Here is a 261,577-nt window from a genome sequence, read left to right as displayed (position 1 = left end):
TGCACACAGTAGGCGCTCAATCGATGCTTGTTGCCCTGGGAATCTGCATGTGGGCATCCTGGGCTGAGGAGGCCACACCCATGCTCACGGCTTGGTTCTCTGAGCCCAGATGACCTGTCCACCTGGCCCACAGAGAGCTCATTGTCAAGGGCCATAGATCCTGGGAGCCTGAGCCTTCACAGTGCCCACCCTCACTCATTTGTTTCATTCATTCATTCATTCATTCATTCCCTTACCAAATAGTTACTGAGCATCTGCTACATCCTGGGCCTCATCCCAGGGGCTGGAGCACAAAGAGGACCACGGTCCCCTCCCATCGAGGTCTGATGAGGGAGACAGAAACCACAGTAACCCCGGGAGGCCCCAGCTCTGGGAGAGACATCTGCTCACCCCTGGCAGAGCACAGACAAGGGAGCAGCCAGCCCTACAGCACCCAGGGAAGGTGTCCCAGAGGAGGTGATCCCCGAACCTGGCCTGGAGGGCAGGACTCCCCAGAAGAGAATGTGGAGAAGGGCATTCCAGGAGGAGAGGACAGCCTGGGCCCAGATACTTGGCCAGCCCAGAAAGCGTGGTATGGAAGGGCCCATGGGGCCAGCGCCGAAAGATTGATGTGGAGAGGCCGTGGTGGCCAGGGTGAGAAGGGCCCTGAGGGCCAGCCTAAGGAGTCTGGACTGGATCCTGTGGGTGGTGGAGACCTCCGTGGGTTTCCCTGCTTGGGTCACTGTGCGGGGGTCTGAAGGGAGCTGCACACATTCACGTGGCTGAAGCCGGGCTTCTCCCCTGGGGCTGCCCCTGCCTTCCTCGTGTACCCAGGGCTCACGGGGCTGGAGGAGGACATTTAAGGGTGGGCAGAGCTGGCCCTTCCACGTGCCTGAGCTCTCTGCTGAAGCTGGCTCTCTGGATCTCCCTGGCCATGTGATGGGGCGGCCCCTCCCCCGTCCCACCCCCCACGCCGTCAGGACATTCCTGTGGCTGGCAGAGAAGAAATCTAAAACCCCTGAGCCTTCTTGTCTGTTCTTTGTTGTTCACTCCCAGCTGTGGTCCCTCTTCTGTTAACTCCCAGGGCTCCAGGTGCACAGAAGTGTTACCTGCCATTACAGATGAGGTAGGGCAGAGCCGAACTCCCCACATGGAAGGATGGAGCCCAGGTGTCCCACTCCCCAGATCCCACCTGCCCCAAGTTCCTCCCCTCTCCGCTGTCTGAGGAAGTGGGCAAATGGAGAAAAGGAGGGTTTTTCAGCCCTCACTTCCTGAGGGCTCTGCCAGGGTGAGGCAAACTCTCCGCCATCTTGGCTGTGGCTGCTGGGACAGCCCCGAGCCCACGTCCCTCGAGAAATCAGCTGGCCTCAACTGCAGGTGTCAAATCCTGCTAATCCAGTATCCCTTCTCCTTATCTGGGATGTGAGGAGGGACAGGAGAGACCAGGACCTCCCCTGGGGCCTGAAGGAGAGGGCGCTGGCCCCAGTAACAGCATCCCGTCCCCGTCACTCTTCCTTCCCTGGAGGAACCCAGGGATGGGCGGAGGAGCAAGTGTATGAGTATGGCGGCTCGGGCAGGTGGAAGGTGGATGCATCGTTGTGTGTGTTCAACGTGGGAGCAGGTGGGTAAGTTTGAAGGTGCGGGTGACACTGCCTATTAGACATTTCTCCAGTGGAAAAGGTCCTTTCCCAGGCTGGTTCGGCCTAGGGGCACTGATGGCTGTGCGGGAAAGGCCCTTAGATCCCCTCTGGTCCTGAGAGGAAAGAACCCTTTCCCAGGGCTGCACAGGGAGTAGAAGCAAATCCCACACCCCAGCATCCCATTCATCCCCAGAGACTTTCTCCCATGAGTGAGAACTGCCCGGGTCCTGCCCTGCCCTGCGTCGGCCTCCACCCAGGCCTCTCCAGTCAGTGTGGCTCAGTCCCCCTTGGTGTTCAGCCAGCCCTCTGGGATGTTTGAGGTGGAACTCTCTGCTTGGAGTCTAGCCTTAAGCCTTCATGCTGCAGTCCCAAGTCCTGATGGAAGAAGCCCGGGTCTCTCCGTAGGGCCTGGACCCCTCCCTTCTCAAGGGTGCCAGGCCCTTCTGGTGGCTTCTGCACCTGGGAGAGGGTCAATTTTCCTGAGAACCAAGGTCTGATGGGGTCAGGTTCCGACTTTCACTGGGAGGCTCCGGGTGGTATTAGGTAACAGTTCCAGCCCTCTCCAGCCTTCGGGAGCCGGCCCATCCCCCTTCACCTGTCCTGAGAGGCTGAGCTAGGTCAGAATGAGGGCAGAGGATGGTGAGACCTGGCTTCTTTTTCCCCCACCGCCCTGCAGGGTCCCTGAGCCTGGCACCCCACACTGGGAGGCAGGGACTCTCACTCCCATTTTACGGATGAGCATATGGAGGCTCTGGGAAGGAAGCCATTTGGCCAGTAAAAGCAGTCTTGCTGAGCACCCAGGTCTTCAGCCCACTGATCCTGCCCTGCTCACAGCCAGGAAGGGGGCTTGCAGAGAGGGTGGCCAAAATGCCTGCTGGATGTGGCAGAACGGACCTGGGTCTTCTCAGAGCTCTGTGTGTGTGTGTGTGTATGTGCAGGCATGCGTCTGCATGTACGCGTGTTTCTGTGTGCATTTGTGTACATGTGTGTATGCGTGTGAATGGGGTGGGGGACCAGATTCCTCCATGAACCCCTCCCCTGCATGGAGCCCACTCTCCCCCTTCCCCTCACAGAACCTCGCTCCGCCCGCCCCCCCCCCGTCAGAGAACTCCCTCCCCTCCCCCCCTCAGGAGCCCCTCCCTTGCACGGAGCCCCTCCCTTGCACCGAACCCCTTACCAACATATATATAAAGTTCCATGAGGGACTTCTCTGGTGGTCCAGTGGTTAGGACTCCATGCTTTCACCGCCAAGGGCGTGGGTTCCATCTCTGGTCGGGGAACTAAGATCCCGTAAGCTGTGCAACATAGCCAAAAAACAACAACAACAACAACAAAAATTAAGTTCCATGAGATCAGAGCCTTGGTTTCATTCACAACGTTATCCCCCGTGCCCAAAACTGTTCTTGTTCTGCCAGTCCTCGCACACGGCAGGCACTCAACAAATATTTGCTGGATAAATGTAGTAACTCGTTTAATCATTGCAGCGATCCTGTGAGGTAGGAATGACTCATCGCTGTCGTCATATAGTAAAACCGACGCGCAGAGAAGTAAAGTAAATCATCCCAAGTCACACAGTTAAGAAGCGAGGATTGAACCCAGGAGACAGATGACAAAGCTCTGGGTTCTAACCTCCGTGCCAGCCCGCTGGGTACGGCCAAGGTCCACTCGGCTGCAACGTGGCGGCGCTGGGAGTGTCGTCATCAGCTGGGGACACAATTCCTGGCTGGTGCCCAGCCTGCTGAGCCTCTCTTGCGGGTCCGCTGGCCCCTCCTGGTCTCACCCCTCCTCTGCAGCGAGAGCCTAGCTGTGAGCCCCCTTAGAGTGGATAGGGCTGCGCCCAGATGGGGACACAGAGAGACAAAAGGAAAAGTCCTGGGGAGAAGTCCAGAAGGTTCCTTGCAAGCCTGTGGAAGGCAAAGGGCCAGCTTCTAGTACAGGACAGGGAGAACCAGAAAGGTATGCCAGGGTATCTGCTCCTTCCGCAGCAGAACTTGGTGCTGGAAGTGTGTGTGTGTGTGTGTGTGTGTGTGTGTGTGTGTGTGTGTGTGTCTTCTGTTGGGAGAGGTGGAGGAGGGGCTGCCCAGGCGGGGCTGAGCTCTGGAGAGGGAGGGACCACAGGGGTGCTGCCCGCTCTCGGGTGTGGGGGGCACCAGCATGGTCGTCAGGAGGCTGGCTTCACTGTGTGCCCTTGGCCTCCCAGTTCAGGTCACTCAACTGCAAAACGAAGGTCACGTTGCCCACCGCGGAGCCTGCTCTGGGAGCTGCGTGGACTGGTACAGCGGCCGGGGGCGCCCAGCTGAGGATGAACCGGCTGCCTTGGAAGGTGGTGTGGTCCCGTCACCGAGGTGAGCAGACAAGGGGTGCTGTGAAGGCTGAATGTGATGTGCTGTAGCGTCCTGAAGACCATTAACTCTCTGAGAATTGGGGCAGAATTGGGGCAGATCACAGTCTACCTGGGCCTCGTTCACATAATGGGCATTTCTCCCCGTTGCTCGGCTTCTCTCTATTCCCTACTGTGTGAACTACACCTAGAGCCAGCCTGTCTCTCCTCTCCTCCCTCCCCGCCCTACACCCGATGTGGTGAGCTCCAAGGACAAAGAACAAGATAAACTCAAGGGGCCAATATTGCCTGAACAAAGATTTACAGGACTCCTATCACTCTGTCACAGTATGACCACCGCAATGTCCCAGAGCCCCCCCAAGCAGCATGCCCTGTCCCTTTCCCATCCCATATAAGGAAAGACATTTGCTGTGTTTTTCTCCCGCTCAGCACACTGAAAGTATACATACTCTGTCCAGTCAGCAGATGACTTGGAGGTTCCCTGGCTATAAAGCCAGACCAGCAACCCATGCTCACTGTCGACTTTCCCTGGCTACCAGGAAGTCGGCCCACTGTTCTTGCAGCGACCCTTCTCTTTAATAAACTCTACCTTCCTTACATTCTGCCTTGTGCCTGGAAATTCTTTTCCAACCCCCGCTCGGACAACAACACCCGAGTCATCCTTTGCTGGCTGTACTCCCTGAGGGCTCTGGGAGGGTGGTGGGTAATGGGGGCAGTGGTGTCAACAGACCTCACCTCTCCTGGGGTCTGGATCACTGCTCGGAAGCAAACACAGCTGCAAGATGCCACCCTTCTTCAGGCTCTGGTCCCTTGTTCAGGGCTTTGCTGGGAATTGCTGGGTCTCTGAGGATGGAAAGTGGACCCCACCCTGGACCCGCCAGTGCAGTGAGAAAGCTGTGTACACAGGAAGAAGGCCCACTCGAAAACCATGCTGTCCCTTTCTCGGCCGCCTTTGCCCCAAGCTGGCGGGGGAGGGGGCGGCTGCGTGTTACCATCCTCTTCCTGCAAGGAAGAAGCCAGATGCCCAGAGATGAGAAACACCAGGGGGGAATCAGATCTGTTTTTGACTCATTGGGGGCCCACCCGTACTGGTCTGGGGTCCTCAGAGGCAGAACCAAAGACCCGAAAGTATCCTATCTGGTCTCCCCTTTCCAGTCTGCCTGTACCTCATCCCCCATTCCTGTCCCCTCTGATCAGTGGACAACGGAGTGACCAGAACACAAGGAAACAAGCCACAGCTCTTCCCAGCTCTCACCCCTTTGATGCCGCCCCCCTCCCCCCTCCCCCCGCCGTCACACACGTTACCCTTTGTTCATCAGCTCATTCAACAGATGTTTAGGAAGGGTCTGCTATGTGCCAGGCGCGGGTGCACAGGATCAGCTTATAGGCTGGAGGGGAGAAAGCCAGTAATCACACAGCCACACAAATGAATATCTAACTACCAACCGCGGCAAGTGCTCTGGGGTAAATGAACATGGTTCAGTGGGGGGTTTAAACCGAGGACCCTGGCTGGCCAGGTAGAGGAGCAGGAGTTCACAGAGGACCCTGAGCAGGACATGAGGAAGAGAGCACCAGAGGGTCACAAGCCACAGAAGGCGAGGTTGGAGGGGCATTCAAAGGGGCCAAATGCCGCTGAGACATTGAGTAAGATGACAGAAAACTGTTCTTGGGGTAAAGCACAAACTTCTTAGTATGGCCATCAAGACCCTTCAGGATGGCCTCACTGAGAGCTCCACCCACCCCTGGCCGCAGCAGTCACCGTGCCTACCTTGCAGTTATTTGCACTGTCCTCCCTGCCTGGAATTCCCTTCTCCTCCTGGCAAATACCCAATGATCCCACAAGTCTCAGCTCAAAAGTCACCTCCTCCATGAAGCCTTCCCTGACTACCACCCCTCTGGTACAGCATGTCACTACATCCTTGGGTGTTCCCTTAGCACTTAGTGCAAACCTCTGTTGGAATACATGGCAGACCAGTTGGGCCTGCCCAATGCCCTCTCCCCTCATCTTCCTGCGGGGAAGCAATTGTCTCAGGCCCAGCAGTACATTGGGATGGATCTAATCCGATTATGATAATCCTATGGTCTACTTTTCCAGCCTCCCTTGCAGTTAGAGGTGGCCATATGACCCAATTCTGCCCAATAAGACATGAATATAAATCTATTGCAGCAGGCAGGGTTGGAAAACCTTTGCCTTCCACTCTTTATTCCATCTTGAACACAGATATGATGGCTGGAGCCATGGCAGCCATCTTGAGGCCATGAGGGAAAAGTCAAGGACATTACAGAAATCTTGGTTCTGATACTATTGAACTGCTGAGCCAAAGCTAGCAGCAGACATACTTGGACTTCTTGTTTTGTGTGAGAAACAAAGCCTTCTTCATTTAAGCCATTGTTGATTGGGTTTTCGGTTGCTGGCAGCTGAGTGCCTCCCTAATAGCCAGTACTTTACAATTTATTTGGTTGCATGTCTCCTTTCCCTACTTGAGAGAAGGGATCCTGCCCCATTTGTCTTCAGGGCCTTCGCATTTAGTAGGGTGTTTGGCAGTGAGGCGGGGCCCAGTAAGGGTCCATTAACTTAAGATTTCTGAGGACCAAGGCCACTCCCAGGTGGAGGTGGAAACAGCAGTGACTTCAGAGTCTTAGTACTAGAGTTGCCAGGTAAAATACAGGATACTCAGTTAAACTGAATTTCAGATAAATCATGAATAATTTTTAAGTATAAGTAAGTCCCTTGTAATATTTGTGATATACTAAAAGCTATTTATTGTTTATCTAAAATTCACATTTAACTGAGTAGCCTGTATTTTTATTTGCTAAATCTACTTAGGGCTATTTTCCACAAAGCACCCTCACCTGTGTTCAGGGGCTCTTCAGTGGGCGTGGGTGGCGGGGCCTTATCCACAAGGGGAGAGGCTATTCCTGGGGCCAGAGCTTGGACAAAATGGGATGAGATGACTCTGGGAGCCTCACCGGCTTTCTGGCTGCAGAATGTGTAAGAGTGAGGCTGGAGAGAAGCCCCACTGTGAGTAACAGCCATTACCAGGAGGACCAGTGGGATATATGGAGATGTTGGGAACAATGGATCAGACTTTCCAGAAGGGCAGTGCTGAGACCAAGCCCTTCATGTCCCCTGGCAGAGGCAAGCACGGAGCCCTCCCCACACTGGCCTGTGGGTTGGAAGTACTGACGAGTTGGTGTCGGGTCCACCCTGCTTCTCCCACTCCAGGGCCTCTCATACAACCCACAGCACCTCCTGTCCTGCTTGGCAGGCTGCCGGATGTCTGCCTGTCTCCCTGTGTACCGGCCAGTCCCTTGAGGGTTCTTTCTTCATGGCCCCCCACCTGGTGCAAAATAAAGGGCTCCGTGATGAAATGTGGAACTTGAGGCCAAGGCAAGGGATGCAGTGCCAGCTTCCTTCAGCCCCAGCTAAGGATGTTCCTGGGCTCCCTCCCTGACTCCTTCATTGCTCATGCGGTTCTCAAAGGGTGCGACCAGCCCCTCAGTCCCTGGCCTCAAGGGCTCCTAGGCCTGGAGCTGAGTCTCAGAAAGGAGAGGAAGCTGAGTTCCTTGAAGAGCCACCTAATAATACAGGGGGTGCCATCTGACCCAGGCAGGCCTTCCAAGATCATTGTAAATGCCAGGGCTACCACTAACAGAGCCACCATCCTGGAAATGTCCTGGGAGGCTGGAGCAGCTCCCTCAGCGCAGGCTCCTGTGGCTGGGCTCTCCAGACTTTTCACCTGGCCAGTCAGGTCCCAGGCTGTGCTGAGGGCCTACTGTGTGCTCACTGTTGACCAAAAGAAAAACACACAACCTAAGAGTTGTAAGTTTCAGTTTTTATTCAGGGGGCTTACTGAAGACTATAGCCCGGGAAACAGCCTCTCAGTAGTTTTGAGGAGACTGCTCTGAACGGGTAGTGGGGAAGAAGCCAGGATACATGTATATATGATTTTGGCTACAGAATACATACAATCAAGTATACCTTTTGGTAAAAGGTCACTGCTAGTCACAAGAAACAGGTATCTCAGTTAATGGTTTTAGTGCTTTTTCTATGTCTGGGAACGTGCAAGAATCTGGGTCCATTAAAATTCTTCCTGAGATGTATCTAACTATCTAAGTGGCCTGTTTTTGCAAAGAACAGAGTGCCTCATCCTGTTCTTGGTGTTGAATTCCTTTTGGGCTTCACTGTAGGTCAGCGACTGCAGTGGCTAATGACTTGATCCTTGAAGAACTGGATGGTGGGCAACATTCTTTGTTTGACATCAGGTAGGATGTGGATCCACTCAGAGCCTGGGAACAGACCTGGTTCTGGTCCAGGCCCTGCCACTGACAACCTGTATAATCTTCAGCAAGTCACTCCAACTCTCTGAGCCTCAGTTTCCCCCTCTGTAAAACAGGGCTTATAACTACCTCCTGGGGTTGGTTGCCACAGCGAAAGGTTTGCTCATGTAAAAATAGTCTGTAAGCTGTGAAGAGAGGTGGATGAAGGCGTGGACCATGTGGGCTGGGGAGTGCCTCTCCCATTGATAATAATAGTCTTCCCTCACTCTAGGAAGGACAGGTAGGAAAATAAGATCTCGATGGCTTAAGTCCCAATATTATCTATTGCTGTATAACAAATTACTCCCAGATCTAGCAGCTTAAAATAACAAATATTTATTATCTCACAGTTTTTGTGGGTCAGAAATTTGAGAGCAACTTTACAGTGTGGTTCTGCTCAAGGCCTCTCTTGAGGTTATAGCCAAGGTGTCATCGGAAGGTTTGACTGGGGCTGGAGGATCTGTTTCCATTTCCCACTCATATGGCTGTTGGTGGGAGAGCCCAGTGCCTTGCTGGCTGTTGGCAGAGGGCTCCATCCCGTAGCACATAGGTCTCTCCATGAGGCTGCTTGAACGTACCCACGATGTGCCGGCTGGCTTTTCCCCCAGAGCTGGTGATGGAAGAGAGAGTAAGGCAGAAGCTATGATGTCTTTTATGATCCAGTTTTGGGAGTCACAAATCATTCTTTCTGCATATTCTACTGGTCACGTAGGCCAGTCCTGGTACAGTGTAGGTGGGGACTACACGACGACGTGACTATCAGGACGCTGGATCATTGGGGGCCATCCTGGAGACTGGCTACCACAGTCCCCTGCTCCAAGATTTATACAACCACCCCTTCTCCCTCGTATACCAGGAATCTGGCCATCACGTTCCCCTCCCCCTTCACCCTCACTCTCTCCTTCAGTCACCAAAGCCCAGGATTGGGCCTCTACAATACCTCTTTCACCAGTTTCCCCATTTCTCCCCTCTGTTCCCACCCAGGTAAGATCCTTGTCACTTCGATCCTGAATACCCAGGCTCTTCTAATCCAAAATGTACGTATTGCATAAAACTTTTGTTGGCTCCCCAGGATACACAGATTCCTGGGCGAGACACTCAGCCCCTGCTCACCACTCCTCGATGGACCTAACTTGAGCTTCACCAATGTTCTCTAAGCAAAGTTGTACCCCTTCATTGACCTTGTTAGCTCTGCCTGGAACACATTCTTTTTGTCTGTCTGTAAACCCCCTAGGCATCCTTCAAAACCCATATCCCATAACCCTTCTCTAACTGCCCAGGACAGTTAGTCTGTCCCTCCCCAGATACCCTCAGCCTCTGCTCACAAGCCTGCAACCATCTATTGATAATTACCTGCCAGGCTCTCCCTTCACAACTATGAGCTTCCCCAGGGGAGGCACAGAGTCTGGCTCATCTCAGGGTCCTTACAACAAAGCCCAGGACTGGGCACATCTGCTGACTAGTGCTGGGAATGATGCAGGTAGGGGCTGGAGAGAAGATCAGACAGGACACGTTTAGCTGTGAGTAAGAAAACCCAACTCAAATTGGCTTAACATATGAGGACCTTCATTATCTCACACAGAGAGAAGTCCAGAGGCAGGTGGGCAGTTGGTGTAGTATGACCAGCAGTTCAGGAACTGTCTGCTGTGCGGTCCCCATCATTGGCTTTGTCCTCTGGCCAGTTCCCCTCACGGCCACAAGAAGGCTGCACGAGTTCCTATGTCACCAGTGGACATGACAATATCCAGAGGCAGAAAGGGGCCATTTCCTCTAGTATCTTTCTCTTGGGAGCCAGGAACTCCCTCCCTGCAGCCTCCCAAAAGACCTCCCCTCCTGCTTCATCGGCCAGAGCCAGGTCATGTGTCGCTCCTAAGCCAGTTGCCATCAGGGAAACCACCTGGGCACAGGGGCTATTGGGAGGCAACCAGCCAGAGCGAGAGGGAGTCACAGCCTGACCATGAGAGGATGTGGGGGACAGTTATGGATGGAGCTGGGAAATGGGGAGAGACTTTGGCATGTTTAGATCAAGCAAGGTGAGATGTTGAGGAAATAAAGTTGCTAGGGATGGGTCTCCAGACCCCTCCCAACTTAGTCATCTTTCTATTCATTCATTCATTCCTTCAAATAGTGATTGAGTAGCTAGGTGCTAGGTCCTGGGTCAATCCTATGAAGTGCGTATTATTATTTTTATCTTAGAGTGAAGAAACTGGGCCCAGAGATGGCATAACTTGTTCAAGTTCCCAGAGTATGTGGGAATTGTCATATCTGTCTGGCTCCTGATGCAAAGGTCTGAGTCCCCCGAAGACAGGACCGCAGGGGGCTGGGGAGGGTGTGTGTCCCGAATGGGCCTCACTCCCCGGGGCCTTGACCAGCCCCCCAGGAAGCCCGGGCCTGGCTGGATGGGGCTTCTATGCTGTTTGTAAGGGGCCAGGGCCTCAGCCAGGGCAGAAGCTGTCTGGGAATCAGCTCCAGCCTCAGCTGCTCCTCATGGGGGCACTTGGCGGGGGCAGGGGGGGGGGGGCGTTTCTCAGATAAGATACAGATACACCAGGCTCCACCCCTAATCCCTCACAGCATACCTCTCTGTCCCATAAAAGACCACCATGGGCTCAAGCCCTGGGAAGGCAGGACGGTCCTCAGCCCAGGACCTGCCCCAGGTGGTTGGCCCTGCCCAGGGCACCCACACCTCCAGCTGCCCAGGTAGGTGCTTTCTCAGCATGGGGCAGGGTAGGATGGAGGGGGAGGGGGCCAGAGGCTAAGCCCCAGAGGCGGCAGGCTTGCTGCTCCACCCCTCCTTGGCCCTCCTGGGAAGCCAGGTTCAGGTCAAGTAGGGCAGAGAGCAGGCTGCCTGCTCCTGGAAGGTCAACCAAAACTGCGAGTGAGAGCGGCTGAAGGCAGGAGGCGTGAGGATGCAGAGCCGCTGGCTGGGCTCTGCCCTGCCCTCTGTCCTGTCCCAGTCTGGGGGTGGGGGGCCTATCCCCCACCTGTGTCCAGACCTAGGGGTGCAGCAGGGAACGCCCTGGATACGGATGCTGAACCGAAGGCTCTAGTCACAGCCCTGCCATTCATTTACTCTGTGACATTGGGCAAGTGCTTCAACCTCTCTGGGCTGAGTTTTCTCATCTGTACCATGGGGAGGTTGCCTGTGATGATCTTGAAGCCTCTTCAGGGCTGACCATCTCTGCTTTAAGTTCGTGGTGGGACTGGGTGTGGGTGCCCCGCCCTCCTCTACCTTCCGCCCCATCTGCTCTCACCCTCATCCCATCCTGCAGCCATTTCTGACTTCCAGCCTTGGGCCTCCAGGCCAAGGACTGGAGACTTTGGATAACTTTTCAGGGCCTTGTGGGGCCCAGATCTTCATGGTCATCTTCTCTCTTCCCCAGAGGCAGGCTGAGCAGGCATTTTTATCGGAGAGAAGGGGAGTGGAATGCCCAAGGCTGCACGGCTGGGGAGGCCGAGGACTGGCCTGTGAAGGGCATGGGGCTGAGTCCCTGGAGAACCACCCCGAATTTCTCTAGCTCTGTGCTTCCTGGACCACCAGCAGCATGCAGATATGTGCACCTCCCCGGCGCCTGGCCTCCTGAATGGGACTCCTTGGCATGAACAGTGCCTGGGGGATTCCTCTGCCGAATAGTTTGGAAGCCACTGCTCTGGAAGACCCAGGATGGGGTAGGTAGTGAGACTGAGTCTCCTTTGCAAGCAGCCCTACAGAGATGGATGGGGGTGCCACTTGCAGCCTGGGAGGCTCCTGGACTCTCCGGGAGGTGGGCACCAGCAGCGTCTGGAACTGGGGGCCCCCAGGTACCCGGCTTAGGCCGGGAGTTAGGGTGTTCTCTGGAGACCTTTCAAAAAGGGGAGGAGGGAACTTCCCTGGTGGTCCAGTGGTTAAATCTCCGCACTTCCACTGCAAGGGGCGCAGGTTCAATCCCTAGTCAAGAAACTAAGATCCCACATGCTGCGTGGCATGGCCGAAGGAAAAAATATTTTTAAAATAAAAATAAAGGGGAATAAGTGCTCAATAAATATTGATCGAAAAAGATAAATAAATAAAAAGTAAAGGGGGGGGAGGATGACCTCGACAAAGGAGGCACCCTCTGCAAAGCAGGGCCAGTGGCCACGTGCAGGCTAGGCAGCCCAAGGCAAGGAGGGAGTTTCTAGGGCTCCTTCCTTTTCCTGCTAGACACTCATCCCCCTTGAAAAACACGTTCTGGGGAATGAGGCCAGAGTTGTTTTAATTTCCTGACCTACCACATCCTTTTCTCTTGGCAGACTTGGCAGAGCCAGTGTCGCTAAAATGATTAAAATAATCCTGTTATCACCCCCCTGGCTCCGCACAAGAGGCTTTCCTTCCTTGTGGGACACTACCCCCCAGAAGAGAAGGGTCTCTCACAGGCCCTGGAGAGCTACCTCTGGGGTTGAAAAGTCTCTCTGATCCCAAATGTGGACAAAGCCCCTCACCCAAGGAATTGCACTGAGGCCCACTTTGCAAAGAATCCTGTGAAAAGTAAGCCTGAAAAGCAAAACCCCAAAACAGTGATGGGCGACAAGAGGATTGTTCCATTGTCTTTTTCTAGAGAGCTGTCCTCCAAACTCACTGGTTCTACTGGTTCTGCCCCAGAGCTCCAGCTGTGGTCTCCCCCAGGCAGAATGCTAAGCTGGGATTCACTTCTGCCCCTCTCCCCCTCAACAGAAACAATCAACCAGTTTCCCTCATACCCAGACTCCAAGCATCCATCTTTAGAAATCAGAGAACATAATAATATCTCAGCAGATGATTTCCCCTCCCGTTAGCTTGTTTAATTCTCAGACCAACTTTGGAAGGTGGCTAGGTTCAACCCCATTTTACAGATGAGAAACTGAGGCCCAGAGTCAGAGGCAGATTTCCACGAAGCTAAGTCGCTTAACTTTCAAGATCCCCATTTGCTGAAAACAGTGAAATGATCACTGAAGATGCACTAAGTGAGTTTTACCTTTCTGTCATTACAAACCATCCAACTGTGAATTTATTCAACAAAATGAAACAAGCTCTGGAAAATCGTATTCTTTTTCTTGAAGGGGACTCCTGTGAAAACTGCTGAGGTCCTGCCAGTGTCTCTTGGGGAGGAAGTGGCAAGACGGAGGCTCCAAGTCAGCGATCTTTCCCTCCACCACCTCCTGTCCTTCCTCCTGCCCCTTTCTACTTTCACCTCATCTTGTTGTTCCTACTGTTTTCAAGGTAATGTGTTGGTATGTTCTACTTGCCTTGTTTATCCGCAAAGGTGGGTGGTAGATTCATGGGAAATAACTGGGATAGATATTCTTACGTTAAAATAAGCCTGTAATCTCTGTTACGGGGGATTAGACTAACTCATATTGTAAAAGGTGGAAATTACACGGGGATGGATGTCAGCTCATTCAAAGGGAAACTTAAGCCCGTCAGAGCTTTCACAGATGGATGGGCTGCCTGAAAAAGCAGTGAGTGCCCAGTCACGGAATGTGGGCAAAGAGAGGCTGGAAGTCATTCGTTGCTGAAGAGGTGATTGCAAATTTAGGGAGGCAGATGCTGTGTAAGAGGGGACCCTGAGAGTCTGCAGGGGGCGAAAGCGAGGAAAGAAACCAACCTAGCATGCCGGTGAGTGAACACAGGAGAGGAGGTCTCAGGATTGGGGTCGGGCTTAGAAGCCTGGATGGCCTCGGCTGGGGGGCATTATGTCAGCCCAGTGTCCCCACAGTTGGGGCAGGTGGTTGTCGCCAGGGCTGCTGCTCTTTCTGACTTTACTCCCAGCTCTTCTCTGCTCCCGCTGTGAGGTTTTCATTTCTGTCTGCATCGTCACTCTACCCCGACCCTGCCGGACACAGTGTAAGATACCTCTATGTTTCTCCAGCCAGGATCCAGGAAAAAGTATATCTGCTCATTACCTTATCACAGGTGCTGCACAGGTAGAATTTGACACCGGGAGGGACCTGAGAATCCAAACCCTTCATAAGCTCTCAGCTAGTCTGCACGCAGAGCAGGACAGAGCCTCCGTTCCCTCATCTGTGATACAGGAACAATAGACCCCAGCTCTTGGGATTGGGTGAGGTTATAATTAGATCTGTGGTCCTCAAACTTCAGCCTGCATCAGCATCACGAGGGGGGCTTTTGTTAAAAGCCAGATCTCAGGATCCCCTCTCCCCCAGAATTTCTGATTCAGCAGACTTTGGAAGGAGCCTGAAATGTGGCATTTTGAACAAATTCAAAGGTAATACTGATGCTCCTGGTTTGGGGACCATACTTTGAGAATCATTCAACTAGACCAGTAGATTCTCTATCTTGGCCAGGAGACCACCAGCCCCTTAAAGCCAGGGACCAGCTCTAACTTATTTCCATTTCTGCTAAGGCCCATGGTAGGTGCTCTCAGGAAGTGCTGTTGCACTGAATGTAAATGGAAGCCAAGCAGGCTCCTCCTCAGAGGCTGTCTCTCAATGGCTGTCACTGGGTTCTGGTTGCTGTGTCAACAGCTGGAGCAGCAGGCAGGCGATATGGGGAACTAGTCATGCGGCTCTTTGCAATAGTGAGGAGAGGGGCGGAGGGCCTGACCTAGCAGCACGTGGACAAGAATGCGGAGGTAGGAAGGGAAGACGGGGCTTCCGAAACCTCCCATTACAGAGCCACCCTCCCATTGGCTTTGCAGCGGCCCCAAACCCAGGAATAATTTAAACTTTCGTTGTATAACAGAGAAAGGAACAAAGGGAAGGGGGCTGGGTGGGGGAGGGGCTCATATGTAGGAAACAGGAAAGAGGAAGGAACCCTGGTCCCTGAGAGCCAACAGACGCTTGGCTACTTCATGCCCATTAACCCATTTAATCCTCACCCAGACCCCAAGGGGCCGCATTACAAGGACCCACAGTACCCGTCCAAGGTTACACAGCTGTCTGGGCCTTGGCGGTGTCCAGATTGGAAATCCAATCTGCTGTTGCCAAGAGCTATGTTTGTTCTTTCATTTCAGGGCTGCCTCTTTGAAACTGTTGAACTTTGGACGAGGTTAGAGCACTAGGAGTGTGGGGTGGCAGGGGGGCTGTGAGGAAGGTCTGGGGACATTTTAACACCCCGGGGGGGGGGGCCAGGCCAGTCATCATCTGAGCTTCTCCTTCAAAGCAACCACCCCCTCCTCTTTATCTGTTTTTGTGTTTGGATCCACCTGAGGTGTGCCTTGCCGTGGACATGCCACCCTCACCCCTGTTCTGGCCAAGGTAACCCCATAAGGCAGTGGTTCTCATATTCCAGTGTGGCTAAGAGTGAAGCTTGTTTAAAATGTCAGTTTCTGCCTTGCCTCTGGAGAGTCTGGTCCAACAGCTGGGGGTAGGGACGACCTAGGAATTGGCAGTTTTAATAGGCCCCAGGATGATTCTGATGTAGGGGACCCGTGAACTGCCTTTTGAGACATCCAGCCAGGGCCTCCGCTCTCTCCTGTACTTTCACTGTCCCTTCTGGAAGGCCCCAGGTCTCAGTGACTTCTCGTTCTAGCTCCCCGCTGCCCCTGCCCTCTCATCCTCTCAGCTGTTCCCTGGGAACAATTCACGTTGTCGCCAGACACTGTCTCCAGACAGGATATCCACAGCTGCCCCCCGCTGGCCAGCTCACCCTGCAGCCAGCAGGCCCACACACACCCAACTGGCTTAGTAAGCCCCGCAGCCAGGGCCTCTGCTCTTTCTCATAAGGACCTGGCTCCTGACCAGCCGGGGAGCCTTTGGGCAGGCTGAGCCAGCTGCCCCTGACATCAGAGGGAACTAGGATGTCTGCCCTTTGTAAAAGAGGTTTGGGCAGAGAACCATCCCATCAATGGAGAAAGAACAGACTTTGGGTGCACCAGCCAGATGGAGCTGCTTTATTTCGCTGCCTTAGTTTCCTCATGTGTAAAACGGGGGCAAGACCAAGTGCTCATCGGAGAACTTCAGGAAGTTCAGAGTCCCCCTAGGCACGAGGTCAGGCATGAGGTTTGGCCAGAGGCTTAGAGGTCGGGGAAGTGTGTCTTCAGGCTCCCTCCCTCTGCTCCTCTTTGACAATAAGTCTCACCTGGGTCCTTGCCTTCGGCCCTGCCGTCACAAATCCATCCTTTGGTCATCACCACGAACCTCAGAACACCTGGGAGAAGAGGGGGTGGCGGGACAGGGTTTTTCTCCCCATTTTGCTGATAAAGAAACTGATTTCTTATCCAGGGAGGCTGTGCATCTGGTTAGCAGTCAAAGCAGAATTTGGCTCCTGATTTCCAGATGGAGGTCCTGTGCCTCTGTGCTCTGGTGACTGCCACATCCCTGGCTCTATAAGTAGACAGGGCAGCCCCTTTCAACACACCTGGAGTGAGTTCCTGCTCAAGGCAAGGGGTTGTGAAGTGGATCTTGGAGACTGTGCACCCGAGAAGGAGGAAGCCGGAGTCAGAGGGAGCAGGGAAGAGTCAGGCTGACTGGGACAGGGGCCCTGAGAGGCTGAACCCTCCGAGGCAGAACTGCCCTGGGTGGGGCTGGGGGGAGCCTCCATCAGCATGAGAAATGGTACCACTCCGAAGCAAGAGTGGCACAAAGCCCCCCTCCTAGGCTGGGTGAGTTCCCCCGGGGGAAAGGACGGCTCCCAGGGTTGGGGTGAAGTGGGAAGGGTTTGGATGTGCTTGACACGCTGACCGGTGGGTACCAGGCCCCAGTCACAGTTTAAACACTTACTAGTTGTGGGATCTTGGGACACATCCCCTCACCTCTCTGAGCCTCTATTTACTCATCTGTCAAATGGGACTCAGCGCTCGGGATCTAGTTGGTGCTCAATAAATGGTAATTAGCTCCTCCCTTCTGTCCCATAGCAAGTGGGAGCCCACTGCAAGTGCTCAGTGAACGTTTGGTTCTATAGAGCAAGGAGAGGCTTCAAGGGATCATGGCAATCAAGAGGTATTGATACAGGGTACAGTCCTTAGCTTTGTGGGATGTTATACGTGTAAAAGCTTCTGCTGTGGAGAGGAGCTTTGCTTTAGGGGTCACTTTCTGGGCCCCCCCCAGCCCCTGAGCTTTCTGTCTGTTGTAGGTGCTCTGAGCTTTCAGGTTGTTCACATTCAGAAGAACCTTGTGGGAAGAGGGTGCGGGACGGCAGAGAAAGGCCGTATCCTGATGGCCCCCATCCCTCCCTTAGAAGACTACATCTTCCTGATGAGCCCTTAATGCAGTGGTACCCGCACCTTCACCAGGACAAACCTTCTTCCATTCTGTTCAGGGGAAGGACACAGCCCTTCCACAAGCAACAAAGCAGTGGCCTGGACAAGTCACAAAGTCCTTGTTCTGCCCAGACCACAGTCCATTTCCCTTCTCTCCCTCTCATTCCAGCCCTGGCTCTGGCATCCCTGCCCCGGCTCTGGCATCCCTGCCCCTTGGACCCTCATTCTCGTTCACCCAAGCCCAAGCCCCTCGACTCCAGGCTGCCTTTCCTGAATCCTCTGTGGCTCATCCCGCAAATGCCTCCATGCTGCCTGCATCTGGAAGAACCTGGGGCTTGGGAGGCAGAGAGAGAAGAGGCTTCTGAGACAGACCTGCCCCGGAGACACTTAAGACTGACGAGACATGATTTAAAGTAGGAAATACTCTGGGCCTTGGAGAGCTGGACAGTAGTGAGGGAGCCATCACTTCTGGAGGGATCAGGGCATCTTCCAGAGGTGGAAGCATTGGTAGGAGATGGACATATAAACATGGAAGAGAACGACATTCCTAGTGGCTCAGAGGAATAAAAATGCACAGCATGTACAAAACTGGATTCATCCAGTTTTGCTACAGTGTAGAATTTGTGTAAGAAAGTTATAAAGATTGAGCTGGAAAGATACATTGGGGCCAGATTTTGAACGCTCTTCCTGCATTCCAGACTAAGGCAATCCACTCATTCCACAAACTGCTGTGCCCCTTTATGAGAACCGAAACACAGATAGGAATCAGCCTCATCCTTTACAGTAACCAGTGTGGATGGGGGCTGGGGTGTGCCTGAGAACCTTGGAGGGAGTCTCAGGGAGAAAGCTTGATACACCAGATCCCTGGAGAGATTGAGGATCTGTTTCTTTTAAATTGTGCCGGGGGGAAAAAAATGAACTTTCAGAAAGAGGACACACAGCACGAGCCCTGTAATCATAGGGGTGGTTGGTTTGGCTGTGCATCCCCTGTACAATGTGACAATAGTCGGTGCTGCTTGATGGCTGGACTTTTAGGCTCAAGGGACAAAGCAAAGAACATACGTACAATGCAAATGCTGTCAAGCTCAATAATGAAAATATGGAAGTTCAGACAGCTAAGTGGGGAGACAGAGGCGGAGGTACAGAGCAAAGGGAAGGGCAAGGATGCTGAGAGCTTCATGGTATGGTGTGAAAAGATACTGCTTGCAGTGGATGGCTCAAGAAATAAAGGTCCAAGGCTATTATTTCAATTATAAAAATGATTAACAGAGGAAGTAAAATAGGTATATAAATAATTATGTTGACATGTGGGCAGGGGAGGCGGGCTGTGGTTTTAATAACCTAACTCATCATTAGCAGGACTCTAGAGGTAACACCTAAAATTTCGGACAACAGGCAGCCACGCAAACATTTCTTTACCAGCATGGAAATAAGGACCAGAAGCAAGTGCGAAACGAGGTAAGAAGTGATTCTTTCCGGGCAGTGAAGACGAGGCGTAACAGAGGAGAGCTGGCAGGAAACTGTTGTCTGTAACCCCACACGTGCTGAATTTTGATTTAAGAAAAATGAAGTGGATAGTCACTGTTCTTTACCTATTGGGAGCCAGTAAAAGAGTTGGTTCTTTGGCCAGTGACAAGGTTGTTTGAGTATTTTTAAAAGTATTTATGTATTTGACTTAGAATGAATAAAACATTCATAAGGCACAAAATGTGAAAGATACAAAGGGTGTACAGTGACGCTTCCTTTGCCCTTGGTCCCAGTTCTCCCAGTCCTCTAGAGACAACCAATGCTATCTCTTTTTTTCTTTCCACAGAGGTCATACACATACAACCAAATATATATACACAATATGTACACTTTTTCCTCCACTTTCCCCCACTGCAATGCTTTTAAAAACACCAACAGTAGCATTCTCTGCCTTGTATTGGCCATCATCTTGTATTTTTCGTTCATCAATTTATCTGAGAGATTGTTCTGTATCAGCAATGAGCTTCCTTATTTGTCTTCTTTATAGCTGGATGATATTCATGTTTGGATGGGGAAACAATGAATGACAGTGTCTTTTTCCACACAGCTCCACCGACCCTGTGTCATCAAACTTTCAGATTTTGTCATCATCGTAGGTGAAAACCAGTATCTTGGTCAACATTTTTTTTTTTTTTTTTTTTGCAGTACGCGGGCCTCTCACTGTTGTGGCCTCTCCCGTTGCGGAGCACAGCCTCCGGACTCGCAGGCTCAGCGGCCATGGCTCACGGGCCCAGCCGCTCCGCGGCATGTGGGATCTTCCCGGACCGGGGCACGAACCCGTGTCCCCTGCATCGGCAGGCGGACTCTCAACCACTGCGCCACCAGGGAAGCCCTTGGTCAACTTTTAATTTGCATTTTTTCTACGTGTGGGGTTGAATAACTTTTCATATGGTTAAGAGCCATTTGAATGTTTTCTTCTGTGAACGGATGATTCCTATCTTTTGCCCCTTTATATTAATGTCTTTTTCTTATTAATTAGTAGAGGCTGTTTATTAGGCAAATATTTCCTCCTGGGTTTGTCCTTTGCCTTTGGACTTTGCCTGTAGATCTTTGTCACACATCAAGTTTTTTTTTTTTTACACATCAAATTTTGATTTTTAATCAGTTTACCTTTTTAAAAAAATTTTGGCCGCTTTGGGTCTTCGTTGCTGTGTGCGAGCTTTCTCTAGTTGTGGCGAGCGGGGGCTATCCTTTGTTGCAGTGTGCAGGCTTCTCATCGCGGTGGCTTCTCTTGTTGTGGTGCATAGGCTTCTAGGCACGTGGGCTTCAGTAGTTGCGGCACGCAGGCTCAGTAGTTGTGGCATGTGGGCTCTAGAGCTCAGGCTCAGTAGTTGTGGCACACGGGCTTAGTTGCTCTGCGGCATGTGGGATCTTCCCGGACCAGGGATCGAACCCTTGTCCCCTGCATTGGCAGGCGGATTCTTAACAACTGTGCCACCAGGGAAGGTCCAAGTTTTGATTTTTATGTAGTTTTCTCAGTCATTTATGGCTTCTAACTCAGAAAGTCCTCTTGGAGATTAACACAATTCTCCCATGGTTTCTTGTAGGACTTTTCCTTTTTCTTCTCTTTTTAAAAATTGTTTACATCTTTTATCTATCAGGAGTTTATATTAATGTAAGGTGTGAGATGTGTCTCCAACTTACATTTTTTTCCCCAGCTGGCTAGTGAGAGTATGTTTTGAGGAGGAAAGCTTAAGGGACAGGAAGGTAGGGCACTGAGCAGAGCAGTATAAGAGGAAGTTTCCCTGGTATAGATATAGAAGAAACTGGAGGTGGCATTCGAGTCAGGAACTGCTGAAATCATCCAGGTGAAAGGTGAACCCAGGTAGGCCTAAACTAGGGTAGGGAGAGCAAGAAAGATGAGAAAGGGGGAGGGTGGTCCTGGAGATAGAATCCCTAGGACTCAGCTACTGGTTTAATGGTAAAAAGTAAAAGAAGATGCCTGTCTCCTGCCTCAGAGATGCTATTAGCAGAGAGAGAGAATTCAGTGGTATGTGTTCTGGCTTCACAGAAGCAGGGTGCAAGGATTCAGAGGCAACGTTTGAAGCCTCTCTGGGACACGCAGGGAAGATTGTTCAGCGAGGTGGTGAAAAGGTGACAGGGAGTATCAGAGATCTGGGGGATGAATTTCCCTACTGCTCTCTTGAGGGCCTAGCATAGGAGTTACACATTCAGTCCCTTAGTTAGACAGGGGTACGCCCCACCCTGAGGGCTACTGCATTCATTCAACCTGTCGGAGGGACTGATTCAATGGGGTGAATCAGACATGTTCCTGACAGACTGGAACGATGGAACCCTAAAACTGGGGCCACGGGAATAATCCTCTCATTATACAGGCCTTTAGTATTTTCAAAGTAATTGGTTGTCGTTGGTGGCTCCCATTTTTAAAGATGGAGAACGGGTTCTGAACAAAGTGAGTTGCCCACTGTTCCAAAAGGAATTCGCAGCAGAGCCTGTAATAATAGTAACAACAACTTACATTTCTAGAGCACTTACTATCGCACTGAGCTAAATTATTTATGAACATGAGTTATATCATCTAATCCTCATAACCCTGTAATATAGGAACCACGGCAGGAGGAAAAGGTGGGCTTCTTATCCCCGACCAAGACAGCCTATCTTTCCAAACCCGAAGTGCCCTCTGCCCCCTCCTGCCTCTTCGGTCCAGTCCTTGTCCCCTGCCTGCTCACTTCCTGCCCCCCCGACCCAAGCAGGCCAGCATTCCAGTCCCAGGCTGGAGGGACCCCGACACTCTGTTCATGCAGGTTCGCCATTTTCAGGCGAGGGCACTGAGGTTCGTGGAGGAGAAAGAGTCGCGAACACACGCGAGCGGCGGCCGGCAGCAGGAGGCCAGAAGGCGCGGCTCACGGCTACTGCCCCCACGGAACTGTCAAAGGCGTGAGGGGACTGCCGCCCCCTCCGGGCCTAAGCGCGGAGCTCCGGGGTCCCACTGCTGAGCTGGGACTCTAAGGGGGCGTGGCCTTCAGGGCCGTACCAAGAGCGCGGATTCGCAGGGGGGAAGCCTGGCCCCAGAAACAAGCGCACGGCCGGGTTAGGCGGAGCGGCGCCGCCGTCGGCCACGCTCCCACCCCCGCAGCCGGCGCGGGCGGTGGTAGCGCCTCAGTGGTGTGGGCCTGCGTCCTGCTCAGGTGTCCGTACTGTAGCCGGCCGACCGTGGTGAGTACGTGCGTTCGCTGGTGCTGGGTTGGCGGGGTCCGGTCGCCAGGACTCTGGGTGCCCGGGCTCCGGGCCCCGACGCCTTCTGGCCGCCTCGGTCGCCCGGGCCCTCGGCATGGGGGCGGGCTCTTTGGCCGGGTCACTGCCCAATTCGCCAGACGCGGAAAGCGCGGCTCCCATTTCGGCCCTTCTTAGGGTGGCCCTTCCCCTCGAGCTGACCTCTCGCGGAGGCTTGAGGGTCGCCGTTTCCACGGCCGAAGGCGCCCTACCGGCCCTTCGGCGGAGGATCGGGTCTCGGCGTGAGAGGGCTCCAGACCCCACGCCGCCACCCTTGGGCTAAGCCACTTTTCCTCTCCGAGCCTCAGGTTCCCCGTCTGTACAGTGGGCCTCAGGAGGCGGCCACTTATTGGGTTCACTCACGTAGGACGCGCTCGATGAGTGTGGGTGGGACCCGAATCTGATCTCGCAGCATCAGGTGGGCTCAGTGGAGCCCGCCAGCCCGGCCTCTCCTGGGAAACGTTCTGCGTGCCGGCGGCATCCCTGGGGGATAATGCTCCTCGCGGGCAGGTGCCTTGGCAGGTGCTTTGCCGGGCTCTGCTGGGCAACCGTGACACCCTTAGCTCGTGGGAGCAATTGGGAAAGAGGTGGAGGTCTTCTGGGCGGCGGGGGCACTTGACCTCGACTTTTTGCTTTTCATTTCTCGATGAGAGTCACCATTGCGTGAGCCGGTGACCAGTACTGAGAAGTTTGGGGCCATTTCAAAGAACGTGGCTGCCTCCTCTCTTAGACCGACAAAATACAGCCTTCCTTCTGAGCTTGGCCGAAGTAGGGAATAGTGCCAAGTCCAAGGGAGACAGGTCTGGAATGGGTAGTCCTCGGTTGGAACCTTGGCATCTTGGCAGGACACAACTTCTTGGAGCCTCTGTTTCCTACTCAGTAGCCCAGATAGTGATACAGCCCACCCTGTAGGCCCCCACAGGGTTGAGGTTCAGAGGTTCAGAAGAGAGGGTCTCGGAGGGTGATATTGAGAACTGTGCCATTCCACGTAAGCTGAGCAGTTAACTAACCCTCTGGGATCCAGTGTCCTCACTGTGCAATGCTGTAATTCACAGGCCTACCTGTTTGGGGAGAAAGCATTGATTCATCAACCACTGACAAGTTCTGTCCACACAAGTCCCCTTTGAGTGGTTGTGGGCTTGGCTTGATCAGGAAAAAAGTCCAAACGTCCCGGTTAGTAAAGCAGTGCACCCAGAAGAAACCACTTTCTTTTCTTTGTGTCCCTCTATGGAGTTCTCATTTTCCTTTCGAGAGAATGGTCAGTTCTGGAGCTTCTCATGATTTTCATACCCCCTAGTTTAATCAGGTCTAAAAACGTGGTCTGCATTTCAGAGAACAGAATATTGGCTTCCAGTTGGGTTGTAGTGTTGAAAACTTCAGAGTGATCGTAACTCTCCCAGATCCTTCGTGTCTAGCACTTGAAAACGTTACAGGTAGGTTTGAGGTGAAAGGAATGTACTTCAGCACCTGGAAGTAGCAACCTTGACTGCAGTCAGCATGAGTAAGGCAGGTGAAACTCCTGAGTGGTATGAGTTTGTAAACAACTCATGAGATGTATGAGGTGCTTGTTGCCAGACAAGCCTTACATTTTAGGACATGCCGGTGACTTTGAATTGATCCTTCCTTAACCCTTTGAACATTAGGATCCGAGTTCAATAAAGTTCACGCGTTCTTAGGAGATAGACTATTTGAAATCAGAACTGCTTGGCAAATCCAGAACATTTACTTGTTAAACTCATGGAACATTTCAAGTTCATAAAAATGTAGCTCTTAAGCAACTTTTTTTCCCCCCCCAATAGAGGCTTCCGTAATTGTGGGACTTTTCATGGTTCCAGAGGGCCCAGCTGCCCTGGCAACATCTGCTTCCTCATGCTTTAGGAAGGAGGAGAGCCCTGGATGGGGTGGAGGGTGTGGTGTCAGGGGACCTGAGTCCCGGCTCAGGCACTAGCACTGTGTGCCTTTCACCAAAGCACCCCAGGCCCGGGGACCTCAGGTTAGTGCTGTGGGAGTTAACTTACATGTCAGATTCATTTAAAAATTAAAATGAGAAAAAAGTGAAATGGAGAAATGACTTTTTATAAAAATAGATTTTATTCTGTTTACAAAATTACTAAGTGCTCATTATTTTTAAAAATACTCTTATATCAGAAGGAGAAAAACAGATACCGTATGCTAACACATATATATGGAATCTAAATTAAAAAAAAGGTTCTGAAGAACCTAGGGGCAGGACAGGAATAAAGACACAGATGTAGAGAATGGACTTGAGGACACGGGGAGGGGGAAGGGTAAGCTGGGTGGCATGGACTTATATATGCTACCAAATGTAAAATAGATAGCTAGTGGGAAGCAGCTGCATGGCACAGGGAGATCAGCTCGGTGCTCTGTGACCACCTAGAGAGCTGGGATAAGGAGGGTGGGAGGGAGACACAAGAGGGAAGGGATATGAGGATACATTATACGTATAGCTGATTCACTTTGTTATACTGCAGAAACTAACACACCATTGTAAAGCAATTATACTTCAATAGAGATGTTAAAAAAAAAAACTCCTATAGAAATAGTCAATATAATAGTGAACATTCCTCATAGCCTTACACTGAGACAAAAAAATTACTGCTAGTGGTGTAGTATATATTCTCCAGATATTTTTCTTCACATATAAAAACATTTATTACCTAGATTTTTTTTTTTTTACTTAGAACAGCAGGAATTTTTTACTATTTAAATTTAAAACACAGAATTAAGATGAAACTAGTCATGCTGTTCTGAGTCTTGCTTTTTATTACTTAACATTATGTCTTTCTATAGCACTATGTAAAGATCTGCCTCATTCCTTTTTTAAAACCTCATTCTTTTTAAAAATGACAATACCCCAGTATCCAATATTATTGAAAAAAAAATTGTTGTTTGCAGCCTTTTACTGTTTTGAATTCTGCTGCAATGATTAGCCTTGTTCTTTATCTTTCAGCGATTAGACAAATATGTTTGCATAATGAATTCTTAGAAGTGGAAGAACTGGAACATTTTCGAGCTTTTAAATGTATTCATTTAACAGATGTTGATTACCTGTGATATATCTGGCACTATTTGAGGTGTTAGGCCTATAGCAGTGAACATAACACACAAGTCCTCCATGGCTGTGACACATGGTTTGTCAAATGATGATATAATTTCAGATTTAACTTTTTACTATATGTCAGATTCATTTGAAAATTGAAAAACGACTGTTTTTTATAAAAATGTATTTTTTCTGTTTACAAAATTATTAAATGCTCATTATAAAAAGTCCTTCATAGCCTTACACTGAGACAGTTTCCAGATGGAGAAAAATAGTACAGAGGAGTATGTGTGCTTGTAAAAATGGGGTGACTTTAAATGTCAATCGATATTGCCAAACTTCCCTCCAAAAATGATAATATTGTTATGTTCCCACCAGCAGAGACTCATCATTTTTTTTTAATTAATTAATTTTATTTTATTTTTGGCTGCGTTGGGTCTTCGTTGCTGCACGCAGGCTTTCTCTAGTTGCGGCGAGCGGGGGCTACGCTTTGTTGCGGTGCATGGGCTTCTCGTTGCGGTGGCTTCTCTTGTTGCAGAGCACTAGCTCTAGGTGCGCGGGCTTCAGTAGTTGTGGCTCGCGGGCTTAGTTGCTCTGCAGCATGTGGGATCTTCCCGGACCAGGCCTTGAACCCGTGTCCCTTGCATCGACAGGTGGGTTCTTAACCACTGCACCACCAGGGAAGCCCAAGACTCATCATTTTTTAATTCATAATTCTAGGGCCAGTTGCTAACTGCTAAGGGCAGAGATGCTTTTTTTTTTTTGGCCGCACCATGAGTGCCATGTGACCTTAGTTCCTGGACCAGGGAATCGAACCTTCACCCCCTGCAGTGGAAGCACAGAGTTTAACCACTGGACTGCAAGGGAAGCCCAGAGATGCTTTTATTTCAGGAAAATTTATGTGAGACTCTGAGCTAAATTTGTATTAGGTATATATATATATATGGTACAGAACAGTGTATTCTTTTCTTAGGTTTTTGGACTTTCTTACTTCTCTCTGGATGAATTCATCATTTAGGAACCTTACTCTGCCTAAATCTGTGTCATACCATTTTAGAGCTCTACATCCTGAAAGTGTTTTTCCTTCCCCAACCCCCTCCCCAAGTGAGGTGTTTACATTAGTTGTGTGCCTGCTGGGATGTGTGTGTGTGAAGGTGGCGGAGGAGTCCCGTGGCGCAAACCATGGCTCTTTGCGGACTGGTGGCTCCTGTTGGTTGGGTCCACTGGAGCCAAATTCATCAGCCTGTGTTATGCCTGTTGCTCTTTGGCATGGCAACACGCTCGGGGATGTTGTGAACAAAGCAGCTGGGGGACCTGGTCCTTCTTCTGGGTGGCTTGAGGAAAGCTGCTGACATAGGGGCTTACTTATTTTACTTATAAAGAGGTGATGTGGTGGGGGAACATCTCAGAATTATCCTTTAATTGGAGTGCTGGAGGGTGAGGCATTCTGGTCTGTACACAGCTGAGAGAGCTGTACACGTGCTTCCCTGAAATTAATGTTTCAAGGCTAAACTAGAATAAAATGGTGAGCCAAACTGTGGTGCCATCAGCCGTAGACTGTTTCTCAGAGAACTGGATTCTTCGGGAGATGACCTGTAGTAGGAAAATAGGATGGAAAAAGCTGAGTTTTGTCCCCTGGTTGTAATCACGGAGAAGATGGACTCTGTGAGGATACTCTGATGTGGGGTTGTGTAATCTGCTTCTAGGTGAAAATCAAGAATGATGTTTAGTCATTTTTTTAAAAAAATCTCCCCTAGTCTTGTCTTCAGTGCCTTTTCCTGTGGCCCTGTGCACCCCATTCCTTTTGCCAGAGCAGCCTTTCATATCACTTCTTCCTTTGACACTTAGGTAAGAGCACTGTGACCGAGATAACTTTGATCCTCACGGCACACACCATCGCTGCGCCAGGTAGGCTGGGTCTGTACAAAGGTTGGAGGACTGGGTAGGAACACACGAACTCATGCTCACCTTCCCTGAACCTGATGTGCTGACTCTGTATCTATAGGTCACTTAGGGTCAGTTTTCAACACTGAAAACAGGGCTGGCAGTTCTTGAAAACACAGGAGAATGGATCAGCCAGCTGTGCCCGGCTTCTTTCAGAAGTGGGGTTTCGGGTGGGACTGTGGTCTTTTGAAGAAGGGCGTTTGTTGGTTTCAGAACCTTTGCGGTTAAGAAACCACATGGCATTACCTGGACATGTTGGACACTGTCCCTTATGTAATGTGATTTGCAAACTCTGAAAGGTCATTGAGCAAGACCGTCCCGCCTATCTGAAACCCCCACCAGCAAGGTCTCTGCCCCTGCTAGTGACCTCGCCGTGCCCTGGTCCCCGAAGCTCTAAGGACAGAAGACATTTTGCACTTTCCCCTTGTCTTCACGCTGGGGTGCCTCCACCACATAGTCCCAAAAGTGTTTAGTCTTTGAATCTCCTTCCACTGCTGTGGTCTTATTGTGGCCCCTGTCATTTTCTGCTGTGCCAGCTCTCGAATTGGCCTCCCTGAGTCCAAATTTCTCCCTCCCTGCCCCAACCCATCACTTCTCGTGATCTGTCCATGGTACCATTGCTCATGAAGCCCAACTCTTATCAACCCTCCTTTGCTCAAGAATTTACAGTCAGGCTTCCCTGGTGGCGCAGTGGTTGAGAGTCCGCCTGCCGATGCAGGGGACATAGGTTTGTGCCCCGGTCTGGGAAGGTCCCACATGCCGCGGAGCGGCTGGGCCCATGAGCCATGGCCACTGAGCCTGCGTGCCCGGAGCCTGTGCTCCGCAGCGGGAGAGGCCACAACAGTAAGAGGCCCGCGTACCGCAAAAAAAAAAAAAAAAAAAGAATTTACAGTCACTCTTACTGTTTTCTGTTTATTTTTCCTTCTTCTCCATCTGCTTCCACCAAGAATATGGAAGTGGCTTATAATAAAAGGAGTCTTAAAAAAATAAAAATAAAAAAAAATAAAAGGAGTCTTATTCTCCCCATCTCTAATGGCAATATGGGGGTTGGAGAGGAATGTGGATTCGTTGAGAACAGAGAAGTCCCTTCATTTCCGCGAGTGTAGGCCAGCACATAGAATAGTGCTGGGCAGGAAGCAGGCCCTCAGAAACACTAACTGGATGAGTGGCGCGTGGGTGCTTATGGTTTCTTCTCCCAGGTGTATTGGCAAGCTTTCTCCTGCATATTGACTGAGGTGCCAATATCGGGTCTGATCTATGTTTTTTAAGATTATTCTAAGATACAATATGAACTTTTTGTAGGATTTTAGTTTCCATCTAGGTGTGAAATTTTAAATGTTTCAAGTTCCTCCTGCCACTGATAGTTTATTCAATAATTATTTTTTAATTGAAGGAGAGCAAGAACTTGTGTGCTGCCCCTCCATCATAGTATATTATGTCTTTCTGGATAGTTCTAGATCAGTTACCTGGATGCCAAAAGCATGAATAAATTTGTTTATTTAAAAAATTCTAATGAAATGAATAAAAGGGATCTAATCTGACCTTTGAGTGTCTGTTGTATGTCAGGTATTTCATATCTCATGTGGTGATCATATAACACTGTGAGAGGATGGTCAGCAAGGAGACCGAGGCTGAGTAAGCGACGTGCCCAGGGACCCGTGGTGTGGAGGTGGCACATCTGGGGTTTGAACCAAGGTCTGTCTACCTACAAGGCCCATGTTCTTTTCATGGCTCAACTGGGTTTTATTTTAGGTTGAATTTCAAGGCCCACACCCTCCTCAGCAAAACCAAGAACCTAGTAATTGAGAGAAGGCCCCAGGAGGCAGGTAATTGTACCAAAAGACAGTCAAGGGAAGTCACTGTGATGGAGCACAGAATTCATTTCAGAGCCTCGTGGAAGGCAAGGAAAGAAGGACAGGATTCACAGCAAACGTGATGGAAAAAAGGAAGCACTTTTCCTTGGGGCTTCGTATAACGGTCACTGAGTAAGGCAGGGGGCAGCAGCCTCCATACTCAACAGGCATTTGAAGAGCCCCTCCTGCGTACCAGGCCCCCTGTGAGGTGCTGGGACTGCCCTGTGTGTGGACAGGATCGACAGGATTAGCTAGGTGGCTTAGGCCAGGGTGGAGGGAATGTTCTAAAGAACAGAGGACTGTGACACAGGCCACCCTTTCTGGAGCCCACTGGGGTAAAGGCAGCGAACTTCAGACTCCCTTATAATAGTGTCAGGGCAGCTCTTTGGGGGATGGGAGCCAGAGAATAGACCCAGAGTGGTCTATTTTATCAGGCAGGGGTAGAGCAGGGGAATCTGGGAGAGCGAGCGCGGAGAGACCCTTTGCCAGAGGTGGAAGGCAGGCAGTCCACAGTGGAGGCCCCGAGGCTCTCAGCGCATCCTCCACGCTGTGTCCGGCTATTTTGCCGTGAAAGTTGGAAAGCCTGGCTTGGCTTCTTGCCCCTTATCGGGTGACTGTAGGCAGAGCCGGGAGTTCTCAGAAGGCAGCGCTGGTTATGGTTCAGTGCTCCCGGCCAGCATTCTGTACCAGCGAGTGGGGAGCGAGAGAGATTCTGGAGCTTTTGTGGATTCAGTCATGCCGCAGGTACGTGGTGAGCACTGTGTCATGCCAGGCCTCCTGAGCACGAGGGCTACTGAAATGCAGGGCAGCCCCAGCCAGACACCAGCCCAACAATGCTGTCACCTGATGGTATAGTCAGGATCTTAAACTGCCAGATGAATCCCAGGCCAGGCAGTGAGGCGGCTTCTGTCTACAGCTTGGCCTTGTTCTAAAAAGGTGTCGAAGGGCATGCAAATGGATGATTGAGTGGCTCTGACGCCAGTGGGTCTGGGTTTGACTCCTGCTTCTAACGCCTGGCAGCTCCCCGACTTTGGACAAGGCACTCTAATCTCTGTGCTAATTACAGCTCCTGTACCTCAGGGCGCTGCTGTAAGGAGAGCATTAAGTAGTAGAAAGTCGTAGTGTGAATGCTTCATACCTGCTAACGGCTGTTACAATTAGTATTTATTTAGAAAAAAATAGATACGATGGCAGGTGAGGACCTAGGGATAAGATAGCATATGGCTGCTCAAGGCTGTTTGGATTTGTCCCGAGTTTCCTGATGTCCAGAGCAAAGAGGGGGTGGGGCACATCAGGGGTGGGAGGGGCTGCTGATGGGTACAGAGATTTCCTTTGGGGGGCGGGGGTGATGAAAATGTCCTGGGGTTAGCGAGTGGTGCTGCTTGTGCAATGGGTGAACATACTGAAGACCACTGAATCGTGCACTTTAAAGTGGTGAATTTGGCGTGGGGGGGCATGAATTATATCTCGATTTTTTTTTAATATTTATTTTTTTTGGCTGCGTTGGGTCTTCATTGCTGCGCACGGGCTTTCTCTAGTTGCGGCGAGCAGGGGCTACTCTTCGTTGCAGTGCACGGGCTTCTCATTTGGGTGGCTTCTCTTGTTGCGGAGCACGGGCTCTAGACGCGCAGGCTTCAGTAGTTGTGGCACGCTGGCTCAGTAGTTGTGGCTCGTGGGCTCTAGAGTGCAGGCTCAGTAGTTGTGGCACACGGGCTCTGTTGCTCTGTGGCACGTGGGATCTTCCCGGACCAGGGCTCGAACCTGTGTCCCCTGCCTTGGCAGGCGGATTCTTAACCACTGCGCCCCCAGGGAAGTCCCAATATATCTCGATTTCTTAAAATCAGGTTTATCGGTCTCAAGTCCTTGAGCAGCTAGACTCTCACTAGTTCTGCTACTGAGTCCCCATCACCTCGAGCAAGTTGTGCACACCTGCGGCAGACACATTCACTGCTCACGGCGTATTTCTGTCCCCACCCTCCCATCCCTTAGCCCTCTGGAAGTTAACCTCAGCTAACGCCCTGTGAGTGGGAGCACGGTGTGTCCCCTCTGCCCTGAAGCGTTTAAGGTCTGGGACCAATCCCTCCCAGTCTTCTCCTCATCACAGAAGCCCTGCAAGTTACATGTTGAGTTGGTGGCATCACAAGGAAAAAGCTGCTTGAAGCGCCAAGTCCCCTTAAGGAGGCCAAGAGCCTGGCAGAGACACCTGGCCTCCACTGGACATCGTGTAAACTTATGCATTACATCACTTGGGGCATAAGGCAGGGCTGGGAGGAAGACACCTTTCCCCAGTGCTGTGGCCTATGTCCTCAGAGCCCCTCCCTCATGCGTGCTGTGTGACGTGGGTCTTTTCTAACCGAAACCACAGCCGATGCACTGGGACCCGAGTGTGTCCCCACTGCTGGCTGCAGCCGAGTTCACAGCCCTGTCTGTCAGCGAGAGCGTTAAACTCAGCCTCTGGGAGCATGTCGAGTGATTGAGTGTGCCTGCCTCAAGTGACAGCGTGGTGTAGTGTCAGGCCAGCATTTTGTCTTCCTCCCCCCTAAGAGAACATGGTCAGGCAATCAAAAGCTCTCAGCAGCTCCTGGTTTAGTGTGGGTGGCGTAATAAACGTGGACACTTTTACAGACGCCATGAGACAGTCCTCTATCCCCATGGGGTCTGGTTCTTACCGACTCGCTCATGCTGTTCTGTTGTGAACTTCAATAACCCCACTGCCCACATCCTACCGTTTAAAAGCGTGGTGTGACTCGGCAGGCAGAGATCGCGGAGATGACCTTCAGTTGGTGCTCAGACACACTTGACTGACACCAGCCTTTAACGCATGGCAGTGGCCTAATGTCAAGGCGAAATGTAGGCAGAGCTGGGGATCAAAACAGTGCCATCCAAGGCCCAAGCCTGATGGCCGTCTGGCCTGACCGCATGATAAAAGCTGGCCCCTGGGAAGTGCGTGGCCACGTGTCTCTCTGCCGTCCTCCGTCAGCGCCTCCATCACTGTGTGTAGCTGCTGGCTGCAGCAGCCTTGTGCGGCTCCTGTCCTCACCACCCCCCCCCGCCATCCCATCCCCCCACCCCCGGCAGAGACTCCTGCTGGCCAAACCTGGGGTGACAGGCCAGCCTGGGAACCAACCGGGACGATGATGAGCCAGGAGTTGGGCCACCCCCTTGTTCGTCTGCAGGTAGACGATGACTAGAGCTGTGACAGGAAGTGACAGAGAGGGTCTCGTATGGCCCTTAAATCTCCCCCTTTGAGTTGCTGGCTGTGGGGCTTTCAGTGAGTTTCTGGTTCCTTAGGTCTTCAAGTCCGTGTCTGTAAAAATGGGTGAACTATTTATCTAAACAGGCTAATCAGTAGATCTACTGGACTTGCCAGCCTGCAGAACTATGTAAGTGTTGTTGTATAAGCTGCACAGTCTGTGGTATTTGTTATGGCAGCCTGAGCTTAGACAGAGACTTGTTGTTTCTGTAGCTGGATAATTATTTAGATCCTATTCATCAGTCTGCTGAACTGTTCCTTTTTCAGAAACATAGATACCATCCAAAATTTTTTCTGATATCCTTGTTTTTTCTGGGTTTTGGTTTTTGGTGTTTTTTTGCAGTACACGGGCCTCTCACCGTTGTGGCCTCTCCCCCTGCGGAGCACAGGCTCCGGACGCGCAGGCTCAGTGGCCATGGCTCACGGGCCCAGCTGCTCCGCGGCATGTGGGATCTTCCCGGACCAGGGCACGAACCCGTGGCCCCTGTATCGGCAGGCGGACTCTCAACGCACTGCGCCACCAGGGAAGCCCGTGATATCCTTGTTTTTAACTGTTGTGGCTCGTGAATCCAAGCAGCTGAGTTTGATACACGTTCACTGCCACTTCCTTCAAGAACTAGCTCATCTTTCTGGGCTTGAGGTGGTGAACAAGCAACGCCTGGCCTCATCCGAACCCTGCGGATATATTTTTTGTCCAAGAAAATATGGATTTCAACGAGAAGACCATTCTTTTGAATGATAGTGTGGACGGGGAAGTGAGAGTTCAGAGGCCGCACCTTGTAACGGGAGCCCCGTGTGACACCCGTGATCGTGTTCTGTATGTGGCTACGGATAGTGCCAACGATAGCGAGGTCCTTTCTGTTTCCCCACCATTCGTCACCCCGGAGCCTCTTTCTCTTTCCAAGGAGGCCGAGTTCTACATTAATGTGATTGAAGACCCTCCACAGGGTGCCCCGGGGCCCTTCACAATAACCGTGTGTCCCTTCAGAGTGATGTCCACGTTTTCTGGAGTGTTAATAGTCTGCTAAAACTGGGCTTCATCCCTGCAGTAGATGCAGCAGAGAGGACACAGCTTTTTTTTTGGCCACACCACACAGCTTGTGAGATCTTAATTCCCCAACCAGGGATTGAACCCAGGCCCTCGGCAATGAGAGCATGGAGTCCTAACCACTGGACCGCCAGGGAAGTCCTGACATGGCTTATTTTAACCTGCTTCTGCCCTGAAGAACCCGAATGGGAGAGAGAAGTAATCCACCAAGGTTCTTTGAGTGCCTGCCCTGCATTCTGTGTAGTTTTACCTGTATTATCCTCCCAGCAGCCCTTCCAGAGTCATCAGTGATGATGATTCTCCATTTTAGATAGGAAAGCAGCTGAGGGAAGTTGAGTTTTGCCCAAAGTCATAGAACTGTAAGTGGCAGAGCGATTTTGAACTCGTTTTTATTTTTCTTTAGACCTATGCCCCCATTTTCCCTTTAGGCCCTTCTGGATCCTCTTCTCCCCCCGCCCACCCCCATCTCTGCCATTTTGCACCCTCTCCCATCAAGAAGCCATCCTAAGCCAGCCTCTGCCCAACCTTGAGCTGCGCTGGCCAGAATCTGTACTGTTCATCTTGGCAAGGAAGTAACTGTGTGTCTCGTCTCTTTCCATAGAAGGGCAGGGGACATCCCCTGACCTAGTTTGTCTTCGCCCGTTTAGGTGGCAGCGTGCTGGGCACGTGACCTACCTGATGAACGTGGAAGAGCCACTCTTGATATGAGTGGAGTGTTTCTCCTCAAGGCAATTTCACTTTGGACAGTTGTCTTCAAATCAACATCACCATCAGTATTTCTAGGATACTTTGCGGAATGCTTCCACAAGCATCATTTGTGCAAAAGCCAAACAGGGATTAAAAGCCCACCTTGTTGGCTGAGGCTCAGTGAGAAGTAATTTGCTAAGGTAGTGGTCAAGCCAGTCCCCAAATTCGGTTCTCTGAACTGCTGCCAAGTCCCACACCCTTTTCACTATGTCCCCCTGCTCCAGGTTTTCTGTTTTATAATCCAGTGGACTGGAGAGAAATCAAAGAAAAGATGGGGCTATTTGGTTCCCCTCAATGTTATGGTCCCTTCTCTGTGAAACCACTTCTAGTTAGAAAACTCATGATTTTTAGTTGAAATTCGAATATTACTTTCAGAAAGTGGTCTTGGTTTCCTATGATAAGACTGAAAAGTAGAGTCATATTTCCAGAGTCAACAGATGATAAAAAAAAAAAAGTAGTCACTCCCTTTCTCTAGGGGATACTAAATGGAGGCATTTGGAAATTTGAAATTTGATGTAATACTATCATTGTGAAGGAATAAATAAATAAAGGTAGGTAGGTTTTTATTTATTTTGTTTTGTTTTATTTTCCTGTTAAGATGGTTTGGAACAAGGACAGGTTACTCTTCACGCCAGAGCAGACAGGTAAGTTTGGATAGAGGTGCCATCACCTTTCCATTCTGGCCGGTGGAAGTTGACAAAGACTGAGCTGACCTTGTCTGCTGATGGTAAAAAAATGCGGACAGAGGAGCACTGGGGTTTGGCAGGGGTTCCAAGTCCTAACGTGTGTGTTCTTAAAGCCCAGAAGATCTGTTGCTGTGCCTTTTTGAGTCATTTCAGACCTTCCGAGCTCTCTTCTGGTCTGCCCTCTGCCAGGCACCGTCTCCTGTCTCCTCTCAGTAGTTTCTGGGGCCTGTGTCCACCCCCCGGCCTTCCATCCCTTTAGTTAGAGGACTTGTATTGCATCAGGTATAAGGACCCAGATGTAAGTCGAGGTGAGCCCATCAAGGATGGTTGAAAGATGATGAATTGAAACTCAGTGTGCGCCTGTTGGCAGGGGCTGGGGGCAGAGCAGTGGGGGAGGGAGGGGTGCTGGTCCTTCCACTGCAGCCCAGCCTGAGGCAGGTCTCTGGACGAGTCCTCTGATGGCTCAGGTTCCCTGAAAGGCGGGATGGGACAGACTCTGGGAGCTCTAGACGTCAGAACCCAGATGCTTACTTTCCTCTCAGTAAAGTTCGGGTTTCTCCAGAGCCTTTGGGTGTCTCCAGACCATATTTCACTAAACTCTTAAGGAAATCCAGGAGTTTCTGGGAGTCACCCACACTGTGCTTTCCCAGGACTCTGGTTCTTTCTTTCCGAGTCACCCACTGCTCTGCCTTGACGGTCTCCCCTCCGGCCATCACACCGAGGCGGGCTCAGGGGACTAAGGAGCAGGTGATGAGTAACTCACAGCAGGAGGAGAGCTGAGAGGTGGAACTAGTGTGTCTCCAGGCTGTGGTCCCCAGGTTGGTGTGTGGTTGTGACCCTGGGCCAGCACCTCCCGCTGCACACCTTTCCCGCTTAGTACCACAGAGGGTCTCGTTTACTGGGTATGGTTTCCGTGGTGGAGAGGGCCCATCTTTTTTTTTTTTTTTTTTTTTTTTAAGAACAGGAACCCGTAGGCAGTTTCCTTTTTTTAAAATTAATTAATTTATTTATTTTTGGCTGTTTTGGGTCTTCGTTTCTGCGCGAGGGCTCTCTCCAGTAGGGACAAGTGGGAGCTACTCTTCATTGCGGTGCGTGGGCCCCTCACCGCTGCGGCCCCTCCCGTCGCAGGGCACAGGCTCCAGACGTGCACGCTCAGTAGTTGTGGCTCACGGACCCAGTTGCTCCGCGGCATGTGGGATCCTCCCAGACCAGGGCTCGAACCCGTGTCCCCTGCATTGGCAGGCAAACTCTCAACCACTGCGCCACCAGGGAAGCCCGAGAGGGCCCATCTTGTCTATACATCCATATCTCCAGTTTCTTCTCTGCCTGTCCTTCTGGGGCACAGGTGTTCTGGCCTCCCTGGAGTGCTTATTGATTCTTATATGTAGGGGGTTTTTTGTTTTTTAAAGAATCGATTTTATTTATTTTTGGTTGTGTTGGGTCTTCATTGCTGCGCGCGGGCTTTCTCTAGTTGTGTTGAGTGGGGGCTACTCTTCATTGCGGTGGCGGGCTTCTCATTGCAGTGGCTTCTCTTGTTGTGGAGCACGGGCTCTAGGCGCACGGGCTTCAGTAGTTGTGGCTCATGGGCTCTAGAGCACAGGCTCAGTAGTTGTGGCGCACGGGCTTAGCTGCTCCGCAGCATGTGGGGTCTTCCCGGACCAGGGCTCGAACCGTGTCCCCTGCATCGGCAGGTGGATTCTTAACCACTGCACCACCAGGGAAGTCCCCATGTTTTTGTTTTTTTACCTTGCTTCCCTCCCAGGCTTCTGGGGATGCAGTGCTTTGTGGAGTTACTCTCACCTCCCCAGGTTAGCAATATGCCTTGCAGAGGGAAGGCTGCAGAGAAACGTTGAAAATAACTTGCTTTTTGGAAAATAATTTGACAGTGAGTCAAGAATCCTAAAAATATTTATTCCCTTTGATTCGGAAATATTTCTAAGATATATTCAGAAACTCAGTAATCAGAGGTGCACAAAGATTTATCTTGAAAAGGTATCAGTCATCTTGTTTATGGTGGTGTTGTTTACAATAGTGAAAATATCCAGTAAGCTGCTCTATATTCGTAGGCTGGAAGAACATTTGAGATTTTTTAAGCTTCGCAATTTAATAAATGAAAAAAGCAGGACAAGATTATATGTAGTATAAAACCAATAATGTTAAAAATAAATATATTTTACAATATACACGTAAAAATGGGTGGGACAAAAACAAATAGGTGTTTGGGTTATGTTTTCTTTAACTTTATGGTTTTAAATTTAGCATATTTTCTTCAATAAGCATGTATTTATTTATTTTTAAATTTATTTATTTTATTTATTTTTGTCTGCGTTGGGTCTTTGTTGCTGTGCGTGGGCTTTTTCTAGTTGGAGCAAGCAGGCGCTTCTCTTTGTTGTGGTGTGCCGGCTTCTCATTGCAGTGGCTTCTCTTGTTGCGGAGCACAGGCTCTAGGCATGTGGGCTTCAGTAGTTGTGGCATGTGGGCTCAGTACTTATGGCTCACGGGCTCAGTACTTGGGGCTCGTGGGCTTAGTTGCTCTGTGGCATGTGGGATCTTCCCGGACCAGGGCTCGAACCCATGTCCCCTGCATTGGCAAGCGGATTCTTAACCACTGCGCCACCAGGGAAGCCCCACATGTATTTATTTTTAACTTTTTTATTTTGAAATAGTCTCAGATTCACAGAGAAGTTACAAAAATAGTGCAAAGAATTTTTGAATACTCTTTACACAGATTCCTCAAATATTACCATTTTACCTTATACTCTCTCTCTCTGTCTTTTAAATTGAAGCGTAATTGACCAATAGCTCTATGTCAATTCCAGGTGCATGACATATTCTGTACATTACATAATATTTCTATACATTACAAAATGATCATCATGATAAGTCTAATTACCATCTGTCGCCATGCAAAGACATTACAATATTATTGGCTCTGTTCCGCATGCTGTGCATTTCATCCCAGTGACTAGTTAATTTTGTAACTGGAAGTTTGCTCCTCTTAATTTCCCTCAGCTATTTCATTCATCCCCCCTCCACCCACCCTCTCCTCTGGCAGCCACCTGTTTGTTCTCTGAATCTGAGTCAATTTCTGTTTTGTTTTTTAGATTCCGCATATAAGTGAGATCATATGGTACTTGTTTCTCTGTCTGACTTATTTCACTTGGCACAGTGTCCTTTAGGTCCATCCATGTTGTTGCAGATGGCAAGATTTCATTCTTTCTGATGGCTGAGTAATGTCCATTTTATACATATACCGTCTCTTCTTTATCCATTCATCTATGGATGGGCACTTAGGTTGCTCCCGTATATTGGCTGTTGTAAAAAATGCTACAGTGAACAGAGGGGTGCATATATTTTTTAAAATTAGTGTTTTTGTTTTCTTTGGGAAAATACCCAGTAGTGGGATTGCTGGATCATATGGTAGTCCTATTTTTAGTTTTTTAAGGAACCTCCGTAGTGTTTTCCACAGCGGCAGCACCAGTTTACATTCCCACCAACGGTGCACGAGGGTTCTGTTTTCTCCACATCCTCGCCAATGCGTGTCTCTCTCTCTTTTTATCATGTCTTTTCCCGACCTTTTTGAGAATAAGTTGCACATATGGACACAGGAATTACTCTTAAGTACTTCAGTGTTTCTTTTCTAAAATTCAAGGGCACTTTCTTACATAGCCACAGTATAATAATCAATATCAGGAAATTGATATACTATGTTGTCTAATCATAACAGTTATTCAGATTTCCCATTAATGTCTTTTATAGCAAAAAAAAAATCTTTTTTTTTCCCCTTGGTCCAAGATTGCACTGAACCTAACCACTTTTCAGTTTCCTTTGATCTGGAGCAGTTCCTCAGTCTTTTTTTATCTTTCATGACCTTGACATTTTTCAAAAAGTCAGGCCGTCTCTTTATAGAATGTCCCTCAGTGTGGATTTGTCTGATGTTTCCACATGATAAGATTCAGATTATATGTTTTTTAGGGAATATCACAGAAATGGTATTTTGTCCTTGTCCCAGTATTGGACTTTGATCCCTTGGTTATGGTGGTGTTAGCCAGGCTCTCCACCAGGAAGTTCTGGTTTTTTCGGATGGAATCAATAGCTTCTCGTCAGACTTTTACCCACAGGTTTTAGCACTCATGATTCTTGTCTGAAACAGTTATTACTATGGTGGTTGCCAGCTGGTGATTTTCTAAGCCCTTCATTCTTTCTGCATTTGTTAGCTCACATTCTACTCTAAGGAAGAACTTTCCTTTCTCACCGATGTGTTTATTTATTCATTTATGTGTTTATAGCAGTATTGACTCTTGCATTATTCTTCTATCCTTTGGGTTATAGTCTGTCGCTGGCGGTGTTTATTTTAATGCTCAAGTTGTCCCAGATTTCCCAGTGGGAACCCCCTCGTGTAGACTCCTATGTTCTTTAGCCATGTACCTGTCATTCTTCAAGCCCTTCCTTACCCTTTGGCGCACAGCAAGGTGATCCAGGTTCATCCACTACTTTTCCTGCCCTTATTCTCAAGTCAGCCATCTCTCCAAAGAGCCCTGGTTTCTTTGGATGGAGAATGATGTTTAGAAACCAAGATTTGGGTGCTAGATGGCTCCTTGCTCCTAGGGTATCATTACTTCTATGCCCTCTCAGCAGACAAAACTAGGAAATACACACAAAACATATGCATTTCTATGTCCATCTTTATATATTAAGAGACCATTGTGTATTCTGATATCTGCAGTTTCAGTCCAGCCCCACAGCGTTCATTCCCCAGTCTCTCTTCCCATATTTGTACCTCCCTCCTTCAGCAGTAAGAAATCCATCTCCCATGTATTTAACTTCAGAAGTAACACATGAATACCAACCATCTCCTTATAAAGAACAGGCAAAGCAAAGGTCCCTTTAGACACCCCAATCGTATTCTAGGTGTTTCCTAGAGGAAATCACTATTGTATATATCTTCCTGGATCATATTTCTGGAGAAATACCTAATTTTTCTTTTATTTCATTAACGGTTTCCTAATGAAAATATAACTTGCTTTTTTATTTAATATATTTTGTCAGTCTTGCAATGAGAGTACCGTTAGCTCCACGTAACTATTTTTTAACTGTTGCATAGCATTCCATTGCTTGGAATGGAAAACATAAGCATCCAGTTTGGGGCTGGTACAAGCAGTGCTGGGCTCAGTGAGAGGCACAGTTCAAGAAGAGAGTCACCAGACCCAAGGATCTGGGCATTTTTTTTCCCCATAAAAAACAGCTTTAAAAATATTTTTCTGATTAGATAAATAGCCATTATTTTAAAAGAAGCAAGTAATACATTAAAAATAAAATGGGGGGCTTCCCTGGTGGAGCAGTGGCTAAGAATTCGCCTGCCAATGCAGGGGACACGGGTTCAAGCATTGGTCCAGGAAGATCCCACATGCCGCAGAGCAACTAATCCTGTGCGCCCACAACTACTGAACCTGCGCTCTAGAGACTTTGAGCCACAACTGCTGAGCCCACGTGCCACAACTACTGAAGCCCACATGCCTAGAGCCCGTGCTCTGCAGCAAGAGAAGCCACTGCAATGAGAAGCGTGTGCACTGCAACGAAGAGTAGCCCCCGCTCGCCACAAGTAGAGAAAGCCCCACGCACAGCAACGAAGACCCAACGCAGCCAAAAATAAATAAATAAATAAATAAATTTATTTAAAAAATAATAATAATAGAATAAAAATAAAGTGGGGGATAAAATTAAAATCTCACCCGTGAGATAATATTTTGGTAATCCTTTCACATATCATCTTATGTATGTATTTATGTACATACATACATCTTATGTATTTATGTATGTACATACATAAATATTTTTATATCATTGGGCCATAGTACCTATGCTGTTGTATTGTGGATACTTATTTTGCAGTGTGACTTATATACAGTGTATATACTTATATACAGTACGATCTTTAATGATGAATTCTTACGTAGATAAACTCCCCTGTAACTACCACCACAGATAAGATACTGCACATAATCCAGCATGCCAGAACCTTCCCTTGTACCTCTTCCTCCACTTATGACCCTTGACCCAAAGGTAACCACTGTTCTGACCTCTATCACCATAGACTTTTTGCCTTTTCTTGATGTTCAACTATAAATGGAATCCTACAATAAGGTGCTCTCCTGTGTTCAGCTTCCCTTGTTCAGTGTTACGTCTGTGAGATTCATCTGTGTTACTGCGTGCACTAGTTCATTCTTTTTCATGTCTGTGGGTACCTAATACTTCTTCTTGTTCAAAGAATTTTTCATAGTAGTAACAGCTACATTTATTACAGCACATACTCTGTGCTAGGCACTGTTCTAAACCCTTTACAGGTTCAGCTTGTTTAATCCTCACAATAACCCAGTGAAGTGGGTACTACTATTATTATAGTAACATGTCCATGACTCTTTATCAGGTTGATGAAGTTCCCTGTTATTCCTGGTTTACTGAATTTTTTCATCATGAATAGATGTTGAATTTCTCCATCCATTGATGATCAGGTGGGTTTTTTACAAACCTGTTTATATAGTGAATTACATTGATGTTCGGATATTGAACTAACCTTGTATTCCTGGAGAAAACTCCATTTGATCATGACATAGTATCCTTTTTACATATTGCTCAATTCGATTGACTAATATTTTAGATTTTTGCATCTGTGTTCACGAAGCATGTTGGTCTGTAGCCTTCTTTTTTGTACTGTTGCTGTCTGGTTTTGGTATCAGAGTAATACATCCCTCATAAAAGAGTTGGGAAGTCTTCTATTTTCTGAAAGGATTTGTACAGAATTGGTATAATTTCTTCCTTAAATGTTTAATTTAATTCACCAGTGAAGCTGTCTGTTCCTGGAGTTCACTTTTTTTTTTTTTTTTTTTTGCGGTACGCGGGCCTCTCACTGCTGTGGCCTCTCCTGCTGCGGAGCACAGGCTCCGGATTCGCAGGCCCAGCGGCCACGGCTCATGGGCCCAGCCGCTCTGTGGCACGTGGGATCCTCCCGGACCGGGGCACGAACCCGCGCCCCCTGCATCGGCAGGCGGACCCCCAACCACTGCGCCACCAGGGAAGCCCCCTGGAGTTCACTTTTGGTGAAGGTTTTAACTAGTAATTTGAATTCTTTTAGAGAGCTCTTCAGCTTATCTATTTTTCTCAAATGAGCTCTGACAGTTTGTGTCTAAGAAATTTGTCCATTTCATCTAAGTTATCAAATGTTGACATAAAGCTGTTCGTAATTTCCCATATTACCCTTTTAATGTCTATAGAATCTACTGATGTCCTCTTTTTCATTCCCTATATTGGTGAGTTATGTCTTCTTTTCTTCCTGATCATTCTGCCTGAGATTGATCTATTTGAGAGCAATGTATGTGTCAAGAGTTCTAAGAATTCAAATCTAGTCGAGAATTTAAGGATTTTTAAAATGTTTTTTTTTTTAATTTTTGGCTGCATTGGGTCTTAGTTGCTACGCACGGGCTTTCTCTAGTTGTGGTGAGCGGGGGCTACTCTTTGTTGCGGTGCACGGGCTTCTCATTTTGGTGGCTTCTCTTGTTGCAGATATTGGGTTCTAGGCGTGCGGGCTTCAGTAGTTGTAGCACACAGGCTCAGTAGTTGTGGCTCGTGGGCTCTAGAGCACAGGCTCAGTAGTTATGGCTCACAGGTTCTAGAGCGCAGGCTCAGTAGTTGTGGCACACGGGCTTAGTTGCTCCGTGGCCTGTGGGATCTTCCCAGACCAGGGCTTGAACCCGTGTCCCCTGCATTGGTAGGCGGATTCTTAACCACTGTGCCACCAAGGAAGCCCTAATTTTTTTTTTAATTTTAAAATTTATTTTATTTATCTATTTTTGGCTGTGTTGGGTCTTTGTTGTGGTGCACATGCTTCTCACTGTGGTGGCTTCTCTTGTTGAGAAGCACAGGCTCTAGAGCGCAGGCTCAGTAGTTGTAGCATGCGGGCTCAGTAGTTGTGGCTCGCGGGCTCTAGAGCACAGGCTCAGTAATTGTGGCACACGGGCTTAGTTGCTCCGTGGCAACGTGGGATCTTCCTGGACCAGGGCTCGAACCTGTGTCCCCTGCACTGGCAGGCGGATTCTTAACCACTGCGCCACCAGGGAAGTCCTAAAATGTATTTAATTTGGCTGCGCCGGGTCTTAGTTGCGACACGCGGGATCTTCACTGGGGCATGCGGGATCTTTAGTTGTGGCATGCAGACTCTTAGTTGTGGCATGCATGCGGGATCTAGTTCCCCGACCAGGGATCGAACCTGGGCCCCTGCATTGGGAGCACAGAGTCTTACCCACTGGACCACCAGGGAAGTCCCCAAAGATTTTTATTTTTTAAGAGAAAGATTTTTGTTTAAAGATACTTTTCTTAATATTATTTAGGGAAGAAATCAGAATGGACGTCAGTTACAGACACACATTTTAATTCAAACTGCACCCCTCACCAGCTGTGTGACCTCAGGCAAACCACTCAAACCCACCTGAGTACTGATGTCATCGTTATAAGGAGATAATAGTAATTTCCATGTAGAGTGGCTGAGACATTGATGTACACCCCAAAAGTGCCAGGCCCCGTGCCTGCTTACATGTGCATCTGTTACTCAGAGTGAGAAGTTGGAGACGACCCTGCCAAAATCATCCCTGTGTGCAGTGTGCCCGCGTTTCCCTGGAGCCGCTACTCACTTCTCCCCTCTGTCCCCACAGCACTTCGTAAACAGTGATTTTTATAGCATTTCTCACATTTGACCGCAGTGTCTTCTGTGCTTCCTTGACCAGACTGCGCACTGCTGCACAGCCGGGCCATGTTTTTCTCATCTTTTCTCTCTGTTGCCCATATAGATTTAAGTGCTCAAAAATATTTTAATAAACGCAGAATAGGAAAGTCATTACATAATGGTACGTCAAATCAGTGGACCATCAGGCAGCCAAAGAAAATATCATTATAAAGGATTCTTTAGCAATGTGAAAAACTGTGTTACAAAGTAGAATACGTTTTATCCACTTTTGTTAATGAGTGTATGTAGATGCGTGTGTATAATGTATTTATGTATGGAAAAAATGAAAGAAAACTCTAGAGAGAAAGCAGCTCTGTGGGCAGTCAGCTTCTGCCTGACCTTTCATCCTTTAAGATAACCATTTGAGTGGGGTGAGACTGGGATGGGAGGTGCTGAGTCCCCTGTCGCTAGAGGCTGTACAGGCACAAAAGAAATCACTGGAATCACAGGGCACAAAGGGCTGTCGAGGTGCCTGGTCCAGGAGGCCTGAGGCAGGCATTCCTTCCCTGCCCCGGTTTACCAAGTCCTTCCTCTCGGGGCCAGAAGGAGCAGTGAAGTCCCATCAGGGAGCAGCACTTGTGTCTGTGCAGAGGGAGTTGGGTTTGAAAAGATATCATACAGACATGATGGCCGTGTGCTTGGAGGCTAAGAGACTCATTTACCCCTGAAGATGCTCCTCAAAAGCCGAAAGCCAGGCTCTGTGGGAAGCACGGACTGTTCTTGGGACCAGTTTCTTAATCGGAAGAGTTAGTACTTCCCCCTTTTTTCAGAGTCTGCTGTGTGGCTCCCCGTCTCTCTTCCTATTTCCTGAATCCTTAGGATGTGCCACGGACCACGTGTCACAGCGTCATTGTCTGCTTTCGCTTTCCATAGCTGCTCTTGTTTAACATGAACTAGAAGCGTGTGTGTGTGTGTGTGTGTGTGTTTGTGTGTGTGTTTCAACACGCTCAGCGAAAGAAGGTCCAGGAATCAGTGTTGAAGTATTAACTCAGGTCAGAGACTAGGGGTTTTTCCTCCTGGCATCGTCACCAATCAGCCGGTTCAGTTTAATGATCATCAGTTTGGCAGGTCTGTGTCCCAGGCCCCTGGGGTGGCAGGCACTCTGTCATTAAGCACAGTTCACCTAGCCTTGTGTTGACACATCCCCAGTGATGGAGGTGGGGGGCCACGCCTCACAACAGCTCATTTTCTTTCTACATATTTTTGTCAGAAAGTTCTTCTTGGAGAGTGTGTGAACCTCTGTCCTCCGTTACCGCGCAGGGTAAGGGCTCAGTCCCTCAAGACTGCTCCCCACACCCCGCTTCAGATGCCAGTCACAGGTCCAGGTTGTCACCTGTGCTTCTGGCCAATCAGCTGTAGATGTGGGTTCCCACAGCCTGCTGCTCGGGTTTGATGAATTTGCTAGAGCAGCTCACAGAGCTCAGGGAAACATTCACTTATGTTTACCAGTTTATTGAAGGATATGATGAAGGATACAGATGAACAGCCAGATGAAAAGATACATAGAGTGAGGTCTGGGAGGGTCCAGAACCCAGGAGTTTCTGTCCCTGTAGTGTGAGGGTCACTCTCCCGGCACATGGATGTGCTCACCAACCTGGAAGCTCTCTGAGCCCCACACTTCTGGGGTTTTAGGAAGGTCTCCTCATGTAGTCATGATCAGTTATTCACTCCATTTCCAGCCCCTCTCCCCTCTCTAGAGAGAGGGGTGGAGGCAGGGACTGAAAATTCCAAGCTTCTATTCATGGCTTGGGCTTTCTGGTAACCAGCCCCTGTGCAGGAGCCCACCCAGAGTTGCATTTGAACAAAAGATGCTCCAAGTGCTCTTATCACTTAGGAAATTACAAGAGTTTTAGGAGCTCTGTGCCAGGGACTGGGGGCAGAGACATGTGTGTGTGTGTGTGTGTGTGTGTGTGTGTGTGTGTGTGTGTGTATATATATATTTTCTATTATCTCACAGAACTCCTGTGCAGTCTCTTGTACCCATAAATTGCCTTGTGCTGACTTTTAGTAGGGTTACTAAGTTATACCCTCAGAATGCCCCAGAGTACATTGTCTTAGGGGATCTGTGGGTTTGCCCCACTTGGAGTTCAGGCCAGGTGGCTGGGGCCCCAGAGAGGCTGATAGAAACAGGCTCACGTGGCTGTCCACGACCGGCTGCAGTTCCTGTGGGCAGCGCCTGTGGGGCTTTGTCAGCTCCATTTGTGCTGAGTGATGCTAGGTCTTCTGCCTGCTTCTCGCCAAGTCATGCTTTCACAGATCCAGCTCGCCTGGCTGCCTTCCTCTTTCACGTCATTGCATCAGACACAGTGCCAGTCATGCGTCTCCATATCCCACCCGTAAGCCCTGTTAAGTGGGGGAGAGGTCGTCAGCTGGGGCATTTGGGCATCTGCATAGAATGTTGGCCTGAGAGTGTTCTAGTCTAGGATGCCTTGGTCATAGCTCCATGTCTGCACTGATCCTTTGGGTGTGACCACTGTTCAGGGTTACCACCCTGTGACGTGGTTCTAATCATGCCACACCCTCGCCCTGTCATCATCTCCAACCGGGGCTCAAAGACCTTAGACACGTAGAGGGCTCCTGGGCCCTTTGCAAACTGGTCTTAATCTGTTTTTAAAGGCCATTCTCTTCCTCACCAGCCTTTTACCCACACATGCATCTCCTCATACCACTCTTGAGTCACACTAGGTTCTTGTAACTACTGCTCTTTTATCATGTACACCTTGGCATGTGCTTCCTCTGTCTGGAACGACTCTTACCTCCTTTTCTTTTTTTTTTTGGCTGCATTGGGTCTTCATTGCGGCATCGGGATCTTTTCGTTGTGGCTCACAAGCTTCTTTCTAGTTGTGTGTGGGCTCTGTAGTTTGTGGTACGCAGGCTCTCTCGCTGAGGCATGTGAGCTCCGTAGTTGTGGCTCACGGGCTTAGTTGCCCTGCGGCTTATGGAATCTTAGTTCCCTGACGAGGGATTGAACCCACGTCCCATGCGTTAGAAGGCGGATTCTTTACCACTGGACCACCAGGGAAGTCCCAACTCTTACCTCCTTTACCTGACTGTTGGAACCTGGTCACTTTTCATCACCTGGCTCAGAGGTTGGCCCCTGGGTGACCCTTCTTTGACTGTTTGGACTATCTGACCTTCTTCTTCCTCAGAGCTCCATTTTCCCCTACGCCTGGCCTCCCCATGGTGTTGAAACCATTGGGATATGCCTACAAATCACAGCAATGAGTTGGTGCCCTGCATCTCCCACCAGCGCAATGGTGGAAGAGGCCTGACAAAAGGGAGAATTTAAATAAGATTTAGAGTGTTATAATACCCAAAATGTTCAGGATACAATTTTTAAAATCACCATACTGAGAACTAGGAAAATCTCAACTTGAGTGAGAAGAGACAATCATACAAGATATAAAGAAGAGCCAAACAGACATCTTAGAACTGAAAAATACTATAACATAAAAAAAGAAAAGAAAACCACAACTCAGTATATGGCACCATGGCAGAATGGAGACTGCAGAGGGAATCACCAGTGAACTTGAAGATAGAACAATAGAAATTACCCAGTCTGAGTCACAGAGAGAAACTAGACTGATAAAACTGAACAGATCCTCAGGGACTTGTGGGACTAATAACAAAACACATTTATGTCATCGTGGTCCCAGAAGGAGAAGAGAAAGAGGGTGGGGCTGAAAATGTATTTGGAGAAATAATGGCTGAAGAGTTCCTAAACCTACAGATTCAAGAAGCTGAGTGACTTCTAAACAGGATAAACTCAAAGAAAGCTGCACTGTCTTGTCTCGGTTTAGGTGACTGACGAGGTGGACACTAGCTAGAGGGGAATGTGTGCCAGCTGCAGTGCTCTCAGCAGGCTGCCTTGGGGAGGCACTTTCCCCTGAGTATCTCTCAGGCCCTGGAGGATGAGCTGTTAGGCAAGAGCAGGCTTGGTTTCCCTGAGGAGTTTCCCCTGTCTTAAAGCCACTGAACCACGGACGAGTTTTGTGACTGAGCAGGCCCTGCTCCCGCTGCAGCTGGGGGGTCTGGGCTGCCTGGAGGTGGCAGTGCCTGTTCGCCTGGGCTCTGTGCTTGCTAAAGGGGCCGACTGACTTACTCGCTGGCTTCCTTCCCTCTTGTTGCTGCATCCATGGCCAGCTCGCTGTGATGTCAGTGCCAGCTTGGTTGATCAGTCATTTACTGACCAGAAGTTACGTACAGCGAAGGCAAAGCCACAAATACTTCCTGGAGGATGATTTTACGCCCCGGTGTTGTAAACATCCGATGGAGAAAGAGCCCTTCTGTTCTTGCCTCGTTTGCCCTTTCAGAAGCTGGCAAAGCTCCCATCATGCTCTTGGCCTGGGCGACCAGCAATTTGTCCGCCCTGCTCTGCAGGGTGTCGGGCTGCCTGGGGACTGGAGTGGCTGCTTTTGACCTTCAGCATCAGTGGGAACTGGCTAATCAGTGAAATTCAGGAAGAATAGCCCCTGTCTCTCTACCTATCTTATGTATCTATCTATCTATGCCCGTTTCCAAATGTACGTTGTCTTTATGATAAAAGTGAAAACTTATGTACAGACCTACTTTGTAATAAAAGATCGAATCAGACCTGCTCTGTTTGGGGTGGGCGAGACCTACTTGGCTAGTCTTTTGATGTACCCCCTTTTCTGTGCCTAACCTTACAGATGAGGACATGAACGCCTACTGCCAAGTAAGGGATTTGCACAGCTGGAGGCAGAGCTGTGGCAAGAGCCTGGTCTAGTTAAGAACGTACTTTGCTTGCTCACGGCCCTTTTGGGTTGATTGGTTGGTTTGTTTTCTGTTGCTGACAAATGCTACTTTGGGCCCCATGAGCTCTGTAGTGTTTGGCGTTCCTCCTTTCCACTAAGTGTAAAAGAATGGATGATTAATGGGCAGAAGGATCACACAGGGCTCCCAGAGGCTCCTGGGAGGGCCTGTGGGGACCTCAGACTGTCTCATGGTCACCCTAGCACACCTGAAATGGAGGGACACTCACCAAGCAGGGTGGTCAAAATTTCCCATCAGAATATTTCACACAGCAGAAGAGTGATTTTATGTCACAGAGTCTTGTTTCCCAGACCGTACCGAGGTGCCTCAAGGCACCATAGCCGGCGCCCAGAGGTGCTCAGGGAGAGTCCACGTCTGTCGCCATTGGTGCAGCTTGGGGTGATTCTCAGTATCAATATGGGATCGTCTGCATTCCTTTGATCTTCTACATTCCTTTTGATACTCTGTGTCTTTGCAAAGCTGGGTTTTCAGGGGTTGTTTGGATCCAACTACTCCTAAATGGAACGATTAGGTATTTCTCTTGGCCTAGGGATACCATGAAAATTTTGCTGAAATGTCAGGGATTCCATGAGCTGAGAAAGTTTGGGAACCTGTGTCCTGGAGGATTGCCACACAGGCACACTCCCAGTCCCGAAGTTCTTTTCAATCTGCAGGCTTCACATAGTGGCTCATGCAAATTTTACATTCTGTGTGTTGTAGTGAATTCACTGACTCCCTTCCTTCATTCCACGGGGAGTTATGGAGCACTAGATTATGTGCCAAGTGCTGTGCCGGGAAAGTGTGACGCCCGGAAGTGACGGTTGAGCCGAGGTCTGAAGACTGAATAGGAAGCAAGTAGAGGGGGAGCATGCCGGGCACATGTAAAGGCCCTGGGGCAGGGATGCAGTGACGCCGGCTGGAGAGATGGGTAGGCGTGTTTGTGTGCACTTCAACGTGACGATGATGGTTTAACAGCTTGCTCTCGGCTGCAGCCCCCATGCACGCTGCTCCGATCCTAGTGGGAAGCATAGGGTGAAGGTTTTTCCTCCCAGGTTGACTTCCTTCTTGCCAGCCTGCCAATCCTTCCTTCCCACCATGTGCCAGATACAGAGGTGCCTCTGACACAGATACACGTGTCCACTCAGTCTCCCCACTTAAATGGGTAGCGAGCACAGCCCTCCCCTGGGAAGCTGGCGCTCCTTTCTAGTTTGCCGCTTGGGTGAGCTGCTCACCCCTTGGACCCTCCGACTCCCGGTTGTAGATCAGATGCTCTCCAGGGTCCTTTCCACTGTCCTTCTTCAGCTTTTGTCTGTCTGGCCTCAGAGTTAAAGCTGCCGGGGACATTCTCAGGTCTGTGGAGACCTCAGGTCTGAGTGCTGGCGTGTCTAGCATGCTGGTGAGGGCCTGCTGCAGGGGGTCAGTCACGTTGCCTGTGCGCAGCGCCTGGTCATCTCTGCAGTGGGGCAGGAATTCGTGGTGTCCTGATTCTGAGCTCAAAGGGAGAGGCCTGGGATTCTGAAGGCAAGCAGCAAGTCAGGTGTTCGAGACAGAGGGAGAGGGGAGAAGAGTGAACATAGCCTCACAAACTGCATTGTAATCACGTGCCTGTGTTGTGCTTTCCAGAATCTAAAACCGCTCCATAATTGTATGCCACGCTTTGCCAGCCCAGCTACTCTAGGATCTGACGCTCATTCATTGAACAGTTCTATTCAGTTGCTATACCTGATGCTCATTATCTGCCCTTGTGGGTTGACCCTGTAGTCAGGGAGATGGCCAGTGGGGAAAACGTAGTGATCAGGTAGTGATCAGGGCTGTGAGTGGAGAAGGGCAGGGAGAATGACAAGATACTCTAGCGAGGCCAGGTCTCTCTGAGATGGTGACCTCTGAGCGGAGACCTGAATGAAGCAAGGGAGAGAACCCTGCAGGTAACTAGAAGAGGGTCCAGGCAGCCGTATTAACATGTGCAAAGGCCCTGGGGCACGAGCAGGCCCGGAGGCTTGAGGAGTAGTCAGGAGGCCAGCGTGACCGTGAAGTGTGAGGAAAGGGGAGCCGTGAGAATCGGGGTGGGAGTGGTACCCAGGGGCGAGATCGCATGGGACTAATTGACCACGTTAAGGACGTTAGATTTTGTGCTGAGTATGATATGAAGTCATTTGAGGGTTTTGATTAGGGAGGTGACAGAGTCTGACTGACTTTTTCAAAGCCTCCCTCTGGCTACTGTGTGGAGAACAGCCTGTTAGGCACCTCTCGCAGGGTCGGGCGTGTGGGAAGGCCGCCATGCAGCTCCCCTTGCTCTGCGCGCCGTCGCTTTAGACGCCTCCTCCAGGGCTGCGCTTTCTCTTCTGATTGCTGTGGTCGACTGGCGCGCGTGTCAAGAAACAGTCATTTCGTTTGGTGGGCATCAGTCACCCCTCGGTAAAGTAAGGGGGCCGGGCGGCCTGAATCAGAAAGGTGGCTGGACAGGGAGCCAGCGGTCGTTGCTGCGATGTGAGGGGCGCCAGCTGGGGGCTCTCCGGAGTCAGCACATCAGCCCCGCCCAGAACCCGCAGGCTTCCAGGCGGGCTCTGAGATCATGTGGGACATGTCCCCTCCCCTCTGCTTCTCCATGGCAGTAGGCTTGTGGGCCAGATGACAGTGCCACCGCCAGGGTTGGATAGAAAGATGTGACTGACATTGAATAAATATTCAGTGTGTTTATAAGTTAACGCTTAAACATAGACAGTACTCTCTGGGCACTAGAATTAAGATGGTCCTTTAACGTCAGATATCACAAAAGGGCGTAAGCTGAGACGACTCAGGAACTCAGCATGAGGAAAGCCCCTCAGATTAATAACGAAGCCAAGAGCCAGGCTTGAGGGCCGTCCTGAATGGCCTGTTCCTGGCAGGTTGCACAGGTCAGCAGGGCTGATGCCCAGCCCTCGGATGCAGGGCCCACCCTGTGGCTTCCTGGAGGCGGTAACAGCTAAGGGAAGTCAGATGTGAAGTAATCTCCCATTGCCCCAGTTGCAGAGCTGTGACTGAGGCATTCCTGACCGAGTCTGGAGCTGTGGTCTCAGTGAGAGCCACCCACTTGGTGACAGGGCACGATGCCGACTCCAGAGCTGAGCCCGGCCTCGGTGATAAGAGGCAGAAATGCGCTGCTGGGGTTTTAGTTCCTCTCACCTTGGTCTTTGTTGACTCATATCTACATACCCGCCAGGTTTCAGTGGTGGAAGGACCAGTTGAGCACCCTTCAAGGGAGCTAAGTAGGTTGGTGTGCTGGGGTCCCAAAGACCACCCCCTGGCTCAGTGATTCACCAGGACTTGCAGAACTCAGAAAAGCTGTTTGACTCTCAGTCACGGTTTATTACGGCAGAGGGAAACAGACTGAAATCAGCAAAAGAAAGACTCCATAGGACAGAGTCTAGCAGGAGCCAGGCAGAAGCTTCCAGTTGTCCTCTGCCCGTGGGGTCACGCGACGGTGCTTGATTCTCCCAGCAGCCACGTGTGGAAGCCCACTTGAGCCTTGGTGTCCAGGTTTTTTGATTGGGGGTCAGTCTTGGAGGCATCGGGAGCCCAAGTGCCTAAGCTTACCTCCTCAGTCTCCAGCACCCCAGAGGCGACACCAGTATGATGTGATTCAGAGCCCCAGGTGTTCCCCTAAATCACATCGTTAGCATAAGCTATGTGCATGACCCAAGGTCTCAGGTATATGGAGACATCTTATCAGGCGGCACATTCCGTGGCCTCAGGGGTTATTTCCTTGGAGCCATCCAAGGGCCAGTCCTGAAGACCTTTGGAATGTGCAGGGTTTGGGGCATCCCAGGCCTGCCACACAGCTGGGGAAAGGGTTTGCTGTGAAGCGGCCCCTCTATCGTGTGGAAGCAGTGCCTCTGCTGTGTCCATGTGGGGCCGGAGAATGCTGGTATAGGGAGTCTGTGGCTTCCGTTCTCTGTGTTCGCAGGGGACCCAGTCCTAGTTCTGGCCATAGGCTGCACCCGGGTGTGCCCAGGGCTGTGTAGGCACCGTGCAGACCACGTGCTCTCTTAGTCCTGGTCCAAGGCTGCAGCTGCAGCCCTTGGGGCGTGAGCCCCAGACCAAAGCCTTCGGGGGCTTCCCAGCAGGCCTCAGATGGACCCTGCTGATGTCTGTCGTTCTGTCTCCCAACAGTTTCTTGATCAACATGGGAGACTCCAGTGTGGAGGCTGGCGCCACCGCATCTGACACGGTGGCTGAAGAAGTGTCCCTTTTCAGCACGACGGACATGATCATGTTTTCCCTCATTGTGGGTTTCCTGACATACTGGTTCCTCTTCAGGAAGAAGAAAGACGAAGTCCTCGAGTTCACCAAAATTCAGACCACGTAAGTGACTCGCTCAGGATCCCTCTAGAGCACATCTCTGCCATCCCAGCAGTGCCTGGGCAGAAGCGAGCCGGCTGAGAGATGCAGGGTCTCTCGTGCCGTGTTGGGCTGCGTCTTGGGTTTTGCCTTATTGATGGACTCCGCTTTGGACCCACCTTCATAATCCCTTATGCTTACACTGTGCTCCACAGTGTTCAGGGTCCTCTGATACCTGTTTCTTATTCAGGATTCACAGGAACCATTCTGAGTAGAAGGCACCTTGCACAGACAGGTAACCTGAGGCTCAGGGCATTAAAGGTCATCAGCATAGGGCAAGGTGTGGGGAAGGGGCACAGAGCTTCCATGCCCCCTCTGGGGTGCCACCCTGCCAGCACCTCCATGTGTTCGGCAACCCCGAAACTCTCCAAACCCCATCCTTTTGGGGTTTTATGAAGGTTTTGTTATGTAGGCATAATTGATTAAACCATTGACCATTGGGGATTAATTCAGCCTCCAGGCCCTCTCCCCTCCCCCGAGGTCAGTAACCCTAGATGAAGGCCGTGACCCTGCCCTTGTGGGTGACGGTTGTGACGTCACCCAGCACTGGTCCTGCCTCAAGGCAGCTGCTTAGTGCCTGTGTCAGGAAGGATCTCGTACCAAGCACTACGCAGGGCGCTACAAGTATGCAAAGGCGGCCTTTACGTTAAAGAGGCTGAGAAGTCAGGACATTGAAAGATACTTCTGAAAAATGGTTTGTGAAATGCTTTCGCGTGCATGATCTAATCAGGGCCTCTGCGACAGCAGTGCCCACTCGGTGCGGGGGGACGGCCTCATCGCTCATGATGGAGGGAGAGGCCAGGCAGCCAGGACGCACTGGCTCTGGGGACTCCAAGAAGGAATTTCCCCTTGGAGGGATCGGGAAGGTGTGCTGCTGGAGGAGGGCCACACCCCGAGGCTTCGAGGGCTTTGTCAGCAGAGGGCCAGAGGGAAGCTGGGAGGCTGGGCAGGTGAGCAGGGTCCAGCCTGTTCCCTCGGGGCTGGACAGGTCCATTCCTGGTGTGGCAAAGTAGTTTTGCTGAAAAGATATGGCACTCGGGATAAGGGGGCCAGCGTCCAGCGCCCAGTTTACGGTAGCCCTGCGTTTCCTTGTCTGTAGGATGGAGGTGTGTCCCCACCCCCATCCCCAAGCGAGGTTGAGCCGCGGGAGAGCATGGGGCCGCCAGCCTCCGCGTCCCCAAGATCTCTGGCCTTGCAAGATGGACTTGAAGCAGAACTCCTGGACTTGTATCTTGTGGATTCTAATTGTTTCTCCTTGACAGGATGCTGAAGCGATATTTCCCTCTTCATAATCCTAAAAATTTTAACCCTATATGTTTAAATCCGCTTCTCATCCCTTATTATATCATGTTGAATACCCCATGGCCAGGGGTTCTACGTGTACACTGTACAGGGAAACTGTTATAGTGCAGTGGTTAGGTTCTAGGCCCTGACACTGGGTAATGAAGGTTTGAGTCCTGACTCTACCATGTATTAGCCATATGACATTTGCCCCTAATATGACATTAATCTTTTGAAGTCCGTGTCCTCAACTGTAAATCGGAGATAATAATAGAACTTACCTTGTAGGGTTGTAAAAATTAAGCGGCATAAGCTGTCATAGAGCTCTTTGCCCAGGTCCTGGAGCCCTCCAATGGTATGTATTTATGGTGCGTGGGCTTCTCATTGCGGTGGCTTCTCTTGCTGCAGAGTACAGGCTCTAGGGCATACAGGCTTCAGTAGTTGTGGCACGTGGGCTCAGTAGTTGTGGCTCACGAGCTTAGTTGCTCCACAGCACGTGGGATCTTCCCGGACCAGGGATCGAACCCGTGTCCCCTGCATTGGCAGGTGGATTCTTAACTACTGCGCCACCAGGGAAGTACCTATTCTTATTACTAATACCATACCCAGTCTTACAAGAGCCCTCCAAGAACACCATTATTACCCCATTTTGCAGAGGAGGAAACTGAGGCACTAGTGATTGAGGAGTTTGCCCAAGGCTACCTAACTCACAAGTAGCAGAGCTGCCTTTTGAACCCAGATCTACAAACTCCACACCCCCTGTTTTCCCTGTTTGCCATGCTGCCTTCCATCTCTTAAGAGATAGTTAATATCCCTATTTCAAAGATGAGAAAACTGAGACTCAGAGTGGTCACTTAGCTGATACATCTGGGCCACCAGCTAGATGGTGACCGCCGCCTCCTGCTGGAAATCCCGCACTGTTGTCCCTGCCCACTTGTACTTTCAGTGAACACGGGTGGTTTGGGCCATGGCACGGTGCCTCCCTTACCCCACCAGGTCAGTGGAGGGTGATTAGTGTGGGGACAGTACGCGCCCAGGGTTGTATCAGGAGTTCTCACCACAACCCCCAGTGGCTTCTAGTTGGTCTTTTAAGGCCTTTTCAGGCCTTCACCACCTGGGATGGTGAGTCCAAACCTTGGGGCATGGATGTTTTTTAAAAACCAAGCCAATGGGAACAATTGTGTCTGAGCAGCAAGCATAGGACACACACCTGCAGCCCCCTGACCCTGGACTTACAGGTGCAGGAGATTCAGAAGGAGTCCCTGTGTTCACAAGTGAATCTCCCAGGCATGCTGGCCTCTGGGGCCCTCACCACTAGGCCAGATTTGGCTTCAGAACCTCAGGAGCCCAGGGAGGGCTTAGAGGGAAGGTCAGTTCTGGAAGGCCTCCTGGGTTTTTTTCATAAACTATTTACTGAAGTACGTAACAGGCAGACATAAAAGTATACAGATCATAAGCACACAGTTTATTTGTCACAAAACGGATAGAATCATGTAAGAAAGGACCCCTCCTCCCCCTCCAATCCCACCACCGCCAGGTCACCCACTCTCCTGACTCCTCGTGACATAGACGAGTGTTGTCTGTGTCCCGGGATATGTAGTATTTGGCCGTTCTTTCTGAGATTTCTCCATGTCGTGTGTTCTCTCGTTCTCCTTGTTGCATAGTGTTCTGTTGTGGGAATAAACTGTAATTTATTCATTCCCACCGCGATGACCCTTTAGATTGCTTCCAGCCTGGGGCACTGTTACCAGCAGTCCTGCAGGGAACATCCTGGTACATATGGGTGTGGTTCCCGTGTGGACATAGCTCTGTTGGGTATGTGTTGGAGGTGGAGTGGGGGATCAGAGGGAAGGCTCATGTGCAGATCTGTTAGATATAGCCAGTGTTCCAGCATCCAGTCCCACCCCAGCACGTGGGGTTTCAGTTGCTGCCCATCCTCACCAACACTTATTTTTGTCAATTAAAAAATTTTAGCCATTCTAGGGAATTCCCTGGTGGTCCAGTGCTTAGGACCCCATGCTTTCACTGTCAGGGGCCCAGGTTCGATCCCTGGTCAGGGAACTAAGATTGCACAAGCCGTGCAGTGCAGCCAAAAAAAATTTTTTTTTATTAAAATGAAATGAAATAAAATTTTAGCCATTCTAATGGGCATGTGGTGGTAATTGTTTTAACTGCATTTCTCTTATGTCCAGTGACCTTTTCATATGTTTATTGGCCACTGAGGTATCTTTTGTGATGGTACATTCAAGACTTGGCCCATTTTTTTCCTGTCGGGCTATTGGCCTTCTTGTTGATTTGTTACAGTTCTTTATATATTCTAGATCTGAGTCCCCTGTTAGATATCTATGTTATTGTCAATATCTTTCTGTAAAGTTGCCTTTTTACTCTCTTCATAGTGTCTTCTTGTGATCAAAAGTTGTTGCCTTAAACTGGCCCAGTTTGTCAACCTTTTGGTTGGCCTTCACCTTTATGGTTAATGCTCTTGTGTTCAGTTTAAGAACTGTTATCTTATGGTCATGAAGCTTTTCTTTTGTATTTTCTTCTAGAAGCTTCACTCTTATAGTTCTTATCCTTCGATCTGCCATCCAGCTGAAATTGATTTTGGTATCAGCAAATTGTCAAGGTGCTTCGAAAATCATTTTTTCCTGTGGTTATCCATCCACTTGACCCAGCACCATTTATTGAAAAGGGTTATTATTTTCTCACTGCACTGAAGCATCCCTGTAGATATAAATCAGGTGACTGTATAGCTGGGGGTTGATTTCTAGACTACTTGTTCTGTTGATCTGTTTTCTGTCCTTTCGCCAATACCACAGGTTCTGCTTTCTGTGATTTTACAGTAACTCTTGACTTGGTAACTGGTAGTCTAGGTCCTCCAGCTTTGTTCTTCTCTTTTAAGATTCTCTTGGCTTTTTGGGGGCCCTGGGCATTTCCATATACCTTTTAGAATCAGCTTGTCAAAGTCCACCAAAACAAACAAAAAAACCTTCTGGGATTTTAGTTGAGATTGGGTGGAATCTATAAATTAATTGGCATCTTCCAGTTGTGAGCCTTCTAATCAGTGAACATGATTTTCTCCCCTGGGGAGGTCTTTTGAATGGTTTATAATAGCAATTAAACACTGGTTAGAGAGGAGCAGTTACGAGCAGCGCATTCTCTTAGTCATAATCATTTTAAAAGTCGCTCTTTCATCTCTCCTCCCACTGGCCTCTCAGCCTTTGCTCAGCTTGTACCTCTGGGCAGAGCACCGGGGCCAGGGCAGCTCCTGATGGAAGGGAGCCCCGGGGGATGGTGGCTCCCAGAGGAGTCTGAAGCTCAGGGAGCCTCTCTGTGGCCCGAGGCGCTTTGTTCCTGCCTGTAATGCAACACCCTTCTGGCTGGGTGGGAATTTGTTTCTATTTCTGTCTCCCGGAATGCAGAGGGAGCATCCCATTCCTGTCTGGGTCCCTGGCTCTGCGCAGGGCCTGTCGGAGTGAAGATACTCAGAGAAAGGCCGTTGAATTAGTAAATGCTAAACCAGCACGTGTGTCTGCCTCTAAGGCAAACTAGCTCACAGTCTGGGTGTGGCTTATGTTAAAAATTTTTTAATTTTTAAATTAGAACATTGAAAACCCTGGCAATTCCACATAAAAGTCACTTATAGCTTCTTTTGGAAAACAAAAAACAAAAAAACAGAGGACCTGACCCCACGGAGCCCACCGTGACACTTGCCAGCAGGGGCTGAGGCTGAGCGGGGCCACCCTTCTAGATGGGGCCTGCACCACAGCCTGTGCCCCCCAGCCAGCCCTAGCTGTCCTCCTCGGCTCTGCTCACAGCCCCCCACCCCCCTGCAGTCTGCTTCACTTGCAGCGCCTGAGTGCTTTAAAGAAAAACAAAGCTTTTTATTATAGAACACTGCAAGCAAACACCAAAGCCTGGAGCATAGGAGAGGGAACTCCTGCACCTGTCACCCAGTTTCAACAACTATCCGCTCCTGGCCAGTCTTGCTTCCTTCCCCTTCCTCACTGTTGCTGGATTATCTTCAAGCAAGCATATAATGTCATAATTAATCCTATAATTCATATGAATTATGAATAAAGAAATCATGATTTCATAGGAAATTGGAAATATTTCCTATGAAATTATGTGGAAATATGAACTATGAGAATATTTCAGTCCTCTCCAATGCAGGGACTCCCCTTTTTAAACCTAACACAGAGCTATCGTCCCACCCCGTAAGTTCACAGTACGTCTCAGTATCATTGGATCCTCAGCCGGCATTGTTCGTAGCTCCCTGAGTGACTGATCAATTTGTTTTAACCTTTTTTTTTGTTTGTTTGTTTAATTCAGGATCTAAACCCACACATTGCAATTGACTACCGAATCTTTTCTCTCTTTCGGAGGTCAGGTCTATTGAGGTGTAATTTACATGCAGTAAAATTCACCTTTTTAAAGTGTACAGTTTGATGCATCCTGACAGGTGTGTGCAGTTGTGTAACCAGTGTTGCAGTCAAGATACAGGACACTCCACACCCCAGAAAGCGCCCCCCCACACACCTCCAAGGTCCCATTGCAGTCGCCACCCCCCAGCCCCACCTCTGGCAACCACCAATCTGATTTTTGTCCCTGTAGTTTTGCCTTTTCCAGACTGTCATGTAAACGGGGTTATGTCATCACAGCCTCTGGTGCCAGGCTGCTTCCCCTTAACATAATGTCAGGTCTCTCTCAGTCCGTGGGCTTCCTTCCATCCCTGTGATTCCCTCGCGGCATTTTCGTTGAAGAACCCAGATCATTTGTTTCCCAAAGTTTCCCACAGTCTAGAATTTTGCTGCCTGCATCCCACTGGGGGTTGCTTCTGAGAAGCCACAAAAGAGCTCATTTTCCTCTGTGGCCTTCGTTTGACGGCCTGCTCTTGCCAGAAAGGCCAGGAAAGCCAGGAGTCAAGGCTACCGGCATCATCTCTATCCATCTTTATCTCCTTTTTCCACACCCAGCTCAGGGCCACTCTTTCTAGAGAGGGGTCCTTGGCTCTGCCGAGCACGACGATAGAAACATCAATGGGTTTTACAGAGAGAAGAGCGCAGGGAAAGGCCCCTGTGGCCGTGGAGGGTGGACAGTGCCCAAAGTGTCCTGCATCCGTGGAAACGGTGAGGCTGTGGGCTCAGGACATTCACGCCGCCCTGCAAGCACAGGCGTGGGTTTTCTGATGCCACCTGACCACCAAGGGACCTCTCCTGTCCCTTGATGAGACTGGGGTAGTTTTGCCGTTCTAGCCAGTGCTCGAAACCTTGAACGTGGCCTGTCTGGGAAAGTGATGCAGAGCCTGGTGTCATCGGACCTTCTGACCTCTCTGGGCATTACCAGGGCTCTCGGTGCTGGTGGCTCCATCTCTGTGGGCCAGACACCAGGGCACAGGGGCAGGCGGCATCCTCGGGGGCTCACATGCAGTTGGGGCACGTGAGGATGGTACAGTGACGATGCTCGAACAGCCCAGGGCGCCACAGGCAGGGCGCTGTGTCAGGATGGAGGTGCCCCCCGAGCTGAGTCTGGGAGGCTAAGTAGGAAGCTGGGCCAGGGCTGCGTGTGCAGAAGCCCAGGGCAAGGAAGGAAGGGCCTGCTCTGGGAAGGGCGCGTCTTGGTAGAGCCTGGGTGTAAGTCGCCAAGGGAGTCAGGGGTCATGAAGGGAACTGAGATAGAGCAGAGGCCAGAGGATGGATCTACAGGGCCTTGGGGTTTTATCTGACCCTCGTGGGGAGCCGACGGGAGGGCTGGTGCCAGGGCAGCCCTGAGACCAGCCATTCCTGAATGCAGTTTGGAGTAGATTGGAGGAAGGTCGTCGGGAGGCGTTGGCGCTGACCAGGGCCCGTGGTACAGACGACAAGCAGGGCACGGAGAGCAGCCGTGCCAGTGGCCCAGAGAGAGGATGTGTGCTGGCGCTTTCTAACACTTTAATTCTTGCATCCCTGTTTTACAAGAGGCAAAGCCGATTCGGGGGGAGGTGAGTAACTTACCCAGGGCTGAGAAGGAATAAGCCCCAGAGCAGGACTTCACGCCCCATGCCGTTGCCGCCACTCCTGCTAGCCCCCCGCCCCGGCCCCGTCGTCACCGCCCCTCCCACCCCACTCTCCTTTCAGGGCCACTTTGTCTGTGACTAGAGCCACGTCATCCCAGTGTCAGAGGCTGTGGCTCTTCCTCTATCCTGGACGGGCTGGGTGACACTTTGTCTGTGACTAGAGCCACGTCATCCCCGTGTCAGAGGCTGTGGCTCTTCCTCTGTCCTGGACGGGCTAGGTGACACTTTGTCTGTGACTAGAGCCACGTCATCCCAGTGTCAGAGGCTGTGGCTCTTCCTCTGTCCTGGACGGGCTGGGTGACACTTTGTCTGTGACTAGAGCCACGTCATCCCCGTGTCAGAGGCTGTGGCTCTTCCTCTGTCCTGGACGGGCTGGGTGACCCTGAGCAGTTTCTCGGGCCTCGGTCTCTGCACGGCAGCTCTAGCCCTACCTGGCACCCAACTGGCCCAAGAGAGGGCAGGCCACCCGGGCCACGGCACGTTGTGGAGTCCCGACAGGCACAGTGGTGAATACGTGTTGAAGGCTGTGTGGGTAGGGGGTCCACCAGGGGAACAGCAGCCCCCTCGAGCCTTGGAGCACCCTAAGTGACAGGGAGGAGGCTCCCTGGGAAGGGCAGTGAAGTGTGAACGGGGCTGCTGTGTCCTGCATCGGTCGCGATGGGGTGGCCAGGGGAGGTGCAGCCTTGCTCTGCACAGCGGGAGCAGATGCGAAGCCGCGGGGGCCCTGGGCTTTCACAGGCTTGGAGTTGCTGCTTCAGCCCTGAGCCTCACTCCCCTCCGCTGTCAAATGGGGTAGAATCCCACTTTGCCACTTCACAGGGTGGGGACCATTAAATGAAGTAAAATGAAAGGCATACAGGAGTACTCAGTAAGTCGTAGTTCCTGTTCCCTTTTTTGTCTTTGACCAGTGGCCTCACACCTGCTTCAAGCTCCCACCTGTCCTCACTGCCTTCCGTTGGCACTGGTCCCCGTTCCTGGCCCCATCCGTGGAGAGAGCTGCGGTTTTTTGTTTAAGCTCCAGCGAACCACTTGGTCTTCACCAAAGGCAGCTTTTCCAAACCATTAGCTTTCTGCCACGAGGCTCCGGGCTGGCTCTGCCCCGGTTCAGCCACCTGCTCAGCTCTCATCCCCTCTCCTGCTGTGCTGTGCTGGGGACCAGAGAACTTGTCGCCACACGCTAGGCTCTGGAAGGGAGCCGTTCGAAAGCAACTGCCCTGTGTGTCGCCAAGGGCAGGGAGATGTCTCAGAAGAAATCAGTTCTGCTCTGCAGAAAATTTAAATTTCAGAGTAACCCTTAGGAGCCCTGCCTGGGACTGGAAACAGAATGAATCGTGCTGGGCCATCGTGGTTCATCTCTGTCCAAGTGACTCAGTGCTTTTGTCCAGCCTCCCTCTCGCTTCCCCACCTGGCGGGCTGCAGTTGACTTCCGAAGCCTGAACCGGAGACACTCCTGCTCCCAATGTGGGGGCCGGGAGCCCTAATTGGAACCATTTGTGCTCCATTCTGGAGCGTCGTGGGCTCTGGGCTCTGCGCCTGGGTCGGCTGCGGCCTCTCCTGACGGGCCGTTTGTACTTGGATGCCTTCGAAGGGGGCTCCTCACTTGCAAACGTCTCAGCAGCAAATGCGGTGCCCACCTTGCTGGGCATTCCCCACGCTGCGCGACAGGAGGCCGAGATGTGCTGGTTCCACAGCGCGCTCTGCCCCCAGGTGACTGGACCCAGCGTCGTAGGCTCTGTTACCCACAGTTCTTCTGTAGGGAGGGAGGTGGGAACCAGGTCGAATTTAATATGATCCTGAGGCACCCCGGCAGCAGGCTCGCTGCGCTGCCTTTATGGGGAAACGGCCCTGCCATAGCAACCTGCACCACCGCCTTCCGGTGTCCAGAGGAGCTTTGTTCCGCCTGCACGACTCACTTTTTTTTTTTTTTTTTTTTAATGGGAAAGGAGGAGGATGTGGGGAGAAAGGACTCTGATATAAACAGTTACCAAGGAGACCCAAGCCGGGGTTGGAGAGGTTTCCTCCTTCCCTCGGTCCATACAGAAGGAGGAGGGGTGTGTGCCAGACGCAGGGGCTCACGGGAGGTTCCAGCCCAGAGTCCTGGTTCCTCCCTGCTGGAGCCGCCAGACGCAGCAGCTCTCCCAGGCTGCAGGGACCGAGGCAGGCAGGGGCTCAGCAGGGCTTCCGAGAGGACCAGGGTGTCCGGGAGGATGTTCAGTGTCTGCGGGCCAGTCTGCCCGCTGCCAGCACTGGTAGAGAATGGACAGAGCCCGACTCGCTAGCTGCTGGCTCCCCGTCCGTTTCCAGGAGAGCAGCAAGCTTCCTTTTCCCTTCAGAACAGAGTTGAGAGTAAGAAACCATGGGGTGCGCGTACTCATCTCTGCAGGACGAGCCCATCCTGAGAAGGTCAGTTCCAGACAGTGTCCGGGCAGATGGTGTGGATGCCCGTGGGCACCCCTACTCAGTGTGGATGGAACTTCTTCCCTGGGCAGGGATGCCTGGAGGCACGAGGAGGGCGCTGTGTAGAGTTGACCACAGTCTCTGGGGCAGTCCCAGGGGGCTCACCCAGGCACGGCCACCCTGGCTCCTTCGGTCCTGGTTTGCAGGCTGCATTTCTCTGCTTCCAGAGGAAGGGGTTTAGACCGGAAACCAGAAGGGCCCCCATCACCCACTCCTCGGCCTGTGAAAGATCGGGTTCCGAGTGCAGATCCCGGCATGAAGCTGTCAGGAGGGGTGAAGCCAGCCGAGGGCGCCCATGTGTGGACCTGCTCGGGGCCCGGCAGCCGGGTGTCACGGTGGGCAGCGGCGGAACCCGCCTGGTGTAACCGGTGGGAACGTGGGGAGCTGCTCCGCGCCGGGCAGTGACTAGAGGCACGGACAGTGTCTTCCCCCGCCTCCACGGGTTTCCCTTTTCCCTCATGGGGCTATGGGCATGATCCTCCTTTTCCCCGTGGGCCGAAGCTAATGACGGGACCAGTGCTGCCTTCAGAAGTGCACGCCCTTCTCAGGAGCACCCTTCCCCTGGGGGCGGGGGGCCCTAGCACCTCCTGCCTGCCCTCTGACACCCCCAGTGAGACCTGCGTGGAGGCCCCGCCCCCCGCCCTTGCTGCCGGCCTGGATCGTCCGCCCCGTGCAGCTGCGTGGGCGCCCCCCAGACCTCCTCCCCAGAGCTCAGCTCCCACCCGCTGCTTGGGTCTCATCCAGCAGCCCTTCGGCTGCTGGCTGCCACGGCTTTCCCTCCTGGGAGCCTTTTTCCTCTCTGAGAATAGAGCCCAGCTCTTCCGCGAGGCCTTTCCTGGGTTCTTCGGCCACAGTGCCTGCTCCCTCAGAAACCCTGTGGCATGGCGTCCGCTCCGTCCATTTGGTCTTCGCACACCTCACCCTGTTGAAATCACAGAGTGACCCAGACAGCTTTCTTCTGCCATCCGTATCCTCGAGAGTTAAACAAGTTCCAGGCGCTGAGCGTGACCATGGGGTGACCGCAGACGCCGAGATGCAGTGTTTTCCATAGAGGAACCTGAGGCCTCAAGAGGCCCGACTTGTCCAGTCACAGGCCCATTTGGTGGCAGAACCAGAATTTGAACCCAAGTCTCTGCTCATGGTGTGTGGCCCCTCCCCTTCCTCCGCGATAACCCTGGGCTCTTTCTCCAGCCTGGCGATGGGCCCTTGGAAGGTAGAGGCTGCCTCATGTAGTCTCATGCCCTCGGCACCACCCAGTGCACACGTCACCCGGAGATGGAGAAAGGGCAACCTGGCGCTCCCTGGGCGGTGCGGGTCCCTCTGGTCCCTTTCTTCAGCAAGGCCCCAGATCTGCTCAGATGTAGCTTCTGAGGAAACCTCTGCCCTTTGAGGAAAGAGAGCTTTTCTACTGACGTCAGACCCTCTCAGGTGGACAGGGGAGCCTCCAAAGGCCTCCAGGCCGCCTCAGCCAACCTTCTGTTGGGCAGAGACTCAGGACTGACCGCCCGAGAAGCCCATAAAACGTCGTGTACTGAGTGCTGGGCACCGTGCTGATTGCAAAGAGTTACACAGATAGCTCCCCCCAGATTGTGAAACCCAGGCCTCAAGTTGAGCAATGAGCATACGCTGAGACAAGTGCCTGGATGGAGTTCCTGAAGACGGTGACAAACAACCTTATGTCTGAGCGGCAGGGAAAGGGGCTCTGGAGAGGAGCTTAGGCCGAGTGTCTTCAGGGATAAGCAGGGGTCGGTGGCAAAGGGTTAGAAGAAGGACACTCTAGGCCACGGCGTGGTGGGTCCAAGGGCACAATGGAACCGGGGAGCGGAGGGCTGGTCATTGTGGCCAGAGCATTTGGAAGGTGGAGGGGGGTGGATTCTGAACCGGTGGGCCCCTTTCTCTTACTTAGAACAGCTTCTCTGATGTGGGTCTCTACCCAGGGTGTAGCTCTTCTAGTCATCCTCACCAGAGCCTTCAAAATTAACCCATCTATATCCACAGCACAGCGTTTCTTAAAATAGCAAGTAATTTGTATCTTCTTAGTACAAAAGCCTTACATTTTCATTGTAAAGAGTGGAGGAGTTGGGAATAGAAAATAGCAAGAAAAAGAAACAACAAACTCATAATTGCTCAACCTGAGGACAGAACAGCTCTTAACACATCGGCATCTACCCTTCTGTACCTTGCTTTTACACAAACATGGGATTGTGTCACCTGTGTTACTTTGTAGCCTGCCTTTCCCATTTGACAAGAACATCAGGTGATGGTCTGTGCTGTTCCGTACAGAGCAGCGTGCGTCACAAGGCGCTAGGCTGTTCAGCCTCTCCCCTGTCTTCAGACGTCTGAATGTGTATTTGAATATAAAATGTATTTTTAATTATAAAAGTAACAGAAAACAAGAATTTGGAAAATTAGGGAAACCCTCTCACCCGTTACCCTAACACTCCCGTGTCCTCTGTCTTAAGATGCTGGTGTGTTTCTCTTCAGGCCACTTTTCTATGAACAACTAATCATGTGCGTTCCACTTCTAAGGACACAGATTCTGCTTTTCCTAGAAGAGGGCAATTGTGAGGGAAGATGCATTGGTTACCTTGCTGGCTTGTTTCTCGCTTGGCTTTGCGTCGTCTGAATTTCTCCTGGAGCATCTGCTGTGGCCCGTCCACACGTGGAGAACTGGCAACGGTCAAGAAATTGACGAAGAGTTCCATATAAGTGAATATTCCAAAACTCAAGCCTGGCCCCTTTTAGGTGTCAACTGAATGCATTTACTTTGTTTTCATTTTTTAAATTGAGGTGAAATTCACACCCCTTAAAATTCACGGCTTTCACCATTTTACAGTGTGTAATTCAGTGGCTTTTAGTACAGTCATCCTGTTGTACAGGCATACCACTGCCTAATTCAAAACCTTTCGTCACCCCAAAGGGAAACAGTCACTCCCCACCCCCTCCCCCCAGCCCCTGGCACCACTAGTCCACCTCCCGTCACTATGGATTTGCCTATTCCAGACGTTTCCTATAAATGGGAATTGCATTTAGTTTTGACCTGCTTTTTTTCTCATGATTTTTCATCAGAAACATTTGTCTAGGTTGCTGGTATTTAACCATCAGTTTAAATTTACATCTGGTTTTATGTTTAGTGGGTAACACATTCTCATGACTCAGAATTCACAGCCACTCAGTGGAATTCGCGTCATCGCATGCCTTGCTTCCTTTCCTGATGGTGTGTCTTGGTGAGCAAGACAAGGTTGTAGGTTGTGTTGTAGTTCAGTCTGCACACAGCTAGAGGGTTAGTGAAGACGTGGCCATTCGCGGCTGGGCGCGGGCAGAAGTTGGACATGTGGCCAAGATGCTAGACACAAGACCCCTTTGAAGTGCAGGTTGGAGCTGGGCATGGGAAGATGGAGCTGGGCATGGGAAGATGGAGCTGGGCATGGGAAGATGGAGCTGGGCATGGGAAGATGGAGCTGGGCGTGGGAAGATGGAGCTGGGCGTGGGAAGATGGGGCCAGGCCTGAGCGCCTCTGCTCATTCGTGCTCCTGCCCTGGCCCTGCTGAGGTTAGGGATGGGCCGGCCTGGGGATGCCGGGATAAATGGGGAGTCGGGGATGGCCTGCTCTGGGTTCCTGTGCAGCTGGGCCCTTGCTGGGTGGGAAAGCCTGGGTGGCCAGCCCCCCGCTGCCTCCCTGCTGCCCCTTGTGGGGCTGTTGCACCAAAGGGACCTCGGGACGGAGGAGGGAGGCTGGAGTGGCCAACCCGGGCACCGGGCCTCACCTTCCCCTGCTGCCTACTGTGATGTTATTTAATGCTAAGACCCTGAAAATAGCATTAGTCCTGCACCTACTAACCTAGTGAAAAGCCCAGCAGGGGCTTAGACATGAAACTTCTGATACCCTTATGTTTACGAAATACCTGTCTGAACAGCTTTGCAGGGGCATCCTTAAAAGAAACCTTCAGGGCTTCCCTGGTGGCGCAGTGGTTGAGAGTCCGCCTGCCGATGCGGGGGACACGGGTTCATGCCCCGGTCCGGGAAGATCCCACATGCCGTGGAGCGGCTGGGTCCGTGAGCCATGGCCGCTGAGCCTGCGCGTCCGGAGCCTGTGCTCCGCAGCGGGAGAGGCCACAGCAGTGAGAGGCCCGCGTACTGAAAAAAGAAACCTTCACTTACATAAGTTTTTCCACGGACTCCAGGCCTGTAGCCCTGACAGACACTGCCTCATGCTGTTGTGATGAGTGTGTGTGTGTGTGTGTGTGTGTTTGTGTGTGTGTGTGTGTGTGTGTCTACACGCACGTGCCTGCTGGCACTTCACTCTGTTACACCCTACTGTGCACAGGAGGCAGTGGAAAGAGCAAAGAATGTATGTCTTTCGTTCCCCGGGTATGAATGCAGTCTATGGGGCGTGTACCAGAGAGTGAATTGCTGGGCTGTAGAGTCACAGGAGGTACTGCCAAGCCGCGTTCCAAAGTCACCGTGCCATATCGCCCTCTCCCAGCTGCGTGTAGGAATTCCCATTGCTCCACAACCTCGCTTGTTTGAGATCTTGTCTGTCTTTTCAGTTTTAGCCATTCTTACTGGGTGTATGATAGATCTCACTGTGGTTTTAACTTCCTTTTCTCTGGTATCTAATAACGTCGAGCACCCTTCCCTATGTTCTTTGGCTGTTTAGATGCTCTTTTTAAGAAGGTACCCGTTCAAGCCTTTTGACAATGTTTCTGTCGCAGCATGTGTCTTTTCTGATCGGTTTGTAGGGATTTCTTATGTTCTCAACCCTAGTCATCAGTCAGATACGTGTACATTTCAGACACCTTCCCCCGTGCTGAGGCTTGCCTTCCATTCCCTTGATGGTGTCTTTTTAAACAGAAACAACGGTATTTTAGTGTTCAGATTTGTCGCTTGGTTCAGACTGGCCGTGTTTCAAACATCTTAAATATTTACCGTCCAGAGGTAAATCACCTTGCTGTCTTAGGCCTGAGAGTCCCTGGGGAGGCTCGCTGGGTTGCTTTAGATGGCTCTGCAGGCCTGGGGCAAGGACAGAGAGAAGGGAAAGGACCAGAAGTGGAGAGGGAGGGGCAGGAGGCCAGAGCTAGGAGGTGGAGAGGCATGCGGGGCAGTGGGGCTGCTCTCTGGAGGGGATGGGGTCCAGTTCAGGGCTTTAGAAGGTGACAGGGTCACAGAGAGGGGAGCAAGTAAAAGTGGCTCCAGGGCAGGGGAGGACTGGGGGGGGGGTGTCTTGGGAATCCCAAGGGACTTGCTATTCACGTGGGGCCTTGGTGGGGAACAGGGGTCTGTCAGGTAAGGAACTGGAGTGAGGACACTCTGGGCGGAGACGGTGGTGTTGACAGAATTCTAAGGACCATCGTGGCGGGCTGGTGTGTGGAGGGGAGTGGCAGGCGAGGCTGGGACAGGTTCTGAAGGGACTTGTGCACCCCTGGTCCTGTGGGTCATGGGAGCCATGGAAGGTTTCAGAGCGCAGCAGTAGCACGGTCAGAATCTTATTTGGGAAACTCCTGGTTGCCTTGAGGTGGGGACCATTGGCTGTGGATGGTGAGCGGCCGGGGAGTGAGCTTGACCCTTCGTTCTCGTGAACTCGTGTACCCGGGTGGGTCAGCCCAGGCCCTGCGAGGTGCTGGATTTGGACTTACCAGGCCCCGGAGCCTGGGTCCTGCCTCTTCCAGCCCCGGCACTGGACCAAAGGCGGCTGCTGGCGGGGGCACCACAGAGTGGAGCGGGCGGAGCTGGAAATGCCCCTCGCTGCTGCCATGTGCCTTCCGTGCCCAGCAGACACTTTTATTTTTCAGGACCTCCTCTGTCAAAGACAGCACCTTCGTGGAAAAGATGAAGAAGACGGTGAGTTTTCTCTTTGTGCTCGGCCCTGGTGGGTGTGCGGGGGCATCCAGCAGAAGGCCAGCTTCACTGGACGGGAGGAGAAGCGGGCGGGAAGCTGGCTCAACTCCCTGTGTGCGTACTTTCTGGGCTAACCAGAGCCTCGAGGCTGCTCTGCTGTTGCTGGGACAGTTTACTCCGCTTTTTGAGTGTTTACTTCTTGAACAAACCAAACTGTAAGAACAGACCCTCCCTCTGACTCGGATGCCGCCCCATCTCCTCCCTCCCAGACCAGGCTGTGTCCGTGAGCATATGTAAACCTCACATAGCTGTGATCCTAGCACAGCTACAATTTTATCTGTTTGATTTTTGTTTATTTAAGTGTTGAATTTTATGACCAGGTGCTTCATTCACATGGTTAAAATCCAAAACATAAACTATTTAGTGGAAAGCTCTCCTATCCCTGTCACCCATCACTGTCCTTAGTATTTTATAGATCCTTCTAGAGCTTTTTTATGCACATATAATAAAAACAAATACAGACTTATACTTTTTAAACACAAAAGGTGGCATATTACATACACTGCTATAGACCTTCATTTTTTTCCCACTTAATGGTATGTCTTGGAGCTCCTTTCACAACAATTCAAAGATACCTCCCGCATTCTTTATTATAGTTGCGTGATGATTCCATGTGTGGCCACAAGTACTATAATTTGTTTTAATACTGCCGTGTTGATGGGCGCTTGGAATATTTCTAATCTTTAGCTCTTACAGACAGTGCTGCTGTGACTGTGTAGATCAGTTTGCATATTTGAAAATACAGTAAAATCCCAGAAGTGGAATTTTTGGATCAAAAGATATATGTAGGGCTTCCCTGGTGGCGCAGTGGTTGAGCGTCCGCCTGCCAATGCAGGGGACACGGGTTCGTGCCCCGGTCCGGGAAGATCCCACATGCCGCGGAGCGGCTGGGCCCGTGAGCCGTGGCCGCTGGGCCTGCGCGTCCGGAGCCTGTGCTCCGCAACGGGAGAGGCCACAGCAGTGAGAGGCCCGCGTACCGCAAAAAAAAAAAAAAAAAAAAAGATATATGCATTTGTGATAGAAACTGCCAGATTGTGCCCCACCCCCGTAGAGGTCACGCCGCGGGGCCGTCACTAGCAGTGTGAGAACACCTGCTCCCCAAGCCTTGCCAACAGAGTCTGCTATCAAAGTTTGGGATTTTGCCAGTTTTCTAGGTTACAAAAAAGATATTTCTGTGGAGTTCTAATTTGCATTTTTCCTGTGAATGAGTTTAAGCAAATTTTCATGTTATGCTGGCATTTCTTTTCTCTTTTTTTACAGATTCTTTGTTCAAATCTTTTGCCCACTTTTCTGTTGGGATTGATCTTCCTCAAGGAACTCCTTAAACTTATTAGGGTGATTAACCCCTCGTCTGTGATATGAGTTAAAAATATTTTTCCCAGCTAACAGTTTGTGTATCATTCGGCTTATTGTGTGTTTACTTGTTCGTTTCGCCTGTTAAAGTTCTCTAGTCCATTTAACTATTCTCTGACTTCTGGACTTTGAGTCATCATTTGAAAGGCTTCCCCCCTCTAAAGAGATAAAGGAATTCTTCCATATTTTTTTCTAGTATTTTTATGATTTTGTTTTCCATATTTAAAATTCAATCTGTTGGGAATTTATCCTGGTGTAAGATGTAAGGTGTGGGTCCAACAATTTTTTACACAGCTCTCTAAATTCCATGTAATAAAGTCCATCTTTTCCCCACTAGTTTTATCATAAATGTAATTCCCATGGGTATTTGAATGTAGTTCTGTATTTTCCTGTTCTGGTACTTTGATCTAGCTCTCTGTGTATAAGCAATATCGTAGTGTTTAATTATTATAACATTGTTGTATAATTATTATAACTTGTTTTAATATCTGTAGCACTAGGCACTTCCTCCCTCCCCATCACTCTTATTTTTCAGTTTTCCTGGCTATTACTTCATACGTATTCATTCATTTTAGGTAACAGTTTTATCGAGATATAATTCCTATTCCATACAGTTCTCCAATTTAAAGTTTATTTTAAAAAATAAATATACTAAAAATCACATCAGTGATTTTTAGTATATTCCCAGTTGTACAAACTATCACCACAATCCATTTTAGGACATTTCCATCATCCCCAAAAGAAACCCTACGCCCATATGTAGTCACTCCCCATTCCCCCACCCTGAGCCCTAGGCAACAATTCATCTACTTTGTATCTCTATAGAGTTGCCTATATGGCAACTGGACATTTCATGTAAGTGGAATCATACAGTATATGGCCCTTTGGGGCACCTTTCACTTAGCGTAATGTCTTCAAGGTTCATCCATGCTATAGCATGTGTCAGCACTTCATTCCTTTTATTGCCAGATGATGTTCCAGTGGATGGATTCGCACTTATTTTTCCACAGGATTTTTAGGATCAAATTGGTGATGAAAAAAGAGCTGTTCACGTTTTTATTAGGATCATGTTACATTTCTGTACTGATAGAGGGAGAGCTGACATCTTGTACGTTGAGTTTTCCTGTGCAAAATCAGAGTGCCTTTCCATTTGGTTGAGTCCTTTATCACTCGGTAGCTTCTCACATGTTTCTTGTATGGCTTATTTCTAGGTACTTTATATATTTTGATGCTACCATAAATATTTAGCTACTGTTTTATATCCTGTTTTGTTCCCTTGACATCATAAGCATTATTTTAAAATACCTTTTTAAATGATTTTAAAATGATTTGTAGAAAATTCAGGAAATGTAAAAGGTATGAGAACACTTTACAGCAATTGTAGTCCCTCCGTTTTATTTTGTCATTTGTACCTGTCAGTTAAGGCTCTGTGCCAGGCCAGAGACCCCTCCAGGCATTTTGGGCACTGGAAGGCTGCCGCAGAGAAACCTCATGTCTACAGAAAGGGACCGGGGAGATGGCCTGTGCCTTGCTTCCACCTTCCAAATCTTGCAAAGCACATCCAGTTGGCTGGACCTAATTTGCTGCATCCCTGGCTGGAGGGAGTCTGGGGGATGGAGTTCCAGCTTTTCCAGAGCTGCTGCAGTGGGCACAGTAGGAGGAGGGTGGGATGAAGAGCCTGTGAGCCAGTCTATATGGTACCTTTCCCCATTGTCTAGATTTTTATAAAGCATATGCATTACTTTTGTAAACATCCAGAAAAACTCACCCATGATTCCCCATTTAGAGACTCTTGGTATATTTCACGCCATTCTTTTTCCCTGTGCATTTATATGTATAAACACACACATATATGTGGAGTGGATATGTAACAAAATTGGATTATGCTATACATAGTCTTTGATCACTTTTTTTTTTACTGAACGTCATTTCTGCATTTTTACACGTCCTTTAAAAATATGCCCACAGTGTGATTCTGAGCAGCTTGTGTGTGTAGCATTATCTTGATGGCTCCAGCTGAAGTCAGCTAGGTGGCCTCTGACCCCATCCGCTGCAGTGGCTGTGGCAGTGAGATGCTAGCCCCAGAGCGACTTAGCAAGGACCTGAAGCAGGCAGGAAAGAGGGTGCCCTTGAGGGACCTGCCTGCCCCTGTGGTCACCTAGAGCCTCCAGTGAAGCCTGTGGCTCTTTGCCCCTCACTGATCCCACGTGTCTGGCCGTCCCTAGGGCAGGAACATCATCGTGTTCTACGGCTCCCAGACGGGGACCGCCGAGGAGTTTGCCAACCGCTTGTCCAAGGACGCCCATCGCTACGGGATGCGGGGCATGGCGGCAGACCCGGAGGAGTATGACCTGGTGAGCTCTTGCCGCACCCTGCCCCCTTCCTCCCATGCAGTGCAGCCCAGGGCATTAAGGAAGTCACGTCTGGATCGTGGAGACGCTTAAAGGGCTGAGTTAGCCAAAGGGACAGACAGGAATAGGCGTCTCGTCATCCGTTCCAGCAGCCAGGTGGCCCCAGTTGTAAGGACATTAAGAACACCTGGCCCCGGCGTGCGCATGTGCGCTCTCAGCAGTGCTCACGCTCAGCCTTCCAAGCTCTCCACGCTGCAGGCTTTGCAAGTGCTGGGCAGGTGCCAGCAGAAGGGACTCGGGCACCTAGTGGATTGGCTGTGGCTTAAAAGATGAAAAGGGTCTCAGCAAGTCAGGAGAGGAACTGTTTCTCATCTCCCCTCAACCCCCACCTGAGAACTGCAGTTCCAAGGGAGCTGGACCGAGTCGTCGGGGGGGGGGTCTGGGCTCTAGTGCAGCTCTGCCCTGACTGCCCGCGTGACCCTGAGCGAGCGCCCACCGAGGGCCTTCCTTAACTCATCTACAGAGAGGCAGTGAGGATGTTGGGTGAGCCATCTCCAGGAACCCTTCAGCTGGGCTTTGAAATGAGGCTGTAAACTCACATGTGTGGGCTTGCGGAGGGCCAAAGAGAGCCCAGGAATTGAGGGAAGGGCCCCCATCTGGAGCTGCAGGATCCCAGCCTTCTCCTGTCAGCCATCCTTGGCACGTGGCTCCTCCGGGCCAACACAGGACTGTCTGCAGGACGCAGTCCCCACTTCCTGGCCCCAGCTGCACCCAGCCTGCCTCTGAGGGTGGTGGGGACCCGCTCACCTTGCTACCTCTCCTCCGCGCATCGGCTCTTTCGCCAGTCGTGGCTCTCCAAAGGGCAGGAAACTTCCAGCAGTCTGCTTGCCTGTTTCTGAGACAGCCAGGCCAGCGGCCCCAGGTGGACTCAGTGGGCAGGGAAGTGGGGAGTGGTCCTTAGGCACCCAGGAGGGGCAGGGCTGGCAGGGAGCAGGTAGTCCTGGGAAGATGCCCCAGGGAGTTGCCTTCCTGCTTCTCCCCGGAAGGGCCATTGCCAGACATCCGGGCAGGGGAGGCAATGTCGGGCTCTTGCTGCTCCAACAACATGGTAAATGAACTTTCCCTTAGAGCTGCTTCCCACATGTGCCACTCCATCTCCCAAACCGAACCATCCCCCACCTACTCCACACCCCTGCCTTCGGTCTTGGGGACGAGCACCACTGCCCATCTGTCTTAGGACCCGGGTTTCGGGTTGGCGGACAGTTGGTTAGGAATCAGTGCGAGCCCAGGTCCTCCTGTGCCCCAGGGGCTTGGTGGGGTGATGAGGTTCTCCGGAGGTGGCCCAGGGCACCGTGTTCCAAGTGCCAGCCCATAGCCTAGAACCCAGCATACTTCTGTCCACACCCCAGGCCCTCACCTGTGCTCTTCTGGACCTGCTGTTCCCTTTGCTCTTGAAATGCACCCCGTCCACGTGAACCCTTGACTCGCCCATCTGCACCCCTGTTGGGAGCAGGCTTAGTCTTGGTTGCTGGGCCTGGCCCTGCCTTTGTCTCCCCAGGGCGACCTGAGCAGCCTGTCAGAGATTGAGAACGCCCTGGCAGTGTTCTGCATGGCCACCTACGGCGAGGGCGACCCCACTGACAATGCCCAGGACTTCTATGACTGGCTCCAGGAGACGGACGTGGACCTCTCTGGGGTCAAGTATGCGGTGAGTCACCCGTGTGGGCTTGTGCAACCTCCGGAACCCCGTGTCCAAGAGGAACTCCTCCGGTTCTCACCTCGTTTGATCAGCTAGGGCAGGCCCAGGTGCCAGGACAGAGGCTTCGAGCTGAGGGCCTGGTAGGGAGCTCGTGGCAGGGAATCCCAGGAAGGCCGCTCATGGGGCGACCCTGTCTTGCGCCCGGGCCCGGCCCAAGAGCTCCCCCTCCCACGTCCCAGCCCCACTTTGCTCGGGAGCATGTGCTACTGGAGACTGAAGGCAAGAAAAGGGCGGTGGGCTGACCAAGATTCGGCTGGGCAAGGAGAATCTTGAATGGGCAGGGTGAACCCCCCCTGCTGCCGCCAGGGTCAAGGCCAAGGTGGTTGAGGAGGGGCTTGGACTGCAGGTCACCAAAACAAGCCGCCTCTGGGGCCTTACAGTGCAAGGTGTCTGGCGGGGACCGCTGACCACTGGCCCCTCATGCACACAGGTGTTTGGCCTTGGGAACAAGACCTATGAGCACTTCAACGCCATGGGCAAGTATGTGGACAAGCGGCTGGAGCAGCTCGGGGCCCAGCGGATCTTTGATCTGGGGCTGGGCGACGACGACGGGAAGTAAGTGACCCCCCTCCAGGGCCCCCTGCCCTTGCACGCTCCCCTGGGCTGTCGTGTGTCAGGAGCCACAGGTTAGGGCTGGCCGGGGCACAGGAGGAGAGGGCAGAGCCATGATGTCAGCGCAACTCCGTGACCCGCCTCACTACAGGGGAGGGAAGGCCATCCCCCCATCGCCAGTCCCCACCTTCTGTGCTCATCACACCCTCCCGGCTCACCCGGCTCAGATGGGGCCTCCCGTGGTTACTGCAGACCCTCTGGACACTTCCTGATGCCCTGGGCTACGTCACTGTGTGGGCTGGTGTGAAATGAACCCTCCAGCTTGGAGGGGTGATGGGACAGAGTCTGAGCTCTCCCGGCAGCCCCATCTGGAGCCTGGCTCATCCCCTCTTGTCCCCAGCCTGGAGGAGGACTTCATCACGTGGCGAGAGCAGTTCTGGCCGGCCGTGTGCGAGCACTTAGGGGTGGAAGCCACTGGAGAGGAGTCCAGGTGAGTGTGTGCAGGTGGGCCAGGGCCTCGGGTGCTGCCTGCCGAGGGGGGGTACTGGACTGGCGTGTGTGGTGGGGCTGGAGGAGGCTCCGTCAGGGTGCGGCAGGGGCGCGGGCCCAAGCGCTTGGGCTGTGCCTGCAGGTGACAGTCAGGGCGGGCTTCCTGGCCTCCTCAGGGCAGAGCCTCGGGCCTGCTGACACGCTGTGCGGGCCCCATCTGCCTCCCATGCTCACACGTCTCCTTCCTCGTGGGTCACGTCTGGCCCCGCAGCCCTCGCCGCACGTCCCATCGCCTCACAGCCTCACTCCCTCCTTGGGACCCGGCCCCCTCCCGCCCCCCGCCTCACCCTGCGTCTCCCCTTTGCAGCATTCGCCAGTATGAGCTTGTGGTCCACACAGACATAGACGCGGCCAAGGTGTATGTGGGCGAAATGGGCCGCCTGAAGAGCTATGAGAACCAGAAACCGTGAGTAGAGAGCGTGGCTGGGGCCGGACAGCTGCCTGTCCTGTGCGTCCCCGCAGGGCCTGTCCTCCCAGGCCCTGTCCTGTGGGGCTTCCTTACCCCCACATCCAGGAGTGGGCCCGGGTGAGGGCACCTACGTTTCCATCTCCACCACACAGGAGGGCGTGAGGCCTGGAGCAGAGAGAGATCGGAGGCTGCTCTGAGCCCGGGGCCCTGGGGACCCCTCCGCTCCGCTCCCAGCGGTCCCTCCGCCCAGGGCGTGGCCTTGGGGGGACTGGCCCTTGCTCAGCTTGTACTTCATTTTCCCTGTAAATACCCTGGGGTGGGGGGTACCCACCAGTCCCTGGACCAGGACAGTGAGTTCAGCTCTGGGTCTAGGTGGAACTTGGGCAAAAGGGCTCGCTTCCTTAAAAATCTGCCTCGACGTCTGGACATATGTCCAGAAACATAGTGTTCTTCTCTGGGGCCCCTGACTTGCCCCTGGGTGCCACCCAGAATCCTGCTGGAGCCGCCCAGGAAAGACCTCCTAGAACCACCAGGCTTTGAGACCAGCAGCCCCGCTGCAGCTGTGGCCGGAAAGCCCGACATTTCAGTGGCTTCACAGACTGAAAGCCTCTCCTGCTCACGTACAGTCCTGGGCACGTGGGCGGAGGGGGCTTTGCCCCACAGTCACTCGGAACCCAGGCCCCTTCCATCTTGGGGAGCCACCTTCAAGGGCCTGGCCCTCCTTGTGCTCTGCTCACCAACGTGTGCAGAGTGTGGAGGGTCCCCCACGTTTTTAGGGACCAGCCTCAGTTTCCATGTCTGTAAGTGGGGACACTGATAGCCTAGTTCTACCCCCTTGCGGGGTGCCAGGAGCACCGCTGTGGATTAGGCTGGGAAAGGCCACTACCTAATTGGAGAGGTGTCCTCGTGACCCTTGGAGGCCAGCTCTGATGTTTCCTGTGTCCTGTGTGGCCAGAAGTGTCCCTTGGGGTGGGAAGGTTCAGACTGAAGGCCTGGCCAGTCACTGAGCTGCCCTCCCCACCCAGCCCCTTCGACGCCAAGAACCCCTTCTTGGCTGTCGTCACCACCAACCGGAAGCTGAACCAGGGAACCGAGCGACACTTCATGCACCTGGAATTAGACATCTCAGACTCCAAAATCAGGTATGAGCTGCTGCCGCCCCCCACCCCCTCAAACCTTTCACTCAGGCCTCCTGTTCGGGTGCAGAGCTGTCTCCCACCCTCCTCCTGAGCCTCGCATCTCCCCCAGGTATGAGTCTGGAGACCACGTGGCTGTTTACCCAGCCAACGACTCTGCCCTGGTCAACCAGCTCGGCGAGATCCTGGGTGCCGACCTGGACGTTATCATGTCCCTGAACAATCTTGACGGTGAGTCCTGGGATCCAGGCCTCCCTACCTACCTGGGCCTGAGGTGGCTGGTGGGAATGGGCCCCTTGGCAAGGTCCATAGGTTGAACTTCTGCTTAGGCCTAAAGCCTGGTGCCCTAGAAGCCCTCATAACCAAGACCCCAGTTACAGGTTGTAGAACAAACTCAGGGTTGGGGGAAAAGGTAGCTGCAGGGTCTGGCACTCTCCCTTTTGGGGTTCCCCCATCCCCTCACTGCCATACTCCCTTGAGGGAGTGTGGGTGCCTGGAGACAGAGCCAGCCCGTGTCCTACAGGGAAGAGAGCCACAACTGGCTGCTGAAGGCCCTCTCTGGCTCCAGGGTCTCCTCACCTGTGAACCCAGGGATCCGAGTCAACAATCCTGATGGCCCTCCAGGCCCATTCAGGGTGCTCAAAGTGCAAGGGGCACTACCATGGGGCAGGGCTGCCCACTGACCTGGGGCCCAGCGCAGCCTGGCCCTGCCCTGCTCACTCTTGTCCTCAGTGACCTGAGCCTGGGCAGCTCCTTCTCAGCAGCTCCCGAGTCAGCCTTGAGAGGAGCTGCGTGAAAGGGGGCTCATTTGTATCAGATCTCATTGTGCCGGCAGTGCACTCACGGTCGGTAGTGCACGCGCGGGCCTTTCTTGCACCGGGGGGCATGTCTCTTGTGCCATCTGAGGCAGGACCTTGCTGGGGGTCAGGAGGGGTGTTGGTGCTCCGTCTGCCCCAGGAGACTCTGGGCCCCTGTGAAGAGCCGTTCACTGCCAAGAGCTGCTTAGAGAGAGGGCTGCAGAGGCTCAACTAGAGGCAGAAGTGGGGCTGTAGAAGTGCCCACACCTGCCCCTGTAGTGCAAGGCCTGAGCCCTGGTTTCTGGGCTCACACAAGAGGGCGCCTGGGCGCAGGGAACACCTGCTGCTTGGTGTGGGTGCTGGGCACACGAGGACTTTCAGTTCATGAAAATCCATCAAGCATTGCACTGTGACTTGTACACTGTACGTAGGTCACACTTCAGTACCAAGTTCAAACCCCTCCCAAAAATAGACCCAAACCCCTAAAGGCTGAGCCGTCCTGGGCCAGGCCCTCTCCTCTCCGTGTGGCTCGGCAGCCTCGCGGTTCCACGGGGCTCATTTGTGTACAGGAATAAACGCCCCTGCAGTCATGCCTCTAAGAGATGGAGTTGCTCCTGGGTCCAGTCCAGCTCTAGCCTGCTTGTGGGGAGCTGTCAGTAAAGCCAGCCTGTTGACTGTGGTAGTGGAAGGACCCTGGCAAGGGCTGGTTGGGGGGGGGGGGGTCTGTGCCAGCAGCTGCCCCTGAGTGTACAGGATGCTGCCCCCAGAGCTTGGCCCTTGGGTGACCCATGCACAGACCTCCACATGTGTCCAAGCATAAAAACCGACCTGGAGGGAGCTCTGCTGTCACAGCTGAAGGCCCGGTATTGGCATCGCACAGTCATGAGCCTGGAGCGCCACCCCACCACAGTGGACCAGGTCCAGCCCGCAGGCAGGCAGGACACACTTGGGGAGCTCCCCCTCTACAGCCCTCTCTCTGAGCAGCTCTTGGCAGGGGAAGGGTGCCCGAAGGGGCTGATTCTCCTGGGTGGGGACAGTGACTGCCAGGCCTACCCCGGCAATATCCTGCCTCTGATGAAGACGACCTGTCTAGCGTGAAGCTTGAGGGTGGCCGAAGCCCGAGGCTTTGCCCCCAAGGTCAAGGAAGGACCAGAAAGAGCTGGTCTTGCTTCTAGTGAGAGCAGGCCTGAGGCTTTGCCCACCCCATCCCGTGGCACCCCGCCCATCCCAGGGGCGGCCACTAACCCCGAACCCTGCCTGCTTTCTACCTACAGAAGACTCCAACAAGAAGCACCCGTTCCCCTGCCCCACCTCCTACCGCACGGCCCTCACCTACTACCTGGATATCACCAACCCGCCCCGCACCAACGTGCTCTACGAGCTGGCCCAGTACGCCTCAGAGCCCTCGGAACAGGAGCAGCTGCGCAAGATGGCCTCCTCCTCGGGCGAGGGCAAGGTGGGCCTGCCACCCACACCCCAGCGCCTGCCACCGCCTCAGCCCTGCACCGCGGCTCCCAGCCAGCACCCCCAGGCCATTCCCCAGGCTGCCTGGGCCCCACTTCAGCCCTGTCCCCTAGGTCCCCGTGTCTCACCTACGTCTGCATCTCCCCAGGAGCTGTACCTGAGCTGGGTGGTTGAGGCTCGAAGGCACATCCTGGCCATCCTGCAGGACTACTCGTCCCTGCGGCCCCCCATCGACCACTTGTGTGAGCTGCTGCCTCGTCTCCAGGCCCGCTACTACTCCATCGCCTCGTCCTCCAAGGTGTGGGCTCCGGGCCTGCCCGCTTATAGGAGACGTAGTGTTGGCTCCTTGGAGGGACTGGGGTCCCTGGGCCACAGCCCCAGCTCTGCCCCCCGTGCCCAGGGCAGTTCACTCGAGACTCCTGGGCTGTGTGTCCAGTAGGCTGGACTGTAAGACTGCAAACTGCTGTCCGGCCCCAGTGCCGAGAGCCAGTCAGGAGAGCTGCCAGGAAGGGGCCTTTGAACAGGTTTGGGCGCCGCGAAGGGTGTAAAGAGGCGCTGAGCAGGGACCCCCGCGGTAGGGTGGGTGGCAGGAGGGAGGGGGCCTCCGGCATCACCACGCTCACTCCGACCCTGCCGCCCCGCCAGGTCCACCCCAACTCCGTGCACATCTGTGCGGTGGCCGTGGAGTATGAAACCCAGTCTGGCCGCGTTAACAAGGGCGTGGCCACCAGCTGGCTGCGGGCCAAGGAGCCCTCCGGGGAGAACGGCCGCAGGGCCCTGGTGCCCATGTTCGTGCGCAAGTCCCAGTTCCGCCTGCCCTTCAAGGCCACCGTGCCTGTCATCATGGTGGGCCCCGGCACCGGGGTTGCCCCCTTCATAGGCTTCGTCCAGGAGCGGGCCTGGCTGAGGCAGCAGGGTGAGTGTACGGGCCCTGGGCGGGCGGGCGGGTGGGCAGCGGGGGCGGGACCGGCATCCCACATCCCCCTGACTGCTGCTGCCCCAGGCAAGGAGGTGGGGGAGACGCTGCTCTACTACGGCTGCCGCCGCTCTGACGAGGACTACCTGTACCGCGAGGAGCTGGCCAAGCTCCACCAGGACGGCGCCCTCACCCAGCTCAACGTGGCCTTCTCCCGGGAGCAGCCCCAGAAGGTGAGGCCGCGGGCAGGGCCCCGCAGGGCGGAGGGTGGTGTGACCAGCCCTCCTCACAGGTGCCCCCACCCCCAGGTCTACGTGCAGCACTTGCTGAAGAGGGACAGGGAGCACCTGTGGAAGCTGATCCACGACGGGGGCGCCCACATCTACGTCTGTGGGTGAGTGAGGGCAGAGGCGGGGCGGGGACAGGGCCTACCTGCCCGTGGGGGGAGGGGGGCCCCTGCCCAGCCCCCAGTGCCACCTCCTTCCCGCCCCCAGGGATGCTCGGAACATGGCGAGGGACGTGCAGAACACCTTCTACGACATCGTGGCCGAGCAGGGGGCCATGGAGCACGCCCAGGCCGTGGACTATGTCAAGAAGCTGATGACCAAGGGCCGCTACTCCCTGGACGTGTGGAGCTAGGAGCACCCAGGCCTCCCTGCTCTGCTCCGCACGCCCTACAGACTCGCTCCCCAACGTGATCGCTTTCCTCGCTCCCCTCTGCCAGTTGCCTAGGTGGGTTCTGCTGGCCCTGCCCCAGGAGGCAGGCCCAGTGACTGACAGAGACTGCTCCAGGCCTGAGATGTACCCTCGGACCCGCCAGCCCCAGGGGGCGTGGCTACGGGTGAAGGGCTGACGCTCCGTGAACATCTCGGGCCCTCAGCGGCTGCACAGGAGGGGCTCCTCCTCTCAGCTGAGTGGGGCCTGGCCCCTCCCCGTGATTTTCAATGAGTGTAAATAATTTTTAATAACCTCTGGCCCTTGGAATAAAGTTCTGTTTTCTGTATTTGCCTGGTATTACTTGCACAGATCTGGGGCCTCCACCTGGGTCTCCTTAATTCAGACCCCAGAGAGACCTCAGGAACCCCAAGACCCCATGCTGTGGCGGCACAGAGCCCCCAGACCCCTGTCTTACCAGTAGGAGGACACACACCGAGCCACTCTGAGCCTCTCACCCTTTATTGAGGCCGCTGGCCCCCGGCTCCCGCAGGCGGGGACACAGGCCCGGGTCTTCCTCTCCAGCGCCGCCTTCAGGGCCCACAGAGCCCACAAAACCCAGGAAAGAGCAGACAGACCCTCCCAGATGAGAGGAGCCCCCACCCCCTCAACACATGGGGTTCAGAAGCCCCTTCCAGGCCGGGGGTGCCGTAGAGAGCTGTGCCAGCAGGCAGGGAAGGCCCAGCCTCATTCTTTCTTGCTCCCGTGCTGCTGGTTGTGGAACTTCTGGTGTACAACCCGCAGGGTGGTGAAGAAATTGCCGAGGAAGAGGAGGAGGAAGGGGAAGCCACACATGAGCACCTGGGGGAGGAATCGGGGTCAGGACAGAAGCCAGGCCTGGCCCTCCCGGCGTCCTCTCCAGGGGCCCAGCTCACCTGCCACTCCTTGCACTCTGGGTCCCGGGCCAGGTTGAACAACGTCAGCGCGTTGAAAAGCTGCCAGAACTGGGAGGGAGGGCGGTTTTTACACACAGTCCCTGCTCGAATCAGAGCCGGGGACAGACAGCCCGATGGACAGGGACAGAGGTACAACTTACGTGTCCAAAGAAGAGGAAGGGCAGCAGGAAGGTGAGGCCCCGCCACATCCAGGACTGGAAGCCCTCTGCAGGGACCACAACCAGGACAGAGACGACCCCATCACTCAGACCCAGGTCAAGAGGAAAGGACTTTGCCCTTCCAGCTCCCCCGTCAGGATTCCAGAGAGGGGCGGCCACGCCCGACTCACCCACAGTGAGGTCCATGGTGTGCCTCTCGCCCAGGGCCCGCAGGCGGTACAGACAGCCGCTCTGGTAGTAATACTGGAGGAACTGCACGAAGCCTGGAGGGCGGGGGGACATCAGGACTGGGCTGGAGTCCCAAGTCTCTTTCCCGCCCCTCCTAGGGGGGCCGGACCTAAGCTCAGCAGGACCTCTGAGACACTCACTCTGGTACATGGAGAAGGACAGGAACTGGTTCCGGAACTTCTGGTACATGAGGCCGTCGGGCCTAAGGCAGAGAGCAGAGGAAGGAGTCAGGGCTCGGGGATGCCACCTCTCCCTGCCCTGCTCCCCCGGAGACCCTAGGACCAAGCTGGGCCACTCACCATGTCAGCATGACTCCTGACAGGAACGTGGACACGTAATGATGGAAAACCCACCAGCCTTTGATCCTGCGTCAGGAAGCCACCGTCACTCCTGTCCCCTCAGCCCCCAGGATCAGTGCTCCGGGACAGGAAGTGGGAAGAAACCAGTCCCCCAGCCAGTTCCCACTTCTCAGAGGGCCACGGCACCCGCCGCCCCCACCCCGCTTTCTAGGGCAGCTCCAGTGTCACTCCCCCACCCCCACCCCCAGGAGCCGGGCTCCGGGCCTCGCCCACCGGGAGCCGTTGTTGATGAGGATGCTCTCACGGATGGTCAGGGTGCAATAATACCAGACCAGCAAGAAGTTGAAGGCAGCGTCTGTCACCCTAGGGAGGGGTACAGACGGTTGGTGCCAGAGCCTGGAGAGGGCACAGGGTCCAGCCCCGTGCAGCAGGACACCCACCTGGAGTTGAGGAGGAAGCGGCAGGTGAAGGAGATGAGGATGAGGATGATGGTGAGGTAGAGCTTGAACTTCTCGTACTCGTCTTTGTAGGCAAACCTGGGGAGGAGCGAGGGGTACACACTCATGGGACAGGCTGGGATGATGGCAGGGCCCACCCACGCCTCTGGACACACTGCTGTGGTGGCATGGGGCCAGCATGGGGGAGCAGTCCCTGAACCCCAAGCTTAGCCAGGGAAGCTGGGGCAGACTGGAAGGGGCCTGGGGCAGGGGACGGGGAGTAGGGTTGAGACCCCGCCCACGACAACAAATTACTTAGCCTGCTTGCTCAGGAGTGTCACGTTGACATTGCCCAGAACCAGGCTCAGATACAACCTGCGGGAGGGAACACCAGGTGAGGAGAGGTAGCCTTCAGCCCCAAGTCCACCGCAGCAACCCACACCTGTGACCACACCACCCTCCTCCCAACCCAAAAGGGCCTCCTCGGAAACCCTGGCTATATTCTGACCCCTGAGCGCCCAGTCTCCCACCCACAAGGACCCTCTCCCTCACTGAGGCTCCCAGGCCCTCCTGACCCTGGTCTCCCTTCCCGAGCCAGCTGAGTCACCAAGCCCTCCTCCATAACACGGAACCACTTTCTTGCCAATCCTTGCATTGCCATCACCCCACCATCTAAGCTTGTCTCGTCCTTCTCTGCCAGAGGAACTCCGTGAGGTGACTGAAAGCTACAGTCGCGTATTAAGCAGCTGTTCCCACACGGGCTCTTGTTCACACTCGAGCCGTATGCACAGGCTCAGAGGGGTTCAGGGACTTGCCTGAGGCAGCGAAGAGACTATGGGGCACAGCGGGGACTGGGACCAGGCTGCCTCTCAGCATCGCCACGGGCTCCCTCTCCCATTCTCAGCAGTGGCCTTGTCCAACCCTCTCCCAAATCCTCCATCCTGTCTCCGTCCGGGCAGGTGACATCTCCCCTGCCTGCCTCCTCACCCTCATCTCTGCACCCCCTCATCCCAGAAAACAAGGGCCTACACCCACCCTTTCCCACCTCCCCAGGGACTTCCCTCCATTGTTCAGTGCACCTCTTCTGGGTCCCTCCCTCTGCTGGCCCACCTCTCAGCAGGTAGATATGCTCAAGTCTTTCCTATGTACAAAGTTACACACACACACTCAAACAAAAGCCACTCCTCAACTCTCACGCCAAGTCCTAGCCACCGGTTTCTCGTTGCCAGTTTCTCCTTCCACTCACAGCCAAGCTTCTGAAGCAAGGCCTAAACTTGGCTGTATCCTCAGCTCTTCTGTCATCCCCAGTATCAACTTCCACCCCTACGCTCCTGTGAAGCGGTTCTCTCCAAGGTCACCCTGACTTCCAGGAAACATTTCCCCTTCTGTATTGCATCTGACTGCCTCCCACGCTGCCCCGGGCCGACTGATCGGAGGCTACTGGCCGGGCCTCCCTTCCTTGCCTTCTGGAACACGCTCTCTCCCGGTGGTCTTGCTGCCTGGGGTCTCTGCGGGATTGTTTTCCCTAAGCCTAGGCTTCTGCCGTGTCCTCTGCTGTGTCTGCAGCTGATCTAAGTGCGTGACTGACCTGTCACTCTCCCGTGCCCACGGGGCCAGAGGGAAGCTCTGCAGGCTGGCTCCCCCTCTGGTCTCATGGCCACCTCTCACCTCCTACTGTGAGCTATGGCCGTGACGCCTACTATTTCCGCCTTCCCGTGTCTGCCTGGCTCACTCCTCTTTATCCTTATGACTCAGCTCGGGCATCACCTACTCCAGGAGGCTTTCTCCGACCTCCCAAGTGGTTAGGTACCCCTCACTGTGCTCCCCCCATTCCCCATACTTCCCCCACAAAGCACTCATTGCAGTGAGCTGTCACTGTCACTCAGGCTGTCTGTCCCTGAGCTAGGACTGTGTCTGACTGGTCAGCCCAGAGCGGGTGCAGGAAGCCAAGCAGAGGAGGACAGCGCTTCAGGCCTCCCTCTCAGAAATGGCTGTGAACTGAGCTGGGGGAGGAACCTCACCCGTTCTGCTTGGGCAAGTAGGCCTCCATATCAAAGAAAAGGCCTTGGCGCTCCTTGATCTGGTTCTCCAGCTCCTGCGCAGCTTTCTCGGCCTCTGACGGGAGGGAGGGTTTACATCTGCAGGTGCGGCCACAGAAGCCAGAGTCAGGACAGGGGACCCCCACGTGTGAATCACACCTGACGCCTGCACGGCAGGAGAGCAAAGGCAACCCAGGGAGGGGAGAAGCCACGCCCAGGGACATCTGGGAGTCAGTGCCAGCGCCCCACCCCCCCGGGTGACACATGCACCCGCAGTCCGAGGCCACAGGGTATGGGGGCGGGTACGATGAGGTACGGGCGGGCATGGGGGACATGGGGACAGGCCCTAACTTCTTCAGGACAAGGGCCAGCTCCTGCAGCCGCCGCTTCTGCCGAGTGATGGAGCTGGTACAGTTGTTCTGCAGCTTGGTCAGCTCCTCCAGCCTCAGGCGGTACAGCCGGTGGGTCTCCTGAGAACCAGGTCGGGGTAAGGCTCAGGCTGGCTAGCAGGCTCCCGAGCCAGAGCCTGCTGGGAAGGAGGTGGGGCATGGACTCCTCCAGGGCTCCTTGGGAGGGTCTCAGCAGGAAAGAAGAGACAGCCAGCTGTGCCAGCCCAGGGAACTCCCTGAGGGTACTCTCTCTCCAAGGCAGGCAAGGAGGCAGGGGTCTCCCTGTAAGCCCAGAAGCCCCCACAGTACCGCTCTCCCAGAAACAGAGGAGTTCTCTGAAGCTTTTCTTAGCCTCAGCCCATCTACTAGTTGTTCCCACCCCTCTCTGGCCTGTCCTGAATCCAGATTCTAGGCTCATGGGTCTACCTTCTGGCCCAAGCAGGCTACCTAAAGCCATCCCTGGCCCGCTCAGATCCTCCTGCCCAGGTAGCCTGCAAGTGCAGGGGAAGATGAGGTTGTCCAAGACACCTGCTGCTCTGGCACTCCCAGCATCCTCCTCCCAGAGTAAAGGCCATCAGGCTTTAGCCCTTGGACCTCTTGCTATAAGACCATTCCTCTACTCTTCCCCCAACACCTTTGACCCAAGGCTTCCCAGAGCACTTTGCTCCAATGGGTAAGTCTTGAGAAGGAACAGCCTAGAGATGGGGCAAGGAGCAGTGTGAGGAAAGTCAGGCAGGGGCTGAGGCCAGGACAGTGGTGACCAAGCTGGGAAGCACTAATGGCAGCAGCTTGGCCAGGCCAGGGGCAGTCAGGCTTCAACGTGGACAGGAAAGGGCTGGAACCAGTCCAGGAGAGGCAAAGTCCTGACCAAGTGCCCAGCTGACCTGGGCTCTACCCTGCCTGGGTCTTGTTTCTCATGCCCAGGAGGGGCAACCTCGGCCTACCCCCAGCCACCACACTCTCCTGTCTGCCTTCCCACAGAACAGCACAGTGGCCTATAGCAGTCAGATCCAGACGATTCCTCCCTTGGCTTCCCACTGGTCTCAGATTCCAATCCCCATCGCCCGTGAGGTCTCTTGGCAGGGTCTGGCCCACCCACTTTTCCCCTCACTCTCTGCATCAGCCACGTGGTCCTGTCTCGGTGGGAGCTGTCCTTCACCCTGGATGGGCCCCGCCCCCATCCAGAGACTTCACCTAAACACCACTTACCCCGACCTAGGCCAGGCTGCCTCCCGGACTGCTCCCCAGCCACACTCAGCCCAGACCGCGCGGCCCGAGAGGCGCTCCTCGCCGATAAGCCCGGCCGGCGCCCACGGCGCATTTGCTCAGTAACTGACACAAGACTGGCCCCGGTCAGCTCGGACTCTCCTGGAAGGGGACCGGGTCGGAGTCGGGGCCTCTTTCCGAGGCCTCAGAGGGAGGCCGGAGGTCCGCCTGGGTCAGTGGGGTCACTCCGGGGTCGCGGCGGCCGCGCGGGGAAGAGGTCCCGCTGCCGAACATTCATTTGAGGCCGAGGGGAGGGTCCAACCGAGGACACCAGGACCCGGGGTCTCGCCGCCGTCGGGAGCGACACCAGGGTCCCCGACCCCTGACCCCGAGCTCCCGCTGCCCGACCCGGGGCTAACCGACCCTTGACCCAGAGCCAGATAGACATGGCTCGGAACCAATGGGGGCCCGCATCAGCACTTACCTGGATGCCGTGGAAGTCCTGCTGGAGCTCCTCCCAGTCCCGCAGGCAGTCGCCCAACGGGCCCGGAGGCGGGGGATGCATCGCTGCCGTGCCCTGAGCCGGACGAGCCGAGTCGAAGACAGAGCCGCAACCCCGGCGGGCTCGAGGGGCCTCCGCCTCCGCCGCCTCCGCCCCCGTCAGCTTCCGGGCTCGAGCCGCCGCGACCACCAATGCGGAAAAGCCTGGAGCGGCGACCGCGCTGGCCCCGCCCCCTGCCTGAGCCAATCCGGGCCAGGGGCGGGGGCGGGGCCACGTGCTCCGAGGGCCCTACGCTCGGCTGCTCCCAGCTCGGAGGGTGGTGGCAGCCCCCAACCGGGGCACTCCCGGTGGCGCCAACTGTGTGGTGCAGCCAGCAGTGTCCTTGCCTGTCAGGCAGGGAGTAAACCAAGGCCCAAGGAGGTGCCACCTGCCTCAAACACTTTCCCCCTTGGGAAGCTGCTCTTTGGCAGGGAGGGAATTACGAGCCTCTTATCTCGCTTGGATTTTTACAAGGGCCCCTTTACTGTCTCCCTGTCTCCAAGTTCACCGTTAGTGTCCCTTACCACAGCCACCAGACTGCCCTGACTAAAACACAAGGCGAATCCCCACCATGTCCCTGCTGAACACTTTCCAATGGCTCTGCCCTTCCTGCCAGGAGGTCCCTAAGCCATCGCTCTGCAGCCATCCCAGGCTCTGTTCCAGTTCAAGTCCCGACTAAAGGCTGCACTGCCTGAAAAGCCCTTACCTCTCTGGCAAAACCCCACTCTTTGAGGGCGTGGGCTCCTGCTGGGGCACGGGGGAGTGCTACTCTAACCCTCGGCAAAGAGTCCTAGGAGGCAACATGGCGTTCACCCGTATGTCCTCAGCCCTGCCCAGGTGTCAGGGAATGTTTGCTGGATGAACGTGGACCGACATGTTAAATTCTCCATCAGTCCCCTTGTCTCCTGACTCCAGGCCCGTTCTGTGGGTGCTGCCAGCACTCAGAAGCGTAGTCAGAGGAAAATTCCTTTTGAGACCCGAGGAATTTCTAGAAACCTGGTTGTGAGGGATGGGAGGGTGAGAGTCTCTTCTTGGTGAACACAGCCAGGCAAAAATGAGTGAGGAGCAAGGAAAGGACATCTGTACAGGTGATGGAGCAGTAGGGATGCTGAAACTGGGTATGAGGCGAGGGTATGCCCTTGTGCCAGGAGCCTCTCAAAGCTGTGTAGCCTGCGGCCTGAGCCAAGGCTGAGCTTGGCATCTCTGGGGCTGGGGGATCTCCATCCATGGGTGGGCATTGTGACATCCCCTGTGGAACAACACAAGGCTGGGGGAACCCTTGGAGCTCCCACCCAGCAGCCTCCAAAGGGTCCACATTATGGGGGGCATGAGGGGCAGCTGCTCTGGCACCAGATGCTCCTCCAGAGGCAGCCTCAGGAGTGCAGTGGGGGTGGGTCCACGATGCCCCAGGGATGGGGGTTCTCGCTGAGTCTGAGCACCTCCTGTGCTAGCACAAATGAGGAACCTGGGAAGAAGCACTGCGGGAGGCTGACACAAGGCTCCAGGCAGCAAAGGCCTTCTCATTCCTGGTTACACACCCTGGCCCACTACCCACAAAAAGCTCCCAAGGCAGGTTCTTCTGGACCCATAGCTGGGCCACAGAGAAAATCAGTAGAGTGGATCCAAGATGTCTGTGACGATGTCTCCAAGGATAACCTTCTCCCACTCTGACAGCTGAGCCACCAAAGCCCGATTTGGACGCATGTTGGTTTTACACTTCTTGACGTAGGCCCAGGACCTCTGTGAACCCAAGAGAAAAGCAGACTTCAGGATTGGACCTGGGCCCTTACCACCTTGATCACCTTGATCACAGCCAGCTCAGAGGGGACAGGAGGCACTTGCCCAGGGGTCAGAAACATAGCTTAAGGGCAGGACAAAGAAACAGCAGCAGCTTGGGGTTAACAGATTAGGGCAAGGAGTTGTAGGAGCTGGCTCTGCCTGGGGCAAGCCCCTCTGCATTCTGAATATAGACAGAAATCATTCTTATGTCAGATGGCTCCTGTGAAGGTTGAGAAAACATATGTGAAACCTCCTGTGGACAGGAAAGCACCATGCCCATGCCTGGCACTCACTGCTGCCTCAACAAAGATTTGCATTGTAAGTGGATAAATGAATGGAAAGGGGAAGAGAACTTCGGCAAATTCTCTGAAGAAGAAAAACTGAAGCTGCCTTCTTTTAGGTGCCCACCCCCAAATGCAGGAAAGGTTATTACATGAAGGAAGGTGACCAGCTGGTCTCCATCTGGATTGAGGATAGAGGAAAAAGGAAAAGGCAAAAGCAGTTCCTCAACAAACTATGGATTAGAAGAAAACTATCTTAACATAATAAAGGTCATATATGAAAAGTACACAGGTAACATCATAATGGTGAAAGACTGAAAGCTTTTCCTCTAAGATCAGGAACAAGGCAAGGATGCCCACTTCCACCACTTCTATTCAACACTGTCCTAGACAGAGCAATTAGGAAAAAAAGAAAAGGCATCCAAATTGGAAAGGAAGAAGTAAAATTATTTCTGTTTGCAGATGATATGAACTTAATGTATGTTGAAAACCTTAAAGATTAAACACAAAAAACTGTTAGAATAAACGAATGTAACAAAGTTGCAGGATACAAAATCAGTTGTGTATCTAACTAACAATGAACAATCCGAAAAGGAAATTAAGAAAATTTCATTTACACTAGCATCAAGAGAATAAAATACTCAGGAATAAACTTAACCAAGGAGGTAAAAGACATGTGCCCTGAAAAATGCAAAGTGTTGCTGAAAGAAATTAATGAAGACTAAAATAAATGGAAAGACATCCCAGGTACATGGAATAGAAGATTTAATATTGTTAAGATGCAAATACTACCCAAAGTGATCTGAAGATTTAATGCAATCTCTATCAAAATCCCAACAGCGTTTTTTGCAGAAATAGAAAAATCCATCCTAAAATTCATATTGAATCTCAAGGAACCCTGGAATAGCCAAAACAATTGTGAAAAAAGAGAGACAAAGTTGGGGTTCTCACACTTCGTTATTTCAAAACCTTTAAAGTTATTACACAACTATGATAAAAGAATATAGTACTGGCATAAAGACAGACATTTAGACCAGTGGAATAGAAGAGACAGCCCAGAAGTAAATGCTCACATATATAGTAAAATGATTTCAACAATGGTGCCAAAACTATTCAATGGAGAAAGGAGTCTTTTCAACAAATGCTGTTAGGAATACTGGTTATCCACATGCAAAAGAATGAAACTAGTGTAAACTTACACCATGTACAAAAATTAACTCAAGATGATGGAAGACATAAAGTAAGAGCTAAAACTATAAAACCCTTGAAAGAAAACATAGGGGAAAAGCTTCATGATACTGGATTTGGCAAATATTTCTTGGATGTGACACCAAAAGCACAGGCAATAAAAGAAAAAATAGATTGGTTTATATCAAAATAAAAAACTTCTGTACATCAAAAAAAAAAACTTCTGTGCATCAAAAGACACAATCAACAGAGTGAAAAGGCAAGACACAGAATGGAAGGAAACATTTGCAAATCATATACCTGTTTTATATTTCAACCTTATTTCAAACCTTTTAAGTTATTACAAAACTATGATAAAAGAATGTGGTACTGGCATAAAGACAGACATTTAAGACCAGTGGAATAGGATAGACAGCCCAGAAATAAATGCTCACATATATAGTAAAATGATTCCAACAAGGGTGCCAAAACTCTTCAATGCACAAAGTGTTAATATGAGGAATATATAAGGAACTTCTAAAACTCAACAACAAAAAACAACCCAACTAATAAACGGGCAAAGGACTCTGAATAGACATTTCTCCTAAAAAGGTATATGAATGGCCAATAAGCGTGCAAAAAGATGCTCAACATCACTAATCATTAGGGAAATGCAAATCAAAACTACAATGCTATACTTCCTCAAACTGATACGATGGTACTATAAAAGGAAAGAAAGAAAGGAAGGAAGGAAGAAAACAACTGCTGGCAAGGATGTGGAGAAATTAGAACCCTTGTGCACTGTTGATGGAATGTATTAAATGGTACAGCCACTGTGGAAAACAGTACGGAGATCCCCCCCAAAAATTAAAATTAGAACTACCATATGACCCAGTAATTTGTCTACTGGGCATATACCCCAAAGAGTTGAAGGCAGGGTCTCAAAGAGATATTTGCACAACCACGTTCACAGCAGCATTATTCATAATGGCTAAAACGTGGAAGCAATCCAAGTGTCCATCAATGAATAAATGGATAAGCAAAATGTGGTATATACATACAAGGGAATATTATTAGCCTTAAAAAGGAAGGAAAATTTGACATATGCTACAACATGGTTAAACCTTGAGGACATTATTTTAAGTGTAATAAGCCATTCATGAAAAAACAAATACTTTATGATTCCACTTATATAATGTACTTAGTGTAGTCAAAATCATAAAGACAGAAAGAAGAATGGTGGTTACCATGGGCTAGGGGGAGGGGAGAATAAGGAGTTATTGTTTAATAAATATAGAGTTTCAGTGTTACAAGATGAAAAGAGTTACGGGGCTAGGTGGTGGTGATGGGTGCACATTATGAATGTATTTAACACTACTGAATTATGTTCTTAAAAATTGTTAAGACAGGGGCATCCCTGGTGGTGCAATGGTTAAGAATCTGCCTGCCAATGCAGGGGACATGGGTTCAAGCCCTGGTCCGGGAAGGTCCCACATGCCACGGAGCAACTAAGCCCATGCACCACAACTACTGAGTCTGCGCTCTAGAGCCCACGAGCCACAACTACTGAGCCCTTGTGCCACAACTACTGAAAACCACATGCCTAGAGCCTGTGCTCCACAACAAGAGAAGTCACCACAATGAGAAGCCCACGTACTGCAACAAAGAGTAGCCCCCACTCACCACAACTAGAGAAAGCCTGCATGCCCAGCAGCACAGCAACAAAGACCCAACGCAGCCAAAAAATAAATAAATTTATTTTTTTTTAATTATTTCAAAAAATGGTTAAGAGAGTAAATTTTATATTATGTATTTTGTTGTTGTTGTTTTTTGTTTTTGTTTTTTTGCTGTACGCGGGCCTCTCACTGTTGTGGTCCCTCCCATTGCAGAGCACAGGCTCCGGACGCGCAGGCTCAGCGGCCATGGCTCACGGGCCCAGCCGCTCCACGGCATGGGGGATCCTCCCAGACCGGGGCACAAATCCGTGTCCCCTGCATCAACAGGCGGACCCTCAACCACTGCGCCACCAGGGAAGCCCCTGTTATGTATATTTTAATGCAATAAAAAAGAGAAAAAATAACTATGAGATACCATCTCACACCCATTAGGGTGGCTACTATTAAAAAAAAAAAGAAAATAATAAGTGTTGGTGAGGAAATGGAGAATTTGGAACCTTATGGTACTATGTATGGGAATGTAAAATGGTGCAGCTGCTATGGAAAACAGTGGTTCCTCAACAAAGTAAAAAGAGAATTACCATATGATCTAGAAATTCCATTCTGGGTCTATACCCAAAAGAATTGAAAGCAAGTGGCCAGTGGGGCTTGTGTTCATGGGTTTAACAGGACAGTAGTAAACAAACAGTTCTTAACTGGATTATCAGCCCAGGGCTAAGTGCAAAGAAAGCATACAGAAACACCCTTTTTCCATTCTTCCCCTTAAAGAGATATTTTTGCACACTTTAAAAGTTGCTGCCTGAGGGTCTGGCTTCCAATCAGCCTGAATCTAGGTGCAGACTGAGATCCTTCCCTTTGGAAGGCTGACAGGTCTTGGCACACCCTCAACTACTGTGAACCACTAAGAACAAAGTAGGCTGCTTGAACAATCACAAAGCTGTGAGAGATAACAAAGAGATAGGGAAGGGTTGGACAATATGGTTCCTCTCTTACATGAGACACTAGGAGAGGTGGCTGTTTTATCTAATGCATAGAAACAAACACAGAGGGTTAAGGAAAATGAAGAAACATAGGAATATGTTTCAAATGAAACAAAAAGAGAAACCCTCACAAGAACACTTTAATGAAATGGAGATAAGTGATTTACCTGACAAAAGTTCAAAGTAACAGTCATAAAGATGATCACCAAGGTCAGAAGAATGCCTGAACAAAGTGAGAATCTCAACTAAGAGATAGAAAATATAAGGAAGTACAAAATAGAAGTCTCAGAGCATGCAATAACTGAACTGAAAAATACAATAGAAGGATTCAACAGCAGACTAGATGAAGCAGAAGAAAGTTTGCTGACAAACTCAAAGACAGTAGAACTCATTCATTCAGAGCAGCAAAAGGAAAGAATAATTAAAAACAGTGAAGATATTGAAAAAGAGTATATACATGTATAACTGAATCACTCTGCTGTACACCTGAAACTAGCACAACATTGTTAATCAACTATACTCCAATATAAAAGTTTAAAATTAAATTTAAAAATCAGTGAAGATAGATTAAGGGACTTAAGGGACATCAAAAGGACCAATATTCACATTATAGAGATCCCAGAGGAGAAGAGAAAGAGGAAGGGACAGAAAACTTATTTGAATAAATAATGGCTGAAAACCTCCTTATCCTGGGGAAGGAAACAAACTTCCAGATTCAGGAAGTCCCGTGAATCCAAACAAGATGAACCCAGAGAAACCCACACCAAGACATTATACTTAAATTGTCAGAGCTAAAGACAAGGAAAGAATCTTAAAAGCAACAACAGAAAAACAACTTGGGAACCCCCATAAGACTGTCAGCAGATTTCTCAGCAGAAACTTTGCAGGCCAGGAGGGAGTGGCATAATATATTCAAAGAGCTGAAAGAAAAAAATTGCCAACCAAAAATTGCTTTACACCTGGCAAAGTTGTCCTCCTTCAAAACTGAAGGAGAGGTAGAGAGTTTTCCAGACACGCAAAAGCTGAAGGAGTCCATCACCACTAGGCCTTGCAAGAAATGTTAAAGGGACTTCTTTAAGCTGAAATAAAAGGGCAGTAATTAGTAACAGGAAAACATATGAAACTATAAATCTCACTGGTAAAGGTAAATATATAGTAAAATTCAAAATAATCTAATGTAAAAGTGGTGGTTTAATAACTTCAGATGTATGGGCACACACAGACTGAAAGTGAAAGGATGGAAGAAGATATTCTAGGCAAATGGAAACCAAAAGAAAGCTGGGTTAGCTATATTTATTCAGACAAAAATAGACTTTAAGACAAAGACTGTAGTAGACACAAAAGTAGGTCACTATAAAGGGGTCAATCCAACAAGAGAATATAACACTTATAAATATTTATGTACCCAATATAGGAGCATCTAAATATACAAAGCAAATATTAATAGTCCTAAAGGGAGAAGTAGACAGCAATACCCCACTTTCATCAATGGATAGATCATTCAGAAAAAATCAGTAAGGAAACACTGGACTTAAGCTACACATAGACTTAACAGACATTTACAGAACACTCCATCCAAAAGCAGCAGAATACACTTTCTCTCAAGTGCAGATGGAACATTCTCCTGTATAGACCATATATTAGACCACAAAACAAGTGTTAATAAATTTAAGTTTAAAATCATATCAAGCAGACTTCCCTGGTGGCACAGTGGCTAAGAATCCACCTGCCAATGCAGAGGACATAGGTTCAAGCCCTGGTCTGGGAAGATCCCACATGCCACAGAGCAACTAAGCCCGTGTGCCACAACTACTGAGCCTGTGCTCTAGAGCCCACAAGCCACAACTACTGAGACCGCATAACACAACTACTGAAGTCCGCCCGCCTAGAGCCCATGCTCTGCAACAAGAGAAGCCACCGCAATGAGAAGCCTGTGCACAGCGATGAAGAGTAGCCCCCGCTTGCCATAACTAGAGAAAGCCCACGCACAGCAATGAGGACCCAGTGCAGCCATTAATTAATTAATTAATTAAAATGTCAAAAAAAATTTTTAGATCATATCAAGCATCTCTCCTAATCACAATGGTATGAAACTAGAAATCAATTACAAGAAGAAAACTGAAAAATTCACAAGTATGTGAAAAGTAAAGAACATGCTACTTAACAACCAATGGGTCAAAGAAGAATTCAAACAAGAACTCAAAAAATATCTTGAGATTAAATGGAAATATAACATACCAAAACTTATGAGATGCAACAAAAGCAGTTCTAAAAGGGAAGTTCATAGCAATAAGTGCCTACATTACAAATAAGAAAGATCTCAAATGAATTACCTAACCTTACACCTCAAGGAACTAGAAAAAGAACAAACTAAGCCTAAAGTGAACAGAAGGAAGGAAATAACAAAGATCAGCGGGAAAATAAATGAAATAGCGACTTAAAAGACAATAGAAAAGATCAATGAAACTACCAGCTAGTTTTTTGAAAAGTAAAACAAAATAGACAAAGCTTTAGCTAGATTCACCAAGAAAAAAAGAGAGAGGACTCAAATAAATAATACCAGAAATGAAAAAGGAGACATTAAACTGATACCACAGAAATACAAAAGATAGTAAGAAATCAGACAACCTAGAAGAAATGGATAAATTCCTAGAAATGCACAGCTTACCAGGACTTAGCCATGAAGAAATAAGAAAATCTGAACAGACCAGTTACTAGCAAAGAGATGGAATCAGTAATCGAAAACCTCCCAAAAAACAAAAGTCCAGGACCAGATGGCTTCACTGGCAAATTCTACCAAACATTTGAACAAGAATTAATACCAATCCTTCTCAAACCCTTCCAAAAAACAGAAGAGGAGGGAACACTCCCAAATTCATTCTGTGAGGCCAGCATTACCCTGACACCAAAACCAGACAAGGACACCACAAGAAAAGAAAATTACAGGCCAATATCACTGATGAACATAAATACAAAATCCTCAACAAAATTTTAGCAAACTGAATTCAACAATATATTAAAAGGATCACACACCATGGTCAAGTGGGATTTGTTCCAGGGATGTAGGGATGGTTCAACATCTGCAAAACAATCAATGTGATACATCAAATTAACAAAATGAAAGATAAAAATCATATGATCATCTCAAGAGATGCATAAAAAGCATTTGACAATATTCAACATCAATTTATGATAAAAATTCTCAACTAAGTGTGTACAGAGGGAATGTACCTCAACATAATAAAGGCCATATACGACAAGCTGACAGCTAACATACTCAACAGTGAAAAGTTGGAAGCTTTTCCTCTAAGATCAGGAACAAGACAAGGATGCCTACTCTTACCACATTTATTCAACATAGTATTTCAAGTCCTAGACAGAGTAAGAAAAAGATATCCAAATCAGAAAGGAAGAAGTAAAACTGTCTCTCTTTACATGCAACATATATATAGAAAACCCTAAAGACTTCACAAAAAAACTGTTAGGGGCTTCCCTGGTGGCGCAGTGGTTGGGGGTCCGTCTGCCGGTGCAGGGGGCGCGGGTTCGTGCCCCGGTCTGAGAGGATCCCACGTGCTGCGGAGCGGCTGGGCCCGTGGGCCATGGCCGCTGAGCCTGCGCGTCCGGAGCCTGTGCTCCACGGTGGGAGAGGCCACAGCAGTGAGAGGCCCACGTACCGCAAAAAAAAAAAAAAAAAAAAAAAAAAAAAAAAAACTGTTAGAACTAATAAACAAATTCAGTGAAGTTACAGGATACAAAATCAATATACAAAAATCAGCTATGTTTCTATACACTGATAACAAACTATCAGAAATAGAAATTAAGAAAATAATCCCAATTGCATCAAAAAGAGTAAAATACCTAGGAATAAATTTAACCAAGGAGGTGAAAGACTTGTACACTGAAAACTGTGACACTGATGAAAGAAATTAAAGAAGACACAAATAAATAGAAAGATACTCCATGCTCATGGATTGGAGGAATATTGTTAGAATGTCCATACTACCTAAAGCAATAACACAATCCCTATCAAAATCCCAAAGGTATCTTTCAGAGAAATAGAATAAACAGTCCTAAAACTTGTATGGAATGACAAGACCCCAAATAGCCAAAGCAAACTTGAGGAAGAAGAATAAAGCTAGAGGCATCATGCATCCTGATTTCAAACTATATTACAAAGCTATAGTAATCAAAGCAGTATGGTATTGGCATAAAATATATATACACATAGATCAATGGAATAGAATAGAGATCCCAGAAATAAGCCCATACATATATGGTCAATTAATTTAGGACAAAGGAGTTAATAATATGCAGTGACAAAAGAACGGTCTCTTCAATAAGTAGTGCTGGGAAAACTGGACAGTCACATGCAAAAGAATGAAACTGGTGGGAATTCCCTGGCGGTCCAGTGGTTAGGACACTATGCTTCCACTGCCAGGGGCTCAGGTTCAATCCCTGGTTGGGGAACTAAGATCCCACAAGCCACACAGTGCAGCCAAAAAACAAAAGAAACTGGACCACTATCCTACACCATACACAAAAATCAACTCAAAATGGATTAAAGGCTCAAGTGGAAGACCTGAAATCATAAAACTACTAGAAGAAAACATAGGTGGTAAACTCCTTGACATCAGTCTGGTGGTAACTTTTTGGATTTGACACCAAAAGCAAAGGCAACAAAAGCAAAAATAAACAAGTGGGACTACATCAAACTAAAAGGCTTCTGCATAGCAAAGGAAACCATCAACAAAATGAAAAGGCAACCTAAGAAACGGGAGAAAATATCTGCAAATCATGTAACTGATAACGGGTTAATACCCAAAATATATAAAGAACTCATACAACTCAATAGCAAAAAAACCAAAAAATCTGATTTTTAAAAGGGCCAAGATTCTGAATAGACATTTTTCCAAAGAAGACATACAGATGGCCAACAGGTACATGGCAACAGCCAAAATGCACCTCCCTTGGAAAACCCTGAACAAACACTGGTACACAGACTGACAGCATTGGAGGACACACAGATGGTGCTGCTGGCCACAGCCTTGCCCAGCCTGAGTCCCTGGGCCTGCCCTGTGTGCCCAGCCTCAGGTCTCTAACCCAGATCTCAGGTTCCTTCCCTTGGATATGGTATGCTGGGTAAAGCCCTGGACTTGGGGCTCCACTCCCTGACCCTTCCCTCCCAAGCCCCCCACCCCCAATTAAGGCCCCAAGTCAGTGCTGGAGACCCACTCCTCTGAGGCGCAGCTCTGACCCCACCTCCTGGGCCAGGGGATACATACCTTCAGGGTCTGCCCATTTCGGTGCATAAGGTAGGCCAAGATGGCCGCACAGCTGCGACTGATGCCCATGGTAGAAAAGACCAGGATGACAGAGCCAAGCTCCAGGTGAACTTCTGCAAAAGGAAGGAAAGGTGTGAGGTTGTGCGTGGCCCCCTTCCTTGTGGGTCTGTAAGATGACTGGCCTCAGTGGGTCCAAGAGTAGGTTCAGAACCAGCACACCATGGTCTAGGCAAGTCACATGACATCTCTAGGATACTGTTTCATTGCCTGGCAAATGGGGATCCTCAGACTTAGCTGGCAGTTCAAGAGAATCACGCCTGGGCACTCGGCATTATCATGCAAAGGCCTTTTCTGGGCTATGAAGGCTTCCATCCCAGGAAGGTCTGCTACCAGTTGACCTCCCCAGGTAGGGATAAAAGGACTATACCCCAAGGGCACTTGGGTGCTGATAGAGGCAGTATAGCCTGGATGTGAATCACAACCAGTAAGTACTGGCTGTTGGGCTTGGGCACTCTAACCCACAGTTTCCTCATCTGGAAAATGTGACAACAGTATACTACCTACCTGATAAGATTTTGCACTGTGCTTAGCCCAGTGCCTGGCACACAAGTGTCAGCTAACCACACTCAATAACGCCCCTGGGGCTGCCAATCTCACCCAGTGAGGGGTGGGAAGGAAATCTAAGCTGGCATCTTAGGCTGGTTGGTAACCCCCAAGAACTGAAGATAAATATACCAAGTGCAAAATCACAGACTGTCAGAGCTGGAGGATGACTCAAATGATTAAGGTCAACTGCCTCATTGTATGGATAAGGAAATTGAGGCACAGAGAAGTTAAGGGTTGGCTCAGAGCCACCCAGTGAGGTAGAGCTGGAGAGGGGGCTTCTTTGTGCCACAGGGCTCCGCCACCCCATGATGGGACCCAGGGCAGGTCTCAGTCTCAGCTCCTAGGCAAGTGATAGTTACAACCACCCAGAAAAATAAAGGATGTCTGGGCCAAAATGCCATTCTCAGGCTGGGGACTGTGTTGGTGCTGAGCAGGCCGTCCTGGGGTGGGCCTCTAACCGGACACAACCTTGCTCTCTCCAGGGATCTTGCTCTCCTTAGGATGACTGAAAACTCCACCCTCAGTGAGGCAAGCGGCTGGTGGGCACTGCTGTGTGTGGTAGGAGAACAGAAGGGGCACTGGGCCTACACACTGGGGACCATGAAATTTAGAGATGGAAGGGCTCTGGAGTCTTCCTTCTACCCCACCATACTGACCAGAGAGGAGGGTCGGGACAGAGTGAGATTCACCTGCAGGTCACCGGAGCCTAGCCTGGAGCAGGCCTTCATGAACATATGCACCCAGGATGGGCCAGCACCCTCATTTCACAACAGGCACAGTGATGCCGAGACTGGAGCTTGGCCAGGCATGAAAGGACATAGCGATTCAGCCAGGGCCAGAACACAGTGCACTCAATCCACAGTCTGGGGCTCTCATTTGGCCCCACTGCTCCCAAGGTAAACGCATGGCTGCCCATATTTCCAAGGACCCCCCGGGGGGCAGGCTTGTCCCAGGGCTTGGCCACACCTGGCTGGGCATGTGCTGGGCCCTGCCCTTTTTCTCCTGAGTGCTGGGAATGGCAGTCAGCAATAGGCATGTGGATGAGGTACCACAGCCCCTCTGCTCCCTGGGCACAGACCAGTTGTTGCCTGGTTAAAGAATGCTCCTTACCAATGAAGTGACAGATATGGCGTAAAAAAGGTGTAATGTTGGCTTCCAGGGAATCTTCTATCTGGATGTGCAGAAGCTTGTCGGCGTCACCTGCAAAACTAAATGGAAGAAAAGCACAGGTAATCAGGCAAACTCACACAGAGCCCTACTGTGGCATCCTTCACCCACAGCGATGGGATCATAGGGGAAGGAGGCTGAACTAGCATCAGGGAGATGTGGGCAAATAAATGAACCCCTCTCAAAAAAAACAGCACCTACCTCATAGGGGTGTTGTGTAGATTAAGTCAATTAATCTATGTAAAGCATTCAGCAATCTGCTTGGCACAAGGTAGTGCCCAATAAATGTGACATTATTATTATTAAACAAACCTGATGCTTTCCTAGAATACAGCAAAGATAGTGAGGGTGGAAAGGTATATGTAATGAATCTGCTATGTTAAATGGAGAAAGCAAGGTGAGAAGGATGGAGAGTGGTGGGCCTGCTATTTTAGATAGGATGGTCATGGAAGGCTTTACTGAGGAGGTAACATTTGGGCAGAGGTTTAAAGGAGGTGACAGAACAAGCCAGGCAGTTATATGAGGAAAGAGTGTTCCGGGTAGAGAATACAAGTGCAAAGGCCCTGAGGGCAGTATGTTTCATATGTTTGAGAAACAATAGGGAGATCAGAGTGGCTAGAGCTTTATGATCAAGGGGGAAAGAGGAGGGAGATGAGGTACGTGGCATGTTTAATGAGAAGATGCCCGCAAGGAGCTTGGCACAATGCCTAGTGTGCAGTGCGCACTTGGTAAATGTTATTTATGCAGACTGTGGCCTACTGGTGACATTCATTCACTGTGGTATGCAGAAAGCTGCAGCAGATTCAGAAATGAAAATATCCTGGTTTAGTTTCTGCATGAGCACTTGCTGTGACAAATACAAGCGCAATTCACCCTGCATTCATTCATTCGTCTATCCGTCCTTCCCTTCCCCCTCATCCCTCTCTCCCTCCACACCTGACCACCCATCCACCATCCATTCATCCATCTATCCCCAACCATTCATTCTTTCCTCAGATACTCACTCAATGCCTACTGTGTGCCAGACCCTGAGCTGGACCCTAGTGGACACAAGATGAATCAAATAGGGCCCCTCCCAGCTTCAAGGAGCTCCCAGTCTGATGGGGGAGGCAGACACATAAACAAATGGCCCCAATCCAACTGGCTAGGTTTTAGGATAGAGACCTGCACGTGCTCCTGAAGAGGAAGGGCAGGGAAAAGTCGAGGGAGCTGGGGAAAGCCTTAAAATGGAGGAGACATCTGGGCGGAGAAGACTGAAGGATACAAGGTTAATATATACAAATCAACTGGATTTCTATATACTAGCAACAATCAGAAATTTAAATTTTATTTGAGTTTTCTTGGCTATGCCGCACAGTTTGCGGGATCTTAGTTCCCCGACCAGGGATTGAATCCAGGCCCCAGGAGTGAAAGCGCAGAGTCCTAACCACCAGCGAATTCCCAAGAAATTTGTAATTTAAATATACCATTTATAATCACATCAAAAATATCAAATACTTAGGAAGAAATCTGATACAAGATGTGCAAGAACTGTACACTGAACACTATAAAACATTGCTGAAAGAAACCAAAGAGCAAAGGGAACGGAGAGATAGACCATGTTAATGAATCGGGAGATTCAACATTTTTAAGATGTCAATTCTTCACAAATTGCCCTATGGAATCCATTCAGTTCCAGTCCAAATTCCAACAAGCTTCTGTATAGAAACTGACAAGTTGATTCTAAAATTTATATGGAAATTCAAAGGAAACAACTTTGAAAAAGAACAACAAAATTAGAGGACTAACACTACCTGACTTCAAGATTTATTATAAAGCTACAGTAATCAAGTGTGGAACTGATAATAAGGTCCTACTGTATAGCACAGGGAACTATATTGAATATCCTGTGATAAACCATAACAGAAAAGAATATGAAAAAGAATATATATCTATAACTGAGTCACTTTGCTATACAGCAGAAATTAACACAACATTGTAAATCAACTATACTTTTTTTTTAATTAATTAATTTATTTTATTTATTTATCTTGGCCGTGTTGGGTCTTCATTGCTGCGCGCAGGCTTTCTCTAGTTGCGGCAAGCGGGGGCCACTCTTCATTGCAGTGTGCGGGCTTCTCATTGCGGTGGCTTCTCTTGCTGCAGAGCACGGGCTCTAGGAGCATAGGCTTCGGTAGTTGCAGCATGTGGGCTCAGTAGCTGTGGCTCACAGGCTCTAGAGCACAGGCTCAGTAGTTGTGGCACACAGGCTTAGTTGCTCTGCGGCATGTGGGATCTTCCCGGACCAGAGAAAGAACCCATGTTCCCTGCACTGGCAGGCGGATTCTCAACCACTGTGCCACCAGGGAAGCCCCAATCAACTATACTTTAATAAAAAAATTTTTAAAAGAGAAAAACAAGTGTGGGAAACTGGTATAAAGAAAAACATAGATCAATGAAAAAGAACAAAGAATCCAGATATAATCCTGTACACGTATGGTCAACTGATTTTCAACAAAGGTATCAAAGCAATTCAACAGGAAAAGGATCACCTTTTCAACAGTGATGACTTCCACATACAAAACAATGAACATTGTTCCATATCAGGCACCATATACAAAAACTGATTTCAAAATGTATCACAGGGGGGCTTCCCTGGTGGTGCAGTGGTTGAGAGTACGCCTGCTGATGCAGGGGATGCGGGTTCGTGCCCCGGTCCGGGAAGATCCCACATGCCGCAGAGCGGCTGGGCCCGTGAGCCATGGCTGCTGAGCCTGCACGTCCGGAGCCTGTGCTCCGCAACGGGAGAGGCCACAACAGTGAGAGGCCTGCGTACCGCAAAAAAAAAAAAAAAAAAACCACAAAATGTATCACAGGGGACTTCCCTGGTGGTCCAGTGGGTAAGACTCTGCACTCCCATTGCAGGGGGCACAGGTTCAATCCCTGGTGGGGGAACTAGATCCTGTATGCAGGCCACAACAAAGAAGTCCACATGCCACAACTAAGACCTGAAGCAATAAATAAATATTTTTTTTAAATGTATCATAAAATGTGAAGGTTAAAACTACAAAACTTTTAGAAGAAAATATAGGAGAAAATCTTTGCATAATTCAAGTGTCCATATACGCATGGGTCTGTGTTTGGACTCCATTTTGCTCCATTGGTTTATTTTTCTATCCTGCACCAATATCACAATGCTTTACTTGCTTTTTAAGTCTTCGTAACTGGTCAAGTCAATTTTCCCATTTGTTGTTATTCACTATTCAGCTATTTTTGCCCTTTGCATTTCCATATAAAATTTAAAATTACTGTATCAATTTTCACAAATCCATTGGAATTTTATTGGCATTCCATTGAATCTATAGATCAATCGGGCAAGAATCAACATCTTTACAAAATTGATTCTTCTAATCCACAACTACGGTACATCCTCTGTTTATTCCGGTGATCTTTACTAACATCCTCTAGCTATTTAGATAATCTTTAGTAATTCACAGTAATGCTGTATACTTTTCTGTGTAGAAATCTTTCAATAGGTATAATCCTAGATATTTAATATTTTTGTCCTATTGTAAATTATATGCTTTTAAAATTTCAGCAAACTTATTTAAGTCCAATAATTTATCTGCAGGTTGTTTTGGCTTTTCTGTGTATACAATTAGACTGTGTATAATGAAAGGTTTTGTTCCCTTTTGATTCCTATTTTATTTCTTTTACTTGCCATATTTCACCAACTAGAACCTCCAGTACAATGTTAAATGGAAGTGGTGATAGTTGCATCTTTGTCTTGTTCCCAGGCTCAGAGGGAAAACTTTCAACATTTCATCATTGTGATGTTTGCTATAGAGATTTTTGTAGAATTTTATTTTTAGATCAAAGAATTTCCCTTCTATTCTCAGTTTGCAAAGATTTTTTTTTTTTTTTTTTTTTTGCGGTACGCGGGCCTCTCACTGTTGTGGCTTCTCCCGTTGCGGAGCACAGGCTCCGGACACGCAGGCTCAGCGGCCATGGCTCACGGGCCCAGCCGCTCTGCGGCATGTGGAATCTTCCCGGACTGGGGCACGAACCCGTGTCCCCCACATCGGCAGGCAGGCTCTCAACCACTGTGCCACCAGGGAAGCCCTAGAATCCCCTTTTACAGATGGTTATTTGTGCTTTCTCTCTTTTTTGCCAAGGGTTTATCAAATTTATTATTTTTGTAAAACTATTTTGACTTTCTAGATCCTATTTTATTGTTTCTAGTTCATTTTATCTGCTTTTATTATTCCTTCCTTCCTTATTTGAGTTTAGTTTGCTGTTTCTTTGGTAATTTCTTGAGATAAATGCGTAACTAGTTGATTTTTAGCCTTTCTCCTTTTTAATAGATGCATTTAAAGCTATAAATTTCCCTCACAGCTTAGCTACACTCCACAAGTTCTGATATATTCTATTTTCATTATCATATAGTTGAAACTATTTCATAATTTCCATTGTGAGTTCTTTTTTGATCCATGAGCTGTTGTAAAATTTATTTCTAAGCTTCTAGGAATTTCCTAGCTATATTTGCAAATTATTGCTTTCTACATTAACTCCACAGTGGTTGAAAGCCAACTCTATATGATTTGCATCTCCTGAAATTGGTTGAATCTTGTTTTAGGAACTATCATATTGTCAGTTTTTATAAATCTATTTCTTTTTAAGTAAGCATTGGTAGCTTGAGTCTTCTGAGGAAACTTAATTTTTCAAATGTATTGGCATAAAGTTGCTCATAATCTTCCAAATTATTCTATTTTTAATTAAAAATTTTATTGAGATCAGTGTAGGTGATCATTTATAGTTTTTATCAAATTTGGAAAATTCTGGCCATTGTTTCTTCAATGTTTCCTGTCTCCCCATTCTCCTTTCCTTTGGAGATTCTAATTACACATATGTTAGGCCACCTGAAGCTGTCTCAGTCTCACTGAAGTTCTACTCTAGTTTCCTTTTTTAAGTCTTTTTCTTCTCTGTTTCATTTTGTATACTTCTATTGCTATGTCTCCAAATTCAGCGATCTTTTCTTCCACAGTGTCCAATCTTTTAATTCTATCCAGTATATTTTTCATCTCAGACTGTACTTTTCATCCCTAATATAGGGCTAAGTTTTTCCTCACTACTGAAGCAGTAGTCTTCTAAGTACTCTGTTTGATGCACTGTATATTGTGAGTTTTGTTTAATCTGACTGGAAACACAAACTACTCCTGGCCCCACATAATCTCTGGGGATTGTACCACCTGTTGATTTCTATTGGTTTTTCTCCCTGCCTTGAGTAGTTTTCTCACATGCATGTGCTTATTAGTACTTAGCTGAAGACACGGGAGGACTCTCTGCAAATGTCCAGAGTCTTTCTTTGTACTCAGCTCTCTATTCTCCATGCAGGTCTCCTGCAAATTCTAGCCAACTCAACAGCTCTGAGTCCTCAACTCTGTACCCTCAACTCAGAAAGAATAATAGGATCCGTGTTGGCCCCCTCCCTGTATTGTGACCTGCAAACAATTTCCAAGCAATAAGCTGGTTCGATTGTGGAGCTCACCATTTTTTTTCCTCTCAGGAATCATTGTCCTGTGCTGTCTGTTGGCCATTGTCTGAAAAACCCTTGTTTTAGATGCTTTGTCTGAGTATTTTTAGTTGTTTAAGGTGGGGTTGTAAATCTGGTGCCATTTACTCTATCATGGCCAGAAATGGAAATTCTTCTCACTTACATTCTTTTTCTTAAATTTATTTTTGGCTGCACTGGGGCTTCATTGCTGCACGTGGGCTTTCTCTAGTTGCAGTGAGCGGGGGCTACTCTTCATTGCAGTGTGCGGGCTTCTCACTGCAGTGGTTTCTCTTGTTGCGGAGCACAGGCTCTAGGCGCATGGGCTTCAGTAGTTGTGGCACGCAGACTCAGTAGTTGTGGCACGTGGACTCAGTAGTTGTGGCTCACGGGCTCTAGAGCGCAGGCTCAGTAGTTGTGGTGCACAGGCTTAGTTGCTCCATGGCATGTGGGATCTTCCTGGACCAGGGCTCAAACCTGTGTCCCCTGAATGGGCAGGCAGATTCTTAACCACTGCGCCACCAGGGAAGTCCTCTCACTTACATTATTGAAGGATATATTCTCTGGGTACAAAATTGTGGGTTGGCAGTTATTTTCTTTCAGTGCTTTAAGGTTCTATTATTTATTGCTGGATAACAAAATGTCCTAACACTCAGTGGCTTAAAACAATAAAAAATTATTATCTATCAGTTTCTATGGATCAGGAATCTGGGAGCAGCTTATTTGGGTACCATTGGCTTAAAATCTCTCATAAAATTATAGACAAGCTGTTGTCATCTGGTCTCATCTGAAGACTCAATTAGAAGCTAATTCACATGACTGTTGGCAGGATTCAGTTTCTCACAGGCTTTTTGACTGAGGGCCTCAGTTCATTGCTAGCTGGTGGCTGAAGACTGTCAGGTCCTTGCCATGTGGACCTCTCCATAGGACAGCTCACCACATGGTAGCTGACTTCCTTCAGAATGAGTGAGCAAGAGAGAGTGAGCAATACTGATGCCACAGTCTTTCTGTGACCCAATATCAGAAGTGACAGCCCGTCACTTTTGCTTTATTCTATCCATTAGCACACATCAGTAAATCTAGCCCACATTCAATGCTGTGCATGGTAGGAGGTGGGGAATCACCAGAAAGGTTACCGACTACAAAGACACATTCCATATTTCCTTCTAGTTGCAGTGATTTATTTCTGTTGATGAGTCAGCTGTCAGTCTAATTATTGCTCCTTTGAAAGTAATGTCTTACTTCTCTGCTTCTTTTATTTTTTATTTTTTTTGCGGTACGCGGGCCTCTCACTGTTGTGGCCTCTCCTGTTGTGGAGCACAGGCTCCAGACACGCAGGCTCAGCGGCCATGGCTCATGGGCCCAGCCACTCCACGGCATGTGTCCTCCCAGACCGGGGCACGAACCCGTGTCCCCTGCATTGGCAGGCGGACTCTCAACCACTGCACCACCAGGGAAGCCCTATTTTTATTTTTTTAATTAATTAAGGTTTTTTTTTGGCTGCATTGGGTCTTCATTGCTGCATGCGGGCTTTTCTCTGGTTGCGACGAGCGGGGGCTACTCTTCGTTGCGGTGTATGGGCTTCTCATTGCGCGGGCTTCTCATTGCGGGGGCTTCTCTTGTTGTGGAGCATGGGCTCTAGGCACGTGGGCTTCAGTAGCTGTGACACACGGGCTCAGTAGCTGTCACTCGTGGGCTCTAGAGCGCAGGCTCAGTAGTTGTGGCGCATGGGCTTAGTTGCTCCGCAGCATGTGGGATCTTCCCGGACCAGGGCTCAAACCTGTGTCCCCTGCATTGGCAGACGGATTCTTAACCACTGTGCCACCAGGGAAGCCCTCTGCTTCTTTTAATATGTTCTCTCTTTCTTTGGTTTTCAGCAGTCTCACTAAGTACCTAGACGCAATTTTCTTTAGATTTATTGATTTTTATATAGTATTTTTTATTACCAGATGCCTTACTGAATTCTCATGTTATTTATATAAATTCTCTCTGAGCTGAATTTTATTAGCTTTGATCAGGAGCTAGAAGAGGTAGGTTGTACAGTGCGGGGGCCTTGGTGATCATGAGTGGACACAGCCGGGAAGACACAGGCTGACAAGCAAGGCTGTGCAGAACTTTCCTGCTCTTTGAACAATGATGAGTGAGGGTGTGTGTGTGTCTGTATGTTCCTAGCACCAAGGAAAATCCGACATAAAGGTTGCTGTATCAAATGTTTCTGTCCTCTCAAAATTCATATGTTGAAACCTAATCCCCAAAGTGATGGTATTTGGAGGTGGGGCTTTGGGGAGGTAATTAGGTCATGAGGATAGAAATCAAAACCCTTATGAGTGGGATTAGTGCCTTTATAAAAGGGACCCTAGAGAGCTTTGCCCCTTCTGCCACGTGAGGATGCCATCTATGAACCAGAAAGCAGGCCGTCATCCGACGCTGAATCTGCCACTGCCTTAATCTTGGACTTCCCAGCCTCCACACCGTGAGAAATCCTGTTATTCATAAGCCACCAGTCTACAGTGCCTGTTACAGCAGCCCAGATGGACCAAGAGAGGGGTCACTTCTCAGACGGCCTGAGATAGGAGAAGCAGGGTAAACCAGGGTATTTTGCATCTGAATGTTAAGTACCAAGAAAGTATTATTAGGGTAAGATTTAAGTATGGGGTATGGGGCAAGTGTGGGGTCTCAGTCAGGGGCAGAGGATGCCATGGCCATGCCAGGCAATGAAGTGCAGGCCAGGAATAAATGAAAATAAATGCAGACCCTACTCCAGTGTATGCTGATTTCTAAAAGCCCGTTCAATTCTGTCAATGCATGCCACTAGGAATCTTATATAAATAAATAATACTAATATAAAAAAAATTAAAAAACAATGGTTTTTCTACTTACAACGGCCCTGTCTCCATGGAGACGTTGACATGTGCTTTGATTTTCAAATCCTTCTGAATTTTAGGGTCGCAGGCTTGCCTGAAATTTCCCAGGTAGATCCTGCCTGGCATTATCTCAACAGGGTACGGTTGGAAGTCATCCAGTTCCTGAGGTGGAGAAGGAGAAAGGCTGCTATGATAATAATCCCCAGAGAAGAAGTTGTTTTTGTTTCATCTCTTGAAATGTGGCTCAGCAAACAAGCTTAGAAAGACAAACTGGGACAGTGAATGAGACCAATCCAACGTTCATTGTGGCACTATTTATAACAGCCAAAACACGGACGCAACCTAAATGTCCAACGACAGAGGAACAGATAAAGAAGATGTGGTACATATAACACATGGAATATTACTCAGCCATAAAAAAGAATGAAATAATGCCCTTTGCAGCAACATGGATGGACATAGAGATTACCATACTAAGTGAAGTAAGTCAGACAGAGAAAGACAAATATCATATGATACCACTTATATGTGGAATCTAAAAAGGTGATACAAATGAACTTATTTACAAAATGGAAACAGACTCACAGACATAGAAAACAAACTTCTGGTTACCAAAGGGGAAAGGTAGAGGGGGGAAGGATAAATTAGGAGGTTGGGATTAACATATACACACTACTATATATAAAACAGATAATCAACAAGGACCTACTGAATAGCACAGAGAACTCTGCTCAGTATTCTGTAATAACCTATATGGGAAAACAATTTGAAAAAGAATGGATATATGTATATGAATAACTGAACCACTTTGCTGTACACCTGAGACTAACACAGCATTGTAAATCAGCTATATCCCAATATAAAATAAAAATTAAATTAAAAAAATTAAAAACAGGGACTTCCCTGGTGGTCCAGTGGTAAAGAATCCACCTTCCAATGCAGGGGACACGGGTTCAATCCCTGGTCAGGGAACTAAGATCCCACGTGCCGCGGGGCAACTAAGCCCAAGCACCACAACTACTGAGCTCACGCACCTCAACGAGAGAGCCTGTGGGCCACAACTACAGAGCTTATGCGCTCTGGAACCTGTGAGCCACAACTACAGAGCCCACACGCCCTGAAGCCTGCACGCCACAACTAGAGAGAAGCCCGTGCGCTGCAACGAACAGCCCACGCCCCAACGAAAGACCTCTCATGCCTCAACAAAGATCCCACGTGCCGCAACTAAGACCCGACACAGCCCAAAATAAATAAGTAAATTAATTAATAATAAATAAAGCTTTTTTAAAAAGTTAAAAACAAAACTACCCTTTGATCCAGCAATCCCACTTTTGGTATATATCTGAAGGAAATGAAATCACCATCTTGAAGACATATCTGCACACGCCCCCCCTGCCCCAGGATCATTTGAGCATTATTCACAAAGACATAGAAATGACCTAAGTGTCCACCAATGGATGAATGGATAAAGAAAATATGGCATATATGTACAATGGAATATTGTTCAGCCATAAAGAAGAAGGAAATTCTGTCATTTGTGACAACATGAATGGACCTTGGGGCCATTGTGCTAAGAGAATAAGTCAGAAAAAAACAAATATTGCATGATCTTACTCATATGTAGAATCTAAAAAAGTGAAAGTCGGGACTTCCATGGCAGTCCAGTGGTTAAGACTCCACACTCTCGATTCAGGGGGCACAGGTTCTATCCCTGGTCAGGGAACTAAGATCCCACATGCCACACAGCATGGCCAAAAATCATCATAATAATAATAAAATAAAATAAAAATTAAAAAGCAAAACTCATGGAAACAGAGTAGAGTGGTCGTTGCCAGGGACTGTGGGGGTGAGGGAAATGGGGAGATGTTGGTCACGGTTATAAACTTCCAGATATAAGGCAAATAAGTTCTGGGGATCTAACGTACAGCATGGTGACTACAGTTAACAACACAGGGCTTCCCTGGTGGCGCAGTGGTTAAGAATCCGCCTGCCAACGCAAGGGACACAGGTTCAAGCCCTGGTCCGGGAAGATCCCATACGCTGCGGAGCAACTAAGCCCTTGCACCACAACTGCTGAGCCTGCGCTCTAGAGCCCGCAAACCACAACTACGGAAGCCCACGCGCCTAGAGCCAGTGCTCTGCAACATGAGAAGCCACTGCGATGAGAAGCCCTCGCACTGCAATGAAGAGTAGCCCCCGCTTGCCGCAACTAGGGAAAGCCCACGCACAGCAACGAAGACCCAATGCAGCCACAAATAAAATTTTTTTTTTAAATACAGTATTATGTACTTAAAAGTTGCTAAGAAAGTACATCTTAAATGTTCTCATCTCACACACACACACAAAAAATGGTAATTACATGAGGTGACGGATGTGTTACTCTTATGGTAATCATTCTGCATATATGTGTATCAAGTCATCTTGTTGTAAACCTTAAATTTACACAATGTTATATGTCAATTATATATCAAAGCCAGAGGGAAAATTACAAAATTTGATTGTTTCCAAGGAAAGATTATTAGAGCACCAATCAGGTGTTTAGAAACAATTATCATCAAATAATAAGACTAATCTTATAAACAAGTTGGAAAACAGCCAGAAAAGCATGCCAGTCGAAGACTGTTCTCAAAGCATGCCTCCAGGAAACTGAGAACTAATGGAAATTCCCCTAACGGTTCCTTGGGTGACCTATTACAGTTCAGATGTCTGTAATAAAGCAGTGGCTACATATTTGTTGTTGTCATGGATTGAAAACTTACCTGTTACGTTTAGTAAAATAAAACCTAGGCATAACCCCAAAAGAAAAAAAAAAGAAATCCACTAACATTGTATGAATTGATGTTTCTAATACGATCTGTTTAGAGACCCCTTTGTTCCCATCAGTTTTCCATGGGAAATGCTAACCTATATAATTTCAAAGGTCAAACCAGCTCTAAAATGCCTCTGGCTCCAAGTCTGACTCAGAAATAACATCTTAAGTACCTCAAGCTATTTTGCTGTCCACTTGAGCCTCTCAGAGCCTTCTGGCTTCAGCACATCTCCCCTCACCATGAACCTACCACAAGCCCGCATTCCTCCCAAACTGTTAGCCTCAAAAGCCTTTATCAATGAGCAGACACCACGCTGAGCCAACCCTCAAGTTTGTGAGACACACGGCCCTTCTACGTGCAGGCAGGCCCACTACTTGCGGATGTGACCCAAAGCATTCCCCAGGGTTCAGGGTGATCCCGCCCAGGACGCTCAGCTTGCCGGGGGCCAAATGAAATCCTCCTGGTTTCTTTCGGAAAATCTCACGCAATACCCACCACAAATCTGTCAACTCTTCCTGACGCTTTCGAACCAGCTTCCTTTCCTGTGGTTGTAACAGCTGTGCGGAACGGATAAAACAAGCTCTGCTGTTAATTCTAGAGGACACGATTTTGACAACCACATCGACAAATGTAAAAGAAACTGGTGTCACAAATTAACATGCCCAAACCAAGCCCACTGCCTTCCCCTGACACTGCCACCGCCTCCTCCTGTGTCCCCTTCTCAATGAGCCACACCACTGGCCACCTGTCACCCGCACCTGAACTGTGGCATTATTCTAGACTCCTCCCTCTCCCATACCCCCTGCCCCATGTCTAATCAAAGCCGTTTCCTATGTATTTCTTGAATCTGTCCTCTCCTCTTCATCCCTGACTTCTAGCAGGTCTCCCCAGACCCACTCTGCCTGCATTGGTCTGGGCTCTGCTCTGCAATCAGAGTTGATCTTTCTAAAGGGCAATCTAACCAGGTGCCCCTCCCCGGACTTAAAACCACTTGGTGGCTCACCAGCATCTCTCTCTAGTGTGGTCTTCACACGTGCCCTAGTCACAGAACCCCTTTGCTCAAAGTGAAATCTTATTTAAGGGGTACCACATATAAAACGGGAAATTAGAAATCACTGTGTCTAAAGGAGAGGGGCAGTCTCAGAGCTCAAATTCTGTGCCTCCATCTCCCCTCGCAGGAGTTCCTTAGGGAGCAGTAGGGACACTCCTGCTTTACACTGTGTCAGAACACGTAACAGGAAAGGAGTGGGGCTTTCATTCTTGCCCCTGAATTAATAACAAAGGTCCCAAAGTAGGGAGTGGCAAATACTTGGAACGTACATTCTAAAGAGGGCCACATACAAGCAGAGTAGAACTCACCCATCCAGGCCCTGCTAGATACCACCAGCCACCACCCTACCCCTCTTCCCAATCTACTTAAGAAGACTGGGGGCAAGGACAAGTCTCAGGTGTATAGACGTCAAAACTGACCAAACTGTACATTTTAAATAGGTGCAGTTCATCCTATGCCAATTCCACCTTCCTAAAGCTTTAAAAGAAAAATAAAGAAGGTGAGGTATCAGCATGTGACGTCTTGAGATCAGAAAGAGTCCCTCCCGTCACTGCAAAGCCAGTAAGATGCTCCTCTAGGAGCGAGGAGGAGTGCCTGGCAGGACGGGGAGGCTGGCTGTACACCTGTTGAGCTGAACATCATAGCTCAGTGGAAGGAGGAGAAGAAGGCCTTTGGAGAACTTGACATATATACCCTGCATTTGGGAACAGGTATGACCCCCAACACAGGTCCCTAGCTTTTCACACAGGCTGACTGGGGCAGCCAAGCCAGCGAGGCAAGAAGGGGCCTCCTTCCCTACTGTCACACTCCCCTGTGGCTCATTCTGGGATTCAGGTGAAAGAATATGGACGTGGTGGGAGGTCATGAGCTACCAAGGGAAGGGAAGGGCATTGGGGGTACTCCTGTCAGGAATTCTCAGCTGGCTCTCTCTGAAGGATGCTCAGTAACAGACGGGGCCCCCTGAACACAGCCCCAAGAAAACCAGCAACAAAGGCCAGCAGCAGCACACAGAAGCTGGCTGGGGCAGAACGAGAAGGCACTTCCCCACCACTGACAAACAGGCAGTCACACAAGACAGGGCCCACCCTGGACCCCCAGCACCAAAGGGACCAGACCCAGAAGAGGGGACGTAAGGAGATGCCCATAAAGCTACCCCACACCCCTCCCCACTCCCAGCCCTCAGCCCCCAGCAAATGGAAGGCTGCCCAGCTCTGGAAGATGAGAAGAGAGGAGATTTGAGTTGAGATTGGAATGTTAAGCTAGCCTAGGTTGTACTGGACTGTTTTTATGCCCTTTTCAAAAAATTACTTCAAAAACACACAAAAGTAGAGAGAATAGTATAACAAACCTTGGATCTATCACCCTTCTGCAAGCATTATCAACTAATGGCCCATTTTGTTTCATCTATACCCCTGACTCCCCAACCCTCCCCAGATTATTTTGAAGGAAATTCCAGACATCATGTCATTTTAATTATAAATATTTCATTATGTATCTCTAAAAGATAGGGACTCATATTTTTAAAAACATAGCCATAATAATGTCATCACAACCTAAAGAAATATATAACAATAATATAATATCATCAAATTCCAGTTCATAGGCGCATTTCCCCCGCTGTTTTATAATATGACCAGACTGAAATTGTCCATAACCGAAAGCGGCCAGAAAGTATGGAATCTGCCCATGATGCTGCAAAGGGCAAGAGTGAGAGCACAGTCGAAGGCAATTGCTGCAGGTTCACATTCCACTACATTCAGACCCTTCAAGAAACCAGATACTATAAAATGCCCCCAGGGACCAGTCCCTGCCTGCCTATCATTGCCACCCAGTTTGGCTCCAGGAAGTAAGTGCTCCTCTGGGCTCCAGACATCTGGTGCATCCCCTGGCCACACCTTATTAAAACCCGCCTCCCAATTTTTACTGTATCCTCTGGACCCAGCCAGGGTTTGTGAGGCCAGACGGCTAAGGATGGCGAGGCAGCCTCGAATCGTGATGGCCCTGCCTGCCCGTGTGACTTTGACCACGACCCACCATCCAGAACGCGCTGCCCCGGCCCCCTGCCCTCTGGACCAACCTCATCTATTAAACACCGCCCTGGATTTTGCCTGAACCTGGCGATTATAAATTCATCATACTGGACTGGACCTCCTAGCTGCCCCAGGTTCATTCCCAAGCCATCTTTGACATCTCTTCCATCTTTTCCATGTCATCTGTCTCCTTCTCCTCTTTCTCCAGCCCTGCTCCCTGGCCCTCGGTCCCCAGGGGAAGGCCATGCTCCCATCCAAGCCTGCCTGTGCTCAGCACCCTGCCTTACCTGTGGCATCCAGATGATCTTCTGTGTCCGGAAGAAGTGGTACATGGCCGAGAAGCTCTCGTAGCCTCCTCTCAGGATATGGATGGGGTGGCGGGCAAGGTGAGTCAGGGTTCTGCCATACTCAACGGCAGCTCCAAGCACAATTCCTAAGAGTAGAGACCAAAGAGACCAATGTCCCCTGTGCGCTCACCATTTGCCTAAAGGCCCAGTGGATAGGCACTCCATTCTGAAAAGCAATTGTCTAGAAAGCTGAAGCAAATATAAATAGAGGTGAATGTTACAATTAAAATTTAAAAAGCAATTTACCACCAAGTAAGTTGATCTTTTTCTATAAACTCCGAGATTTCATTTTTTTTCATATTGTCGCAAGGAAGGATGATTCAACACGAGGGGAATGTGTATGTATATATACAATATCACATATTATATACCATGCAATTCATCTATTTAAAGTATATAAATTAATGTTTTTTATTATATTCACAGTTGTGTAACCATCACTGCAGTCAATTTCAGAACATGTTAATCGCTCCCAAAAGAAACCATGTACCAGTTAGAGGGTTTCATTCCTCATATCCCTCCAAACATCCACCTCTAGGCAACCATTAATCTAATTCCTACGGATTGACGTATTCTGGACATTTCATAGACATTGAATTATACAATATGTGGCGTTTTGTGTCTGCTTTCTTTCACTGAGCATAACGTTTACAAAGTTCATCTATGTTGCAGCAAGTGTCAGCACTCCATCCTTTTTCGTAGCTGAATAATATTCCACTGTGTGGCTCTCCACCTTTTGTTTACCCATTTATCTATTGATGAATATTTGGATGTTTCCATTTTGTGACTATTAAGAATAAGGCTGCTATGAACATCCATGTGCAAGGTTTTGTGTGCACATGTTTAATTTCTCTTGGTATACACTGTGGACAAAGGATGTTGCTTGCCATATCAGTAAACAAAGGATGCTGCGGCCATCAAGCCATCAGCCACTGCAGCTGCCCCTGACTGTGCAATTTTCCATGAGCAGGCAAATTATATGCGTGTGGTTTTTGGTTTTTGGTTTTTGTTGTTCTGTGGTTGTGATTTCTTACCAAGTGAGGACGGGGGCTCCATAGCACTAAAGTGAGGTCAGGTATAGACTGTAGACGTCGCTGTCTTTACTGACCAACATTTCCTAGGATTTCAGGGTCCAGCCGACAACCCTAGGATTGCAGACTGGAGACCAACAGGATGAGCTTAGGAAAGAGGGGACAATTTCCTGGCTAAGGACCTCCTGAGAAGACTGGTTTTATTAAAGGTGGAAGCCTAGCGCCACCCAGTGACCGCTGGTGTGAATGCCCAACCCATGGAACTCCACGCATATATATTAGTCACTGAGCCACAAGCAGCAGCAAGGGGTGGTCAGCCCAAAGCAGGGGCTGAATGGAGAATGCAGTGGAGCCTCAGTGAAGCAGATTAGAACTGACCACGCTCCAGCGTGTGGCTGGAGTGACTGCACTGTTCTCCAGCATCACTACCCTGGCCTTAGGAGACCTGACAGAGCCAAACTGCCCAGGTTTGAATCCTGGCCCCAGCACTTGCTAGGTGTGGTGGTTTAAAAACTCTCTCCACAAACCTAGAAAAATGGTACAGATGAACCGGTTTGCAGGGCAGAAGTTCAGACACAGATGTAGAGAACAAACATATGGACATCAAGGGGGGAAAGCCGCGGGGGGGGTGGGGATGGTGGTGTGATGAATCAGGCGATTGGGATCGACATGTGTACACTGACGTGTATAAAATTGATGACTAGGGCTTCCCTGGTGGCGCAGTGGTTGAGAGCCTGCCTGCTGATGCAGGGGACACGGGTTCGTGCCCCGGTCTGGGAAGATCCCACATGCCGCGGAGCGGCTGAGCTTGCGCGTCCGGAGCCTGTGCTCCGCAACAGTGAGAGGCCCGCGTACCGCAAAAAAAAAAAAAAAAAAATTGATGACTAATAAGAACCTGCTGTATAAAAAAATAAATAAAATTCAAAAAAGTTCTTTAAAAAAACGGATACTAAACTTTCTTTGGGTTATTTGTATGGAAATATATTAATATAAATGTTTCAGACATTACATGAAATTCCTAAAAATCTTATATGTTCTGGTATAATATTATAAGTCATAATTCTAGTTATTATTTTAAAATGTATGTCTCAGAAATAACTAAATTTCCTTGTTAATTGCATTATTATGGACTTTCATCAAATCTTTAACCGTGGTCATTTTTACGTCTTTTGCCATTTACAGACAGTTCTGGGTGTACTGTGATGCTTTTGCAAAAACGTTCCTGTAAAAGGGTTTCATCTTCAATGAATTCATGGAAAAGACTCTGACAAGTACAGGTTTCTGGTAACTGACTATACTGCTGAAGTGAATGAATAAGCATTTTCAGAACTCTAATGGAAAACTGATGAACTCATAAAAGTGCTCACAAAAGATCAAGATGAAAAAAAAAGTAATTACACGGGACTGAGTGAACTGATGAGGATGATTATAATTTTTGTGACTTTCCATTTGAATAAAAAAAAAAAAAACTCTCTCCACAAATTCTTTCAAATGCCTCCCTTTAAAAGGTTGAGTTTAGGGACTTCCCTGGTGGTGCTCCCAATGCAGGGGGCCCGGGTTCGATCCCTGGTCAGGGAACTAGATCCCACATGCATGCTGCAACTAAGAGTTCGCATGCCACAACTAAGGAGTCCGCCTGCCACAACTAAGATGGTGCAACCAAATAAATAAATAATTAAATATATTTTTTAAAAAGGTTGAGTTTTAATTCCCCTCTCCTTGAGGGTAGGCTGTACTCAGTGACTTACTTCTAATGACTAGAAAGTGGCAAGCGTGACTGTTTAGGTCCCAAGACTAGGTCAGAAAGGGTACGTGGCTGTCCCTTTCTCTCCCTCTTCCTTGGATTACTCGCTCGGGGGTATACCGGCTGCCCTGTCGTGAGGCCATCTAAGCAGCCCCATGCAGAAGTCCATGCAGTGAGGAACTGAGGACTCCTAGCTATTCCCATGTGAGTGACTCATCTCAGAGGCACATTATCTTGGCCTGGCCAAACCTTCACAAGACAGCAGTTCTGGCTAACGTCGTGACTACAACCTTAGGACAGGCTAGAACCTCCCAGCTAAGCTACTCCTGAATTCCACAGAAACGAATAGATAATTAATGTTTATGGTATTAAACTACAGAGTTGGGCTTCCCTGGTGGCGCAGTGGTTGAGAGTCCGCCTGCCGATGCAGGGGACACGGGTTCGTGCCCTGGTCCGGGAAGATCCCACATGCTGCGGAGCGGCTGGGCCCGTGAGCCATGGCCGCTGAGCCTGTGCGTCTGGAGCCTGTGCTCCGCAACAGGAGAGGCCACAATAGTGAGAGGCCCGTGTACCGCAAAAAAAAAAAAAAAAAATACTACAGAGTTTTGAGGTAATTTGTTACACAGCAATAGATACCCATGGTCCCACACCTGGGGAATGAGTTACTTCATCTTCCTGGACCCCAGTTTCCTCATCAATAAAGTGGGGATGTTACCTATTAGGACACAATTCTCCACGGTCTTTCGTGTTTCTACATAGCCTCTGAACAAAGGCACTGGCTTTTCAAGGATATGTGTATAACAAACAGCCTTGGATGACAGAGACAGTTTCTGCCTCCAGAGCCAAGGGCAGGCAGGCTTTCTGCCCATTTGTTAAAAAAGAGTCAGGCCCCCTAAGCTCAGAGTTCTCCATAATACCACCCACTGCATTCTGGGTACTTTTACTGCTCTGAGAAATAAAGCCCTTCGTCTCTGACCCAGGAGCCTGTCTTTTGCCAGCATCCATGAACCACGGCAGGCTCACCTGTCATCTTGCACAGGAAGGAAAAATCCCAGCCCTTTCCCAGTTCCTGGCATTGCCATCCTCATTGGGCTGCTCTGCGGACTGCATGAGATGACCCAGGCAGAGCTCCTGGCATGTGACAAAAGTGCTCAATAACTGAACTCATATTCTTGCTGTATCGTAAAAACCCACCTTGATCGCCTTCATCAGTGTTGTCATCATCGCTGTCACCTTTCAGGATTACCTTCAGGGAGCTGGTGTTGTTATCATACACCACACAGTATTCCACACACTCCAGATCCACAGACTCCGGGATAAGATATTCACCTGCCCTCTAAAGAAACCACAAAAGAAGGCTGTTAGCAGGTGGGTCCAGCTGAACCCATATTCCCTGTACGCCAGCACCGGGAGGAGCCGGAGGTAGGGCGGTGTCCACCTCCCTGACTACACACAGGCACGGGAGCACTGACAGTGGACAGAGAGTCTACTAAACTCCAAGGACCTGCCACACCCATATTCCCTCCTGGGGGAAGCTGACCACAGCTGACTGGGCCAGAGATAACTGCCGGGTCAAAGAACAGTGGTCTATGGACCAGCCCAGAGCCCATTAGGTGCCCTGGCATGAGTGCTATGAGAGCAGTCGTGGCCACCTTAACTAACAACATTCTCTGTCTGGGGGACAGTGTTGGCGTTGGGGACTGAATCCAAAATCTGCCATGAAGAGGGCAGTAAGCAGAAGGCTTGAAAGGACAGAAGTCATAAGCAAGCAGGTATCACGAGGCAGGCTGGAAGCTCAGATGGAAGCTCTGTGAGAGCAGGAACTTTTGTCCCTTTATAGCCACTGATGTATCCTGAGCTTCCAGAACAGTGCCTGGCACACAGCAGGCCATAAATATGGTTAAAGGAAGGAATGGGCAGACAGCAGCAATGAGGTCGTGAGGAGGAGCTGGGGACTGGCTGAGTCATCATTATGCTGGACCACAAGGGCAGCAACAACAGGTGCCTTCTGCCAAGGAGGTGATGACCTCTCCCAGTACCAGAACTGCCCAGGACTCCAAAGGGTGTCCCAGAGCTCGGGAAGGCCCAGCTGGTAGCAGCAGAGAGGTGGGTCTTCACTTGTTCGCAATGCTTCCTGAAAGCCCCCACTACTCAGGGGAACCTGAGCCTGGCTCTGTCCCTTGTGACCTGAGCTGACCGTCGTAGAGGCCCTGACAGAGGACATTCAGGTGGGATAGGACGAGTGTGCATCTACTGTACTGCAAGGCAGAGCAGTAAGGCCCCTGGAAGTACAGACCCAGGACGTTCTCCAGGATTCTAAGGAGAGAAATCATATTCGTCTAACAGAATTGGGAGACAGGTGGTGCTCAGAGGACAAGCAGGACTTAGACAGGTGATAATGAGGGGGTAGAAGGCTCTGGGTATGAAGAGCACGAGCAAAAGGGGAAAGGTGAGAACAGCCCCTCGAGGCTTGAGCAGGTGGGAGCACAGGAGAGTTGTGGCCGAACATCCACTTTTACTTAATAAACATTCGTTGAGGACTCACTTTGCACTCACACTGTGCTAGGTTCTGAAATACGGAGATACAAAAAAAAAAAAGAAAAAAACAAAAAGGGAAATGCCTGAGTTGGCCTGGAGGACTCAGAAGGGTCTCATGGGACAGGAGGCATTTGAGATGAGACTGTGAGGGCAAGTGGAAATTTGCCAGATGGACAAGGGCTGGGGGAGCATTCCAGGCTGAAGGAACAGACACCCGTCATTCATTTTTAGTTAACAAATAGGTCCCAAGCACCTACCAGATGCCAGGGACCAGAGTGAACACCCGGGATACAATGATGAACAAAGCATACACGTCCCTGGGTCACAGAGAGCAGTGTGTCCAAGGGACCACACATATTGTCATTTCCTAGATTGTAAGAGACCATTGGTTGTAAGATGCACCACCAATTTCATAACATTTGCAATCAGGAGAGTACACAGAAGGAGAGGTGTGTTGGCACATAACGCTACTTCAGGCAGGGCGGGGAGCAAGTGGTCCTGGGAAGACCCGAATCAGTGATCTAAAGCCCAGACCTCCCTCCTGGGCCCTGTTGCTCTCTGTGTCCCCTGCACACTGGGTTCACCTTCTCAGACCACTTTGTCCTGAAGCCTGAGTCACAACCACCAGCGATGCTCAGACTCCCATCCTCCAAACCCCACCACCAGCGTAGAAGGAGCAGCCTTCCCTAATGCCAATTCTGATTTGCTGTTTTCTTCCCAGGCCAATCACCGTGGCCAGGGCCTGGATCCTATTCTGAGGAGCACCACTAGAACCCCCATGATTTAAGCAGAGAGGAGGAGTTCCCCTCAAAATGTGGAGGTGCCAGGCAGAAAAACAACAGATGTTGGCCACATTCACTTTTGGGGGAAAAGACTTTGTCACTTTAAGGTGCAAATCAATTGTAGGATATATTCCAACCTCAGAAGTGTTAAAATACAAGGACAAATGAGCATCTTAGAACCCAGGAAACACGGCAGGACAAGGCTGTGGAGGTGTCAGGGGAGAGTGGAAGCATGCCGGATGAGGCTAGAGAGGGAGGTGGAACCAGATCCGGTGTGTGAACACCGACTTGGTGGCTGTGTGTCCTGCTCATGCTGGGGTTCCCTTCCAGCCTTCAGGCCTGTAACCTCCTGGCCAGAAAGTAGGGGAGGGGAGGTGTGAGGTGTCAGCCTGGCCGAGGGGCTGAGGCAGAGGGAATGCCTCTTTTCCAGAGCCGGGGGTACTGCCAGAATCAAAGGAACACACAGATTTGAGAGGTGAGTTGGAAGCTGAAAGCCATACAGGACGAAGGGGCTCTGAATCAGCTGCAAAACACCAAGGAAGGCCTGAAATGGAGATGAAGAGCTAGAGTATGGAGCCGGAAAACTGAAACTCCAGAGAGGGAAAAAGCAGATAATGACACACTAGGGCGGGGAAAGGGAGGTGCTAGGAGCAAGCTTATCCCAGAAAAATACTTGAGGCAGGGCACAGGCTCCCTGGCAAGTTGTGTGGGAAAGGGCCAGAGGTGGAGCGCGCAGCAGCACGTGGCCATGGGAACAGGGAGAAGGGGGACATATTGCAAGACAGAATTGTGGAAGTAAAATTGGCAGGATGGCTAACTGCATGTGGACAGCTGAAGCTGTAAGCTTGGATGAAATCTCTGAAGAAAGTATACTGACCGACAGATATACAAGAACAGGGTAGTGGTTTCTTCAGGCGGCAGCAGGAGAAAATGAAGCTGAACCAAAGAGGTAGAGAAGAAACCAGGGAAGCAAGGGAGAACCTGGAAGTCAAGGGCAGAGAATGTGGTCAGGATGGGAGGGGTCAAGGTGGAGCCCAAGTGAAGGCTGCCAGGCTCAGCAGTGACCAGAGAGAGAAGACTCCCTATGGGGCTGGCGGGAAGGGCTTCACTGCAGGAGCGAGGCCGGTGACTGCCTGCAGGGCCCAGTCATTATAAAAGCTGGACCGGGAATAAGAAGACAGGATGGAAATGGAAGGGAGGGGAGGGAAGGAGCTTCCGTCTCTGAGTTATACTATTTCTATGGCTTGTTGTCTGTTGCCCGAGTAGAAGAGATGCTCCATGAGGCAGGGAGAATGAATTAAGGGCATCTTGTATTCTGTTACATCCCCAGGGTCTGGAACGTTGCCTGGCAAGTCAAGGAATTAAAGCAACATTTGCTTAATGAAGCTGTTGACCGTGGGGGGCAGTGGGGAGACCTTAAGGAGTGTGAAACAGTGTAGGAGACCCTCATAGTGGACGCACAAGGGCAGTCCTGTCTCTGCCGCCCACAGTGTCCAGTAGTAGGTGCTGCCTCCTGGACCTCGGACACAATCTCCCATTCTCCCCATCTTCCTGTAAGGTAGCCCCAGATTCTGACTCTGCCCATATACCTTCTTCACAAGACGGGCTGTAATCACATGGCTTTCATCATACTCCCGTTTGGAACGCACATCTGAAAAGGAAAAGTATTGAACTAATAACTGCACTTGCAAAGGAACACATGACCAAACTAGAGCACTTACATCAGCATTAACGTATATTTGTTTGGCAGTTAGGCAAAAGTTGTCGTGAATTTAAAATTCAAAGCGTGTAGCTGTCCTATTCTAGGCTGCCCATATAACTCCCCTGCCCCCTCATATCCACACCCATATCCCCCGTAAGGAACAGTGAGACTCCGCATCTATGATTTAGGGGGAGTTCTCTCTGAGGTGAGAAAAGAGGGAGGGGAGAAATCAAAGTCAGGGTAGCCTCATACTAAATGCCCCATGGAATTTTAGACCCAAATTCAGATTCTAGAGCCTAGGAGTTGAGGTTCTAATGCCCCTGTGAAGACAGAAGTTGTGGTATTGATGTCCTCTAAGTTGGGAGGAACATGGAACATAAATCCTAAAAAGAACCGTTATGCATAAATCTTAAAAAGGACTGTTATCCAAAATACACCAAGGATTCTTATAATACAACAAGAAAACAATCAGCTCAACTTTAAAATGGGCAAAAGATATGAACAGACACACTATACCAAAGATAAATGGCAAAAAGCATATGGAAAGATGCTCCACATCATATGTCATCAAGGAAATGCAAATTGAAACACGAGATACCACTACCTGCCTATCAGAATGGCAAAACTTCAAAACACAGACACCAGATGCTGGTGCCGATGCAGGGCAACAGGAACTGTCATTTGTTGCCGGTGGGGATGTAAAATGGTACAGCCATTTTGGAAGACAGTTTGGCGGTTTTAAATAAAACCAAACATTCTGGGCTTCCCTGGTGGCGCAGTGGTTGAGAGTCTGCCTGTCGATGCAGGGGACACAGGTTCGTGCCCCGGTCTGGGAAGATCCCACATGCCGCGAAGCAGCTGGGCCCGTGGGCCATGGCCGCTGGGCCTGCGCGTCCGGAGCCTGTGCTCTGCAACGGGAGAGGCCACAGCGGTGAGAGGCCCGCGTACCGCAAAAAAAAAAAACCCATTCTCTTAACAGCAACTGTGCTCCTTGGTATTCACTCAAATGAGTGGAAAACGTATGACCACAGATGCTTAGAGTAGCTTTTTCATAACTGCCAAAACTTGAGAGCAGCCAATATGTCCTTAAGTAGGTGAGTGGATAAATAAACTGTGGTACATCCAAACAATGGAATATTAATGAAACTGAAAAGAAAAGAGCTATCAAGTCATGAAAAGATATAGAGGAAAGTTTAATGCATATATGTGACAGAAGCCAATCTGAAAAGGCTTCATTTCACACTGTCTGATTCCAACTATATGACATTCTAGAAAAGGCAAAACTGTAAAGATCAGTGGCTGCCAGGGATTAGTGACAGAGAGGGATGGACAGGCAGAACATACAGGATTTTTAGGTCAGGAAAACTATTCTGTGTGATATTATAATGATGGACATATGTCATGTATTTGTCAAAACCCACAGAATGTATCAATACATCAACCCTAATGTAAACTGTGGGCTTTACGGGACAATGATGTGTCAACGTAGGTTCATCAACTGTATCAACTATACCACTCTGGTTTGGGATGCTGATAGCTGAGGAGGCTGTACCTATGGGGTGTGCGGGGAGTCAGGGGTTATACAGGGACTCTCTGTACTTTCTGTGCAATTTTGCTGTGAACCTAAAACTTCTCTAAAAAAGTCTATTTTTTAAAAAAGACATAAGCAAGCACTAACCACAAAAGAAAACATTGATAAACCTAATCCTATTAAAATTTAAAACTTCTCTTTTCATTAAAATATGACATTGAGGGGACTTCTCTGGTGGCACAGTGGTTAAGAATCTGCCTGCCAATGCAGGGGACACAGGTTCAATCCCTGGTCCGGGAAGATCAACTAAGCCCATGCGCCACAACTACTGAGCCTGCACTCTAGAGCCCGTGAGCCACAACTACTGAGCCCACGTGCCACAACTACTGAAGCCCGTGTGCCTAGAGCCCGTACTCCGCAACAAGAGAAGCCACCGCAATGAGGAGCCCGCGCGTCACAATGAAGAGTAGCACCCACTCACCGCAACTAGAGAAAGCCCGCGTGCAGCAACGAAGACCCAAAGCAGCCAAAAAATAAATAAATAAAAAATTTAAAAATACAACATTAAGAAAGCAAAAGGGCAAGCCAGAGACTGAGAGAAAATATCCCTAATACAAATAACTAAGAAAATCTCGTATCCAGAATTTATAAAGAACTTACAAAATTCAGACATCTGAAGATATCTTTATCTGAAGATACCTGTATTATGAGACACATTTAGAAACAGCTCAAGACCACATCCCTAGGCTGACTCCAGCCCAGTAAAGTGCCTGCCTGAGGAAACTCAAGGCTTCCAAAGAACTTACTGTTTATTTCAGCCAACACCTGAAGATAGGGCCCCTGTCTCCCAGGCCCTGTGGAGGGTAAGAACCTAACTCGGATAAGCACCAGTTAGTAAATCCCCCTGGGTTTCACATGGTCCAACTCCCATCCCCTTTTTGCAGTTTTTCACTTCCCTGACTGAGCTCCACTCATCTCCCTCCCTACTCCCTCACTCTCCCTTTGAAAGGCCCAGCTGCCTCTGTGCAAATTGAGGTGGAGTTCCATTCACACTGGACTCTTCCCTATGGCAAGAGTATACTACGGATTAAACTCTGTGTTCACCACTCTGACTAGTGTCTGGCTTTGTTTATCTTTAACATGATTTAACAACAAAAATGAACAAACTACAGCATAGCTACATACAACAACATAAGCGAATCTTAATCATATAATTTTGAGCAAAGGAAGTCAGAGACATGGTCTATATGGCTTAAAAACAAGTGAAACTGAGTACAGTATATTATAGGCTTGTTTCACTCATAAATATAGATGTGAAAATCTGAAATGAATAGGAAGCTAAACCTAACCGTGTTCACAAAAAATAATATAACATGATCTAGTAGGAACTCTGTCATACTAGAAAATCATACTAGAAAATCTTTAAGATATTAAAGAAGGCACTTCCCTGGTGGTGCAGTAGTTAAGAATCTGGCTGCCAAAAAGTTAAAAAAAAAAAAAAAAGAATCTGCCTGCCAATGCAGGGGACACGGGTTCAAGCCCTGGTCCGGGAAGATCCCACATGCCGTGGAACAACTAAGCCTGTGCGCCACAACTACTGAGCCTGAGCTCTAGAGCTCATGAGCCACAACTACTGAGCCTGTGTGCCACAACTACTGAAGCCTGTGCTCCTAGAGCCCATGCTCCGCAACAAGAGAAGCCACCGCAATGAGAAGCTCACGCACCACAACGAAGAGTAGCCCCCGCTTGCCGCAACTAGAGAAAGCCTGCGTGCAGCAACAAAGACCCAAAGCAGCCAAACATAAATAAATATATTTTTTAAGATATTAAAGGAGAAAAACTATGTTCATTTTAACAAATTAAGAAAATTTTCAATTCATGTCATGAAAAAAATTCTTAGTACATTAGGTATATATGGTAACTTCCTTAATGTGATAGGTAAATTACTCAGTATCTACAGTAAACATCATACTGATTGATAAAGTGAGAAACAAGACAAAATGCTCACTATTACTGTAACAGAGAAGAACAAACCTGACTTCATATTGGATCTATTCCTTTATCTCTAATCTTTGTGCTCTGTTGCCTGTGCTTAGTCATGCTGGCTCTACACCTTTGTAAAGGAATGTTGCCTATAGCATGAAATATATATACTAGCCCTTTCTCAAGGTTCTGACTCCCAGGCTTGACCTTTAAAAGGTATAACATTTGTCTTGTTGGAGGTTTACAGGAACATTGTGACCAGACCTATGTGGACAGCTGCAAGAAGAAAGGATTATTACATACCCTCTGCAGTCTGGCCAGCACCAAGAAGTTTGCAATAACCAGCCACATGCCCTCCCCTTTTAGTATAAAAGGGGCCTGAATTCTAACTCAAGTAGGATGGTTCTTTGGGACACTAGTCCACTATCTTCTCAGTCTGCTGGCTTTCCAAATAAAGTCACTATTCCTTGCCCCAAAAACTCATCTCTTGATTTATTGGCCTGTGGTGCAGTGAGCAGTATGAGTTTGGAGTTGGTATCATCACTGTTCCTTTTTTTTTTTAAACATATTTATTGGAATATAATTACTTTACAATGGTGTGTTAGTTTCTGCTTTATAACACACTGTTCCTTTTTTTTTTTTTAAAGGTCATTTTTTTTTTTTTAAAGCATAGGTCTTCTTAGAAGCCCATATGTTTTAAATTTATTTATTTATTTATTTATGGCTGTGTTGGGTCTTCGTTTCTGTGCACGGACTTTCTCTAGTTGTGGCAAGTGGGTGCCGCTCTTCATCGCAGTGTGCGGGCCTCTCACTATCGCAGCCTCTCTTGTTGTGGAGCACAGGCTCCAGACACGCAAGCTCAGTAATTGTGGCTCATGGGCCCAGTTGCTCCGCAGCATGTGGGATCTTCCCAGACCAAGGCTCGAACCCGTGTCCCCTGCATTGGCAGGCAGATTCTCAACCACTGCGCCACCAGGGAAGCCCCACACTGTTCCTTTTTAACACTGTACTGGAGGGCAAAGGGTATAGCAATGTAGTGAGACTTAAGAATTGAAACAGAAGAAATAAAACTTTTGTTATAAGCAGATAAATGATTGTTTTACATAAAATCCAAGAGAATCACAAACAATTAGCATTAGTAGGAGAGTACATCAAGGTTGCTAGATACAATATATTTTAAAAATCAATAATGGTCTGAAAGTGGAGAAAAAAGAGAATGTTTTAAAAGAGAAAAAGGCTTATAGTAATGTCTCAATGATCCAAGTGTCTACCAAAACTTGCAAATCAGCAACAGAGACTAAAGAGATGGATGTGCATACCAGCAATGATTCAGAAATCCTGTAAAACCAAGAAAAGTTACAAGAAAATAGAAGCTGAAGCCCATTCCATAAATGATCCTGTGAATGATGAAAAACCTATGACAAAAAAGAAAAAGAAAAGGTTTCTACCAAAATAGTCAGGAAGTGCCAAAGGGTGACAGCAAAGTAGAGGAGAATAAAAAGAAAAGTACCTGCATGAGAAAGAAAAAGTAAAATGATAACTCTGGAAAGTAAATCAAGTTAAAAAAGCAGCAAGACTGCTCAGAAGGGGCCTGCTCAGGTGAAAACAACTCCTTCTACAGATCTTCTTCTTTACATGGGGCCAATTCCCAAAAGTGTCTCCTTTCCAAAAAGATAACAAAAAGGAAAAGTCCAACATGCAGAGTGAATGTAAAGTAAAATGCAGCATCTCTAGGAAAGTGCAGGTGCACAGGATCTCCTACCACCATCACCACTGCAGCCAAAGGAAAACTTAAAAGAGGAGGCGTCAAAAGACCAAAAATTACTCTCCAAAGGGAAGAAAACAGGCTCCCCTTCAGAAAATAGCAGCAGAAGGGGCAGATAAGAGTCTTGCTGGTTTTGCTGCCAGTATAAAGGAATCTACTGGTACTTCATCCTCTGAATAAAACCTGAATTTCACCCAGAGGGTGAAATTTCAGATAGTTAAGAGGCTGACATTATGCACTGTAAAATGGAAAATGATCAGAACACAACAGAGAACCTCCCTGCTAAGAACTCAGCAGGTGGAGAACCAATTTCACCACTGTTTCTTCTCCCACCGATAGAAAAATGTGGAGCAGTGTCTAGAACCACACTGGCATCACCTCCTGTTACCATGTCAATAGATGAGTCTCAGGATACTGAGATGAAGATGCATGCATCCACAGTCATGATGGAAGTGACCTAAGTGACAACATGTCAGAGGGTAGTGATGATTCTGGACTGTACAGGCCTCAGCCAGTTCCACAAGAAACTAGTAGAAGAAAGGCAAAGGAAGTCTTGGCAGTCTAAGGGACTGAAGGAGATTTTGTTTGTATCTTCTATGCTTCTTTTTTTAGAAAAGAAAAAGATCCCAGCAAACATTTCAATCATCCTTTGGTTAGTGTACATGTCCTTGAAAAAGCAGCTAAAGGGAGAAGTAATTAAACTTTGGACAAGGCTTTAGTTCCTAGTTTGTATATCTATTACATTTTATATTCATTCACAGTAATAGATAATGTTTTATTTTGAAAATTGCTTTGATAGTTTCCGATGTTGATTTTTAAGTGGTACTCTTTTCCTTAGGACTTTATGTATACCTATTGATTGTTGTATAAATTTTAGCAAATCCAAGGGAGTTAGTACGCTAAACCAGCAGACATCTAATCTGTTAGCTCATGCGTTTAACTGAAATGAGGAGGCCAAGATGGCATTTTATTGCCTTGTGCAGCTACAACTTGTTTTTCCCCATGTCTATCTTTTCCTGTTTCACCTTAACTTATTCTCAGTTCCTTGTTTAGCTCTATAAAAATTGGCATACTTAATAGCAAATTATTTGAAGAATTTGCCTGCTTTCTATAATATTAACACTTAAAAAATTTTTAGAGATGATAAGACATTTAAATTGAAGTAAACGTAAACCAAAATGTGAGAAATGGAGACCTGATTGAAACAAAAAGGTGTTTACTTGGGCTTTGTTAGGACCGCAGCCCAAGAGACACCCATTCAAGAAGCACTTGAATTGTGTTCCGCCAGATTACAAAATGGGGGAGGCTTATAAAGGGCAAAAAAACTTCACAAGGTTACATACATTGTTTGTCAAGAATTAGAATTGGAGTTGGCAAGAAGTAAGGGTGCTTGTTAAGCAAGGATTGGTTGGGGATTGAGATGATTACATAGTTTCAGTGCGGGAAGAGGGGGCTCAGACTTTGATACTACAAGGTTGAAGCTAGCAGCTGCTAGCAGATACTGTTTTGAAAATGGCTGGTGGTATTCATGAGTTTTATACGGTTCAGAAAATTCAAGCTCTCAGTGATGTAGGAGCATGTCTAAAACCACATCCACAGTGGCCACCCAGATCCATTTTGGATGCCTGAACTCCATTTTCACTTTTAAACGATCTTAAATATGTCAAAAAGTTTTTCCAACAACTGACATTGTATCAGTCCAGGCATTTATTTCCTGAGTTTTGATCAATAGTTCTTATTTGGGTACGTTAATCACCATAAAAACAGTGATTTTGATCCAGTTTTGCTGTTGCTGCTGCTATAATGGCTAACGATGTTGCACATTGTCATAGTTTTAACCTATGTAGTTTTTTCTAGAAATAACATGTGTTGAACACTTTATACCTATATACACATGTTTACTCTGGTCTCTTTGGAGGAATGCTTTTAGACTATTTGCAAAAGGTCATTTTTCTTTGCTGCAATTATCTTTTGCAGAATATCAGTGTGTGCGAGTTTGAGCAATGAAACACGAAATCTGCAAGTTCAATCCATTGAGATGATTTTCACATCTTTTCTCTATGCCAGAGTCTGTATTTTGTATGCTACTTATTTTGAATGGATGTAGTAAATTCACAGCTCTCAGCTTTTATTTTGCAATAACTCAACCCCTAGGCTCTATAGTGAAAGGATTTTCATCTCAAATACCAGCCATCAGTAATTTCTTTTTTGTGTTTGTTTCTTTTTGGCCTGTTTTGGTACAGCTACTTCCTAAATGACAGTGTTAAGTCAGATATTTGAGAAAAACGGTTGGTGTCTATATGGCTACTGAACTGAATAAAGAATTCTAAGTGATATTTGGAAAGTGCAAACCTGGAATGAGGAGACATGATTATTCCTTCAAACTATACAGAATCTCACTTGTATAATAGCTACCTATGGCTTCAGAATTTCACAACAAACTCAGGATAAGAGAGACAGTATGACTGCTGGCAGACCAGCTGCAACTTCCTATGAACACAATAAAAAAGACTAGTGAAACTCAAGTACATTCTAGATTAAAAATCCACACTTTCCCAGGGATCTCCACAAACTAATACGTGTCCTGGTTGTCCCATTGAGACAGGCTGGAACCTGGGACCCTTTGCTGCAGTACTTGCACCTGGACAAAAGTCTCCTCCAGCAATAAATACAAAGAAACTATAAGGGACTAAAAATAACTACATGCATGCCCAGGTGGGAAAATTATGAACAAAATACAAAAAGACCAACAACCCAACTGCCACTTCTGAGGAGCTGAGAGCAAAAGCAGGGTGCTACACATGTACCCTGCACACAGCACTACCAAGGGGGTGGGCAGACCACCTTATTATTATAATTCAAATACATACTCTCTTACTGACAGAGTTGACACAAAGCAGAATTATAAGCCAAATATAGAAGATTGGTTCAAGATGGCAGAGTAGAAGGACGTGCTCTCACTCCCTCTTGCGAGAGCAACGGAATCACAACTAGCTGCTGGACAATCATCGACAGGAAGACACTGGAACTCACCAGAAAAGATACCCACATCCAAAGACAAAGGAGAAGCCACAGTGAGACGGTAGGAGGGGCGCAATCACAGTAAAATCAAATCCCATAACTGCTGGGTTGGTGACTCACAGACTGGAGAACACTTACACCACAGAAGTCCACCCACTGGAGTGAAGGTTCTGAGCCCCACGTCAGGCTTCCCAACCTGGGGGTCTGGAAACGGGAGGAAGAATTCCTAGAGAATCAGACTTTGAAGGCTAGTGGGATTTGATTGCAGGACTTCGACAGGACTGGGGGAAACAGAGACTCCACTCTCGGAGGGCACACACAAAGTAGTGTGTGCACTGGGACCCAGGGGAAGGAGCAGTGACCCCAGGGGAGACTGAAACAGACCTACCTGCTAGTGTTAGAGGGTCTCCTGCAGAGGCTGGGGGTGGCTGTGGCTCACCGTGAGGACAAGGACACTGGCAGCGGAAGTTCTGGGAAGTACTCCATGGCGTGAGCCCTCCCAGAGGCTGCCGTTAGCCCTACCAAAGAGCCCAGGTAGGCTCCAGTGTTGGGTCACCTCAGGCCAAACAACCAACAGGGAGGGAACCCAGCCCCACCCATCAGCAGACAAGCAGATTAAAGTTTTACTGAGCTCTGCCCACCAGAGCAACACCCAGCTCTACCCACCACCAGTTCCTCCCATCAGGAACCTTACACAAGCCTCTTAGATAGCCTCATCCACCAGAGGGCAGACAGCAGAAGCAAGAACTACAATCCTGCAGCCTGTGGAACAAAAACCACATTCACAGAAAGACAGACAAGATGAAAAGGCAGAGGGGCTATGTACCAGATGAAGGAACAAGATAAACCCCCAGAAAAACAACTAAATGAAGTAGAGATAGGCAGCCTTCCAGAAAAAGAATCCAGAATAATGATAGTGAAGATGATTCAGGACCTCGGAAAAAGAATGGAGGCAAACATCAAGAAGATGCAAGAAATGTTTAACAAAGACCTAGAAGAATTAAAGAACAAACACCTAGAAGAATTAAAGAACAAACAGAGATGAACAATAAAATAACTGAAATGAAAAATACACTAGAAGGAATCAATAGCAGAGTAACTGAGGCAGAAGAACAGACAAGTGACCTGGAAGACAGAATGGTGGAATTCACTGCCATGGAACAGAATAAAGACAAAAGAATGAAAAGAAATGAAGACAGCCTAAGAGACCTCTGGGACAACATTAAACGCAATAACATCCACATTATAGGGGTCCCAGAAGAAGAGAGGGAGAAACGACCCAAGAAAATATTTGAAGAGATTATAGTTGAAAACTTCCCTAGCATGGGAAAGGAAATAGCCACCCAAGTCCTGGAAGCGCAGAGAGTCCCAGGCAGGAGAATCCCAAGGAGAAACATACCAAGACACATAGTAATCAAATTGACAAAAATTAAAGGCAAAGAAAAATTACTGAAAGCAACAAGGGAAAAACGACAAATAACATACAAGGGAACTCCCATAAGGTTAACAGCTGATTTCTCAGCAGAAATTCTACAAGCCAGAAGGGGGAGGCATGACATATTTAAAGTGATGAAAGGGAAGAACCTACAGCCAAGATTACTCTACCCAGCAAGGCTATCATTCAGATTCAATGGAGAAATCAAAAGCTTTACAGACAAGCAAAAGCTAAGAGAATTCAGCACCACTAAACCAGCTCTACAACAAATGCTAAAGGAACTTCTCTAAGTGGGAAACACAAGAGAAGAAAAGGACGTACAAAAACAAACACATAACAATTAAGAAAATGGTAATAGGAACATACATATTGATAACTACCTTAAACGTGTATGGATTAAATGCTCCAATCAAAAGACACAGGCTTGATGAATGGATACAAAAACAAGACCCATATGTATACTGTCTACAAGAGACCCACTTCAGACCTAGGGACACATACAGACTGAAAGAGAGGGGGAGGGAAAAAGATATTCCATGCAAATGGAAATCAAAAGAAAGCTGGAGTAGCAATACTCATATAAGACAGACTTTAAAATAAAGAATGTAACAAGAGACAAAGAAGGACACTACATAATGATCAAGGGATCAATCCAAGAAGAAGATATAACAATTATAAATATATATGCACCCAACATAGGAGCACCTCAGTACATAAAGCAACTGCTAACAGCTATAAAAGAAGAAATCAACAGAAACACAATAATAGTGGGAGACTTTAACACCTCACTTACACCAAGGCACAGATCATCCAGACAGAAAATTAATAAGGAAATACAAGCTTTAAATGACACAATAGACCAAATAGATTTAATTGATATTTATAGGACATTCCATCCAAAAAAACAGCAGATTACACTTTCTTCTCAAGTGCACACAGAACATTCCCCAGCATAGATCACGTCTTGGGTCACAAATCAAGCCTCAGTAAATTTAAGACAATTGAAATGATATCAAGCATCTTTTCTGACCACAACACTATGAGATTAGAAATGAATTACAGGGAAAAAATGTAAGAAACACAAACACATGGAGGTTAAACAATACATTACTAAATAACCAAGAGGTCACTGAAGAAATCAAAGAGGAAATCAAACAAATACCTAGAGACAAATGACAATGAAAACACAACAATCCAAAACCTATAGGGTGCAGCAAAAGCAGTGATAAGAGGGAAGTTTATAGCAATACAATCCTACCTCAAGAAACAAGAAAAATCTCAAATAAACAATCTAACCTTAAACCTAAAGGAACTAGAGAGAGAAGAACAAACAAAACCCAAAGTTAGCAGAAGAAAAGAAATCATCAATATCAGAGCAGAAATAAATGAAATAGAAACAAAGAAAACAACAGCAAAGATCAATAAAACTAAAACCTGGTTCTTTGAGAAGATGTAGTAAATTGATAAACCTTTAGCCAGACTCATCAAGAAAAACACAGATAGGACTCAATCAATAAAATTAGAAATGAGAAAGAGGTTACAACAGACATCACAGAAATACAAAGCAACCTAAGAGACTACTACTACAAGCGACTCTATGCCAATAAAATGGACAATCTGGAAGAAACGGGCAAATTCTTAAAAAAGTGTAACCTTCCAAGACTGAACAAGAAATAGAAAACATGAACAGACCAATCACAAGCACTGAAATTGAAACTGTGATTAAAAATCTTCCAACAAACAAAAGCCCAGGACCAGATGGCTTCACAGGCAAATTCTATCAAACATTTAGAGAAGAGCTAACACCTATCTTTCTCAAACTCTTCCAAAATATAGCAGAGGGAGGAACACTCCCAAACTCATTCTACGAGGCCACCATCACCCTGATACCAAAACGAGACAAGGATGTCACAAAGAAAGAAAACTACATAGGGCTTCCCTGGTGGCGCAGTGGTTGAGAATCTGCCTGCCGATGCAAGGGACACGGGTTCGAGCCCTGGTCTGGGAAGATCCCACATGCCGCGGAGCAACTGGGCCCGTGAGCCACAAGTACTGAGCCTGCGCGTCTGGAGCTTGTGCTCCACAACAAGAGAGGCTGCGATAGTGAGTGGCCCCCGCTTGCCACAACTAGAGAAAGCCCGCGAAAAGAAACGAAGACCCAACACAGCCAAAAATAAAAAAAAAAAAAAAAAAAAAAAAAGAAAGAAAACTACAGGCCAATATCACTGATGAACACAGATGCAAAAATCCTCAACAAAATACTAGCAAACAGAATCCAACAGCACATTAAAAGGATCAAGTGGGGTTTATTCCAGGAATGCAAGGATTCTTCAATATACGCAAATCAATCAACGTGATACACCAAATTAACAAATTGAAGGAGAAAAACCATATGATCATCGCAATAGATGCAGAGAAAGCTTTTGACAAAATTCAACACCCATTTATGATAAAAACCCTGCAGAAAGTAGGCATAGACGGAATTTTCCTCAACATAATGAAGGCCATATATGACAAACCCACAGCCAACATCATCTTCAATGGTGAAAAACTGAAAGCATTTCCTCTAAGATCAGGAACAAGACAAGGTTGCCCACTCTCACCACTCTTATTCAACACAGTTTTGGAAGTTTTAGCCACAGCAATCAGAGAAGAAAAGGAAATAAAAGGAATCCAAATCGGAAAAGAAGTAAAACTGTCACCGTTTGCAGATGACATGATACTATACATAGAGAATCCTAAAGATGCTGCCAGAAAACTACTAGAGCTAAACAATGAATCTGGTAAAGTAGCAGGATACAAAATTAATGCACAGAAATCTCTGGCATTCCTATACACTAATGATGAAAAATTTGAAACTGAAATCAAGAAAACACTCCCATTTACCACTGCAACAAAAAGAATAAAATATCTAGGAATAAACATACCTAAGGAGACAAAACACCTGTATGCAGAAAATTATAAGACACTGATGAAAGAAATTAGAGATGATACAAATAGATGGAGAGATACACCATGTTCTTGGATTGGAAGAATCAACATTGTGAAAATGACTCTACTACCCAAAGCAATCTACAGGTTCAGTGCAATCCCTATCAAACTACCACTGGCATTTTTCACAGAACTAGAACAAAAAATTTCACAATTTGTATGGAAACACAAAAGACCCCGAATAGCCAAAGCAACCTTGAGAATGAAAAACGGAGCTGGAGGAATCAGACTCCCTGACTTCAGACTATACTACAAAGTTACAGTAATCAAGACAGTATGGTAATGGCACAAAAACAGAAAGATAGATCAATGGAACAGGACATAATGTCCAGAGATAAACCCACACACATATGGTCACCTTATCTTTGATAAAGGAGGCAGGAATGTACAGTGGAGAAAGGACAGCCTATTCAATAAGTGGTGCTGGGAAAACTGGACAACTACATGTAAAAGTATGAGATTAGATCACTTCCTAACACCATACACAAAAATAAGCTCAAAATGGATTAAGACCTAAATGTAAGGCCAGAAACTATCAAACTCTTAGAGGAAAACATAGGCAGGACACTCTACGACATAAATCACAGCAAGGTCCTTTTTGACCCACCTCCTAGAGAAATGGAAATAAAAACAAAAATAAACAAATGGGACCTAATGAAACTTCAAAGCTTTTGCACAGCAAAGGAAACCATAAACAAGACCAAAAGACAACCCTCAGAATGGGAGAAAATATTTGCAAATGAAGCAACTGACAAAGGATTAATCTCCAAAATTTATAAGCAGCTCATGCAGCTTCATAACAAAAAAACAAACAACCCAATACAAAAATGGGCAGAAGACCTAAACAGACATTTCTCCAAAGAAGATATACAGACTGCCAACAAACACATGAAAGAATGTTCAACATCACTAATCATTAGAGAAATGCAAATTAAAACTACAATGAGATATCATCTCACACCAGTCAGAATGGCCATCATCAAAAAATCTAGGGCTTCCCTGGTGGTGCAGTGGTTGAGAATCCGCCTGCCAATGCAGGAGACATGGGTTCGATCCCTGGTCCGGGAAGATCCCACATGCCGCGGAGCAGCTAGGCCCGTGCACCACAACTACTGAGCCCGCGTGCCACAACTACTGAAGCCCGCGTGCCTAGAGCCTGTGCTCTGCAACAAGGGAAGCCACCGCAATGAGAAGCCCACACACTGCAACGGAGAGCAGCCCCTGCTCACCGCAGCTAAAGAAAGCCCGTGCACAGCAATGAAGACCCAACACGGCCAAAAATAAATAAATAATTTAAAAAAAAATCTAGAAAGAATAAATGCTCGAGAAGGTGTGGAGAAAAGGGAACCCTCTTACACTGTTGGTGGGAATGTAAATTGGTACAGCCACTGTGGAGAACAGTATGGAGGTTCCTTAAAAAACTACAAATAGAACTACCATATGACCCAGTAATCCCACTACTGGGCATATACCCTGAGAAAACCATAATTCAAAAAGAGTCATGTACCAAACTGTTCATTGCAGCTCTATTTACAATAGCCCGGAGATGGAAACAACCTAAGTGTCCATCATCGGATGAATGGATAAACAAGATGTGGCACATATATACAATGGAATATTACTCAGCCATAAAAAGAAACGAAATTGATTTATTTGTAATGAGGTGGATAGACCTAGAGTCTGTCATACAGAGTGAAGTAAGTCAGAAAGAGAGAGACAAATACCGTATGCTAACACATATATATGGAATTTAAGGGAAAAAATGTCATGAAGAACCTAGGGGTAAAACAGGAATAAAGACACACACTTACTAGAGAATGGACTTGAGGATATGGGGAGGGGGAAGGGTAAACTGTGACAAAGCGAGAGAGAGGCATGGACATATATACACCACCAAACGTAAGGTAGATAGCTAGTGGGAAGCAGCCGCATAGCACAGGGAGATCAGCTCGGTGCTTTGTGACCGCCTGGAGGGGTGGGATAGGGAGGGTGGGAGGGAAGGAGATGCAAGCGGGAAGAGATATGGGAACATATGTATATATATAACTGATTAATTTTGTTGTGAAGCAGAAACTAACACACCATTGTAAAGCAATTATACTCCAATAAAGATGCTAAAAAAAATAAATTTAGTAAAAAAAAAATAAGAGTCATGTACCAAAATCTTCATTGCAGCTCTATTTACAATAGCCAGGAGATGGAAACAACCTAAGTGTCCATCATCAGATGAATGGATAAAGAAGATGTGGCACATATATACAATGGAATATTACTCAGCCATAAAAAGAAATGAAATTGAGCTATTTGTAATGAGGTGGATGGACCTAGAGTCTGTCATACAGAGTGAAGTAAGTCAGAAAGATCAAGACAAATACCGTATGCTAACACATATATATGGAATTTAAGGGAAAAAAATGTCATGAAGAACCTAGGGGTAAGACAGGAATAAAGACACAGACCTACAAGAGAATGCACTTGAGGATATGGGGAAGGGGAAGGGGAAGCTGAGACAAAGTGAGAGAGTGGCATGGACATATATACATTACCAAACGTAAAATAGATAGCTAGTGGGAAGCAGCCGCATAGCACAGGGAGATCAGCTCAGTGCTTTGTGACCACCTAGAGGGGTGGGATACAGAGGGTGGGAGGGAGGGAGACGCAAGAGGGAAGAAATGTGGGAACATATGTATATGTATAACTGATTCACTTTTTTATAAAGCAGAAACTAACACACCATTGTAAAGCAATTATACTCCAATAAAGAAGTAAAAAAAAAAAAAAACCCAGAGACAAATGACAATGAAAACACAACAATCCAAAACCTATGGGATGCAGCAAAAGCAGTAATAAGAGGGAAGTTTATAGCAATACAATCCTACCTCAAGAAAAAAGAAAAATCTCAAATTATCTAACCTTATACCTAAAGGAACTAGAGAAAGAAGGACAAACAGAACCCAAAGTTAGTAGAAGGAAAGAAATCATAAATATCAGAGCAGAAATAAATGAAATAGAAACAAAGAAAACAATAGCAAAGATCAATAAAACTAAAACCTGGTTCTTTGAGAAGATGTAGTAAATTGATAAACCTTTAGCCAGACTCATCAAGAAAAAGAGGGAGAGGACTCAAATCAATAAAATTAGAAATGAGAAAGGGGTTACAACAGACATCGCAGAAATACAAAGCAACCTAAGAGACTACTACTACAAGCAACTCTATGCCAATAAAATGGACAACCTGGAAGAAATGGGCAAATTCTTAGAAAGGTATAACCTTCCAAGACTGAACCAGGAAGAAATAGAGAATATGAACAGACCAATCACAAGTAGTGAAATTGAAACTGTGATTAAAAATCTTCCAACAAAAGTGCAGGACCAGATGGCTTCACAGGTGAATTCTATCAAACATTTAGAGAAGAGCTAACATCCATCCTTCTCAAAGTCTTCCCAAAAATTGCAGAAGAAGGAACACTCCCAAACTCATTCTATGAGGCCACCATCACGCTGATACCAAAACCATACAAAGATACTACAAAAACAGAAAATTACAGACCAATATCACTGATGAATATAGATGCAAAAATCCTCAACAAAATACTAGCAAAAAGAACCCAAAAACACATTAAAGGATCATACACCATGATCAAGTGGGATTTATCCCAGGGATGCAAGGATTCTTCAATATATGCAAATCAATCAATGTGATACACCATATTAACAAACTGAAGAATAAAAACCATATGATCATCTCAATAGATGCAGAAAAAGCTTTTGACAAAATTCAACACCCATTTATGATAAAAACTCTCCAGAAAGTGGGCATAGAGGGAACCTACCTCAACGTAATAAAGGCTATATATGACAAACCCACAATAAACATCATTCTCAATGGTGAAAAACTGAAAGCATTTCCTCTAAGATCAGGAACAAGACAAGGATGTCCACTCTCACCACTATTACTCAACATAGTTTTGGAAGTCCTAGCCACAGCAATCAGAGAAGAAATAAAAGGAATACAAATTGGAAAAGAAGAAGAAAACTGTCACTGTTTGCAGATGACATGATACTATACATAGAGAATCCTAAAGATGACACCAGAAAACTACTAGAGCTAATCAATGAATTTGGTAAAGTTGCAGAATACAAAATTAATGCACAGAAATCTCTGGCATTCCTATACACTAATGATGAAAAATCTGAAAGAGAAATTAAGGAAACACTCCCATTTACCACTGCAACAAAAAGAATAAAGTACCTAGGAATAAACCTACGTAGGGAGACAAAAGACCTGTATGCAGAAAATTATAAGACACTGATGAAAGAAATTAAAGATGATACCAACAGTTGGAAAGATATACCATGTTCTTGGATTGGAAGGATCAATATTGTGAAAATGACTATACTACCCAAAACAATCTACAGATTCAATGCAATCCCTTTCAAATTACCAATGGCATTTTTTACAGAACTAGAAAAAAAAATCTTAAAATTTGTATGGAGACCCAAAATACCCCGAATAGCCAAAGCAGTCTTGAGGGGAAAAAAAGGAGCTGGAGGAATCAGACTCCCTGACTTCAAACTGTACTACAAAGCTACAGTAATCAAGACAGTATGGGACCGGCACAAAAACAGAAACATAGATCAATGGAACAGGATAGAAAGCCCAGAGATAAACCCATGCACCTGTGGTCAACTAATCTATGACAAAGGAGGCAAGGATATACAATGGAGAAAAGACAGTCTCTTCAATAAGTGGGGCTGGGAAAACTGGACAGCTACGTGTAAAAGAATGAAAGTAGAACACTCCCTAACATCATACACAAAAATAAACTTAAAATGGATTAGAGACCTAAGCGTAAGACCAGACACTATAAAACTCTTAGAGGAAAACATAGGAAGAACACTCTTTGACATAAATCACAGCAAGATCTTTTTTGATCCACCTCTTAGAGTAATGGAAATAAAAACAAAAATAAACAAATGGGACCTAACGAAACTTAAAAGCTTTTGCAAAGCAAAGGAAACTACAAACAAGACTAAAAGACAACCCTCAGAATGGGAGAAAATATTTGCAAATGAATCAATGGACAAAGGATTAATCTCCAAAATATATAAACAGCTCATGCAGCTCAATATTAAAAAAACAAACAACCCAATCAAAAAATGAGCAGAAGACTTAAATAGACATTTCTCCAAAGAAGACATACAGATGGCCAAGAAGCACATGAAAAGCTGCTCAACATCACTAATTATTAGAGAAATGCAAATCAAAACTACAATGAGGTATCACCTCACACCAGTTAGAATGGGCATCATCAGCAAATCTACAAACAACAAATGCTGGAGAGGGTGTGGAGAAAAGGGAACCCTCTTGCACTGTTGGTGGGAATGTAATTTGATACAGCCACCATGGAGAACAGCATGGAGGCTCCTTAAAAAACTAAAAACAGAATTACCATATGACCCAGCAACCCCACTACTGGGCATATACCCAGAAAAAAACATAATTCCAAAAGACACATGCACCCCAACGTACACTGCAGCACTATTTACAGTAGCCAGGTCATGGAAGCAAACTAAATGCCCATCGACAGATGAATGGATAAAGAAGTTGTGGTACATATATACAATGGAATATTACTCAGCCATAAAAAGGAACGAAATTGGATCATTTGTAGAGACGTGGATGGATCTAGAGACTGTCATACAGAGTGAAGTAAGGCAGAAAGAGAAAAACAAATATTGTATGTTAACGCATATATGTGGAACCCAGAAAAATGGTACACATGAACCGGTGTGCAGGGCAGAAATAGAGACACAGCTGTAGAGAACAAATGTATGGACACCAAGGGGGAAAGTGGCGGGGGGTGTGTGTGTGATGAATTGGGAGATTGGGATTGACATGTATACACTGATGTGTATAAAATGGATAACTAATAAGAACCTGCTGTATAAAAAAATAAACTAAAATTTAAAAAAAAAAGCCAAATATAGTATGGGCACTGAGGCTTTTCCCTTGTCTGTAGCCTCCCCAATCTGTTACCCTGAAAGGGCCTTTCCCACATCTAATTAACCAATAGCTGCTCTCAGGAAAGGATCTCATCCACCACTCCTTGGGAATATAACACTTAAGAATTCAGTGTATCACTTATTGTCTTGAAAAATGATAATAAACTTCTTGTAATTCATGACCTGGATATCTATTCATTCTCAGAGGGAATTATCATGTGTTTACTAAAATATAAATGTTTTAGGCTGAAAATAAAAAAGCCCTGAACCTGATAGATTCACTGGTGAATTCTACCCAACATTTAAAGAAGAATTAATATCAATCCTTCTCAAACTTTTCCCAAAAGATTGAAGAGAAGGGAACACTTCCTAACTCATCGTATGAGGCCAGCATGACCCTGATACCAAAGTGAGACAAAGACACAGCAAGAAAAATACAGATCATATTCCTTATAAACACTGATGCAAAAATCCTCAACAAAATGCTAGCAAACCACATTCAGCAGGATTATACACCATGATCAAGTGGAATTTATTCCTGGAAGGCAAGAATGGCTCAACATTCAAAAATCAATTTAATTTACCACTTGAAATGAATGAAGGAGGAAAAAAAACTACATGATTATCTCAATCAACGCAGAAAAAGGAGGAAAAATTCCCCACCTTTTCAAGATAAAAACACTTGACAAACTAGGAATAGAAGGAAGTTACCTGAACATAATAAAAAAAAACATATATGAAAGACCCACAGCAAACATTATACTCAATGGTGAAAGACTGAAAGCTTTTCTTTAAGGAACGAGACAAGGATGCCCACTTTCATTACTTCTATTCAACGGAGTGGTGGAAGTCCTAGACAGAGCAATTAAGCAAGAAAAAGAAACAAAGCGGGCTTCCCTGGTGGTGCAGTGGTTGAGAGTCCGCCTGCCGATGCAGGGGACACGGGTTCGTGCCCCGGTCTGGGAAGATCCCACATGCCACGGAGCGGCTGCGCCCGTGAGCCATGGCCGCTGAGCCTGCGCGTCCGTAGCCTGTGCTCCGCAACGGGAGAGGCCACGGCAGTGAGAGGCCCGCGTACCCCCCCCCAAAAAAAAAGAAAAAGAAACAAAGCACATCTAAATTGGAAAGGAAGAAGTAAAATCATCTAAGTTCACAGAAGATACGATCTTACATGCAAAAAAATCCTAAAGATTCCACACACAAAGAACCTGTTAGAACTAATAAATGAATTCAGCAGAGCTTCAGGACAGAAAACCAACACAGAAAAATCAGTTGTACAGTTGACCCTTGAACAACATGAGTTTGAACTGCATGGGTCCACTTACACGCAGATATTTTTCAATAATAAATACTACAATGCTAAATGGTCCATGGTTGGTTGAATCCACGAATGCCAAAGAACCACAGACACGGAGAGCTGACTATAAGTGATACACAGGTTATTCCCCACGTCCTTCAAGGGTCAATTGTATTTCTATATACTATCAATGAACAATCTGAAAAGGAAATTAACAATTCCATTTTCAATAGCATTAAAAATAATAATATACTTGGGAATAAAATTTAACCAAGGACGTGAAAGATTTGTACTCTGAAAACTACAAAACGTTGCTGAAAGGAATTAGAGGCAAAAAAAAATCCTGTGTTCACAAACTGGAAGACTTAATATTGTTAAGATGTCAATACTACCCAAAGCAATCTACAGATTCAATGCCATCCCATCAATATTCCAATGACGTTTTTTGCAGAAATAGAAAAATCTATTCAAAATTCATGTGGACTCCCTAGGGACCATGAACAAGACAGTCTTTTCAACAAATGATGCTGGGAAAACTGGATATCCACTTGCAAAAGAATGAAATTGCACGCTTATCTAAACATCACATACAAAAGTCAACTCAAAATGGATCAAGGACCTAAATGTAAGGCCTAAAAGTATAAAAATTGTAGAAGAAAACATAAGGCAAAAGCTTCATGACACTGGATTTGGCAACAATTTCCTGGATATGACAAGCAACAAAAGAAGAGATAGACAAATTGAACTTCGTGAAAAATTTTAAATGTTGCATATCAAAAGACAATATTAACAGAGTAAAAAGGTAACCCACGGAAGGGGAGAAATTATTTACAAGTCATATATCTTGTAAGGAATTAATACCCAGAATATATAGAGAACTCCTAAAACTCAAAAGCAACAACCCAATTCAAAAATGGGCAAAGAACTTGAATAGTAATTTCTCCAAAGAAGATACACAAATGGCCAATAAGCACAAGAAAAGATGCTCAACATCCCTAATCATTAGGGAAATGCAAATCAAAACTACAATGAGGGCTTCCCTGGTGGCGCAGTGGTTGAGAGTTCGCCTGCCGATGCAGGGGACACGGGTTTGTGCCGCGGTCCGGGAAGATCCCACATGCCGCGGAGAGGCTGGGCCCGTGAGCCATGGCCCATGGCCGCTGAGCCTGCGCGTCCGGAGCCTATGCCCCGCAACGGGTGAGGCCACAACAGTGAGAGGCCCGCGTACCGCAAAAAAAAAAAAAAAAAAAACTACAATGAGATACCATCTCACACCCATTAGGATGGTTACTAAAAAAAAAAAAAACCCAGAAAAATAACAACGTTGACAAGGATTTCAAAAAACTGGAACACTTGTACACTACTGGTACAAATGTAAAATCGTACAGCTGCTACAGAAAACACAATGGTGGTTCCTCAAAAAATTAAAAATAGAATTACCACATGATCCAGCAATTACACTTCTGGGTATATATTGAAAATAATTGAAAGCAGGGTCTCAGAGAGATATTTTGTACATCCATGTTCATAGCAGCATTATTCACAACAGCTAAAAGGTGGAAGCAGCCCAAGTGTCCATCGATGGATGAATGGATAAGCAAAATGTGGTATATACATACAATGGAATATTATTCAGCCTTAAAAATAAAGGAAATCCTGACATACACTACAACATGGATGAACCTGGAGGACATTATGCTAAGTGAAATAAGCCAGTCACAAAGACAAATACTGTATGATTACACTTATATGAGGCACCTGGAGTAGTCAAAATCAGAGACATAAAGTAGCATGGTGGTTACCAGGGTTGCAGGGAGGAGGGAATGGGGAGTTATTGTTTAACGGGTGTAGGGTTTCAGTTTTACAAGATGAAAAGAGCTATGGAGATGATGGTGATGATGTACCACCGAACTGGACATTTAAAAGTGGTTAAGATGGTAAATTTTATGTGTATTTTAAACACGATGTTTTTAATTGTGGGGAAAAACATCATAATACAAGTTCATGCCAATCAGAGAAAAAAATTTAAAGGGTGACAAAACCAGGTATTGGTAGGTATGTTTCTTACACTGCTGATTGGAGTATAAAATTGATGCAATGTCTTCGGAGGGCAATTTGACAATAATGTAGTGAAGGTGAATGTGCAACTTGGTACTTCCATTTCTGGGAATATATCCTGAAACAATTCTTGCACATGAATAGGGAGAGAGATACAAACTGTTCACTGCAGCACTGTTCATAATAGCAACACCATGCAAGCAACACATCACAATCAATTAGGAATGGATATATATTGCAACTACCGGTTAAAAGAAACTAGATCTTCATATACAGAAATGGGGAAACAGATGAACCAGTTTGCAGGGCAGAAACTGAGACACAGATGTAGAGAACAAACGTATGGACACCAAGAGGGGAAAGCAGCAGTGTGGGCAGGAGGGTATGATGAATTGGGAGATTGGGATTGACATGTATACACTGATGTGTATAAAATGGATAACTAATAAGAAACTGCTGTATAAAAAAAATAAACTAAATTAAAAAAAAGTAAGTTGGGCTTCCCTGGTGGCACAGTGGGTGAGAGTCCGCCTGTCGATGCAGGGGACACGGGTTCGTGCCCCGGTCTGGGAAGATCCCACATGCCGCAACGGGAGAGGCCACAACAGTGAGAGGCCCGCATACCGCAAAAAAAAAAAAAAAGTAAGTTGCAGGATCACTGTACCTTATGGTACTGTTTATGTAAATGTTTGAACCATACATTACTTTGGGATGCCTGCCTATGTCGTAAACGTGGAAAAATACAGAAGCAGTCATCTTCGGGGAGGGAAAGGAAGAGGACCAGGATGGAGTACAAAAGAGGGGTACATTTGTGTAACTTTTTATTATGTTAAATCTGAATGGTGTGTACATAAGTGCTTATGTGTATTACTATGTGTTTGTTAGATGTTTAAAATATTTCACTAAAAACAATAGTAAGAGGACTCAAACATGAGTCTTCTGGGAACTTTTCTTCTAGATTTATTTAATCTGGCAATATTCCAAGTCACGTGACAGTTAATAGTAGCATTTTGAGCTATGCCTAATTAGTTTAATAGTTTTCTAAAGTAATTTATTACTCTTCAAAGTTTGTTAATTCATGAAAAATAATCTTTGAAGGACACTGTTCACAACATTTTTTAAAGCACTTACCTAATAAACAGAGATAGTTGGGTTCAGTTAATCTGGATAGTTTTGTGACCTGATTCAAGATGTTGTAAAGCTCTGTTGGTTCACACAAAACCAAACCACTCATCCTACAGGGAAGAATCAATCATATAAAAGCTTAGTACATCTTTCTATTTTAGATGAATGATCACAAAGTAAGATAATTCAACTCTTTCTTAACATGCCTTCAAACAAAGGTGAAAATAATCATGCATGTGATCAGGGAAAATTCCAAAATTGATAGTGAAATGCGTGTAGGGGAGATAATCGTTGCACACGACATATCTGAACCATATAAATACAAAGCAGGCTGTAAAACAGTCACCAATTCACTTTCCTTCAGTAAATAACTACTGAGCACTTACCACAGGCCAGGCACTGGAAATAAGTGTGGTAAACTAGACTTACCCTCATGAAGGTGACAGCCTAGCATGGAATGCAGACACTGGACAAAAAAATACATTGTAAGTAGGAAAAGCGTTATAAAAGAGTCAGCGTCCAGTGTCATGGGAGGTGCTAATGGGAAGGCCTCACCTAGCTGGGATCAGAGAAGGGCTGTCTGAGATGTGATTGCTAAGCTGAGACAGGAGGTTAGGCAAGACCTAGGAAGGTGGAGGAGAGGGAGAGGATGGAGGAGGTAGGAACTGAGAACAGGAGGGAACTTAGTATCTGAGAGATTTCAAAAGGAGCCTGGTGTGGCAACAGTGGGAAGAGAGTAATGAGTGAAGACCTGGGGAGGCCGACGCAGGTGCCCTTGTGAGGGGCCTTTAGGGTTATGATGAAGCTCATGACGGTCTGTGGAAGGAGGAGAATGGCTCACTTGTACTGACAGAACTGCCCAGCCAGCCTGGGCTCTGGCTCCTGATTACAGGGCTGCTCTTGGGACTGGCTCCTTGGCACAACTGTCTCTGGTGCCCCATGGACACTGAGGGGGAAGGCTGGGCCTGTGCAGCAGCTTCCTGCAGGGAGGCTACCTTTTAGCTGGGGTTGGGGCATCCAGAAGACCTCTGAAGGCCAGTCAAGTCCAGGGGTAATCCTGCTCAAAACAGTTAGGGTCCACTTCAGAATTACCAGAACAATGCTCCCCAGAAAGGTTAACCCCTTGACTTGGGCCCTGGATCCTTCACACTTCCTCAAGGACTTCAGCTCTCAGCCTCCCCTCCAGCATCATCAGTTTCATCCTCCATACAGGTCATTCCTAGTGGCACGCAAACATCCTCTGTACCAGTCTCTGTTCTCCTTTACAGCCAAGACTTCTCAAAAGGGCGGTGTTGGGCTTCCCTGGTGGCGCAGTGGTTGAGAGTCCGCCTGCCGATGCAGGGGACACGGGTTCGTGCCCCGGTCTGGGAAGATCCCACATGCCGCAGAGCGGCTGGGCCCGTGAGCCATGGCCGCTCAGCCTGCGTGTCCGGAGCCTGTGCTCCGCAACGGGAGAGGCCACAGCAGTGAGAGGCCCGTGTACCAAAAAAAAAAAAAAAAAAAAAAAGGTGGTGTTAACAGTGCCTCTATTTCCTCACCTCCAAACTCTAGGTCCAAACCCCTGCTGTGCCACCTACTACTGGCTGCCTGACTTGGGGGAATAATTAGCCTCTCTGTGCCTCAGTTTCTACCTCTGTAAAATGGAGGTAAAAATAGTATTGCCATTTCGGTAAAACAAGGATAATAGTACTTGTTGTGTGTGGAATAATGAAATTACACATGTAAGACATTCTGAGCAGGGAGGAAGTGTTCAGTAATTGTTAGCTATTGGTACAACCTTCTCCCCTGGAACTTCTGACCCCAAACCACAGAAACTGCTCCTATCAAGGTCATCAGAAATACTCCTCTTGCCTAATCCACTAGTCATTTCTCTTTGTGCTCAAACATGGAGCCTCAGTAACCCAGTTGAGCGCTCCTCCTTCCCCAAATACTCTCCACTCCCAGGACACCCCACTCTCCAGGCTTCCCTCCTACCTCTCAGACAGTTCCTGCTCTAACTCTCTCCATGAGAATGCCCTTTGGCACAATCATCTCTTTTCTTCTCTATCTACTCTCACCCTGGGACAGAGCTTCTCAACCTCAGCACCACTGACATTTGGGGCCAGGTAATTCTTCGTCGTGGGGCCGACCCGTGCGTTGTAGAATGTTCAGCAGGATCCCTAGCCTCCACCGGGTGGATGCCAGTAGCAACCCCACCCTCCAATTATAACAACCAAAAATGTTTCCAGACTTCACCAAATGTCCCCTGGAAGAGGGGCAAAGTCACTGTCAGTTGAGAACAAGCATCTAAGACCTAGAGTCTAGGTGATTCAGCTAGTCCCTTGAATATCCCCTGTATAATAACAACTCCCCAACTATGGCCCCTACTTGACCTCTCCACTGAGCTCCAGGCTCCACTTGGACACCTGGTGGACATCTCAAATAAAACATGGCCAAAAAAGAATGTTTAAATTACACGTACCTCCAATATGTCTTTTAGTCTTCCCTGTCTCAATAAACAGCACCATTTAGCCACCTAGTTACTCAAGGTCACATCCCTAATCTCTCTTTCCCTCAGTCTCTCACATCCAATCTATTAGCTCTACTACCTAAATATGTTCCAAACCTGAGTCCAGGGCTAGCATCCTAGACCAAGGTACTAGCATCTCTCTCCTGAGGATGCAATACTTCCCAACTGGGCTTCTTGCTTTCTCCCTACGGTCTGATCTTCCCATGGCAGTCAGGGTGATCTTTGCAAACTACGAGTTTGTCTTCTCCTGCATTATTGCACTCATTTGTTTGCTTGTTTTATCATCAGTCTCCCCACAGTGGAATATACGGCTTCTGACGGTACGGACCTTGACCTTCTTGTTCACTGCTGTGTCCTCACCCAGTGCCCAGGATTTTTCATGCAGACTAGTGCTCAGTAAGCACGTGTTGAATGACTACATTATTACTAGTCACCATTCCTGCCTTCACCAATGGGGCCATCCTGACCTGAGGCCATACTTCTAGATGCTACATAAAGATCCTTCCTGAGGACATCCCAACTCATACCCTCAGGTCCTCTGCCTCTGAAAGTCCTGATCTCAGGCCATTCTGGAGGTGGTGAGCATAGGGGAGAGAGGATGGGTTTTGTGTCTAGTCCCACAACTTTGCTAAGCCAACCTAAAAGCTGGCTCCTAACCTATCTGGTCTATTGCTCAGAGCCCATCCTCACACTCCCACCCGCTTTCCCCATTACAACCTCCATCTCTTTATTCACTAGCCAAGGGATTGTCTCTGGGCGTTCAGGTAAAAACCCAGTCCAGCCCCAGCAATCAACTCCTTCAGACATCTCCTTCCCAAAGGGGGCACTCTCCCTTGTCAAGCAAGAGCTGCCTCACTGGGACTTCCCTGGTGGCACAGTGGTTAAGAATCCGCCTGCCAATGCAGGGGATACAGGTTTGAGCCCTGGTGCAGGAAGATCCCACATGCCACGGAGCAACTAAGCCCACGCGCCACAACTACTGAGCCCGGGTGCCACAACTACTGAAGCCCACGCGCCTAGAGCTCGCGCTCTGCAACAAGCGAAGCCACTGCAATGAGAAGCCCGCACACCGCAGCAAAGATCAGCCCCCACTCGCCGCAGCTAGAGAAAAGCCCACGTGCAGCAACGAAGACCCAACGCAGCCAAAAATAAATAAATAAATTTATTTAAAAAAAAAAAAAAGAGCTGCCTCACCTGCTGGTAAACTTCAGGAGGGTAAGTACAGTCCTGAACCTAACAGCACACTTCTGAGAGAAGACGCATCCCTGTGAGCCGTGATGAGGAGGGCCACTAGCCCAGGTGGGTGGAGGACTGGATGTAGCTAACAGCCCTTTCAGCACTACTCCAAATTCTGAAAGGTGGAAGATGTTCTTGGCTCCACCATTTGGGCCCTAAGAATATTCTGATGTTGAGCTTTTATATAGAACCATTAAACAAATGTCAATGAGGTTTTGCAAAAAGTATTTTTCTTAGATGAATTCCACTAAGCCAATTTAATCCCTTAATTGATCTTCTATATTTCAGTTAACCAATTCCAAGTTTTTTCACTTTCAATTTTGTTTAGCCAAAATTATTTCTCCCAAGATCCAGTCTTATTTCCCTGTGAATTTTACAATAAATATCTGATTCTTTAATCAGATTCTTATTGTATCGGATTTTACCGAGTATGGCTTCTGCCACTGTGAGTCTCATTTGTAATGATTATTTCTACCAAGTCTCATTTCCTGGTGATCTATTCAAAACAGTGGAGCCAGGATGGCAAGTTTAAGACATCCCCCTTTGGGCTCTTTTAGCACAGCACAGCTCTTAAGAGACTTTCAGGGCATTTAGTGCAATAGCTCTTGCAAGGGTGATGGGGCAGGCAGGTGGGAAGGGAGGTCAAAGGGAGCACCTCCTGGGGATCTGGCTTCATAGGGTGAGAGGATACCAATATTCCTATGAACTGACCCATCTGGGAAATCCACACAGATTTTTGGGTGGCGAGGAGCCACCTACCGTCAGGAGAGGAGGGTGCCAGCACAGGCCTCATCTCTGCACACCGGACACCCACCAGCAGGAAGGTTCTTCACCCTCCCTGTAATGACCTGGCCTGAACTTCAACCTAGGGGGCTTGTGTGGGGCTCTCTCGCCGGTCGCCGGTCCAGACACAGCTGGGCTGGAGAGCTCAGCTCCAGTAAAAGACCGTGTCTATCTTTGAGAAGGGATGTTTCATTAGGGGTCATCATAGCCTGAGACTAAAGGGAAACTGGCCAGATCCAGGCCTTCTTGCCTCCTTATGCCTGACCAATTCCATTCTGACTGATGGCGTCACTGTCAGAGGCTGGGCCTGACCCCATCCTTCTCACAGGCATTCCAGGGTCCTGAGAGCTTGGTCTAGTGCTCAGGCCCAGACAGTCCAGGTGGACACAACTGATGGGCATTTGCTTCTAGTGGAAAAGAGGCATCACTCAACACTCCTGGAGAAGTCAGACCGTAAGCTTTACCCTGGGTTCCTGGCTCAGGCTGAGCAGGGACCAGAGGACTGCACAGATATGAATCAGGGTCCACAGCCAACCCCACTATGCCCTGGTTCTGTGTGGGAAACTGAGGCTGTGCCAGGATGGCCCAGGCTTAAATACAGTGGCAGGCATCAATGCTCTCACCTGTAAACTGAGGCAATAATACACACTGGAAAGGCTGTAGGAATGTTATGTTGAAATAACAAACATAAATTGCCCAGAACTGGGCCCAGCACAGAGCAGGAGCTTAGGAAACAAATTGCTTTACTCCTACTTTCTCTCTCTTTTCAATTTCATCTAGGAGCCTCCGGATGTCCAGTAGACAGAAAGCACCATTCAGAGAAATCTCAGGCCAAAGACCAGAGCAGGAGCTGGCCAAGTTTGTAAGCTGGGGGATCCAGTGATGCTGCCTAAGGGTCAGGCTCCTAAGGGATCTGGTATAGTCTTTCCTCAATCCCAACCAGACACCTTCCTTGTGGCCTGAACCCTGACAAAGCTAGAGGACACAGGCCGCAGCACCCCAGAGCTGTGGAGGCTGCAGAAGTGGTCCTGAAACCATTTCTCAGCTCAGAGAAGTTCCAGGTCCTGTGGCTAGTGAGCAGCAGTATCTCCAGAGGCCCAGACTCAGCCACCACATCCCTGCCCCTTGTCTATCTTACCTTCATTCCCATCGCCCCAAACCTAGGCCCACTACACCCCCAAGAGGTACCCTAGTGGTCCTGGGAGGGTGACAGGCCTACCCATGCAGCAATTCACATGTCAAAGGTAGCGGCTGGCGAACTGCTACACAAAGGCTGTGTGGCCACCAGGTCTGGTCTCACCTCCTCCAACTCTGTCTCCAGCACTTGTTTCTCCTCTGCTCAACTGGGCTAGCGCCCCACCTTCTGCACCTGACACGGGTTCTTGGACATGACCAACCTCTGGATTCAGCTTTGTTCTCACTTCCCTGACCTCTGGCTGGCCTGGAGGATTGCAGGCTTTGCTCCCGACTCAGATCTGCCACCATCGGCGACTCTCAGCTCTTGGGAGCTCCTTGCCAGCAGTTTCTTGCTGCCTCTGCTGTCACCAGTCCACCGTCTCCTAGTTGCTCTGCTGGCCTGTATCTTGGAAAGCCACACCCTTTGACTTCCAGCTGGGCCACAACTGAAAGTTAAGCTATATATCTAAACAGTTCTGTTTTAAAACTTTATGTCCCCATTTGCCGATATTCTAGAGAGCCTAGAGGAAAATAAAGAAAACTCTCATGCAGGTGGGATGATTGCCACCTTTCTAATTCTTCATTTTATCTCCAGGGATCTGAAAGGAAAGATTTGAAACACTGCACTTTGAGGTACGATTTTACGGTTGAAGAGAAGGTAGGTTAGCATAGAATATGTGCACCTAAGAGCAAAAATCTGACAGCTCGACTGTGGCCTCAGCCTATTGTAAGGAACAAAATGGTCAGTATAGGCGCACGTGTGCGGCTTGTGTGGGGGTGTGGCAAGGAGCACATCAATGTATTTCTATACTGTGTATAAAAACATGCAATGAAGAACTAGTGAAATTAATCTATGGTGATAGAAGTCAGGAAGTAGCTGTCTGGGGAATGGGGCATAAGGGAACTTTCTGGAATAATGAAAATGCTTCTACAGCTTGTTTTGGGTGGTGGTTACAAGACTGCAAACTGTCAAAACTATCCAACTGCACACTGAAGATCTGTATACTGTACTGTATGTAAACTATATGGCAATAATTGCTTTTAATCCCCCGTATAGAACCATGTGTTTGTGTTCAAGGATACAAATGTGTGGCTGTGTGGCCCACCCGGACATCCGTGAACTTGGTGTGGGGTCTGGGCGGTGAGAAGCCACATGAGCTTGGGCACACAGAAAGGACACACTGCAGACCTTCAGCTGGGCCCCCAGAGCTGCCAATGAATCCTTTCTCACCGTTCCTGATTTTCCCAGCATTTCCCCAATGGCTACAACTGTTAACCAAACCTCCTCACCATGCAGCAACCTCTCTCATTTTCTAGGTCTTGCCTGGGAAGGCTAAGGCCATGGGATGCAAACTGCCCTACCTCACCAACTGCCCGCTAGGTGCCCTTCAAGTTTCTTCCCAAAATCAAAGGGATAAGTGTCCTCTGACCTCATCTTTTCCCACCTAATCCTTTTCTCTCTTGACTTCTAGCATCTCAAAGCTCTTCACCTCTATTATAGCCTCTTTCTCCCTGATTTCAAATATTCACAAGTCTCAGCTTTCTTGAAGCAGTTCACGAAACCAGAAAGAAAACCCCTAGAATAGCTTGGCCTGTGCCCTCTGAAGCTTGTGCAGGCATAGAGGCTGGTGGTGGGCCCCTGCCTGGAAAAATCGGAGGCTGGTTAGCTGTTAGCAAAGAGCAGCAGCTGCATTTGAAACAGCCTACACCCCCAGAATTTGTTGGGGTGAAGGATACCTATGTGTCTCTTGTAGACCAGATGTGGGCCAGGCAGGAGAGAGGGCCAACTAGAAGCAATCTTAAAGGGACTTTGCCCAAGAGGGCCACTTGGACAGACAATGGACCAATCTCAGGTACTGGAGGATTCCAGAAAACAGGGGTTGAGGGAGCAACTGGAAACAGCAAGGCTGAGGTGTAACCACCCAGATCAAGGGAACTGCAGGTAAGAGAGACCCACAAAAGCACCACATGGAAGTGTCAGCCACAAACTCCCATCAAGCTGAGAGAATTCTTACTAATGCCAAATGGACCCTTCCTATCTTTATTCTCACAACCCCCTCCACCAACACTGATGGGCTTGAAGCCTCAGTCTTCAGGGATGAGGGGTAGTGAGGAAGTAAGATGGAGAAATGGAGAAGTCAACCACTCTCCACTCCCAAGGTGGGAGCCTGAAGCAAGCTCAAGAGGGGAAGGGGAGAAGCTTTAACACTGACTTAAAGTTCAGAGTTTTGACTATTAACGTGAACAGGACATTTAGGCTATTGCAACAAGTCTGTCCTGGTGGCTTGATGTAATCCAAGGGCAAGCAAAGATTTAGGGGAAGAATGGGGATGAAGACATACAGCCATTTTCTGACTGCACTAGGCTTCCTGAATGAGGCTGCGCATGTTCCCTGTTAACAGTTACACTTGCAAAGCAGGGCATGGTGCCTGGTACAAAGTCAATGCTTGATACGGTAGCTGCTAAGAGTGTTATGAACCATTTTGCGATTTAAAGGGAAGCAACTAGGAGCTGAATGTGAGGACGTTTTTCTAACAGTCAAGTGGCTGGGATGGCCCGAGTAGAGGTAGTGACTCCCCGCCGTGGAGATGCTGACAGGGGCTGACTGACTTGCCAGGGGGGTGGGGAGGAGTTCCAGCCCCAGATGTGGGAGTGAGCACACAAGAATGTGACTCTAGTTTCTCTCCCCTGGCCTCAGCTCTCCCCTCTATAGGAATGACTTCAGCCCTGGCCTCTCTCAGGGGTTTCAATCCCATGTTTCCCCTTGGAGTAATTCCCCAAGTGTCCACTGATATTTCTATATGGAAAACTCACCATCACTTCCAATGTAGCCCATCTAAAACAGAACTCTTTACTTTTTCTCCAGCCAGCTCTCCTTCCACACACACCCTGAATTCCATTTCTGTACATATACAGTTCTCTCAGGCTGGTTTCCCACATCACTTCCATTTGTTTCTTAAACCCAGATGGGCACAAACACTTATCAATTCTTCCCCCTCCCTCATTTGGCCCCACTTCACCATTTCTAAAACCATCACAGTAACTCAGATATTTATCATCTCATTAGATAGCCTCCTGAACAATCTCCCTGCCCTGCACATTTTTCCCTTGGAACTTTTAACACGCCAAAGTCAGTCTAATCTTCCTCAAACACAGTTCTGGTGGCATCACAAAAGCCTTTGATAAACACCTGCTTCCCGAGGAATAAAATACAAACTTCTCAGCTAACATTCGGTTAAGTCCTGCACAGTCTGGGTTTTCCAGCCTTGTATCTAAAACCACTCAACTCTCCCAAAATTCAGAAACCCACTCTCAGCCTGGTCAGATGCTGGACAATAAAGAGATGAAAGAACCTGACTGTAAGATGCTTTTAGTTCTAGTGGTAAGATAGAGGGGTAAACAATTAGAGAGAACACAGTCAGTGATAAGATAAAGAACACTGTTTGTCCTCATGTCCCCTCTCCAACCGAAATTATCTGTTCACTGTCCCTTCCTCCAGGTTTTTCTTTGGGCTCTTTTCCCTTTCTTTCTCATCTGGACACTTCCCATTGTTAAACGCCCAGCTCCTGGTGCCCCCGCTTCGAGAGGTCCAAAGCCCAGGCAAGGATCTCTCCCTCCTGTGGAGGTGAATGGTCCCACTGAGAAACTCCTGCTCTTCCTTTACATCTCAGCTTAGATGTTTCATCCTCCAAAGTCCTCTCTCACGTGGCCCCCACCTCCACCCCAAATCTGGGGTAGATGGACCTCCTTTGTGTTCCCACAGCCCCTCGTAATTCTCCTGGTGTTAGCCATACCATGCTGCTTGCAGTTTACCTGTCTCCCCACTAGACTCTGAGCTCCCGGAAGGCAGAAAATGTCTGGATCTTGTTCATAGTTAAACACCCAGCTCCAAGATTGGACTGGCACATCTTAGTAGCTCAATTAACAAGTGGAAAGGAGGGAGGAAAGAGTAAGTCAGGCACCATGCACTCCCTCCTACGGATAGGTTCTTCAGCACCTGTGCTAACTGTTCTTTTCACCGCTGGTTCCCTGACCACTGTTCCCAGGGAAGCGGTCACTGGTCCCCCCCCACTGGGTTTGTACACTCCTCTAAGGTTAACAACCTGCAACACACCTACCTGTCCCACTTGACCCTGAACTTTTTGTGGGCAAGGAATTCTCTGTATGCCCAGAAAACAGCAGTGGGGCAAATGAAGCTTATAAGGATACTGATCAACTTAAATACGCTTGTGAGGAGAAACCGTATCTTTACTTTCTTTCTGGTAGACTCTGAACGAATCCACTTAACTGAGCTCAGCCATGGTTTCTTGGTCCCTAAAGCAGAAACAGTGTGGCCGGGTTCACAGCACGGCTGGGCAGACCGGAGGGGCAGGGACTGAGTGACTTCGCAGGTTATCACCTGTATACCTGTTTCCTCATCTGTAACGCGAGACTGCTTTCCTGTAAACTCGTAGAACAGTGTCTCGCGCCACGTCAGTGCTCAGGGTCGGCCATTCTTCGTAGGGGTGTCTCTAAAGCTTTGTAAACTCTACTAGAAGATCCTGGGCACCAAGAGGGACGACGACACCGGCGGGTGGACGGGGTGTGTGCGACCGGGGGGGGGAGGGGTGCACGGGAGGGACTGATTAGAGAAGCCTTCATCCTCCACCCCAACCGCGGGACTCTCAACCTCCCCTCCCCCCTTTCCTTTCCAGAGCTTTGCAAAGTTCGGAGCCCCTCCCGCCTCCAGGGACAGGAGGGGTGGGTTGGGCTGAGCTCGGGGGGCTCGGGCCGCACCCATTCTTTCGGTCCTGCGGCGCGACCTCAGCCGGTCTCCCTATCAGAGCCTCTGTCTCGGGCCCCCACCTGCAAAATCGCTCCTCTAGGTCTTCTTCCGCCTCTCGGGTGCTGACTCTCCCTCCCACTCCCACCGCGTCTCCCCGACAGGCCGCACGGCGCCCGACCGCACAACGACCCACCCCAGGACTGCGTACGGAGAGCGGCCCTCCGCCGGCCTCCGCGACAGTCCGGATGTGGCCGAAATACCGCGAGATCTAGAAGGTGGGGTGCCGGAAGCCAGGCCATTCTCGCGAGGCCAGGTGGAGCAGAGCCGGGAGGCCCGGTGCAGCGTGGAGGTCGTTGGAGTCACTGTCTTACTGCCAGCTCCTTCGCCGACCAGTCCGCGCCGCGCCCGTCTCAGCCATGCTCTCCGCCCTCGCCCGGCCTGCCAGCGCCGCTCTCCGCCGCAGCTTCAGCACTTCGGCCCAGGTAGGTCCTGCGAGGGGCTGCCTGCAGGTGGAGGCTCCCCGACCTAGGCCACGTGTGCTCCTGGCTCGCGAGCAGCCTTGACCCCCGGGCCAGCCTGGACCGCAGGGCCACCTGGTGCTGGTCCTCGGCTGTGGCGTCCTGGGCCGGCCCTGATACCGGGCAGGAGGTGCGGGGGAGAAAGCCCAGGAGTCGGGGGTGGGGAAGTAGTCCAGCTGGATCCAGGACCGGGGCGCTTCTCCGAGTCTCCCAGTTCGCCCCCGAGCCCCCCAGAGGGTCTACTCTTGACCTGTGCTCCTTCAAGGTGGAGAAGCCAGGGCTCTAGGGCCGAAAGTAACTTATTTTCCATAGTATTTTGAGAGACTAACCTCGTTCTTGCAGCGTCCGTACAAGCACTGTGTAATTTTTTAGTTTGTTTGCGGTACGCAGGCCTCTCACTGTTGTGGCGTCTCCCGTTGCGGAGCACAGGCTCCGGACGCGCAGGCTCAGCGGCCATGGCTCACGGGCCCAGCCGCTCCGCGGCATGTGGGGGTCTTCCCGGACCGGGGCACGAACCCGCATCCCCTGCATCGGCAGGCGGACTCTCAACCACTGCGCCACCAGGGAAGCCCCTACACTGTAATTTTTAACTCCATAGTGCAGGCAGGCAGAGATACCGAGGGCAGAGCATTGGTCCAAGGTTACACAGTGTTTTGGCCAGAGGATTAAAATTCAGCTCTCCTGACCACTGTCAGTGACTTTTTTGGATCATCAAGCCTTTCCTCTAAGAACCTGAAGACTCTGCTTCCTCTTGAGGACCTTTTGAAGGCTCCTTCCTGCGGTGGGCGGACTGGGCCTGCCCCCGGCTGTTGTTAACTGCACGGCTTGGCCTGAGACTACTTAAGCCTAAGCTATTTTTAGCCGTCGTCTTCTAGGGCAGCGATTCTCAAACTCTATTGTGTCAGAATCACCTGAAAGCTCGTAAAGATCAGAGGCCGAGGCTCATCGAAGGAGGTAGGACCTGGGCCTCCGTGTTTTTTACCAAGTTCCCCAAGTGATTCTAATACAACCAAAGTTAGAATCCAGGAGTTGCCCACATTGCCTCTTGAAGTACCACACCCCAAAAGGGAGGTGATTATTAAATGAGGTTCCACATTTCTTACTTAGCTTTTGTTCTTCAGATCAGTTTCCTGTGCATTCAGTTCATTCGAAAAATAAATATACGAATGAGTACATTTGAGTATCCGTGTTGCCCAGAACTGTGCTGGGTGCTGCAGGTGATACCAGGATGAGTGAGAAGTGGCACTTAAGCCAACAGTGAGTAAACAAACGTAGGACAGGTGGAGGTGATGAAGATTGATGCTGAGGAGTGGGGGAAGGGAGATTAACTGCAGGTAAGACAGTGGGATTTGCTGATAACGATTTCATGAGATGTATGGAGAGAAAGAGGAACATGGAGAAAACCAAGGCTTTGGGTTTTGGAGTTGAGATTTGCTGAGGTGGGAAATACTGCTAGAAGAGAGTGATTGTAGGGGGGTGGGTATCAGGAGCTCAGATTTGGATGTGTTGAGTTTAAAATGCCTATTGGACATAAAGGTGGAGTTGTTGAAGTATATAAGTGTATAAGTCAGAAAGATGAGCTTGAGCCAGATGGTACATTGGCCTAGGGAGACTTCAACCTCAGTGTACTTATGTCTTTCCGTATGTACTAATATGTATGACACAAAACACAGAAATTTAAAAACCATAACAGATTATAAAAAGCAAACTTATAAGTGAAGGAAGTGTTACTCTCCATCCATTTTCAAAGCCCCGTTGCTAAACAGTGTGCTGTTGACAACCACTCCTCAACGTGGAAAAAGATATGGAGTTTGAAAAAAAAAAAAAAAAAGATATGGAGTTTGGAAACAGCTTGTTTACAAAGAGATCATGAGCTAACCTGCAGTACCAAAGATTCGCATCTCACTGTAAAGATATCACCACTTACAAGTTATGTTTTTATAAATATTAACTAAGTTGATGAAACCTTATAATATACAAACAATAACATCACCTCGTCACACTGAGAGCAATCCCCTCTTTCCTCTCCCTGTTTTGGGTTCATCTTCTGTGTCACGTGGGACTGATTCACTTAAGGACCCTAACTGAGAGCACCAGGTCAGTCTGTTTCTTGGTAGAGTTTAATTCTTCATCTGATTGGTGAAAATAAAGACACAGCCTTGACATTGACATCCTGCACACCAAGGGAACTGTCTTATGCTCCCCACATTGGAGCCCTGGTCAGCCTTGGGAGCCAGGCTGAGTAATCTGGGCGTGAGGAACTTGAGAAGATTTTTTACCCAAGGAAATGAGTAAAACTTTGAATTTTTGGAAGGGTGGTTTAGAGATGGAGCTGAGGACCTAAGTTAGATAATGGAATCAGGATGGAAATCGGGGGCAGATCGGGAAGATGCTTGAGACGCCAAGTCCTTTCGTGTCCTAACTGGGTGTCTCCAGTAAGGGAAGAAGCAGAAGATAGCTCTAGAGTTTTGAATTTGGGTGAACACAGATGCCATTTGGGAACAGGGATGGGAGAGGTAGTAAGGACAAATTTATTTACACAGTTGGGTTTGTGGGACCAGTGGGTATGCCTAACAGAACTGGGAATGTGGAGTTGGAATTTGGGAGTCCTTAGGATTCGGGACAGGATGTGGGAGTGATAATTGAAGGTCTGGAGATGGGTGAGATTGCCAGACCTCAGGTTCTGGGTTGGTCCAGCTAGTTTTCTATGAAATCAAGGGTCCACCTTTAAAGCACCAACTTAAAAACAAACAAATGAAACCTGAATTCCAATCTTAGATGTAATATATGCTTTTTAGAGTTTTAGTTTCCTCGAGCAGATTACACTGTGTGGTGGTTTTGGGTTCGGCTTGAGTTTTGGTTTATTTGGTTTGATTTTTGTTTTTGATAACGGAAGCCCGTTATTTCTAGCGTCCATTGCTGTGGAACACAGTGTGCAGTGATAATGTAAAGACCCAGAGTACACGGCTGCCCTAGCGGACCACACGCCATGCTTTGCGTTCTTGTGGCTGCTCTTCTCTCGGTTTGTCTTCTTCCCTGGCAGCTCCCTGCCTGCTTGCCCGGGATAGGCTCCCCTTCTCATTTGCGAGTTTAGGTTAGAAACAGCCTCACTCGCAGTGGTTAAGAATCCGCCTGCCAATGCAGGGGACACGGGTTCGAGCCCTGGTTCAGGAAGGTCCCACGTGCCGCGGAGCGACTAAGCCTGTGCACCACAGCTACTGAGCCTGCATTCTAGAGCCCGTGAGCCACAACTACTGAGCCCACGAGCCACAACTACTGAAGCTTGCGCGCCTAGAGCCCGTGCTCCGCAACGAGAAGCCACCGCAATGAGAAGCCCGCACACCGCAACAAGGAGTAGCCCCCGCTCACCGCAACTAGAGAAAGCCCTGTGCGCAGCAACAAAGACCCAATTCAGCCCAAGATAAATAAATTTATTTAAAAAATAATAAAACTGCACATTAAAAAGACCCAGTGCGGTACTCTGCAGTTCATTACCCTGTGGATCCTTTTAGTGCTGACTCCATCTTCACAGTCCTCTCTCTGTGCCTCTTTCTAGAACAATGCTAAAGTAGCCGTGCTGGGGGCTTCCGGAGGAATCGGGCAGCCGCTTTCACTTCTCCTGAAGAACAGCCCCTTGGTGAGCCGCCTGACCCTCTACGATATTGCTCATACACCCGGAGTGGCCGCCGATCTGAGCCACATAGAGACCAGAGCGACAGTAAAAGGTATTGAGCACGCCGACCCTGGAGAACTTACATCTCTCCTCCCCCGTCGGCCAGGATTCAGGTTTAGAGTGAGATTCTTAGGTGAAACTAGGTGTTCAGAGACTTGGGGTTTCCATGTTCATTTTAGAATTAAATTTTATAAATTATTGCACCTTTCTTGACTTGAGTCTACAAAAATTTAAACAGTGTCTTTGAGAATAACAGTGGTCTCACCTTCCCATTTTTAATTTTTTATAATTTAACAAGTAATATGAGGATGGGGAAGAGGCAGCCTCGTGCAGGGGCGTGGGGGCAGTGAGAAATGCTGCCACCTGCGCCCCACCTTGGGCCGTCCCTCCACCCCAGGGTTTCCTCTGCCAGCTTCTTCAGAGCATGGCCACCTTAGGAAAATCCAAGGGACATCTAGCTATGTCATCCAAGAAGTCACTCATAATTACATATAATTATATATATCCTGCTTATCTTACCTTCACATTATAGCAGCATTTTTCCATGTCACCAAATTCTTGGTAAAATCATTTTTAAAGGTGTACTATAATTTATCACTTATTTATTTTTATACCCACAGTGTTGTCCATTGGGCTGTTTCCTGTTTTGCTCTACTGTAAATAGCTAGGCTGTGTAAACATCTTTATCTTTACATCTTGTTTCTTAGAATCCTTAAAAAAAAAAGAATCCTAAAAGTAGAATGAGTAGGTATGACTACTTTAAAGCTTTTACTATAAAGTGTCAGATTGCTGTGCAGAAAACTTGTACTGCTTTCCGTCTCTGCTGTCAGTGTGAGACTGTTGGATGGTGTTTGCATGTATCTTCATCTCGTGTAGACAGCACAGGAGATTGAGTGACTGTCAGATCATTTGTTCGTGTGCCTTCCGTGGTCCCTCTGAATTAGTTCGCTCATTTTCTTTTGGGCTGTACATTTGCGTTTCCAAAAGCTCCCACAATAAGGGAGAAGTCAAATCAAAGCAGATTTTGGCCGATTTCCCCGAGATCTTTGAACGTGGACCTTTTATTCCTCGGATGATAGGAGTAAACAGAATGGATGCTAATATTTCATCCCTGCTTCTCAGCACGGGGCTTTTCTCTCCTGGCCTCCACCATGCCTTCTGATCTGACTCCGAGACAGAGCTTTTGTTAGGATGACCGTGACGTGGCATAAGCAGCTCTTACTGGGAGCCGAGAAGGACTTAGAAGTGCTGGCGAGTTGGGTTGGATAAGGAAAAGCAGCCGACTTGGCTGATTCTGTGGGAACCTGGATGGTTACTGTGTTCCGAATCGGGACTGGGCCAGTGAGGCTGGAGGAAAGTGGAGTGAAAGAGACTGTCCTGCCAGCCGGTGTCATCAGGCCCACAGTGGTAGTTCTCCAGAAGAGGAACCCCTTCGTGGGCGGTCCTTCCAGCCTGTCTTGAGGCCTGTGGCCGGCCTTGGACTCAGGTGGGCCCATCCTACCTGGGCTCTGTCCCCACAGACGTGGTGGCCTCTCCAAGCCGGAAGTGGTGAAATTGCTCACGTGGGTGTTTTTTCCAGGTTACCTCGGACCTGAGCAGCTGCCAGACTGCCTGAAGGGCTGCGACGTGGTGGTGATTCCAGCGGGAGTCCCAAGAAAACCAGGTGTGTGTTGAACTCCTTGCCTAGCATCTCCCCACAAGTCAGCTGAGGATGTGGTTTTCCATGAAGAATGGATCTGGTCAGATCTCTGCTGCAGAAAAAATTCCAAAGTCTCCCCAATGCCTGTGGGGTACAGATGAAGCCCTCCACCTGTCCCTGGGTCCCCTCGCCCAGTCTCATTGTGTTCTGTGTGCACTTTTATTTTTTGCATGCAAGGCCCTTTCCTCCACCTGCCTCCACCTTGGAAGCTGTACTGGTCCTTGGTGACCCTCCTCGGGTATAACCCCCCTCATTCCCCTCCCCACGCTCCACCCTCACAGACCTCTATCTTGGCACTTATCACACTGGGCCGTTTTCCCTACAAGATGGATTTACTTGAAACAGGGACCCTGTCTCACTCATGTTTGAATTTCCCATAACAACAAACACACACAACGTGGTACATGTTTGGAAATTCGTCCTGTGCTTTATGAACACCTCGAATTGGATTGTTCTCAGGCATGACCCGGGATGACCTGTTCAACACCAACGCCACGATTGTGGCCACCCTGACTGCTGCCTGTGCCCAGCACTGCCCCGAGGCCATGATCTGCATCATTGCAAATCCGGTGAGTGCCGGCCGCTGATGCCGCATGAAAGTCCACAGTTAGCAAAAGTGTGCTTAGCGGGGGAATAATCGGGTTCGTGTGCTGAAATGGATAAAGTGGGTGAGCTGAAAAAGGCCCTTAAATTTATTTCCTAAGGATTCCTTCTGGCATAGACCAAGTGAATTTTAACCTGGTTTTCCCATCGACCGTGTGCCTTTGGGCAGATCACTTCCCCTCTCGGTATCTTAGTTTTTCCACCTGGAAAATAAGCCCATTCCTGAGGCTGCTTCAGCCGTTACTGTGGTAGCCTGTTAACTCCTTTTCCTGTGTTCTACTTGGGGTTTGCAGTTCCTGCTTCCTGGCGCCTCCTCCCTCCTCACACTCACACATGGTCCCGTACGCAGCCCCCCAGGCCCTGCTTGCTGCTTTTTGCAGGAAGCTAGTTCTTCAGTTCAGAAACTCCGGGTGCTGTGTCCCTCCTGAGAAGTCGGCTGTGGCTCCCACGCCCGCCCTAGCAGGGCCTCAGGTTGCATTTGACAGCAGCCCTTCTGTTCCTCCCTGCTGGTTGGTCTGGTCTCGCGAGTACAAGAAGGATCTGGGTGAAAGTGCAGGGACACTGATGTGGACTCAGGAACGTGGCCGCTGATAAACACGCAGAGCTTGTGCCCGTGGCCTCTGAGAAGAGGATCCTGCCCTTTCCAACCAGCTCACCTTTCCTCGGGGGCAACTGGTCAGAAGATCTTGGGGGGCAGATTAACCGGTGCCTAATATAAATCTCGCTGGTTTTGTCTTGTTTTTATTATTTCTATGTACCAGGTAATGTGTTAAACCCTTGCCATGTATTAAATCACTTAAATCTTCACAACCACCTCATGAGGTAGTTGTCTCCCGTTTTAAGAAACTGAGTTCTAAGGAGTTGAGGTAACTTGGCCGGGGTTACGACACAGAGTGACAGAGCTGGGACTGAGCTTGTAGCTTGTAGCTTCTTGCTAGGCTGTCTTTTTTTTTTTTTTTTTTTTAAATGGCCATTTGGGCTAAGTCCCAGCTGGAGCAGAAGGTGCCTTGTGGAGCCTTCATCACATTTTTAAGTTGATAGTTGAAGGGTCACGTGCATGTTTGAACTTTGGGCTCGGAGGCCGCCAAGGAGAAGAGTGCCTCCCCCAGTGAATGGTTTCTTCTTTCTCGTGGCAGGGAGAAGCAGCAGTCTTTTAGAGTAGGGGCCTTCCATCGTGAGGGTCGCTTATCAGGGCAATTTACTGTGACAGCTTAGAGCTTGTTCACGGTCTGACGAGAAGATTTTTCCTCCTGTCGCAAGGCTCTGCTCTCAGAACACAGGCAAATTCTGCCCCCCTCTCTTGGATTTACTAGGTTAACTCCACCATCCCAATCACAGCAGAAGTTTTCAAGAAACACGGAGTATACAACCCCAATAAAATATTTGGGGTGACAACCCTGGACATTGTCCGAGCCAACGCTTTTGTTGCAGAACTGAAGGTAAGAGCTGCATCGGGCATCTTTCAGGTTCCCTTTTGGAACCTCTCTGGCTATGCTTGGCTCATTTACGGGCCTGGAGGACACTGGGGCCCTTACAGGCCACATGTAACTGGAGGGTTTACATGTCTTTATAGCTCGCCTCCTTGGTGGGAAGCAGCTTGCGCGGGGAACGCAGACAGCAGGCCCCGGCGGGCTGGAACCGGCCAAGCTCGCTCTTCTCCCTGCTGTAGCAAGGGTTCGGCTTTCCCTGGGTTTCTCACTGGCTAGACTGGGTTGTGCTCTTCACGTTCATCGGCTCGGCTCTGAAAACTGGTCCTAACAGGTTTTACCCGCTAACCATTAGACAAATGATAAAGTCAGCAAACACGAAGAACTTGGGAAAGTCCCTGAAATCATGTCAGAACTCTTGTCCCTGGTCTGTGTTCTGACTCCCTTCCTGGGTGCCTGCAGTGACTTACCTCACTTCTGCTCCCGCTGGCTGCCTGCTTCTTCCTGAGCCGCCAGGCTTGTCCCGAGGGGGGTTTGGCACCGGCGCCAGGTCTGGAGTCCTCGGTACCTTTCACAGCTCGCTGTCTAGTCTGTTGGGTTATGGACCCAGCAGAACCACTTCCTCTGGCCCAAATAAGTGTCCCTCCTGAGCTTCAGGCCATTTTTCGTGAACTTGTGAAGAGGGGGTCCTCCCAAGTCGGGAATAATTGTCGCACACACAGCTTAGTGAGAAGGGCGCACGCAGGACCGTTGACCTTCCTCTTCCTCCCCTGCGCCCAGCACTTCTCCTCTGGGGTGTGGACGGTACGGTGCCCCGCTGCGATTCATGCTCTGGCGTGTTCCTCAGGCTCTGCTCTCCGAGTGGGGTCGGATCCCTGAGATGTGGCCCCGGGGCCTGGGAGCTCTGTGAGTGAAGCAGAAAAAGACACTTTAATTCCAGAGACAACTGAATCACCGTTTCAGTGCACGTGTGTTTAGACTGTGGTTGACTTTGAGTCAGGAAAGGCTTTGCGGAGCGGGTCTCGGTGAAGCCGAGTCTGAACGCACCCAGGCCGGGAGGCGGGGGTTCCAGCTTCCCGAGGCACACGCCCCCGGTTCCTGGAAGCAGCAGTGCTCGTTCTCTTAGGGCTCCCGTGGTGCTGCCAACTCCAGGGGGAAGCACGCGTTTCCCCTGGGCCCCTAATCCGGCTGCAACAGTAGATACCTGTGGCTATTTGAATTAATTAGAATTAAATTAGAAACTGTGGTCCTCTGTTGCACCAGCCACACTCGAGATGCTCCAGAGCCCCACGTGGCTGCTGTGTTCCCACAGAGAGTTCTGTTAGACCGTGGAGGCTTGGCCTTGAAGCTTTGCCACGTGAGGGGGGGAAGCATGTCTCCGCCCCGGATCCACCAGTTAAGGAGTGCGCCCTTTGCCTCAGGCTGCCTGGCATTCTGAAAAGCTCCTGGATTGCGGGGAGGGTGAAAGGCTGCCCTTAACCTCGCAGCCTCTGGCTCCCCCCTCGGCCGTCTCTACCCCCGCCTTCCACTGCGCTTGCCCTTTGCACTTCATGCTCTGCTCATGGTACCTGCCCTGTGAACCCCCAGGTCTTTGTTCTCTCTGCTCCTTTTGCCTAGAATACGCTTCCCTTGGTGGAGTCCTGCTCCTTCCCAGATGAAGTTAGGTCTGCCCCAGGAGGCCTTCTCTCAGGTGCCTTCCAGAGCCACCCTGTGGCTGGCTTCACCCTTCGCGTTGGAGCGTCTGTTTGTATCTGTCTCATTTTGGACAATGAGCTTCTCAAAAGCAGGGGCCCTTTCTGTTCGTGGCTGTGTCCCTGGTGACCGGCGTGGTGCCCTGGCCTGTAGACACTGCCGTGCGTGTCCGTTAACGGTGCTGCTGGGTCTGCCCACCCTCGTGGCTGGGCTCCCCGACCTAGGCAAGGCTGGTTCCTAACTTACGGTGTCTCTTTTTAGCAGCTGCAGCATTTGGGGACTGCTCACCCCCTCCCGTTACTCCCACCAGCTTCTTTTTTTGACTGTGTTAAGAAATACCTGGTTCGCAGATTCTTGGGGGCATCGTGCCCCCGGTTTAACAAATGAATCAGCCGTCCCAGCAAGCCCCACTTCATGAACCTTGGCGTTGTGACCCCTTTCAACTTGGTTTCCTTCTTTCTGTTCCGATCACTGTTTGAGTTGACAGACTTCTCACCCCTGGGTGTTCTGGAGTCTTGCTCTGATACGAGGTGTTTGTTCTCTGTAACAAAGTGTAGGCACGTAAGTCTGAGCTAAGGCATGGGGATGACATCAGGTGTGGGAAAGAGGATTTGTCATCCTCTGATTCCAAGAAGCTGTCGGACTGATGGGAACCAATTGGGACCCTTCACGAAGGCAGTTTTCAGCGCATTGTGAAGGGAAAGCCTCGGAGTGACCTCACCAGACACCGAGTTACTCACTGCATGTGTTGAAACTGCAGGGGGCGCCTAGTGGGACATGTGAGCACGGCTGGAGTCAGGCGGCCTCTTACCTGGTTTCCGAGTTCTGTGGATTTTTCCGGTATTGGTGCTTTAGGTGCATATGACGTGTTTTACACACAAAGTGCTTGTTAAAAGTTAATCAGGCTTTCCACTTTCGGTGACCAGGGTTTGGACCCGGCTCGCGTCAGCGTTCCTGTCATTGGCGGCCATGCCGGGAAGACCATCATCCCCCTGGTCTCTCAGGTGCGTGTGTCACCCTGCCCGGAAGCCTCAAGACCACGAACACAGTTCAGAGGTTCACTTTGGGGCCCTCGGATCAGGCTGACACGGATCTCACCGTCTGTTGTTACTTTGAAGCGTCCACAGCTGCGGGAGTGAGTGTGGTCAGAAGGTGTTCCAAAGGGCCAGCTCCTACACAGTGAAAACTGCTGGTGGAAACATCACTGCCTTCCCGATTAGGTCAGGGCAGGCAAAGCTGCTTTGTTTAAAAATGAGGAGAGACAAGGTAAACACCACTGAGAATAAGATGAATCACCTCATAACCTCAGGAGAAAATACTGAGGAAGCACCTTTTAAACCTAAGTTGATGGACATCCTACAAAGCGAGCGTTCAGTACCCTTGACAGATGTCCTGAAAGCCAGGGGAGGACTGAGGAAGCAGTCAAAGGCGAGATCCCTGGGTGCTGGTGGGTCCTGGGCAGAACCCTGAACAGAAGGGACGGTAGTGGAACAGTCGGTGACTGTTTAGTTAGGTCTGTGGTTTAGTTAATTTCCTGTTCTTTATAACTGCACTGTGGTTATGTAAAGTGTTACCAGGGTAAGCCGGGTGAGGAAAAATCTTTCTGCTATTTTTACAACGTTTCTCTAAGTCTAAAATTAGTCCAAAATAGAGAAAGTTTTTTTTTTTTTTTTTAACGAGTAGAGAACTCACTACACCTCCCAACAAAGTCGGCTTTTTCTTTAAGGAAAAGGTCTTGATTTCCCACGTGGCAGCGATGCCAGGGCCCGCCAGGCGTGGGGCTGGGAGGTGACCGGAGCCTGGTCCTGCTCACGTGAGCCCTGTGACTTCCACTTGCAGTGCACCCCCAAGGTGGACTTCCCCCAGGACCAGCTGACCACCCTCATCGGGCGGATCCAGGAGGCCGGCACGGAGGTGGTCAAGGCTAAGGCCGGAGCAGGTAGGCGCTCAGGCGGCCCCAGGCTTTTAGAGGCAGAGCCGAAGACTCATGAGGGCCCAGCAAGGAGTGGGTCCTTTTCTAAGTCTCACGTCCATCTGCTCGATAAGCAGCCCCCCGGTCAGAGGGCAGCGCAGCTTGCTGTGGGGCGTGGAGTAGTGTTTGAGGTCAGCAGAGCTAATTGCGTGCCGTCTGCGGGTCTGTCACTTCAAGGGATGCTGACCTAAATTCCTAATGAGACTGGAAAGCTGGAGGTTATGCAGATGGGGTTTTAGCTGGCGGGGAAGCTCGTCTGGGTCTTACGGTCGCAGCGCTAGCTTGGCTGACCTGCCTTTGTCCTCCTAGGCTCCGCCACCCTATCCATGGCGTATGCTGGAGCCCGGTTTGTCTTCTCCCTCGTGGATGCGATGAACGGAAAGGAAGGAGTTGTCGAATGTTCCTTCGTTAAGTCCCAAGAAACGGACTGTCCGTACTTCTCCACGCCATTGCTGCTGGGGGTATGTATCCCAGAGGCCAGGTCTTGGCCGGAAGAAGGAGCATTTTCCGTAGCTGAGACTCAGCAGCTGTACTCCGTGCGTTTGCTTCATGGTTCAGATTTCCTTGTGCAGTAACTGCATCTCACTGCCTGGCCTGTGCTTGGACTTTTGAGGGTAGAAGCATCACAGAAGCAGTGGCGGGGAGAAACCTCAGTCTGTGGGGGCTGACGGGAATCTCACGGCCCCAGCAGCCGGTCAGCAGCGGCCACCTGGGTATGTTTCCCAGTGAGACCCTCGCTGTGTCCCGAGGCGGCCCATGGACAGCCCTCACAGAAGAGGCTTCCCCGCACCAGGCTGTGCTGGTTCCTTCTCATTCTGACCTCAGGGCCTGCCGGGGCGTGCACACGTGTTAGACCTTCCAGCTCAGGCGTTCCTGGGCCCTGCTCCTCGTCTCACTGCTTTTCCTCCTTGAAATGCACTGGGACGGGGCCCTTCTAGTCACCTTGCTGGCTTCAGCCAGGCTGGTTTTGGGGCAGCTCTCTGGTCTGCTTGACTCCTACCGAGTCTTCAGTGAGCAGGTTTCCACGTCTTAGCCGTGGGCACCCGCTGGAATCAGGCAAATGTGTGCTCGCCTTCCTCTCGTGCCCAGAAAGAAGCCCTTCCCACAGACACCGTGGTGTCCAAAATCCCTGAGACCGACACTGGTCTCCAGAGCTACCTGTGGTTATAGCTCCAGAGCCAGCTGAGTGCAGGTGTGCGCAGCATGGTGGGGCCTGTAGGAGAGGCCCCCAAGGCTGATGGTCCTGGTCAGGGAGGCTCCGAGGAGGCAGCCTGGACGCCAGCCTGGTGTTTTCCTAACGTCCGACGTGTATCTCCTTAATTACGTTGGATTCAGGTGGCTACGAAAGTGTTTCTTCAGTCCTTTACCAACTTGGGAAAAAAACTAGATCCCAAAAGTACGCTCCGTGTCAGGGAGAATAACTCAGGTGCTACTAATTATTGAGTTCTTTATGTGCCAAGCAACCCACATGTGTCCTCACAGCCTCCTGTGGGGTCGATAAGGAAACACACTTGGTGGGTGCGTGACAGGTGCACACACAGTGAGTGCCAGAGCCCGGCTCCCAGCCCAGGGCTGAATGACAGAAGCTGAGCTCCTGGCACGGCTCACACCCGTCCGGCCCCGTCCTGCCCCGTCCCCAGGGCGTGCGGCTCCCTCAGCAGGCTGCCCAGGAGCCACCGGTTAGACAGGCAAGGCAGGCCTGATGAAGTTACAAGTGGGATTTTCTGTAACAAACCCATTCATGGAAACTTTCTTGTAAAATCTTACCACCTCCCCTCTCTCCTTCAGAAAAAGGGCATCGAGAAGAATCTAGGCATTGGCAAAATCTCCCCTTTCGAAGAGAAGATGATTGCCGAGGCCATTCCTGAGCTGAAAGCCTCCATCAAGAAAGGAGAGGAGTTTGTAAAGAGCATGAAGTGAGAAGGCGGTTAGCGAGCAGGCCGTCTCCATAACTTATTAAGGCATCGTGTCGCTGCAAAGCCACTTCAGACACCGTGGTCTTCTCAGTTTGCTTTGATGATGAGTATTGTATTAGCGAACTACCCCTTCCAAATCTCGGGTCAGTCTGTCGGTGCATCAATAAAAGCAGGCTTTGATTTTCTTTTCCAAGGTCTCCAATTAAATACTGTGCTTTCAGAGCCCCATTGGAGCTGACTGCAGAGTGTGTGTCTGACATCTCTTCCATCACGAATTAGAATCAGGTGTTGTTTAAAAAGTAGACTTGGGCTTCCCTGGTGGCGCAGTGGTTGAGAGTCCGCCTGCCGGTGCAGGCGTTCGTGCCCCGGTCTGGGAAGATCCCACGTGCCGCGGAGCGGCTGGGCCCGTGAGCCATGGCCGCTGAGCCTGCACGTCCGGAGCCTGTGCTCCGCAACGGGAGAGGCCACAGCAGTGAGAGGCCCGCGTACAGTTTAAAAAAAAAAAAAAAAAAAAAAAGACTGAAACATCATGGTCTCATCAGTAGCTTCAAGCCTGTGATCTTCATCAGTAACTGCTCTCCCAACCCTGCTCTTTGCACCATCGTGTCCCTCAGGTGTGTGAGCTGAAGGAAGGGCCAGCTTGGGTCTGATTCCTCGGTGTCCTCTCGCCTGTGCGGGTGGCAGCTCAGTGGCTGACGCTGGGCTGCTGTCTTCTGTCGCAGGTTCTTTCTGTGTGGTTTTTCTGGCCAAGCAGACAGCACCGCTGGCTGGACTTCGTCCTCTTCTGATCGAGCCCTGATATTCAGTGGCAATGACTAGCCAAAGCCAGAATTGTGAGGAGGGCTGGGCAGGGGCAGGAACAACCAAACCAAAACACCAGCTGCAGCCACAGGGCTGAGGACACAGGGGAGGTGGCTTCGTGTCTTCATCAGTGGCCAGAAGGGACTTTGTTGCATTAGCTGGGCTGAGGATACATGTGGGGAATTAAAGGGAGACCTGATTCCCTTCGGGTACAGTTTGCTCCCCAGAAGCCGTGGCCTCTGAAGTGGAAACTGAGAGCTCAATACCTGAGAACTTTCTGACGACAGGTGATGACCTTCCGGTGAAAGGGCAGGTGGTGCTCGAGCTACGCCCAGTAGACAGAGACCCGTTTATCTGCAGCTTTTTTTTTTTTTAAACTGCAGTGGATTTTATCAAGTATGACATCATTGCGTTCTTATATAAGTGATAATGTTCATCGTTTAAAAACTAAAATGTAGCCAAATACAGGAAATTATCTCCGATAATAGTATTTGTGCTCCTGATTTTGCATATTTCAAAAGTTGAGATAAAGCTGCTTGTGCCGTTTTGCAACCTGTCCTGGTTAATTACTGTGTAACACACACAAGTTAGTTGCTTTTAAGCCAGTATTTTATTACGTCTCACGATTCTGTGGTTGGCAGGGTTCCGCTGGAAGTTTCTGTTCCTCCAGGCGTGGGGGGCTGGCCAGTCAGGCATGTTCAAGGTGATGGCTCCGGCGCATGGCTGCTGTTGAGGGGGTGGTGGGACAGCTGGGCTCCACGAGGCCCTACAGCAGGGCACGCAGATTTCTTACTTGATGGCCTGGGGTTTCCAAAAGTGCAAAAGCAGAAGCTGCCAGGCGTTAAAGCTTAGGCTCAGAACCGGCACAGCATCACGGTTGCCAGATCCTCGTGGCTAAAGCGAGTCACCAGGCAAGCCCAGGTCCGTGGTTGGAGGGGCCTCAAGGGTCCTTTGGGAGCCAGCTCTGGAGATTCTCTACCACACGTGCACAATTCCTTAAGTGTATCCGTGTCTTCCCATATCACTTGTTTAATAGCTGGATGCCCCTTAGGGTGAATGTACTATAAAACGTATTCCACTGTTGTATCATTAGGTGGTTTAGGTTTTCACTACTATGAAGACCATGGCTCTGAACAGCACGGTGCTGTTGGACTAATGCCTCCTGGAGGTTCTGTACTTGAGGCACTGTGCCAGCTCTGGGGTGCATTTGCTGCTTCCTGGCGTCCTTGTCACAACCCTGACAGGCAGGACCTAGTGCAATGACTCCACAAGTGGTCTTGGTTTAGGGTGGTCATGTCGGTGCCGGTCTCCATACACCAGCGGTTACCGCATAAGGCCCGTCCAAGGGGTTTGCTTAAAATGCAGCCCCCTCCTACACTGTTGATGGGAATGTAAACTGGTGCAGCCACCGTGGAAAACAGTATGGAGGTTCCTCAGAAAACTAAAAATAGAATTACCATATGATCCAGCAATCCCTCTCCTGGGATATATCCAGACAAAACTATAGTTTCAAAAGATACATGCACCCGTGTGTTCATAGCAGCACTATTCACGATAGCCAAGACGTGGAAACAACCTAAATGTCCATCCACAGAGGAATGGATAAAGAAGATGTGGTACATATATACAATGGAATACTACTCAGCCATAAAAAAGAACAAAATAATGCCGTCTGCAGCAGCATGGATGGACCTAGAGATTGTCATACTAAGTGAAGTAAGAGAAGGATAAGTACCGTATTATATCACTTATATGTGGAATCTAAAATATGACACAAATGAACCTATCTATGAAACAAACAGAATCACAAACAGAACAGACAGGTGGTTGCCAAGGGGGAGGGGTTGGGGGAGAGATGGAGTGGGAGGTTGAAGTTAGCAGATGTAAGCTTTTATGTATAGAATGGATAAACAACAAGGTCCTACTGTATAGCACAGAACTATATTCAATGTCTTATGATAAACCATAATGGAAAAGAATACTTTTTAAAAAAGAATGCATACATATGTATAACTGAATCACCTTGCTGTACAGCAGTAAATAACACAACATTGTAAATCAATTGTACTTCAATTTTTTTTTAAGTTTTTTAAATGCAGCTTCCTGTGCCCACCCCTCAGAAGTTCTGATCTAGCAGTCTTGAGAGGAAGGACCAAGAACCTATAATATTCCAGATCCCTCCAGATTATGCTGAGGGGGGATGGGGTAGTCAGTGACTGCACTTTGGACACTGGCCGCCCCAGAGCTCTTCACTATATAAACCTCCTGCCTTTCAGGACTTACAGGTAAGTCAGGGATGAGAGAATCAGAAAAATGCAGATCAAGTACCACAGGACTCAGAAGAGGACTAGGTTACTTCTGGACATCTTGGCAGAGGCCAGGATCAGAGAAGACTGCTCCATCAAGATAGCCAGGAGGGAAGAGAAGGAGAGGCCATTTGAGCTGGCCCTGCAGGAGGGGTAGGATTCCAGCCGGCCAGGAGGGCAGGGTGGTCACGGCAAGCAGGCAGCCGTGACAGAATCAGGCTAGGCTTAGGAGAATGGGCTCCGGAGGGTTTGAGGAATGGCCAGTGTTCACACGATGAGGGGAGCGAGGCCATTTGGGGTGGGGGGGTGGGGCTCTTCCATGCAGGCTGCAGAGCTCGGACCTCGTCCTGTGGGTGGTGGGAACAGGGAGGGTAAAGGCGCTGAGCAGGCAGGTGACACGATCCTAGGCGTGGGCTTGTTAACATACAGATTGTGGCCCAGGAGCCTGGGGAGGGGTCCAGGTGATGTCCTTGCTGCTGGCCACACTTAAGTAGGAAAGATGTGGCAGCGGGGACTGCTCAGGACGCTTTGACAGCAGAAGGGACAAGGGCCCGAAGCGGGGTGGCAGTGAGTGGGAAGGGAAGGATGACGGAGAAAACACCAGCATCTCCCAGCCCCACCTCTACCGCCCAGAAGTCCATCAGCCCATTGGCAGTGTGGGTTAAACTAACCACACCCCCACTTTCAAGCTCCAATTATATACCTCCCAGTCTGTGAACTGGCTGTCATCCCTACCTTCCGGTGGCCTCCTGACACACGACTCCTGTCCGCCTCAGCAAGGAACAAAAACCCGGGGACTGAGTGGATGGTGTTAATGACCTTGATGAGCTGGCTGAGCCTTTGCCGGGGGAAGCCAAGAACCAGGGCCAACTCTTCCTGGCAGCCCCTGGAAACCCCTATCGACTAAATCATCCCCCAAGTGTGCAAGCTGTGTCCCCCTGTCCAGGCCGTGAGCACTTTTCCCTCTCTCACATTTGCTGAGCACTCACTACTTCCCAGGCCTCCTAGCAGAGGCAGAATAATGGCCCCCAGAAATGTCCATTTCCTTATCCCTGAAACCTGTGAATATGTTACCTTCCAAGGGACTTTGTAGATATGATGAAGTTAAAGATTTTAAGATGGGGAGATTCTCCTGGACTATCTGCGTGGGTCTAATGTAATCACAATGGTCCTCCTAAGAAGGAGGCAGGAAGAGCGGAATCAAAGTTAGAATCAAAGCAGTGGCTGTGATGACAGAGGTGGTCAGAGCGAGAGAGATCTGAAGATGCTACTGTCTCAAGCCTTGAAGAGAGAGGGAGGGAGGGAGGGAGGGAGGGCCCACAAGCCAAGGAGTGTAGGCAGCCTCCAGAAAGGCAGGCAAGGCAATATTCTCCCCTAGAGCCTCCAGAAGGAAAGCAGCCCTGCTGACACCTTGATTTTAGAAAGTCTGACCTCCAGAACTGTTAAATAAATGTGTGTTGTTTTAAGCCACTAAGCTTGTAGTCATCTGTTACAGCAGCCACGGGAAACTGGTACACCCTCCTAGGCATTTTGCACACATATTCCCTTTTATCCTCATCACAGTCCTCTAAGGTGGCTACATTAGCAAGAGAAGTGATGCCCAGAGAGGTTGAGTAACTTTGCAAGGTCACACAGCAGGTGAAGGGAGTTGGGACTTGAACCTAGGCATTCTGGCCGCAGAGCTTCCCCTGCCCCAGTCAGCAAGGTGCCTGCAGCCTCGGGGAGGGCAGGGCTGTCTGAATGCGGGGCGGTTCTGTGCCGTGAAACCAGACCCTTGGATTTCTTGGGTTCTTGGCTCACCATGCTCTGATGTTTCATGTGCTTTGGGAGTTGGGGGGTTGCCCCGTGTGCCCCTCCCTGCCAGACAGGCTCTTGGGGGCACTCCACAGAGGATGGGGGGAACATTGACCCCAGATCGGGAGCGGGAATGGAGGGGACCAGCCATTCACAAAGGAGCTGGTGTGCCCTCAGGAAGTCACAGACCCTGCCACTGCCCAGCTGCTCTCAAGGCCTGATGCAGAAGCCCCGCCCCCACCCTGTGTGTCTGTCTGTGGTGGGGGAAGGGCTGTCAGCTCATGCAAAGCTTTCTCCCCATTTTAGAGCCATTTCACATTCTCCCAGCTGGCAACCCAGCCCAGTGGGACAGCTCTGGTAGGAAGGCTTGGCAAGTCCCTCCTTCCTTCTCTCTGTCCCCTCCCCTCCTTCCTAAGAGCTGGCCTGGTCCCTCTTAGGAGGGGCCACAGCCAGGCTGCCTCACCCCCTGACCTGAGCCCTCCATCACTCCGTGAAGACTGCCCCCTGCCCCCTCAGCCACCAGCCCAGCTCAACTACAAACCCCACCTCCGTTGCCTAAAAATAACTCCTCCCCGCCCTGCTCTCTCCCTCCCAGGCTCCTGCTGATGCTAACATTCTCCCAGCCAGGCTGAGAGCCTCTTGCCAGGCAGACGCAGGCCAGTAATTAGGTTAACTCCCTTCCTGCCAGAGATGGAGGTCGGCTGGTTGCAGCTGGGGTAGGGGTGATTGGGAGTGCTTCTTTCACGGGCCGGGGTGATTCTGCGTGATGTGTGTGTATGTGTGGGCAGTGTGTGTATGTGGGGTGTATGTTTTGGGGGACTGTAAGCTCTGAAAGCGGTGACCGATGCCAGATGTACCTGGCCTGGGCTCAGGGAAAAGCTCTGGCTCAGGAAAGGGGTGGGGGGCAATGGGACCCTCAAGCGCCTCCCACTGAGCGCTTGGAGCAGACCAGGCAGTGCCTGTTTGCATCACAGAGCATCTTGTCCTCACCTGGAACCTTTCACATCTCACAGCTGTTACAAACGGGAAAGCAGGGAGGGGCTGCCCAGGAGCACCCCCCACTCCCCCCCTCCCGATGCAAGCCCAGTGCGGCTTCAACCGCCTTTACTGGACGGCTGCTGTGTCCCAGGCACCTCCTGGGCACGGGTACGTGTACGATAATTAACAGACTGAGGCTGGAGTCAGGTGACCAGCTGTTGGAGGGCGGACTGTCCCAGCAGCTGTGGGAGAGGCTGAAGGAGGAGGCCACTGCCCAGGCCAGGCCTCTCCCAGGGGCCCTGACCTGACTTAGGGACGTTTATTGTGACGAGTGTCTCAATGTCGGAAACCAGCTCATCAAGCCTGCCACACCCTGGGCAGCACGGCTCAGACAAGGCTGAGTACAAACAGGAACTGATTTCAAGAACGAGTTAAATAGCACAGAAGGTACACAGAGGAGCAGAAATGTGGAGACAGGACAGGAATTGCGGAAGTTTCGGTGGCACCGTGCTACGTTGCAAATTTGACTCCACGCTTCCCAGTGCGACAGAACCTTCCAGAAGGAGAGTCCAACAGGGCTGGAGTAGTCTAGAAGGACAGCCTGGGAGGTGAGGCTGCTGAGGGCCAACAAGGGGTCACCTCACTCCAGACCCCAGACCTCCTCCCCATGCCCAAGCCCCCAAGGCTGTGCAGCCTTGAGCAAATTACTTAACTTCTCTGGGCCTCGGCTTCCTCACTAGTAAAATTATGCCCATTCCCAGGCTTGCTGAGAGGATTTAGTGTCTAAAATCCACAGCAAGGACTTCCCTGGTGGTCCAGGGGTTGGGACTCCACCCTTCCACGGCAGGGGGCACAGGTTCAATCCCTGGTCAGGGAAGTAAGATTCCACGTGCCCCGCGGTGCGGCCAAAGACTCTTTTTAATTTAAAAAATAAATAAAGTCCGCAGCACACAGTAGGCACTCAATAAATAGTGACCATCCTTGCCATGTTCCTCACTTGAAGGTCAGGGCCCTGCTGGGGCTCCAGGTCTGAGGGTGAGGGCTACTGGGAGGAGGGCTCTGGCCAGAGATAAGGAAGCCGGGGTCCTGGGGACAGCCCCAGGCAGAGCACATGCGCAGGGCCCTCCCACCCCGCAGGGCTGGGCCAGCCTGGGCTTATGTCTGAGCTGGCCTCAGCTCAGGAAGCAAATGTAGCCTGCTGGGGTCCCCGGAGGGATCATTAAACACGGCCAGGGGAGAGAAAGAGGGAGGCTTTTTGGTAGCATGCAGTTAAATGCATCACATTTATACCAGTCTCTGCGTGTATGTACACACACAGGCTACACAAGTAGCCTGCTCTTTCACCGTCCCCGCCTGACAGCCTGTCCCAGGCCAGCTGCCCTTTCCCCAGAGCGGTCGGAGTGGGCAGGCCCAGGTTGGTCCAGTCTAGGACCCTGGAGTTCCCCAGCTGCTCCCACCTGGCTCTGCCTTCCAGCCCTGGCCCCAGCTCTCTCTGGCTGCCACTCCAGCTGGGGTGGGGCTGGGGGGGCTTCTCTTGGGCCACTGAACAGTCAGGAAAGCGTCCATGAAAGAGATGGCGCCCAGGTTAAGACCCCCCCCCCCAAAGAGACCCTCAGTTGATCGCCTCTGGGTGCCTCGGGGGTCAGGTTCAGTGTGGGTGCACGCCTCCTATAAGCTGTCTCTAGCCATCTCTGTCCCAGAGTCTGATGTGTTGGTGGGAGTATTTATGCATGGACGCACATGTGTGGGGCCCATGTTGATGCGGGAGTGTGTGTGTGCTGTGTGTGTCTGAGGTTTGGGTTGTCCAGGTGTGTTCCTGAGTGTGTGTGTGTATGAGTGGATCTGACATGTGTATGGGGCTGTATATGGGACTTAGTGTATGGTGGGTTCAGGTGACTGGGGTCACTTCTGCTGGCAGACAAATGTTGGAGATGAAACTGGGTCACAGCCTCCAAGACAGCCTCAGCTGCCATCTCTGCATCCCCTCCCCGCCCGCCCTGTCCCGATCGGAACACATGGACCCAGGTGTGGCGCTCAAGGCCTTTAAGAAGAGCTCACTGCACACTCCTTGGGGATGGGGGTTCCCAGGACAGGGGACCTGCCCATTGGGACAACCTGGATTCTTCCTGGACCTGGATGCAGTAGGTGCCCCGTGTGGGATGGAGAGACAATGGGTGTTGGGTGAGGGTCTATGGTGACTTGCCAAGAAAAGAAGGAAGGTGTACATCCCAGGCTACAGTGATGGGTGAAGGGGCAGGGCTGCCCTCTGCCCACCTGCACCCCTCCTGTCCCTCTGCTGACATTCTCCTGTCTTCTTTTACTCTTTTTGTCTCCTCACCCTAACCCTCCCTTCTCCTGGGCATTTAAAATTTTTTATTAAAATACAGTGATACATAAAGTATGGAAATCATACATATACAGCTCAATGAATTTTCACAAACTGAACACAGCCATGGACCACCACCCAGATCAAGAAACAACATAACCAGCCCTCCTATACCCCTTCTAGTCACGCCTTCCCCAAGGACAACCACTGTCCTGACTTCTAGAAAGATAGTTTTGTCTAAGTAGTCACTTTTATTCCCAATACCTGCCTGAGTCCCTCCCCCAACTCCAGAGCAACATTAACTCCTCCCTGAATGGGAGAGGTGAGAAGAAAGCTATGAGGTCACACTGTCTATCCCTACCACCAGCAGGCAAAGGATGGAGCCCCTACTGGCCCTTGTCACAGATGCCTGTCGAGGGTCTCCACAGCCCCCACCTAAGTGTTTCAGGGACGAGTTCCATAGCTTGGCAATGAATAATTAGCTTCTGTAAGTGTGTCACTTAAGGAAACGCTAGCTGCTATAACAAATAAATCCTAAAATTTCAGTAGCTTATTGCTACTTACTTCTCATTCTCTAACAGTCCTAGGCTGATGCTCCTGGTCAGCAGGCAGCTCTCTTCCCCATGATGAGACAGGGACTCAGGCTCCTTCCATCTTGCGGCTCCCTCTCCCCTCCCCAGGGCCTTGGAGTCCTGTACAACCTGCCAGCAGATGGGGGAAGAGAGGGGAGAGAGGAAGGAGAGCGCACACCTGCTTCTTAGGTGCCTCTTCCAGGAAAATGGCACTTTGCCTGCACATCATTGGTGAGAATTGGTCACATGGTCTATCTGTATGCAGGGAATGCTGGGAGATGTAGTCCCTGGATGGGCATTCACATCCCATTGACAACTTGGTGGGCATCTCTGTCGCAGTGGGCCTCATGGGGAGGCAGAGCCCAGAGAGGACACAATCTCTTTGCTCCTGCCCTGACCTTGCCTGGTGGACGGAGTTCACTGACTCAGTGCCTCATTCACGGATCCATTTGAATCACTTCTCATTCATTCACTCGTTTGCAAATTTATTCACTAAGTTACTCACTCATCTATTTCCCAGGCCCTTGACACACATTGTATCCACCCATCTGTTCACACACATATTTACACCTCCCGTACACCTGTAAGACCCCAAGGGGCAAAGTAGCTGGGCCAGCCAGAGTCACACCCACCATGTGAACAGCTCAGGGTGGGTTTAGGCTCTGGGGTCCCAAAAGGTCCAGGGGGAGAGGGGGACGCACTGAGGAGCCAGGGAGTTGGCAACCTGGCTCTGGGAGGCCTGTCCCTCCCACAGGGCCCACACTGGAGGGTGAGGTGCAGCCTCAGGGAAGCGGAGGAACTGTGGGCCCCGGTCAGGAGCAGGAAGAAGGAATAAGACTGTGCTCAGCTCTGAGGTCAGTGGTTCGGGGACAAGCTTGGCTTTGCGTCAGACAGATGGTGGCTCAAGTCACCGCCCAGGTCACCGATGGGCTGGGTGGCCGTGGGCAGCGCTGAACTTCTCGAATCCTCAGTGTTGCCATCTGTGAGATGGGACAGTGATCCCCAGCTCAGGAGCTCATTGTGAGGATTAGAGGCAATGAGGCTGAATGCAATTGCTGGGATAAGGCAGTGTTCAAGGTGCAGGTCCCTCTCACTCCGGCGCTCAGGCTGAGTGGGACCTGGGTCTGTGGGGGACTTGATTCCGAGTACCCAAGTGGGTGAGGCCTAGGCTGCTGCCGATGCCCCCAACTGCAGCCCAGGATGGCTTTGGGCCAGGGGTGGGGCTGAACCATTGAGACAATTGTGAGGCCTCGGTGGGAGGGGGATTCTTGTGTAAAGCTCTAAGGCAGAGGCAGGCAGGGCCCACAGCCTCAGAGTATACCCCCCTCCCCTCCTATACCACTCCCTCCCGCCCCCCTCCCCCCCCACCCCGCATCCCAACAAAAACTTCCCTCCTTCGCACTCCCACAGCCCAGGGATTTGCACCCTCTAAAAGGACCCTGATGAAGGCGATGCTTAACCCAGAGCAGTAGCCCCTTACCGTAGGTTTACAGGGGAAGGAGAGGAGAGCCGGGGCTGGAGGGAGGAGGGGTGTCAGGGGAGGCAAGCTGAGGAATGGGGGAGGTTGCTGTCTCTGCTCATTTTTTATTAAAGATCTGCTTCAAGGTCAGCCCTGCCCGTCTGCCACAAGGGACTCCTCAACTTCCCAGGCTCTGCAGAGAAAATGAGAGTGATGCGCTACGAGGAGGGGAGGGAAATGGAGAGGAAGAGGCCTGGAGTGGGCCAGGCAGAGAGGCACCGAGAGAAAGAGGCCTGGTGGTTCCTGAATGCAGAGCGGACCCAGCAGAGTTCTGGGCTCTGAGGGGGCCCCCATGCGACAGGGAAGGGAGCGAGGAGACAGACAGGATAACAGGAGGAAAACACTTTTGGGTTGAACCAGGGGAAAGGACTGAATCACTAAGGTCTCAGGACCCCGACACCCAGGTTTTGTCATTTTCCAGATAAAAGACAGCAGAACATCACTGGCCTGTCACCCGCATTACCAATTCACTGCAAGCTATGACCACGAGACGATCGATAATAACTAGAAAAGGAGCACAACCCTCAGAGACAGGTATTACTAGCCCCATTTTACAGATGAGGAAACTGAGGCCCAGTGAGGCCTAAATCACTTTCTCAAGTCCACAGTCAGCAGCACATCTGGGCGTCAGACCTGGGTCCTGACTCCAGAACCCACTCCTCCCACTGGGTCAGTCATACCTTCCCCACCCTTTGGACTCAGCTCAAGATTCTCCCTCCCAGGTTGCTCCGGTAACCGTGAGGCAAAGGAACAACCCAGGGGATGATGAGTACAAGTTCTAGGGCAGATGGGGGCCATAGCATTCTTCAAGTTCAGGGGCCATGATTGTGGGTCTACCCCTAAGATGTGACTCAGTAGGTATGGCTGATTAAATATGGCCACCAGGACTTCCCTGGTGGTGCAGTGGTTAAGAATCCGCCTGCCAGTGCAGGGGACACGGGTTCGAGCCCTGGTCCGGGAAGATCCCACATGCCGCGGAGCAACTAAGCCTGTGCGACACAGCTACTGAGCCTGTGCTCTACAGCCCACAAGCCACAACTACTGAGCCCACGTGCCACAACTATTGAAGCCCACATGCCTAGAGCCTGTGCTCTGCAACAAGAGAAGCCACCGCAATAAGAAGTCCGCTCACCACAACGAAGAGTAGCCCCTGCTTGTAGCGACTAGAGACAGCCTGCACTCAGCAACAAAGACCCAACGCAGCCAAAGATAAATAAATAAATAAATTTATTTAAAAAAGAAAAAAAAGATGGCCACCAACTCCTTGCCCCTCCTCCCATCAAGAGCAGGGGATCTATGTCCCCTCCCTCTGGATATGAGTGAGGAAGCACTACTTTAAATGAAGTGGGCTCCGTAACTGCCTTGACTGCTAGAGAACGGGGAAAGTGCTGTGCCTCTGAGCCTCGGCCTGCCTTAGGAGTTTGGTAATGTCTACTTCCTCTCTTTTGGAACACTTGCTCTCGGAGCCCTGAGCTGCTGTGTAAGAAGTCTGACAACTCTTCTGGAGACACCATGTGGAGAGCCCCGAGATGACCCAGAGAAGGAGAGAAGCGGAGCTGAGCCCGGCCCTCCAGCCATCCCCACCAGGGCCTGAGACATGTGAAAGAAGGCATCCTGGCATCCTGGACCTTCCAGTCCACAACACATCCATCAGCTGGAAAGCACCTAGTGACCCCATTTAATGCCTCGTGGAGCAGAAGAATCACGTAGTCAAGCCCAAATTTCTGACCCCCAGACTTGTGAAATACAGCAAAATGGTGGCTGTCACGCAGCAGTAGGTCACCCTTAGAGTAGGTCTGGAGAGGCTCAGATACCAGCACATTCAACAAGCACTTCCGGTGGTTCTGATGCAGAGGGTAGAGGAAACACTTTGAGAAGTGCCAGAAGAGAGGGGCTGACTCCAAGGCCAAGTGCCCCAAGCTGCATGTCTACATCACATCATACAGAAGGATAAGTGGAAAGAGACAGAGACAGAGAGAAAGGGAGGAGTCGATTGTCTGAGGAGTGAAGAGGCAAAAAAAAAAAAAAAGTGGGAGATGGGGACAGAGAACGGAGAAGAGCTTGGAGGCAGGCAGAAATCCCAACAACCCAACTCAACAGGCAAAGATTCTTGCCTCCTCTGTGCTAGGGTGGGAGATGGGAGGTAGGCACGATGCATCCCCGCCGTCATGGAATTCACATTCTAGACACAGGTTGGCACAGAGAGAGGGTATCAGAGACAGGGCAGAATAAGAGAGAAAGGGAAGGGCCAATTCTGAGGTCAAAGCCACTGTAAGCCACTCTCTGGGCCTGGGAACTCTGGTGAGTGAAGCACCCCAGCCTGGCCCGGGCTGGTCTCTCATCACAGGGTCTTTCCTGCTCTTGCCTCTGGGCATGAGGCCCCTAGGAGGGGTGACCAGGCACGTAGGAGGGTGGGCGCTTGGAAGGGGAGCTCCCCCTGGAGCTGAGTGTTGAAGGACAGGGGAAGTAGGGAAAGGTGCTACCGTTGGGAGGACAGCAAGTATAAAGGCCAGTGGGGGAGACGTGTTGCTGGGGAGGTGGGCAATGTCAAATTCAGTGACAGATTGAAGGCCAGGGAGTCTGGTTATGCGGGGAATGGGAAAATATGAATCTGCTGCAGGTGCAGGGCTCTGAATCAGACCCTGGATCCCGTGTCTGGAAAAGTTTATTCACGGCACTATTGTTCTCATAATACAAATGGCAGAATGGAAGACAGACAGAATTTTGGTTGGTGAGGCTCGGCAGAGATGGATGGAGAAAAGCATCAAGGGGAGGATTTAGACATTTGATCAACAGATATTTATTGAGCATCTACTATGTGCTGGAGCTGGGAAGACAGCAGTGAGCAAAGGCCTTCCCTCGTGGAGCTCAAGGTCCAGAGTGTGAAAACACGAAAAAACACAAGTGGATGAGTAATACGACGCATGGGGATAAGATAAAAAATAAGAGAGAGTACCCCACAGAAGACAGACAAATAACCAATAAGCACACAAAAAGATCACATCACTGATCATCAGGGAAATGCATCAAAACCACTATGAGACACCAATTCACACCCATTGGGATGGCTATCCTAAACAACAACAGCGGCAGAAAATAATAAGTATTGACGGGGTTGTGGAGAAATTGGAACTCTTGTGCATTGCGGTGGGAATTATAATGGTGCAGCCGCTGTGGAAAACAGTATGGCAGTTCCTCAAAAAGATTAAACATAGAATTACCATATAAGCCAAAAAGTGAAAACAACCCAAAGGTCCATTGATAGATGAATGGATAAACAAAATGTAGTCCTTCCATACAATGGAATATTATTCAGTCTTAAAAAAGGACATTCTGACACATGCTATGACATGGAAGAAACTTAAGGACATTCTGCTGAGTGAAATAAGCCAGACACAAAAAGATAAATACTGTATGATTCCACCTTTGCGAGGCCCACAGAGTTGTCAGATTCATAGAGGTAGAGAGTAGAATGGGGGGTACTAGGGGATGGGGGACTTTCATGGGTACAGAGTTTCAGCTTGGGTTTGGGTGATGGTTGCACAGCATTGTGGATGTACTTAATGCCACTAAGCTGTAAACACTTAAAATAGTTAAAACGGCCAATTGGGCTTCCCTGGTGACGCAGTGGTTGGGAGTCCGCCTGCCGATGCAGAGGACACGGGTTCGTGCCCCGGTCCAGGAAGATCCCACATGCCGCGGAGCTGCTGGGCCCGTGAGCCATGGCCGTTGAGCCTGCACGTCCGGAGCCTGTGCTACGCAGCGGGAGAGGCCACAACGGTGAGAGGCCCGCGTACCGCAAAAAACGGCCAATTTATGTCATGAATATTTTACCACAGTAAATTTTTCTAAAGGAGAATAAGAGGGAGCAAGAGTGCTGGTCTGGGAGACGTTATTTCATGAGGTTCATTGGAAGAGTTCGTTGATCGAGTGCTATCCAAGCAGAGATGTATGTTTCAGGGGGGAGTGAATGGGGAGGGAGCAGGCACTAAGCTGGGGTCCAGGACCAAGGCTTGGGCCAGGCAGACACCCTGGAGGTGAAGGAGAAACACAGTTCCAGTAGGTGGAAGGTCTGCAGGGAGAAGGGGGAATTGTAGGGCTCAAGGACACACAGGGCTCTGGCTTGGAGACTGGACTTGAGACGGAGGGTGCATGGGCCAGGGACCCAGAATGAAGTCGACAGCACCTCCAAAGGTTTAACAGAAGAGAACCCGATGAAGGGATTATGCACTGAGATGGGGTGGGGATACGAGAATGGACCACCAAGGGATAGAGAAGCACCCAGAGACTTATAACAGCAGGAGCCATTACCACCTCTGGGCCTGAAGTGTCACAGGGAGGAAACTTAATGCCAGGGCTTGACTAGAAGAATGGAGCCATGGATGAGGGGACACTGGACCAGAGCTGGAGAGGAACTCGGCGGGAGAATAAATACTTAACTTCTTTCTCCTCCCGCCCTTCATTCTCCTGGTTATGCTTCCCCTTGGATGAACCCAACCAGAAGCCAAGAGCAGGGGAACCTGGGTAATCAGTCTGCAGAGGTCAGTCTCCCAAGGCCCAGAACAGGGCAGAGAAGGATGGGAATGGACCAGAGGGGCAAGTGGAGAAAAACCAGGGCAGATGGTGATGCCATTTGTTGAAATATGTAACACGAAGGAAGGAGCTCTTTTTGGAAAATTAGCAGGCTGGTAGGGAAACCAAGATAGAGGTCTATCCCTCTGAGCTAGGGCACAAGAGTGCAAGGGGTGAGGGGGCTACTGGGGCTGAGAGCCTGCCTAGGCTTCCAGGGCTCCCCCATCCCAGGTCTGGTAGAAGAGAGGGCCCAAGGCAGCTGGGGAGGTTTGCTTGCAGCCAGCTTGCAGGCCCCTCTCCCCTTCTCCCCTAAAGCAGCTCCCACTGTGAAGCCAGGGAGCAGGGGTTGCAGAGCAGATGAGGAGAGGGCAGGAGGAGGTGTGCCCAGCCGGGGCAACGTGTTCCCAGGCACTAGTCCCAAACAGAGTTGAGGTGGGGGCTGATCAGGAACCAAATCACGCGGGAGGTTTCAAAAAACTAATTTGATTTCATTTAAGGCATGGGCTTCACTCTGGGAGGATGCCGCCTCCCTGCACCTCCTCTGGCCTCCTCCCCCACCCCCGCCCTCCCCTCCGCACACCCAGCCAAGGCTCCCCAGGCAAGGCGAGGCCACAGGCCCTCCGAGGGGCCCTCTTCCAGCCCTTGATCTGCCTACTACCCCTCTGCCTCGGGAGGCCCAGCCAGGCAAAGGAGGCAGCCCCTCTCAGGCAGGGGGAGCAAACACACTGGTGCTAGGCCAGCTCAAGGCCCCAGCATATGAAATATTCATGCAGCCAGACGGCAGGAGACCAGCAGAGGACTCACCCCTGGGGCTATGGGGCTGCAGTATTGGCAGCAGCAGCTGTAGCCCAGCCCTCTCCCCCACCCCAAGCTTTGTTCTGCAGACTCAAAGGGCCTGCAGTGCCATATCCCAACCACACACACACAGACCCCAAGATACACTCCAAGGACACAGGTAGGTGAAGAAACTTGGGGGAAAGGAGAGAGGAGGGGAGGAGGGCACACACAGACGGGAATATAGAAACAGACACACGTATATACAGCTGGGTGCACACACGCATAAACACGTGCAGATTCATAACAAACATTCACTTGAATGACTCCCAGTGTCGTGCAAAGGCCTTCTTATAATCTGTGCCCCAGGTGCCTCACTTGCTTCATCCTAGCCCCTGCCCTGCCTCAGGTTTGCTCTGGCACTTCAGCCCTGCTTCCTGAGACAGCACAGGGATGCCACTGGTGGCTCCACGCAAAGGCCTCCTCGTTCCTGGCCTCCTTCCTACCACAGAAAGGTCTCTGTGCTTTCAGTGCTCCTTGCACAGCCCGCCCCACCCGAGGTCCCTTCACTCCACCGGGCTACACTGTCCAGCCAAGGAAACGGAGGCGGGAGCTGCAGGACAACAGGCTACCAAGGTCCTGACTTGAACTCAGGACTCCAGACAGCCAACCCAGCACCGCAGAAGGTCCAGAGATTCCAGTCTCAAAATCCTCACCCCTTTGGGATGTCTCTCACCACCCCGCCTGGCCTCGGTCAGGCCACCAGGATGCACGATGAAAGAGGGCATTCCAGCGGGATCCCTTGCCCCAGGCACCTGCCCCCACCCGCTACCCGTAAGTCGTGGAGCAGGTCACTGCCGTGGAGGTTCCGGCCCCCGACAGACGCCCAGTCCCTTGGCTTGGCTGCCGTCGGCCTCCAGGACTATAGGGGGCGCTGTGGATGCCGGGCCGCTCTGGCCGGCAAGCGGGCAGGGAGGCCGCCTCCATGGTGGTGCGCTGTCCAGCATTTCAGCAATCGGCGGCGGCGCCCGCGGGGAGACGGAGGGCGCGGGGCCGCGGGGACGGCAGAGCTGCCCTGCCAAGCCGAGCCGAGCCGAGGAGGCGGCCCGGAGGCCGCCCAAACAAGCGGGGCCAGAGGGCCTGGCTCCAGCGCCCGGCGGAGTGCAACGATCAGCAGGGAGGTGAGAGCCCCTGGCGGGGCGGGGGCATTTCCCAGAGGGGCTGGGGCTGGGTGGAATCCTGGGCCTCCCCAGACGGGCCGGGGCCCACGGTCCACAGATCTCAGAGCAGAGGGTAGAGGTTGGGGGACTGTTAGTGTGTTTGGTCGTGGGTGCGAGGCACCTGGGAAACAGAGATGAGAAACGTTTTTCATTTCGCTGAGAGGGATGGAGAAAGTGAGAACCCTGCCGGGTCATGGGCAGGACTCCACTGAGCATAAATGACCATGGCCTGGCCCATAAGGATGCTAGAGAGGCACCCAACTGCAGTCCAATTGCCCTCCCCCAACTGAGGAGAAGGACCTGCTCCCTAGGGAAGGGAAAGACCAATGAAGGACCCCGCGGAGATGCTGGTCACTGGGAGGGATGGAATGAGCAGGCCCCCACCTGAATGCTGGGCTTCTGTCCAGCACAGGGTGGCAGCATAAGGGACAGTCTGGCCCCTTTCCCAGCTGTCCAAACGCCCCTGGGGAGGCAGAAGCTGGCAACGAGAACTGGGTCTCACACAGGATGGCATTTACTCTCACTGGGGAGAGAATGGAGGGCACAGAAGAGATAATAGCCACTAGGAATTTAGCGGGGGGGGGGGGGGTTCTATGTGGTCTCTCTGGATGCCCAGGGAGAGTTTCTGGAGCTCAGAGTGGGCCCAACCAACCCCAGAGCAAATTCCTGGTTACAAAAAAAAAAAAAGGAGAGATAGAGAAGAGACGCAGCCTCTTTCTTGTATCCTCCTCCCCCTCCATCCCAGAGCTCCTGCTTGGACAGTGCTGAAGCCTCCTGCAGTTCCTGCTTCTGGCAGCAGGTCCACTGTGGGGATGGATTGGAGGGGGAACAAGAGGAATGCACCCAGCTCTGACCTGGTACTCTAACGCCTGTTCTCTATCCCAGCCATAACTTCTCACTCTCCTAAGACCTCACTCACTCATCCACTTCTGGCATCACGGGGCCTGGGCTGGTCTTTCATCCTGTGACAAGAGAAAAGGCAGGTACTTTGGTGGAGAGCAGGGCAGGGTTTGGAGAGTTTCTCTGTCTAGGGGGCATCTTAAGGTCACGGTCCCAGCATGTGCCAGCCAGATCGTTCCCCAGGCAGAAATAGGACCAAGCTGGCTAACAAATTGCTCCCACACATCAGCTTTTTGGTTCCTTAACTTTATGCCCCATCCCACTCTCCCTTGAGGGATGGAAGAGGAATTCTTGAAGAGTGAATAAAGAATGGTTTGGATTTTAAGAGGTGGGGTTGAATGGGTAAGGAGGCATGGACTTTGAAGTGTGAGAGACATGGGTTCATATCCAAGCTATGTGACTTCAGGTAAGCCACTCAACCTTTCTGAGCCTGTTTCCCAATCTGTAAAACAGGTATAGCATTGGGCTTCCCTGGTGGCGCAGGGGTTGAGAGTCCGCCTGCCGATGCAGGGGACACGGGTTCGCGCCCCGGTCCGGGAAGATCCCACATGCCGCAGAGCGGCTGGGCCCGTGAGCCAAGGCTGCTGAGCCTGTGTGTCCGGAGCCTGTGCTCCGCAACGGGAGAGGCCACAGCAGAGAGAAGCCCACGTACCGCAAAAAAAAAAAAAAAAAAAAAAAAACAGGTATAGCATTAACAGTATCTACTTTGGCGGTCAAAGAAATACTCCAGCTATTAGATAGGAAACTAGCTGTAAGCTGTAAAATGCTGAGCAGGTGTTAGCAAATCAAACACAAGTAAGAATTTCTTATGGAGGAGCTAGACAAAGGTGGAAAAGTTTCCAGCACTGTTTCAAGTACGTCTTTCTCTTCCCAGAAGGAGGTGGACATTGGCTGAGGCCCTCGTACCAGGCTCCATAATAGGCACATAGGAGGCTACAGTTAACTCAGTTCATCCTCACGAAAACGTGCCAAGGAAGCCATCAATGTCCCTATTTCACAACTGAGAAATGAGACTTGAATGACTTTCCCAAGGTCACGAAGCCACCCAAGCTGTCTTCCCCGGGGCAGCTGTGGAGCTGATAACCTGTCCTGGCCCCTTGATATCAAGACCCAGTTAAATGCCAGTTTCTTGACTCATGAGGCCAGCTTTCCAGGTGAGGAGCCTGTAGCACATGGGCGAGGGTGTGCAGTGCAGTGAGGCGCTGACTCCCCCAAGGTCACTGGGATATTTGGAGGTGGAATGTGCTTTGAATTATCCAGCTGGGTGCTCCCATCACAACCCACCCCCGCCACAATCACGCCTGCCAGAGGGGGAGTCTGGGTCTGGCAGGCCCCGCCTGCTCACCTCCGCACCCACTCTCACCTTCTCTGCCTGCCAGCCTCTTGCTGACCTTGGCAAGCCGGTCGCTGCCTGTTCCTTTCTGAGCAGTTAGCCCTCACCCTCTGTGATGGGGCCACGGGCACAAGTAACTGTCAGCAAAGCTGGGGTCAGCCTCGCCTACTGACTCTTCCTCTGCCTGCTTCTCGCTGCCAGTGGGGCAGAATCACAGCTCCTCCTGTCCCAGTAGCCAGCCATGGGTGCTGCTGAGGAGACGGGGGAGAGCCCACCCTCTCTCTCTTAACTCCTACACACACTCTGAGCCCCTGCCATGGGCCTGTCACTTCACATACAGTATCTCATTTCATCCTCACATGACCTGGTGCCAAAGGTGCTACTGTCTCCCTTTCACAGGGGAGCAAAACAAGGCCTGAAAGTGACACGACTTTCCCAAGGTCACAGAGCAAGGTCTTGGTGCAACTCTAGCCCTCTGCCTCAGGGCCCCAGTGTGGCTTCCACAACACCTCTCTGCCCTCGATTCTCCAGGCTCTCCTGAGTGAGGATGAGCCAGGGCGCTGTGGGCCAGTAGGGGTTGGAGGGTGGCATGAGATGGAGTCCCAGGACCTTCTTTCTGGGCCCATCTCTGACCCTGGCTCCTTGTGTAACCTTGAACAGGTCTCTTCCTGTCTCTGGGCCTCAGTGTTCTCAACCATAAAACGATGGGGCTTGATCAGATGACCCCCCCAACGGCCCTGCCAGCATTAAGGTTTTAAGATCTCTCTGCTCCATAAATCTGTGCGTCAGGAAGCCTGTGTTTCCATCAGCAGAGATAGAATTCACCTCCAATGTTTGAAGCGTAGGTTTATTAATTGCCGCTGAGATTTAAAATTCACCCATCCCTCCTAACTACAAACTTGTGGTCTTAACTCAAAACGGGAAAATGTGGCTTGGAGAGGCCCAGTGGCTCACCCAGAGATCCCAGGACTCTGTGGCAGAGTCAGGAGTGAGCCCTCCTGGCCCAAGATTTAAGGTGACCTGCAGGGACACTGAAGATGCCTTCCACACACCTCCCAGAGTTGTTCAGCAATGTCCAGGAATCCCCCAGGACACATATGCTCAGGTCCCACATCCAGGGAAGCAGCAGCGGTACGGTGGTGGAAACTTATTCATAGAGTCTTGGGGAGAGGGGGGACTTTTGCAGCTGATGCTCTAAAGAGAAGATGCAGGGCCCTGCCGCGGGAGTGGGTCGGTATGGACACTAGTCCAGGCTGTATTGGGGGAGGAGCAGCCAGGCAAGAAATGGGGAAGTTCCTGCTCAATTCTAACACCTGGGCTCAGGGAGAGGGGGAAGCGCTTAAGGAAAGAAAGGAAGAGGTCACTCGCTGAAGGAAGGGGCCCCGTGGGGTCTTAGAGGCTCCGGGAGGGGAAGGAGCTCAGGGAGGTGGTACTCAGAGAAGGGAGGGCAACCGACGAGTGGAATGGAGTTAGAAGAGGGTATGGGGGCTCAGTAGGGGGGAGTGAGCTCAGAGAGGACGAGGCCGAGGCCGTTAGAGAGGAGAGACAGGAGCATGAGAGCGTGGGAGGCCCAGAGGAGCCCGTGACAGGGAGGGACCATTACCAACAGTTACAGACCCCAGCCTGGCCCAGCCCAGGTCTTCACTGTGGCTTAGTGCTGCTGACACCTCTAGGTTCCTGTCTCTTCACGTTCTTCTGGGTCATGAGCACAGGAGGGTGACAGCTCCATCCCCAGAGGCCAAGCCCTGTTGACTCTGTGTCATCCAGAACGGGGCTCTCAGGGGGCCTGGGCAGGTGAGCCAGGCCCAGGCTGCCCAGGCTGCCCGCTGATCTGGGAGAAAGGCCTCAGCGGACACGTGTGCCTGGGCTCCAGAGCAGCCCCCAACCTCCAGGGTCTCCCCGCTTATAGCCAAAAGCCGCCAGCCCATCCGTCTGTGGCGCTGCTTCCTAGGCAGTCAGCCTGGCCTCGGCATCCTGCCGCCCCCGCCCTGGCCTCCTGCCCACTGCAGAGGCTGCTGTGCCAGCTGGAGCTGGCGGGCAGGACCACAGCTCGCTCAGCGTCCTGCCGGGGCCTGTGAGGACTGGAGGGGGGCCTGAGCCCAGGGAAACAGGCCCTGAGGGCCAGGCAGCTTACGGAGCTGGGGCGCTCTTGGCCTGCCTGTTTCTAGTGTTCGGAGTAGCCCGTGGTTCTGAGACCTCTCCCTGTACTGAACCCCATTCCCACCACCGTTCCCCAGAACTCCCTAGGATGGAGACAAGTGAGGTTCATTGAATTCTGTTGATTTTAAGAATGGCACGTCCTCACCATGCTAGACTTGGGAAATAGAAAACCAAGGAGAAAAAAGTCATGTGTGGTCCCACCACCCAGAGACAGCCACTGTGAACACAGAGGGGTATTTCCTACCAGGATTTTGTCCATGCGTTCATAGATACATAGCATTAAATAACTGGGAACGCCCTGTTGAGGGAAGTCGGCATGCTGTTTTTTACTCTATAGTGAGAATTCTCTGATGTCTTCAAAGACTCTGCAAAAAGCATACTTTTCAAGGCCATATGAACACTGGGCACAGGTGGACCAACTTCCCAGGGAGCCAGCGAGAGTTGGGGGGAGAACTCGCCCCTCCCCTGCCCTCTTGGGTAGGGCACACCTTGGGGATCTGCTGTGGGCTGTGGGTTTCCCTTGGAGAGGATGGCTCTGAGGCCTGTGACAGGGCTAGCCAGGGACTGAGGTGGGCCTGCTTCCTCAGTACACCCCTCCGCCAGGGACCAAGGTGGGGAGGGCCAACGCTGCCAGGGGAGGGGAAGCATGAGAGAGTCATACATCCCCTGGGCAGGGTGAGAACTTGGACCCACCCAGACCTTAGAAGAAGGAGCTCAGAGCTGGGAATCAGGCGATTGCCAATGTCCTGGCCTCTGATCACAGCTAGGCCCCAACCTCCACAATCAGATCTGTTTCTCCCTCCTGTGAAATGGGCATAATAATACCCACCTCCAGGTGTGCGCTGACAAGTGATTCAGGTAATGAGTGTGAAGACACCCAAGGAGAGATGAAACCCAGTGCGCTGCCCGGAGGTGGCGGTCATTTGAATGTGTGAGGTCACACCGTTAACATCTATTGAATGCTTCTGATTTTCCGGGCATTGTATGAACACCGGGGACATAGACGTGAATCAGACACCAACCCTGACCTTGAGGAGCTCCCAGACTAGTGGGAAGCGGAGGCGTGAGTTAACTGACAGTGATGACCATTGAGGTTCTGCTAGGACTAAGATGTGACGTGGGCAGCCAGAGGAGACTGGGGAGAGAGACCTTTAAGCCGGGCTTTGGAGAATGACAGGAAAGGTGCCAGACAGAGAAGGTAGAGGCAGGGCACTCCAGACAACAGCGTGGGCCGCGGCACAGGGGTATGAAAAGTCCTAGTGAACTAAGGGGATAGTCAGTGATCTAACAGAGCCATGGCAAAGAGGGCGTGCCCAAGGATAGAGCGCAGCCCCGGAGTGGTGAGCCAGGTCAGGTCTTGAAGGACTCAAGAGCCACTGTAAGTGCTGGGAGTTTATTTGGAAAGTGATGGGAGCCAAGTAGCCTTTGGAGCAGTGTCATGAGATGATCAGATTTGCGCGTAAGGAAGCCTACGCTGGCTGCCTTTGGGAGGAAGAGGATGAAGAGAAAGAGACCAAGGGCGAGAGGCCAGGGAGGAGGTGATGGCACAGCTGCAGGTGAGACGGGTACCGGAGATGCACCGCTGGGAGGTTTGACAGGGCATGTGCACGTGCTCCAGGCTGGGCTCACCCGGGGCAGGGGCAGGGTGAGAGGTAGCGCAGCTTTGGCACAGCCGTCAGCACCAGAGAACCAGGTTGGGGAAGTGGGCTTCAGGACGGGCAAAGGGGCCCAGCCCCCTCTTCTCCCAACAGGGGGCCAGAGGGGGCCTCCGGGATGGAAGGGAAGCTGGGACACTCAGCAGGTCCTGCCTCCGGGCAGCCCTGTCCCCCCTCCCTACCTGGCATAGTCTAGCACATGCTTCTTGGTCCCTGTGACCCATATTGTCCCCAGAACAGCTCTCTTATCTGCCTCCCGAATTCTCTCTTCCTCTGTCCTCTGCTCCTCATACATGAGAAAGCAGAGACGGTCATTCCTTCATTCATTAAACATTTGCTCAGCTCCTCTAAACTGAAAACTCAATTATCCTTGTCATCCCCAAGCCCTGTGCTCAGCGCTGGAGAAAGGGAGAAGCCGCCCTCAGTTCAGTGGGGAGCAAGGCCCATGAGCTGGTGAATGTTTAGGGATGGAATGTGGGTTATGTGGGACCATCCCGGGGGCTGCCTGGGCATTGGTGGTTGGGGGTGGGTAGTTGCCTGCCTGATTGACTTTGGAGCCAGCATCACAGATGGTCCTCATAGGATGAGTACAGGTTTGCCAGGGGGAGAAAAAGGGGAAGGGAATTTCTGGCCAGAAGGAACAGAACCGGCATGAGCAGAGTCACGGAGGAGAAAAGAGCCCCAGCACTTAGGGAATAGCGCGGCTGGAGAGTCCAAGGAACAGAGGAGCAGGCTGGAGAGGGAGGCCTCGTGAGGCACCTTAACGCCAGTCAGGGGAGTCTGGCCTTTCTCCTGAAGGCAGCAGAGAAACCAAGGGATGTTTCCAGCAGGTAAGCACACGGCCAGAGCTGTTTCAGGAAGGTCACCCATGAAGGGCGAGCATGATTGAACAGATGGAGAGAACAGGGGGGCCTGCGGTATGCTTTCGGGACATGGGTCACATGGCCTGGGGCCTCTCCTGATGCAGCTCTGCTCCTCCCAGCCTGGGACACCCAGGAACCACGGCAGCCACGGTCTCTAGGTGCAGAGTACCTACCTGCCTTGGTATTTCCAAAACAGTCCATGAACAGCAGGTTCCTGGGACCCACCCATTCAGAATCTGAGTGTAGGGCCTGGGAGGTCAGGATTTTTGAAAGCTCCGCAGTGACTACCCATGCTAGCAGGGAGAACTGGTGCCTCATTGCTTTGCAGATGCTGTTCCGTTTGCCTAGATGCCCTTCTTCCCTCTTCCTCTACCTCCTTGACCTTCAGCCTCTACTCCCACGTCTTTTGTGCGATGCCTCGTTCCAAGCTCCCTCTGTGTGCCCCCAGGTGCCTGGGACCACCTCTTTCTCAGCCGCTTTTATACTCTGTCCCGATGGTCGCTTACCCTTCCATCTCCCTCGGTAACCATCACAAACATTTGGAATCTCCCGTGTGACTGGCACCGCTACAAGGGCTTCATGTGTCCTAACTCATTTAGTCCTCACAGCACCTTATGACGGAGCCAGGACACAGCAGAGGATGTCGAGGCACAGAGAGGTGGTTAGCGTCGCCGGCACCATGCAGCTAAGATGCAGCAGGCTGCAGTGTTCTGTGGCGCCCCAGACGAGGAGCTCCTCGACGGCAGCCGCCCTGGGCTGCAAGCACAGGGCCTGGCATGAGAGGTGCCGTTTCCTCATCGGGGCTTAAGGATGACAAGTCCCCTCCAGGGCTGCTCTGCAGCTTGGGAAAGTCCATGGCCCTGGTGGGGGTGCTAGGCTATGAGGTGCGCGGTCTGGGCGGGGGGTTGGGATGGCAGCAGGGGCAGGGACTCCTCGCTAGGATTTTGGGGTGGAACAACTTCCCAAACAGGAGGCCTTTCTCCGTCCTCTGCTGTGCTGAGATTCAGCCTTTCTCATAGAAATGAGACCCTCTCAAACCTGGTCAGGGGCCGGGGAAGGGTTTGTGGCCGGGGTGGGGTCGGAGGCCCTGATGAAGATTCTGGGCCTGATGGCAGAGCAAGGCAGAGACTCAGAGAGGCCACAGCTGCACGAGTAGCCCCCCACTCTCAACCTGAACTTAAGGGGCTCACCTCTACCCAGAGCAAGGAGGGCCCCCACCCCCTGCCATTCCTACCGCCCACCCACAATCCCTCGGGAGCCATAGGTTATTGTCAATGATGTTGTTAATCAACTGCTTAATTATTTAGGCTAATCAGATTAATTGACATTAATTGGTTACCATTTGTCAAGGACCCTGGAAAGCTATGCCTCTCAGAGTTGGAGTGTGTGACTGGGTCTGGGCAGGGGAGGCAGAGAGGAATTGTCATTGCGCTGTGGAGCTGGGGGGAGCAGGTGGCAGGCAGTGGCAGGACCGAGGGCACCAGGACGGCTGCCCAGGGACTGTGCATCTCCCAGCAGCTCTCAGGGCTGGGTCCTCAGACTCCTGAGTTCTGGGTCTTTATGCTTTGGGAAGTGCATCAACTCTTCCTATCCCTTAGCTGCATTTTTTAAAAAAAGGTCTGATGAGGGACCAGAGGTAAGAGTGAGATACTTTCTATCCCCAAGGGCTGTAAAGACCTCAGAGAGGGGAGAGACCTTAACATCCTAAATAAGCCACGATATAAGTAGGTCACCACATAACAACTGTGGGGATGACTTGCACACACTCAGTTTTTTAAAAAGAGAAAGATGAGCAGTATAGGGTAGATCAAATATGCAAAATATTAAACTGTGATAAAATGATCTGCATTATTTAGTCAATTACAGCCCCCAAAACCCACAGTACATTTTTATGCCTGTTTTAAAATACAACTTACAGTTTTAAATTATAGCACTTGAAACAAAAAAGAAAAAACTACTATGAAATGCATCCTACGTTTTGGAAAAAGAAAAAAAAAAAAGCCAACCCACTCAAAACTGAGAGTGTGAATTTGTCTTCAGTGCCATTCTCTCAAGATTACATGATTCCCACATCCAGTCCAATGCTGGGCTGGAAGACGGTAGCCTGCAGCCCCATCTGGACTTTTTCACTGACTCCTACCCCACACCCCCAAGGGTCCCTTCCCCTCTCTGGTGAATCCCTGGCCTGTCTTCCTGATAGAGTGCTTACATGGGACATAGGAGGTGTGGATTTCGAGTATTCTGGAGATGAATACAAATGTGAGGGGAGAAAAGGGGTCTGTTTTGGTGGGAGGTTCAAGTTCCCAGGATGGGGGGCCCTTCCTGGGCAGGAAGAGGGCTCCCAGCTTGGTGACAGAGATCTCTAGCTTGGTAAGGGGAGAGCTAGAGAATGAACGTGGGGTCTCTCTCCCCCTTTACTGCCCGATCCTGCCGCCCCTGGGGGAGGAAGGACCAGGAGAGACTGGAGACTGTTGCCTAGCAACAAGAGGCGCATCTGGATCGATGGGAATGGCAGATGAGGCTCTAGCCCCCAGCCCGGCTCTCTCTTTGATCTCACCCAGCCCAGCAGAAACCTGGTGGGGGGGAAGCCCAGGGCAGCCTGCCTGATTAAAGCTGAGTCAATAGAGGGAATTTTCCATAATGAGATTGTGTGGGCAGTGGAGGCAGCTGCCCTGTCTCCCCACTTCACCCTCCCCAGCAGGTGGAAGGGGCTTGTCTGTCTGTCCAGCACACACCCTTCCTGCTGATAGCTCCTGGGAGGGCAGGCACATCACCACCCAACTTGGATTCTTCCAAGTGTTGGGCTGCCAGGGACTCAGAGCCCAGCCCTACCCTGGCCCCACTAGTAACCAGGCCCTGGCACTTAGTCCAGATGGGGAAACTGAAACCTGAAAAGGGAAAGAAATCTGGTCATACAGCTTCTAGCCCATCTTCCCCTTCCTCAGCCCAGCTCCCGGGTGTGAACCTGGGTGGGTCTGATCTTTTCCGGGAGGAGAAGTGGGTAAAGGACGTAATGAAGCTGATGACAGCACAGGGCCCCTCTGATTTTACTCCAGCCTCAGCCCTAGAGGCCAGCTTGGGAGAGTCCTCAGAGAGCATGACACCTGGGTGGCTCTCTCTAAGACACCTCCCCAAGGCCATCTGGCTTGGCCCCTCCCCAGGACAGAGAGATCACCACCTCCCTGGCAGCCCAGGCCATCAGTGACAGCTCAGCCATGAAAATGTTCTTTCGCAGTCTTCTCCCCGCAATCCCACATCTCCACTGGAGCTCAGGCAACCACAGGGAAGCTGCCTGCTCCCTAGCTGGAAGGCTACAGCTCCCTGAAGGCCAGAGGGCCCTAAAAAGGAACAGAGTGGGCTGAGTGGGTGCAGGGATTCCTTTGTTCCACCAGAACGCAGGGGAGGGGAGACTAAAACACCGCTTGCTGTTTGATATCAGTACTGGTCTATACAGGCTGCCTCCTGAGTTCAACTGGTCTGTATTATTTTCAATGACCAGTACTGTGTGTTCTGCTCTATTCCACTGGTCTAGAATACTGGTCTGCATTGGTCTGTGGGTTCCCTGATGTATCCAGTCTGAATTCTTGGTTCCTCTATGGCCTGTCCTGGGCTGCAGTGGGCTGCACCAGTCTCATTTAGGCTATATTGCCTGTACTGTGGGCCCCTCTGTAGGGAGCAGACAGCTAAGGCCTCTTTGTCCCTGGGGACCTGCCATCCAGATCCTCTGCTCTGGGAACCCAAATCAGAGCCAACAGGAATAAAGACAGGGCCCTGGCTTGATGGGCAGGAACCTAGGTGCCAGGTGAGTCCTTCCTATCCATTCAATGACAGAGCTGGACTCCAGGGCTTACAAAGTATATGACAATGTGGCCTTTGCAAATATTAACACACATCAAGTCTGGGCATATTGAGAGTGGTAACCAGGGACCTTTCCCACTGAGGCCCCCAGAGATGGAGGTGGTTAAAAAAATAAGTAGTGAGCTCCCCGTCAGTGCAAACACAAGCCAGGTTTCAATAAATATTCACAGATGGCTGCTTTGTGCCAAGCTCTGTGCTAGGCGGTAGGGACACAAAGATGGACACAGCCCAGTCGCTGCCCTTGGAGAGCCCTCACTCGGCTAGGGAGCAAATAGTCACAGCAGGACAAGGGGAACACTGAGAGTGGTAACCAGAAGGTAAGGCTCTGGAAGCAGCGTGGAGGCATATCCCACAGTGGAGGTCAGGGAGAGCTTCACAGAGGAGGTGATGCTTGAGCGGCGTACTACAAGATGAATGGAAGGGGAAGGGCATTCCAGGCAAAGGGAGCAGTCTGGGCCAGCATGTTCTTGGGTGAAGCCGAGTGCCGTGTTTCTGACGTACAGGGGGCTGGACAGGTTGCCCAGGACGCAGGTGCCAGCTAAGCTGCCTGGCTTTCTCCTGTGGACAGGCCCTCCCTCCCTTGCCTACCCCCAGACACCCCACCTTGGCTCTGGGAACTGGGCCAGCCCGCCCCCACCTCCGTTCCACAGCACAGTCTGAGTCCCCCCCCCCCCGCCAAACCCCGCAGCCCAGGGCTGGGGGCATCGGGGAGGAAGGGCAGGAGCAGGCCCAGGCTGTGTGCAGGCCAGGCTGCCCGTCCCTCCTGCAACCAGCTCTCCCCCCAGCCCAGCCAGACCCAGCCCGGGGGCTCTGGCCAGGGCCTTCCTCCGGCTCCATCCGGGCGGCAGGAAGCTCCAGCTGCTGAATAATTGAAAAGAAGGCTTTCAGCTTTCTCCCTCCCCGCTGCAGCGTCTTCTCGAGGGTTGGGTAACGAACAGCAGTGCCAGCGCCTCCTGAGAGAGACTCCAAGAAGGAGGGAGGACGCTTGCTCTGCTAATCCTCTCTCTGCCGGCCTGCCGAGCGCCTTCCTCCCAGGCCTCTCCCCGCAGCAACTTCTGACCCGCGAATACTGGTCTCTATGGGTCCGTGGGGGTTGGTATCTACTAGTCTTCACAAGTTGGCACTGATTTGGTACATTATCTACCTTCTGTGTTCTGATTTATACCGATCTATACGTCTTCCTGGTTAACTCATGCCTGTAGTGGTTTAGACTAGCTGGCGTTGCTTATGAGTAGTACCAACAGTTAACACAGAACTTACTACATTCCTGGGCACTGCTGCAGTGTACATACATATGTTAATTCCTTCACCCCTAATGGTGGGGGTGCTTATATTAACCCCACTTTACAAATGAGGAAACTGAGCACAGAGGTCAAGTCACTTTACGGCACATAGTAATTGATTTGAACCCAGCCTGGCTCTTCTGTCACTTGCTGATCCGTACAGATCTGTCTTGGTTAATGTGGACCGGGCTATCTCTGAGAGGCAGACCTTTCTCCAGGGCAGAGGCCACCAAAATCGAGGGCACCAGGCAGCAAGAGCGATCTTTTTGAAATGCAAAGCTGACTGTGACCTCCGCAGCTCAGCAGCCTTCACTGGCTCCCGACTGCCTGCAGGGTGTGGGCCTAGCTCCTCCAGCCCCTCCTGGCCCACTCTGCCTACCTGTGCATGAGCCCATGCTCTTCCTTCTCTCCTCTCCAAACCTTCTTCCCACATGCCCCACACTCTGTGCAAGACATCCTTCCTCCCCTTCTACATCCACCAGCTCCTACTTACGCTTCAAGAGTCTTCCTCCAGGAAGACCTCCCAGCTTTGATCCTCCCCAAACATATTTCAGCTCAGTTGATGTCTCTGCTGCATGTCTCCCATCCCAGCACTTATCTTGCTACCTCACAGTGCTTCTCCCCCTGCATCTCCTCTGGTGAGCCTCAGACTGGCCACTCACCGAATAGCTGTGACATGAATGAGTGACCTGCCCCTAGAGCTGAGGGGCCATCTCCCAGTCCTGTGGCCCTTACTCCCCAGCCGCACCCCCTTGGGCAGGGAGCACAGGGAGGGCTTCTAGTTTGTTCCAGCCATGACCTGATTACCTTTGCCACCTCCCCACGCTTGTGTTCATGGGCTGGAGGTCTGGAGAAGGGTCCTCCCGGGAAAGGGAGGAGTTGACAGGAGAGCCCCCTCCCCAGGGTGCTCTGGGGACACATCCTCTGTTGTCAGGAGTACAGCCTGGCTTCAGGGCAGGGACTGGGGTGGGGAAGGGGCACACCCAGATTCCTTGGACACAGTGGAGATGGGTTTTCTTTGCCAGCTTCATAAAATATCTTGACAAAACCATTGTCGTTACACACTTATTTTTACAAAGACCCAGACTTAGTTTCACAAGCTAAGTGCCTGGTTTCACATGTGTTTGTCAGTTCCATCACGTTTCTGACAGTTACAAAGAACTCTCTCCTCCAGGAAACTCCGGAGGCACGTCCCTCCCCACCCCCTCTCCCCACACTGAGCTTTTTCTCTGGGCGGGCTCACCCTGTGTTAGTAGTCCCCAACTTCACGGGAAGGCTGCTCTCCATCATGCATCCCACTCCACCCTGACCCTCTTAATCCCAGGTCCCTGGACCTCGCCGTACCCTTGCCTTCAACCCGTGCCGTCCCCTGCTTGGACTCCCCCTTCCTTAGACTCATCCTTCAAAGGACCAGTGTAAACACCCTTGCCTTTGTGAAGCCTTCCCTGACCATCGCAGGCAAAGGTAGACCCTCCATGGTCTCGTTTTTGCTCCTGTAGCATTGGGGGGTGGGGGGTGAGGGGTAATCAGGATCTGTCTTCATAACAAGCTTGTCACTGAAAGAATGAACAATCCCACCACCTTATGCGCTAGGGAGTATTGTCCCCATTTTACAGATGAGAAAACTGAGGCTCGGGGAGGTTTGGTGACATTCCCTGATCACCCAGGGAGAACTGGTATAACCAGAATTCAAGCTCAAATCTTCTGATTCCCAACCCAGTGCTCCTTGTTCCTGAGCCAGCGGGAGCAGCAGAGGGACCTTAGTGGCAAGAAGGTGGTTAAATTGTGTATGACCACAGGTCAAGAGTTTACTTGAAGTTGTAGGAACCTGTACCTTTGAGGGTGCAGAGGCCCCGAGTCCTGACATCATCACCGGGTAGGTGGGTCTCTGGCAGGCAGGGGTGGGGAAAGGAGCCCCCAGGGGAGTGAGTGCTGCCCCTGGGTGAGACAGGCTCCTGAGCCCCAGGAGCAAAGGGGGCCCCTGGTTTGGTGCCATGGGGGCTGGAGGCTGAGACACTGAAAGTGAGTTGGGAGGGGTTTGCTGAGGCCAGTGGCGATGGGGAAAGGTGGCCCAGGTCATCCTTGCCCTGGGCTCCGGCCTCTGCCCTCTCCTCCCTCCACAATCAACAACCTTGCTTACCCTTGGGTCTCAGTCCCCAGCTATGTGATGACATCCCCCAATCAGACCCAGAGCTCAGCCGTCTGGACATCTTCACATGGATGTCCAAGGACTCCTCACCCCCACCACGTCCAAAAGAGGACAGTCACCACTGACAAATAATCATCACCATTTATGGGACATTCATTGTGTGCCAGGCACTGTGCTAGCATTTCACATGCATTCATCCTTTACCACGACCGTACGAGGAGGGTGCTATTATTAGTTCCAATTCACAGGCAAGGAAACTGAGGCCCATAGTTTAAGCCACACGATCAAGGTCACTCAGCTCATGAGTTCCCAAAGAGCACGGCCCTGTCTCCCCGCCTCAAACCATGTTCCCCGTGGCACGACCCAGTCTCCTTCTCAGACACATATGTGGTCCACTGTTCCCTCTCCCCAGACCTGGTCCAGTCACTACCACCCTTAGCATCCTACCCCTCTGAGCCCCGAGGTGAGTGATGATCTCATTAGCTGAGAGGCCTCTGTGCCTGTCAGCAGGCTGGACCCTGCAGTACAGATGGGCTATTTCCCCTTCAATTAATCTCTACCAGCAGGACTGGACTTGCCGGTACTGGCAGCCAGACTGTGTTCCATCCTGTCCTCAGCCAGGCCTGCTCAGGGGACCCAGGCTTGGGATTGAGGGAAGGAGGCAAGCCCAAGGACTCAGGAGTGAGGCTTGGAAGTCAGGGCTATGGCCCTTTAACCACTTCCTGGCTGTCAGAAGGGGAGATGCAACCCCGCCACCCCTCCACCCACCCAGTCAGACAGCATTAAATTCATGACTTAATCTGCGCATGGGTTTGACTGGCCCAGCATCTGGGCCTGCCCTTGGGACCTGACCCAGTGCTGGGGACAGCCTCAGGCTGAGCTCTGGGGGGAAATGGTGTGGCCCTGGCCACTGGCTACAGCAGCAGGAAGGAGGTGGGCTGAAGGCTTGGCGGTATACATACATAGTCAGTATTACCTAGATTTCCAGAGCAGGAGAAGACCTGTGGGGTCTTTGAGTCCAGTCTCTCATTGTCCACTGGGGAAACTAGGGTCCAGAGACGGGAAGAGACTCGCTCAGGGTCTCACAGTCAATCAGGGGTCAATAAGAGACTTCCCATGTGCCACCCTGCCTCCAAAGAGACACAGCACCAATGTCCCCAAGGACCTTAACAAGTCAGGGTCAGTGTTATGTCTATGACCTCATAGCTGCCTGCTTGACCCCCAGAAGCCCCTCACCCTTAACAGAGCCCAGTTTGCCCTCCATATTCCCCATCACAGTAAATGTCTGCACCATCCCCCTGGCCGCCCAAGCCAGAGACCCAGTGTTATCCAAGGTGCCTCCCTCCACCCCACACCCAGTCCGCCAACAGTCCTGCCCAGTCTGTCCATTTATTTCTTGAATCCCGGCCAGGGCCCAGCTGCTCTGATGTCCCTGTCTCCAGCCCCTCTCACCCCTCTGGGAAGCCTGCCCTGACCAACCAGGCGGAGATGCAGACACTCCTCAAATTCTCTCTTATCACACTACACCGCGATAACTACTGGTTTCCCAAACTAGCCTGTGAGCTGCCAGAGGGTCAGGATGGGGTCTTGCTTGTCTCCAAATCTCCAGCATTTGTTGCTGGGGGAGGGGGCGAGCAGATGCTGTGCGAGTGTTTGTTGTGTGAATATAATAGTTTAGCTCCTATTTGAGTAGTTCCTGTAATGGGGAACTCACTCATCCTGGGATGAACTGCTTAGTTTTTTTAAAGTTTTGATTGTTAGGGAAAAAAATCCTACCTTGGACTTAGCTGAAGTCCACTCAAGATGACTTCTCCGCAGGAGTCCTGGCTTTGTCTTCTGGAACCACCCAGATTGGCTAGGGGTTTGCTCCCTTCAGTGTGGTTCAAGGTCCAGCACAGGTGAAACTTGTTAGAAATGCAAATTCTCATTGTGAGAAATGCAAATTCTCAGAGCCCACCCCAGATCTACCCAATCAGAGATTTCAGGGGTGGACCAGTCATCTATGGTTTAACAAGCCCTCCAGGTGACTCTGCTGCCTATTAAGATTTGAGAACGGCTGCTGTAAAACCGGCTCCCAATTGCTGGTCCACAGATGGTCTATATCAGAATCACCTCGGGAACACTGACAATTACACCCCCAGAGATTTTGATTCAGTAGGTCTAGGTAGGAATCACATATAAAATACAAGACACCCAGTTTAATTTGAATTTCAGATAAACAATGAATAATTTTCTTTTAGTATAAGGATGTCCCAAATACGAAATTCATGAAATCCAAGTTAATTTAACTGTGCATCCTGTATTTTTATTTGCCAAATCTGGCGACCCAACCTACTTCTCTTTTATTAAATAAATTTACTTATTTATTTTATTTGATTTATTTTTGGCTGCTTTGGGTCTTTGTTGCCGTGCGCGGGCTTTACTCTAGTTGCGGCGAGCGGGGGCTACTCTTTCGTTGTGGTGCACAGGCTTCTCATTGCGGTGGCTTCTCCTGTTGCGGAGCACAGGCTGTAGGCATGCGGGCTTCAGTAGTTGTGGCACATGGGCTCAGTAGTTGTGGCTCACGGGATTAGTTGCTCCACAGCATGTGGGAATACTTCCCGGACCAGGGCTTGAACCTGTATCCCCTGCATTGGCAGGCGGATTCTTAACCACTGTGCCACCAGGGAAGCCCAACCCAACCTACTTCTAACAAGCTTCCCAACAGATTCAGCCAGGTTTGGCCTAAATCCTCTACAATCCTTCAAGTATCCGAAGGTTGGGATTCTGACCGCTTGGATATTCTTATCGTCACCTCCCCATTCTAGACGTGTTTTTGTTGATGTAGCCTAAGATGGCATGTACTTTGGGCAGCCACATCATGATACTGACTCAAATTGAGCCTGTGACCGCTGAAAACCCATAAATCCTTCCTAAATATGCTGCTTCTAAAGTATGGCTACCTCCTTCCAATTTTAGAAAGTTAATTTGGGACCCAGCTTCAGGATGTGGCATTTCTCACTATGCCGCTTCACCTTCTTAGACTCCTTCCATCTTTTCAGTCTATTGAGTCCTTTCAGATTCTGACCCTGAATTTATGAGCCTTCTCAAGTGACGTACTCAGTGAATCTGATCATCAGGTTATCAGAGTTCCATCCAGTCAGTGGTGAACATATCGGATCAGATGTGGGTGAGGACAGAGCCCTGTGGTCTTCCACTAGATACCCCCATCTAATGTGACATTGACCCATTAATCAGCTCCCTTTGAGCATAGGTTAATCTATCCACCAAATAAAAGAGTACAGAATATTAGTTCCCACCAGCACAATGTCTCTTTCTTCTTATGAAATCTCACAAGGATTTCGTAATAGATAATATCAGATACCCCACAGAGAGACTCGGTGCCTGTAGTAACTAACTCCCTGGTCTGCTGGTCCAGCAACCCTGACTTGGAAAGAAGTGGGCTCAGTGTGCAATGACTTGTTCTTAGGGTCCTGGGCTCTCCTCTAGGGGTTCAGGGGTCATTCTTTCAACAACGTGCCTCTGATTCCTGCCTGGCACCCTCCATCACCAGGTGAAATTGCTAGAATCCACCGTCTGTCCTAGTGAAAATCCAGACAGCATCTGCCCTCTGTCTTCACATTCCTCTCCTTTCCTTCAGTCACTCCTGAAAGACTACCTTCAGCAGCCTAGCCATCTTACCCAGGCATTCTCCCAGTGCCAGGGATAGGATTTCTCAGGGTCTGGAGACCTGAGTGCATTCAGAACTGCTCCCACCAGCTTCCCCTCCCCTGCCCTCGGGAGCTCAGGCCAAGTTCTAGGCTGGGGAGCCTCTCCCACATCAGAGGGAAAGCATACAGAGCACCATTACTCAGAACCTGGCTCCACGGGCTCTCACTGGGACCCAAGCATTTTGTCCCCACACCCTCAGTGCATCTCCTGAGTTGCCAGGTGCTGGGTAGGCTCTGGGGAGCCAGAATGAATGGATGGTCCCCTTCACTCAAAGGGCTAGAACAGTGGTCAGATGCAAACAATAAATTGAGCCTCAGTATCTAAAGAGATGAGGACAAAAGCTGTGGGGGCACAAGGAGGGAATGACTCATCCTTCCTCAAAAGCAGGGAAGGCTTCCCAGAGGAGGTGACATTTGGGCTGGGCCCAGAAGGCTGTGCCGCAGTTCCCCAAGTGGACAGAAGAGGAAATGGAATTCCAGCACAGGGGAACCGCATGGGCAAAGGCACAAAGGAGTGAGAGCACGTTTGGGGACAGATGACCCAGGCTGAGGGGCTGGATGTTGGCTACAGGATGAGGTGTGGCACGGGATGAAGTTGTAAGATAGCCTAAGGCAAAATGCAAAGGGGTCTTGCAGGCTGTATCAAGGACTGCCCGGCATTCCTCTGTCCCACCTCCATTTTTGCCTCCTCCTTGTTCTACCCCGGGGCACTGGGATCCACACGTTTCAGGCACTTTGCTGGCCCTAGGAGTTGAGGCGAAACTGCCCTCAGTCCTCAGGGGGAGCCAGACCTGTGTGCCCACAGTGAAACAGTGAGTGGCTAGAGCTCCAGGAGGGTCACACCAGCCAGAGCGGGGAGGGGGAGCTTCCAGAAAGTGGGGAGGCCTGTGAGCAGTGATTTTGAGGTCATGCAGGAGTCAGGTGCAGAGCATCCCAGGGAAAGGGAGCAGCAGGGGGAAAGGCCTGGATGCAAGAGGTTTGGAGAATCTGTGTGGGAGCAGCAGGGGACGGCTAGTCCAGTAGACAGGCCATGTCACGACTTGAAGCCAGAGTGACAGGAAGCCACTAGAGGCTGTTAATCAGGGCATGATTTGCTGACTTGCTCCTGGACCAATCTCCCAGGTTGCTGATGGAAGATGAACAGAAAGAGGTCGGGGAGGGAGGGACAGACAGGATGCTGAGGCCAGAGTGGACCAGAGGGAGAGGCTTGAACTGAGGCGGTAACGAGAGAGAAGGAGATGGATAAATGTGAGCAAAGTTGAGCAGAGGGAGTGAGGGACCAAACTTGATGCTAGTGAGCTGTGGCGGGCCAGGACAATGGGGTTCTCCAAGCTCCATGCGTGTCCCTGGCTGGAGGCCGTAAGCTATGCACTGGAGCCAAGGCAGGTAGCAAGCAGGGATCCCAGAGCTTTGTGTGGGGCTTGGTGAGTGGGTGATGCCTGTGGGGCACCCTAGGAGAAGGCCTGGTGGAGCTGGGGTGCAGGGCTGGGCTGGGGACAGACGGGAAGCAGAGTTAGAAGAACAGCTTTGCTCTGTAAATCCCCGAGAGCCCTCCTCTTCTGAAGAATCTGGATGACGCTCCCAGGCACAGGTCAGGAACAAAGGCTCAGACAGGAGCAGTGACATCGTCAGGGTCACAAAACAAGGAGTAGAGAAGCCTGACCTAGAACTCAGACATGTGGGGGGATGGACATATGAAAGGAGCTTGTGTTCTCATTACCACTGTCACCTCCTGTCACTGTCCCCTTCAGAGCCTTTTTCCTCTCACAGTCCCCTTCTCTTCTCTGCCTTTCAGACTCCATGGCTCTGAACACCCCTCACCCCCCAGCACTTTGAGGCCAGTGAGGGGAGTATGTGTTTGGGCAGGGGGGTTGTACCGAAGGAGGGCCCCATCTGGGATGTCCAGACATGCCCAGTTCCTTCTCTTCTCACCTCCCTCCACCCCTTCCCTCCCTCCCATCCCACTCCCTGGGAAGGAGGCCTGCCTGTTGCTTAGCAACTAGCAGAGCCTTGGAGAAAGGAAATGGAAATAGCTCAGGAGGTGCCTCCCCTCTGCTAAGATAAGTCCTCGGTGTGTGTGTGTGCGTGTGTGTGTGCGCGCGTGTGTGTGTGTGCGTGTGCGCGCGCGCGTGTGTGTGCGTGTGTGTGTGTGTGCGCGCGCGCGCGCGCGCTTATACATGCGCAGGGTGCACGTAGGCACATGTTCTACTTTGGGTCTAGCATGAAGCCACAGCTTCTCACCTCCCAAGCCATACTGCCTCCTACCCCATCCCAAGCTGGCAGGAGGATGTGGCTGCCTGGAGAGTTAATGTCAGTGCCACTTTTGGTCACATCCTCAGAAGCAGTGTTCCCAGAACAAAGGAGGGGACAGTCCTGTGGGCTTCAATCAGGCCCCTACCTGGAATGGACTTTGGAAAAGTTAGCCAAATCCAAGTGGGAACTGAAAACTGCATCTGAGGTGGGAATGGAGTTGAGCCTGGAGAAGGTTCCATCTTCCCGTCTCGGCAGGGCTCTCCCAGAGCAGCCTGGGAGGGGGGAACACATGTGGTCTGTGACTCCAGGGGCCAGAGCCAGGAGAATGGGCACTGGGGAGTGAGAGGGGGGTGTTAAACTGAGCCTGAAGGAAAAACAAGAATAAAACCAACAAATTTCCCCAGAGACCGACTTGGTTGCCTGGGGAGCTGCCAGCAGGCGTGCAGGCAGGGGCCAGGCAGGCAGGGGCCAGGCATTGGTACAAGGCAGAGAGGGTTGTCCTGAGTGGTACTAGGTCCCTGGATTTGAGAAAGTTACTTAGAGCCCGTCTAGTCCGGCCTGAATCCACCCACCTTACAGATGGGGAAAGCCCAGTGTCCGTCCGATTCCCCCTCATGCCCTGGGGTTTGACCCAAAGGTGCAAACCTGCCACCAGCCCGGCTCTGCAGCATGAGGCGAAGCGGATTAGAGCCGTGAGTGGTCCTTTAAATCTCCAGGATTAACCCGCGCCGAGAGGAGCTTAGCAGGTGCCCGAGAAGTGACCATCCCGCCGGGTGTCTCTTTCTACCCCGCAGGGCCGAGGCCAGCAGCTCCGGGAGCAGCCACCATGTCCTCCACAGTGAACAACGGGGCCGCCAGCATGCCGTCCCCGCCCGACGCGGCGAACGGCTTTCCGCAGCCGGGCGCTTCGTCGGGGGCCTGGCCGCGGGCAGAGGAGGAGCTGCGCGCCGCGGAGCCCGGCCTAGTGAAGCGCGCGCACCGCGAGATCCTGGACCACGAGCGCAAGCGGCGCGTGGAGCTCAAGTGCATGGAGCTGCAGGAGATGATGGAGGAGCAGGGGTGAGTCGGGACGGGGCGGGGACGGGGCGGGGCACTGGGGGCGTGGAGGGAACCAAGGGCGGCGCCGGGGCGGAGCCAGCGTTGGGACCCGGGAGCCTGTAAGGTCAGAATCTGAACCATTGCAAGCCCAGCCGAACTTTCATTCATTTATTAGTTTATTCTACCAATAAGCCATCTTGAACTCCTGCTCTATGTCAAGCTCTGACCTGGGCTCAGATTCGCAGAAGCCAAGGAGACACAGTCCATGCCTTCCAGAAATATCCAGCCCAGTGCAGGAGAGAGGCCTGTAAACATCAATGATAAATCAAAGCCTCAGTTTCCCCTTCTATAAAATGGGTGGATCGAGCTGCCTGGTCTCTGCCAAGTAGATGCTGCAGCCAGGCAAGAAAGCACAGTGGGCCCCTACTATGTGTGAGGGCTGCCTGTGGTTTCAGCAAAGAAATCCCACCCTGGAAGCTTAGGTTTCACCCTATCTAGTTTAGAACCAATCACAGGGGCACACAAGTGTGCCAGGCACTGTTCTGGGCAACGGTGGACCCCAGAGCCGAATCAGAGTCACTTCCTCAAAGACCACCCTTCCAGCCCCTATTCCTTCCCCATCTCAGAAGGGAAACAAACATGTTAACAACCAACTCCACCATAAGACAGATTAGAATCATGGTTATAGGACAGGACAGGAGAGGGTCAAGTGCTTCAGGAGCTCAGAGGGGAGATTATGAGAGAAGACATTTGAATGGGCCTTGAAGCACGTGTAGGAGTTCGTCAGGCTGAGAAGGAGGGGTTGCGCATTAATCAGTAAGGATTTAGGGACCTCCCCCTGAAAATCCAGTGGAGACAGGACAGCCCTCACACGTGGAGCTGGAGGCAAAGAAACAGAGAACAAAGCCATTCCCATCTGTGCAGCTCCAAAGAAAGCTGGTATTCCCAAGCCTCCCTTTTGTATCTGCCCTGAGTACTTTGAAACTACTGGGCCGGCTGTTGAGGGAGTCAAAGTGGGGAGCAGGGCCCGCCCATCAGGCTTGCACTATCAGTGAGCTGAGAAATCAGAAATGCCCAGTGCATTAGGGCCTGGAGCCACATGGGGACAGACAGCCTGTGGACAGCAGTCCTTCCAAACCACATCTTTGTCTGTTCATCCAGGCCTCCTGGGCTCCCTAAGAGGCAGCCAAGACAAGGCTCACTGTCCCTTTGGAGCCCAGAAGACACTGAGGCTCAGACAAAGATAGTCACCACCACCCAAGGCCCTCAGGAAGGCAGGGCCAAGGCTGCCACGCAGGGCCGCTTGTAGGAAAAGAAAGGGGCACGGGGACTTGGTGTTCACCGCCAGGTGGGGACCAGGTGGGGGTGCGGAGGGTCCCTGCAGAGAGGGATGGATGGGTGGAAGGCTGCTGAAGACAGACAGAAAGGAGGCTTCCAGTTGGCAATGAAAACAGGTTTGATGAGCTGTGGATGTGGCCAAAGAAATGAGATCCCAAGGGGCAGGGTGGAGTAGCGGGTGGGGAATGGAGTATCCTTCTGCAGAGAAAGTCTCAGACCTTAATTAAACCTGCAATTCCTGCTGAATTGGGAGACTCGAGAAGTGGAGGGAGTGTGGGAGTGGCTGGGAAACAGGATTACTGGGACAGTAGAGAAGCAGCCTTCCGTGCTTCATTCTAGGAAAACACACCTTTCCCCTCCCAGAGCCCCGCCCCTTCTCCGTCACAGGGCCCCGCCCCCTTCCTAAGACCCTTCCTCTTCACTGAACCTTCCCCTTCGGAAAGGCCTCCCCCTCACAGAGCCCCAACCTTTCAGGGGCCTTCCCTCCCCAACAGCCCCACCCCGACGGTTGGATCTCCCCCTGCACTGGGAGGCTTATTATCCGACGAGGGCAGCGGTGGAGGGGGACGGCATTTGGCCGTGTCCTTGGTGTCCGGCCCCTGGCATCAAGGACTTACGCTTCTCTAGGAAGCACCTATCAGGCCTCCAAATGTTCCGTCAGGGGCCCTTCCCCCACCCAAGCTCTCACTCCAAGTGGTCCTTAGACTGGAGTCTCCCACAAAGCTAGCTCTCAAGTTACCCTCCACCTCCCCTCCCCATCTCTTAGCGGCTGCGCGGTCGGTAGAGGGCACAGCCACTCTGGAGCCCAGCAGTCCGGGCTTCCAGCCCTGGCCTGTGACCTTGGGCAAGTCACAGCTACTGGCCTGTTAAATAGGGAGTTGTTCTGGGAATTCCTTGGCCGTCCAATGGTTAGGACTCCACGCTTTCACTGCTGAGGGCCCAGGTTTCCATCCCTGTTTAGGGAACTAAGATCCCGCAAGCCGGGGCGGAGGGGGGGTGGGGGGGGGAATAAATAAATAAATAAAAATAAGAATAAAAAGTTTAAAAAGGGCTTCCCTGGTGGCGCAGTGGTTGAGAGTCCGCCTGCCGATGCAGGGGACACGGGTTCGTGCCCCGGTCCGGGAAGATCCCACATGCCGCAGAGCGGCTGCGCCCGTGAGCCATGGCCGCTGAGCCTGTGCGTCCGGAGCCTGTGCCCCGCAATGGGAAAGGCCACAGCAGTGAGAGGCCCGCGTATCGCAAAAAAAAAAAAAAAAAAAAAAAAGCATTGTCGGGACTTCCCTGGTGGCGTAGTGGTTAAGTGTCCACCTGCCAATGCAGGGGACACAGGTTCGAGCCCTGGGCCGGGAAGATCCCACGTGCCGCGGAGCAAGTAAGCCTGTGCGCCACAACTACTGAGCCTGCGCTCTACAGCCTGCGAGCCACAACTACTGAGTCCACGTGCCACAACTACTGAAGCCCGCATGCCTAGAGCCCGTGCTCTGCAACAAGAGAAGCCACCGCAATGAGAAGCCACGCACTGCAACTTAGAGTAGCCCCAGCTCGCCGCAACTGGAGAAAGCCCTCGTGCAGCAGTGAAGACCCGACGCAGCCAAATTAAAAAAAAAAAAAAAGAAATGCATTGTCCCCTCCCCCCACCCCAGCCCCAGAGGGCAACCCAGGAAGTCCCCAAGCAAAAATGAATGTGGCACATCCTTCCCGAAGAGTGAAGCGGCAATGAGGGAGCCAGATCGGCTTGGGAAGCAGCGGAGCCAGTAGGCTGCGGCGCTGAGACAGGCAGCCTTGCCCTGCCTACCCGCTTCCCCTGTCCAAGCCCTTGACTTTTAGCCAGCCAGGCCTCCTGCGTGGCCTTAAGTTGGCAGGTGCTGCCACATCCTCAGGGAGTGGGTGATTTGGATACCAGCCTCCCTCTCCTCAGCCTTTGCCTCCTGGGAGAGCAGAGGGGAGAGGCCCAGGTGATTCCTGACCCGGGCCCACGCTGACCCGGGAGGGGTCTAGGGTAGAAAAAGGCAGGGTGCCTGGGACGACTAGACCCTTTGTCCCCACAGCTCTGGGACAAATAATCCTCAATCAACTCCATTTATGGAGCACCTACTACGTGCCAGGCACTGCGCAAGGTGCTTTATATGCATTATCTCCCTTAATCCTGTGACGGCCTTGAAAGGCAGGTTACTATCCCGCTTCACAGACAGAGGCTCAGGCTAAGAGAAGTATGCGGACTTGTCCAAGGTCACAGAGCTAGAACGTGGGGGCGCTGGGATTTGAAAACAGGACGGCCTGGCTCTTCTGCCTCTCCTCGTAATGCCTGTGGCCTCAGCTGAGAGGTGCGAGGGGAGAGGAGACTCCAGGTGGTGGTCACACTTGAGACCACTTCGCCCAATAACCAGATGTCCTCCCTGGGTCCCAGCTTCTCCCAGCAAGAGACCCCGGCACATAGAGGGGTCCTACTGAGTCAGTTCAGTCCAGCAACAGCGGCCCCCCAACAGCAGGTGCTGGCGTTAAGTCACCTCGTCTTACACCTGCCGGCTCTGGGATGAGCCCTAAGTCCCTGCACACGTCCTGCTCCGGGTCTTCATGAAATCCTGGGCTTCGCTCCCACCTCCCAGCCTTCACGTGCTCTGTAGATCCCCAGGCATGCGGCTTGGACCCTGGCCTGAAGCCCCTCCCACACAGCTGGGGGTCTGGCCCAGCCTGGCTCTCTGTCCACCTCCTTCCTGACCCTGCCAGGTCCCAGGCCCCCTGCCGATGGCCCAGCCAGCTGGTGTCTCCCTCCCAGGGGTCTCTGAGTTTGGGGCTCGGCAGTGCTGAAGGGCCGGTACTGTTTTTCTCTGTGCTGGTGACAATGACAAGCTGGTCTCCTGAGGAGAAGGTGAGATGGAAGCAGTTCCTCTGAGCCTCCACTGCTCAGAAAAGGACCAAGGATGTAACTCAGGGGATGTTTACAGCAGGAGGGATTCCCTCCTTCAGAGCCCGGTGACCGAGGGCTCTGTCCTGCCCCGCAAGCAAGGCCTAGGGACCTCCAGCTGAATGCTAAACAGGGACCAAGGTGGACACTTACAAGCCAAGGCCCAGGGCTGGTGAAGCTGGGTCAGTGGTGTCAGCACAGCAGGACCTGAGACACACACACTCCTGCGGAAATGGTGGGGGGTTGGAAGAGACGGGCTCCTCCCCCTGCCAGGCTGGACTCCATCCTCCCTATGGGGAGGGATAAATTAGGAGATTGGGATTAACATATACACACTACTATATATAAAATAGATAACCAAGAAGGACCTGCTGTATAGCACAGGGAGCTCTACTCAATATTTTGTAATAACCTATAAGGGAAAAGAAGCTGAAAAAGAAGATATATATGTGTATATATAACTGAATCACTTTGCTGTACACCTGAAACACAACATTGTAAATCAACAATAGGTCAATTAAAAAAAAGAAAAGAAAAAAAAGGTTAAAATGGTGAAAAAAAATCCTCCCTATAGTGGGCCGCAGAGGTGCCCAAACCTATAGAGGGTGACACCCCAGCTGGGGGTCAGGGGACACATGGTTAAGAAGTAGGTAGTGTTCCTCTCCTAACCCCCCTACCGACATATTCAACCGGTTCCGAGTCCCAGCCATTCTCCCTACCAGATGGTATTTCGTCCACTTCTCCCCCTCCATCCTCACGCCCACTCTCTAGCTCTGACCTCAGCACCTCCCCACTGAACCCCTGCCGTAGCCCAGGGCCGGCCTCCCTCTCCTCCAGCCACATGGCCACCAGAGCCATCTCTCCAAAATGAAAATTCCACCTTCAAACTCTTCAATCCTCTCCGTCACCATCTACTCATTTATCAAACATTTTCGGATGCCACGTGTGGCAGGCAAGGTGCCAGATGCTGAGGGCACAACCGTAATTCAGACAGACAAGGTCCCTGCCCTCAGGGAACTCCCAGGCCAGTGCAGGAGTCAACGGATGATGACTGATGATGACTAGCGCACGAACCACCTGCCAGGAACCGGGAAGCTCAGTTTGCTATGGAAACACAAACACAAACGTTGACACCTAACCTGGTGGGGGGCGGTGGGAATCCATCCTGCTGTAAACATTCCATGAGTCACATCTTTGTGCTTAGCCATGGTTACTTCCCAGAGCAAACCTGGAAGTTAATTTATGAGTCAAAAGCGGTATTCATTTTTCTTTAAGCCTTTTGAAAAGAATTGCCAAATTGCTCTCCAAAAAGGTAGGGTCAATCCCAAATGCTTGCTGAAGGAGAGGAAGGAAGGAGAAAAGAGATGGGGTCCCTGAGAGGGAACAGTGTGCCATCTTCATGGACAGGCTGAGTGGGCCGGGCTGGGCCTGCTGTGTGCACAGAGGGTGGATGGTCAGATGACAAAGAAGACGGGACCTCGGTTCCTATTTGGTCACCACATTTTCTGTCCAGGACGATGACCTGCAGCCCAGGAAGGGGAGAGGGTGGGAGCCTGGGACCCCAAGACTCAACCAGCAGCATCCACTGGACAGCTGCGTGTGCTGGGCACAGGGCCGGGGGCTGGGTGAGCACAGAACCCCCCACCCCGGGAGCAGCATGGACATCTGTCACAGTGGTGGTGTGAAAGAGGTTACAACCAAGCCCAGGGTGTGGGAACAAGGATGAGGGGTAGATAATTCTGGGCTTTGGTCCCTAGCCTCAGGGAGGGAGGGAGAGCGGAGTCGAGAAGTCGGGAGCTTCCATCCAAGGCCCAGACTCCATCCACCCCCCATCCCAAGCTGGGAAGCAATGGATCTACCCCTGGGATCCTGGGCCAGCCACCTGGCAGCCTAGACCTTGCAGAGGCGGGGATGCGCCGAGGATCTCCCCAGGCTATTGTGAGGATCAGAGGTCCTTGAAGCAGGAAAGCAGAAAAGGCCATGTATGTGTCAAGGCCACGGGTCTCACTTGTCCCCTAAAATGTCTCCAGAGAGTGAATGCAGCCTGGACGTGGGAGGGAGGCCTGCCCTGGGGTGGGGGAGGGCCAGGAGGAAGGGCCCCGTCTCCCCTGGTGGGTCTCCCCACTTCTGGGAGCAACACTTCCTGTAGTTTATGTGTTTGATTGGCTGGTAGTTTGTTTGTTTAGTTGATTGGTTGGCTGAGTTGGTGCAAAACGGGTAGGCCTTGAGCCTCCCCAGCACTGAGAATCTTGGTGGTGGTGTGACCTTGGACAGGTCGTTGCAAGCTGGAAAGTGCCCACATGACTGAGGGCTGGGGGGATGGGCTGGGGGGCGGGCAGGTGGGGAGGAAACCAAACCCAAGACAGCAGTTCTCATCTTCCCTGTGCCCCACAGGTACTCAGAGGAGGAGACCCGGCAGAAGGTCAGGACTTTCCGGCAGATGCTAATGGAGAAGGAGGGAATGCTCACCAGGGAGGACCGGCCTGGGGGCCACATGTGAGTGCTGCCCGGGTGGGCAGGGCACAGGGAGAGTGCAGGCTCAGGCGGCAGCTGGGGGCCAGAGGGGCCTTTCCCAGGGATCCCTAAGTTGGTCGGGGCTGGAGGGGGGAGAAAGAGGAGAAGGAGGACAGGGCATGGGTCTTGCACACTGGAAGCTCTGGCCTGGCCCGGGGCACGAGCAGGAGCCGCTGGGCACCCGGGCATCCCCGAGGCCCTCTCCCTGGGCCCTGGGTTCTATCTATCGCCCAGCGGTAGGGGAGGCACCCCAGATCTCAGCTCAGGGAATCCTGGGCTGTGAATCAGGAACTTGAGAAATGTTCTCACCCTCGTGTTGTCAGTGGCGGATAGGCTAGTCCCTCTGCCCCAACTACTACCACCTATGAAGTGGCCTCCAGAGCAAGCACAGACTCTGGAAAATAAGAACTAACGCACCAATGCCATTGCTGGCTTAGCCAAAGGCTTATCGGGTACAGAGAACATGGGCTCTGTGGCGGTCACATCTCTGCAGCTGTCACAGGACAGGAGGAGCACTGAGGTGCTGTGGCCCCCCGGGTGGGCTTTGGATCAAACAGGGAAGTTATAGGGAGGCAGACTTTGTCTCAGATTACAGGAGAACCGTCAACCACTCAAAACCATATGAAATGGAGCAGCTGCTATAGGAGGGCGGGGACTGCAAGTGTCCAGGCATGGCTGGATGATAGCATCTTGCTGGGTCCCTAAGTCCCTGTGCACCTTTACTGGCACAAAAATAAAATGACAGCACCTTCTGAGCGATTTTCCTGTTGCCGTTGTCTTGAGGGCAAACGGCATGCCAGGAGTAGATGGACCTCGACGGGCAGCGGGGAAGCCCTTTCTGCAGAAATTCTGGACTGCTGGGGGATCCCGGGTTGGGGTGTCCACTCCTAACCCCACTCAACCTCACCTCTCTGGCTTGAGTAGGAACATAAGCAGAGTCAGGGGGACTTCCCTGGTGGTCCACTGGTTAGGACAACGCGCTCCCACTGCAGGGGGCGCGGGTTCGATCCCTGGTCAGGGAACGAAGATCCCACGTGCTGCACGGCGCGGCCAAAAAGAAAAAAGAAAAAAAGAAGAAGCAGAGTCACGGCAGCCTCGGGTTTGTAGGGGGCTCGCGGGTGATCTGGGGGAGCCTGGCTCAGCGGGCCTGCTCTCTCCTCCCCGGAGGTGGGAAGAAGTCATACCACCACCACCTCCTTCTCTCCAGCTTCCCAGAACCCACAGCACCCCTCAACAACTGCTGTGCCCACCTCACTGATGCCCGAAGGTCCCCACCACCACCCAGCAGGGCGAGCCCCTCCCTCCCTTCCCTTCTCAAACCTCCCGACAACCAGATGCTCCCGCTGCTGTCCGCACCACCTCCAAACCCACCAGGTCCTGCCTTTCTGACCTGTGTCCCCCCAGATCCCCCCAGGGCTCCTCTGGAAAATCAGCCACCCTTTCCTCTTCCATCCAGTGTGAGAGCGGGAGGCCTCGTCCGGAATCTACCTTTGCCGCTTTCTCTGGGTCCTTCCAGCGATAACCGCCCCTCCAGCCCAAACCTGCCATCCTGCCTGCCCTCTCCTGGGCTCCTTCTTAATCTACTCCCCGTCCTTCCTCAATTCTGCTATCTCCTCCCGCTTCCAGCCCACACGTGTCTCTCCTTTTTCCACCCCATTTCTGCAGAGCACGTGGTACACGTTGTCTCCACTTCCTTAAGCCATGGAGGTCTGGCTTCTTGCCCCCATGACTCCGGTGACCTGCTTGGGCCGTGGCTGCCTGAGCCCTCCTTAGCATGGCCCAGGCTCCTCTGCAGGCCTGGCCTCTCTCTGGTGCATGCCACCACTGTACTTCCCCAGTGGAAACCTGCTTTCCCCCCTGGCTTCCAAGATTCAGTTCTTTGTGAGTTTCCTCCTACCCCTCTGATGGCTTCTGCTCCTCCCTCACTTCTGCCCACTTCTCCGATGTTGTCTCCCCGCAAGGATCTGTCATGTCCTCAGGTCTCTCCCCCAGGTCTCCCTTCCCTCTTCTTCCTGGGGAATCTCATCCATCCCCCAGCTGGAACGCTGCCCTGGTAGTGGATGACTCCCAAGTCTTTTCCAGAAGTCCTGATCTTCTCTTTCCTGGAATGAATGAATGAATGAATGATGCATTTAAGAACTGGGGAACATTAGGAAGGATGTCATGGAGAGGTTGCGGTGTCCATCATCAGAAGGAAAGTCCTTGAAGGTCCGTGCTGTATGCCGAACCCTGCGCTGGTGCTATGAGGGGGGCAGGGGTGGGGGGAGGGAAAGACTGCCCCTGCTCCCTGGGTGGAAACACAAACCTCCAACCTGAAACCGGGAATTACTGGCAGCCGTGGACAAGAAGAAACAATGTGGCCACTTGAACAACTTAGTCTCAAGCTCTGTGCGTGTTTGGTGGGGGAAGAGAGACAGGCTAGGGTGGTTGGTCAGGAAGGGTTCCTCGGAAGAGGCAGTGTCAGGAAGACTTGACAGTCAAGGAGGACTCCTGCTCTGGAAGCAGAGGAGAATATAGACTTGGCAGGGTCCTGGGATCCTGCTAGAATATTAGAAGACATTGAGGACAAGTTCGTTACCAGTTTTGTTTACTGCTGTATCCCTGGTGCCTAAAACAGTGAGGTTTGCCCAATCTCCCCCAAAGCCTCAGTTTCCTCCTTTACACAGGGAAGGGTTGAGACCAGAAGCCTTCTTCTAGCTCACGCAGCCAAAATGGTATGAAAATAGCGTTGCAAACAGTGACTGCAGCAGTGATGGTGGCCTGGATTACTCCCGGGCTGGGAAGAGTTGTTTGTGGTACTGAACCCAAGGCCAGAGGCAGAGAGGTGACAGCGGGCTAGCGACAGATTGGTCATATGCCTTCCTGTGGACCTGGCAACCGACCAGGTCTTCAGTTCTCAGTTCAGAGTACAGGCTAGCGGAGGGAGAGTGTGTGCTCTGGCATCAGACACCCCACCTGTCTTAACCTCTAGGTTCAATACTAACCCCCTGAGCTCTGTATCCCAGCTCCACCACACCCCAGCTGTGTGACTTGGGTAGGTCCTTGATTTCTGTGGGCCTTCAGTTCTTTATTTATAAAATGCAGATATTAGTACCATCCTCAAAGGACTGTAGAGGAAATTAATTGAAACAGTGACTGTAAGCGTGAGGACTAGTGGCTGGCACACAGCAGACGCACATCACCACTGGATGATCGCCACCACCACTGTCTTAGGCACCTCGGGCTGCGATAACACAGTACCGTAAACTGGGTGCCTTGATCTACAACAGAAACTTATTTTTCACTGTTCTGGAGGCTGGAAGTCTGAGGTCATGGAGTAGTCCCCTCCAGTCTCCTCTCCACACTGGACACCGGAACATCACACTGCCGTGTTCTGGGTGTGATCCCATAGATGGTAGGAGCCAGTGGAAGGCTCTTGAGACGTGTGATGCGGTCAGACAGGTGTTTAGGGACTTTCTCCTTTGGCAGATGGATCAGATGGGTAAAACCACAGGGGGAACAGTGGGGCAGCCGGCACTCTAATCTGGCAGAGAAGTGATGGAGAGTGTGGTCCCAGAGACACTGAGAGAGGACATGGCTTTTGTCTGGAAACCGATTCATGTGGGGAGTCCTAGTTTGCCCCCAGAAAACTTCTGTGGGTCCCCACCCTCCAGGCAATCATACTTGGATTCCCTGGCCTGGCGCTCAAGGCTCTCCACACTCTAGACCCACCCTGGCTTCCCACTCCCGGTATCACGCAGTAGCCAGCCCGACCTGCTGGCAGCTCGCAGCCACGTCCTGCACGTTCTCACTTCCACGCCTTTGCTCATCCTGGGCCCTCAGCCAGAAACACCCTTGTGCACGGGTTCGAATATACCCCATCATCCAAGGCTGCCTCTAAAAACCACTTTATTCCTGGGATAAAAGTAAAATCTTCTCCTCTTTGGGATATATACAATGTTTTCTTTACTTCGATGTCTGTTATCAGTTCTTTGTTTCACTTTAATAGACAACCTTTAAGAACAGTTGTTCTCATCACTATGTAGCGCCCCTCCCCTCCCATATATGGACATCATAATAATTGTTCTCATCACTATGTAGCGCCCCTCCCATATATGGACATCATAATTGTTCTCATCACTATGTAGCGCCCCTCCCCTCCCATATATGGACATCAGATTATATTGCATCTTGGTTTGCAAGAGCACAGAACCATTCAAGTTTACTCCGGATGCTTTACAAAAAAGAATAATTGTTTTCATAGTTATGTAATGTAACAAAATGTTTGGGAGAGAGGGTTTCTGGGAAACAATATTCCTATGCTACTTCCGAAAACAATGAGCGAATGCCGGCGTTTTTTTTTTTCCACGTCCCTGATTTTGTACATAGTGTGACCTCTCCACGCCTCACATTTTTGCTATGAGGATATCAGTGATGATACCCACATCAGAGGCTTGTTGAGTATTAAATGACTGAATGAGATAAATATATGTAAAGTGTTCAGAACAGCACGCGACACCTGCCTTAGATTAGTATCATATGCACCTGTCATATTTTTGCCCTGTGCCACGAGGAGCTACAGGAGAGGCCCTTGTTCCTGCCACCGCTGCCCCCTCCCTCCGGCCCCGGGCAGGCCTGGCACACAGGCTGAGTGAGTGAAGGGAGAGGGCAGCCCCTTTGCCTGGAACCCTCCTCCTCTTCTGTCTGGATTCATTCATCTGTCAATTGGCCATTAGGCTCCTGGCAAATGGGAAACAGGACCAGTTAATTAGCGACACTGCTGTCAGAGGGAAGAGCGTGTGACTCGCAGTCTCTTCCCAGGTCGGAGCCCTTCCTGGGAAGCCTGTCCAGCAGGTGTTCCCTGCGGTGCTGGGTTCAACCTCGATTTGCCCTTGGTCCCTCTGCAGTGGACTCCAGCTGGGCTTACTTTGGTCAGCTCTGTGGGGTTCCGTTCCTTCTGTCACAGGGGAGGAACACCTCCCCTGCCTATTCCACCGTCGTGGTGAGGAGTAAACTAACTAACAAACGTGAACTTAAGAGCAGGAAATGCTAAACAAATCTAGAATTCAGTGCACACACCCACAACTGTGTCTACAGACCAGGGAGGGGACAGCTGAGCTAACATCCACAGCAGGGAAGCCCAGCCAGCAGAGTCGAGGGCCGTCCTGTTTGCTCATGAATTCTCAAAGCCAATTGCATAGGTGAACTTACATTCTTAATCAAAGGTCCCCCAAAATAGGACATGTTCCTTTCCCTCTCTGGGCCTCAGTTTTCTCATCTCTGAAGTGGGGGTGTGCATATTTCTCTAAATCAGGAACTGGTTCTGAGTGGGATTTGAACTGTGGAGAGCCATCTAAACATTAGAGAACATTCTTATTAGTGATGTTCTCAGCCAGGAAGGTCAGGACAGGAGAACCCAGTGTTCTAGCCCTGGGAGAGCCTGCAAAGTGGACATAAGGGTACCAGCTGCACAAAACCAGCAAGAGAGGCCTCAGCATAGGCCCATTTATACCCCTGGAACTGCCAGGAAAAGTCTTACCAGAAGGTTCTGAAACCTTGTGCATCTCCCTGAGCCTGGATCTCCTCACGCCTGTCTTCTGGTGCTCCCAGCAGACAAGGTCAACCTCCCAGAAAGGACTGGAAAGTGAGAGAGGTCAAATGATAAGGTCCCAGGGAGGGAGGATGGGGCAGAGGGCAGGGAGCTCTGTCCCTGGGACAGAGGTATAAAGGAAAGATGTCTCTAGGGGTGCAGCCAGCAGAACGAGGAGGGCCCAGCGAGGGCCTATATTCAGTGGCTAACCCACCTTGGATATTAGGAGGCAAGGAAGGATTCCTGCAGAAGGCAGGGCCCAAACTGAGCTGTTTTAGTTTGTAAATAACCTTCGTCATTTTTGTGTTAGGATAAACGGAAGCTCCCTCCTCCCACTGGCTCACCCACACGATGTCTGTGGCGCCCTTCAGTTTTGCTAAAGACTGTGATTTATGTGTCAGGCGTTTGTAGGGCTGAGGGCTGTGTGGGGGCAATGGGCCCTGGGACAGGCCCAGGAGTTGGAGATTTCAGGGACGGGAAGTAGGAGGCCACTGGCTTCAGGAAGAGGAGCACGGGGAAGAGCAGAGAGGTTTGAATGAAGGGATGTGCGGGCTCTGCAGGGTCAGGGGAATGACATGAGCCTCCATCACCCCAGAAACACCTCCCATCACACCTGTGTGACTTCTAGGCTGCCAGGGCCAGGATAGCGTTTGGGATCCCAATGACATTCTTGACACGAGCCTCGAGGCTAGCCAACCCTGTCAGATATGGGTTACATTCTTTTTTTTTCAAATCCAAAACTCAGTCTTCCAAGAGCTGCTTAGTGGGTACTCTGCTGCAGATTTGTCCCTGAAAATCCTTTCACCTTGTAGCTGTGATCTGCCTTCCTTGCTCTGTTTCTCTTTCATGTGTCAAAACCACTTTTCTCCCTGGAAGAGGAAGTGTTGGTGTGTGACAGAGGTCCCTCCATCTAGCAATGGTGACCGTGTGTGCACGACAATGGTCGCGGGCCAGGCCTCATGTCAGGAGCTTCACAGAATCTTACTGAATCCTCTCCTCAAAGCTGGGATATTCTTTTCCTCGTTGTATAGATAAGGAGCTGGAGGCTCAGTGAGCGTGGTCATGCCTGAATTCACACCTGTCTGTGTGAATCCAAAGCTTATGTCACATCCTTAACGCTCTGCCATCCAAGCCCTGGCCTCCCTCGCTCTGGGCAGGAAAAAGATGAGCCCGGTGAAACCAGGGCTGAGCCTCCATCTGGGAGGGGCACTGTCTAAGCCAGCACAGAATGAAAAATGGAAGATGGAGGGGGCGCATCACCCTGGAGCTGGGCCTTTGGAGGGTTATTTCCGGGCGTGTTCAATAAAAAACAAAGTTACACAGCATCTGGGACCTCAGTGAACTGTCCCAGCACCGCTGTAACATAATTAGCATTCTCATCTTGGAGAAGAGGCTCAGAGAGGGGGCATGACAGGCACTGGGTCACACAGCGACTCAGGGACAGTACATAATGAGGGCACATCTGCAGCTTCAAAGTTCCTGCTCTTGCCTTAAGCCCAGAGGCCTTTAGGGAAAATCTCCACTCTTCCAAGTGCCCGCAGGGAGCAAACATCTGTGGCAGAAGATGGCTGGGGGCTCCTAAGCCGGTAGCTGGGACAAGATGACGCGGTCCCCGCTGAGTGAAGCGGAGAGCTCGGCAAGATGGATGGGGAGCATCGGGGCGGGCAGAGTGCAGAGGCCTGTGCCGACCGCCACTGGGCAGTGATTGATGACAGCCTGGCAGCGGGAGCAGAGCCGCCAGGCCTCCGGAGGCTGCAGAGAGGAGGGCGAGGAGAGGCTATGAATATTTCAGAGATGCAGCAGGGGCTGGAAGGAGGCACCCCGGCAGGGGAGGGGCTCAGGGACCGTGGGATTAAGGACGGACAGATATCAGAAAGGGGGCAGCTAAGAAAGGGGGAAGGGGCTCTCTGAGAAAGCGGGGCTCAGTGAGGGAAAAGGGGAGCGGGGGAGGGGATGGGGCCTCTGGAATAGGACGCTGGGGTTAAGGCTGCAGGGATCAGTGAAAGGGGCTCAACGAGGGAAGAGAGGGCTCAGTGGGGCGGACTGGGGCGCATTGAATGAGACTGAGGGACAAAGAATCAGTGTCGGGAGGGGCCTCGGCGAGGGGAGGGGCCTCACTAAGGAGGAGGGGTCTCCCAGAGGGTGAGAACTCAGAAGGAGGACGGCTAAGTGAGGGGGTGGGGGCTCCGTACTCTTTCCTCTTTTGCAAAATATGGCATCGTTGAGGCTGGGGCCCTGTAACGGAGGCTCCCGGTCGGGTTCCCCAGATCCCCGCCTGACCCTCTAAAGGTCGGTGCCGGCGCATTCTGACCTTGCCGCCCGGCCAGGCCCCGGTGCGCAGCGCGGAGAAAGGGGCCGCCGGAAGGCCGGGCCGCGGTGGCGGGTGCTGAGCGTCCCTGTCGCCGGCAGCGTGGCGGAGACCCCGCGGCTGATCGAGGGCACCGAGCCGGACCTGGAGTACGCGCCCTTCGACGAGGACGACGGCCCGGTGGACTGCGACTGCCCGGCCGCCTGCTACCGAGGGCACCGGGGGTACAGGTCAGCGCCCGCCGCGGCGGGGGGTGGGGGCAGATGGGGCCACCCCTCCCCCCTCACCTCCGCCCCACCCCCACCCCCCGCCCCTTCTCACCCAGGACCAAGCACTGGTCCAGCAGCTCGGCGTCGCCCCCTCCCAAGAAGAAGAAGAAAAAGAAAGGCGGCCACCGGAGAAGCCGGTAAGAGCTGCCACCGGCCAGCGCGGGATGGGAGGAGAACGGTGGGGCCCCCAGGTGCCCATCCCTCGGCTGGCAAGGCGCCAACGCCTCATTGTGGACCCCGCCCCTCGCTGAACCCCTCTACCCTTACTGAATCCCTCTCCCTCACTGCGCTGCCCCCCCAAGAGCCCCTCCCCTTCACCAGGCCCCTCGTCCCACTGGGTACCCACCCCCACCAGTGGCACTCACCTGCCCCAGAACAGGGCAGCCCCCCACCACCACCTCGGTCCACCTGCTCTTCATCCTCCAGCACCCTCCCCAGGGGTCCTGCCTCCACCACCAGCTTGAGTGGCCAGGGGAGGAGGGGTTTGGCTGGTGTCATCTGTGGTTCCCGGTCTCTATGTGCCTATGTGCCTTCTCCCCTGTGCTAAGTGAGACCCTGGCCAATGTCTGGGGCCCCAGCTAACCCCGCCCAATTGTCTGTCTCCCCTTCTTTCTCCCCCGGCCCTCAGCAAAAAGAGGAGACTAGACTCCGAGTGCAGGTCAGTAATGAAGGCGGGTCAGCGATGGACGGGCTGGGCCTGGAGAGGATGTCTGTGGGTGGGAGAGAATCCAAGGCCATCCCCCAGAGGCTGCAGACCTGCCACCCCAGGGCCTGGACCTGGACAGGGCCAACATGCCAGCTTTTCCCCACAGAGGCCAGAAATTCCATCATTGGAGCCTCTAACCTTTGGGTTTGAAACAGTCCTCGCTCACAATGCCCAGGAGGCTGGAAAGTGACGAGGGGACAACACAGGCAGCTCCATCAACTACCCTTAGGGACCTTGTGGACCCTCAGGGCCTCGGTTCATTCTGTACAGTGGCAGCTGGCTTCAAGCCCTGGAATCCCCTTTCCAGCTTGGAGGCCCCAGGCGCCCGGGGTTCCCCAGCCATTTCCACCGCCCCTCATCCCAGGGCCCCAGTTCACTAGACCCCCCACCACCACTGTGTCCGCAGCTGTGGGAGCTCCTCACCCCTGCGCAAGAGGAAGAAGAATGTGAAGAAACACCGCCGAGACAGGTACCCTCGGCCTCCCCTGGGGCCTCCCCTCACTTCCACCGCCCCACCCCCACCACGACCAATGCTGTGCAGATCCCGTCCTCAGGCCACCCCAGGCATGCTCAGGAGAGCCCTTTTATGGCCCTACAGGTCTGATTCTGGGTCCCGGAGGAAGAGGCGGCGCAGGTGAGTGGCGCCCTTTGGAGGCAGGACAGGAGGATGTGGACAGAGGCCAGTGCCCCCCTGCAGGGACCGAGGAAGCCATGATGGGAGGGGTGTTGCCAGGGTCCTGTCCTGCTCCATCTTCCCACTCCAGGGACTCCTCCCCAGAGCCAGACAGGGGACTGGAGGGTGGGGGGGGGGAGGAGGAAGGCCAACTGCAACCCTTGCTTGCCCCATGAGTCAGCCTCACCTTGGGGGCCCCGAGAATTTCCAGACAACACAGTATACTGGTCCAGTGTGCAAGGGGTGCAGCCGTGGAGGTGCCAGTTGGGAAGGCAGAAGCATCAGGACCCCAGGTTTGCAGGGAAAGGGCATGACAGGCAGAAGGACGTTCTTGAGCTAGGAAGGCTCAGTGGTTAGGAGCCGGAGTGAGCGGGCTATGCCTACAGGTGGAGTTTCTGGGGGACAGGTATCAGCCCCCAACAAGCCTGACTGCCAGGCTATGAAACCTCCACTCAGGTGGGGCTGGGAGCCAGCAGGGGACTCTGAGCAGGACAGTGACTTGTTCAGGATGGATTGCAGAGGGGAGAGGAGGTGTAAGGCCGGAACCCAGGCAGAGGTAGGGGTGTGGAAAGTAGTAGAAAACTCTCCATGGAGGAAAGGACGATGTGGGGCAGTCACATCCCCACTGTTGACGTTGGAGCCAGACCCCCTCCCAGCAGCCCTGGGGAGGGGCAGAGTCCCTGGTCCCATTCCGGCAGTGAGAATTTGCCCACGGCCACTTGCAAGGTGGGGGAGGAGCCTAAACAAACACCTCCTCCTGTCCCTCCAATTTCCTGTCTCTCCCCCTTGTAGCCCTCTCCCGTCCTTCAGGGTCAGTGTGGGCCCCTACTGCCCCCCAGTGGTCACCAACCGCTTGCACAGATCCTCTGTCCCGCTCCCATCAGTCCTGGGAAAGACCTAGAGGTGAGCTAGGGCCAGACCAGCTCCAGAGGGGGAGACTGAGGCCCAAAGCAGGCAGCATGAGTTCTAGAACCCAAACCTCTGGACTCCTGGGCCTGCCCCCGACCCAACTCTGCTCTTGTGTGAAACACATTCTTGTGTTTCTTAGCATCACCTCATTTTTTGGTCAGAAGGAGGCATCTGTTCACACTAGAGGGATTGAGCAGGAATCTGGGAGGGTAGCAGGCATCAGGGAGGGTGAGGCTGAGAGACCTACAGGGGTGAGACCTTAGAAGCCTGATCAGAAACTTCTCAGTCCATTTGTCAAAGGCAGAAGGAGCTGGGCTGTGGGGCTCGCCCCAGAGAGCTGGATGAGATGAGATGGGGTTTGAGTAACCCCAAAGCAGGAAGGTCATCATGTCCAAGGGAAAGCATTTCTTTCCTAAACCCCTGGTGAGCTGGCCCAAGGCTGGGCCACAGTCTGAGGGGACAGAGAGGCAGGAGGCCTGGCCCCTACCCTAGAGAGCCCCATCCGAGGGAACCTGGGGCACAGGGGACGCAAATGAGGTGTGGAGGGGCCACCCCCCCCCCATGGCAACTCCTCAGAGGGGCCTATCCCAAGACCAATGCCAGAGGAAAGGGCAGGTCACCCCTCCTTCTGGGGCCAGAGCCACATCGCCTATGGCACTGCCAGAGGGAACAGCAGCTGGGGCCCAGGCAGGAGGCGATCCAGGCCACGACTTAGAGGAGAAGGAGGGAATAAGGCCTGGCAGAGTAAAAGGGGCAAAAGCAGTGGGGTGGGGTGGGCAAGCCCACGCCAGCCAGGGAGTCTCAGGTACAAGAGAGGAACACATCTCAGATCCACACCTGGACACAGCCAGCTCCGAGCTCGAAGGCCCCGCCCTCCCCCGGCCAGCTCAGGGCTCAGGCTGTGCTGTCACAGTAGCCTCTGCTTTCTGTAGATCTCGAAGCCCCAAGAGCAAAAGAAAAGAAAAGAACAAAGAAAGGAAGAGGTGAGTACCCTCCCCCCGTCTCCAGCCCCTCAGCCCGCTCCCCTTCTCCCCCCCACCCCCCACCCCACCCTGCAACCAGAAAACTTGGCCTTCTAGAATCACAGAATCAGGCCCTCGAAGATAGCTCATGTCCCCGCTGCCCAGAAGGAAAAATTCAGACCCAGAGAGGAAGCCAAGAGCCCCCATGAGTCGGTGGCAGAGCTGGAATCCAGACCCGTGGCCTCCCAGGCCAGGGTCCTTTCAAGTTCAGTCCTTGTGACTCCCCTGCATCCCAGTTACAAGAACACCAACTGAGGGGCGAGTGGGGTCTTGGGGGGCTGGGACTGTCTACAGAAAAGGATGCCTTTTTCCTAATTCTGACAAATGACCACATGGACTAACTCTGCCCAGCATGGACAGGGTTTGTGTTATTTTTGTATGAGGCTATTTTCGTAAGAGACTATTTTGGGGGGCTGGGGGGAGACTATGGGGGCAGCAGCGGCGGGCAGGGAGGTCAGCAGAGGCTTCCATCAGGGCTTCACAGGGATCCCCCCTGGGGAGGTGGGGCAGAACTCGAGTACAGCCTGATTTCTCTCCCAGGCCACATGCAGAGTCCCCAGGCCGGAGGTCGCATCGCCACAGCAGCGGCAGCTCCCACAGTCCCTCGCTGTCCTCCCGTTACAGTGATTCCAGATCACCTAGCAGGTAGGCCCCGGGCCACTGGGCGCGCTCAGGTGTGGTTGAGCTCCCTTTCCGCTGGAGGGAGGGGACCTGCAGTTTAAACACTCCCCCATCCCCAGGGCTGGGGAGCGGGGCTGACAGACAGACAGCTCAGCAGTGGGTAGAAATTCACCAGGGCTGAGCTGCTGCCCATGCCCAAGGGCGCCCCAGACCCTGAATGGAAACCGAGGCAGTGTGAGGGCTGGGGCCTTGCTCTCTCCATGCCAGGGTTTCCCGGCACAGTGGGGGGACGGGGGTGGGGTGGGGGTAGGGCTACCTTTCGAGCCTGGCACCGCCGCTTGCACACGGGGCGTCCCAAGCCGGCTCCCCCCACGTAGGCTGAGTCCCAAGCACCGAGACGACGGGCGGAAGACGGGCAGCCAGCGGTCCAGCGGGAGCCGGTCTCCTTCCCCGTCCGGCGGCAGCGGATGGGGGTCACCCCAGCAGAACGGCGGCAGCAGGCAGCGGAGCGGAGCTCACGGGGGCCGCCCCGGCTCGGCGCACAGCTCGCTCGATGTACGTACGCTTGGCTTTGCAGAGGGTTCCCGCGCCGCGCGGGCTGCGCCGAGCTGGGTCGGGGCGGAGCTGGGTCGGGCCGGGTCGCCGCGGGGCAGGGGCCAGTGAGTGCGTCACGGGGGCGGGGCCGGCCGCTCCCCCCTCCCAGGCGCCCCTCCCTGCACCCGAGCGGCCAGGAATGCTGGTGTCAGGGTGAGGGGCTCCTGAACCCTTGACCTTGGCAAACTGAAGGCCAGAGAAGGTTGACCACAGGGGCGCTCAGCCTGTTGGGTAAAGAGCTGGAAAGGAAACAAGGCCTCCTGTCTCTCTTCCCTCAGGCATATTGGGGTGGGAGGGAGCATGGACATTGGTAGGAGTCACAATCGGGAACAGGATTCAAGAGTCAGGACCTCCCTGGGGCATCACTTGGCCCCTGAGCCTCCCTCTCCCCACAAAGTCCTTTACCCCCATGGAAAGCCCGCCCTCCCTCAAAACCCTCATAACCCCTCTCCCAGATCCCTCCCCCATCTCAGTCCCCTTGCTGCCACAGAGCTGCATTTCTAAAGTCCCTGCTCCAAGGGAAATCTGTCCCTTCCCGGGCACTGCCCACACTTGGACAGGTGTCTCAAACCTGTGGGCTCCACTTCCCATGGCCCATCCTTCCTTAGGCATCTCCCAGCACACTCACTGCTCCCTCAGAGATACTGTCCCCACACACCCCCACCCCCCAGGAGGCGAATAAACTCCTGGAGACCCACAGGCAGGTGTGGTGACCTTAGGAGCTGGCGGAGCCTTTCCCAGGTAGATGAGCTGGGCCAGGGTGGGAGGCTCTCCCAGGCCCCGGACGGTGGGGAGGCCCACATCCCCTTTTGTCAGCCTTAGAGTCCAGGGTAGAGTCCCCTCAGGGAGAGGGGACTGCAGTGCTGGCAGGGGCACTGGATGGGCACAGGGGAATGGAGGTGAGCAGGCCTGCAGGTTCCCCCACCCCAGATCTTCAGGCTGCCCCAGGAGCCTCAGCAGGAAGGGGGGAGTCTGCCCCTCCCCAGACCTCAGGTCTCAGCAGCAAACATGTATGTGTTGGTCAGTTTCATTTTGATTTCTGGCTGTTTCCTTTCACTCCCTTTCTTTTCTCAAACACCCTTACTCTCAAGGCCTCAGGGAGGAAAGTCAAGGGCAGCTGACAAAAAGCTCTGAGTCTCAAGATCAATTTTTGTTTACTGACATTCCCTGTCTTGAGACTGCCCCCCCTGGACAGGGTGCCAGGCACCTGAGCTCCAAGGGACCTCGTTGGGCCACGTGGGGAGGATCCCTCCCATATCCCTGGACCTGTCTTAGGAGTGGGAGAAGGCTCACAGAGGTAGCTGAGGGCGGCCCGGACAGGGACTGGTGCCACACGCCACAGAGATGATGCCCAATCTGGGCAAACCTAGAAGACATCGCCCCTGACCCCAACCCCATGGGCACAGAGCCGGAAGAGCACAGTGCCCCAAACACCTTCTCGTGGGAACTTCACATCCTCTGAGAGGCACAGAAATGCAGTTTCTCTCGATCAGGGCCGTCCCCTCCCAACCCGCCTCTGCCCTGGAGGCCTGAGCAGTACCCCCCAAGGGCCCAGGGCCTGCACAGACAAAATGGCATAGCGACTAAGTAAACCCGCAGGAGAGAGCAGCCAGGGAAGGCGGCCTAGATTCTGGCCTCAGGGAGGAAGCCTCGGCAGCCATCTTGTCTCCCTCCCAAAAACTGGGACCAAATTTGGCATCGCCCTGGGAGTTTTCTAGAAGACAGCACTTTGTTACTCTTCTCACAAAGCATGCTCCCCAAATCCTCTCCCTACCCTTTGGGCCCTAAGAGGTCTGGGACTTCAGAACATCCCAGGCCTCTCACCCTCACCTGATCCCCTCTTGGCCTGCAGATCCTTTCTGAGGAGCAAAACGAGCCTAGTTCTCATTCCAGGGAGGTGAGATAGGGGCTGGGGGTCACAGACTTGGCCATTAACCAAAAATGTCTTTGGGAAAAAGTACTGGAGGGTGGGGTGGTATTCTTGGACGCTACCATTAAAAAAAGAAAAAGAGAGAGAGAAACAAATGGGAAAAGAAAAAGCTCACCGTTTTTTAACCCCGTCTATGTTTTTGTTTGTTTTTTTAGCCTCCCATTTGAAACGTGGTAATATTGTGATTCCATTCCTTGTTTAGCCGGAAGGGAAGAGGGTGGGGAAGTTTATGTAACTTTTCCTGTTATTTTGTTTCTGTTTGTATTTCCCTTTTTATCCCCCTTTCTTTTCTTTTCTTTCTTTTTTCCCTTTTGTAACGTACAGAAATGCAAAGTATCTCTGTTTTTTGTTTTTTCTATCTTCTATGTGGTTCTAGAATTTTGCTTCTGTGCGTGTTACTGTGGGAACTTCTCCTCCTAATGCAGAGATGGTTTTTGAATCTCAATTGAACATTAGTCATATACATGTCTCTCTGTATTTTTTTTCCTTTGTAATCAGAATTTAAAAGGGAAGATAACTTTAAAAACACGACTCCCACACCAATAGCTCCTGCCAAATCTTCGGCAGCAGCCAGCCCTCTCCTCAACACCGGGGCATGAGCTGGGACTGCTTCAGCTTTTAAATTAACAAAAGTGGTACAGATGGTGCTTCTGTGTCTCAGTCTATAAGGAACCTTGGAGAGAAGCTGGGAGACCCAGGGAAGGGGAGAGACTTGTCCCAGGTCACCCAGGTTGCTTCCCAGAGTCCTGAGCTTCCTCAGTTCCATCTAGAATAAGATGGCTGCTCAGGCCCTTCCTGCCAGGCCTCAGATCCTTGGGAGGCCCCAGAGGAGGGAGCTGAAGGCACCTGATAGAGTTTAACTCAGGTGAGGGCTTCAAAGCCAGATATTCCCGGGCAAGAGAAAAAGTCCATCCTGGGCTTGAGACTGAGGCCAGCAGGGTGCTAGCTCCCAACACATCTCTTAGATGTCCCATCCCAGGCCAGGGCTGAGCCCCAAAGGGATTTCTGGGTTCTGCTGCTTACTGCTGTCTGTGGCTCAGAGAGGTCAAGTGACAAGCTCAAGGTCACACAGCTTTTTAGAGGTAGATCCCAAGATGTGGGAGAGTTGTCAATAGAAAACACACTCCAGGAGCCCTGAGCAAGGGGAGGAGGACGTGGGAGGTGGCTGCTGGTTGTCTCAGCTCCTAGGTTCCCCCTGAGGACCCCGCCAGATGTCAAGGGCATGCTCCCAACTCTCCCGATTCTACACGATTGCTGCCTCAGAGACCCAGGGAGCCCTGCGCCCTCACAGTTCACACACTACATAGGGAAATAAATAGTGAGGCATAGAGTGGCTCAAAGTCACACAACGTGGGACAGAAGAGTCAGACGACCTCACGGGACAAGTCCTTCCATCCGGTCTCACCTGCCTCCCCCCACCCCCAAGAACACAGACTGGTGCTAGCTTTGCCCTCCCAGCACACAGGCCAGAAAGGCTGTGCAGGGTTTGCACCTGCTTGGCTGCGCCTGCCCCTAGCATCTGAAGTGTTGAAGGAATCCTCATTGTTTGGTGAGGATGGCGGAGGAGGTTCCCGAGCAAGGCCCCCGGGCTGTCTCTGGTGGCTGCCTTGGGCTCAAAACTCATCACTTAATGGGGAGCCTAGAATGACCCCAAGAAGAGGTGCCCGTGACTCTCCCTGACCTGCCTCATCCCAGCCTCCCCCCCTCCCAACCCCCAGGAAAGAGCAGTGACCACGGCTGCAGTGGGGCAGTCAGGATAGGAACGGGCATCTTGGCATTTCTTCCAGGATGAAGCCAGAAGACAGGAAGGATACATTTTGCTAAAATGACGCTGAAGCCGGGGGTGGGGGGGGGGGCGGGGGGAGTTGACTTGAGGCTGAGCCAATCTTCCAAATTCAATCTGTGGTTGCCTTCCCTTTTAAATGCACGATTCCCTTTCACCCCATCTGTCCGGTCTGATAGCCCTTGTTTAAACAGCTTTTCTCTCTTCTGTCTGGGTCCACCTTCCCCTCTGTCTTCCTGCCTCTCTCTTTGTTTCCTTCTGCCTCTGTTCCTTTGTTTCTCTGCTGTCTGTCTGTCTCTCTCCCCGTGTTTCTCTGTCTCTTCCTGGCCATCTCTCTCCCCTGACTTGGGCCTCTTGCCCCCTGCTGCCAGCCCCTCCTTCACCCATGCTGTGGTTCTGTTTCCATCAGCTGCTTCCTGCATGCCCTCTGGAGGTTTTCTGTTGTTTGAAGGTTAAGGAAAGGTTGGCTCTTGGAGCCTGTGGGTTTAAAAAAAAAAAAAGAATCAAACAGAAATGGCTGGGCAGGAGCCCCCTCCCATTCCGGGGACTAGACCGAAAGCTGTATGGCTGCCCTGTGCTGATTCAGAGGGGGAGTGAAGCTTAGAGACACTGTCTTACCCCGATTCTGCATTCCCAATGCGGAGACCTTCTTTTCTTTTTTATTATTGCATTCCCGTCCCTGACCACTGAGAAGGTAGGTATCCCGGCTCCGCTGTGCGCCGCTCCCATCTCCAGATAAGCCCCGCCACTCTGCTTGGTTTGAATGTGATTTTCTTTCTCTCTCAATCTCTCAATCTCGCTCTGGTTGGTTTTCTCCCCCTCCCTTTTTCTTTCTTTATTTTAATGACTACTCATTTGTAACTTGCATTTTCTCCAAATGAGCTACAAAGCTGTGTTTCCTGGTTTGTCATTTAGTTTTCTTGACTTTTCCTGACAACTTTTCTGGTTCATTCTTTCCCCCCTTTCCCACCTTCCCCTTCTCCTTCTTCTTCCTCTCCATCCCCGCCCCCATCCCCCAAGCCTCCCTCACGCCCTCTCTTTCTCATTTTGGTGTCCGAATGCATTTCTGTGTGGTTTAGCATTCCGAGTTTGTGTTCCCTTCCTGAGCTGTATGCTGCGGTGAAGCCAGTTTGATTTCTATTGTCTGGAGTAGCCGCTAAGCCCCTCACCCTCACGCCTGCCAGTCCCCTGGGCCACCTTGGGCAATAAGTGATGGTGAAAGGGCCTGTGCTGGGCCTCTTGGCCTCCAGATCTTGGGAGAAGTTCTGGCTGAGGTCAGGCCTGAGGGAAGAGCTCTGTCCCCCGCTCCAGCGCCTGCTGGGCTCCCACGGTCCTGCCCTGGTGGCAGGTGCAGCAGCTGGCACTAGGACTGAACCTCACCGCTCCATCTTTTGGGCGTAATGGTAGTTGAACTTCAGGGGTGAGGTGAGCTGGCCAGGAACAGGTACCGGATGTAGATGACCTACCTAGCCAAGTCTCTGTGGGGGCAACTTGAGAGATGGAGGGGATGCTCAGCTCTCCCACCCCCCTGCCTGGACCACAACCCAACCCAGTCAGGGGCTCCCTCAGTCCCCCAGCATCCTTCCATCTTCCAAATGTGGGCTAAATGTGGTCCCTCAGTGCAGATGATCCGGAAGGGACAGTCAGTAGGGGCCAGGGGCCCTCAGGATGTTGATGGAGAACCAGGCCTGGATCCTGAGACTTGTGACTCCCAGCCCGGTGCTCATCCAGCCACACTGAGGGTACACATGAGGAGTAGGTCCTCAGGGGCCCCATCTCCCCGTCCTTGCCCTTTAAACTGTTCCCTGTACCACCTGGGAGCCGCTGCAGAAGTTTGACACCCCAACCCTCGTGAGGCCTCAGTGGGCCTCCATCCTCAGCTTTGAAAAGAAAAAGCCTGGCTGTTCATCCTGTCCTCCCCCCATGCTGGTCCCAGGGGCAGGTTCCAGGAAGCTCACCCACCAGAGCATCCCTCATCCCTGGGTGGTGCTGGAGGGCAGACAAGGACATTGTTCAGGGAGAGAGAAAGTGCCGCTGGTCTGATGGAGGAGACTCCGTCCCAGCCTGATGCGGGACTGGAGGCCTTGCCTTTGAGGAGTACCTGATGTGACCAGGGCCCCCGAAATAGGATTTTCAGATGCTGAGTTAGAGGGGGTAGCTGTTCCAGATGCTCACTTATTCTTGTCCTTAAGGACACCAGGACTGGGCAAGCACCCTGTCCCTTGCTACTGTTACCTTTCCCCTCAAAAATGTCTTACATGAGCAAAAGATGTCAGGTAGCAGGTAGTACCAAGGAGCAGACAGGCTCCTGGGAGCAGGGCTCAGAGGCAGGCGAGGTCCTTCATCCACGCACTCACTCATTCGTTCATACATGCACACACTAGGCCAGCACATGCTGGCACTCCTCCATACCAGGCCCCATCTTGGTGTCCACGCCAGGGGAGAGGCAGGCAGGCCTGAGTTCACAGCCCCCACCTGTCAGGCTGGAGGACTGATGAAGATCACTCAGAACGATGAGAGGGAAGAGCTGAACTGTGGATGGGGAGCTCCCGCTGGCCACGGTAGCCCCAGCCCTGGCACAGCCTGGCAGAGTCCATACTAAGGGAAGGAACAAGGGTCTGTGGGATCATAGAGGAGAGCACCCGACTCAGGGTGAGGATCAGGAGAGGCTTCCTGGAGGTGGTGACCTCTTGCTAGGGTTGGGGGGCGATAGGCATTAGCCAGGGGAAAGAGGCAAGAGGGACAAGAGTCACAGAGAGCAGGCTTCTGGGGATGTCTGGAGGTCCCTGGCCACCACAGTCCTGTCCGTCCATGAAATTCCGTGGTGTCTGGACTCGGATCTCCCTCAATTCCTGGGAAGAATGAGACCCAAGCTGGGGAAGAGGCTCACCCTCTGGCAGGATCACGGCGACTCTTTCTCCAGGGCTTCTGGAGGGATGGGTGGATAAGGGTGAGATTGGCTCTAGAAGTCTCCCCAGGGAGGTGCTATCTGCCACCCTACCCAACATAGCCTTCCTCCCACCCTCCTCCATCCTGGCACTTGGGAGATACCCATGGGGCCCCAGGCCTTCCTGCCCTGCTCTGACCCTGTTCATCTGTAAGGGGACCATGAGTAAGGTTGTCCTCTGAAAAGAACCTCTCAGCCCCTATACAGGCCCACCTAGCAGAGACCCAGCTATCCCCCGCTTTACCAATGGGGAAACTGAGGTTCCCAGAGTTGGTCACTTCCTTAAGGTTTCACAGCAAACTCATATCAGAGCTAAGCCCAGGGTGTTCCACTTTGCCAATTACTATCATCTGGGGCTCTAACAGCCATTTGGCTTGAAGGAGATGAGAGGGAAGTAGGGAAGAGCTTGGACTTCAAGACATGCTAGGCAGGAAGCACCCGGCTCAGCACGGGGAGTCTGGCCCGGGGGCTTGGATCTCAGCGCTCAGGAGCCTGGAGGTTTCTTTCTCATTTGCCTCCTCTGGAGGGAAAAGGATGCTGGATGACAGAACCTAGTTCTGGGGGCTTGGGCGCTGTGAGGCACTGGCAGCCTGCTGGGGTGGAGGGGGTTATGTGTTAGGGAAGACAAGTGTCTCCTGGTCTACTGAGAAGGGATTGCCATTTCAGAGGGGCCGTGGCGGAACAGCCCAGCGTCCGTCTCTCCTAGCAGAGGTGAGCTGGTGATCAGGAAGGTCAGAGTGCTCAAGGGACACCTTGGTACCCAGTGATATCCATTCTGCCTGCCTATGTCTGCCCTTGCCCTGAACAGAGGGCTCTCCCAGGTCTTCACGGCCCACTTGGCTCTGGACAGCGGCTCTCCCTGCTATGGCTGGTGTTCATTGGCTGCTGCAGCCACAAATCACAAGCTAGCTGTGCTCTGCCCCAGAGGGAGCTGACTTCTTTGTCTAGGGATTCAGGCTTAGCAAAGAGAGGTCTTAACGCCACACCCCAACTCCCTCCAGGAAGCACCCAGGGCCATGCCAAGGAAGCCACGCTCCTTCCTGTCCCTGGCAGCAAGGTGCCCTGAGGCGTGGCAGCTGGTTTTGCTCTCTCCTCCAAAAAGGCTGCCAAAAGAGCTTGACCCAGACCCTGCCCCTTTCCTAGGACTCCCTGGTTTGGCCCTGGCCCTTGCGAGGGCATTTCTTCCTCAGCAAACCGCACTGAGGCCCTACTAGATGCCAAGTTCTGTGATAAAAACTGAGGTTACAAAGCTGAATCCAACACCACATTGGCCCTGGAGGTGCTCCAAGTCAAGTTGGTGCTGGTGATTGGGGGCTGGGGAGGGATGGGGGACAGACTTACAGACAGACAAGTGCAATCAACTGTTACTGGGTGGAAGCCTAAGGACAGGAGGAAGGGTCAGTTCTGTGGAGGGTGGGGGATGGAGAGGGTGGTCAGGGAATCCTGGAATATTTGCTCTGGAAGGGACATCCCGAAGCAAAGCCTGACCGTCTCATTTTGTGGATGGGGAAACTAAGGCCCAGACTAGGGAAGTGACTTGGCCAGGGTCACTCAGTGAGATTGTGGCAGGCTCTCAGACCCCTGCTTCCCAGCCAGGGCCCTTTTGATGGTACCAGGTGCCCTTTCTGGTTTTCTGTAGCCCGATGCTTGTGTCCTGACTCCACTTTTGGAAAAACATTCGACATCTCTATCCAGTGGTCACCCAAGAGGTGCCTGCTCAGGCCCGAGGAGCCGGGCACTGCTAATCCTTCCTCCAGAGGTGGCATGGCCTCCTCTTGGCCTAGAATGGGGTGGTTGCGTTTTTCTCTCTCTCTCTCTATCTCTCTTGCATTTTTGTGAATCTAATGATGAACTTACGCTACCACGCTTTTCCCTTCTCTTACACATCTTACCTACTAAAGGAGGAAGTGCCACTTTATTGGTAAGTGGACGTTAACCAAGAGGGACTTAAAAAAATCAGAACTTAAAAAAAAAAAAAGAAAAAGAAAAAGAAAGAAAAAGAAAAGAGAGAAACAGAAAGACAGTCGGGTGCTACTGACAGCTCCACAGATCTCTGCAGGGCCGGAAAACAAAGAAAGAAAAAATGTTAACAGAAAAATGTCAGTTCCCCAGGAGTTCAGACATTGTTTTTGATTTCGGTATCTAATGACATTTGTGGATTTTGTTTTTTATTTCGTTTTTCCTCCCTTTCTTCGGTTCAGTTTTGAGTTCAGTTGTCCCGCCTCGCCCCCACCCCCATCTGTGTGCCGTGTGCCCCCTCCATCCCCTCACCCACCCCCAAGCGCTGGGCGGCCTGGCCTGGTGGGCTGGCCCTGGCCCGGCCTCCCGGTGCCCGCCCTCTCTCTTCTCTCTGCCGGGATCCTCCGTCCCGTCGAGGGGGGGGGGCAATGCCAGCCCCCGTGCCCGTCCTGGATTCCCCCTCCCTGACAGCCCACCCCCAACCCCACCGCTCCGTCCCTCTTGTGTTTTGCATGCCGAGAACCTTGCATGAGCTGCACTGTTGAGGCCAGAAGGTGGACACTCAGGAGAGGCAGAGGCAGGGCAGGCGCGGGGAACCGTGTGTGCGATGCTCCGGGACTGGCAGCCCCCGGCCTGGGCCCGGTGAAAGCCCCCTCTCCTTCTCTCCCCCCACCCCGCCCGCCCGCTCTCTCCCCCTCGGCCTCTTGCTCCTTCTCTGGATCTGTCCTCTCTCTCTGTCTCTCCTCCTTTCCTGTCTCCGCTCTGTCTCTCTGCTTCTCTAACCTCTCCCCGTCTCTTTCCTCTCTCGGCTCTGCCTCTGCCTCTCCTCCTCTGGATTCTCCGTCTCCTCTGTCTCTCCGTCTCTGCCCGCTTCTGTCGCCCTCTCCGTCCCCTCTCCACCCCCTACGTGCCCTCTCTGCCTCTCTCCCCGTCAGAAGCCCAGCTCGCCCTCGCCCAGGGCCCGCGACCAGGCGGAGGCCGGCGTAGCCACGCCGCCCGCGCGGGGGAAGGAGAGCCCGAGCCCGCGCTCGGCGCCGTCGTCGCAGGGCAGAGGAGGCCGCGCGGCCGGCGGAGCGGCCAGGCGGCGGCGGCGGCGGAGGCGGAGGCGGAGGCGGAGGCGGCGGCGCTCCCGGTCCTCGGCGTCCGCGCCCCGCCGCAGGGGCCGCCGGCGCTCCCGGCCCGCGCCGCCCCGGGGCTCGTCGCGCTCGCTCAGCAGGGCCCGCTCCAGCAGCGACTCGGGCGGCGACGCCCCCGGCCCCGGGCCCGAGCCCGGCTCCGAGCGAGGTCACGGCGGGCACGGGAAACGGTGAGCGGGCTCGGCCCCTGGGACCCGCACCGGGCTCCCCTCCCCGCCCCCTGTCATACCCCCTCCCCGCGCACTGAGCGCCCCACCACTGACCCCTCTCCCCGCAGCGGACCTGTCCACCCGCCCCTGCGCTAAGATCCAGATCCTCCTCCCACAACAGAGCACCCTCCTCCCGCTACTCGCCCCCCACCCCCATGATCACTCTTTCTCGACAGCGCGGAACAGCTTCTTCCTCACTGATTCCTCTCCCCCCACCAGAGCCCCCTTCTCTCCTCCGGGAACCTCTCCCCGACCGCCAACACAACAACCTCTTCGTCCGCACTAACCGTATAGAACCCCTTCCCCTCCTGAGTCCTTCCCCCCCCAGGGCTTCCACTCACTCTCTCCCTAAGTGAGCCCCCTTTCCTGTCACCGGGCCCCCCTCCGCCCGCTCCTCCCCTGCCCGGGGCCCACTGTCTCCCGGCTGAGCCCCCCCTGTCGCCGTGCCCCTCCTCCAGGGCCAAGGAGCGGCCCCCGCGCGCCCGGCCCGCCAGCACCTCCCCGTCCCCGGGTGCGCACGGCAGGCACGGCGGCCCGGAGGGGAAGAGCTCGTCGCGCAGCCCGGGCCCGCACCCTCGCTCGTGGAGCTCCAGCCGCTCGCCCTCCAAATCCCGCTCGCGCTCCACGGAGAAGAGGGCCCGCAGCCCCAGCCGCTCGCCGTCGCCCAAGAAAACCGTGGGCCGGTAAGTGCGGGCCCCGGGGTGGTGGCGGGACCGGCCGGGGCTGCCGGGCCGCGTCGCTCATCTCGGGCCGGGCCCCGCAGGGACAAGGACGGCGAGGGCCGCGCGAGGCACGCCGAGGCCGAGGCCGCCCGCGCCCGGCGCCGCTCCCGCAGCTACTCGCCCATCCGCAAGCGGCGCCGGGACTCACCCAGCTTCATGGAGCCGCGGCGCATCACCAGGTACGGAAGGGCCGGGGCCGGGCCACGGGGACCTTGGGGGTCCTCGACCAACCGCACCTGGTGCGGGGAGGGGAGGGCGCCGAAGGAGAGAAGGTGAGGGTTGGGAGAGGGAAGAGGGCGCTCAGGCTAGGACTGAGGTGCTGGGGAGGGGTTGGGACCCGAGAGGCAGAGGTGCAGGCTCACTGCGGGGAGGGAGGCCTCCAGAAGGGAAGCGTCCTGAGGGCCATGGAGGGGAGGGGCTTGGTTCTGGGGTCTGGGTACAGCAGCAGGCAAGCAGTTCAGCTCTGGAAGATTCCAGCCATCCCTCTTGGAGCCCCTCCCTCCTCCTTCCCTCCCCACATTCATCTCCTGGCAATGATGTGTCCTTTTCTCCTTCATCTCAAGGTCCAGCCTGCTGAGTGGCCTGTGGCCAGCCTGGGGGCCGGGTGGACCCCCTCTCCACAGGCTGCAGGGGAGATGTCCATGTGAGCTGACTGGCTCTGTTCGGCTGTCTGTCTGCCTCTCCTTTTCTCACTAAGCTCTCTGCTCACTTCCCAGTCCCCTGGGGAATTTGGAGGAGGGGGCACCGGCAGTCTGGTCTCTGGGGCAGCTGTGAGGGGAATCGGTCCCTCCTGCTTTGCCCACACAGTCTGCCGGGACTGGAGGGTCTGGGCCTGGGTCTCCAGGTGAGATGATGGTCTGCATTTGTGGAAATCACCCTGCAGCCCTAGATCCCCGACATGGGGTAGAGGGCCACAGGCAAAATTCTGAACCCAGCTCTGCCCTGGCCTTGCTGGGCAGCCATGGGAGATCAGCGTGCCTCTCCGGGCCTCAGTTCTCACATCAGAGCTAGAGGCCAGGCTGCCAGGCTTGGGACACCCCCCCGCCAGATACCCCCATAAGCAGGGGGTCCTAAGACAGCCTCCACACCTTCCACCTGGCACCCCCTTCAGCCCCTCCCAGGCTGCCTCCTCCTCCCACTAACATACACCTGTTTTCTTCCTCAGAATTAACCCCACGCAATGGGGCATTGTCGCCCCCTTAACTCTGTTTTCTTTTCTCTGGGACACAGTCTCCTGGCTTCAAACTAACTCTGGGCCAGCGGGAGGTAGCTGAGTAAGGAGTGGGGGCCGGCAGGCCTGGGCCAGGGCCTTGGGCATGGGCAGCAGTGGCCAGGGGGCTCCTTTTGTGCCCTCTGAGTGACCTGAGAACCAATATCCTCCGTCCTGTGGGGAACAAAGAAGCAGGAATGGGCCATATTCACAAACCCTCCCATGCACAGAAGCCACTGCTTAGCTTGGCTTAAAAGTTGCATTTATTCAACATATTTTTATTGAGCACCTACTCCGGTCAAGCAGAGACTTGGTCCCCTTTCCCTGCAGACAAGTGAGGAAAAACAAAGTGATCAACATGAAATTGGACCACTGCATGTCCAGTCTTGCTGGGGCAGGGGTGGAGGTGGGGAGAATTCCAAGGTCAAGGCTCAGGGGAAACTGAGGCAGGGAAGCCCTGGCCACTGCTGGGGAGGGGCTCAGGGCCTGAGTGAGGGCCCAGGACTGGCACAGATCAGGGCCTTGGCTGGCCTGTAATCAGCTCTTCCCTCCCGGCAGTGCCCGAAAGCGTCCCATCCCCTACTACCGGCCCAGCCCCTCGTCCTCCTCCAGCTGCGTGAGCAGCGACTACTCAAGCCGGAGCCCCAGCCCTGGCCACAGCCATGGCAGCTACAGCAGCCGCAGTCGGACCCGCAGCCCTTCCAGGACCCCCAGTCCCAGCGACCACAGCCGGAGCAGCTCAGAGAGCGGGGGCTTCTGAGCCCCGCAGACCCAGTTTCGTGCCCCCTGGCACAGGGAGAGGCGAGGGGTCAGGACCCAGGAGCTGCAGGGGGCCTGCATCCCACTGCTACAAGGAGGTCCCAGGTCCAGGGAAGACCTTGAGGGCGAGGGCCCTGAAGACAAAGAGGATCTGGATTCTGCTGCTTCTAGGGGGCCCCCGCCCTCACGTCCCGCTCGCCCACCATGGCCAGGGAACAAGAGCCGTTTCGAACACAGGGACCACCCTGCCCCGCTTCCTGCTTGATGCCAGCTCACCAGGCTGGGGACCTCAGCTCAGTGGACCCAGGGACACCTTTGACGGTGCCAGACCTGGGAGCCTCCCCTGCCACTCCATAGGACCCTCAGCTCCTCTCTACCACTGGGCGGACACGGAGATGGGACAGCAAGCCGGAGCTAAGTTAGACAGGAGGAAGTATGGCCTGACCCTTGGTGCACCACCATCCAGGCCGAGGAACCACTTCCTTCAAGCCGGCTGCAGGAGGACCCTGGCTGAGGGCTGGAGGCTGGCCCCAGAGCCTCCCCAGATGCCTCCCCTGGCCCAGGAGTGCCCAGACTGGGTGGGCCCCTAAGCCCCAGCCTGAGGGGCCAGGGAGCTCACCCTTGGTCGCACCTCTCCAGCCCAGGCTCTCCCCTCCAGCCCTCGCCCTGTGCCCTGGGCCGAGGCCACACCAGCCAGGCCTTCTGCATGACGAGAAGTGGGATATACAGACCACAGCTGCATCTGACCCTATGATCAAAAGGGGTTCGGGTCAGGAGGTGGAAGGGAGAAGCGGTAGACGGAGGAGGAGCCTGTGAGGGGAAGAGCAATGCAGTCAGCTGACTGAGCGGCCTCAGGGAGCCCCGGTGTGCCCAGTGGCTGGGACCTGGGCCGGATGGCAGCAGGCCTAGGGTGACGTGCCCTTTGGGGCTGCCCAAGGGAGCAGGGAGCCAAAGGGAGCACTTCCTCCTCCTCTTCCAGAGAGGGGCGCTACACCCCTTCTAAGAAAGGGTAGAATCTAGACGGAGGGCCTTGGCCTGGGGCATGGATGGGGAAGCAGCGGCTCCCAGCCCTCTACTGCTGCTCCCAGCCCCCTCCTCCCGGGGCCCTCAGGGATCTCACGAAGTCTTCCTTGGCCCAACAGGGCAGATGCCCTGGGCTCCAGTGGGGGGAGGGGTCTGGGGTCTGGTCCGGGTTCCCCCTCTCTGTTTCCCCCTCCTTCTCCGCGGTGCGGATAAAAATTGGACTCTAATAAAACACTTGGTGCCCGGATGGCAGGTGGTGAGACCAGGCCTCTGTGGATTTGGGTACCTGGGGAGTGTGGGGAAGGCAGAGGGTCCTGGGGTTCTTGCCTCTGAGAAATGAGAGGGACTCAGACTCCTCGGTATCAGGAGAAGAGCTGGCACCAAGGGACCAGGACCCAGCACACCCACCTCGTGTCTCCACGCATGAGTCTGTGGAGCCTGCAGCTTGGTGGGGAGAAAAACAGGGACCCAGAAAGGCGTTCTCCCTAGCCGGGAGGCCCTGTGGGCTTTGAATACCCCCATTCCACCCGACGCCCAGACACCCAGCCTTGCTTCAGCAGTGAACAGGGGATAGGACAGGCCCACGTGCAGGACCCTCCATAGCAGTGGAGTGTTCAGAACCGCTGGAACACAGCGCAGAGCAACGCCGGCTGTGAATCCAGGCTCCACGCGGGACTGTGAGGAAGCCGAAAGGGGATGTTGTCCTAAGAATGCCCGGCACAGGGCCTGCCATAGAGCGAGTCATAAGTGGCCACTTAAAAGAAAACACCATGTGTCCAGCCCCGGATGGGTGCTAGGATGGGGATTGGAAAGGGAGAGCTTGGTGTGGCTTTTTACTTTTTAATAGCTATTCACACTGTATTTCTTTCTTTTTTGCGGTACGCGGGCCTCTCATTGCTGTGGCCTCTCCCGTTGCGGAGCACAGGCTCCGGACGCACAGGCTCAGCGGCCATGGCTCACGGGCCCAGCCGCTCCACGGCATGTGGGATCTTCCCGGACCGGGGCACAAACCCGTGTCCCCTGCATGGACAGGCGGACTCTCAACCACTGTGCCACCAGGGAAGCCCTGGATTTCTTTCTTTTATAGAGACCGAAACAAATGCACACACTCTCCTCTTCCTCCTCTCCTCATCTTCCTTCTCCTTTTCGTTTAGTGGTAGATTTTAACCTTGCTTTGAATCAGCTGCTCTTTGGGAATCTGATGGAAGTTGGGAACCCTTTCCTCGAAATAATGTGCACACGCCCACCATCTGCAGGCAACTTCAGACCTCACAGGCACTCTGCAATCCTTTAGGGCTCCACAGGTCAAGAACCCTGACCCACCTCTACTGAGAGGGCAGCGGACATGGCCAGGGCTCTGGGCTGTGCGTGCCACGACACAGGAGATGTCCTTGGTCTGTTCTGGGCTGCAGAGCGGGGGTGCCATGCTCTGAAATCTAGGGCTGTGTCAGCACATGACCCCTCTCTACTTTCTATTCCCTCAGACCGGAAGGGGCACCTGAGGAGGCCTTTGGCCGGTGGCTCTGTTTCTGATCTGAGGAAGCTGGTCAAAGAAGTGTCAGTGATCTCTTTAATGCTTTACACAGGTTCAGCAAAACTAGGCCTCAGGCTGGGAGTTCCCTGGCGGTCCAGTGGTTAAGACTTCACGCTTCTGATGCAGGTGGCACGGGTTCAATCCCTGGTCGGGGAACTAAGATCCTGCATGCCATGTGGCACGGCCAAAAAAAAAAAAAAAAAAAAACAGCTGGGTAGGGATTGGGGCTCTAGGGAAAGCAGACTTGGCCCTGCTCTGAAGATGCCGCCTCTTGGAGGGGATGGGGGCATGAAACATACCCCAAGGTGGGCATGAAAGTTCAGCCTGTCTCACACAAGCCCAAAGCTGCCCCTTCCCCTTCCCCCCTTTCCATTCCCTCACTGCCCAGCCGGACTGCCTTCCTCATCTGCACCCCACAGCCAGGCTGCAACCAGGTGACCAGGCAGTGCCACTTCCTTTTCTGCCCCACCCCCGCTCCTGGCCTCTAACCATGACCCCTCCTAGGCCCACCTCCTCACCAGCTGGCCTGCCTGGGTCTGGCCCGCTCCAGTCCATCCCACCATATCCACAATTCAAATCTGACCATTCCCTCCCTCTTTCCATACATGCTTACTCAACACCTACTATATGCCATACCCAGTTCCTGGCTCTGAGGACACAGTAGTGAATTAAGGAGACAGAACTCCCCACCATAAGGATCCCATGACCATGTCCACCAGCTCGTAGCACTTGGAAGGCCTTCCGAACGGCGAACGGCTCCACCTGGAATTGCCATCCTCTCCCGCCGCCACCCTCCAACCTCCGCTCCCATCACTGTCCTTGACTCCAGCGGACCCTCCTCCCTGGGCCCCTCTCGGCCCCAAGGCATGCCCTCTCCACCTCCACAGGTTCCTGAGAGCTCGTGGTTCCAGGCCCAGCTCAGCTGCCCCCTACTTCTAGGAGCCTTCCCGATCCCCAGCTGCAGTGGCCACTCCCGCCTCTGGATTCCTCCAGCCCTAGGTCTGTTCCTGCCTTTAGGGTATCGAGCTCTTGATCCAGTTATTTGTTGGTGGGTCTCTCTCTCCCTAAATCTGTGAGCTTCTGGAGCCCAGGCCATGCCTTCTTATCTCTGCATTCCCCGAACAGGCACCCTTGAGATGTTTGTTGAATGACTGAAGGAGTGAACGAGGCAACTATGGCGTGAGGGGTTCCAGCAACCGTGGGGGAGGGTGGAGACCAAAGGCATGGTGGCAGCAGGAAGACCCTAGAGGGCGACAGAGAGAGAGGAAAAAAAACTGCTGGCTGGCGGCGCGCCAGAAGGGACAAAAAACAGGCCTGGACAGAGAGGAGAGATCCCTGGGGGAGGATCCATGGCAGCCTGGAAGTCCGAAGCTCTTGTCCTCAGCACCTCCCTGGCTACTTGGCGCCCGTTCCGCCGAGGACAGGGAGGGTACCAGGCCCCTGTCCCTCCCGCAGATGGAGGGTTCAGACTGAACTCTTCTGCCCTTACCTTGGGAAAAGGGAAAAACACTGGAAGGCAGGCAGGAAAACAGGAAATTCCAATTCTATGTCGGGTAACAAGAGGGGGAGACAGGGGCAGGGGTGGGGGAACCTTAGCAAGATGTGGCATTTGGGGTGTAGGACGTCCTCTCCTCACCTCTCTCTCTGCACGTGGGGCCTCAGGGGCCCCTCCATCCTTCCCCTCCCTGCACACACAGCAGCCAGGAGGCTGGACAAGGCTTTCCCGAGTCCTGGCAAATTCGCCCCTTTTTCTTAATCCGTTTCCTACAGCCCCAGACCCAGGGTAGCAAGTCACAAATGCACATGCCCAATTTGGGCATCCCAGCCGACTATCCCCCTCCCCTGCCTCTCTGAGGTGCTCTTGGAAGCCCCCTGGCCTACTCCCCCGACCCTCCCACCTCCGCCTCTCTCAGCCGAGGGCATATTCAGCAAACCGGCCTTATCACCAGGCGCCTACCCTTCCTTTGCCAAGCCCCCCTCCACCTGAGAAAGGACACCCAGCACAGGAGGCTCCAGCCACAGGGCCTTCCACCTCCACGGCCACCGCAGGGGTTGCCCCATCTCCACGCCCTCCCTCATCCTCTGCGTCCACTCACCATATGCACATCCCTGGGTGGGGTGGGGGGTCGTGGGGGATGGGGGAGAGTAGAGACTGGAGGAGAAACTGTCGATTCACCAGCGCTGGAAGGAGCCTTCGAGAACATCCAGTCCGATGGTCTCATCGTACAGATGAAGAAAATGAGTCACGGAGGCCGGCTGTTGGCCAAGGTCACGGAGTTAGAGACATATACGTCCCCAGACTCCCAAGCTAGACAGATTCTTTCTACTGGACAGCAGGGTGGGAGGGGTAGGAGGATGGATCCCCAGCCCTCCCACCCGGCCCCTCCTTGGCACCCCTTCAGCAGTGATGGAGGCGAGGTGACCCCAAGGCCAGCCAGAAGCCGAAGGCCTAGGAGATGGGTTTTGGGAAATGGACTCCCGGAGGGGCAGTGTCTAGACACTTCCAGAAAGACCCAGAGCCCCCCCCCCACCCCCATGCGCCCTCATTACGGCTGCCCACATTCTTAGTTCCCAGCAGGCCCAGCGGCTGGCGCTTCCTCTGCCATCAGGCCTCTCCCGGGAGCTCGGGCAGCTGCCTGAACACTCTCGCACTCTCTGAGGTTGGGCCAGGGAGGGAAGGGCTGTGGCAGCTGGAGTTGGCAAAAGCCTGCCAAGGGAGTGGCTAGTGTGGCCAAGAGCTCAGGCGCAGGGCCAGGCCAGGAAGCTGGGAGGCTGTTCTTGGAGCTGCGGCAGAACAACCCAGGCTCTGAGGCTGGGGACAGGGGACGGGCCCTCTGATTAAGGAGTCCCTGCAGCGTCCCCCTGCTCCCCACCCCCTTGGCTTCTGGGAAACCCCTGCAGGTGGAGTTGTCCTCTTAATCCCAGAAAAACTACCCTAGAGGAAGGGTGCTTGGTCAGGGCTGGAAGTGAACCCAGAGAGGCTAGCCCAACCCTCCCCGTCCCACAGGTAACCCTGGGCTGTACACCTCCCCCTGGGCCTGCAAGCCACAGCCCACGGCCCTCCCTGGACTGCCTGGGAAGTCTCCCCCCTGCCGGATAGAGAGGCAGGAGGCCTGGGTTCCAATCCCTCCATCCTTCACCAGCTTTGTGACCTTGGGGCAGTTGTGACTCTCAGTTTTCTCATCTCCAGGATGGGACTCTGACAAGATACCTGAACGTGCTATAAAGCACATACAACCAGGTAATTCTCATTAATCTAAGTCTCAATATCCAAAATTAAAGGCCCTCTTTCCTTAATAACAATGAACACTTCTGAGCACCAGGCACTTCACAGGAGTTATCGTGTTATAGATTCACCGCAGCCCTGCAAGATGGGTGTGTTAAAAAAAAAAAAAAGATGGGTGTGTTATTAGCTATGTCTTGCAGATGGGGACGTGCCAGCTCAGAGAGGTCACCAGGCCAGTAAACAGCAGCAGGTTCAAGCCCAGCCTTGTCTGACTCCAAAACCCAGTTTCTCCTCCACCCCTACCCACGCTTACTACCACCCAGAGCTACCCAGTTCCCCTCCCTTATGATTGGCAGCTCTGATCTGAGAGTCCCTTGAGAAGTGACCCATTGAAGATGGATGTGGGGAATTCCCTGGCAGTCCAGTGGTTAGAACTCCACACTTTCGTTGTAGCAAAAATAGAAATTAGACTTTTCTGATAAACAGGAAAATAAGGAAACAATGAACAGGCTGGGGAAACAACATAAACAGGCCTGAAAGAGTTAAGTAATCTTGGTTATTCTTTAGCTGTTACTACTAACAAACACTTGTAGCTAGACTTGTCCTTCACAAAGCTGATTACTCTCTGACTCCATACAAATTACCCTTTGCACCTGGCATTTCTTCTCCCCCTACACTCCCCTGTAGCACTCTTCATTTCAGAAAGAAGGTCATGGGCCCATAACTTCAGGGACATCAGACCCGGTTGCTGAGCTACCTGATGCCAACTTTGGCCATGAATTTGCAGAAGAAAAGGAATGCAAGACCTCCACTACTTTTGATCCTTACCATATAACCCGGACTGCGAGCCCCACGTATAAAATCTTCCCCGATTCCCCAAGGAGGAGGCACAGTTCTTGAGGCGTTAGCCTACTGTGTCTTCCCTTTGCCTGGCAAAGAAAATAAAAAGCCTCTCTATTTCTTATCTTCCAATTCTCTGTCTCCATATTTTTATCCGGCGTCGGTGCCGAGGGAGCCAGATTTGGCAATACTTTCACTGCAGAGGGCCCAGGGTTCAATCCCTGGTTGGGGAACTAAGATCCCACGAGCCCCCCAGGCGTGATTAAAAAAAAAAAAAAAAGATGGATGTGAATTCTCAGTTCTGCTGCCTCCACCTCCATGGGCTGGGTGCTGGGGGTGCAGCCCTGGATTGCACAACTTCCCCAAGCCGGGGCAACAGGGATGGATCCTCCCCACCTTGGTTTCAGGCAAAATGAAGGGAGCTCTGAAGGTAGCTTCTGTCTACAAGGTGCTGGCGGCCAGGCAGGCAGCCCCCACCCAGAGCATGGTTGGGCCACACTTGAAGGCACCCATGATTATATTTGACAGCTCCCGCTAGGGTGGGGCACCTGGGCTCCAGTCTGGGCCAAGGTGGGCAGGCAGGGACGGATGAGGGCCCTCCCTGGCTCCTGACCTCACCCTGACTTAAAGAGCTGGGGATAGGTGGGGTTGGGAGTGCCAGGGCGTGAAGGCCTGGGGCTTCCTGAAGCTGAGACCCTTTGGAGGCAGCGAGTAGCTCCCCATGGAGACTGGGCTCCTGACGTGATCCAGCAAGAGGGGCGGGGCAGAGGGCAGGCATCCTGTCTGCCTCCTCTCCTTGGCCCATGAGGGCTCCAGGTGCTTAGAGGCCTTTCCAGAGGTGACCTCAGATTTGTGGCCCAACCCCAGCTCTTTCCCGATGGGGAGCAGGTGGGTAAGAAAGAAAGACATCTAGGAGTGCTCTCTTGAAGAAATTGAGGCTCAGAGAGGACATGAGACTTGTTGCTACCCCAGCTCATTTTTCTAAATTAATTAATTAATTTATTTTTGGCTGTGTTGGGTCTTTGTTGCTGTGCGCAGGCTTTCTCTAGTTGAGGCGAGTGGGGGCTACTCTTCCTTGCGGTGCGCGGGCTTCTCACTGCGGCGGCTTCTCTTGCTGCGGAACACGGGCTCTAGGCACATGGTCTGCAGTAGTTGCAGCACGCGGGCTCAGTGGCTGTGGCTCGCAGGCTCTAGAGCGCAGGCTCAGTAGCTGCAGCGCATGGGCTTAGTTGTTCCACGGCACGTGGGATCAAACCCATGTCCCCTGCATCGGCAGGTGGATTCTTAACCACTGCACCACCAGGGAAGCCCTACCCCAGCTCAATGAGGTGAGTGGACTGGAGTCTGGCTTTCAGCCCCTCAGGTGTCCTGGGCAGGGCAGGGCAAGTCCTGCGTGGAACTGGCAGGAGTACAGCCTCAGCCCAGCCCCAGGAGAGGGGCAGCAAACAGAGGGGGTCTCGGAAGCAGAGGAAGTAAGGGACTCCAAGGTGGGAGCCCCATGAGGGTAAGAGCCCTGAGCACTAGAGAGGCAAGAGCCTTACTCTGCTAGTGTCTTACAGGAGGCCGTAGGCCAGTCACCTATTCTCTCTGAACCTCAGTTTCCCCATCTAAAAAGGAGGGATAAAAAGACAGAAGTCAGGAGAAGGAAGGCTGGACTGGGGTCCTGCCAATGAAGGCAGGAGAGAGAGGGAACGTTAGGATTATGGCAGGACCCTAGGGGCAGCATGCTCTTCCAGAGGTGGGAGCGAGGGCGTGGATCCCATAGGTGGTCAGATAGGAGGTGGGGCAGGCCTCAGGCTCCAAGCAAGTTTGAAGGAGCTGTACTACCTGGAGCCCCCTCTCCCTTTGTGCTGTGGGAATATTAAACAACAGGGGCTTTGAGATCATAATCTGCAAAGAGGAAAAGGAGGGGCCTTGGCCCAAATCACACAAAAAAATCAGTGGCAAAACCCCTATGAGATTCAAGGTTGCTGCACTTCAAGTTCCCTGTCCAGAGCTCCTCAAGAAAAATAGATATAATGGGGAGCTTTGACAGTAACCTTTCTCCTGACCCCCCTCAGCACGGGGCCTCAGGGGTTGTGATCTGGGTCTGCCCCACTGGGAAGTCAAGGGGAAAACGGCCAAACCTACACACGCCACAGCCTCTGCAACAGGGAGACATACACGCTCTCTTTCCTCCCCCCTCTTTCAACTCCAAGGAGCTAATAATAAACAATAATTGATTATCATGTAGCAGGTCCTGGACTAAAATGTTTACTTGCATTGAGTGGCTGAATCCTCACACCAACCCAGTGATGGAAGCATCTTCATCGTCATCATCATCCCCATTTTCCCGATGGGTAGACTGAGTCACAAAGACTCTCATTTGCACAAGTTCATCCAGTGAGTGGCAGGACCTGGATGTGAACTCAGGCGGCCTGGCTCCTGAGCCCACACTCCTAACCATGCTGCTTCTTAAGACACTATTTCAGACACCCTGGGGTCCAAATCCCGGCTCTGCCAATTCCTAGCTGTGTGGCCAGGGACAAGCAGCCTGACCTCTCTCTCGGCTTTATCCTCCTAGACTGTCCACAGATCGCGGCCTAGCGCTTTAGCACCCAGGCCTGCGAGCGTCCGGCAGTGGGTACTGCACCAGTATCGGGGCTCCAGTCATTTGTTTTCTCAAGCGAGAGAAGGTTCCAGATGTGGGTAGGGCCTTCCTCGCCCCGCCCCGCGCCCCGGTATGCAGTGGGGGGAATGCAGGGGGAGGGGCTGCTCCGGCCCGTCACTGCCATTAATAGCGACCTGAAACACGCCTGCTAAAAATACCCAGCTGGAGGCCCATAAAAGCGCTGCTGGGGCTGGCGCCCGACACTTCTCGCACTACTCCGAGCCTCAGCCAGACGCGCCCAGACCAGCCAGCATGGCCGAGCGCCGAGTGCCCTTCTCGCTCCTGCGGGGCCCCAGCTGGGACCCTTTCCGCGATTGGTACCCGGCCCACAGCCGCCTCTTCGACCAGGCCTTCGGGATGCCCCGGCTGCCCGAGGAGTGGTCGCAGTGGCTGAGCCACAGCGGATGGCCGGGCTACGTGCGCCCTCTGTCCGCCGCCGCGATCGAGGGTCCCGCCTACAGCCGCGCGCTCAGCCGGCAGCTCAGCAGCGGCTTCTCGGAGATCCAGCAGACTGCCGACCGCTGGCGCGTGTCCTTGGACGTCAACCACTTCGCCCCCGAGGAGCTGACGGTCAAGACCAAGGACGGCGTGGTGGAGATCACTGGTGAGCCCCCCCGGGGACTGGGGCGCCGGCCCCCGGCCTCTCGCCGGTCCTGGGGAGGAGCCCTGGTCAGGGACCTGGGTTGAAATGCGGGGCGGGGGCCGGCGGGGCGGGGGCTGGAAAGTGAAAACTTAGCGGAGGACCCGGGGGCAGAGCCCGGGTAGCGGGGCGGGCCTGCTTGCCCTGCCCCTGGCCTGTATACACTCCTCTGGAGTTGGGGGGTGCTGATAGCTCCTAATGGATCTTTTAGCCCCAAAAAGTCTACGCTAAGGGAAGAAACGCCCCCTTCCAGCGGAGACCCCCCCCACGGCCCCAGCCCCACCCCCAAGGGACCAGGTCTCCCCGCCCCCACCCACGCGCGCCTACCCACTTCGGCCGGTGGTTGGTATGAAGAGGGCGTCGCCGCCCGCCCCACGCCGTCTCCGCCCCTAGCCCGTGTCCGCGGAGGGGGCGTGTGCGCGTGCCCGGCGCTGCGGCCCCCCTCACCGCTCCCAAAGCCCCTGAACCGAACTTTCCAGAAGCTTCTGAGATCCCGGGACGGCCTGGGGCACACAAATCCCTTAGTCAGTCTTGCCTGCCCTGAGTCCTGGCCGCCAGGTGGGACGCGTTTGGATGTGCGCCAGCTGAAGAGGCCGCCCCTCCCTGCTTCTTCTGACCTCCTTCCCGCCCCCCCCCCCCACTCCCCTCTTCCTCAGGCAAGCACGAAGAGCGACAGGATGAGCACGGCTACATTTCCCGGTGCTTCACTCGAAAATACACGTGAGTCCTGGCTCCAGAGCTGGGGGGACGGGAGGAGGGCGCAGGGACACACAGGTGTGTAATGCTTCTCCTCCCTTTCTGCGTGTCCAGGCTGCCCCCCGGTGTGGACCCCACCCAGGTCTCCTCCTCCCTGTCCCCCGAGGGCACGCTCACCGTGGAGGCCCCGTTGCCCAAGCCAGCCACCCAGTCGGCAGAGATCACCATCCCTGTCACCTTCGAGGCGCGTGCCCAGCTTGGGGGCCCAGAAGCTGGGAAGTCTGAACAGCCTGGAAACAAGTAAAGGCCCTACCCTAGTTGCCCACCCCACAGTAGCCATCACTGACCGTCCCCACCCACCAAACCTCTGTATTCTTTTGATATCTTTACTTTCTGTTTTTCTCAAATAAAGTTCGAAACAACTGCCTGCCCCTGCCTCGGACCCTGGTGTGTTTGTGGAGACATAGGGGTTGTTGGTGGTTCACACGTTCATCACCTTTGCTGAGGGCCTGCTGTGTGCCAAGATCCACTCTGGGCCCTGTGGGTACAGTGGTATCCATCACAGGGCACAGCCCTGCCCTCCAGTCCCTTGTTTATTAAGAGAGAAACAGTCATTGTTTACGGCAATTAAAACCCCCAGGGCTGGGCTTCCCTGGTGGCGCAGTGGTTAAGAATCCGCCTGCCAATGCAGGAGACACGAGTTCGAGCTCTGGTCTGGGAAGATCCCACGTGCCACAGAGCAACTAAGCCTGTGTGCCACAACTACTGAGCCTGCGCTGTAGAACCTGCTCGCTGCAACTAGAGAAAAGCCTGCACATCAAAGACCCGATGCAGCCAAAAATAAATAAATAAATAAATTCATGAAAAAAACAAACAAACCCAGGGCCAGGTGTGGGATCAGGGGAAACCAGGAGATGCACCTGGCCCAGGCTTAGGCACTCAGGAACACCTGGGCAGGGGGCAGGTGAGGGGGGACAGGGCAGGGTCTGGGGAGGGGAGCTTCCTGGGAGCTCAGAGTTCCTTCCTGCCCTCCTCATAACTTCGTTAATCCAGGGGAAGAGGAGCAGGACCAGGTAGCTGGTGTGGGGGGGGGGGTGGCCACCCCAGGTGGCATTCTGAGGGGAGATTGGCCTCGTCAAAGGACCTTTCCCACCAGGCCAGGCCGTGCAGGTAGCAGGGGGCCTGGGCCCTCAGGCCTGAGGGTGCCCTGCAGAGAGCAAGGGCAGGTGTGGCCTAGGTTTTGGTGGAAGAGAGGCAAAGACCTGCCAGGAGAAGCAGTGGCTACAGGAGGGCCTGCCTTGACTGTCGCCGGCAGGAACAGCCACACCTACCTCGGCCTTTGTCCTTGTCCTGCCCCGACCCTCTCCCCTGCCCGAGGAGGGTTCGGGGTGACCTAGGGGAGGGAGAAAGTAGATGGGGGCTTTGGAACCCAGTCTGAAAGTAGATGAGGGATTTTGAGACCCCACATTCTCTCCACCAACAAGGTCCCAGAGCCAGGGGCTATGGCCAGACGCTTGTGGGTGCACAGCCCTTCTGTGTCAGGGTCGCTGAGAGGAGCAGAACCCGCAGGGCGGGGCCTGGGGCATCCACACACCACCGCTCACGCCGTCCAACTTCTCAGTTTCTCCTCCCTGGTGCGGGCTCCCTGTTGGGACAGCACATCTGGAGCAGGCGTAAAGCCAAAGGAGGTCCCGGCCCTTGAGGGCCCCGCCGAACCTGGAAGGAGGCCAACAGGGAAGAAAACACCTGGCACGAGGACGGCGCTGGGCCAGCTGGTAGCACAGGTCTGGGCCTGTCAGCCAGGATGCCGCCCAGTCCACCCGCCCTCCCACCTGGCTTCCTGAGCTCTGATTGCCTAAATCTTCCACCCTCTCCCCAAGACGCACACCCCCCACGTCTCAGATGTCTCCTGGATGCCTCCACGCTCCCGTGGCCACGACCCAGTCAGCCTGTCCAGTTCTCACCCTCGCTCTGCTGGCCAGTGTCCTTGTGGTTGGCAACAGGATGGCCCTGACCTCCACGGGGGTGGCCGGGTGCCCAAATCTGGTCGGAGAGAGTGACTGCAAGCCTGCCGGGCTGCCAGCTCCTCCACTGGTGCCCTGGACGTGTGGGAGAGCTACTCCTGAGCCTTTGACCAGGTAATCCTCACATCAGTCCCGAGAAGAGGTGCGGTTACTGCTGCTTGACAACTGGGCAGTGAGCCTCAAAGAAGTGAAGAGACTTGCCCAGGTTCACACAGCTCGTCCTGGAGGGAGCAGAGGGCCATCTGCCTCGCCCCAGACACAGGAGGTCCGATTAACTCAGACACAAGGCTGGCGGGGTGGGGGTGGGGGCTCCACAGCTGGAAGTGCTGCCGCATCAGGCTCCGTGGGGCCTCAGGAGCAGAAGGACAGGGATGCAGCTGAGCCTGGGGGCCAGGGCCACTCGAGGGGGCGAGGCTGCAAAGTGGCCCGGAGAGAGCTGCCAGGTCTCAGGCCCAAAGTCCAGGGCCATGGCCTGGGGTAGGCAGGGGTCAGCGCCTGGGTGCTGTCGGTGCTATAGGAATGGAATATAGATCCGGGGGCTCAGGCCAACATGGGGTCACAGCTGAGGCACGAGGGAGGTAGGAAGTGAAGAATTCAGTCCCTGCAAAGGAAACAGGCCACAGTCTCCATGGGAAACCAAAGTAGGAGGTGTGGAAGTGGGGGGCGGGGCAGAGGCAGGAGGGGAGCCTGGGGCTGGGCTGGCCCTACGCCCAGAGCTCATCTCCGAAGACGTGGGATCTGGGCAGCACCTCTGGGCAGAGTGGTGGGTGGGGCAGGCTGGCTCAGGTCCCGGGGTCTCCACGGGGAGAGGCCAGTTCTGGGCATTGAGATGCCTGGTGAGTCCCTGCCCTACTGCTGTCCCCGGCCTCGCCTAGCATTTCCCTGATTTTCAGTGGGTCCCTCTCTAAACGCCTCTGATGACATCCAGGTCTGCAGACTCAGACACTGGCCTTGGTTCAGCGAATGCGAGCATCTGGGGCCCTCTGCTCAGCCGAAGGGTGCCTGAGGGGCAATGCCCCCTGCTGCAGGCCAGTGACAAAGGTGCCCTCAGGGACCTCAAATCCCTGTGGCAGCTGCTCACCTCTCACCAGTTCCAGCTCCCCTAGGGATCCGTGGAGTGCACAAGCCGCTCTCAGTTCCAGGCTGATCCCTGGGTCTCTCCTTTTCTCTCTCCCTCCCAGTTATGAAATCTGCCCTCCCTGTTGGCACCTTCTCTGGGCCCAGCACCCAGCCCGTAGGTCCAAGTCCCTGCTTGAGCTCAAGGGGGCAAGCGGAGGACACAGCCCAGTGACGAGCAGCATTCTACCATTAGAGAGGGCCCAGGACAGCCTGCGGAGTCTCAGTGGAGTGGGAAGGAGGGATTTCCAGAAGTGACCCTTGTGTGACGGGCAAGGGGGAGTTGCATGGGCGAGGGCTGGAAGGCTGGTGTGGTCAGGCTGGAGGAGGGGCTGCAAGCAGGGAGGGCAAGTGAAGGAGGTGCGGGGGCCCCATCTTGGAGGGCACCGAAGGCCACGCTAAGTGCAGGCTAAGGAAAGGGTTTAAGCATTCCTGCTTTAGAAACAGGGTTCCAGACCTTAGAGGAGAGTGGATGGGAGGGGCAGCCGTGAGGCGGGGCGGTGTGCTGCTGAGATGTAGTGGACACGGGTCCTGCCAGGGAGAGGGGGAGAGGGGGTGAGGGGGTTCGCACGCCAGATGTGGTAGCAGCAGGCTCTGCAGTGTGGGGTGACACACCGGATGTCGGGGTGCTGGGGGTGGGGGAAGGAGGGGACCTCTAAAGTCCTGGGCTCCCTGCCTGGGGCTTGCTGACTTCAGTCTCTGTAAGGTCAAGCAGCCACCAGACCTTGGCTGCTGGGGGAGTGAATTGTTTCCAGCTGCCCTCATCTTCCCTGCTACTGAATCAACCTAGGGTTTGCCAGAGAGACTGCTCTGTGGAGAGGGTGGGGTGGGGGAGGGGATAAAAGCCGCCCAGAGAATGGCTGTGGAGGACCCCAGTGCTGGATCCAAAGGGTACGGCCAGATCACCTTTGTGATGGGGGATGGGCAACCAAGCGAAGGGAGAAGAGGAGGGTAGGGTTGGACTGGAGCCCCCGCCCAGGGTTGACCAGGAGATTGACCATTAGAGACCCCAGACCCCTGGCCGGCTGGCAGCCACACAAGCCCTACGTGCCCTGGCAGAGCCCAGGGCAGGGCAGAGATCAGCCTGGAGGGGGTTCTATCTGCTGGCCTTACCCCGGACCCCCTGCACCTCTACACTACACCCAGTCCCCACGTGCACACAGTGGGACCTCGGGGTTTGGGACAGCCCTGCAGCCAGGACTCGGTGCCGGGTCCAGACGTGCACAGCAGCGACTGAGCTCCAGCTCAGGACCAAAGAAGGGAAGGAGGATGCAGCATGGGTGAGGGCAGCTGGGCGAGCCTGGGCTGGTCTTAGCCAGAGTCTGCCACTGGGCCCTGCAGCTCAGACCCTGATGAAATGGGGGCTAAGCCCTGCCCTCATGCTGTTCTCCTAGGGAAGTGGACCCTGGGAATGTGTGCCCCCCCCACCCCAAAGTGTGTACTGTCTGTCCATCTACCATGGCCCTGTGTTCCAGCCCTGAAGAGCACAGGAGCCTGGGGGCGGGAATGACTCCATCCCTGGCAAAGATCCTCTTAGTCAAGGGCTCTGGGTCCTCCCCTCCCTCCTCCACCTGCCCAGGTGACTTTGACTTCATCATATGCATCTAACTCTGCCTCCTAAGGATGAACCATATTCTCATGGGCCTCTTATGAGACAGCTCTGCCAACAGCTAGTTGTGCAGGGAAAGCTGGAAGCATGAAAAATACCAGGAATCCCAGGCCTGGCTAAGAGACGGCTCCAGATCAATAACAAAATCTCTGGATGGTCTCGGGTACGAGCGTGGAGGGCGGAAGAGCCTCACTGGCCAGTTGGCCACTTGCATCTCTTCTGAAGGCCAGACTGAGGGCAAGGGAAACTCAAGTGCCCAGACAGGGCTCCCAGCTTGCAGCCCAGGGGGAAAAGGTAATATGCGGGGACCCTGGGGAAAACCGACCTGCCCTAGGAGAGGTCCCTGCAGTTTAATAACCCCCTCCTACCCTTCCTTCCAGCCTTGCACGCCTACCAGCTTGGAACACCTTCCTGCCCAGCCTAAGTGGCAATGATTGGGTCAAGATGCAGCACTGGTGGTCCAGGGGCTGTCTCAGTGGAAGGAAGTCTACCCTCACCCCCACCTCGGGCTGAACAGGGTGGAGCCTGCCAGGAAGGTTTAAAGAATAAATAGGGGTTGGGACTTCCCTGGTGGCGCAGTGCTTAAGAACCCGCCTGCCAATGCAGGGGACACGGGTTCGAGCCCTGGTCCAGGAAGATCCCACACGCTGCGGAGCAACTAAGCCCACGAGCCACAACTACTGAAGCCCACGTGCCTAGAGCCTGTGCTCCGCAACAAAGAGAAGCCACTGCAATGAGAAGCCTGTGCACCGCGAGGAAGAGTAGCCCCTGCTCGCCACAACTAGAAAAAGCCCGCACGCACCAATGAAGACCCAACGCAGCCATAAATAAATTTATATATATATAAAAACAAGAATAGATAGGGATGCAGGAGCAGCTCTGTGTTCAGGATAAAGCACTGGGCTAAGGCCAGCTCTAGGTTTGCGCCAGCTCTGTCCCTTTTGGAGGCATGGCCTGGGGTCCAGCCCCGCTCTGGGCTGTTTCCATTCTGAGGGGTCTGGGTGGCCCCTGAGGCCCCTCCTGCCTTGATTGTCAGTGTTGTCAGCTCTGTGCAGACCGGAAATCAAGGGGCAATCGCCAAGACTGGCAGCTACCCAGGGTCCCCTAAAAATAATAGGAAGGGTCTTCCCTGGTGGCGCAGTGGTTGAGAGTCCGCCTGCCGATGCAGGGGACGCGGGTTCGTGCCCCGGTCCGGGAAGATCCCACGTGCCGTGGAGCAGCTGGGCCCATGAGCCATGGCCACCGAGCCTGCGTGTCTGGAGCCTGTGCTCCGCAGCGGGAGAGGCCACAACAGTGAGAGGCCCACGTACCGCAAAAAAAAATAAATAAATAAATAATAGGAAGGCCAAAGTCCCAGAGATGCCCAAGGGTATAAGACAACTTTCTGCAGGACCAACAAGGGCCTGACATGAGGAAGGCCTTCAGTCTTGGCTCTGACCCCAGGGCAGGTCTGGACAAACTTTTTCTTCCCACGTCATTCCCCCCTCATCAAGATGGGTTCATGAAAGTCCTTTCGAAAGTCCCTTACCAAAAACAAAAAAAAAACAAAACAAACAAAAACAGCAGGGGAGACCGGGGGCCTGGTGGTTAGGACTCCGCACTGCCACTGCTGGGGGCCCAAGTTCGATCCCTGGTCGGGGAACTAAGATCCCACAAGTCCCGAAGTGCAGCCAAAAAAAAAGACCTTTAGGGACAGCTGTTTTCAGGCTGGGGAGACAATGGGACAGTGGCAGGACAGGGGGATTGAGAATTTAGGTGAATGGATGACCAGAGCGGTCCCTGAGCCCTCCCCCTGCCGCAGCCCCTTCTGAGCTTCCTTCCTCCTTGCTGGGTCTCCCTGTCCCTCTTATCTTGCATCTCCCTTACTTCGTCCCACTCCCCCACATCACTGCATCCCTGCCAACACCAAGCCCCTTCTCCCACACTGAAACCCCCTCCTTTCTGGGAGTTCTCCCATCTTCTCTGAACCCCCAAATCCATCACTGCATCTTCTCACTTAACCAAGCCCCCCTCCCTTTTGGGAGCCCCTCCCCTACCTCTCTCTGGGCCCTGGTGGCTGAGCTATCCTTGCACAATGCCCTTGGTGGCCCTGTTGATGATTCCGAAAACCCCCTTCTCCAGGCCTTACCAGCCTGAAAGCCTTGAACCCTAGGAGTGGTCCCACGGGCCAATCCCTCAGCATGGGTCATGGAGCCCCAAGGCTCTAGGCGGGAGGAAGAATGGTTCTGGAGGAGTAACCAATCCCCACCAAGCAGGCAGCAAGCCCTGCCAACTCAGGCCTCAGACTGTACCCACTCCAGAAAGGAAGTCTTACCCCACCTGTAAGGAGGATGGAGCAGGGCCACGGTAAGTCCTGAGGCACCCCCTGTAGGACACCCTGTTGCTGGGCCTCCCCATCCCCTCTCCCCTCCCCCCCAACCCCGAGGCCCAGATAGGACAATGAGTGAGTGCCCCCTGGTGCTCTCCCAGAGACACCCAAATACCTGACACCACCCAGCCCAGAAACTTCAGGAATCTCTGCCCAGGTTCTGGGTCCTGCCAGGCCCAGAGCAGAAATGGGGGCAGAAAATCCGAGTCTTGGAAAACACTGACGCCCCCTAGCCCTGCACCTACCATACCTTTGGTCAGATTCTCTGCTCTGGGCCTCAGTCGCTGAATGCCCTCAAGCCTCCTGGAAGTTCCCTCGTGAAGGACCCAGCTCACTTTCTCAGTCTGCCTTTGCAGGGTCTCGGAGCCAAGGCCTGGAGCCCAGCGGGTGAGGGAGACCTGCCTCACCCTCTGCGCCTTTGCTGCATAGGTGTTCTGTTACTAATCACACTGGCGTGTACTGGGCACCTGCTAGCTGCCAATCACTCCTCAGCTTATTAAACCCTCACAGCAACCTCATGCCACTGAGACACAGCAGAGCATCACAGTTGTGCTCGTGGCCACTGGTCAAACTGCCGGGGTTCAAATCCCCACTGGGGCACTTACTAGCTGTGGAACCATGGGCAAGTTACTAAGTCTGTTTTTTCCTCTGCAAAATGAAGCTGATCATACGGATTAATCCATGTGAAGCCTTTATTTTTCGAGTAAGAAAGAAACACTCATGGGAATTAATTATGGGAAGATAACTTTGATCTTATTAAGATAATAATATGGAGATCACCCTTATTAGAGGGTGAAATCACTGGTGACCTTCCCAAAGTTGAGGCCTCCCTAGAGCTCCAGTGGGTTAGGACTGCACGCTTCCACTGTAGAGGGCAAGGGCTGGGGAACTAAGATCCCACACGCTGTGGGGCATGGCCAGAAAAAAAGGTTGAGGGAAATATGAGGAAATGGTAACCATTCTTTCAGTTTTGTTACAAAAGGGAAGGAAATGGGGCTTGAGCTTCAGAAAATAAGTGTAGAGAAGATTTCCTTTCAAGACTAAAGACACTTAATGAGTTTAAATGATGTGAGAATGGATGGAGAGAAGCAATGGAGAAGTTGATAATGGAGATTTAATTTATAATCAGGAATATAAAGTTCTGAGAAAGATAGAAAAGAACAGACTGTTAGGGAATTCCCTGGCGGTCCAGTGGTTAGGACTCCGCGCTCCCACTGCAAGAGGCACGGGCTCAATCCCTAGTTGGGGAACTAAGAGCCCGAATGCCACACAGCACAGCCAGAGAAAAAAAAGACTTAAAAATTTTAAAAAGAAAGAAAGAAAAGAAAATGGAGTTAGAGTAGATGTGACCATTCAGTATTAATGAGAAGAAAAGGAGTGTTAAAAAACAAAATTCAGGACTTCCCTGGTGGCGCAGTGCTTGAGAGTCTGCCTGCCGATGCAGGGGACACGGGTTCGTGCCCCGGTCCGGGAAGATCCCACATGCCGCGGAGCGGCTGGGCCCGTGAGCCATGGCCGCTGAGCCTGCGCGTCCAGAGCCTGTGCTCCGCAACGGGAGAGGCCACAACAGTGAGAGGCCCGCGTAACACAAAAAAAAAAAAAAAAACAACAATTCAGCTGAGTAAATTTGAAGCTCTAGCTGGCTTTGGTCAATAATTCATGAATTGGGCTGCCTCGCATCTAGGATAAAAAGGAGCTCCCATAAGTGAAGCCTTGGAGCAGTGTCTGGGGCACCCAGAAAGCGTCCAGTCAATTCTAGGCATCTTTATGAGGTAGTCTGTAATATTCTCATTTTACAGATATGCAAACTGACCTCTGAAGGACGAAGGAACTTGAGAAGTTACGCCTCACAACTAGGACAGGATGGGTTGAGAATTCAAATCCTAAACTCTAAGTTTTCTACCACTTTGAGCCCTTCATTTGGAAAATGACACACGGTGCTGAGTGACGGAAATCTCACTTTTCTAAACAGCAACCACACTGAAGTTGGTCTTCAATTCCTAAATCCACGTTTGACTGTGTGCCTTGGGCAACCAATCTCCCCTCTCGGCCTCAGATTACACAGCTCTATGTTGGGAGGTGAGAAGGGCAGAGATTGGGGTGTCTGCGCTCCCTAGCATTTCTGAAATCTGATTCTGGGGGAGAGCTCCGGCCGGCCACCACTCAATTCCCAGTTAGGAGCGTCTATCCGGGGAGTGTGGGGGAAAGAAGGGTGTTCAGCGGGGACGGGAGCTGGGCTGGCGGCAGGCGGCAGGCGAGGCTGGAGAGGGGCTGGGGCCTGGCCGTGGCGGGCCTCGAGTGCCAAAGACGGGCAGGAGCTGGCCTCAGAGTCCCTCTGGACCTTGGCGCCCGCGTGTGAGGTGATGGAACCTGACAGACCCCACTCGCCATCTCCCTTTGAGCCCCTCCAACTGGTCTGTGGGCCGGGCAAGCTGTAGACAGACCCGGCTTACTCTGCAATGTAGGAATAACGTAGACCTACCTACAGGGGCTGGTTCCAGAAAAAGCGATACGTAGGGAAGAAAGCATGACGAACCCGCAGTGGACTTTAGAGGCTGCGTCGCTGTTCAGACGGGGAATCTGAGGAGCAGGTACGCGGTCAAGGGCCCCGCAGGAGCCTGAGCTCCGCCCTCCCACACCAGCTCCTTCCACCGACCGCGTAAATGCACAAGGCCCACAGATGTCGCTAACGCCCTATAAGGCGTTGTAACGCCCTACAGAACCCAGGCCAGGTTACTCCGGATGACAAAGGCCCACACGGAGGGCGGAGACCAAGGAAAGAGTGGAACATGGAGAACAGGGGCGGGGGGGAGGGAGGGGAATTATGAAAGCCCGCGGTGGGAGGAGGGCTGGGGCACCGCCGGGCAGATTACGGCGCAAAGCCCTAGCAACAGGCCGACCATTGGAGGAGCGGGGCAGGCTAGCTGTGATTGGTTCTCGCCGCTGCCCGCGATTGGAAGGCGGCCGCATCCCCGCCAAACGGACATCCGGGGGTCTGGTCTGGTCTGGTCTGGTCTGGAACCTTAGCGATCCCGGGTTGTCAGATTTCCTTGGCCTACAGGGCAGCGCCGAAGACATGTCAGGCGGGCGCGCAGAGCGGTGTGGCTCACCCACGCGGAATCGCAGGTGCGGGTACGCACAGGCGTCCCCGCGCAGAACTGAGGTCACGGGCACACGCAGACAGCGAAATCCTGCACCTGGGGCCCAGGTGTTTGCGGATAGGTGACCGGAGAGAAGGCCGAGGATGGAGCTCCCGAATGAGTTGGAACTGGGCGCGGGCCGAGCTCGGGGGCCCTACTGCCGTCCCAGGGTCTGGGCCCAACCCGGGTAACGCGAAGGCTTGCAGGAAGCCGAACCCAGCCGACACCCGGGGGCCCGGGCCTGCTGCAGAGCCGGGCAGCGCCCATCGGGGGGCAGCAGAGGACGGCGCCGCTGGAGCCGGCCCTGGCGGGGGGGGGGGTGGGGGGGGGCCGGGGCCCGGAAGGCTGCTGAATCCTCCCAATTCCGGGGCCCTGCAAATCATTTGGTAAACCCAAATAAATGGGGCAGAGGCGGCCAGACCAGTCGCTGGTGCATTCTTGGGTACTGAAGCCCTGAGGAATGGATGAAGGCTGTTTTGTCATCTAGGTTCGTTTTGGCCCTATCACCACTGGGCTAAATAAAATTTAAACCCTTAACATTTAGGATATTAGGGGAGTGTTGCTCCTTTTGCTCTTGCCCAGCAGTGTAATGAAGTGTTTGATCTTGGGGATCTGGACAGCATTTAGCGAAATTACATTGGAAGGAACTCACCCAAAATGCTTGCAGTCAGCCACAAGCTGCTCCTCCTTTATACGGGTTACCCAGCCATTACTTCCCAAATCTGTCTTGTGTATTTGAATGTAAGGCCTAATTTTGGTCAAGGGAATATTTTTCACTTAGTCCATCCACTACCCTCTCCAACCTAGTACTCATCATTGAGGAACCACACTCACCAAAAGGAATGTCTGTTTGAAAACTCAGCAGTTTCCAAACTGAGCAGGCAAAACCACTTCTAAACCGTAATAACGTAACACCTCCATATTTTGGGAGGCAAGGACTTTTGGAACGCAAAATGCTTTCATAACAAACCTAAGGGAATCCAAAATGAGCTTTCAGTCAGGCCTTAAAGAAATGACCAACCATCAAAACCCCGGCCCTAAAAATCTGGCTTCAGGAGGCTAAGAGAATGAAGAGATGGAAGGTTTGATGTCTCGTGTTGGCCCCTTATCTGAGAGCCAGTAAGTAGTAGGGTAACTTGTCCATCGTGGTGGGAATAACCAGTTAACACCAAGACTGTGTTGAAAGTCTAGATTCATTCTCTCAAGGTAGATCCAATATGAAGGCAGCCTCTCAGACATGACTGCAGCTTCCTGAAAACTCGGAGTGGTGGGCTGCACTATTTTGCCACCTCTGCCAGGCATAGGGGCAAACAGCGGCAGGCCACCAGGACTCACCAGGTCAAGTGAGCACATGTATGAGATGGCTTGCTGAGTCAAAGCATGTGCTGAGTGGACACCTACCTAGTTCTTTTCCCATCCAA

The 261,577-nt window shown here is 51.5% G+C and overlaps 6 protein-coding genes and 2 pseudogenes across 10 annotated transcripts; 5 read left to right on the top strand and 3 right to left on the bottom strand.

Annotated features, from left to right (window-relative positions):
- The first annotated feature begins 22,092 nt into the window (after window positions 1–22,092).
- POR (cytochrome p450 oxidoreductase) lies at window positions 22,093–80,691 on the top strand. 3 transcript variants are annotated; one of them, XM_065892485.1, is made up of 17 exons: window positions 22,093–22,139; window positions 40,774–40,851; window positions 52,487–52,678; window positions 68,297–68,345; window positions 71,981–72,109; window positions 73,665–73,814; window positions 74,296–74,420; window positions 74,818–74,907; window positions 75,274–75,372; window positions 76,401–76,517; window positions 76,624–76,742; window positions 78,583–78,764; window positions 78,921–79,070; window positions 79,418–79,688; window positions 79,776–79,921; window positions 79,997–80,082; window positions 80,183–80,691. In XM_065892485.1, exons 3-17 carry the CDS (start codon window positions 52,500–52,502, stop codon window positions 80,325–80,327), a joined length of 2,037 nt encoding a protein of 678 aa, XP_065748557.1. In that variant the 5' UTR covers window positions 22,093–22,139; window positions 40,774–40,851; window positions 52,487–52,499; the 3' UTR covers window positions 80,328–80,691. The 3 variants fall into 3 exon arrangements, with proteins under 3 accessions (XP_065748557.1, XP_065748555.1, XP_065748558.1); XM_065892483.1 differs by lacking the exons at window positions 22,093–22,139; window positions 40,774–40,851 and adding exons at window positions 62,091–62,100; window positions 66,132–66,167 and having other exon boundaries at window positions 52,500–52,678; window positions 68,277–68,345; XM_065892486.1 differs by lacking the exons at window positions 22,093–22,139; window positions 40,774–40,851; window positions 78,921–79,070 and having other exon boundaries at window positions 52,500–52,678; window positions 80,183–80,327.
- LOC136134774 (large ribosomal subunit protein uL6-like) lies at window positions 32,540–40,789 on the bottom strand (annotated as a pseudogene).
- Window positions 80,692–80,848: 157 nt separating the features above from the next.
- Window positions 80,849–86,685, bottom strand: TMEM120A (transmembrane protein 120A). The gene is made up of 12 exons (XM_065892353.1): window positions 86,539–86,685; window positions 84,811–84,929; window positions 84,442–84,558; window positions 82,736–82,795; window positions 82,424–82,519; window positions 82,257–82,346; window positions 81,984–82,049; window positions 81,825–81,886; window positions 81,627–81,719; window positions 81,439–81,503; window positions 81,278–81,346; window positions 80,849–81,203 (listed from the first exon to the last, which is right to left on the bottom strand). Exons 1-12 carry the CDS (start codon window positions 86,617–86,619, stop codon window positions 81,090–81,092), a joined length of 1,032 nt encoding a protein of 343 aa, XP_065748425.1. The 5' UTR covers window positions 86,620–86,685; the 3' UTR covers window positions 80,849–81,089.
- Window positions 86,686–88,091: 1,406 nt separating this feature from the next.
- Window positions 88,092–145,283, bottom strand: STYXL1 (serine/threonine/tyrosine interacting like 1). Of its 2 annotated transcripts, XM_065892884.1 has the most exons (8): window positions 145,181–145,283; window positions 121,850–121,911; window positions 118,135–118,276; window positions 114,106–114,251; window positions 107,944–108,089; window positions 99,477–99,574; window positions 97,761–97,873; window positions 88,092–88,335 (listed from the first exon to the last, which is right to left on the bottom strand). In XM_065892884.1, the coding sequence occupies exons 1-8, from the start codon at window positions 145,281–145,283 to the stop codon at window positions 88,204–88,206; spliced, it is 942 nt and encodes a 313-aa protein (XP_065748956.1). In that variant the 3' UTR covers window positions 88,092–88,203. The 2 variants fall into 2 exon arrangements, with proteins under 2 accessions (XP_065748956.1, XP_065748957.1); XM_065892885.1 differs by lacking the exons at window positions 114,106–114,251; window positions 118,135–118,276 and having other exon boundaries at window positions 88,204–88,335.
- On the top strand, window positions 123,435–127,941 carry LOC136134568 (RE1-silencing transcription factor-like; annotated as a pseudogene).
- Window positions 145,284–156,020: 10,737 nt separating the features above from the next.
- On the top strand, window positions 156,021–169,326 carry MDH2 (malate dehydrogenase 2). 2 transcript variants are annotated; one of them, XM_065891934.1, is made up of 9 exons: window positions 156,021–156,125; window positions 159,718–159,886; window positions 161,414–161,497; window positions 161,993–162,102; window positions 163,450–163,575; window positions 166,182–166,259; window positions 167,095–167,194; window positions 167,537–167,688; window positions 169,016–169,326. In XM_065891934.1, the coding sequence occupies exons 1-9, from the start codon at window positions 156,060–156,062 to the stop codon at window positions 169,145–169,147; spliced, it is 1,017 nt and encodes a 338-aa protein (XP_065748006.1). In that variant the 5' UTR covers window positions 156,021–156,059; the 3' UTR covers window positions 169,148–169,326. The 2 variants fall into 2 exon arrangements, with proteins under 2 accessions (XP_065748006.1, XP_065748007.1); XM_065891935.1 differs by lacking the exon at window positions 163,450–163,575 and having other exon boundaries at window positions 156,060–156,125; window positions 169,016–169,147.
- A 37,669-nt stretch (window positions 169,327–206,995) lies between these two features.
- Window positions 206,996–239,291, top strand: SRRM3 (serine/arginine repetitive matrix 3). The gene is made up of 14 exons (XM_065893128.1): window positions 206,996–207,228; window positions 213,845–213,946; window positions 221,943–222,071; window positions 222,167–222,247; window positions 222,739–222,768; window positions 223,223–223,285; window positions 223,415–223,450; window positions 225,331–225,381; window positions 225,961–226,065; window positions 226,419–226,596; window positions 236,190–236,560; window positions 237,058–237,282; window positions 237,363–237,500; window positions 239,090–239,291. The coding sequence occupies exons 1-14, from the start codon at window positions 206,996–206,998 to the stop codon at window positions 239,289–239,291; spliced, it is 1,944 nt and encodes a 647-aa protein (XP_065749200.1).
- Window positions 239,292–248,681: 9,390 nt separating this feature from the next.
- Window positions 248,682–250,329, top strand: HSPB1 (heat shock protein family B (small) member 1). The gene is made up of 3 exons (XM_065891882.1): window positions 248,682–249,167; window positions 249,860–249,923; window positions 250,014–250,329. Exons 1-3 carry the CDS (start codon window positions 248,816–248,818, stop codon window positions 250,201–250,203), a joined length of 606 nt encoding a protein of 201 aa, XP_065747954.1. The 5' UTR covers window positions 248,682–248,815; the 3' UTR covers window positions 250,204–250,329.
- Window positions 250,330–261,577: the final 11,248 nt, after the last annotated feature.

Source organism: Phocoena phocoena, chromosome 15 (genome assembly GCF_963924675.1).
Source record: "Phocoena phocoena chromosome 15, mPhoPho1.1, whole genome shotgun sequence".
NCBI classification, from domain to species: Eukaryota; Metazoa; Chordata; class Mammalia; order Artiodactyla; family Phocoenidae; genus Phocoena; species Phocoena phocoena.
Note: the sequence above shows the minus strand (reverse complement) of the source record. Positions and strands in the feature narration are given on the sequence as shown.

Bases quoted from the DNA above. Each gene is read 5' to 3' on its own strand.
- POR (XM_065892483.1), top strand. From the start codon at position 52,500: ATGGGAGACTCCAGTGTGGAGGCTGGCGCCACCGCATCTGACACGGTG. The intron at 76,743-78,582 runs GTGAGTCCTGGG...TTCTACCTACAG, and splicing joins GTCCCTGAACAATCTTGACG to AAGACTCCAACAAGAAGCAC. The intron at 79,071-79,417 runs GTGTGGGCTCCG...CCGCCCCGCCAG, and splicing joins CCATCGCCTCGTCCTCCAAG to GTCCACCCCAACTCCGTGCA.
- TMEM120A (XM_065892353.1), bottom strand. From the start codon at position 86,619: ATGCATCCCCCGCCTCCGGGCCCGTTGGGCGACTGCCTGCGGGACTGG. The intron at 84,930-86,538 runs GTAAGTGCTGAT...CCTGGTTCTCAG, and splicing joins AGGACTTCCACGGCATCCAG to GAGACCCACCGGCTGTACCG. The intron at 82,050-82,256 runs GTGGGCGAGGCC...TTCCTGACGCAG, and splicing joins CTCATCAACAACGGCTCCCG to GATCAAAGGCTGGTGGGTTT.
- STYXL1 (XM_065892884.1), bottom strand. From the start codon at position 145,283: ATGAGTGGTTTGGTTTTGTGTGAACCAACAGAGCTTTACAACATCTTG. The intron at 99,575-107,943 runs GTAAGTAGAAAA...TCTTCCATTTAG, and splicing joins TCCATGGAGACAGGGCCGTT to TTTTGCAGGTGACGCCGACA. The intron at 88,336-97,760 runs GTATGTATCCCC...TTGGGTTCACAG, and splicing joins GAAATGGGCAGACCCTGAAG to AGGTCCTGGGCCTACGTCAA.
- MDH2 (XM_065891934.1), top strand. From the start codon at position 156,060: ATGCTCTCCGCCCTCGCCCGGCCTGCCAGCGCCGCTCTCCGCCGCAGC. The intron at 161,498-161,992 runs GTGTGTGTTGAA...GATTGTTCTCAG, and splicing joins GGGAGTCCCAAGAAAACCAG to GCATGACCCGGGATGACCTG. The intron at 167,689-169,015 runs GTATGTATCCCA...TCTCTCCTTCAG, and splicing joins CCACGCCATTGCTGCTGGGG to AAAAAGGGCATCGAGAAGAA.
- SRRM3 (XM_065893128.1), top strand. From the start codon at position 206,996: ATGTCCTCCACAGTGAACAACGGGGCCGCCAGCATGCCGTCCCCGCCC. The intron at 223,286-223,414 runs GTACCCTCGGCC...ATGGCCCTACAG, and splicing joins AAGAAACACCGCCGAGACAG to GTCTGATTCTGGGTCCCGGA. The intron at 225,382-225,960 runs GTGAGTACCCTC...TTTCTCTCCCAG, and splicing joins AAGAACAAAGAAAGGAAGAG to GCCACATGCAGAGTCCCCAG.
- HSPB1 (XM_065891882.1), top strand. From the start codon at position 248,816: ATGGCCGAGCGCCGAGTGCCCTTCTCGCTCCTGCGGGGCCCCAGCTGG. The intron at 249,168-249,859 runs GTGAGCCCCCCC...CCTCTTCCTCAG, and splicing joins CGGCGTGGTGGAGATCACTG to GCAAGCACGAAGAGCGACAG. The intron at 249,924-250,013 runs GTGAGTCCTGGC...CTGCGTGTCCAG, and splicing joins TGCTTCACTCGAAAATACAC to GCTGCCCCCCGGTGTGGACC.